Source organism: Acomys minous (assembly GCF_964271855.1).
Source record: "Acomys minous genome assembly, chromosome: 16".
Lineage (NCBI taxonomy): Eukaryota > Metazoa > Chordata > Mammalia > Rodentia > Muridae > Acomys > Acomys minous.
This window is the reverse complement of record NC_140498.1, coordinates 3378541-3664705: the sequence shown is the minus strand read 5'-3', so window position 1 is coordinate 3664705 and position 286165 is coordinate 3378541. Positions and strand designations below refer to the sequence as shown.

The 286165-nt window shown below is 48.3% G+C and overlaps 5 protein-coding genes and 1 pseudogene across 17 annotated transcripts; 4 read left to right on the top strand and 2 right to left on the bottom strand.

Moving 5' to 3' along the window:
* Positions 1–19972: 19972 nt before the first annotated feature.
* Positions 19973–20411, bottom strand: LOC311586707 (large ribosomal subunit protein P1-like; annotated as a pseudogene). Its single transcript has one exon. The product of its transcript is annotated as a large ribosomal subunit protein P1-like (transcript).
* Positions 20412–50287: 29876 nt separating this feature from the next.
* MYH10 (myosin heavy chain 10) lies at positions 50288–186234 on the top strand. Its single transcript, XM_084761535.1, is given in 43 exon segments — positions 50288–50308; positions 56513–56888; positions 78424–78580; positions 92466–92493; positions 107282–107384; positions 113388–113480; positions 125526–125589; positions 127782–127880; positions 129784–129927; positions 130115–130210; positions 131595–131713; positions 132390–132542; positions 133998–134171; positions 137766–137939; positions 138889–139003; positions 142281–142343; positions 149294–149487; positions 149581–149702; positions 151126–151195; positions 151385–151545; positions 151836–151944; positions 152045–152176; positions 153597–153803; positions 156642–156779; positions 157179–157302; positions 158223–158394; positions 159480–159692; positions 163236–163380; positions 164160–164366; positions 166745–166849; positions 167535–167687; positions 168081–168329; positions 168710–168808; positions 168810–168923; positions 170354–170566; positions 172841–173002; positions 177554–177682; positions 180934–181022; positions 181314–181437; positions 181511–181719; positions 182706–182814; positions 183781–183953; positions 184618–186234. Coding segments are annotated over 42 exon segments (5994 nt in total). The 5' UTR covers positions 50288–50308; positions 56513–56543; the 3' UTR covers positions 184763–186234.
* A 3058-nt stretch (positions 186235–189292) lies between these two features.
* Positions 189293–245191, bottom strand: NDEL1 (nudE neurodevelopment protein 1 like 1). 11 transcript variants are annotated; one of them, XM_084761547.1, is made up of 10 exons: positions 226259–226407; positions 218746–218843; positions 216553–216706; positions 213312–213460; positions 210336–210472; positions 207002–207175; positions 203973–204064; positions 198419–198570; positions 195137–195171; positions 191576–192797 (listed from the first exon to the last, which is right to left on the bottom strand). In XM_084761547.1, the coding sequence occupies exons 2-10, from the start codon at positions 218829–218831 to the stop codon at positions 192790–192792; spliced, it is 987 nt and encodes a 328-aa protein (XP_084617673.1). In that variant the 5' UTR covers positions 218832–218843; positions 226259–226407; the 3' UTR covers positions 191576–192789. The 11 variants fall into 11 exon arrangements, 8 of the variants coding, with proteins under 8 accessions (XP_084617674.1, XP_084617673.1, XP_084617677.1 ...); XM_084761551.1 differs by lacking the exons at positions 195137–195171; positions 226259–226407 and adding an exon at positions 245038–245191; XM_084761550.1 differs by lacking the exons at positions 195137–195171; positions 226259–226407 and adding an exon at positions 233426–233582.
* Positions 216885–218730, top strand: LOC311585878 (ubiquitin-like protein 5). Its single transcript, XM_084761564.1, has one exon. It carries the CDS (start codon positions 217677–217679, stop codon positions 217992–217994), a length of 318 nt encoding a protein of 105 aa, XP_084617690.1. The 5' UTR covers positions 216885–217676; the 3' UTR covers positions 217995–218730.
* Positions 245192–258225: 13034 nt separating the features above from the next.
* On the top strand, positions 258226–265175 carry RNF222 (ring finger protein 222). Of its 2 annotated transcripts, XM_084763333.1 has the most exons (4): positions 258226–258396; positions 259593–259662; positions 261959–262144; positions 262751–265175. In XM_084763333.1, exon 4 carries the CDS (start codon positions 262777–262779, stop codon positions 263410–263412), a length of 636 nt encoding a protein of 211 aa, XP_084619459.1. In that variant the 5' UTR covers positions 258226–258396; positions 259593–259662; positions 261959–262144; positions 262751–262776; the 3' UTR covers positions 263413–265175. The 2 variants fall into 2 exon arrangements, with proteins under 2 accessions (XP_084619459.1, XP_084619460.1); XM_084763334.1 differs by lacking the exon at positions 259593–259662.
* A 4760-nt stretch (positions 265176–269935) lies between these two features.
* RPL26 (ribosomal protein L26) lies at positions 269936–273605 on the top strand. The gene is made up of 4 exons (XM_084763263.1): positions 269936–270070; positions 270557–270729; positions 271877–272017; positions 273434–273605. Exons 2-4 carry the CDS (start codon positions 270562–270564, stop codon positions 273560–273562), a joined length of 438 nt encoding a protein of 145 aa, XP_084619389.1. The 5' UTR covers positions 269936–270070; positions 270557–270561; the 3' UTR covers positions 273563–273605.
* The last annotated feature ends 12560 nt before the right edge of the window (positions 273606–286165 follow it).

Here is a 286165-nt window from a genome sequence, read left to right as displayed (position 1 = left end):
GCCCTCTCCATCTTCTCTTCTTCACAGCCTTTCTTTCTGTCCTCAGCGCTCTCAGTCGTGACCTAGAATGGAAACACACACGCGACACTGGTGCCGGCGTTTGTTTGAAATTACCTGAGAGCGGTCAAAAAGCATCCAGAGCGGGGAGTGGTGGCCCACACCTTTAATGCCAGCACTCGGGAGGCAGAGGCAGGTGCATCTCTGTGAGTTTGAGGCCAGCCTGGTCTGCAAAGTGAGTTCAGGACAGCCAGGGCTACACAGAGAAACCCTGTCTCAAAAAAAAAAAAACAAGCAAACAAAAAAAGGAAGAAGCTAGAAAAGCAATCAGCTTTATACTTCCTTTCACGACTCCTGTCCTTTTGTCTGCTTTCTATCCTTTATAATCTCCCGTGTTACTTTCTTTGTCACTGCTCTAAATCTTGATTCTTTGCAGATTTCATAATCATGCACCCATATCTGCCCTTTGCCCTTGCAACTTTCCCCAAAAGAAAACAAAAAGTTAAACTCAATAAATAAATAAATAAATAACAACAACAACAGCAACCATCTTACCATGGAAGCTGCAGTGTGTCATGGTGTGTCACACAGTAGATTCTTTTGCCCAGACAGCTTTATTTGCAAATGTTCACTTAGTGAGTCGATACTGTAGTTCAAGAGGCCTCTGGCTTCTGCTACACTGTCAACACTGGATCCTCACTGGGACTTCTATGAGACATTCTGTGTTACTCTGTGTCATGGAGATCCTGTAGCTTTGGATCTGCGGGCCCAAGCCTCTTCATGCACTCCGGCAGTTCATAGATGAGGAAGATGTTGGGGTGTGCCGACTCAGAGCCCTGGATCTCGGCCTGGGTGGTAGCTGATTGGTCAGCCGGCCAGCTCTCCTGCACCCACACCACCAGGGCCAGCCCTTCCATGCTGCCCAGGCAGGGGGTAGAGCCAGCTCTCCTGCATTCAGACCCTTGGGTCAGGCTCTCCCATGTTGCCCAGGCGAGGAGTCGGGCCAGCTCTCCCTGGGGCCAGCTCACATGGCCCTCAGACGTCAACATGGCCCCAGGCGGCAGCTCAGTCCAGGGATGTCTGCATGGCCTTTGGTGGTAACACAGAGCACGGACAATGACACTTGGACGTGGACATTCGCAGCGGCTTGGGCTGGGACCCCCCATGGCCTTAGGTGACAGCCAAGGCTATTCACATGAAGCTGCTCCTCACTAGCCTGGAGTCGCCACCTCTGCCTCTCCTCATTGTGCCCACACTGCTCTGCTCCTCTTTCTCTCTCACTTTACCACTTACTTGCTCATCTTAGTGGCTCCAGGGCCTTTGGGTGTTCTTCATTCTTCACCCTGCCTGTGTGTGGTAACAGGCCTAAGTCTTGTACTAAATATACAGACTTATAGCTGATCAACTTGATGTTTTGTATCTGTATATACAGCCAAATGTTTGCCAAAATCATGCTAATCGACATAGCCTTGCCTCACACTGTTATCAGGGTTTTTTTTCCCAGGTGTGATAAGAACATTTAAGATCTCCTCTCTTGGGCTGGAGAATGACTCACTTCTCTTTCCTGGGAAGTCTGCCAACCTGAGTTTGATGCCCGGAGCTCACATAAAGGTGGAAAAAGAGAACCGGCCACATAAAGTCATCCTCTGACCTCCATGTGCGCTCCACGGCTCTGTGCCCCTGCCCCATGAACAATGTTAATAATAAAATTTAATTTAAGGAAAAAAACCTACCGGGCAGTCGTAGCACACGCCTTTAATCCCAGTAGTAGCTGGTGGATGTCTGTGGTCTCTGTGGTCTCTGTGGTGGTCTACAGAGTGAGGCCAGGACAACCAGGGCTACACAGAGAAACCCTGTCTTGAAAAACAAAGACAAAAGAAAAGAAAAAAGCCTAGCTAAAAGGAGGAACTTCAGGTTCAGGGAGTGACCCTTTCTTAAGGCAAGGAAGTGGGGAGTGGAAGAAGAAAACCCTTGGCCTTTGCATGCACATACATGGGTGAACATTGTGCACCCTCACATGCATGCACATACATGGGTGAGCATTGTGCACCCTCACATGTATGCATGCACACACATGGGTGAGCATTGTGCACCCTCACACACATGCATGCACATACATGGGTGAGCATTGTGCACCCTCATATGCATGCACCATACATGGGTGAACATTGTGCACCCTCACACACATGCATGCACATACATGGGTGAGCATTGTGCACCCTCACATGTATACATGCACATACATGGGTGAGCATTGTGCACCCTCACATGCATGCACATACATGGGTGAGCATTGTGCTCCACTTTTTCAAAATTTTATTTTTTACCTTAAATCAAGCTATAGTAATTACACTATTAATTATATTTCTGGGGCCCAGGGTGGTATATCAATACCTATGTGTAGTAATTGCACCAGAGCTTTGGTGCATCTAACACATTTCTTGGTGTGGTGTGAGCATCCGTAATCCTCTCTATAGGCTACTTTGAAATGCCGCATAAATTGTTGACAAGCATTGTTGTCTCACTGCAGCGCCATCCCTGGAGAACAGCATTTCACGCAATGGCCTTTCCCCTTTGTAGCCAGTGAATCTTTTTCAGGGAAACACATTGAGACTGCAAACATATGGCTCTTTATTTCCATTTTAATGTATTCGGTTTTAAATTTACAACCTTGGAATTTTCTGTTTTATTACCATGTAACTTCCTATACTTTAGAGGGGGGACTGTGTGAATGTGCTAAGTATTGAAACTGATTTTTTAAAAATTATATGTATGAGTGAGTGTATATGTATGTGTGTCTCTGTGTGTGTATTTATGTGTGTGTTTATGTATGTGTTTGTGTATGTATCTGTGTCTGTATGTCTGTGTGTCTATGTGTCTGTGTCTCTCTGTGTGTGTCTGTGTCTCTGTGTTTGTGTCTATGTGTGAGTCTGTGTCTTTATGAGTATGAGTGTGTGTGTGCGTGTATGTGTGTGTATGTGTGTATGTCTCAGCGTGCCTGTCTATGGGTGTGTCTGTGTCTCAGTGTGTGTGTGTGTGTTTCGGCATGCCTGTTTGTGTGTGTGTCTGTGTGTATGTCTGTCTCTCTGTGTGAGTGTGTGTGTGTGTGTGTGGATGTGTCTGTCTGTCTGTGTGTGGATGTATCTGTGTGTGTGTGTGTGTGTGTGTGTGTGTGTGTGTGTGTGTGTGTTTGGTGTTTGGCTGGACTGGCACTCACGCCATCACATGTGTGTGGAGCTGTGAAGACCACTGGAAGGAGTCCTTTGTTTACAGCCTATGGGTCCTGGCAATCAAATTCAGACTGGCAAGCTTGGAAGCAAACACCTTCACTCACTAAGCCATCTCACAGCCCTAAAATAAATTGTAGGGTAAGGGCAGGAAGTGTAAATCCTCCACCAGGCCCAGACCTTCAGCGAGCCCATCACAATTATCCTTTGATAAAGCTTAGGCACATACCACTGAGGTTCCTGGGGGGGGGGTGTCAAAGTGGGGCTGGAGGTGTGGGGGTGGAGTGTTATTGATCCCAGTGGGAGCAAGAGCGAGGGGGGGTATTTCCCCAAAAGGAAACCAGTGACAGGAATGGAAAGAGAAGATTTCCTAGGAAGAAATCTGAGAACAAAACACAGAAAGAGCATTCAGAGACTGGCGTTGGCATAGAAATAGGTCCCATCAAATAAAGTCACAAGCCCTCCAAGCCAACAGGCGATCAGCGGGCAGGGGGATCCCGCCTGCTTCCTGGGGTTGACACCCAGTAGAGATGGGCAAGTGTGGCCCCTGCTGAGGGGGCTATTAGGGGGCTCTAACGACTCCTCCCCCAAATAACTCGGGCAAGAGGCACTACAGAAAGAACAAGCTGTGAATTAGCTAGACGGTTATCCCAGGGGTAACCACCCACTTGTGTTAGGGTGCTACAAGTAATACCAGTGGGAAGGCATAGACGGCCACAGCTGAACCCTTTGAAGGCTCCATTTTTTATATTCAGGAAGTACCTGCCACATTACACAAATTATTCTTAATGCCCCTCCTTCTCTTTCACTCCCCCAGGCTCTCCACTTCTCAGCCACAAATCTACGGGGTCTGCTTATCATCCTTGTATGCAGAGGCTATTTTAGGAAACTGTTTGTGTGTTGGCAGCTGTCCCTGGCCTGACCAGAGCACACCTCCACAGACAGACACATTCTGCAGATTTCTAACAAAGCAAATATGTTGGTTTTGGCACAGATTTGCCCCAACATATCAGACTATATTGCTTGGTTGACTAGGAGAAAAATATCCAGGGAAAACACATTTTATGACTTTAATTGTTATTATAGGTGCTTTCAAAAAATAAATCTGTGACCCGTAATATATTTAAGTGAAAGAACTCGCATCTGGTTCCGATTAGCTCTGGAGTCTGTTGGCTGCCTTAGCTCGGGAGCCTTTTCTGGAAGTCAACTTCGTGTCTCGGGACTTTGCTTTCACCCTGAGAGGCACAGTGGAGACCTTGTTCCTTCACAAAGGCATGAACTGTTAGTGTGACCCCTCATGAGCATGGCAATGCTAACCAGACCCCTCAAGGCAGAGGCCTGTCTTGGAGGAGCGCACAGACAAGGCGAAGGCCAAGGCTGGGCCTTACAGTACTGGAGAGTTTCAGATACAATGTGATAAATGAGGCGCTGGGTGATGCAGAGTTTCAGATACAATGTGATAAATGAGGCGCTGGGTGGGGTCGTTTTAACCTCGGCCGCTCACAAGGAGGACCAACCCGAGCTTCGGTGTAGCCTGCATCTCTCATCTTTAGTCGGGGCGGGACCACAGAAGAAACGATGCACATGGTGGCACATCTCGCTTTCACCGTGGCAAGTTGGTGTCATTTCTAACGGACACGCTGGGATGCTGTTCGTTTCTTCTCATGAGGCAGGAGGAGCTATAATAAACATGGAGCCATTTCCCTTTCCTTATGGGAAAGATGGCGGGACTGATGACGGCAGTACTGTGTGCCTGTAGCCCCAGCTGCTGGGGAAGCTGAGGCAGAAGGATTACCTAAAGTAAGAGTTCGAGTGTAGCCTGGGCAATATAGTGAGACCTCATCTCGAAAATAAAACAACAACAACAACAACAAAACCCATCAGATTGGGTTAAAATGAAGCCAATAGCTACACTGGGGCCAAAGACCTGAGGATTCTAGAAAGAAGTGTCTAGAGCTTAAATCCTTGTGGCCACAGGCTGCCGGCCATAACAGTCTTGTCTACCAGGCCTGCCATACTTTTCTTTTTTCCTTTGTTTAAGACTCACTTTATTTCTAAGTGTATGGCTGTTTGCCTGCATGTATGTGTATGCCTGTACATCACATGCATGCCCGGTGTTCATGGAGTCCAGAAGAGGGTATCAAAGCCCTCAGAACTGGGTTTACAGATGATCACTAGCCATCCTGTGGGTGCCGGGAACCAAATCCAGAACCTCTGGAAAGGCCTACAGCACCCCTGAGCGCCTCCTCACCACGCCCTCCTGTCCGGCTCCCCGCCACCCCCGTCCTCACCACCCCCCACCCCACAACTCACATTTTCCCTGATGAGGACAGAGCATCAAGGCTTACTCACTCACCCCAGAGCCATGTGGGAAAGTGCCCTGCTCCTGAAGCAGGAGTGGGTGCACCCCTCGCCCCCCAAAAACAGCCTCCTCTACCATCTCCACTTGCATGCATCCATAGCTCATTTCAATTGCTAACTTGATAGGAATTCAGGGACACTTAGGGGATCACTGGGCACATCTTTGGTAGGGCAGCGAGGGCTTTTTCAGAGAGGAGTAAGTGAGGGGAGGAGGAGACACGGGAACACACTCTCAGAATGTGGGCAGCACCATTCCGTGCGCTGGGGTCCTAGGCTGAATACGGGAAAGGCAGAAAAACAGCTTGACTTCTTTTTTGTTGTTGGTGGTGGTGGTTGTTTTTTCAGGACAGGGTTTCTCTGTGTGTAGCCTTGGCTGTCTCGGACTCTCTTTGTAGACCAGGCTGGCCTCGAACTCACAGAGATCCGCCTGCCTCTGCCTCCCCAAGTACTGGGATTAAAAGAGTATGCTACCATAAGGCTTCTTGCTCTGATTTCTAACCTAAGCCATGTAAGCAAGTCCCCAGGTCCACGGTTGCAAACTCCTCCTGTCACCGTGCTTACCCACCATGACGGACTCTGCTCCCCAAAACCATAAAATAAGCCTTTCCTTTCTCAAGTAGCTTCTTGTCAGACATTTGTCTTTACAACAACAACAGTAGATAGTGCCTGTGGCCTGTACACACCTAATCAGTTTCTACACACCCCAAGAACTCCATGGTTCCTTAGGTTCGTATCAAAGGAGACAGACCAGTTCTCACCAGTTATATTACTGAACACAACCACAACCTTAAACCACTCTGACAAGGTTGGGGTGGGGGGAGAAACAGTCCTTTTCTCAGTTACATACAACTGTACATGAGGCAACAGTACAAAAGCCATTGATGAATTACATAAAGCTCCATGTATCACGTTATCACCTTAGGCTCAGGGACAAAAGAGATTTTTCTGGATAAGAGGAGTATATGAGTAATAGCTTTTAAAATATCCAACAATTACCGAGTTGTATATGAAAGGCATTGCTCTAAGCCTGTCACGACTATCAACTAATTTAATCCTCCCTACCACTCTCTACTGGCAGAAACATAAGATAAAACTTTTATAGATGAGCTGGGTGTGGTGGTGTGTGCCTTTAATCCCAGCACTCAGGAGACAGAGGCAGGCGGATCTCTGTGAGTTCAAGGCCAGCCTGGTCTACAGAGTGAGTTCCAGGACAGCCAGGGCTACACACAGAAAAGCCTTGTCTGGAAAAACAAACAAACAAAAAATCCAACCAAACAAGTATAGATGAGGATATGCAGAAGGCTGAGAACACAGTCAGTATATAAAACCCCTCTCTGAGCGCACCTGTTACCTGAATACAGTTCCAACCCCAACCTACAAAGTGATTTTAAAATGTGTGTGGAAATAGAGATAGAAAATGTCAAGGCTAGGTGGAGTCCGGGGAGGCAGCTCAGGTGGTAAAGTGCTCAAGGCCTGAGTTCAGCAGCCACATAAGAAAGCCAGACCTTTGGCTCACGTTGTCTGTAACCCCAGCGCTGGGCCGGGGAGCAGCAGGAAAAGGCAGAAGCAGGAGACACTCTGGAGCTAAGTGACCGGCCAGCCTCACCAAAGCCAGCTCTCGATTCAGGGAGAGACCTCTTCTCCAGCCCCAACAAAAACACGTTAAAGTATTTTATTAAAAAAAAAATAGGTACAAGTTGATTGAGGAAAACATCCAATGTCCGTATCTCATCTCCACACACCTGCACATACATAGGCACGCACACACACACACACACACACACACCTGTACATACATAGGCACGCACTCGCGCACACACCACACCACACCACACACATCTGCACATACATAGGCACGCACCACACACCACACCACACCCCACACACCGCACATACATAGGCACACACACACACACACCACACCACCCCACACACCGCACATACATAGGCACACACACACACATACACACACACACACACACACCCCACCCCACCCCACACACCGCACATACATAGGCACACACACACACATACACACACACACACACACACACACACCCCACCCCACCCCACACACCGCACATACATAGGCACACACACACACACATACACACACACACACACACACACACCCCACCCCACCCCACACACCGCACATACATAGGCACACACACACACACATACACACACCACCCCACACCACACCACACACCTGCACACACATATGGGGACACACACACAGGAATAATGCAAAAAGAAAAACATTGCTTCACTAGACTTTTAGACATATAAATGTCTAATATTTATAGTTGAAATCTGAGAGACAGATGAGCAGGTAGGACAGAAAGGCGTGGAAATGGGTCAGGCACACGGTCCCAGAGCTGTGAGTGTATATGTCTGCCCTCAAATCAGGACAGTATTGGAAGCACATGAACACTTTAGGAAATATGTTAGATTCCTTTTCTTTCTTTATTGTTCACAAAATAACCAGGTCAACAGGGTCTTGTGATGTGATGAAGGAAACTCCTTTATGGCTGCGCTGCGGGATATGGCTTGTGGCCTAACTGTAAGTAATCACAGGGCATTTTAAGTGGAGCTTGTGCACTGAGGCACCACATCTTCTCTCGGACTGAAACTTAAAATTAAACAGTTATTTGCGGTAAATGTGAACCACATGGAAGAATACGGCTGTGTACAAACTAATAGCACTGTTAGCAACATGGGAGCCGGAGAGATGGCTCAGGGGGTTAAGAGCACCAGCTCTCGCCAAGGACCCAGTTTGGTACCCAGCACCCACATGGTAACTCACAAGCATCTGTAACTCCAGGTTCAGGGGGATCTAAGCCCTGTGTGACTCTCTTAAGTATTAGGTGTGCTTGGACAAAAACATTCATGCACGTAAAATAAAATTTAAAAATTAATACAGGAAGAAAAAAAACTACCATACTGAGGCATGGTGCCACATACCTAAAATCCCAGCACTTGGGAGGCTAGGGCAGGCAGATGGGGAATTGGAGGCAGGTTTGGACCACCTGACCTCAAAAAAGGAGGGGGGCTACTAGGATAAAACATAAGCACATACTTACGTAATCTTGAGGCAAGGGTCATTTTGCTATAATATCAGAAACAGAAACCACAAAAGAAAAAGAGACACGTAAAACTTGAGACATGAAATTCAATATTTTAAAAGGTAGAGAAAAGTTACCTTATAATCAACCAGTAACGGATTGGTATTTTTTTATCTATAAAGATTACTAGGGCCGGGCGTGGTGGCGCACGCCTTTAATCCCAGCACTGGGGAGGCAGAGGCAGGCGGGTTGCTGTGAGTTCGAGGCCAGCCTGGTTTACAAAGTGAGTCCAGGACAGCCAAGGCTAACACAGAGAGACTCTGTCTCGAAAAAAAAAAAAAAAAAAAAAAGATTACTAATTAATATATTAATTGTGAATTAGTCAATAATATTTTTTTAAGTTTAGAAAAAACAAGCAAAAGGGATGAATATGCAAATCATAGAAGTGCGAATGCCAAAGCCAGAAATCTACATCAGCGGGTGATGGTGGCCATCAGGAAACGTGACAATCTGAGTTCAGTCCACAGGACCCACGTGGTAGAGGGAGAAAGCCAACTACAAGTTGTCCTCCGGCCTCACAGGTGGGCCATGGCATATGGGTACATATGTACATACATACATAATTTTTTTCTTTTTGGTTTTTCAAGACAGGGTCTCTCTGTGTAGCCTTGGCTGTCCTGGACTCAATTTGTAGACCAGGCTGGCCTCGAACTCACAGTGATCCACCTGCCTCTGCCTCCCGAGTGCTGGGACTAAAGGCGTGCGCCACCACGCCCGGCTTATACATAATTTTTAAAGATGCTGCTATGGGGCAGTAGTGAGTCAGCAGTGAGAGCTTACCTAGGATGCTTACCTAGGATGTATGTGGCCCAGGGTTATGGATGTAGGTGTTTTCCTACATCGGATGTGCAGTGTGAACTTTGTAACTTCAAGCAGCTTTCCTGGAGAGATAGATACTTAGCAATAAAGACCAAATTGTGCAATTTTAGGTCAAATTCCAGGTGTTCTTTTTATGTCCCATTTATTTTACATGAGTTAAGGTTCCCAGACTTTGCCTTCATCACGGCCGTAGTAAGTTTCCTCGCAGCACTAAGGAGCCGTGGAAAGCTGAGTTCTGAGAGCTGCCTACGCCTCTGCTCAGCCGTGTGTCAAGCACATCACACACAGCAGCAACACTTCATCCTCACAACAGCCTCCAGAAGCTGATACTGTTCTCATTGCTTGATGCAGAAACAAGCCCCCAACAGGCACCTGGAACTCCAAGGGGGTGAGACTCTAAAGGCCACAGATAGCACTGAGACCTCTGCAGGGTGCCTGCCTCCAGGAAGACACTTCCATGCCCAACCTTCCTGTTAGGAGCTACCACTTCCCAGGGAAACGGAAAGAACTCTCCACAATTTACCATGACCTATAGCTCTCTTAGATGTTTGCTGTCTCTCTTCCTGGGCCCCAGGGTTTCTCTGTGTAGCCCTGGCTGTCCTAGAACTTGCTCTGTAGACCAGGCTGGCCTCGAACTCAGAGCTTCACCCGCCTCTGAGTGCTGAGATTAGAGCCAGGAGCTACCACCGCCAAGCTCCGAGCTGGGTTTTAAGGAGTCTGAAAAGATTTACAAATTGAGGTGGGGGCAGAGACGGGGTAGAGCCTTCAGGAAAGGAATTTGAGGAATTGAGTGTCCTCAGACTTTTCCATCTGCTTCCCCCACAAAGACCTGCCAAGTGACGAGGAAATGCTGTGTGTGTGTCCGGCCCTGGCTCTGCTCAGCCATCTCACACGTGGAGCTGGGGCGCAGAGTCACCCTGAGGAAAGAGGAGCTCCCTGGGGAGGGAGATCTGGAGTCTGCCTAGCCTGAGACAGTAGCTGTGCTGAGGGAGGGAGTGGGGGGGGGTGGAGGTGGGGGGGATGGGGGGGTGGGGGGCAGGAGGGTGTGGGGGTGTGGGGGATGGGGGGGTGGGGGATGCTGAACACCATTTGGTCTCCATCAAGACTCAGAAAGCAACTTGGGGCAGCATTGAAGTGAGAGTTGGGCTCATAGCAAAGAAGCTGGACATTGTCCAGAGTGGCCGGACTTGCCTGATCACACAGGTCAACGGCTGAACCTGTGTCAGACTGATCTCCCCGGGTCTGGCCAAATGGATTGCAGCACCATTTGCTGGGATAGACAGAGAATGTGCAGAGATTGTTTGTTTGTTTGCTTGTTTGTTTGTTTTTAAAAAGAAAGAAAACCTACAGGAGTGTGTCTTTCTTCAACTAAATGTCTTTTGCTTTCGTTTCTGTGTTTTAAAGACATTTTGCAAAAGTAGTTGTGAAAACACAGCCACGTCTGCTCTGTGGAGCCTTAGTTGCAGACCCAGAGCAAGGCGCTAAGCCAGAAGGATTCTGTTAAGGTCAGGGGTACTCAATTTCCTCCTGGGATGTTTGTCTAAACCATTCCCAAGTTCCCCCCCCCAGCCCTGCTCACTCAGAATCTCCGGGAACAGGCCTGGAGACAAGTTCCGTATCTCACATAGAGCCATGTCTTATGGGAGACAACTTGGGTACTGCTGGTAGAGGTGGCAGGACACGCCTCCAATTCCCTGTCTCAGACAAAGGAAGAGACTGGAGAGGCTGAACCTGTGATGGTTGAACCTCTGTCCTCTCTGTGCCCCCCAGCATGCTGCTCAGCAGCCCCGGGGGCTTATGTGAACTCGTTCATAGTTCTGGGAGTACACAGCAGCTACAGAGAGGCAGCCACGGGCTGGGAGACTCACCCCAGAACAGGGCTTAGGAAAGAGGAGTCCACTCTAAGACAGAGGGACGTGGGAGTGCAGCTTTGGGAAGCCCTTGGACTAGGACTTGACTTTTCTGGGCCCCAGCTCTTCATCTGTAAAATGGAGATGATGAAGAAAGTCGTTGGCTGTCCAGTGAGTGTCCATACGGTCTCACTGGTAGATGTCTAGCAAGTACCCACTGAGGCAGCGTAGAAGAACTGTTATGAGCAGTGGGAAGCTCTTTGTCAGCACTTCCCAAGAATGCACCAGCCATGTGGTTAGCTGCTTCCCCAGGCAGCAGAGGAAACGCTTGCTTGATTAAACTGAATTAAGCAGTCTTTGGTATAGGGCCTCTCTGAGTCTTTTATTATGTGTGCTGGTTTCTTCAAGACTAATCCTAAGCAGTTTACTCTGCCTCCCGTAGCCTCCACAAGGTTCATCTGTCGATGGCAACTGTTGGACGTCATACCTCTCAGGCCGAACTCTCTCTGCGATGTACGGATTCCCCACGCTTTGCCAATGCATCCCTCCCCTTGATGGACATGTGGGCTGTTTCGGTCTTTGGGCTGTTGTGAGGTCGGCTGCCGTGAGCAGGGAGAGCTATACAAAAATCTGTCCATTCAGAAGTGACGTTGCAGCTCTTGGGCTAGAGTTCTGTGAAAACGCAGCCTTTTCCAGTTCTGAGGGGATGGCGCGACGTGAGAACATCCCTGAAGTTCCCAGGAATCTGCCGGCTCTGAATGATTCGGCATCACGGCATCACGGCATCACGGCGGCGGTTAGGTTCAGCGGGCTCGGGAGTCCACAGGGCTTCGTTTCCGCGGTGGTTAAGTAAGTGTGAGACATAGATGGGCTTTGAGAGCTGAGAGTCTTTGACCTAATGTGACCCCTTCTCACAACTGGGGGCGGTGAGTGAAGGGTGAGCGGGATGGGAGACAGGAGCGGGAGCAGGATATGAGCTTGTAACAAGAATCCTCATCTAAAGGCGGTGGTGGCGCACGCCTTTAATCCCAGCACTTGGGAGGCAGAAGCAGGTGGACCTCTGTGAGTTCAAGGCCAGCCTGGTCTACAAAGCGAGTCTAGGACAGCCAAGGCTACACAGAGAAGCCCTGTCTCAAAAAAAAAAATCTGCCTCAGCCTTCACATTTTAACTCCCCCTCCCCCCAGTGTTGCGGCTGGAACTCAGGGCCTGATATATGCTAGGCAATTCTCTGCTGCTGAGTGAATGGGGGGTGGGGGGAGAAATAAGAAGGGAAGGGTAGATATGACCGTGACCCCTGTGGTGGGTCGGGGAGTGGAAGGCCAGGTGCAGCAGCCGGGAGGCCAGAGGTACAAAAGGCCAGGTAACCAAAATGGCTGGATTATATAGGGGAGAGCCTCTGAGGGAAAGGCAGACCAGCCCCAGGACAGATGGCTGGGTAAGCCAGCCACACCCTGAAACAAGTAGGGACTGAGGGATGCTGGGAAAACCTGGAGTCCTGGTCCACTTTCGTTTGTTTGTTTGGTTTTCTGAGACAGGGTTTCTCTGTGTAGCCTTGGCTGTCCTGGACTCACTTTATAGACCAGGCTGACCTTGAACTCAGAGATCCGCCTGCCTCTGCCTCCCTGGGATCACAGGCGTGCGCCACCATGCCTGACTCTACTCTGTTTAACTTCCACATAATATTTACTCTGCTTTAACGCGTCTTCACTGTTAATAAAAGATGGGGGGGGGGCAGTGAGGGCTGAAGATAGACACCTTCTGTTCTTCAAAGAACTGCCAAACCATCTGGCTGGTAGCTTAAAGACAAAGGAGACAGAAAAACTAAACAACAACAACAAAAACAGGCACAGTTGCTGTAAGCAAGGGCTGACTCTTGTCAAATAAACTTCAGTTATCAGGGCTCATTTACATTTGAAGAGTTCACAGCTGGTGCAGCCTAGATACCAAACAAAAACAACCTATGAAGGTGTTCTAAGATTTCCAGTCGCTTGGAAAGTGGTGGCGCATTCTTCTCATCTCAGCAGCCGCAGGTGATCTCCAAGTTCAAGGCCAGCCTGCTCTACAGAGGGAGTGCCAACAACCAGAGCTACACAGAGAAACTCAGAGAAACAGAGAGAGAGAGAAAGAGAGAGAGAGAGAGAGAGAGAGAGAGAGAGAGAGAGAGTGATTTCCAGTTCGTTCGTGCTCTCACGGGGTGCAGAAGATTGGTCAGGTGAGTCTTGGCTAAGATGGAAGTGTTTATGGGAGTTAGATAGCTCTGTGTAGAAAGACTGATGCATTGGGGGAGGGGCTTGTTTTTGTTGTGGTGCGGGGGATCAAACCTAGAGCCTTGCAAATGCTAGGTACCTTTGCCTTGGAGGTGCCTCCCCCATCAAAGTGATACAGTAAATAAGAGGAGCCTTCCTGGCCAGGTGAAAATGAGAGCCAGCCTGCAGGCAGCTGGCAGCACTGATGTAGGGGGAAAGCTTGAATTGGCCTTTGGTTCTGTGGATGCAGATGTCCAGGTATGGGGTGGGCCTGCTCTGCGTGGCTCTGCGTGGCTCTGTGTGGCTCTGCGTGGCTCTGCAGTGATCACATAAGCACCTGTCTGCCCAGGGGGCACGGCAGTCCTGTCTCTGACAGTATTTCTTCTGGGGAAATGTGTAAATGTGTGATGAAGTCCTATCCAAGACTGAGAACAAAGATCTAGGGATGTCTGCTGGGGAAGCCGATTGAGGTTTCCCCAAAACAGCATGTCCCACAGGCAACCTGGACTCCCCTACTGTGTTCCCCCAGACCTGGTCATGCATATGGGGAAAAACAAGCCTTGCACGTGGCGTTCACGGGTCTGTAGTTACTACAGTCATCATGGAAACCGGGATGGAGCTTCCTCGAAAACTGAATTGTTTTCCGAAAGCGAAATTGTCGTATGTGGGGGTTTGAGTGAGACCAGCCTCCATAGGCCCATATATTTGAATGTTTGATTCCCAGTTAGTGGAACTGTTTGGGGAAGATTAGGAGGCGTGGCCTTGCTGATGGAGGTGTTGTCACTAGGGGTGGGCGGTCAGGTTTCAAAAGCCCATGCCAGGTTCCGCCCCCCCCACTCTGTGTCTGTCTGTCTGTCTGTCTCTCTCTCTCTCTCTCTTTATCTTTCTGTCTCTGTTTCTGTCTCTCTCTCTCTGTGTGTCTGTCTCTCTGTGTCTGTCTCTCTCCTCCTTTTCTCTCTCTCTCTCTCTCTCTCTCTCTCTCTCTCTCTCTCTCTCTCTCTCTCCCCCTCTCTCCCTCCAGCTTTCAGATCAGATGTGAGCCCTCAGCGACAGCTACAGCTCCATGCCTGCCTGCCACCATGTACCCTGACAAGTCAATCATGAGTCATCCCTTTGAAACCGTATACAAGCTCTCAATTAAATGCTTCCTTTCATAAGTTGCCTTGGTCGCGGTGTCTCCTCACGACAATAGAACAGTAGCTAAGACACCATGTGACACCCAGAAGTCCCACTTTTGGCTGCTTTTACCCAAAAGAGTTGCCACTGGGTTTTCCAGAGGATACCTGTCCATCAGCAGACGAATGGCTAAAGAAATTGTGACACAGACAAGGGAGGACTGGTCAGTTTCTAAAAGCAGGAATTCCCTGTCGTTTGTGACAATGTGAACGGAAGTGGACAGCATCATACTAAGTGAAATAAGACAGGCAGGGAAAGACGAACACCTCCTGTTCCCACTTATCCATGGAATCTAAAACATTCCAATTCACAGAAGGAGAGGATGATAAAACGAGGAGGGCTTGGGAGGCACAGAAGACGCAGCTTCTCCTAGTGAGCTCCAGCTGTCACCTTGACACAACCCAGAGTTATCCGGATGACTCTCAATTGGGGGGTTGCCTACGGCCACATCTGTGGGGCATCGTCTTGATTGGTTAATTGATGGAGGAGGGTCTGGCCAATTGTTGGTGGTGCTTTGCCTAGGCAGGTGGGCCTGAGCGGGGCTAAAGCGATGGCTCAGCGGTTAAGAGCATCTGTTGCTCTTACAGAAGACCCCAGTCAGCATCCACATGGCTGCTCACAACTGTCCATAACTGTCTGTAACGACAGTTCCAGGGATGTTTTTCCAAGACACCTCCCTTGGAAGCTGCTGAGCTGAATTATACAGGTATACCAATGGCCACAGAGAGACACACAGAAGGTACAGAGCTGCCAGGAAAAAAAAATATGCTTCCACTTAGATTTGAACTTCAAATAAACAACAAAAATCATTACAGCATAAGAATATCCCAAGTGCTTGTTGGTTCCAAACGCTGCACAGACCTGTTTGCACTAAGCATGTTTCTTAGCTCCATTCTGCTCATGAGGAGGAAGCTGGCACCCTTGCTTGGGTGAAACCATACAGAAAGACCTGCAATCCAGTCCCTAGATTTAGCAGGGGGCCTCCAAGAGATAAAGACCAGGCTGGGCAGTAGTGGTGGTGCACACCTTTAACCCCAGAATTGAGGAAGCAGAGGTGGGCAGCTCTCTGTGATTTTTCAGGTCAGCTTTGTCTGCATAATAAGTTCCAGGGACTTCCAGGGTTATGTAGAGAGATGCTGTCTCCCCCTCCCAATACCCGCTCAAAAAAACCAAGAAACAAACAAACAAAAGGAAAAGCAAAACAAAAAGCAAGTGACCCAGAATCGCAAGGCCAAATTAGTGGAAATGGATGGATCTGTAGCTCTTTGGAACATGTCTTTTCAAGTCCTACAAAATCTGTGGGAGGAAACCTGGTAAAGGCACAAACAAAGCCAAGGAGCCTGGACTCCGTGCTATTGTGATTTGTACATTAAATAACAGTGTGACTTCACAAGCTAGGGAAGTAGAGGACAGGGGTTACAAATGCAGCTTGAGGCAGTGCGATATTTCTAAGCAGGAGCTTGCTTGCTTTATTTATTTATTTATTTATTTATTTATTTATTTATTTATTTTTGGTTTTTCGAGACTGAGTTTCTTTGTGTATCCTTGGCTGTCCTGGATTCGCTTTGTAGACCAGGCTGGCCTCGAACTCACAGCGATCTGCCTGCCTCTGCCTCCCGAATGCACACGTAATGCGATGTCATTCATCCATGCACTCTGAAGGAAGGTTCCAGGTCATCTATGCAAGCCCACCGAAAAGGGAGCCAAGGATGTCATCACTGCAGGCGGTGCAGAGGAAGAGAGGATTTCACTCAGACCAGTAGGATGTGGAGTGAGGGGCAGGGAGCTGTGCCTTGCTTGTTCTTTAAAGCAAGTGAAAGACTTTCTACTGCTCAGACAATTTGCATGAACACCCCACATGGGAAAAACAAAGGTAAAGCCATTCAGGGCAGCTGCCTGGGGACAGGCTGCTCTTGCACTGTGACCAGTCACAGATGAGTGGACTTTCCCATGGGATCTGTGTACCTGTGGAATTTGCCCGTCTTAAGTCATCTTGGAAACGGATCCCATCATCAACTCAAAAAGAATTATGTTGTGTGAAACATGACATGCACACGCAAGACACACCTTATGTAGTCTATAAAGCCACGTATATAAATTAAACCAATTGACAGTACCAGGAAGAAAAAAAGAGGTCCTTGTCACTCAAAGCAGCCCATGGTACCCCACCCCCCACCCGCATGAGACACTGAAGCCAAGTAAGGCATCCCCTGCCCTTTGTTCCCTCAGCCCACCCCAATCTGGCTTCTGCAAGAGCTGGGGCAGTCAGGTGAGCTGAGGAGGCGTGGAAGATTACTGCAAAGAAACCAAGAGGAAGCCAGCCGTGACTCCCTTCCCTGCTGCAGACTTGCAGACCTGGGGCAGGGGAGCAGCGGCCTGGTGCCTCGGATTCGAGGGTTTCCATGTTAGATTTGATCTCAGTTCCTGATTCTCCAATGGTGACTTGCTCATTAATTCCTGCAAGACCCGCAGCGTGTAAAACAAAGCTGTTTCCTGCTTTGCATGCCAATGAGTCTGGCCTGCTTTTAATGCAGAGACTGCCTACCTGGTCAGCTGTGCCTGCTGAAGATCGGCAGAGCTCTGAGGTGTTCTTAACGACCTCAGCGGGAAATGAAGCTCACGTAAAGGGGCTGCCAGGATTTTGAGAGGAAATAATAGGTACAAGAAGCTAAAGTAGTTAAGAGCGTGGCCGGGATTCGAACCCTGGTTTGCTTGCTTGTTTGTTCTGGCTCCCATGCGCCCCGCCCCCACACTTCCTGCCTGTATGACCTCAGGCAAGTTGCGCAATCTCAGGGCGCCTTAATTCGCTTGTTTTCAAAAATGGGGGTGACACTGGGCAAGTTAAGCTAAGCTGGTCTACAGAAACACACCCCACTAACTCAGTGCCTCTTACAGCACCCCAAGACTCATCCACTTCCTGCTGACTTCACAGTGACCCAGCCACAGCCTTCACCGTTGGCCCTTCCTTCTGGGACTAAGGCGAAGGAGAAGCCCTTATCTGGAACATTCCTGATAGCAGGGCAGCAAGAAAAGAGTGGTTTGGTGGTGGCCCCCTGGAATGGCTCTTAAGGATTTTTCTCAAAAATAACATTGATTTCTTCTGTTTTGCATTTCCCTGGCCAAAGGAATTTACAAGGCTAAACTTGACATCAACACGGTGGAGTCTCCCACAGAGAGGGTGAGAGAACGTTTGGGGTGGTGATCTAGCTATGGCGGTACCTACAAATGGAAAATGCCTCAAACATCCCACCACGACAAGGCCCTGCAAATACTATATAAAAGGCTATTTTACTTAGACACCTTTTTTTTTCCTCCCCACTTGAATTTATTTGGCCAGCTTCTCTCAACCTCTGTTTTAAAACAGCCCCTACACCAGGAACTGTCTAATTTAGCAAGAACCACCAAAACGCCAGGGAGGGACGCTTGCGAACAGTTGAACTCTGGCCTCAAAGCCTGATTCAGGGTCTCATTGAAACATTCCAGAGAAAAGGAAAAAATAATGTGATTTTCTTGGCCCACTCGGCATGGCTCCCTGAAAGGCAGGCATCGAAGGAACAGGCCATCATGTCTCAGCTGTTTCAGGATGACTAGGCCTGTGGAGCACAGCCTCTGCAAAGTTATTCTTAACTCGAGTGTCTGGAGGCAGACAGTAATAGCTCCACTTCTGTCAAACGCTTAGACTATGGAGAGGGAGGCTGGGCTCAGAGCCAGCCGCTCTGTTTCCTCTTAGTGTTGGGAATAGTGTTATCTGGGTCCAGTGTGTAGCTGATAACTTTTCCATGGATGTCTGAGGATGTCTGTGATGGGGTGTAGCACAGTGCGCGCATGTGCGTACACGCATGTGTATGCTTGTGTGCGTAGATATGAGTGTTTTCAGCCCAGGATTTCATTAGCCTAGTGTTCCCCAAGTAGGCTAGGCTATCTGGCCAGGAGGCCTCTGAGATCTGTGTGCCGTGTCTCTGTCTCCCCAGAGCTGGGGGCTTAAGTATGAGTCACCATGCCTGACTTTTCTGGTGATTGAGGTCTGGTCCTCATACTTGCAAGATAAGTACTTTGCCGACTGAGCTTTCTCCTTAGCCATAAGCAAGGAGGGCTTCCCTGCTCCCCACCCCCAGCCCCCATGGTCCTTCAGCCTCAAGGCCAGAATGTTGGGATCTTGGCTCCTCAGATCATCCCAAAGCTCTGCCATTTAAAGGGCATAAGAAACTGAAGCTCTGACTATTGCAAGTAGGAAATCAAAGGGAATGAGTTGTTTTGAAGTTTTTATTGGGGTAGCTTTGCTTTTGTTATCTTTCTCTGAATGGCTTCCAGACCATTCTAGAATGTTCCCTACAGCTAATCTTTCACCTCATCTCTTTTATCCTTCTCAGTTTAATTCAAAGTTCCAGCATTTATAGTTTGTTTACTGATGAATGAGATAGATACTGACCAAGGTCTTTGGGCTCATTGAACAAGGATTGAAACTAGGTCTTGTCACTCACAAGCTCTTTTCTAGTCAGTTGACAAGTGCAGAACCATAGCACATTGCAGAGCCAAAAGTGATAACACTGCCCCGGAGCTAGGGAGTGCAATGTGTCTGTGATGTAAGTGATAGAGGCCTCTAAACGGGATGACATTTGGTCCTGTAGATGGAGTTATGTTCCCCCAACAAGATTTGCACACTTTCTAATATCTACTGTCTGTGAATGTGGTAATATTTGGAAATAGGATCCCTGCAGAAGAAATCAAGTTAAGACAGGGGTCATTTGGGGTTAGTGACTGGTACCCTGACTCAAAGAGAGAAGTTTGGACACAGACAGGGACATATGGTGAGTGCTGTGTGACAACAGAAAGAGTAGAGAGGTGTATCTCCAAGTCAGGGGTTGCCAGTCACAGCTGGCACACAGTGAGAGCTGGAGAAAGCAAGGAAGGTGTCTCTATAGAGCAGTGGCTCTCTCCTTTCCTAACACCATGACCCTTTGATACAGTTCCTCATGTTGTGGTGACCCCCCCTCCCCGACCATAAAATTATTTCATTGCTTCTTTATAACTGTAACTTTGCTACTGCTATTAATTGTAGTGCAAATATCTGATATGCGACACTAAAGGTTGAAAAACACTACTCTAGAGCCTCCAGAGAGAGCATGGCTTGCTACCACCTTCTTGAGACACGTGTTTTGGTGTTTTGTTTTGTTTTGTTTTGTTTTGTTTTGTTTTGTTGTTGTTTTAACAGGTTCAGCTTTTTATTGGCCATGTTAACAAGAGGTTTAGTCAAAAAAGACCAAAGCCCATGTCATCATCAGCCTCCTCAGATTCTTCCTTCTTTGGGTCCACTTTCTTCTCCTCAGCTAAGGAAGCAGTGGTGGCTGGGGCAGGACCTCCTGCGGGTGCAGCTCCGGCTGCTGGAGCTGGCCCACCAGCCCTACATTGCAGATGAGGCTCCCAGTGCTGACACTGGCCAAGGCCTTGGCAAACAAGATAGACAGGCCAGAAAGGTTCAGTGTTGACACCGGCTCCTTTAATGAGGGTGTTGATCTTATTCTCCATGACTGTCACCTCGTCATTGTCATCGTTGTCTGAAGAATGAGGGTGGAGTAGATGCAAGCAAGCTCAGAGACGGAGGCCATGTTGTAGACTGCCCGATGAAGTGAAGGCCTCACCCCAATGCGGCCTTAGCTTCCTCGGAAGGCAAGACAGGATTTCTGAGACATGTAGTTCATAATGCTTTGTTTTGCAGCCCTGGGAAACTAGTATTGATGCAGGATTTTGAGTTACTGGAAAATACTCTATTTGGATAGCCACGATAAATAAGTGAAATAACTTTTGAAAGTGTATGGAGTCTTTGGGGGGATAAATTAGTGATTTAACTTAACTATAGCAAAGGGAGGAGGTGGGAAAAGAAGAGCTGAGCAGAGTGGACCATGAGGATGGAGATGCAGACCTGCACCTTTGATGCCAGGCTTAGAAGTTAGAGCCTAGCCGGGCATGGTGATGCACACATTTAATCCCAGCACATGGGAAGCAGAGGCAGGCAGATCTCTGTGAGTTCGAGGCTAGCCTGGTCTACAAAGTGAGATCCAGGACAGCCAGGGCTACACAGAGAAAACCTGTCTGAAGCCGTAAGTGTGCTTAAGATAAGTACTTTCATGTTTCAGGTGTCACATTATTGCCACTCTGGTATGACTCTGGTTTTTTTTTTTTTTTTGTCCTTTTGCCTGCCTGGTTTTGTGGCCCAAGGATGGGTGGCTCAAAGGTAGAAGAAGCAATTTATCGTTGCGTCCTTAGCACAATCCACAGTGTAGGGAATTGTGTTATTCAAGACTCTAGCTGTGCGTAAGGGAATCATTTTGCTTGATCAACCAGAAATTCACAGGAGCACAAAATGAGAGGATGTGTGTGGTGCATTCCCTGGAGCCGCCGTAACAAGTGACCACAAACCTGTACACCTTCAAACAACAGAATTGCATTCCCTCACAGTTCTAGGGGTTAGAGGTAACCTTTTTTCCCCAACTTGATTACAGGGGCAGCGAATCCCAGGCAAAAAGAAAGTCATCTCCATAGGTATCAGGGTCTATAACTTCAACATATTTTTCTGGGAGAACCCCAAATAAAGGAATAGTTGGTTCCAACGACTCAAGCAGTACCACGCGGAGTTTCTCAGTGCTTAGATGGGCTTCCTGGCTGGTGGCACTAAAGACCCACAAATATAAATGCCTGGTAATAGCATTGTAGGAGGTGAGAAGGAGAGCAGCGCACAGTTTTTGTGTTTCATGCTGATGGAGGCTGAGGGGAATAGTGCCTTAGGGAGAGAAGAGCAAGGCATGGTTGTCAAGGGTAAAGGAATCTTAATCCAGCAACATGGCTGCTCTGGCGAGAGCTCACATCCAAAGACCTTCTAGGTCTATGTGAGCCAACCAGAATGCAGACACACTCTGGGTTACAGTCTGATCTGGCTGGAATACAGACACGCCTTTAGTACGCACCTTTAATCCCAAATAATGAAGGGAAGGTTAGTTAATAGAAGGAAGCAGCCATGTTTGAAAGTGACGTCTAATTGAGGGACAAAGTGACAAATCAGAGAAAGATTTGACAGAATGAGTCAGGGATAAGAGACACCCAACTCTCATGAGAATAGGACAGGATAGAGAGGCTACTTTACTTAAGAGCAGCTGTTACAGTATTTTGTATCCAGCCTACAAAGCAAATAACTGACACAGGGAGACTGAAACCTACTTTAAAGCTGCCAGCACTTTGCCGCGCAGAGTCTGAACTGATTCTAATCTACTTGTAAACTACAAAAAACTACTCTAAACCTTATAACACACATATATTCCAAGCACTTGCCACTATGATCCCTGGGCTGGTCTGCGTCAATTTCCCACTGTCCTCCTCCAACTGTCCAACTTTTCTCTTCCCCTCCAGGAAGTCCCGCCTTCCACTTCCTGTCCTTCTGCTCAGCTGATTGGCTAAACAGCACTTTATTGACGGTTGATACATTCACTTAGCATTCCTCCACAAGCAGAAAGGGAGAGAGAAGAGAGGTTTTTGCTTAAATAACTCTGTAAAAGTAACTTTTATTCTCCTGCTTTAATTGTCATCTTGGAGGCTTACTGCCTCTGTCTGCTAACCTAGGCCTAGTCCTGGAAACTTCTAGCCTCTGTACAATCTAGTTTAGGCCTAGGTTGTTTTCAGCCTCTGAGACTTATTGCTGAATGAGTTCACCCTTTCTTGTTCTTTCTGAACTCTTGCTGGCTGGCTCAACTCAGCTCTTCTGGCTCAAACTCTTCTCCCAGCTGACTGGTTCCATCTGGCTTCTCTCCGCCTCTGAATTGCTCTGCTTGGCGGTAAAACTAACTCCAGCCATCTGTCCTGATCTTCTGGCTCCTTCCCATTCTCTGGCTTATTCTGTCTTCACCTGTGTCTACTTTGTTCTCTCTTCAACTTCTCTCCGTAAAACTGCCTCCTCTCAAAGAGAGTTTGTTTGCTTGTTTGTTTTTAAACTGGGACAGTTTTATAGGGACAGGTTACAGAGAGGTCAAGCCAGACACAGGTGAAGTCAGAATGAGCCAGAAAATGAGTAGGAGCCAGAAGATTACAACATACTGGCAGAATTAGTTTGAGGCCACACAGAGCAATTCAGTCAGAAGCCAAGAGAAGCCAGTTGTAGTCAGTCAGCGTGGAAAGGAGTTTAGGCCAGAACAGCTGAGTTGAACCATCCGGTGAGAGTTCAGAAAGAGTTAGAAAGGCTTGTGAATGGCTCCCATCTCATCAGAGGAAATAAAAACAACATTTTACAGTCCAGTGCTACCATTTTGATGTTATTTATACCATCAGAGATTTATGTATTGGAAACTTGGGTCTTCAGTGTGGTGACATTGGGAGGCAGGTCCCATAGGAAGCCGAGATTAGTAGGTGATCCTTAGGTCAACTGGGGGTCTGTCTCAGGAGAGATTGTGGGACTCTACTCTCACCATGCTTCCTGCTTTAAAAATATGGTGCTATCTCTTACAACGTGTTCCTACCACTGCCTCTGGGGTCCTGGGCAGAGGCTGTGCCATGTCATTTGCGCTTTTCTACATTTTCTTCATAAAGTTAACCTGCCTCAGATGTTTTTATTAAGGTAACACAGATCGATGAAGAACAAATTAGTGATATTTGTGATGAAAGGTGGAGGCGGCACAGAGGCTGGTGCCAATGGAGTGGGGATGTTATTTGGCCTGGACACCTTGTCACCTGGTTGGGATAAGCCTCCCTAAAGAGTCAGGTGGAGAACACTTATCCAACATGAGGCTTGAGAAGAGCCCTTCAATGTAAAGTTTGATACTCTGCCAGGACTGGTGGTGTGGGATCTGTTTTTCCCATACCAAATTCTGTTTGCCGTTCCTTTTCTGACATAGGGGACAGTGTTATCCTTTTCCTTTAGGACAATTCTCATCACCACAGCTCCAGCTCCCGGAGTCTTAGGATACCTCAACATGAAGCAATCAGGAGAGCTCATCCCCTTGGCCGTTGCGTCAGGCTCAGGGAAAGGCCTCCTGTGTGTCTAGCGAGTCCTAATCCTGAGACTTTTTCTGGAACTATTGGGAAAGAGAAGCGTTCTTTCCCACTTGGGGGGAGGGGTGCTAAGCCTGTAGGATGTGTGAGACTGCCAGGGACCATCTGTGCTGCCTGTGAGGCAGCTTGCCTCAGAGGCAAGTAGAGATAGAAGAGAACAGAGTTTAGAGCGATCCTAGCCTGTGCAAGTACATCTGGCGCAGGCCTAAAAAGAGTGTCTTTCCAGGCACCCTTCAGAGGCTGTGGTGAACTCTAGCAGCCCCCAATGCGGTGGGCAGAAGGCTGTGGGATTCTGTTTCTCCTCCTGCCCTCAAGAATCATGTTAGAAGAAAACAGAGGCTAGATCTGTTGGGAGTCCCTTGATGTCCATATACCCAGAATCTCTTCCTGCTGTTGCGGTGGAGACCAGCCTAGACTGTTCTATGGACTTTGTAGCCTGCCCTGGCTAACTGAGTCATCAGTTACATTAGTCACCTTGGCTTTATTGGACCCCACGTAGGTTCATTGCCTTCAATTCTTCTTAGCTTTCACATCTCATTTGATGTTCAAAGCAACCACCAAAGAGAAGCAAGACTAAATGCTATAATTAGTGTTATTTCCACTAAAGTACAGATGAAGAAATTAACCCAGTGATCTGCAAGAAGACAAACCCAGAGTGTGCGCTGCTGTGCTAGTATCACAAAGAGAGGCTAGACCCAAGTCACCACTGATTGAGGATTTACAAAAGCCAGGGTCTTAGGGAGCGTTACAGACTTTATAGTAAGTAAGCAAGACCTGAGTCCAGACTTCAAATATTCTCTGGTCTATGAAGACTTGTAAAGATGTGTTTCCAATTACTCCCTTAGAAAGGCGGGAAAGAGAAAGGTTTGAGAGAAGCCTGGATAAGATGCTGTGGAGAATCAGGAAAGATTATTTTCATCGGGAAGATGGGCATTCGTGTCCATCCTTGGAAGGCAAGTAGGATGCAGGCGCTGGGTGGGAGGAAGAATGGCCCAGGAGCAGAAGGAGCCACATCAAACCCAAAAGCAGAGGAAGCCAAGGAGGTTATTCAAAAGACAAGAAAGCTTGGAAAGTTGGGGTCAGGAAAAGAATTTCGGAAGGCAGCTGGGCTCTAGTGAGGTGGAAACGGGCTCTGTTGAGAATGATAGACTTTCGTTTTATTGCTATCTTACATTAAGTGTGCACAGCTATGTGTGTGCTATGTGTGCATGTGGCAGTCAGAAGACAACTTGTGGAGTCTTTCCACCGCGTGAGTTCTAGAAATCAGAATTGTCAGGTGTGGTATCTTCACCCACTGAGCCATCTCGACGCCCCAATGGTACGGTTTTAAAGCTCCACGTGGTTTCTGTCATGAAAGCCAACCAGAGGGGGGTAAAGGGGGTAAAGAATGAGGGCTTGAGGGTTCAGGTTTTCCAAACAAGAAGTGATGAGGACAGCAGGGTGTGTGGCACACACCCTTACCCCAGCACTCAAGAGCAGAGGCAGATGGACTTCTGTCAGTTCACGAGCAACCGGAGCCACATAATAAGGCCTATAGAAGAAGGGATAGAAAGAGGAGGAAGGAGGAAGGAGGAGGAAGAGGAGGAGGAGGAGCAACACCAACAACAAGAACGACAAGTTGTGTAGCTGTAAGGTCCTGTGTAGGGTGACATCCCAGTTACTATGGTGCTGACAAATCACCTCACAACTTAACATCCCAGTTACTATGGTGCTGACAAATCACCTCACAACTTAACATCCCAGTTACTATGGTGCTGACAAATCACCTCACAACTTAATGGGCCGTTGCTCTCATCCTCTCCATTTTCCTGGAACTTCAGGAAGGACAAAGGTGCTTTCCTGGAAAGTTTTCAAAAATCCCAATTCTCTCTGGGGTTGCACACCTAATCCTCTGGCGTTCCCATCGGACGTCCCTCTGTTCCATGGCACGTCACTCCTTCCAGGGTCTCATTCTGCCTGGCTGCGCTGTTTCTTCTTTAACCTAGCGGGCTGATGAGCTTCTAGAAGGTGTGCTGACCACAGAGACTTCCACATGACGAGCCTCGAAACAGATTATTGTATTAACAACAACAAAAATAAACAGCCTTTATGTCTTAAAAATGACAGAAGCAGTTTTTTCCAAAGCTTGCGGTGTGTCTGCTGGAAACTTGGGGGAGGGCTCAGCGAGGTGACCTCTGTTCTGTAGGGTGTCACTAGAGTCACTCGGAGGTATTCAGCTGGGATGGCCTGAAGAATCCAAAGTGGCTTTTGTCACATAGTTGGCTTCTTGGAAGAACTATCCAGAGGGCTGAACTGAGCTGAACCCCTTTCCTCTCTACATAATTTGGGGCCCTATGTATTGATATATAAGACTCTTGGTTCTAAGAAACGGAAGTGGAGCCTTCTCGGTGCCTGGGCCCAGAGATCGCCAGCACCATGTCTACCACATTTAGTCATTGAAAAGGGGATAGACTCTACCCAGGTTCAAGGAATTGGATGTCTCATTACTTTTCACTTAGGGGCATTATAAAATAATTGGAATAGTCTTTGACTTACTCTGAGCAGTCTCAGTGGAAATGGACAGAAGGTGACAGATGGGATGTAAACTGTAGGGGGAGACGTCATAAGTCCTGTCAGCCATGTAGGGTCATTTATCTGTGGACTATTTGTTGAGTGTTTGCTCTGTCAGGTGGTGGTGTAAGCATTGGGGGCACGGTGGTAAATCCAGCGGACAAAAACTCTTCACCTCCAAGGAGCTCTGAGGTGAGCCAGTTGGAGAGTGAAAGAGACGCTGAGCTTCCTAGCTGTCCCCAGCAGCCCTGAGGTGCCATTATCAGGACAGGGTGTCTGGCAGGCCAATTTGAATGCAAGTGTGATAGCATAGGCAAGAAATTAAAGGCTCAGTCCTCCTGGCACTCGACTGAAATCATCACCACAGGACTGGCGCCCTCCAGCTTCAAGCTATTGAGGAAATCCAAGACTTTTACTGCAAACCACAGCAGGGCCTGTGAGGAGGGAAACACAAGAGACTCTACTAGCCTCAAAGATTCCCTGCCTTCCTTGACCAGCAAAGGTATGTGGAATCATGGGACTAGCATTCCAGTGACCGGGAGTGGGGCATCCAATGTTGGACTTCACCGTAGGCTTCACTCTGGCACCGTAGCCCGAGAGTCTCTCCCAAGATTGCTCATCTTCAAGAAACTGAAATTTATGACTTTAGAAAACTCTTTAGTGGCATTTTCAATCTCAGTTTTATTTCAAAGAAGATCCAAATAGCTACAGATAAATTACTGATCATAAATAAAAAGATTAAATTTAAGGGGCCAGAGAGGTGGCTCACCAGTTAAGAGCCCTGGCTGCTCTTCCAGAAGACCCGGGTTCAATTCCCAGCACTCACACGGCAGCTCACAACTGTCTGTAATTCCAGTTCCAGAGGATCCAACATCCTTACACAGGCATACATGTAGACAAAACACCAATGCAAAAAAAACACAATATATATATATATATATATATATATATATATATATATATATAAATTTAGAAAATTACTTATATCTATTACATTTTTGTGAAAAAACAATTCAGTGTATACAACTTGTATTTATATGTGACTACAAAAAGATGTGAGAGGAAACCATGGCAGCCAGGATAGTTAAGGGTAAGACTGAACCACTTCCAAATTGAGGATGGTATTTGTTTTAGAGTTTCTATTGCTGTGATAAAAAATACCATAACCAAAAGCAACTTGGAGAGGAAAGGGTTTGTCTCATATGTCCAGTTAGCAGTCCTTTGCTGAGAGAAATCACAGCAGAAACTCAAGCAGAGCAGGAGGGGTGGTGGTGAGAGGGGGTGGAGGGGAGGGGTGGGTGGGGACAGACTGAAGCTGAAGCCATGGAGGCGTGCTGCTGCTTTCTGACCTGCTCCTCGTGGCTTGGTCAGCCTGAGTTTTTTTTTAATTGTTTATTTATTGTATATGAGTGCTTTATCTGCAGAAGAGGGCATCAAATCATATTATAGATGGTTGTGAGCCACCATGTGGCCACTGGGAATTGAACTCAGGACCTCTGGAAGAGCAGGCAGTGCTCTTAACCACTGAACCATCTCTCCAGCCCCCTCAGCCTGATTTTTAATAGCACCCAGGACCCCCAGGCCAGTGGTGGTACCACCCACAGTGAGCTGGTCCTCCCACATCAATCATGAATCAAGAAACTGCACCACAGGCTTAACAATAGGGCAGTTTGGTGGGGACATTTTCTCAAGGGAGGCTCCCTCTTCCAACATGATTCTAGATTGTGTCAAGTTAACATAAAACTAGCCAGCACAATTGACCCCTTGTCAACTTGACAAGCAAATACATCACTATTCAACTAGATCCCTTTCTTTCATATTTGTCCCAAGGATGGCATGGTAGTATCACAATATAAAACATTCCAGATTTTAAGACGTCCCACAGCATTTACAAATTTGAATTCTTTTTAAAACATTGAAAAAAATTTTTTAAAAATCTAAATTCAATCCTCTCTAAAATATCCAAAGTCTCTCTAAAATTCCAAAGTCTGTTAATATGGGCTCCTGTAATATAATAATAATATTATTATTATTAATCATTATTATTTACATGTTTTACTAATCCAAGAAGAGAGAACCAGGAACACAGTTACAAGCAAATAAAAGCAAAACCAAAGATCAACAAAATAAAATGTTCAGTGCTTGACATTCCAGACTCACTCGACCTCTGGCCTCCCAAGGTCCCAGGCAGCCAGCTCCACTTCTCAGACCTGCCATTTACAACACACACAGCTTGTTTCCTCGGCTCAGGCTGGCTCTGCTCCAGAGCTGCTGCTCTTAGTGGTAACTGTCCCTTGGTTAATGGCATCTCCAAAATCCTGCTGTGGTCTTTGCAACTGGGTTGTCCCTTCATCAGTAGCTTCTCCTGGGCTCTCTTTAGGGACTCTGACCTTACCACATGGTGCCAAGCCTTAACTTATCTTCACGACCCCTTAAATCACGGGGCTTTGGCTGCAACTGAGGCTGAAACTTCACCAGTGGCCTCTCTCCCAGGCTCTCTTCAGAGACTCCAACCCTGTCACATGTCTCCCAGTCATCCATTCGTGCCTTCAAAGCCAACTGTGTGACTCTTGTACTACCGAGCTGGGCTGCCACCATGAGTTACAATCCCTTCTGGAACACGGCTTCTGTGTGCTGACCCTGAGAAAACCTTTCCCAGAAGGCTTTGCTTTAATGGTGCCGGTCTCTTCTTAATCACAGCTCGACAAACCAATAGCAGTTGTCCCAGCAAAACAAAGTTTGACTTTAGTAGTTCTTAATTAAAAATGCCACATGGACAGCCCACGGCCCAGATAGTCTTTGAGGAACTCTTAAACTCCCTTCTGAAACTTCAGAAGACAGGCCTCCATTGCCTGCATCTCTCTCAACATTCTTGTTTTCCAAGTACCAACAGAACAGCCCACTGAACTCTGGCCACTAAATGACTTTTCTAGCCCAAAGTTCAAATGCCACCTCAATCCTCCCAAAAACACATGGTGAGGTCTGTTGTAGAAACACCCCACTTCTGGAACCGATTTCTGTCTCAGTTAGGGATTCTATTGTTGTGATGAAACTGATAAAAAAAAATGCTCAAAAAACTTGGAGGGAAAGAGTTTATTCTAGTTTGTAACTTTTATATCACCATCATCCAAGGAAGTCAGGGCAGACACTGATGCAGGAGCCGCAAAGGGGTGCTACTGACTTGTTTTTCGTGGCTTGCTCAGCCTGCTTCCTTATAGCACCCAGGACCACCAGCCCAGGGGTGGCACTGCCCACAGTGAGCTGGACCCTCCCACACCAATCATCAGGCAGGCTTAACAACAGCTAACACAATCTACTGGGGGCGTTTTCTCAGTTTGAGATTTCCTCTTCCAAAATGACTCTAGTTCATATCAAATTGACATAAAAGTGCCCATCACAGTGACACACACCTGCAATCCCAACACTCAGGATGCTGAGGTCAAAGGATCAGAAGCTCCAGGCCAACTTGGGTCGCTTTGCAAATCACAGGTCAGCCTCGCTACATGTTGAGATGCTGTCTCAACAGACCAAGGGCTGGCCAGGTTCCTCAGCAGGTAAGGATGCATGTGTAGTAGCCTGAGTTAGACCCTCAGAATCTATATAAAGGCAGGAGGAGAGAACTGACTGCACAAAGTTGTCCTCTGACCTCCATGCATGTGAATGAAGCACCTACACACATGTGCACACACACAATAATAGTAATAAGTAAAGATTTCAAAACACAAATCAAATATTTGTGACTTTAAAACCTCAATGTATGTCAGAGGTGATGCATTATTTTAATCTCAGCACTCGGGAGGCAGAGGCAGGTGGATGTGGCCAGCCTGGTCTACAGAGCGAGTTCTAGACAGCCAGAGCGACACAGGGAAACCCTGACTCAAACAAACAAACAAACGCAATGTGTGGCACCTGAGAGATGACTAATAGGGCTTGTTGCACTTCCAGAAGCCCCAAGTTCAGCCCCGAGAGGCTCACAACCACCCCTTCTGGCTTCTGTGGGTACCACACACAGGATATAGACACATAAATAAAAATAAAACATAAATCTCTTTTTTTTTAAAGCCTCAGGCTGGATGTGGTGTACATTTCTTTAATCTCAGCAGTTGAGAGGCAGAGGCAAGTGGATCTATGCAAGTTTCAGGCCAGCCTCATCTGTATCGTGAGTTCCAAGGCAGCCAGGTCTACAGAGTGAGACTGTCTCAAAGGGCAAACAGGCAAACAAACAAAAAACTTCAGTGTATGCCACAGCAAAGGTTTTCTTTTCTATGCAGTGGGTCTATTATGGTATTGTGTATGCAGTGGTGTCCATCATGTGTTGTGTATGCAGTGGTGTCCATCATGTGTTGTGTATGCAGTGGTGTCTATCATGTGTTGTGTATGCAGTGGTGTCCATCATGTGTTGTATATACAGTGGTGTCCATCATGTGTTGTCTAGACTCTGTACTCTGCACGCTGGAATCCAACTTTTTGGAATGTTGCACGATAGAACAGAGAACAAAGCAAATAGAAACTTTGTCTTCAGCGTGACAGTGACTTCCAGAAATAACACAGGATGTCAAGGCTTGGGGTGCATCTCAATGCCTGGTACACATCAGATGCTGGCCTCCATCCCCAGTCCTGTGAGAAAAACATTTTTAACATTTACCACACTGGCCAGGCAGTGGTGGCGCATGCCTTTAATCCCAGCACTCGGGAGGCAGAGGCAGGTGGGTCTCTGTGAGTTCGAGGCCAGCCTGGACTACAAAGCAAGTGCAGGACAGCCAAGGATACACAGAGAAACCCTGCCTCGAAAAACCAAAATAAATAAATAAATTTGCTACACTGTAGACATCAGGTTATTGTGTTACTTAAGTGCTGATTTCTGTACCCCGCCCCCCAATATCTGGTTGCAATCCTTGTTCTAGGAATCTCTTGTCTTAACCTTGTGTAAGCACTGCTCCCCAGCTGTCACCACCGATAGGCTAAAAAAGCAGCTTACAGCAATTGCTGAGCAGGGGAGAGAATAGGGCTGGACTTCCTACCAGAGAGGAGGAGGAGTTGGAGGAGGGAGGAGGGAGGAAGAAGGAGGGAGGAGGAAGTTTGGCCATGGGAGAAATCAAAGTGAGATCAGGAGAAGAGCTGGAACAGAAAGCTACAAAGTGCAAGTGTCTCTGGGACGTACACTGGGAGGAAACCAGGTTAGCTTAGAGGGTTAGGAATAAACAACAGCTCAGTTTTTGTGCTATGAAGCTTGTTAAAACAATATAGAAGCTCAATTATTTGTGTGATAGTCAGGTTAAGAGAGAAACTGAGAAACAAACAGTTCTATAAAAATAACCTTAACACCTCTCTCTCTCTCTCTCTCTCTCTCTCTCTCTCTCTCTCTCTCTCTCTCTCGTATTGAATCATTTGTAGATCCAAATGTGGTGACACATGCCTATAATCCTAGTGCTGGGAAGACAGAGGATCTCTGTGTTCAGGGCCAGCCTGGTCTACAGAGTGAATTCTAGGCTAGCCAAAGCTACGTAGTGAAGCTCTGCCTAAAAAACATCTCCGCTATCTGTCAGGTGGGGGAGGGGCTTACAGAGATTTTTTTTTTCAATTTTTATGTGCATTGGTGTTTTGCCTGCATGTGTGTCTGTGTGAAGGTGTCAGATCTTGGAGTTACAGACAGTTGTGAGCTGCCATATGGGTGCTGGGAATTGACGAGCCATCTCTCCAGCCCCCTTACGGAGATTTTTTCAGCTTCCACTTTTTAAACATCTTGATAACTTGACTGTCCCCAGAAGAACAAGAAAGGGAAGTTTTAAATCTCACATACTTTTTAGTAATCCCTCTTTTGGGCTTAAACTTGCTATACCTGGTGCAATAACGTAATTAAAAAATATCATGTGTCTATGTGTGTGCACATGAGTGCAGGTGCCTGCAGAGGCCAGGCGTGTCAGATCCTCCTGGAGCTTGAGTTATAGGTGATTGTGACCTGCCCGGTATGGGTCTTAGGACTGAACTCAAGTCCTCAAGAGCAGTATGAGCTCTTGGAGATGGCCCAGGCATCTCTCTAGAACCCAATCAATGTAATGTTTAAAATGTAAAAAGTCCTTTGAAATAATTTTTTCAATACAAGTTAAGTTCTTTTTTTTTTTTTTTCATCTGATTTAGATTTTTAAGAATGACCTGCTTTTGCTTTCATGGTGCCAGAAGGTGCTATGTCGGCCTGCACTTATAGATACAAGTAATATCTTTGCAAAGAGCCCGCAGTTGCCTCAAGTCATCAGCAGTCAGCCTAACGTCGTTTCTGCTAACTAGCACTGTTCAGCCTGCAAGGCAAGACTTCCCATCTCTTGCTCTTAGGCCTGGAAACCGTGGAGACTGTCTATTGCCATGAATGTGTGCGGTTTGTGCTGCTGCCAAGCGTGGAGATGGGAACAGCTTCGGAGTTCAAGGAAGACGCGAGCAAGGAACATGTTCAAGGAAGAGCAGAGACAAGCAAACTACCGCCTCGTCAGATCCTTCTGCCTGACACGGATGCACACGGGTGAGGAGGCCAGATGTTAACCTTTCTGTTTTGCTATGTAGCCTTGGCTGTCCTAGGAACACGTAGACTAGGCTGGCCTCAAACACATAGAGACCCTGCCTCTGCCTCACAAACACTGGGATTAAAGGCGTTCGCAGGCACACACAGCCGAAGGTCAGCCTTGGGCGTCACTCCTCAGGAGCTGCCCGACTTGACTTTTGTTGTTGTTGTTCCTTTTTGTTTGTCTGTTTGGGTTTTTTAGGCAGGGTCTCTCATGGCCCCTGGGGCTCAGCCATTAGACTAGGGAGCTTGTCAGTCAGCCCCAAGAATCTACTTTTGGGGCTGGGATCCTTCAGAGCTGGGGTTACATGTATGGACATACAAGTGTGTGCCTCCACACGCAGCATTTTACATATGTGCTGGGGCTTGAACCCAGGTCCCCAGGTAAGCACTTTATCGAACGAATGGTGTCTCCAGCACTTACAGTAGATTCTTACAGAACAAAATGTGATTTCCTAAGTAAGGCACAGTGAGCTGCCAGGGACCAAACGGCCTGTGGCCGACCCCCACCCATTCAGCATTTGCAGCAAACATCCTGCTGGGCCACTCATTAGGCATGCAAGGCATCTGGCTTAGTCCTGAGAAGAGAGCGATCCGATCCTGAGATAACCACAGAGACATCCTGCTTTGTCTCACCTGGAAGACCCCTCCCCTTGCAAATGTTCCCGGGGCTCAACCCCAGAAGATTTTGTACTTTTCCATTTACTCTCCCCGCTTACCCCGCCCTCCCTAAAGCAGGTTTTAAAAAGCCTGCCCCCACTCTCAATAAACGGCTCTTGACAAGCAACTGTTCGCTTGAGCTCTGCGTCTCTCTCGCCCATATCTTTAACTACAGGTTGCGACCCCCCTCGGCCCCCCAATAACTGACCGGCTGGACTGGTTGGTGGACTAGTTACATGGACTAGTTATCCTAGTTACATGGACTAGTTATCTGGCGCCCAACGTGGGGCCCGAGCAGGGTGGGGAGAAGAGTAGTAAGCCAGGGGGAGGCAAGGTTAGGGTTAGGGAAAGTGAGCCTGTTTCCCTGCTGCCTGGCTAAAAGAATATGCTGCAGAACTTTTGGGTTTCGGCCCATCTGATAGGTTAGAGATAGTGTCTGTGTTTTTTCTTTTACTACTGTGATGATGAGAGAAACTGAGCATTTTGTGTGGGACTACAGCCCAGGGTCACCTGCCTAGGAAATGACACAGCCCACAAGGCTCCGGGACTTCCCTAATCAAACTGATCCTCACAGACATGTCTATGACTGATGAAGACAGTCACACAGCTGACACACTCTTGTAGGTCTAGGCTGTGTCCACTTGACAGTTAATGTGAGCGAGGACAGGGCTGAGGGAGGAGGAGAGAGACGTTACCGTAAATACAAAATAAGAGATCTGCATTTCCCCCACGCATCTCAGGTGTATCATGAACTAATTTTTTTTTCTTTTTCAAGACAGGGTTATTCTGTGTAGCCCTGGCCGTCCTGGAACTCTCTTTGTAAACCAGGCTGGCCTTCAACTCACAGAGATCTACCTGCCTCTGCCTCCCGAGTGCTGGGTTTGAAGGCTTGTGCCACCACGCCTGGCTCATGAACTAAAATTTTTGACTCTGCTGGGTGACGGTGTAGGTAAAAATCTGAATTCCTAAATGCTCCTAAATCTGAACTTTTGGGGAGCAACAACGTGGTGCCACAAGTGGAAAATTCCACACATGACCTGCGTATGTCATGAGGCACATGAAATAAAGGCACATGAAAAACATTGAATATAATTACCTTTGGGCTATATGAATAAGGTATGCACAAAACATAAATGAATTTCATGTGTACACTTGGATTTCATCATGTGCATGCAGATATTCTAAGATCAAAAAAGCTGAAACCCAAAACACTTCAGGTTGTAAGCATTTCTGATAAGGGATAGGCCAGCCTACACTTCGATGGTTAAAATGTGTCCCGTCACCCCAATTTACATACTGAAATCTTAACCCGATTTGATAATATTGGAGATAGGATAGTCAGGAGAGGATTGGATCACCAGAATGGAGCCTTCAGAAATGACATTATTGTTTTTTAAAGAATTATTTACTTTATGTATATGAGTGCTCTGTTTTCATGCGTACCAGAAGAGGGGATCAGATTCCAGCATAGATGTGTGTGAGCTGATATGTGGCCGCTGGGATTTGAACTCAGGACCTTTGGAAGAGCAACCTGTGCGCTTAACCACTGAGCCACCTCTCCAGCCCAGAAATGACCTTATTATAAAAATGACTCCAGAAATCTCTGTCTGTCTGTCTGTCTGTCTGTCATGGGAAAATAAAAGGAAAAGTTACCAGTCTAAAGAGGACCTTCATAGAAGCCAGGCAACCTCCCACCTTGATCTTCAGAACTGTGAGAAATGAAGCCACATAGTCCGTGTATTTGGCAAAATGAAGCCACACAGTCCATGTATTCTGCAGCCTGGGTAGAGACGGCTTACTTACCTTATAGGACTGTTGAAGGAGCTATTTGACATTTTATGATCAGAAAACAGTTGGTTGGGGGCAGGGAGGAGAAGAGAGGGTAGGGGGAGCAAGAGGGGAATGTAGCTCCGTTGCTACAGCACTAACTTAGCTAACATATAGAAAGCCCTGGGTTTGATTCTTCCTTAGCACTGCCTAACCTGGGAGTGCTGGCACATGTCTGTACTCCCAGCACTCAGGAGATGCGGGCAGGAAGATCAGGAATTCAAGGTCCTCCTTGGCTACATGGTAACTTCAAGACCATCCTGGGGTACCTGAAGCCCTGCCTCAGAAAGTAAAATAGTTGCTGAGCCGTAGAGATGGCCCAGTGGTTAAGAGTACTGGTGGTGCACGCCTTTAATCCCAGCACTCGGGAGGCAGAGGCAGGAGGATCGCTGTGAGTTCCAGGCCAGCCTGGTCTACAAAGTGAGTCCAAGACAACCAAGATAACACAGAGAAACCCTGTCTAGAATAGCTTTTAAAAAGGAGAGAGAGAGAGAGAGAGAGAGAGAGAGAGAGAGAGAGAGAGAGAGCACACTTGTTCTTTTAGAAGAGCTGGGTTCTCTTCCAACACCTACATGGCAGCTCAGAACCACTGCTAACTCCAATTTCAGGGGATCTGACACTCGCTCCTGGTCCCCACTGGCACCAAGCACATACATACATGCTATAAATACATATGTGGGGAAAACATTATACACAGAGTACAAAGAAATCTAAAAAGGTTATTTAAAAATATTTGTTGAGCTGGATTAAAAAACAAACAAACAAACAAACTAAACCAAAGGATGAATGACAGATGGACTGTGCACCCTGATAGAAGCCAGGAGCCTCTGACATCCACTGCCCCCAGACTTTCCAGAACTCAACTGTCCTCTCCCTGGCCCCACCCTCCCGAGCTGGTTAGCACTGCTCTGGCACATCAATTCCCTGACTGCTTCTCTGACAGTTTTAACTGAGGAATTCAGCTTTTTTGGGGGTAGGGGTGCGCACGGGGGGAGGGGGTGAGTCAAATCCCTGGAAGTCCAAGTTTGCATTTCAAATCGGGCAATGCAGCCACATTTTCCAATGAGTAACTCCCTCGCATATAACTCCTGGCAAACAACACACACACACACACACACACACACACACACACACACACACACACACACACGGGTAGCAGGGAGAAATGCACCATCACACGTGGTAGATAGTAAGCCCACTGCCTGGGGCTTGCCTCATCTGTCTGAGCTGGGGTATTTTGAAAGCTTGACCTCATTTGCAAACATGTGTCTGCACATACCTTTGGTCAGATGCAACTTTTCCGTTCCCAATTTAGCTCCTCGCTTTTTCCCCCCACTGAAATGAAAGATGTGCTTTGAAGAGAGAGACTTTTAATAGATGCTTATTCCAGGTATGTTCAGGGGGAGCTCCCCTGTCTCTAAGCTAACTTCCTGTTGACTCAGGATGAGCCAGGCTCGGGAGACAGAGCAGGAAAGTACCAGAATGATAAAGCCTGCCATCAGTGAGAGGTTACTTGTGTGTTAGACAGGGGACAGTGGCGATGTCTTCACGGTTTTTCACTGTGACCTGGACCCAGAGAGCTTAGGGACTTGCCTGGGGCCCGTGACCCATTACACAAATGTCGGCTGCCTCCTGGTAAATGCTTCTGTTTAACCCCTGTGCTGGACCTCACCCACTGTTTTTCCAGCATTAGCCAGGGGCTTTTCACTCCCTGGGTGGGACCTGGAAAAGGTTTCGCCGCTGCCGGCAGGCTCAGGGAGTGGGGGGGGGGGGGGGGGGCGGGGGGAGAGGAGTTTCTGTGATGTATAAATAGATGCTTTGGGAAAGCGTAGGCAGCCCTTTACGTAAACCTCCCGCAGACTCCCCGATCTGCCTCCCGTCATTGCTATACCCTGCGTCCACTCAGTCCGATTACAAGTAAGTTCTGTCCTGAGTTCTTTCCTATCAGACCTCGGCAGCCTGCAGCAACAAACACACAGTCGTTTTTCCGGCAACTTTCCTGAGCCGTGCTGTCTTATTTTTGTAATGTGTGGCTCGGTGTTCTATACATAGTGGATGTCCCATCAGACTGGTGCAGCTGATAATGATTGCGCACGGGGAACTGTTGGACGGACAGTGATCAGGAGACTTGGGGCTGAGTCCCAGCACTTCCCTGGGTCTTGCTGTGGTCGTGGGAAGTCCCCCATCTCCATATTTCTTTGTGAAATGATGACTAGGAAGTGTCTATGGCCTCATCTATGTGAAGAGGTCTGCGTTCCGTGAGGTCTACCTGTTTACCGGCAGGGCATCCTTGGGCTCCGGGGCCCCTTCCGGAAGTCTCTTTTTGGAGAGATCTTCTGTGTCTCCTGCCTGCCAGCCAACTTTCATGAACCGCGTATGGAGAGTGGTGTTAGTGGGCTCACAACCATTAATGCTTTCATCGAAGGAAGTTAGGAAATTTCCTTTTCCAAGCACATGTAAGGACAGACCACTGTTTCCTGGTGTGCGCGCAACCGCAGAGCCACGGAACTGTAGGGAGCAAGGGCTTTTATTTGCAGCGATACATCTCATGTTGTGTTTGTGATTTTTGACAAAATACTTCACAAAGGCAACTGAAGGAAGAGGAGACTGCCCATCATGCCAGGAAAGGCGTGGTGACAAGAACCTGAGGCAGCTTGCCACACTGCATCTGTAGTTAGAAAGGATGCTAGTGCCCAGCTTGCTTTTCCCTTTTCCCTCAGACCAGGACCCCAGGACCCCAGGACCAGGACCCTGAGTGGAACGGTGCTGTTCACACTCAGCGTATGCCTTCCCACCTCAGCTCACCATCTACAACCCCCTCACTGATACGCCCTGAAGCGTTTCTCCTAGGTGATCCTAGACCCCGTCGAGAAGACGATCAATATCAATCGTCATACAGACCTAAGAGTTCCGAAGAGGTGGGAAGCCGAGAAAAGTCTCTCAGACTTCTGAGCCCAGCTATTCTTGGGGTGGCTCCCTCATCTGCCTGTGAACTTCCAGGAAGAAAATGAACTAACTTAATGAGAATAGTCAGGCTTATATAAAAAAGGTGATACACAGACACCCAGCCTCTTACTCTCAGATGACTTGCACAATTTGATCGTCCTCCATCATTATAGCCTAAGCTAAAGATTCAGATGGCGGCAAGTTTGGGGCAGATGTGTGGATGCTGCTGTGGTAAGCTAGAAGGGAAGGGATTCCAGGCTGATGATGTCTAGCAGGATCCTCTGAGACCAGTGATGGAAGTGGCCACACGCTTTGCCAAGACCCTGCACCCACCCTCCTACAGACTTCTGTCATAAGAACCCAGCCATTAGGCTAGGTGTCGTGGCACACACAGTTAATCCTAGCATTCAGGTGGCAGGGGCAGTCCGATCTCTGAGAGTTCAAGGCCAACCTGATCTATGCTGAGAGAACTTGTCTCAAAAACAAAAACAAATAAAACCAAAACCCAAGCAAACAAACAAACAAACAACAACAACCCAGCCATTACTCCAGAGTGCCTACAATATTTGAGAGGGGATTGAGGGCTATTAGGGCTTAATCAAGCCTCAGACACCTCTGCCTCATGAATGACCTGAGATACTCAGCACCTATAAACACCTGAAATACTGCCTTCTGCTTCTGGTCCCACATAAGAAAGCAACAAAGAAACAAGTTAGAAAAGTAAATATTAGGGGGTGGGAGATGCGTCTCAGCAGTCAAGAACCCCTGTTGCTCTTGCAGCAAATTGGGATTGGATTCCCAGCATCCACACAGCGGCTCCCGCTCTTCCCGAGGACCTGGTGTCCTCTTCTGGCTTCCCTGAGCACCAGGCATGTTGGGGAACCCTGCTGCTAAGGTCGCAGTCCACCATTACCTGAAAGCTCTGGGCTCAGTGCAAAATGGAGGCCACCCTCTGTTGGCGAGGCTTCCTCTTCTCTGCCTAGGGAGCCTGAATCCCTACACCCTCTACCTGGGCAATGTCATGTGAACCTTAGGGAAATCACAGGTCCAAATCCCTTTCTCCGCATTAGAATCTGTTCAACGAGCACCTAGGATTCCTGGACCATCTCCCCTATGCAAATGAGACATCTCAGTACCTTAGCCCTTCACCCTAGGTACCCCAACACCTCCCCATAGTTCTATACAACCCTCCTTCACCCCAAGTAAAGTTGATCTGATTGCCCACAGCTGGTCCCCTGGAAGGTTATTTCCATCCATGCTCGTGGGAGCCCAGTAGGAGGACCCCAGGAACAAGGGAAGGTCAGTCAGGTACTCATGTGGTGCCCATACAAGCCACCAGCACCCAAAGGAACTTCTGTGAAGATAGGGAAAGCATTCTCCACCCTGTTCTGGACCCATTCTGAGGTTCTACTAGTTTGCTAGGAGCCTCTATTTTGTGTCACACAGAATGCCAGCGGGCATGGGCACTCTTACTATATTAAGCGGTATGGAAGCCTCCCTCGTCATCTTCTGGGCCCCACCTGGAGGCTGCAGCACCCACAGCACCCATTTTTCTTTTAAATCCGGTCTTCCAAGTAGAAGTGGTGGCAACAGGAGATTAATTCGCAATTTTAGGCTATAAGAAATTTCCAAGGTACGCAAAAATTAGAGAGATAGGTGTTCCCATCACCCGACCCCAACAGTTCATCAACAAACCCTTTGCTATACCGTCTCCCATGATACCCTGAGGCAAACCCCAGACACTATATTCCCAGAGCTTCTGGCATTGCCACACGTACGTCCTATCACTGGGATATACCCCTAGCCTAAACATTATAGCCTTTAATCTGCAAATATTTCTATGTACAGCACTAAGAGAAAAAAAATATTTTTTGTAGACTAAAAATGCCATCACTACATTTTTAAAAAACAAACACTGCATTCATCCAATAGGTAATCAGCATTTGGCTTTCTAATGATGACACTTACTATGCAAGTCTGGCATTGCCATCAGTTGCCCTTGAGCAAAGGCCCTCGATGCTAAGCTTTTCCAGGAACTTCTAGGACCGTCTTCTGCCTTCTTTACGTGCTATGTAGTCCACCCTTTAGCCCAGCTCTATGGTTTCCGTTTTCTGGTATCGCTTTTGTGCGTGCCTTGGTTCTGTGCAGCCTTAACTGTGGGCATCCTGCTCCCCTTTGAGGCCCAGATACAACGCCCCCTCCAGAGCTGAGAGAGACCTCGTTCTTCATCCACATTCCATCCATCTATCGGCTCCAGCGTCCATCCTTACTGCCTTTCTATCCAGCAAACCTTTATTAGTCATCTACCGTTTGTCAAGCTTTACGCTAGTTCCTAGTGGTAGACAGTGGCCTTGCCTGCCATGACCTAACAGTCCAGCCGTGTGCTGTCCTATCTGGTAAGCCACGGGTGGCTGTTTTAGCCCTTAAAATGTGGCCCGCCTCCATGTGCAATATACCTACCCTATATCCACTACAAACATTGGGTTTTGGACACTTAACATAGTAGGTGACACATTCTATTACTGTGAGTTTTTTTTTTAATCTCTTAAATTTGTTCATTTATTTCTTTGTGTACAGGTGTTTTGTCTGCATGCATGTCTATACCTGGTGTCCTTGGAGGCCAGAAAAGGACATCAGATCATCAGAGGCTGGAGTTGTAGATGTCTGCCACCATGTGGGTGTGCGGAATCAAACCTGGGTCTTCTGGAAGAGCAGCAAATGCTCCTAAACCACTGAGCCACCTCTCCAGCTCTCTATTAGTGGCCTTTTAAAATAAAGTTTATTACAAATAACTTGCAAATTAAATAACCTCACACAATAAGTAACCACACCCAATGTCTATACATTTCAACAGACACTTAAAAATATACACTTAAAATAGCCATTCTGAAGCTATGGATTCTCACTATTGAATATATTTTTATGTACTTATCCACCAGCAAAAGTAAAGATTTCATGACAACATTAGAATTGGAAAAATAATGAATGATTTTTAACTGGGTATACATTGAAATGTTATATTTTCAATGTATTTAGAGTTGATAACATGTTTAAAGTAAATATAAATGATGCAGCTTTTCTTTTTCTAAGACAGAGCTACTAAAACTTTTAATTAGCAATTTGGCTTGCACTGGTGACTCACCATCTATCTCTGCTACAGGGATGTACATGGATGGGGAAAAACAAGTTAACAGGACTCATCATAAATGTGTTTATAAAAGTGTAGGGCACATAGCCAGGCTCGGTGGCTCACACCTGTAATCCCAGCACTTGAGGAGGCAGAGGCGGGCGGATCTCTGTGAGTTCGAGGCCAGCCTGGTCTACAAAGCGAGTCCAGTATAGCCAAGGCTACACAGAGAAACCCTGTCTCGAAAAAGCAAACCAATCATCACCAACAACAAAATAGTGTAGGGTGCAGGGGAGGATTGTTTTTAGCTCATGAGGCCATGAGAAGGAGGGAGGGCATTAACCTGAAATGTGTCGTGCATTGTGCTGGGCACTATAAATACCCCCATGTGCAATGTAGGCATTTTAATATCTTCACACATTGGCCAGGCACTTTTAGTATCTCATGTCATCCTTCCAACAGCAATCTCCGCGATCTGACCTTGACTCTGCAGCCGGCTTGCTCCTCCCTCATCCAAATCCGTTGCCTCCTGGTGGCTGCTTGAACTGCTGCCCTGTTCAGAACTCGCCTGTCTTTGCTTCATCTTCTAACCTGTGGCCACATGATCCTGATGGAACGCAAACGCGATTGTGTTACGCCCTCGAATGAAAATTCTCTCAGGGTTCCCCCTTTGTCTTCTAGCATCTAAATTCCACTTTGCAGTACACAGATAAGATCTGACCCCAGCCTATTAATAAGGACTCCTGGGTTTTCCGTCTCCTATCTTTTCAGAAAGAATGCCTTCTTTCTTCATCTGGTTACCATTTTGTTCTTCAGGTTATATCTCCAACATTTCAACATTACTTCCTCTAGATCAATCTCTGGCGGGGTGGTGGTGGGAGGGGCTGTTTCTCTGCCCCTAGTGTAAAAGTGTGGACTTCCTATGCCTCTCCCTTGCTCTCAACACCTTTATATTTAGTAAAAGCATCAGGCATCGTAGCTGGGCAGATAGATGCGTTGCTATTCTAACCCGACACTTCCGGCCATGTGCCCCATCACCTGCCATCTCAGTCTCGCTCTGGCGCCTGCGTCTTCATCCTGTTCCGATGGCGACTCTCCTGTCTGTCTCTGTCTGTCTCCCTCCCTCCCTCCCTCCTTCCATCCCTTCCCCTCCCTCCCTCCCTCCCTCCTCTCTCTCTCCCTCTCTCTCCCTCCCTCCCTCTCTCCCTCCCCCCTCTTTCCCTAACCCCTTCTCCCCCCTCCCCTGGTTCTCTCCTCCTCCCTTCCCCTCCCTCCCTTCCCCTCCCTCCCTTCCCCTCCCTCCCCCTCCCCTCCCTCCCTCCCTCCCTTCCCCTCCCTCCTCCTCCCTCTTTCCCTCCCTCCCTTCCCCTCTCTCTCTCCCTCCCTCCCTCTCTCCTTCCCCCCTCTCTCCCTAACCCCCTCTCTCCCCCTCCCCTCCCCTCTACTCCCCTCCCCTCCCCCCACTCATCCCACCTGAGACCCTTCCCCTGGCCTCGGAAGTCATCCTCTCCTGCCCAGTTATTGGCTGTTCAGCTCTTTATTTAACCAATCAGAAGGTGATGACAATGTTTTCAGACTTCTGAGACAGGAGATGCTTAACAATAATGACAATGCCGAAGTCTGGTCTGTACATCGGATCTACACCCTGGCACAGAAACCAGAATTTGATAACACAAGGATAATCTTTACACCTTACACAGAAACCTCACCGCAACACCCTACTCTGGGTTCAGTGTCTCTATCCCTTGTCCTCGGAACCTGATGTGCTTCCGTGACGTTGTACTGTGATGGCTCATATTGTTCATCAACTCGGTAGGATCCAGATACCCAAATCAGTAAAATACACTTCTAGATGTGTCTGTGAGGTCACTTCCAGAGGAAACTGATGTGTGGGTAAACCTGAGGGGAAAATACCCACCTTGGGACGGGCGGCATAGTTCAACAGGCTAGTGGCCCAAGTGGACCAAAGGTGGAAGGAATGCGCTAGCCAGCACACACGCTCTCTACCTCCCTGATCAGGGTTATCACTCCTGCTGCCTTCCTCTGCGGACACCACACGAGGCTGGCGCCAGCATCTCCCCAGAGCCCTTTCAGGACTTCAGCCTCAGATGGGCAGAGCATCATGGTTCTTCTTGCTCCGAGGCCTCCGTTTGCTGAGTTGTCCAAGTCTCCAGGATGAAGATGGCTGCCATTGGCTTGCTCAGTCTTTAATGACATAAGCTAATCAAATACATTGCTCCCTTTATAATTGTGTCAGTTCTGTTCCTCTGGAGAGCCCCAAGTCATGAACATACTATACTGGACGCTTACAACCTTTTCAGATCAGAGGCCTTTATGGAAAACCTGCTATTAAAACCTATAGATCTCGAGCCCGGTACAGAGGCATGCCTGTAATCCCCACACACAGGGAGGCAAAGGCAGGCGGGTCTCTGTGAGTTCAAGGCCAGCCTGGTCTACAAAACCAGTTCAGGACAGCCAGGGCTACACAGAGAAACCCTGTCTTGAAAATCAAAATCAAAATCAAAACCCAAAACACTATAGATCTCTGAACACAATAAAATCATGTAGATTTCTCTGCAGGTATTCAAGCTTAAAAAAAAAAAAACCCAAGCCGGGTGTGGTGGCGCACGCCTTTAATCCCAGCACTCGGGAGGCAGAGGCAGGCGGATCCCTGTGAGTTCGAGGCCAGCCTGGTCTACAAATCGAGTCCAGGACAGCCAAGGCTACACAGAGAAACCTTGTCTCGAAAAAAAAAAAAAACCAACCCAAACTTATTTTCTATTACAATTGTTTGCTATTTTCCCCCCTGTATTTCCCACTGGATTACAATTTCCTTAAAGGCAGGGACCATGTCTGTGTAATTACTGTCATCTCTTCAGTGCTTGGCACAGGCCCTAGGCACAAAAGATAGTCACCAAGCATTTGTCATGGGTGTAGCTTGCTATATTAAGGTCAAGGATTATCAAATCTGCAGTTTTCTTTCTTACATATTTTTGAGTGCTGGGGCTTGACCCAGGGTTCCAGGCATTCTAAGCACACTCTGAGCTCCACCCCCAGCCCTGGGCTTTATAAATCAAGTACAGTATGACTTAGCCAGTTTCTACGTGATTGATGGGTAACGTTAAATAAGTAATTTTCAGGAATTTCTTCTTGTGGGTTTTCTCAGAACCCCAGAGCTTAAAGAACTTAAGAAAATTCTGGAAGTTTTTTTTCTTTCTTCACTTACTGGAGTTGGCTGTTTTGTCATTACTGTCTCTGTTTTAAAATTCTCTTTGAACTCTGACCCTTTTACCTTGGTCAAGCAGTATTGGCCTAGATAGACTGAGAGATGGATGTCACCGTAGTGTGTGCCTCAAGGGCCCCACCCCCACGCCCCATTTCCACAAATCATGCTTGTAGGATGGACTTGTCTGGACTTCCAGACTCCTTCCTACCCCGACACTTCCCACAGCTTCACTGCCCTCACAGAAACAACTCAGCTCAAAAATACCTTTCTCGTGTCTCTCAGGTGATTTGTCATGAGTCCGCTGCCCTTCCTCAGCCAGTAACCGAGGGCCTAAAGATTCAAAAATGTAAATTAATGAAGGCTGGGATGTAGCTCAGCGGCAGAGCGCTTACTTAACACACTCCAGGGTCCTCAGTTTGATCTCAACATTGAAAACAAAACAAAAACAAAAACAAAAACAAACAAACAAAAACAAAAAACAAACGGACAAGCTACAGTCACAGACAAATCCAATGAGTAAATCAGGTGAGGAGTAAGAGACGGCATGGAGGATGGGGACAAGGGCATCACAGGAATATGTGCTTTGTCTTAAAAAATGAGTAAACGCTATGACACAAACAAATGGTTTCTGGGTTTCCAGATCTTCCAGTTTTGAAAAGCTGGAAATCTAGGTTTTCGTGTGCTAGCTCCCCCGCCCCCATCTTTATTTTTTAAAATAACTTTATTGAGGTGTATTTACATACTTACATAATTCAGAGATTACAGCTTAATGGTTCGGGTTTTTGTTTTGTTTTCTTTGGTTTTAGTACATTTACCAAGTTGTGCAACGGGTATATTACCCCAATTAGATCTTTTACGTTCATTTATTGCTGTCCCTCCTCCCTGACCCCACATGTCACCCCAGGCAAGTAGCACATCACTTTCCCTCCTAGCCTTGCCTTTTATGGGCATTTCAGGCAGATGGGATGATCTGGTGTGGGCTCTTGCGTCTGGCCTTTTTCAAGTGAGCGTAAGGTTTTCAAGATCCGTCCATGTTGCTTGTATCCATTGTTTAGTGCTTTTTAACTGATTGCTCAATGATGTTCTGTTGTATGGATCCACCACTTTTGTGTAGCCGCTCATCAGATCATGCTCATTTAAGTTGCTTATATCTTCTGGCTATTATAAATGATACTGTGGGAACATTTCTATGTATTTTTTTTAATCCACATAGAATCTCCCCCAAACCCCCACTTAAAAAAAAAAAAGGATACCTAAGGGTAGAATTGTGAGATTGTATGGTAAGTTTATATTTAACTTCTTTCATCATTATTATTATTATTATTATGGACTAAAGCACACAACATGTTTAACTTTCAAAGAAAATGCATACTTTCCAAACTGGCTGCAGCCGTTTTACATTCCTGCTGGCAATGACTGCAAAGTTCCTATTTCTCCAGGTCCTCACCAGCCTTTGCTGCGGCCTTTCCTTTTTCATTACAGTCTACAATGGCGGATGCCATTTCCCTTACTTTTTCACTGTAGTCTTGTGGGTATTGAAGTGGGAATCTCATTGCACTTTCAATTCACAGTTCCGTAATGACTAACAGTGCTCGATAGCTCTTAATTTTCAGATATTGGAATTCATTCAAAAAAAAGAAAAAAAAAAGGCTGCCTATCAGTCTGTACACATGAAACAAAACGGAGCTCACAAGCTCAAATGCCCTGAGGGGATGAGTTTGGTTGGACTTCCGACCTAGTCTGGGTCAAACAGTGCTCTGTGAACTTTTGCTTTGGGGAGTAAAAGCAGCCTATGTCACCAGCTGAAATTACCACCGAGAAAGACAAGGGCTCTCTTCCTCTTTGCAATGAACTTGCACAATAGAAGAAGGCACTTTTCTGTCTATGAATCTGTGATTGTTGTTATTTAACTCAGTTATCCATCAGTTCAGCGTATGCGACAAACGAATCTTTTCGGCACATTTCTGTATCTTTCTTTTAGAGATGAGGCAATTTGTCGAAGGTTAATGTACAGTACAGAGATATGGTGGCATAGTTGCATTGAGACGCAGGTCTGGCTCGAAATCCTGTTTCCTTTGTTCTGTCAAGGGCTAGTGCTGAGCATCCTGTCTGGGATGGACAATGGAACCTGGGGGGCTTGGTGTGGAGATAAACGGAGAAGAAGGAAGCAAAGAGGCAGAGCACGGGAACGTGGGAAGAACGCTTGAGTGGTGGGTTGAAACTTGGAAGGGCAGAAAAGAGACCCAGTGCCTGTTGCTTTTGTCATACCCGTCCCAATCCCGGCAGAGATGTGGAGCAGAAGTGCATGAACATCTTACTCCAATCTTGCCAGATCTTATCTGATCCCAGAGGAAGAGTGCGGCCAAGCCTGATTCGCTCTTGGATAGGAGATATCTGGCAGATGAAAACATGGAAGAGACTCCAGAGCAAGAAATATACTCGGGGACAGTTTGTGACTGAGTTCTCATCAAGACAAATGTCACTGTGGGTTTTTAATTCTGGCGAACTTCTTGTTCTCTCCTTCTGATGGTCCACTGAGTTTGTTGTAAAATTATGAGGAAGTTTTGAAATGATAAGAAACCACAGGTCTGATGGCTTATTAGGGCTATTTGTTTGTTTGTTTGTTTGTTTGTTTGAGACAGGGTTTCTCTGTGTGGCCCTGTCCTGGACTCACTTTGTAGACCAGGCTGGCCTCAAACTCACAGCGATCCACCTGCCTCTGCCTCCTGAGTGCTGGGATTAAAGGCATGTGCCACCACCCCCAGCCTATTGGGGCTATTTGTGTGAGTGCTCTAAGCGTGGAATACTGCATTTAGAAATGCCTTCGGTGGGCAGTAAAGCTTAGACTCAGGCACTGGAGACGCTGGGTCCTTTCTAAATACAGACACATTTAGAAGAGGTCTCTTGCTGGCATGTTTTGTGTTGCTGACTTACACTTCCTCAGACTTCTGAAAAGTAAAACTCTTCAAGTGGTGCCAAGGTCACAAGACACCTGGGCAGGGGGCAGACACCCCAGAGGTCAGGTGAGGGTGAAGACAGATGACAAAGAATCCTGACTTCCCCCAGAAAGGCTCTGCATTCGGCTGCCTTGGCGCTTTCTCTGAATTCCACCAACTCTCTTATCACTTCCTGCCTTGTTTTCTATTTTTTTTTTTCAGTCAAAAAAAAAAAAAAATCAGCCTGGAAGTATCCTAGGCATTTACAAGGTATCTATCAAAACACACCACATATACCAACACAAAATACTAAAAATTTTGAGGCATTATTTTTTGAAAATATTTATCTTTTTATAAGAACAAATAACCCATTTTGGTGTTGTGATTTTTGACTTTATTATACACGTACAGTTAAAAGTTGACTAGATTCTGCAGATATCGCATTATGGTTTTTTGTTTGGTTGGTTGGTTTGGTTTTTCGAGACAGGGTTTCTCTGTGTAGCCCTGGCTGTCCTGGACTCGCTTTGTAGACCAGGCTGGTCTCGAACTCACAGCGATCCTCCTGCCTCTGCCTCCCGAGTGCTGGGATTAAAGGCGTGCGCCACCACGCTCGGCTGCATTACATTTTTTACTTCAATTTTCCAGTTTCCTTATTTTGGAACCCCATCCCCACCTGAAGCCCTAGGCATTTTCTAAGGCAACTGAATCACTAGAACTTTGGCTCCAGTGGGTATGACAACGCCACAAGAATCCTGCAAACCCAACCCAGTTAGTTCATCTTCCTTAGGGAACTGGACTGAATAAGTGACTGAACAAATGAAGTCGCTTTCTGCCAGGCTCGTTGGCTTTCTCATATTTTTGGAATCTCAGCCTTGCTTAAGAGGCTGAGCAAGCAGTTCTTATCCGCTTGCAAACATCCAGCCGTGGCGGACCACGAGAGAGGAAGGTGTCTGGCGGCGGGCGCCCAGAAAAAAAAAGCATCAGTAAGGGGGTACCCCAGTAGCCACAAGGTTCCAAGCTGACTCGCGCGCTGGCAGAGCGGCACCCCTCCCCCCGCCACTGCAGGTGAGCTAGCTGCACAGCAGAGGCTTCCACCCCACGAAGCTCCAGGGTGACGTCAGGCCTCTGGACCGCGCTCCGAGCCCGCCCCTGCAGGCAGCTCCTCCGTGAGAGCCGGTCCCGCTGCGGGACGCAGTGGCTGCGGCAAACCCACGGGCTGCAGGAGGCTCGAGTGGGTCGCGGCGGCGGCACAGAGACGTGACCAGTGGGAGCCGGGGGCCGCCGTCCCCCCCAGGCCAGACTAGCCCAGCGCGCACACCCCAGAAGGGTCGGCGTCCTCTGCCTCGCGGGATCGCCCGGCTCCCCAGTCGGTTTCAGCTGTCCATCTCCCCCGCGAGCCAGCCAATCGGCCGCCACTGCCCCGACCGCACCCCCCGGAGTCTGTGACAGGCGTGAGGGCCAGCCTATAAGATTGGGATCCTGTGGGCCTTGGTTGGGAGCGGGAGCCAATGAGCATCATTCCAGGTGGGTGGAGGGAGCAGGACTTGGGAAGGTAGCTTCGTTCGGGTTGCTAACGTCTTTCCTGGGAGATGGGCGCGCAAACGGACCAGTGGGTCTGGGGGCGGCGGTGATGGGCGTGGAGCTGGCCCAATGAGGGTGGGGGTGGGTGGGGCAGGCGCGAGCGGCAGTGCTAAAGGAGCCCGGCGGAGGCAGCGGCGGGTTCGGAACTGAGACTCTGGATCTGTGGTCGCCGCTGGGGACGTGCGCGGGCGCCACCATCTTCGGCTGAAGGTGAGAGAGGTGCGGTTGCCTGGGTCCGAGCGCGGCGTGCCCGGGAGCTGGGACTGGTAGGGCGACCAGGAGGGAAGGGACCCGGGCTGGGGCGGGGGGAGGGGGAGACAGACGGACACGACACTCTTGAGCACAGAGACGGATCCCGAGCGGGAGCTGGGAAAAGGCAGGGGCTGTGGGGCTGTGGAGCTTGTGGAGGGGACCGGACCCCAGTGTATGGAGATGGAGAAACGAACCCCCCGGGAGGGGTGGAGCATGGGGTCCTTGAGAGCAAGACCCCTGCCGCGATCAGAGCCAGGGTGTGCGCGAGGACGACCCTTGGAGAGGATGAGGATGGAGATCTGGGGGGTGGGGACGCGGGGACCAACTCCTGGTTGCATTGGATCCCTGGAAGCGTGGGTTTGGGAGACGAGTGCCCTAGCAGGAGGCCGGAGGCGCCTGGCGTGTCTCTGTCCTCTCCTTAGGAGAGGACTGAGACCTGGGTGTGATCTTGGTGCTGGGGGCGCGGGAAGGAAGGGCCCCTGGGTGGGTTGCACGGTGGGTTAGGCCAATTTAGACTTCCCCGGGCGCGGCTGAAGGGTTCCCCTAGGACTCAGAAGGCGGACCCTGGATCTGTGAGGTTTAGGGACCAGTAGGCTGAAGCTCTCTGCACGGTCCGGGGAGCGTGCGACGGGAAGGAGGGCTAGATCTAGAAGGCTTGCCACGCGCGCTGGGGACCTTGGGGGACCGGGAGGTAGACGCCGGGCGAGGCCTGGGCCGTTGAGGGGAACGAGGCGGGAAATGTGGCCCGGGCGCGTTGTAGCGGAGCGGCCCGGGGGGGAGGGTCAGCCCTCGCCGCTGGATCGCTTTATTGTGTAAGTGATCTGGTAATAGCTCGCCGCAGAATCTCTCCCCGGCTTTCTGCTGTTGGGGGTGGGTGTGTGTGTGTGGGGGTCACACCCTGATCCCATAAAATCGAAGTGGAATTGGGTCGGAGGGAAGTTGAAGCATTGGCGGGGCTTTGTGGGCCTTTGGTGGGCGGATGCGGCCCAGGGACCCGAGAGGCCCCCAGTCAGGCCTGCCTGGGGACTGGGGCCTTAGGGAGGAGGTGGCCGCTCGGCGGCGGGTCTGACCTGAGCTGGTGAGGTTTGGGGTAACCGAGTCTCTGCCTACGACCGTTATCTCTTGTTTCTTGGGGCCTCTGCAGCTCTCTTCAAGATCACTGCGGTGGATGGAAGGGGGTGGGGTAGGTTGGGGTGGGGTAGGGAAAAGCAGGCGGGGTAGATCCAGACTGCGGATGAAACAAAGACTGCTGGTTTTTGCTGAATAAAATAATACTAAATATAATACTTGGGCTATGCTGAGATTTTGTTTTTGTTTTTTGTTTTTTTTTAAACATTGAAACTAAGGTTGCTTCGGGTGAGGTCTAATTATTCCTGATCCTATCTGACTCTGGAAAACTTTATAATCTATTCATTGTTTCATCTCCTTTATCAATTGCCTCTTTTAAGAATTCCTTTAGCTCCGTGCATTGATGTTTTAAGTGTGCCCTGTCTGTCTCCGGTTCTGGAAAAGTGGCCATTTTATGTATCTCCTTACTTCTGCATCTTAAATTCCGCTCTTCCCATCCTTATCGGCAGAAAGCGTATGGTGCAATTGTGTGATATACCACAAGCTTCTGCGGCAAAAGGATGTGACCTGTGAGTGCTTGGCTATGTATTTGGGCTCCGCAGGGAAATCATTACAGTGAAGAGACTGAATAGAGAGCGAGATGGAGGAAGATTTGAAGGGCACGCTGTAGGGTGAGAGACTCTATGCCTCAGCGTTTGATGTACATTGTTATCACCTATGAGGACTTAAGATCCCTGGCTTGAGATGCAAGTTTTGGTAATATTTTATTAATTGGGAGGTAGTGCAGGGCTTCCTAGCAGTCTTAGCTTTTGCGTCTGTGATTGTTTGGTTAATTAGGATTTTGATAATTTAAGAGATCTTTGCAGTTCTGTAATACCAGTGCCCTCCGCGGTAGGCAGCACCACACAGGTTGGGGCAGTTCTCGCGTAGGCCGTCCGGTCCAGAAGCATCCTCTAGGGTGGATTAATAGCCATTATTTTGTTTGCTTTTCTGCATTCAGGTTGATCATAAAATTGAGTTGTTTTCCTCTCCCGACGCCTACCTTGGATGTTGGGAGGCAGCAGAGAATTTTTGCTAGGTGACATTTCATTAAGTTAAAAAAAAAAAAAAAGGACCTGGGTGTTGGTCTTAGGGTGGTGGTCTACAACCAATGCCAGGGGTGTGAACTTCGGCTCTAGGAGGCAAATTCATATATACACTGATAAATGATTTCATCCAGGTGACACCAGACGCAGACAAATTCTCTGCATGTCTGTCTACTACAGAGGTTTCTTTTTACACCCACCTCCCCCTTTCTTAAATGTAGACATTTTCCTTCAAAGTGTAAAGTCTTTGCCAGTTTGTACTAACGTGCTCATTGACTAAACCTATAATCTTTAGCCTGTTATTGGTAGACAGGCTTTTAAAATTTGGTAACAAGTAATACGTATGCTGCACGTCTCTCAAGTTTTCTTTCCTCTCCCTTCACTCTCATCACTGTAGCCTCATCTCTGGGCTCAAGCCTCCCTCTGCTGCTTGTGACCTCTGCTGTGTGACCTTGGGCCAGTGACTTGTCTATTCTCAGAATTCTTCAGATTCTTCATTTGTAAAATGGTGTTATTAATGGAAGCTATCCTGTACCCCTCTTGTGAGGAGTAAGGCTTTGATATGTGTAACTACTTAGAGTAGTGCCTGGATGTAATTAGGGAGGTATAACAGGATTATTTGTTTTAAAAATTGTGGTATTAGCCTTTCAGCAAGGCAAAATACTTGCAAGTGGTACATGTTTAAATACCATTTTTAAATCAGATCTAATACCAAATGTGCAGTGGAGTGAAAAAATACAATATACTTGGCAAGCAGGAGGGAAAAGCTAAACTCAGTAAAACATCTTTCCTGGCCTCAAGAACTATGAATTAAGTGGGCACAGGACCACCTCCTACCTGCTAAGTAAGCCCTGTGGTGCGCTGCTAGGTAGGTCGAGGAGACTGCCAGAAGGGCAGCAAGGAGGGTTAGGAGAAGGAAGGATTAAATTGCTAGACTGACCTGAAAAGAAAGTGTAAAAGGGTAGCATTTGGGTCAGGAGGGAAGGCTTTTGGCTGTGAGGAGTTGAAGTGAATTATAAAGATGGGGACCACTTATGTAAGAAAGATCTGGATTCTCTGTTATGTACCAGGGACCGGGTTAAATGGCCAACGCAGTATGGAACAGGTAACCATCCCACAGGGTTTAGTGCAGAGAATGTGGATGTGTTAAAAATAAAAATAGCTCATAAGCTACTGCCCAATTGAAGACCCAAAGAACTGGCTCCATTTAAAAAATAGATGAAGTTGGGCGTGGTGGCACACATCTGTAATCCTAGAATTTGGTAGGTGGAAGCAAAAACATTAGGAGTTCAAAACCAGCCTCACCTATTTACTGGCTTCTGAGGCCTGGGACTCAAAAAACCAAAAATGTGTGTGTATGTTATCTTTCTCTCACAAAACTAGGAGCTTGTGGTGATTACAACTTTGTAATTGGCTAGGTTTTTTTTTCCACATTAAATTAGCATTTTAGCGTCTTCAACATGTACCAACAAATTTGTTCCCCCATTTGATAAAATAACAACAACAACCAAAAATACACAACTTACTTTCCCTAAACTTGCTAAATTACTCTAGTTTATATCTGCCTTCCAAATTTAAGCGTGCTTCCACACCCAAGGAGAAGTGCTGTGTGCACACCTATGGACACAAGGATACTTTCCCAAATGCCATGTGTGCAAAGAGCAAGATAAACTCATCTTGATATAATTGAGGTTTTTTTCACACTTTTAATAGATTCTGTATTTCCAAAAGGTGGAGTGTATAACCTATTATTTTCCTCAAATTCATCTGAGATAATCCCCAAACTTCTTTTTACCACTGTGCAATTTAAATAGAAAGACTTGCTAATAACCCGCCAATATACTTTTGATTGTATGTGTGCCCACAAATGCTTTCTGTATTGCCCTCTCTCTCATATTTGCCTAGGAAGCAAATGTAGGTTTAAGATAAGTGATAGCATCTCTATTTGTAGATTTATTAATAACCTGAATCACTTTTCTTTTTAAAGAAGGGAGGTCATTTTCTTTCTTTTAAAATTCGAGTCTGTAGTCCTTAAAGCATCAGCACATTCTTTACACTGGCTGTGGATGAGTTTCGGACATTGGCTTTCACTGTTCTGTTCTCATATGCCTGCTAGGAATATTGGTAGCCGGAGAGAACTGTGGAATTGTGGTTGTCAAAAGTGGTCCAGGACCAATAGCGTTAGCACCAGGCGAGAATTTGACAGAAATACAATCTTGGGCTGGACTTCCAGAGATGGCTCAGCAGTTAAGTTAAGAAGACTTGTTCTTGCAAGAGACCTGGGTTCAGTTCCCAGCACCTGTACTGTGGCTCACAACCACAGCTCTGCTTCCCATGGCATCTGACATCCTCTTCTTCTGCCCTCCATGGCCACTAAGCTTGCATGTGGTTCACATACATCACATACATATGTGCAGGCAAAATCCTCACACGCATAAAATAAATTTCTCTTATTTCAAAAGGCGGAGGAGGAAATGCAGACTTTCGAGCCTCGCCCCAGACTTACTGAACAAGCAGTTCTGGGGATGTGGTCCAGCAGCTGCACATAGTGAGCCTTCCCGGGCCGCTAACCTGTGCTGCAGTTTGACGCCCGCCGCTCCGGAGTGTCGGGGTTTATGTGACAATCTCTGAAGGATCCCAGCTATTAGATTGAAATAAACCTTTATCAGAGCTTAAGGAGCCAGCTAGAGTCTCTGCCCACTGCCAGCAGTTGGTCCTTCAGGGTGTAGATAGTCCTTTGAGAATCTGAAGAAGGCTGTGGATCGGCCCTCAGAGTGACGCACAAGCCACTCACTAAGTGTACTTCATGGGTTACGCCACTTCGGGGGTGGGGTGGGCGTGGAGCTTGAGGTTTATTTATAGACCAAGGTTACTGACCTATTTACAACATGGGATAACTTTATGATTTTTTCCATGCAACATACGAAGGATGTCTTCTATTGACCCTTTCACCTACAGAGAGTCCCCAATATTTCTGGCAAGCTGGGGAAAGGGGAGAAGTTGACGGGATCTGAGAGAGTAAAAGTAGCTACTCGGTGTCTTGGGCTGTTTTGGATGAAGTCTTGGAAACTGTTCCTATGAAATTTGGAATAACTTGGACATTGGAGTGATAGCAAGAAGTGTTGATATGGTGTTCGATTCTAGAAAGATGCACAAGTCACATCTGAAAGGTGCATGGTGTCCTTTGATCCAAAAGGCTGATTGCTCAAGTGTGGGCGAGGTGCCGTCTCCGTGACAAGCATGGAGACTCCGCTTCTCTCCCTGCGTGCCAATAGTCAGTGAGCACCGAGTGGCTGTTGTAACAGTCACGGAACGGGCCTTTCCTCAGTATGGCGAATACTATATGTAATTCGCTCCTTCTCTAGCAGTTAGATCATTTCTGGAATATTAGGTTTGCTTTGGGGTCACACACTGTTAATGGAAGACACGTCTTGTGTTACAAAACTTTTCCTGGGGTGATGCAACACATCCATCCCTATTCACCCCAGACAGGGAGCTCAGGACAGACCAAAAAAACCAGATACCGCCGAAGTTTGTCTTGGTGAGCCAATGAGTTTTATTGGGGTTACTTACAGGAATCTGAGTCGTGGGGGGGGGGCAGGGGGGGGAGGTTATAGGAGCAGAAATGACTCACAGACAGCTGCATGACCAAGGCCCACCCCAGCATGGGTGACAGGTCACAAAGCTGGGAACCTGGAGCCCACTGCACACAGCTCAGCGGGTTGGAGAGGGTCCTTTCCAGGTGCCTCAGTTGATCCAGGCAGCTCGGCTGGTCTCTGCTTCTCCCGGGCAGCTCAGCTGGTCTCGAGACTCTTTGCTCCTCAGCTGTGTGAGGGTCTTCTGTACAGCTTGGCTGTGCTGAACCGGAGGGGAACACTCTCTCGGCTTCCATTGCTTACTCCGTTGCTTATTCCATTACTTACAAGGCAGGGAGAGGCCTCGTGAGCCTGCTTAGTTTCAGGGACTTCCTGAATCTGTTTTGAGTTGCTTATCTTCCTGCTTAAAGCGCTGTTTTAATAGACTGTTGTAGTCTGGAAACTATTACACACCATTTGGATACTCTGGTGAGGGTAGGGGTAGGTGGAGATGCAGGAGTTTAAGCAGTTGTGAAATACACAATGGATCCCTGAACAGACGTCACAACATACTTGAAAGGCTAAGTTGAAGCCGAGTTGCAATTGTCTTCTGTGGCCCCTGCGTAGCCGATTAAAGGGCCCTAGTGAAACGACAGGGGGATTGACTTGCGTCTTGTCTGAGGGTGAACTAGAAGGCGTAGTTCAGCCTAATCCATTCATTTAGTCTCACCATGCTTGTGTGTGTGTGTCCCTTCTCGACTTCTGTACTGAGCATGGAACCGAGGGCCTCCTGCATGCCAGGCAAATGCTCCGCCCAAGCGCCACACCCCAGACCTGGCCCCTTACTCTCGGACCGCCATCATGTGTTTTGTAGCCATGGCCTGTGGTCACACTATTGCCAGTATGACTCCATGGGCCTTTTGTTATGTATCTTTGTTTTGTTATTATTTTTTCTGTCACGTTTCTTTTCATAGCTCCTGGCGTAATTTGTGGCGAGGGTAGATAGAGCAGATAGAGAGGGAAAGGGCACCTGGAAACTTGGTTGCGTGCCCCTGCGTTTGGTATCTGAGGCCGACCTTGAACGGTCACCAGACAGCCAGAGGCATGATTGTGGTCACCCCTGAGTTTACCTTGGAAAAGGGGGTGGTGTGGCTGTGGGGAGGATTACTCGCTCGCTCTTTAGCTGTTTGTTTTATGTGTACCGAGGGTTTTATTTAGTTTCTTAGAAAGTCAGACTTGTAAATTATTTTACATTTCGTAAGCATCTAATTTTGCCCTTCTCTTGTAGCGGCGACTCCTTTCGGATCCCTCTGTTTACAATGGCCCAGAGGACTGGACTGGAGGATCCGGAGAGGTATCTCTTTGTGGACAGGGCTGTCATCTACAACCCTGCCACGCAAGCTGATTGGACAGCTAAGAAGCTGGTGTGGATTCCGTCAGAGCGCCATGGTTTTGAGGCAGCTAGCATCAAAGAAGAGCGGGGCGATGAAGTCACGGTGGAGCTGGCCGAGAACGGCAAGAAAGCAATGGTCAATAAAGACGACATCCAGAAGATGAACCCACCCAAGTTCTCCAAGGTGGAGGACATGGCGGAGCTGACGTGCCTCAACGAAGCCTCTGTGTTGCACAACCTGAAGGACCGCTACTATTCCGGACTTATCTATGTGAGTGTTTCCTCCCCGTAGCCGTGGGGTGGTGCCTGGGAAGTGGTACGATCTCCGTTATACATAGTGCTGTGACCACTTGAGAGCCGAGGTTCCCGACACCCTGTTGACACTGTTATTCTGTTAAAAACGGGACGATCTTTGCTTAGCTAGTTCCTGCTTTCTTTCACGTTTTAACAATGCAAAGTGTAAATGATTCTGTCTGTGGTCGGATAGGATGAGATGTCGGTTTGAAGACTTTTAAAGTGGTGCCCAGGGGTGGGGGTGGGGGGGGTAACATGGCAGGGAGCGAGCATGTGGCAAAAAAGCCAGGGAATTTAATGACAGCGGAGAGAGTTCCTTTACAGCCAATGCAGAGTAGAAAAGCAAGGGGCGCAGGGTCGGGGTTTCGGTGGAGAGCAACAGCAGCTTCCCTTGCACGAAGGGACGCGGAAGGAAGACTGTCCAGGCTTTTCAGAGGCAACAGTTGGAGATGAGGCCGAGGCTGTGGCCGTCCTGTGTCGACATCTATGCTGCAGTCGCTGACCATGTCTGTGTTCAGAAGCTACTGAAAACAGTTAAGGCAAGGCGGAGGAAGGATGCTAGACACTGCAGAGAATCTAGAATGGGCTGGAGGTCAGAGTTCATGCCTGGGATCCCAGCATCAGCAGAGGCACTGATGGTGGAGGCAGGAGGATTTCTGTGAGTGAGGAGCCAGCCTTGGCTAAAGAGTAAGACCCTGTTTCAGAAAGTACCAAGGGCTGGAGAGATGACGAAGGCTGAAGAGCACTGGCTGCTCTTCCAGAGGACGCATGTATGGTTCCCAGCACCCACATGATGGCTCACAACCATCTGTAACTCCAGTTCAGGGGATCTGATGTCCTCTTATGACTTCCTTGGGGATCAGATATACAAGTGGTGCACAGTCATACACACAGGCAAAACACCCATACACATAAAATAATAATAATAATAATAATAATAATAATAATAATAATAATAATAATAATAATAGCAACAACAGAACAAGTCTAGAAAGACAAAATAGGTTTGAGGAAATGACGGGCAGGGACCGAAGAAAGTGGAATGGATGAGACTAGGACAGATTTACAAGGAAGAGACATAGAAAAGTTGACAGTAGTGACACTGCAATTGGGAAAATGTGGTTGATTTTATGCAAAGAAGCTGCTACTGGAGGTTCACAAGTAATTCAAAACTCAGTCCGTCAGAACCAGCGAGTTTAATTTCACCAAGCACACACTGCCTGCCGTCCGGGCGCGTGCGACTCAGTGCCCTGTCTTTGTGAGGTGTCCTATAAGGAAAGGAAGCAAGCTCGTAAACCAGGCTGAGAGAGAGAGTGGCTGCCCCAGGGGGTCAGGGAAGGGCTCTTTGACAAGGTAGCAGTTGGCCTGGAGTCTGGCTGATAAGGGAACCAGCAGAGCAGAGGCTGAAAGACCAGCAGTTTCCGAGCCCCTTCCCCTCCCTTCCTTTCCCCCTGTGAGGAAAAATACAGAAAAAGGGAGGAAGAGGCAGCCTGCAGGGCTGGGAAAGCAGGTTAGGGGAGCAGTCCAGCCTGGAAAAGAGGAGGAGCCACGGAAAAGAGAAACAAAGGAGCAGTGTCCCTTTCCTGGCTGTGTGGCTTAGCTTTAGGACAGTGAGGACCAGGTAACCTGTGTCCGTATTACTAGCACAGTAGGCGTGCAGCTTGGTGGTCATCTTTAGAGTCAGGCTGAGGAGGAGCGAGGTCTAGGCAGGAAGGCTCTATGCGTGTCTCAGTTACTGTTCTGCTGCTGTGAGGACACACCGTAACCAAGGCACATCTTATAAGGGAAGCGGTTAGTTGGAGCCTCCTTGCAGTTTTAGAGGGTTAGTCCGTGACGGTGGCGGGAGGCAAGCAGGTGGGCGTGGTGCTGGAGCAGTAGCTGAGAGTTTTACATCCCATCTCACAGGCAGAAATCAGAGAGAGAGACACTGGGACTGGCATAGGCTTTCGAAACCTCTGACAAAGCCACGCCTCCCAATCCTTCCCACACTGTCCCACTCCTTGGTGACTGAGCATTCAAATATATGAACGGATGGGGCCGTTATCATCCAAACCGCAATGATCAAGGGCTGAGGTTTTAATACCACTGAAGGACAGAGTTCATGGGATTGTGGAGTCTTAGGATGTTGAGTCAGATGGAAATGTGGACTTTGGAGATTTGAGAGCACATCAGTTTTGGACGGAAGCGTGGTGCAGTGACTTATGCAGGACTGGAAGTGTGAAAACACAACCAAGAAGTACTGGAAGGTCTGAGAAGATAGCATCTCCCGTAGTGTACACACACTGCTCACGTGAGCCTGAGCACACAAGTCTGACGAAAGAGTCCATGGAGCAGTGTAGTCCCAGCACTTGGGAGGCACAGGCAAGAGGATCTCTGTGAGTTCAAGGCCAGCCTGGTTTACAAAGCATGTCCAGGACTGCCAAGGCTACACGCAGAAACCCTGTCTCAAACAAAACAAAACAAAACAAAAAACCCATGGAAAAGCTCAGGATAGTGGCACAAGCTCATAATCCCGGTGCTGGCAGGACAGAGCCGAGGATCACCAGGGCTTTCTCGACACCATCCAACTCTAGTTGGTGAGCTGTACGCCCCAGGGGGAGATCCTGTCTCAGAAAAAAAGTACTACTTGATGGGTTGTCTCCTCTGACGGAATAAGCCAGCCCAAGCAGATTAAAATTATAAAAAGGGCAGGTTTATTTGGGAACTGAGGCTCCTGCAGCCTCAGGGGAGGAGGCCAGAGGAAGTCACACTGGATTGTGTTAGGCTGGGGTGTTAAGGATTGCAGGTGAAGGAAGATGATGTGTCTGCCCCCTGCTGGACTTGGGGAGCTGGTGGCGCCAGGTGAGGGGGTCGGGCATCCTCAGGAATGCCAGGAATGTGGAGGCTTTCCTTGAGGGGGCAGGGATGGAGGGAGGAGTGGGGTATGCCATGCCATGTGGGGGAGGGAGGGCAACCGGAGATGCCAAGCAAACGCTGCTGCCCTGAGGGTGACCTAACACACACACACACACACACACACACACACACACACACACACCATAATAAAGGACATCAGTGTCGAGCCAGGCTGTTTCTGCTGAAGGCTTTACCTTAATTCCATCAGTGGACACCGTAGATAGCTTCAAGGAGGAGCCAGAAGAGCGATGGAAGGGGAGAGATATTGCCTTGGTACAAGGAAAAAAGAAAAGGAAAGGCGGCTGAGGATAAAGTACTTGATTGTCCTCAGCACTCACATAAAAAGCCGGTGTGATCATCCATGCCTGAAAGCTCAGCACTCCAAGGTAGAGCCAGGAGGAGGACATGGAGGTAGCTCACTGGGCTGCCAGTCTCGCCAATCAGCGAGAGACCCTGCCTCAAAAAAAATGAAATGGTGCATACATGCAGACAAAACATTCATATATAAATAAATCTAAATAAAATAAAATAAAATGATGGAGGGAGATACGCCATGTTAACCTCTGAGCTCTACACATGCACACAGGCGTCCACATGACAAAGATTTGTAAACATTCCTCATGATAATTAAAAGTTTATACAGCTGTTTTATGTATATATAGATTTTTCCCAACCTAACTCAGGGACCACCTAAGTGAAAATTTGAATTGCCTTTCAAAGCATGGTTCCTAGGTCTGTGCAGAAGGACAAACACAAATTTGAGTTTTCTCTCAAAGCATCGAGTTTGACAGCAGGAGTTAGGGAGGATGGTGAAAGGGTCCCGCCCGCTCCAGGTCTGGCGGGAGCTGCTGACACTGGGGCTGGGAGGTGCTGCCGCTACACTTGCTCTGCTTGTTTGGAGTTTCCTGGGTAGTTAAAACTGTCGGTTGAGGTGCAGTGATAGAGACAGATAGCCTGTGCTTTGGCCATAGTGTGTGGGTAAGATAAAGCAGCCTCCTCCAGGCAGCCTGGCTGCGGGTAGGTTTAGTGCGTTCTTCCCTTTGGACTTCTGAGATCACTAGTTTCATCTTCCCTCTACTTAAACCTGCAAGGACCTCTCCAACACTGCACCTGCAAGGACCTCTCCAACACTGCACCTGCAAGGACCTCTTCAACACTGCTCCAGCTCACCTCACAGATTTGACACATAGCGTTTGGTTATTCCATTTTAAGTACTTTCTAATTTCTCTGACTTCTTCAACCTTTGGGCCGTTAAAGGCGTGGTTTTAACATTTGCAGGGGTGTTGTTCTTTTCTTTTCTCCTTTGTTTTGTTTGCTTGCCTGTTTCTGGTAGTTTTCAGGCAAGGTCTTTGCTGGCCCAGAGCTTCTTCTATAGATCAGGCTAGTCTCAAACTTAGAGCAACTCTCCTGCCTCGCCTTCTGAGTGTTTACATTCCAGGCTGCGGTTTTGGTTGTTGTTGTTGTTGTTGTTTTGTTCTTCCTGTTATTATTTATGTGTGTGTGTTTTATATATGTAACTGTTTGTGTGTGTGCATGCATGTGTGTGTTATATATGTACATGTTCGTGTGCGTGAATGCATGTGTGTGAGTGCCTGTGAAAGCTGAAGGTCAGCTTCAGGTATCTTTCCCAGTTACTTTTTAAAAGAGTTATCTATTTTTCCTTTGTATGTATGAGAGTTTTGCTTGCATGTATGTATCCAGGAATATACTTGTCTGTGGAGGCCAGAGGACAGGTGAAGTTCAGGCAGCTGTTTGGGAGCTGGGAAATGAACCCCAGCTTTTAACCACAGAGCCAGCTTTCCAGCCCCATTTATCTAATTTTTAAAGACAGGGTCGCTCCCTGAACCTGGGGCGCATCAGTTTGGCAGGACTGGCTACTCAATGAACTGCAGGGATTGCCTGTTCTGGTGCTGGGATTGGCCGCGCGTCCTGCCTTGCTGTCTCTTTTATGAGTGCGTTAGGGGTCCAAACTCAGGCTTCTGTGGCAAGTGCTTTATCGACTGAGCTGTCCTCTCTGCCCTGCCTTTGGCTTTTGAAAGCAGGTGGTGGTGGTTGTTGCTGTTGTTGTTGCTGTTGTTGTTGACCAGGTTAGCCTCAACCTCATTGTGTAACAAAAGCTAGTCTTGACCTCCTGCTTGTCCCCCACCTCCCAAGTTCTGGGATTGCAGGGACAGGGACACGCCGCCATGCTCAATTTCAAATGTGGCTCTTAGTTACCTTTTTACTATTGATTTTTTTAAAAAAAAGTAATCACAAAACAAAGATAATGATCATATAGTAGCAGTCCTTGTTGGGTTTTGCTGTGTTTGTTTTTGAGGCAGGGTCTCATGTAGCGCTGGCTGTTCTGGAACTCTCTGTGTAGCCCAGGCTATCCTCCAACTTACAGAGATCTGCCTGCCTCTGCCTCCCGAGGGCTGCGGTGAAAGGCGTGCACTACTTTACTTTTATTGAAAATTCTTTTCTGTAAATATACTCTGTTCGGGGAGTGTTCTGTACTTTTGTGAAGATTGTATATTCAGTTACTGTTGGGCATACAGTCTATGCATGGCCACTAGATCCAGCATTTAACCCTACTGCTTCCTGTGCAGTCTGAAGCCGGGGAGACGGTTCAGTTAGGAAAGTGCTTGCTATGAGGACCCGAGGTCAGCCCCAGGAACCCACATAAAAAAGCCAGGCATGATGGCAAACACAGATCCCTGGGGCTTGCTGATCAGCCAGCCTAGCCTACCTTCTGGGCTCCAGGCCAGTGAGAGACCCAGTTTCAAAACCACCCCCATGTAGCTAGTGGCTGAGGAGCAAGGCTGGAGCTTGTCCTCTGACGCCATAGGTGTGCGCCTGCTCACACAAAACTTCACATGTCTCATATTTGTCTCCGTGTGTCAGTGACAAGAGAAATGTGTTGAGATCTCGCAGTGTGTTTTATGAACTTGCAGTGTGCACCTGCAAACCCGAGTTTAGTTTTGCCTGGTTTCGTGTCTTCATGTAAATGAGCCGCCTCGTGCAGTCTGTGGTTTTCCTCCTGCTTGGAATTACATTTCAAAGATGGAGCCACACTGTTCCGAGTTGATGTAGCTCAGTAGTTTTCATAGTGTGGTCAGTGAGGTTCCCTTAAGCCCTTTACAGGAGAACCGAGAGGTCAAAACTATTTTCACTGTCATTATGTCATTTGCCCTTTCACCGCTGACATTTGTACCGATGGTCCGAAGGCAGTGCTGACTAAGCTCATGACAGCTTCTCCCGGGTAGTGAGTGACTCAGGCTGTGTTCACAATGTCCCCCGCTCCCACTGAGCTTGTGGGTAGTTGAAAAAGTGAATCTAGCTTTACTTGAGAATGTCTTTGATAAAGCGGGAAAAGTCATTGATTTTATTAAGTCTCTACCCCCGAGCATACATCTTTTAAAAATCCTGTGTGAAGAAGCCCTTCTGCTGTGCAGGACATGTGAGGGCCGGCCTGCTGGGCAGCATGTGTGGGGGTCGGACTTAGAAGCCGAACCTGCTGCTTTTTTTATAGGTTGCATTTTTATATGGGAGAAAGACTGAGAGGTAAGTTCCGGTTGTGTATGTAGGGGTAGTTGGCAGGCATTTTGTTGAAAATAAAGTGAGGCTGTTACTTAAGAGGAAAAAAAAACTGATGGTATTTTGTTGTCAGTCGTGTAATTTGAGGGTTTTGTAACTGTTCTTGTTTTGTTGAGGCCGTTTCCTCTTTCCCAACCAAGTCTCTCTGAGTCTGAATTCCTTCACGTGCAGCATCGCGTAATCAATCACACTGGATTAGATACAGAAACTTGTCTGTGGCAGGACCCTCCTGCCTCTCCCTCCTTGGCACTGGGGTTCCAGGCATGTGCCCCCACATCTGGTGGTTAAACTTTGGATGTCTTTGTGATAATCAGCCCAGTGTGCCTGGATGAAAAGTGTGCACCACCACACCCAGCAGCCCTCAGTTTTGTTAGTAGCAGATTGTTTATAGATAGTAGGTCCTTCACATTTCAATATAATTTTAGTATCACCTTGTCACTTGTTACAAGCATACTGCATAAAACCCTATATCTTTGCTTTTTTCTTTCTTTTTTTCTTTTGGTTTTGAGACAGGGTTTCTCCGTGTAGCCTTGGCTGTCCTGAAACTCTCTCTGTAGACCAGGCTGGCCTCAAACTCACAGAGATCCGCCTGCCCCTGCCTCCCAAGTGCTGGGGTTAAAGGCATATGTCACCATGCCCAGCTATTTAGATTTTTTTTAATTGGAATTTTTTGGGGGGAAATTAGATATTTACAAAACTAACTTTAATTCCTGATAAACTCATATATTTAATTGTTTATTTTTCTATTTATAATTTTTTTTACAAAAGCTATATCCGTATTTTTAAAAAGCACCTTTTTCCCTGGCTTGTCCTGGACTAGCTTTGTAGACCAGGCTGGCCTCGCACTCACAGCAATCCTGCTTTGCCTCTGCCTCCAGAGTGCTGAGATTAAAGGCATGTGTCACCATGCCCGGCTAAAAAGCATCTTTTATTATTTTTTAATCTTATTTTATGTTTTATCTGGACACACCATGCTTGCCTGGTGCCCAGAGAGGCCAGAAGAGGGCATCAGATGGTTGTGAGCTGCCATGTGGTACTTGGGATTGGCTCCAGGTGTTTGGGGAAGCAGCCAGTGCTCTTAATATCTGAGCCATCTCTCCAGCCTCTGTGCCCATGTTTTGCTAAATTTATCTTTTGATTATTTGAATATTTTTCCTAGTTACTCTTTAGATAGTTTGGCTTTCTATTGTTGTGATTAAAACACCATGACCAAAGCACCTTGGGGAGAAAGAATTTATTTGGCTGATGGCGGCCCATTCTGAAGGGAAGCCAGGGCCGGAACACAGAGGCCATAAAAGAACACTGTGTACGGGCTTGCTCCTCAGACCTGCTCAGCCTACTTACTTTCTTTTTTCTTTTCTAAGATTTACTTATTATGTATACAACGCTCTGCCTGCATGTGCACCTGCAGGCCAGAAGAGGGCGCCAGATCACATTACAGATGGTTGTGAGCCACCATGTGGTTGCTGGGAACTGAACTCAGGGCCTCTGGAAGAGCAGACAGTGCTCTCAACCTCTGAGCCGTCTCCTCAGCCTGCTTTCTTATACAACCCAGGCCCTCTGCTGTGGGTGGCTGAGCTTTCCCATACTAATTATCCATCAAGAAAATGCCGTACAGACTCGCCCGAGGCGGCCTAACAGAGGGCCTTTCTCAGCTGAGACTCTTCTTCCCCATAACTCTAGCTTATGCCAAGTTGACAAAAACCCAACCGAGACAAGTAGTGTTTAAAATTTTACCATTTTGGTCCATATAGTGTGGACATATTATAATATGTGTGTAATTATTGCCGTGATGCAGGAACAGCCTGTTGTGTGACGAGTTGTTATGCACGGCCTTTGTACTCAGTGGCCTTGCTGAGCTTACTCACTGCTGATAATAGTTCCCCGAAGATTCATTATCTGCAAATGAAAGTTTTGCTTTCCTTCCCAATTCTTACACATTTCTGTCTGCTTTATTATACTACTATAACCCACCCCCTAGTGTGATATTTTTGAATAAAACTAATAGACAATTCTTGTATCATTTTGAATCTCAGGGGAAGTTTTCAGTATTTCAGAATTAAGAATGACATTTTCAGCTGGGCATGATGGGCACACCTTTATTCCCAGCACTGACTCAGAGGCAGACATGCTAGTTTTAGGTTAGACAGGTACACAGTGAGACCCTGTCTCAAAACAAAAATATTCTTTTAAGCTAGGCAGAGGTGACCTTTAATCCCAGCACTCAGGAGGCAGAGGCAGGCAGATCTCTAAGTTCGAGGCCAGCCTGGTCTACAAAGTGAGTCCAGGACAGCCAGGGCTACATAGCAAAACCCTGTCTAGAAAAACTAAAAACAAATAAAAAATAGCAAAACAAATACTCTTTTGTCAACTTAAGGGAACTTTCTTTCTATTCTTAGTTTCTATCCTGAATAATTTTTTAAAATCTTGATTGAGTTTTAACTTAGCAAGTATTTTTTATCATCAATGAGATAATAGTATAAACTTTTTTTTTTGCTATTTGTTGTGTATTTTGGAATATTAAATAACCTTACCAGGACCGAGGAGCCTATATCCTCCCTTGGCTTTTGCCCTCCCTTTCCTAGCTAATACTTAGGCTCTGAGCATATCTTTAAGAGTGGAAAGAGCTCACTCTTCTCTTCCGGAATAAATATTCTTGTCATATTTTGTGTTAAGATAGCTTTCTACCAGGAATGTGGCTCCGTGGGTGCTGGCGTAGCTCATGCTAGGAGGCTCGGGCCGTCCTCAGCACCACTCCAGAAACAATGTTGGTCTTATGAGAGGACCTGGGGCTGTTCTCCACAAGAGTCTGAATGGGACTCAGGCTCGGCTGAAAACGATGATGGAGCAGTGCTCCTTGGGAAGGTTTTTCTGTGATAGGTCTGGAGCTTTTCAGGCCTACTTTGTTTCCATTGATAATTATATTTCTCTAGAAGTCTGTCTAGCTCATGGACAATTCAAATTTATTGCTGTGGATGCTTGATAATGCTCTCTTGTAGAGTTTAATTTCCAGTGATTTCGCTTCTTCAACACGGGGACAGATGAGGGAGCGCAGGGGCCCCAGCTCACTGTGCAGGCGTGTTAAAGTTAGTTTTGTAGAATTGTGTTTGTTTCTTAGTTTCTCTCTTAACCCCGATATCACACAAATAATTGAGACTCAATTATATAAGAAGCTTCACAGCACGTTAGCTGAGCAGTTACTACTCTATTCTTAGCCCTCTGAGGTACTCTGCTTCCTCCAGAGTAAATCCCAGCTCCTCTCTGGTGTCTCGGAAGTCCAGCCCTGTTTTCTCCCCTGCTCAGCAAGTGGCTGTAAGCTGCTTTATTGGCCTATCAGGGAACATTGGGGGAGCAGTGCTTACACCTCACGAAAACAGGAGAGTCTCAGAGCCACAAGGACTGCACCCCGGTGTGGGGGAGGGACAGTTTGAATTACACAGTAGCCTTGTGCACACACAGGCATCTACCGCCGAGCTACTCCTGGCCCTTCATTCTTGGTATTAATAACTTTTTCCATTTTTTAAAATGATTCTCAACACACACACACAAAAGCTTGTGGAAGCCAGCAGAAGATGGAAGACACAGGTGCCCTTCTTGGTCACACAGGGTCTCTTACTGAGGCTGGAGCTAGGCTGACAGACAGCTAGCATGTGTGTGTGCATGCTTATGGAGGTGTCTCCGTCCGAGCAGTGCTGGGTTATGGTACAGCCATCACACACACACCTGTAAAAATCCGCTAGCTCAGAGGAATGTACATACACACTCACACACACAATAGAAAACAAGTTAAGGGCAGATGAAATCATGTTATTAGTCATTACAGTGCACGTATATAAACCACCTACTCATTTAGACTGTCCGGCTGTCTAATGCAGCCTGCCCAGATACCTGATTTCTCATTCTCCTTGTAAAAATCTGTTGATCAATTCCTACTTCATTACTGAGTAAATTATAAATTCCCACCCTAAAATAAATAAATGAGAGAGAGAAATAAAGGTGATCAGACTCAAAAACCTGCAAAAGCCTGGTATTGCAGCTGGCATCATTCTCTTGAGACACAGATGCAGGAGAAATTCAACACTGCCCTGGGCTACATAGTAAGACCCATTCCAAAAGAATAAGACAGACTATTGTTAGATTTGGGACAAAAATAACAACTACATAGGTGGGTGGTGATAGCGCATGCCTTTAGTCCCAGAACTCAGGAAGCAGAGGCAGGCAGATCTTTTGAGCTCTGGGCCAGCCTAGTCTACAAAGAAACTCTGCCTCAAAAGTAAAGGATAAAGAAAAAATACCTGCCCCAACTACAGCTAGTTAATAGGATGCATATCTCCCTGTTATCTAGTGTATGTGTGTACATTTGTGTACATGTGTGTCCCATTGCACATGTGGAAGTTTGAAGACAGGTTGGCAAGATTTGGTCTCCTCTCCCATATGGGATCTAGGGATCAAACCGCGCCTTCTTGGCAATCATCTTTACATGCAGAGCCATCTTGCCGGCCCTTCAGCTTCTTGCTAGAGACAGATTCTTGCCCTGGGAACTGGGACTCACTAATTAAGCTAGACTGCTTGGCCGGCAAGCTCCAGGGTTCTGTCTTTCACTTCTCCGGTGCTAGAATTACAAGCGTGCTTTTTGGCTTTTCCATGACTCTTGCTTTCATGGCAAACATTTTACCAACTGAGTTCTTTCTCCAACACCACCATTTTCTCTTCTCCCTTTCTTTTATATTCCCCTTTACCCTAACCCAAAGGACCCCCAGCTCCCACATCCCATGGAGTGGGGGGCGGGGCGGGACGGTGGGGCAGGGGCAGGGCAGCGGCGGGGGCGGGGCTCTTTTTATAAGTGTGTTTTGCCAGCGTGTGTGGATATGTACCCAGTGGAGCCTATTGAGGCCAGAAGAAGGCACTGGATGCCTGAAGTAGAGCTCCAGAGTCGCGAGCTGCCCTGTGGGTGTTGGGAACTGAACTCCAGTCCTTTGATGGAACCTTGAAGTGGTTTTGACCCATCTCCAGCCAGTTCTTACTATACATTTTTGCTTTTCACTTTAGCTTTCTTTTTAGTGGTTATATATTTCTATTTGTATTCTTGGCCTAGTAATGAATGACGTGACACATGCTCTTTGCCAAAAAGGGCTGAGAAATGATTCGTGCATGTGTGTTTAAAGATGGTTCAGCAGTTAGAGCGCTTGTCGCTCCTTGTGAGGGCTGGAGTTGGATCCCAGTTCGCAAATGCCGCCAATTCCAAGGGATCTGATGCCCTAGGCTGGCCTCTGTGGGCACCTGCAAACACCATGCACACACATCACAGAGATACACATGTGAAAATGAAGCAAGTCTTTTATTTAAAGAAGGAGAAAAGCAAAGCAAAGCTTAGTAGGTAAAGTGATTGTCCTGTAAGTACAAGGGCCTAAGTGTGGCTGCCCAGCACTTGTGCAGACATGTGATCGTAGCAGTGGGACCCAGCACTCGTGCACACATGTGATGGTAGCAGTGGGACCCAGCACTCGTGCACACATGTGATGGTAGCAGTGGGACCCAGCACTCGTGCACACATGTGATCGTAGCAGTGGGACCCAGCACTCGTGCACACATGTGATCGTAGCAGTGGGACCCAGCACTCGTGCACACATGTGATCATAGCAGTGGGAGGCCCCTGAGGGTTTTTGGGTAGCCAATCAAGCCAATCATGGGATCCACGTTCAGTGAGAGATCCTGTCTCAAAATACAAGGAGGAATGGCTGGAGCCATGGCTCAGCAGTTAAGAGCACTTACTACTCTTGCAGAGGACCCGAGTTCAGTTCTCAGCACCCACACTGGGCAGCTCACAACTGCCTATAATTCCAGCTCCAAGTAGATCTGACCCCATACCTCTGGCCTCAGAGGGCACCAACCCTGTCACACATATACACAAAATTTAAAAATTAAAAAAATAAACCCTCAAGCATCTCCATGATTATGAGGCTAGCTTGACCCACATAGCGAGTTCTAGGCTAGCCAAGGCTACCCAGTGAGGCTCTGTTTCAAGAAACAAACAAAAAGACTAAGAAAGACATCTGATGTCACCTCTAGCTTACACACACACACACACACACACACACACACACACACACACACACACACACGCTGCTGGAGGGAGGGTGGGAGGGAGAGAGAGAGAGAGAGAGAGAGAGAGAGAGAGAGAGAGAGAGAGAGAGAGAGAGTCTGTTTCCTGTTTGCTTGGGACAGGTTCTTGTCCTGTAGCCCAGGATGGACCCAACTTGCTGCAGTCTTCCTGCCCCAGCCTCTGGAGTGCTTGGATTTCACACCTGAGTCTGTTTTAGGTTTGCTCCAGCTAGAGCTGGAGTGTGGTGGTACACGCCTTTACTCTCAGGACTCCTGAGGCAGAAGCAGGCGTCACTCTCTCTGTGAATGTGAGGCCAGCCTGTTAGCTCTAGGACAGGCAACATACAGAGAAACTCAACAGAAGGTGCAGAGCTGGCCGGCAGCACAGACACAAGGCTGCCACGGTTCCTCTTCCATCTTTCTCAGAGTTTAGCCTCAGGTCTAGAGATGGTCCAGTGATGAAGAGCACTAGCTGCTCCTGCAGAGGACCCCGGTTCTGTTTGCCCACACCCGCATCACGTGACTCACAGCCCTGTGGAGCTTTCCAGAGGATCTGATACTCTCTTCTGGCCTCTGGGCACTCATATGCCTGTGGTGAACAGATAAGCAGGCGCATACACACCACACATACACACGCACTCCACACACACACAACACACACACACACACACACACACACACGCTGCTGGAGGGAGGGTGGGAGGGAGAGAGAGAGAGAGAGAGAGAGAGAGAGAGAGAGAGAGAGAGAGAGAGAGAGAGAGAGAGAGTCTGTTTCCTGTTTGCTTGGGACAGGTTCTTGTCCTGTAGCCCAGGATGGACCCAACTTGCTGCAGTCTTCCTGCCCCAGCCTCTGGAGTGCTTGGATTTCACACCTGAGTCTGTTTTAGGTTTGCTCCAGCTAGAGCTGGAGTGTGGTGGTACACGCCTTTACTCTCAGGACTCCTGAGGCAGAAGCAGGCGTCACTCTCTCTGTGAATGTGAGGCCAGCCTGTTAGCTCTAGGACAGGCAACATACAGAGAAACTCAACAGAAGGTGCAGAGCTGGCCGGCAGCACAGACACAAGGCTGCCACGGTTCCTCTTCCATCTTTCTCAGAGTTTAGCCTCAGGTCTAGAGATGGTCCAGTGATGAAGAGCACTAGCTGCTCCTGCAGAGGACCCCGGTTCTGTTTGCCCACACCCGCATCACGTGACTCACAGCCCTGTGGAGCTTTCCAGAGGATCTGATACTCTCTTCTGGCCTCTGGGCACTCATATGCCTGTGGTGAACAGATAAGCAGGCGCATACACACCACACATACACACGCACTCCACACACACACAACACACACACACACACACACACACACACACACACACACACACGTAATTAATTAAATAATTAAAATGTAGAGTTTCAGCTTATAGTTAAAATTTTTTGAATGTTTTACCTGTATGCATGTATGTACAATACGTGTGCCTGGTTCCCTAGATCAGAAGCGCATGTTTGGTCCCCTGGAACCAGAGTTAAGAGTGGCCGTGCCACCATATGGGTGACGGAAGCCAAACTCAGAGCCTCTGCAGGAGCAGCAAGCACTGTTGCTTGCTGCTGATCTATGCCCCCAGCTGTTGCTCCCCAAACCAGGGTCCCTCTAAGAGTCTCTTTCTCTTTGGACTTGAGCAGTTTGATTGTGCTTAGTAAATTCCGTTTAGCATTTGTGGTGCTTTTGGATTTGTGGCGTGATACCTTTTGTAGGTTTGGGGAAATTCTTGGCTGTTTATCTCTTGGGACTCTGGTTCTGCCCGCCCTGTCCTTCGTACCTCTGTGGCTCACCTCTCCACGTGCCAGTGGCTTTACCATCTCCCGTACCTAGCCTTGTTTATGAGCGCCTCGGCCTGGTGATTGCTGCTGATTTAATGTCAAGGATCTAATTCTCCAGTTGTGTCTGAGCGCCGCTAAACACGCCCATTGAGTTCTTTGTTTTTGTTAATATTTTATTCAGTTTTAGAATTTTCTTTTGGATTTTATTTGAATAATTTCCAGATCTCAACCAGAATTCTCTACTTTGTCTTTTAATTAATTGGACACTTTATCACTCAAGATAATAATACTAGTCAACAAAAATAGACTCTAAGGAGACAGCAAGATGGCTCGGCGGGCCGAGGTGCCTGCTACCGGTCCAGACATTATGAGTTTACTTCCTGGGACCCACACAGTAGAAGGAGAGAGTCACTTGAATGTTGTCCTCTGACTGCCACATGTGTGTGGTAGCACACCCTCCCTGCCCAATGTTTGTTTGTTTGTTTTTTTTTTTAACAAAAAACCCAAAAAATTTTAATGCCTGTGCTGGCTAGTTTTATGTCAACCGGACACAAGCTAGAGTTACCTAAAAGGCAGGAACCTCAATTGAGAAAAACGCCTCCCTAAAATCAGGCTGTAGGCAAGCCTGTAGAGCATTTTCTTAATTCGTGACTGATGGGTGAGGGTCCAGCCCATTGTGGGTGGTGCCAAGGCTGGGCCGGTGGTCCTGGATACTATAAGAAAGCAGACAGCAAGCCAGTAAGCAGCATCCTCCATGGCCTCTGCATCAGCTCCTGCCTCCAGGTTCCTGCGCTGTGTGAGTTCCTGTCCTGACTTCCTTCAGCCATGCACTATGATGTGGAAGTGTGAGCAGAGAAAACCTGCTCCTCCCCAACTTGCTTTTGATCATGCTGTTTTATCACAATAGTAACCGTAACTAGGACAATGGGGGTACCTGGGGAACTTTTCAGTTCTTTGGGGTCCCATTGCTTTGGATTGCCAGAGGGAAGGACTCAAGTGTGTCTCCAAGATATTTCCTTTCTTGCCATGGTGGTTCTGGGAACTCAGGCCTGTGTCCAGTGTGTGTGTGTGTGTGTGTGTGTGTGTGTGTGTGTGTGTGTGTATTTCACATGAAGAGCTATTCAAGCCATCTCAAGTCATTTTTTTTTCAAGTGTTTTTGGCTTTGTTTGTTTGTTTGCTTTGAGACAGCTCTCTCTGTGTAGCCCTAGCTGTCCCTGAACTTACTGTGTAGAACAAACTGACTTCCATCTCATAGAGAGCCACTGCCTCTTCCCCCTGAGTGCTGAGATCAAAGGTGTGTGCCCCCGTGACTGGCTCCAGTTTGGTTCTTGTTACTTTTTAAAAAAATTTTATCCTCCAAATGTATAATCAAACAAACAAACAAATAATAGACTGAGGAGAACCAGATGTGATCTCAGCCACACCTTGTTGTTTTGTATACCTTGGATATAATACCCCCCATGTGCGCGCGCACGCGCGCGCGCGCGCGCACACACACACACACACACACGCACACACACGCACAGCAATACTGGTTAATAACTTAGTTATCTTTGTCGTCCACATTCACTTGCCTTCTGGGTGTTGTTTTTATTAGTTTTATTTGTGTAATGTGCTTTTCATGTATTATTTTCCTTATGGTCTATTTTTCTATAGGAAGAATGCTTCAGCGTAAATGTGGCTTCTGATCGCCTGGTTTCCATTCTGCCTTTGGTTTTGAGACAGGGTAGACTAGTAACTACTTGTCACTGTGCCAAAGTACCTGACAGGAAGCGACTTTTAGGCGGAGAGACTTAGCTGGCTCATAGTTTGAAGGTGAGGTAAGGTGGCAGGCCCAGTGTGGCATTGTGTTTGCATTCAGGAAACAGATGAATGCTGGTCCTTAGCTCGAGACTCAGCTGGTGGGGTGCTGCTGCCCACATCCAGGATGGGCCTTCTCTCCCAATTGAATCTCTCAGAAAACACTGTCACAGATGTGCTCACAGGTGTGTCTCCCACAGGACCCAAATCCAGTCAAGTTGACAACTGAGATTAACATTGTGTACGGTCTCCCTGTGGAGCTCAGACTAGCCAAAAACTCACCTCATAGACTGGCCCCGAACTCCTGGCAGTCCTCCTGCTTCAGCCTCCTGAGTACTGGGCGGTGCCTCACCCACTCTGTGATTTAAGTTTTCAGTCTTTGGCCATTGGTTCTTTTCTTTTGTTTCTGCAGCAATGTGAAGACTGTGGCACCACATTCTGTTGTAGACGTAAGTCTAACGCTGAGGTTCGCTCGTGGCTTGTTTGTGGGCTTTCCACACATAACTTCTTCCTCCAAATCCTCTGACGGTCTTTTTCTCAGCATGTAGTATATTCTTGTTTGTGGGACAACTTTGTTTTCCGGTATACATGTGGCTGTCACCTAGGTACGGTGCTTGTAGATGGTATAGATGAGTTGCTTTCCAGTGTACATGTGGCTGTCGCTAGGTGCTTGTCGATGGCATAGGGCAGTTGTCCCCCTTCCCACATGCTCTCCCCACCCCGGGAACTTTGGTTTGGACTGATTTCCCCTGAGAGCTCCAGGAGGGATGGAGGTGATCTGCTGTTCCCGAGGGGAGCCTGCTGCATCTGCTTCCTGGCCGAGCGTCTGCACCTGCTTCCGCTTCCTAGCTCTCTAGTCCTTTGATCCCCTGAAACAATGTGTATACAAAGCCCGGCTTTCTTAAACACTGGCCGGACTCTTAGAAGATGACTGAGCAGCACTTCCGGCAGTGGAGTAGAGGAGAGGGTGGCGTTCCAGGCGGGGATCAGCCAAGACAGGAGCCTGGAAGGAAGCATAAAGCAATGTAATACAAACAAACCGACACAACTGTGGCACTTTGTGTGTGCAAATATTTTTGTATGTCTCTCTTAGGTAAGACGTGCAATCACGTTATTACACAGACTTTTCCCTCAGGCCCTCTCAGTTCTCCAGGATTTTCCTGCGGCTCTGGCAATTTAATCTGTCCAGCGGCTCCCAAGCAGCCTCTGGGCTCATCTGCTGTCCCGTGGTCTCAGAACATGAAAAGAGGAGTGCAGTCTTTTCCCCCACAAAGCACGTCATCTTTCCCTCGTCTCAATAACTGTTGCAGCCACTCGAGCTTAAAGACTGCGTCCCTCCCTGACTGGGGCCTTCGATGCTCCTGCCCTCTGGATTTCTCCGTTTCTCCGGGGACACCTGTGTCCAGCATCTCCATGGTTTGCCCCTCCTCTGTCCGCTGCTTTCCTCCTCCCTGCTATTCCAGATGGCTGCCAAACTGGTACCTAGTGTAAAGTGCTTCTTTCCTCAAGTCACTGTCACCTATCGAGGACAGCCTAGATTGTTCAGTGTGAGTATAGACTTTTCTCACATTCCATTGTCCAAACCGTTCTCAGCTGTGCCAGGCTTCTCCGTCTGTCCCTGTAAGAGTCTTAACCTTCCACTGTTTTATAGGAACTCTTCATCCCTCCTTTAGACCTAACAGCGTCCAGGCAGGAACAGCATCAAAGACCATCTGGGGCTGTTCCGTCAGTTCCGTGGCTCTGGGCAGGATGCCGTGGCACTTGGTGCCTGCTATCTGCTGGGTGTCTTGGCCACAGCTCTCCCTCCTCAGTACACCTGTTTACCTTCCTCTTCCCTGTTTGGCCGCCTCATGGTCTGACTGGTTTGTTTCGTGTGCTCTTGTTGTTTTACACCTAGAATGTGTGCTTCTTGAAGGTGTTGTATACACATCCAAATACTTAAAATAAATTTGAACTTGCAGGCCCATGGTCTGCCAGAGACAGAAGTGATACAATATTAACGATCAGTTTATGTAAGGAAAAAAAACCCCAATATTTGGGCTAATTTTTCAGGTACTCAGAAGTTAGTACTTTAAGAAGATTTCTGCTTAGCCATTTGTTACATTCGTCTCTGGCAAGCATGAAGTGCTAATGATTATTTAATGTTTTCTTTGTGATGACTTAATGCATATTTGTGAGGCTTACTCATCTTTGTAACCCTTGTCCTCAGAAAACTGCCTAAGACATGCTGGGCTTGGTTCTGATTAAATGTGTTCTTGTTACAATCTGTTCCTGTGCCCTCCGTACTACAGCACATCCATTTTAATTTGTAATACTTTGACTAAGACATTTTTGTTGTTGTTGTTTCCTATTCTATTAATTATTTTTCTCTTAAAAACATGAAGTGCAGATGCTGAAGTGTCTTGACAGCCTATGACCAAGCTTGAGTGAAAAAATAATATTTTATCTTTAAGGATTCGTTACTGTGTGGCTATAACTTATATTACTGTATAGCATAAACCCAGTAACAATTGAGATTGCCTTTCTTTGTTTCATCCTTAATAAAATACTTTAAAATTTAAGTCTATTTTGTAATGGACACATTGAAAACACAGTGGTGTTTCCATACATGTTCGCTTTGTGTGCTTAGATCAAATATATCTGTCTCAAACATTTGTCATACTCATAACTAATTTCTCCCAGCTTTTTGGAATACAAGGTTACAGTCGCTATAAAGCTACCCCATAGTGCAGTAGCTCTTCCATTGCTGTAAAGTGTGTTTTTATTGTCTTTTGTCATCTGAGACTGCATTAGTTAAATGAGGGACCTGCTTGGGAGGAGGTGGGAGGTGGCCTGGGAAGACGAGGAGCAAGCTAAGGTTGCCTGTGTCTATGCAGACGAGGCCAAGGGCCTGGGGTGGCGAGGGAGGCAACCCATGGGTGCAGCCAGCCCCAGGCAAACAGGGGCAGGCTCCCATCGCATCAAGTCAGATAGATGCCAAGAGGTCAAGGCCAGGCTCCAGGCAGGCCCCCTCTCCCTTGCATCCCACCTCGGAGCCTGCAGTAGTGCCTCAAGGAAAGCTCTAAAGAGCAGCGACGGAGATGGTCTGGTCACTTGAGTTGTTTTGGCAAGCTTTCTTCTTGTTTTAGCATTAGTAAGTGCAGCATTCAAACTAGAGCGGTCTCTAGAGGGCTTTCTGCAGCAAGTGCCAAGGTTTCAGCACTTATGAACACGGCTGTTCATTACAGCCCCCCTCAGCTGTCCCTGGGGAGCTGGCCACACAGCTCCAGCCAGCACGCCTCATCTTCCAGCCGCTCTCCCTCACCCCCCCCCCGTCCCCTATCTTCTTGAGAAGATTTATGTGTTTTTACTTATGTGTAAGAGTGTTGTGGCTGCACGTTGTATGCATGTGCACCACGCGCATGCCTGGTGCGGTGGAGGCCAGAGGGGGATGGGCTCCCCGACATCTCGAGTTACAACAGTAGTGAGCTGCTGTGTGGGTGCCCGGGACGGAAAGGGTCTCTCTCTCTGGCTCTTTGTAGCATCTTCTCACTGGTTATTTGGCCAAACACCAAGTAAAAGGTCTGCCTCATATGCAGCTGGAAAGGATGTCCTTTCCAAATGCCACAGTCCCCGAGGCCTGGCGCACCTGGCGCATCTGGCACACATCTGGAAGCAGGACTCCCTGACTTTTTCCAGTACTGAGTTCTACAGAGCAGTCTCAGAAGTCACCCTGAAAAGACTAAAATCTCAGTCTTAGGTGTCCAGCATGCCATTTATTTTTCTTTTCTGAAATGTGTGTTATTTTCCCAAATGTTTTATTATTTTATGTGTATGAGTATTCAGCCCTCTTGTATTTATGTACACTACATGTGTGTCTGGTGCCTGAGGAGGTCGGAGACGGCATCAGATCCTTCAAGACTAGAGTTACAGGTGGATGTGAGCCACGACGTGGGCACTGGAATTGAACCTGGGTTCTCTGCAAGAGCAGCCAGTGCTGTTAACCATTGCGCCTCCTGTCCCGCCCTAGCGCTGTTGAAAGATGACTACCATGTTGACCTGGAGCCTCCTAACCCAGTTGTTCATACGTTATCGAGGAGAATCTGGGTTACTGTGACAGTGTTTGCCATACTAGAAGTATAAAATCTAATGTTTATTATCTCATTTTAAAGTAATGAACCCATAGAAAGTTAAAGTTATTTTTACCAAAAAATATTTTTGAAAGCCAAAAGAGCTGCAGAGTAAAAACTTCTTCTTCTTCTTCTTCTTCTTCTTCTTCTTCTTCTTCTTCTTATTATTATTATTATTATTATTATTATTATTATTTTAAGTCTCCTTTCATATCCTAGCAAGAGTTGAGTTCTCACGTCTGCGTCTGTTCGGTTTGTTGTGACGTTACGTGAAGAAATCCTGCCATATGCAGATGTTTTAGAAAGAGGAGTTATTTGGGGGCTCAGTGGTTTTGAGCACTTGTTGCTCTTCCAGAGGACCTGGGTTCGATTCCCAGCACCCACCTGATGGCTCACAACTATCTCAACTCTAGTTCTAAGGGAACGGATGCCCTCCTGTGACCTCCATGGGCACCAGGCATAGCCATGATGTAGATGCAAATGTCCAAGCAAGACATTCATACACATAACATTAAGTAACTCTACAAATGATTTTTTAAGGAATATTTTAATCACTTTTCAGATAAATTGGGAATATTCTTCCTTGGCATTATATATACCCAAACTTAGCAAATGGCATTTTCTTAAAGATTAGCTGTAACATGGGGTCTAAACTACACTAACAAGCTTTCTTAAATTTGTGTATTCATGAGAGGGTAAATGTGAAAAGAAAGACCAATAATATGGTTTTTGAACTCTGTTGAAATCATGAACTGTGGCACGTGCATCTTACAGGTGAGGGTCATTTACAGAATTGACTCAAGAACAGTACCCTAAGAAAATGCTCTGCTAAAACTACTAGGAGTTTGTGGGAAAGTGTCCTGGTGAGATGACTTAATTTGGGAGATAGTTGTCTGAAGAATAAAGATCTCCTGTTTAAATGCCCATAGTGTTTTCTGCCTTATGGTTAGTCCTGAGTGATGAATACAGATTTTGTTTGTCTGGTTTTTTTTTTTTTTAAGATTTATTTATTATTTACACAGTATTCTGCCCACACGTGTGCCTGCCCACCACAAGAGGGCACCAGATCTCATTACAGATGGTTGTGAGCCACCATGTGGTTGCTGGGAATCGAACTCAGGACCTTCAGAAGAGCAGCTGGTGCTCTTAACCTCTGAGCCATCTCTCCAGCCCTGTTTGTCTGTTTTTCACTTTTCTGTTTCTTAACTTTGTATTTGTTTTTATTCTAGACTTACTCTGGACTCTTCTGTGTAGTGATAAATCCTTACAAGAACCTTCCGATTTACTCTGAGAATATCATTGAGATGTACAGAGGGAAAAAACGCCACGAGATGCCGCCACACATCTACGCCATATCAGAGTCCGCTTACAGATGCATGCTTCAAGGTAAGCGGAGACACGGGAGCAAGAAGCACGTGGACACTGTTAGATAAAGCTCTTTAATGTCTTGATCTGACCTACAAAAGGTTTTCATTTTACTTTTAAGAATTAAAAAGTAGGCCAGGCAAGGTGGTACTGAAGAGGCAGAGGCAGGTGCATCTCTGAGTGTGAGGGCAGCCTGGCCCACATAGCAAGTTCCAAGGCAGTTAGAGTTACACAGTGAAAGCTTGTCTCAATCAGACAATGATAAATAAAGTGTTTATTGTTGAAAAGTTAGTGACTTTTAAGATTCAAATAGATGATGAGGCTGTTTTCTACAGAGAGCTGAAATATGGTTGCTGCTTCGTAACAATTCTTCATGTACTTTTTTGTTTGTTTTGTTTTGTTTTTTGTTTTTTTGAGACAGGGTATCTCTGTATAGCCTTGGCTGTCCTGGACTCATTTTGTAGACCAGGCTGGCCTTGAACTCACAGCAATCCACCTGCCTCTGCCTCCTGAGTGCTGGGATTAAAGGCGTGCACCACCACGCCCAGCTCTTCATGTACTTTTTAATGCATGTTCCAACTCCACCACAAACTAGCACAAGTAACACCCCATTGTATCAGGCTTTACAGCTGGTAGGAAAGGGCTGGGGGGGGGGGCAGGGTCAGCAGTAGGGCATTTGCTTAGCATGTGTGACGCCCAGGGTTCAGTCCATCCGCAGCATTGCAAAGTAATATGAAATGAAAACAAGCTGCATAGGAAGAACACAAATCCAAGGCCTGCCTGGATTCAGGATGAGTTCAAGGCCACCCTGGGTGAATTACTGAGATATTGTTTCACAATAAAAATATGGTCTGGGGATACAGCTCCTTGGGTTCAGTCTGTGGTACTGCCAAATATAGATAGGTAGGTGAATGAATGAATGAATGAATTAGTTAATTAATTAATGACTTACCATAAGAGTAATAGGAAAGGTGGATACATCATTGAGTGAGGGAGAATTATAAAATCTTACTTGTAGTAAATGCATATAAAGAGATAACAAAAGTTTTGTTTTTTTAAAAAAAGTTATTATGTATGCAGTGCTCTGCCTGCACATACACCTGCAGGCCAGAAGAGGGCACCAGATCTCATTATAGATGGCTGTGAGCCACCATGTGGTTGCTGGGAATTGAACTCAGGACCTTGGGAAGAGCAGACGGTGCTCTTAACCTCTGAGCCATCTCTCCAGCCCAACAACAAAAGCTTTTAAATGTGTTGATTGATTGACATTAATTGCTTTTGGATTAGAATGAATTATAGACTTTTGAGTCCTTCATTTAAGCCCTGACTTTGAACAATGGTTTATGGAAGGATTTTTTTTTTAAAGTCTGACCATATAGTGCGCCTCGTGAGACAAGAGTGCGAAAGGCACCTACCCCCTTTGCCTGAGTCCGTGATCCTTGTTTCAGCTGAGCTTGTCTCTCCAATGCCTGGATTTCTATAGAAAAGAGAAGTTGCCAGAAGGCTAGGGTAGGCTCTCCTATACACGATTCTAATTTCTTTTAAAAGGAGAAAATATTGCAGCCTCCTGAGCATAATGTACAAGTCAGGAAGAATTTTAGAATCTGTTGTTAATATAGCAAGATCAGCTTAAAAACAATATGGCTATGTTTGCTATGTTAGTTTGGACTTCGTAGCCAAGAGAAACATGTGGAAAACGTTATCAGACAGCTGAGACTTACACCATCCCACAGTCCTCTGTGTGATCCTGGAGCTGCGACAAAAGTATGTCTTCTTCGGGTGTGCATCAGAGGGCTGTGTCCTTGTCAGCGCTGCTGTCGTATATGTGAGGTATATGGCGTGTGCTACACAGTTGCTGAGTGTCACGGGACTGGTACAGACAGTCGAGTACCCCCCAGGGATAGACAGACATTTTAAGTGTTTGGCTAGGTTGAGTGGAGAGCTGACTCTGCTGCAGTGGCTTCACGAGCAACCGTTAAGTCCTGTGACTGGTTCCCAAGTCAGCCTGGAAAAAAGAGGGGCGTATGATGTGAGGAAGGTGCGGTCTGCGAGCATGTGGCATCATCACCACTCATGTTAGAGTGGACAGCTCAATTATAATATTTACTGCATTTATCTCTTATACCACGGCACAAAGGAATTAAATAACGTGACCAAGAACATGTCGCGAGAACCTGACATATTTCTTGTTTTTTGGTTTTGAGATAGGGTCTCTGCAGCCCAGGCTGACCTCAGATTCACAGAAGTGACTTCCTGCTTCACCCTCGAGTGCCAGGCTCAGGAACTTGAGCTGCCACACATGGCTGCTGCTTGAAACATCCTTACGCACATTAAATGAAAATCAGCGATCATAAAAACAATTTAAAGTTTGATACAGAAGCCAGGAGAGGAGGCAGAGGCAGGCGGATCTCTGAGTTCAAGGCCAGCCTAGTCTACAAAGCAAGTTCCAGGACAGCCAGGGCTGTTACACAGAGAAACCCTGTCTTGAAAAAAAAAAAAAAAAAAAAGATACATAAAACTACCTCTGCATTCCATTTGGGGGTGGGGAACAGAGCTCCCACAGTATTCAGTTTAGGCCTTCAGTAACGTGTGGACAGCCAGCCTACAGCACAGTGAGAGAGGCGGACAGAGCTCACACAACGTATGCAGTTCAGGCCTTTGGTACCGCGTGGACAGCCAGCCTGCAGGGTTCCTCTCAACTTGATATTAGAGTCAATTCCCCATTAACCTGTCTGGATTTTTACAATTCTGCTTCTTTCATGAGTGGAGTATCATCTGAGTCCTATGCTATGCCATTACTTTGGCCACGCATTCTTCATCTTCAAATTTTCTGATAGAAATGTTGAAAGGTGTGTTTTTAAGAAATGTAAGGACCAGAAAGAAGGCTTAGTGGGTAAGAGTGGGTAAGACTGCTCTCCCAGAGGCCCAGGCTCAATTCCCAGCATCTATGTGGAGGCTTGCAACTGTCTGTGACTCCAATTCCCTGGGATATGGTGCCCTCTTTTGGCCTCCATGGGCACTACAAGCACATGGTACCCAACATACACACAGGCAAAACACTTAAGTATACACATAAGAGGCTGGAGAGATGGCTCAGCAGTTAAGAGCATTGGCTGCTCTTCCACAGGTCCTGAGTTCAATTCCCAGGAACCACATGGTGCCTCACAACCATCTATACTGGGATCTGATGCCCTCTTCTGGCCTGCAGGCATGCACACTGCATACAAAAATACATACATACATACATACATACATACATACTGTATATATATAATAAACAAACAAATGAACATATAAAACACAAAATAAAGATAAATAAATCTTTAAAAACCTTAATTTTTCTTAGGTGTGGAATCTAAGGGGTTGGTAAAATGCAGACTGCCTGGAACATACTGGGTGCTCAGTAAATATTTGTTGAATGAATGGGCAGAAGCAGAGCTCTTGGTTGTGAATTAGATTGCAAAAAAAGTCCCATGTTCAGCAGAAGTTTGGGACAGCAATATTGACAGAGCTAAAGCAGTCCGTCAGTCTGTCTGTTCGTCAGAAGGCAGATGCACATGAGAAGGACGCAGTGGAGCTTGGGAGCAAGGGAGAGGTGGGAACCTGGAGCCTTGTCTAGGTTCTGTGATTGAAACGGTAATTTGGAAAAACATACCTGAGCTAAAGAAAAGACGTAGACCTTCCAGGCAGACAGGCCACAGGGCAGAGGATCTTCATGGAGGGGTCTTCAGTGTCAGACCGCTCATTTGTAGTATTGACACCAAAGGCCCCCTCCACCCCAGCCAGCTTCCCTTCGGGAACAGCAGTCCTGCGACACAGCCTAGCTGCACGGACTGGACAGTGGCCTCAGAGGCTCCTTGGCATGTTGTAACTAACTGCTCACGCGTGTGGTGCTTTCTTGGAGTCTTAGGAGGAAGCGCAACACACCTTGCTCTGCTGTGTATCTTAGCTGTATCTGAACCTGTATCGACCCTCCCTCCTTCCTTCCCTCCCTCCTTCCCTCCCTCCCTCTCCCCTCCCTCCTTCCTTCCCTCCCCCTCCTTCCCTCCCTCCTTCCTTCCCTCCCCCTCCTTCCCTCTCCCCCTCCTTCCCTCCCTCCTTCCTTCCCTCCCCCTCCTTCCCTCTCCCCCTCCTTCCCTCTCTCCTTCCTTCCCTCCCTCCTTCCCTCCCTCCCCCTCCTTCCCTCCCTCCTTCCCTCCCTCCCTCTCCCTCCCTCCTTCCTTCCCTCCCCCTCCTTCCCTCCCTCTCCTTCCCTCCCCCTCCTTCCCTCCCCCTCCTTCCCTCCCTCCTTCCTTTCCTCCCCCTCCTTCCCTCCCTCCTTCCCTCCCTCCCCCTCCTTCCCTCCCTCCTTCCCTCCCTCCCTCTCCTTCCCTCCCTCCTTCCCTCCCTCCCTCTCCCTCCCTCCTTCCTTCCCTCCCCCTCCTTCCCTCCCTCCTTCCTTCCCTCCCCCTCCTTCCCTCTCCCCCTCCTTCCCTCTCTCCTTCCTTCCCTCCCTCCTTCCCTCCCTCCCCCTCCTTCCCTCCCTCCTTCCCTCCCTCCCTCTCCCTCCCTCCTTCCTTCCCTCCCCCTCCTTCCCTCCCTCTCCTTCCCTCCCCCTCCTTCCCTCCCCCTCCTTCCCTCCCTCCTTCCTTTCCTCCCCCTCCTTCCCTCCCTCCTTCCCTCCCTCCCCCTCCTTCCCTCCCTCCTTCCTTCCCTCCCCCTCCTTCCCTCCCTCCTTCCTTCCCTCCCCCTCCTTCCCTCCCTCCCCCTCCTTCCCTCCCTCCTTCCTTCCCTCCCTCTCCTTCCCTCCCTCTCCCTCCCTTCCCTCCCTCCCTCTCCTTCCTGCCCCCCTGCATCCATCCCTTCCCCTCCAAGCTCTCTGCTTGGTTCCCCCCATTCTTTGATGCTGCTGACCATCAAAGAGGCAGGGCTCTCTTTCCCTCAGGCTTTGCTGTGATCCTGTGTTGGGAGCTACATCGTTTTTCATGACAGCCCTCCCCACCCCCACCCCCACCCCCACCCCCACCCCCACCCCCACCCCCCACCCCCACCCCCACCCCCCACCCCCACCCCCACCCCCCACCCCCACGCAGGCTTCATCTCATTTGTGCTACCAATTTCTGTGGTGACATTGCAGACTTTTTCATCTGTTGAATCGCCTGGTTTTTCAATATTTCACAAATTCTATTGCAATGTCCTTCCAGATGGGTGGTCCATGCGGGAAATGTATATATATTCTTGCTTCCTGTGGACGCTGTTGTCCCTCGGCGAGCTCTCTCAATGCAGCACTCTCTCGAAGCCTAGCCCTCAGCCCTGTCATTCTTCATTATCCAGTTTGTCAGAGTTCTCAGGCCGGCGGAGCGAGGCTACGGTGCTTCTCGGCATCCTTCCTCGGGGTGCTGGTCCTCCTGGAGTATGCAAGTGGGCAGATTGGCCCTGCCATAAATCATGATGCAGCTTGCCGGCTCTATCTGCAGAGTGAGGTGACGGGCACGCCCTGTCCATGGCCCTGTGTGCTTCAGAGCTCTGCCTCCTTATGTGTTCCGCAACTTCCCATAGAGCAGCTTGTTCTTATTTCTGAGAAATTAGAAGTCACCAGAGAACTGTCCCAGATTCCCCAACCAGATTTATAAACCATCTACTGCCGTGTCTGCGGCTGTCCAAGGCAGCCCGCCGTCCCTTCGTCTCTCTCCAGGAATCTCACAGTGCGGCTTGCCTTGAGTCACCATCTGCTGCCTTGCTTTTGACGCCTTCCCAACAGCATTAACTGTGCTAATCATTTCCCTTGGCCTAAAAAATATGATTTACATATCACGTGTTCTCCTTGTCACTGTCAGTTTTGAAGCATTGTCCGTGGTTAGGCAGATGGGATGCCACGGTCCACGGCAGAAACTTGATGCTCTGTCTTCTCAAGGACCCTAAGACAGGCTTTGTTTGAGCGTGAGAAGGAAGGAGGGAAGAAGGCGTTAAGAAGTGGTGTCGCCGTGATCACCCGGAGGGACAGATGCCACTTCTGCTCCCCCCACTGTTGCTGCAGCAGATAATACAGCTGATGCCTTGGGGGAGTACAGGGAGAGTGGGGCCGTGAGGACAGAGGGAGATGCCAGATGCTCCTCGGGATTTAGTGTTAAGTAAGGTATAAAAGAATATGAGAGATGGGATTTAACAGTTTAGTAAGCGGGACTTGGAAAATAAATGTATAGGGCAGCTGCCCGTCAAGCAGGAGGGACATTTTCAAACTTGAAGCAAGTTCTGAAGAAGGCCACCAATAAAATCCTCAGTTCCTAAAAGAAGAAACAATGGGCCACAATCTCTGACCACAGTGAATAAGACAAAGTATTAATGCTAAGATTTCCCAGTGGGTTGGCTGCTGTGGGAGTGTGTATAATACGTTGTTATTTCACCGTTGATCATGTATCTGTGTGGGCTTTGGTGAGAGAAGACATCAGGAAGTATATTGTAGATTCTTGACCACAACAACATATATATGCAAAAATAAATCAAATGTTGAAAGGCTTGCTTTTAAGAAAGTAAGGTCCTAGATGCCTTAGTGGGTAAGACTGCTCTTCCAGGGGTGCAGGTTCAATTCCCAGCACCCACATGGCAGCTCACAACTGTCTGTAACTGTAAATCCAGTTCCAGGAAATCTGACACTTACACAGTCATACATACAGATAAAACACCAAGGCACATAAAAATAAAATAATTGGCCAGGTACAGTGGCACATGCCTGTAAACCCAGCACTTGGGAGGCAGAGGCAAGCAGATCTCTTGATTTTGAGGCCAGCCTGGTTTACAAAATAAGTCCAGGACAGCTAAGGTTATACAGAGAAACCCTGTGTGGAAAAACTGAGTGAATGAATGAAAATTGTTTTTAAATGGGAGAGTTGAGGCAAAAGTCACTTTAAGAAACACTTATAGGGCCAGGTGTGGTGGCGCACGCCTTTAATCCCAGCACTCGGGAGGCAGAGGCCGATGGATCACTGTGAGTTCGAGGCCAGCCTGGTCCACAAAGTGAGTCCAGGACAGCCAACGCTACACAGAGAAACCCTGTCTCAGAAACAAACAAACAAACAAACTTATAGATCTAATTTTATTAGCCAACAAAAATTTATAGCAGACTTAGGCAATTTACCTAGCAAGGAAGACAAAAGATTTTATGACCACTTGTGGCCTGTGCACTCTCAAGTGAGCTAGTCTGTGTTTTGTTCACAATTAAAAAAAAAAAAGCTTTCTTCAAAAGCATTAGCAGTAACGTGAACCTAAACCAAAGGGGGATGTATTAAAAGACTCCTGCGTTCTGTTGTTGACCTGGCAAGTAAAGCTAGGAGCCGACTACGAGTGCACTGTAAAATAGAGGTTTAGCGAGGGTGTCCGGGAGATCCTCAGGAATGATAAAGGCCGCGGCACTATTACAAAGATCCAGTTGACCCGTAGTAAGCCTGGACAGAGCAGTGCCCTTGCGGGTACTGAAGGGACTGGGGCTGACGCTCCGCCTTCGTGTCTACATCATAAGGCCTGAGCAGTTGTAGAGACAGCGTCTATTACATTTAAGGCCCAGCTGGTTCCTGTTCTGTGAGTGGATTTAGACCACCACTCGGTGCAGAGCAATCTCTGCTGTCTGGAGGACTTGGGTTTTAAGTGACAGACATCGCAGTTGCTTTGACTGGAGGATGGCCTCAGTGGCTTCCCGACAGTCCTGTCGGCCTGTCATGGTGCCTGGAGGCTGCTCTTGTAGCTCTTCTGTGGCAGATGTCATGCTGAAGAGTTCTGCAGAGCGCTCCCCAGCATGGCAGGCACCTGTACCCCTTCTCCTGCCGGAGGTGTGAGCACCCTAAGAAAAGACTGCTATCCTTCAGAAATGGCCCTTGAAACTTCTAAAATCAACCGAGAAACTGAGTCACGCTTTCTACATGGAGAGTTAAAGGCGAGATGTTTAGGAAGGCAGAAAACCTGTGACACCAAACACCTCGGCCCTAACAGTAATTGTACTTTTAACACCTTATCTATAGGTAAGAGGCAGCCTAACAACAAGTATATGTCACTTACAAGAAAGACGCCTCAAGATAGCCAGACAGTCAGCATTTGAGGATGAGCAGGTACCTTAACCTGCCCTCCCGCAGGCCCTGAGTTCAATTCCCAGCATCCACGTCGTGGCTCACAACCGTCTGTGATGGCTCTGAGGCCTCTTCTGGTGCTGGTGCGCAGGCACACATTCAGACAAAGCACTGGTAGCCACCATAAAACACATGAACAACAGATATGGGAAAGGGGGCATTTTGTGCTGGGAAAAGGAATCTTTCGTAAGTGGTATGGCTGTGTTTGGCCTCTGAGATGTGGAAGTGGACAGTGGGAAATATCCCCAGCTTACTAAGCAGGAGATGTAGGGGAACCATTCCAGTAACACTGTCGGGGACTTGATTTCACTGGGGAGGGAAATTGTGGTAAATATTACGGAGCAAGCTAAGAAGTGGGAGAGTGTGGAGAATGAAAGGGTTGGGGGGACTGAAGTTGACATCGCAGAAGAGAAACGTGAAAGGTACAAGCATTTGTGGCTTGCTTGCATATTTTCAGCAATCGCTCATTATAGCCAAAGACAAATCAGTGCTCCGGATACACACTGTCTTTTATAAAAGTCTAGGATATCACAGTCGTCTGCAGTTCGGCCTTTTGAGTGCCGCCTTCCTTTGCTGGTGCGCTGGCTGCGGTTGAGATGGTTCAGCAGTGCGTCTCTCCTCTGTAGCGCTGGCAAGTGTTCCGCTGTGAGCATGTCTCCTGCCTTATTCACGAACTGCACGTGTGTGGAGCCTCCATTTCACCTGGGTCAGTTCTTGAGTTTATAAGATGTTACCAAAACAGTCTGCATTCTTTTTAGCAGTAGGTGAGTTCCAATTTTTCCAAACCTTTGTCAGCTTTGGGTTTGCCAGTTAAGTTGTAGTCTCTCTGAGGTCGGCTGTAGTTTCTAATTGTGTTTGTGAGTGTCTCAAAGGTCCTGTACCCCAGCACATCTGCTGTAGTTTCTTGTGCTTCTATGTTGCTCCAGTGCATCTTTTATTTTATTTTATTTTATTTTATTTTATTTTATTTTATTTTCAGGAATTTTTTATATATTTATTTACTTTATGTATACAGTGCTCTACTTGCATGCACACCTCCAGGCCAGAAGAGGGCATCAGATCACACTATAGATGGTTGTGAGCCACCATGTGGTTGCTGGGAATTGAACTCAGGACATTTGGAGGAGCAGCCAGTGCTCTTAACCTCTGAGCCACCTCTCCAGACCCTCTAGTGCATCTTTTGGGGGAGGGCAGAGTTGGGGGGGGTGGAATCTCTGTTTCTCTGTGTAGCCCTTGCTGTCCTGAAACACTCTCTGTAGACCAGGCACCACCGCTGCCTTGTATTCCTTTTTGCTTTTCCATGTGCAGGTAATGAGAGTGGACACCTTGCCCTCTTCGCGGTCTCAGGTGTACGGCCTTCACAAAGATGGTGGCGCTGGCGTGGGTTAGGTAGATGCAGGCTAAGCAGTTCTCCCATACCTCTTTTTGGTTTTTTGAGACAGGGTCTCTCTGTCCTGGACTCGCTTTTTAGACCAGGCTGGTCTAGAACTCCCAGCAATCTGCCTGCCTCTGCCTCCTGAGTGCTGGAGTCAGGCGTGTGCCACCACACAGGGCTTTTTCCTCCTTTAAAATCATGAATGGATTGCCCCCACCCCAAATGCTTTTTCTCCATCTATTCAGTGATGAGGTAGTTTGTCTTAGACTCGTAGCCCAGTGAATTAATCTAAGGATAAGCAGCAGCACTTGCCCATTCTATGACTTGTTTTATATATTGCTGGATATTATTTGCTATCACTTTGTTAAGAACTTTTGTGTTTATTTGTGAGATAGATGCTTTCTGCTATATTTTTCTTTCAGGCTAAAGTAAGCCTTGCCTCTTAGAGTAGGCTGGGAACTGTTTCTCCCTCTTCCTGGAGACTGTAGAAAGTTAGAATTATGTCAACCTTAGGTATTCCTTCGATAAGCTTCACTTTTTCATAGGATGGATTTTAATTATGTAGTCAGTTTCTTTGATGCTTATAATAGGGCTTCGAGTTGTTGGTTTTTCGTTTTGTTGTAAGTAAGCCCCCTCCCCCAACCCTGTTTTCTACTATGTTACGTTCTGTTTTTTATTGCTTCCTCTCTTGGGGTTTCATTCGCTCTTTCCTAGGCTTTTATGGTGGGAGCTGAGATTGTTGATTTGAGCATTCCCACTGCTGAGTGTGTGGTTTATGTCAACGAAACTAAGTTCCTCCTCCTGTGGTTTTTGGAAGGGGCTTTGGAAACCACTGAGCTTGCTGTGCTAGCACACATGTAGTCTCTTTATAAGGCTAGTTGGATTTTTTTTTTTTGAGACAAGGTTTTTCTATGTAGCCTTGGCTGTCCTAGACTCACTTTGTACACCACACTGGCCTCAAACTCACAGCACTCCGCCTGCCTCTGCCTTCCTGAGTGCTGAGGCTAAAGGTGTGTGCCACCATACCCGGCGGCTAGTTGCATTTTTGAACTAGATTTCTTTTCACCAATAAATCTCACTATCTAGTTACATTAGTGGGTGTGCAGAGTTGGAGGTCACTGCGCTGTCGTAGCGCTGCTCGTGTGCTTCAGGAATGGAGGGGTCCGTGAAGCCACACAGATGAGGGGGCAGTGTCATTGAGTTGGAGGGATCCTGAAGGTTCTCAGGCCACTCCCCCTTCGTGCTAATGAGAAACTGGGGCTCAAAATCCACAGCGGTCAGAGAGACAGAGAATAGAAGAGTCTGGGTAGAGGAGGGTTGACTGTCACTGCTGCTGGAGGGTCAGTGCGCTCGAGGAGAAGGAAGGAGCCTGGAGATGCTCGGGGCGGAGGTCTTAGTTCCAGGCAATGGTCCAGACCCAGGGAGGGCTTTAATGATGCATTAGGAGGCTATTTAATTTGCCGTGTGTGTGTGTGTGTGTGTGTGTGTGTGTGTGTGTGTGGTGTTTTGGTTTTGGTTTCTTTTTTTTTTTTTTTTCCTTATACTTCTCTTTTTTTTTTCTTTTCTTTTTTATACTGGCTGGTGAATTTTGTTGTTGTTGTTGTTGTTTTGCCTTTGTTTTTTGTTTTTTGAGACAGGGTCTCTCTGTGTAGCCTTGCCCGTCCTGCACTCGCCTTGAACACCAGGCTGGCCTCAAACTCACAGCGATCCACCTGCCTCTGTTGAATTCTTGAGCTTAAGTCCCTCAAACACGCTAGGCAAACACAGATCCATCGAGCTACACCTTAGCCCAGTGTTTTAGTTTTTTTAATGTGGAAAAAAATACTCATTTTCAAGAAAAACTTTTCAATACTCGGTATCATGGTGTTGTATAGAAATCACTCGGGCCAGGAGAGTCCAGGGGCTCTGCGCCTGGCGTGTTGGCATACACCTTTAATCCCTGCGTGCAAGCAGAAGCAGGCTGCTTTCTGTGCATTTGAGGCTAACCTGGTCTTTATAGAGAGTTCCAGGACAGCCAGCGCCACATGGAGACCCTGTCTCAGAACAGTAGATGAAACTGGCTAAGCCGTGCCTCCCTTCTGTTTGTCGTACAGGTGGTTTTTAGTTCCTTTTTCATACATTTCCCCATTTTTCATACTTGTCCCGAGTACGGGAATGTAGGATGGGAGGAGTCATCTTTAAAGGTCTGTAGCACAGTAGGGCGACCATCGTTGACAGCTAATTGTAGATTACAGAATAGCTAATAGACAAGATTTTGAATGTTTTCAATATAGAGCATTAGCTGTCTGAGGTGGTGACTAGTAAAGTCACCCCATCATATCATGATATATGTGTTAAATACATACATTGAGATAATCACATTGTATCTCATATAGGAGAACAATTTGTAAGAATATTTTAAAATCTTATTTAAAAAATAGATTTGCAGTGGGTGTAGTAGCTCGCGCCTTTAATCCCAGCATTTGGGAGGTAGAGGCAGGTGGATCTCTGAGTTCGAGGCCAGCCTGGTCTATAGAGTAAGTCCAGGACAGCCAGGACTACACAGAGAAACCCTATCTCAGAAACAAACAGACAGACAAACAAAAACACTTGAGCCAAGTGGGCAACTGGCACACAGTTTTAATCCCAGAGCTCGGAGGCAGAGGCAGATGGATCTCTGTGCGTGGAAGGCCGTCCTAGTCTATGAACAGCGTTCCAGGAAGCCAGGGCTACATTGAGAGACTCTATCTTTAAAAAACAAAACCAAAAAACTAGAGTGCAGGAACAGGTTCTTTTGTAACTTAGTTTAAATATAGACTATATGAAAAGATTCATTTAGTCTCCTGGGTACCTGGTGGCATCTGCCAGAGGAGCAGAGAGCAGAGACAGGGGGCAATAAAATAGCTCCTGTCCCAGGACCCGTGCCCCGCACAGGGCCTCTAAGAGCAGCGGCAGCCTTGTTCAGTTCCCTTAACAACACAACAGCTGGGATGTAGTTCCATGGCTGAGTGCTTGTCTGACATACATGGAGCCCTGGGTTCAATCCCCAACACCACATGTGCACGTGCGTACACACACACACACACACACACACACACACACACACACACACACACGAGAACATGTGCTAGAAGCAGAGGGGACTTAGGTCCTTACCCTGATCTGCATGTCCCCTGCTCGCTGTGTGATTTAGGGAGATTACCCAAGCTCATCTGTGCAATAGGAATAACAGTGCTTGCAGGTAATTAGAAATTAGAAATCATACACTAATAATTTTGTAGATGTGGATTTACTGCCTTTTTTTTGTTTGAAAAGCCTGAATGCTTAATTCACTTTGAAATATTAAAAATTGAATAATCATAAAACCATACTAGAGTCTTATTGTGCATTCCTGTTTGGAATCTGTTAGTCAGCTTTTTGTCTCCATTACAAATACCCAAGAAAACGGACACCATGACACACGCTTGTGATCCCAGTACTCAGGAGGGCAGAGGCAGGTGGATCACTGTGAGTTCGAGGCCAGCCTGATCTACAAAGCGAGTCCAGGGACAGTCAGGGATACACAGAGAAACGCTGTCTCGGAAAAAACAAACAAACAAATAAATAAAACAAATACCCAAGAAAAATGGCTTAAAGGAGAAATTATTGATTTTAGCTCACATTTCGGTGCCTCTGCCTGTGGTTGGCTGGCTCTGCTGCTGAGGGCCCAGAGGTGAGGCCAACATCATGGCAGGGAGGGTGTAGAGCAAAGCAGCGCTGCAGAGGGGGCGCCAGGGGCCCGGTGCTGCTCTCCAGGGACCGGGTGCTGCTCTCCAGGGACCAGGGACTGCTTCAGTTACTCCACCTGGGTCTGGCTTCCTAGGAACACTGTCAGTTCTGAGTCTATAAAGGGCTTAATCCATTGACGAGGTTAGAACCCAGAGGATCCAGTCTCTTCCCCATCAGCTGGCAGCCGAATCCTGGTGCAGGAACTTTCCAGATTCAAGCCGTAGCAGGTACAGCTGGGTACGAGGGCACGTGCCTGTAATCCCGTCACCAAGAAGGTAGAGGCAGGAGGGTCAGAAATCTAAGGTCATCCCCGATCACATAGCAAGTTCAAGGCCAGCCAGGGCTACAGGAGACCATGTCTCAGAACATCAAAACCATGTGTAACTTGACTTGAGACCATGGTCAGGTCTCACATAGTGGCCTCGCTGGGTGTGGGTGTTCATGAGGTCATCTAGAAGGCAGTGTTTCCTGTCTGGGTCCTTGTTAACCCCCGAGAGTGAGATCCAGCAGCGGGAGCAGAGTTGACTTGCCTCAATTTAGGACTGTGATTGAGTTCCAGCAGATTCGACCTCCACTTGAGAGGAGAATTGCTACTATTCTATAATGTGTTGTTGCAATGCTATTATTATATAGAACATTAAATCAGGCAAACAGTCACTCTTTTGTTTGTTTTTATTCTGTTTTACAGATCGTGAGGACCAGTCAATTCTTTGCACGTAAGTAAATGTTAAATATTCAGATTTGTTTCTGATTCTTCTGGGAAGTAGAGAATTGCTTTTGTGTTTGCAGGGAGGGTGTTGAGCAAGGGTGTAGTTTAAGAATTGTGTTTACTTTATGGCTAAGAGTGTACAAGGTGCTCACACCTGATGTGAGTTACTGCTTGGCTCTCAGACAAGATGTCTCACATTGGTAAGTTGAATTTGTAAAACTGACCTCGTTAGTTTATATGTCTAAGTATAGGATGGCCGGAGAGTTCAGCAATATATTAGTTTTACTCAGTAAGTATTTATCATCTCACGTGCCTATGTACTGTGTGGCACTGGACAGAACAGTACCCAGGGCAGGACAGTGGAAAGACGGCTTTGCCTGCACGTGGGCCCCGGGCTGGAAGAGATGAGCTAAGAGACTGTGGTGGTGCAAGCCATGGTTGTGAACCTACAAAGAAGCAGTTGAGTTTAAGGCGTGTTCAGTTTAGAAACCAAGATTATTGGGAGCTGGTGGTTTATGTGCCCAAGAAAATATAAAATATTATGGGGTATTTTTTATGCCCAAGAAAATCTACCAATAGATTTATTGGTAGAATTAGCCTGTCTTCCTACATGGTGGGAAGGAAGCAGACTGCAGTGGCAGATACCAAGCTTGGTTTAGGCCACATGCCGGCCGGGCAGCTGTGCTCATCCATTAGCTTGTAGAAAGCCGTCAAGGCAGGCCTGTGCTGCAAGCAGAGAACCAAGAAATCGCAGCGTGGGTGCTGTGGAAGCCATGTGCTGTGTGTGGATGCCTCAGGGTGCTGTGGAGGCTGTGTGCTATGTGTGGATGCCTCAGGGTGCTGTGGAGGCTGTGTGCTGTGTGTGGATGCCTCAGGGTGCTGTGGAGGCCGTGTGCTGTGTGTGGATGCCTCAGGGTGCTGTGGAGGCTGTGTCCTGTGTGTGGATGCCTCAGGGTGCTGTGGAGGCTGTGTGCTGTGTGTGGATGCCTCAGGGTGCTGTGGAGGCTGTGTCCTGTGTGTGGATGCCTCAGGGTGCTGTGGAGGCCGTGTGCTGTGTGTGTGTATGTCTCAGGAGATAAACCAGAGGAAGAAGAGCAGCAAAGTCCAGAATGATCCACAGGATGGGGCCTTTCCAGAGACGGGGAATGTCCAGGATGTCTGCTGCACTCAGAGAGGCAGAGGCAGATGGAGCTCTGTGAGTTCGAGGCCAACCTAGTCTACAAAGTGAGTCCAGGACAGCCAGAGCTACACAGAGAGACCCTGTCTCAAAAAAACAAAGCAAAACAAAAGGAGGAGGAGGAGGATGTTAAAAGGACTTAAATAGTGGGGTGAAGACACTGGAGCAGAGAAATAATTAGAGAAAAGCAAACAAACAGAAAAACAAGACTTACTGTTTTTCAGGTCAAGATTGTGAGCAGAGCAATAGCTGACTTAGAGACCAGTAGAAGCTTTTTAAAGATGTATTTATTATATACATACACCCACACATATATGTATTATATACGTATATTATGTATACAATGCTCTGCCTGCATGTACACCTGCAGGCCAGAAGAGGGCACCAGATCTCATTATAGACAGTTGTGAGCCACCATGTGGTTGTTGGGAATTGAACTCAGGACCTCTGGAAGAGCAGTCAGTGCTCTTAACCTCTGAGCCATCTCTCCAGCAGAGGGATTTTTTTTTAAATCCCATTGGTGCTTTTAATGTGGCCAAGATAGGAAGTGAGGGAGAGTGGTTTTAAGAGTAGCGGGATGGAAGCAGGAGGAAGGAGAATTTGGTGGGCGTGGCAGGCACCACGACTCTCCTGTGGGGTTGTCCACAGGCTGGAGAGCTGGATCTGAGAACCCATCCTGGGCTGCCTTCTTTTTCTCTTGGAATAGAACGCTTGGTGTTGAGTATGTGGTGGGAAGAGAGAGATGTGAGAGAAGAAAAGAGAGTCTGCTTTGTCGAATGAATTTTCTTCTCATCAGTTAGCCTCACAGTGTTACATAAAGAGCTCCCCATGAAGCCTCGTGGCCTAACAGCACGGTCAGTCCTGTGAGGTGACACAGCGGTTGCTTGTCGCCTCATATTGTCAAACCTTAGTTCGATCCCTGGAACTCACATGAAGGTAGAAAGATGAAGAGAACCTACTACATAAACTGTCCTTGTCCCCCCAACATGCCCCATGGCACTCCCACTCACACACTTAACGTATACAAATAATAAGTAAAATAAAAGTAACAATTTAAAAAGCCCAGCATAGTTGCATGGTCCTGCAGACTTCCCAGCAACTGTGTTGGGCTCGCATGGTTGACTTAGTATATAGGCCAGGCTTGGCCATCTCGAGGGGTTACCCCGCCTCTGTAGCCAGCTGTGGGTGCTGGCCAACTGTTGAACAGGCCATGGCTTCTCTGAGTATGCTCGCATGCTGGCTTTTAAAGGGACAGCTGTATTCCCTTCCATGTCCCTCTCCCAAGCCCGACAACCATGGCTGAGTCCACCTGCCACCTGACAACCACTACAAAGTGAAAAATGAAACAGTGAGCCGTCGCTGTGGCCCACCACCCAAGTGCTGGCACAAGACCAAGTCCAGCCAACAGAAGGGACAAGCTCAGTTCTCTTGTTGTGTTGTTTGGGACTAGGGTGACTGCTTTCTTTGCTGTTCCCGAGAGCTGACCGAGGGCCTCGTGGTGATAGGCAAGCACTGTCCCTCTGAGACATACCCCAGCCCTCTTTTTATTTTGAGACAAGTTCTCAAGCTAGACTTAAACTTACTGTGTACAGTTGAGGCTGGCCTTGAACCTGCAGTCTTCCTGCCTCAGCCTCCCAAGTCTGTGCCACCAGGGCCAACTGGGTGACTTTAATGAAAACCTTTGAGGATATGCGAAAACAACAGACCCCTTAGGAGGGAATTGAGAGGTTTTGGGGAGGGGGGAGGGGTGGCAGGGAGGCTTGAAGTGACCAGATCAGACTGAGTTGTCTGCACACAAGCTCGGGTGTATTGGTGCAGCTCTCTGGTGAAGTGATTCAAGCCCTGGGCCAGGGGAATGGTGATGTGTCCGGCCAGAGCCGGCTTTTTTCCATATAAGGTACTGGTTTGGCTGCCTGGTGGTCGTTGGGGATGAGGGGCTGGCGCCATAGCGGTAAGGGCTTTCCGGTGCAGATGGGGCGATCGGCCAGCGCCTTGCTGGTCTTGTCCTGGTCACAGCCTAACAGGAATGCCTGCTGTCAGTGACAGGAATGCCTGCTGTCAGTGGAATGAAAAGCGCGTGACCTGGGTTCAGTTCCCAGCACCCACATGACAGCTGATTTGCAGTCCTCATGTGGATTCCTAGGGCACGCATGTGGTGCAGCGGCATATATAGATTTATAGAATAAAGAGTAGATTATTGAATCTACTAACCTCAAATAATTTATATTGGTATTCAAATATTTCATATTGGTATTGTAGATTGATGGAAATATAAGGTTTTTCCCCCTTTTTCAATTTTTGTTTTATGTATTGTATATGGTATGTTAATGGAAACTTAAATTGTATATTGTATGCTGGTAGAAACTTAAGATCATTTTGTTTGACATTTATTTAATGTATTATACATGTACAACTTATTTGAAAAGGTGGAAAAATAACTGTTATAATTTGTTCACGATGGTCAGAGATAGAAATTGGTAGTTGGTAACTTATAAATCTTACTGGATACTAAATTACTTAATTATAGAATAAGCTCTATTTAGTTTTTTTGTATGTTTTCAAAGGAATAGATAGATGATGGATAGAAGAGATAGATAGATGGTCTTCAAACACTTCAGAGATCCACAGAAAATGGCATTTAATAATAAAGGGCTTTTATGACAGAGACACATCCGTTCCTGGCAGCACCTCCAGTCTAATTATGTGGGCATCAAGAAACGATAGTGGCAGATAGCCACTGGTCTGAGGAACTTTGCTTATCTCTACTGCTGATGACAGAATGACCACACACTATGATCAAGCCTGATACTGAGAAATTGGCTGCCCAGCCTTGCAGAGATTAGGTGGGCCAGTCCTTCAGGATTCCTGCTTCAGAGCAGTCTGTGAGATGCTTTGGGCTGGCTGAAGGCAGGATTCACCTACCATGGAGAGAAACTTGTGACAGTGCAGAAGCAGCCTTGGGCCTGCTGGCTGAAGGCTGGATGCCCCGACGATGGAGAGGAACTTGTGACTGTCCAGACAGTCAGCTCTCTGTCCTGTCAATACTTTTGGAAATTGCTTGCCTGCATTTATTTCTTATTATATAGTTTTTCCTTCTGGGGTCTCTAGGGTTGAAGACTAGATAGCCACAGTATTAATATAATTTTAGTTTAAAAAAAAAGAAAAAAGAAAAAATTTTAGATATTAGATTAAGAATAAGTAGCATAGGATAGATAGTGGAATAATTTCTTAAAAATTGTTAACTGCAAATGGAGTGGCCCTTGTAAATGTGACTTAATAGATAATTCTTATTTTGTTGTATATGGCTTATTTAATAGACAGGGGGAGATGAAGGAGAGATAAACATGTTTTTTGTTTAGATCACAAGTGGGGGATGAGAAAAAGACCTGTGAGAGAGCAGGTGATGTTTATCCCCTTAGAAGTCGAACCACCGTGTCGGGGAGATTGGTTATTAACCAGCTGAAAAACATCCTTGAACAAATTCTGAGAGGAGGTATAAATGTGAGCCAAAACCAGGAGGTGGGGCCTTTGGAGACTTGGGATAGTTTTGGCTGTTCATCACTTAGAGATGCTCCTAGAGAGAACCGCTCAAGGGAAGGCTTCGGGCTCCCAGCTCCTACTGGGGTTCCGGGTTCTGGTTACTCCAGGTCCCAGCAGAAGAAATCCTGCTGATTACGCCAGGAGAATCATTCCTCGGAACTGATATCCTTATGGTTTTGTTACTGTATTCTTTAATCTTCTTTTCCTGTTATTTAGGCCAGTCGGGTTATAAGTACGGCACTCTCAGTTAATAAGTTCATTATAAAATATATTTGCCAAGAAAATTGAGCCTACAGGCATATGTGTAGGCAAAACACCCATACGTATAAAATGAAAACAAGCACATATAAAAATATGTATATAGTTTGATAGTTGTCTTTAAACCTTACTTTTGTAGTCCTTTTGTTTTCTAATTGGCACTTCCTATGAAGGCTGAACTTCCAACTTACACCCTGCACCGCTTCTGCCCCTGTTGCCACCGGATGAGCTCTGAGAGCTGACCCGGTCGCATGAGCCTGCAGCCCACGCTTGCAGTCCACTGCTAGCCGCTGTGAGGACGCACCAGGCATCTTTGAAGAGAGCCACGGCTGAGCTGAAAGGGAAAATGTACCCCTGCCTGACCCCCCATGGCCTTAGTGTGGAGGCTGACAGAGCAGCCATGCCTGAGCCATCTGTAGAGGGCACTGACTTCGTGACTCTGATTTGGACACACTGATAACCCCAAGTCTCTCTTTCCTTTTAAATATATTTTAGTATAATGTAATAGTTCTCTCCAGTCAAAACGTGACATTTATGGTTTGGTTTGGTTTTGTGTGTAGCAATTATCTACCATATACGATACCCGGAGTGAGTCCTGTGCTGAGGGAAGTTGATTATTGCTAAGAGTAGCGTAGCTGAAAGTTTCAGGGTAAGCAAATGGGTAGAACTGGTTGAATAGGAGTGGAGGGTGTGGCTCACTTGGCAGAGTACTCGCCCAGCACGCACAGTGCTGTGGGTTTAATACCAAGATTACATAAGCCAGCATGAGGCACACCTGTTGTAGTGCCAGGTAGAGGCAAGTTCACGGCCATCTCTGGCTATATAGTGAGTTTGAACATAGCCGAAGCCAACTAAAATGACGGTACAGTATAGTTGGAATGCCATTGTGTGGTCAGATGGGCAGAAGATCATCTTAAGTCTCGTCCGTGATGCCTGTCATAGCCGCTTCAGATCCCAATGTAGTGGACGTTTTGGTTTCTTTAAAACTCAGTTATAGCTGGGCGTGGTGGCGCACACCTTTAATCCCAGCACTCGGGAGGCAGAAGCAGGGCGATCCCTGTGAGTTCGAGGCCGGCCTGGTCTACAAAGTGAGTCCAGGACAGCCAAAGCTAACACAGAGAGACCTTGTCTCAAAAAAACAAAACAAAAAAACATAAAAACTCAGTTATGCAGAGGCAGGTGGATCTCTGTGAGTTCGAGGCCAGCCTGGCCTACAAAGTGAGCTCAGGACAGCCAATGCTACACAGAGAAACCCTGTCTCAAAAAAAAAACCCAAAAAGACAAAACAAACAAACAAATTCAGTTATGTTATGTAAACATGTTTTTGTTTTAATCCCAAGTGTGGGATATAGTCCTGCCTTAGTTTATCCATGGCTGTTAACTGTAGTTGCCTTGTGTGGGGCATGGTCTTGCCTGCTCATCGGAGAGGGGTGTGGTCCTTCCCAGCTGCAGATAGTTGACTCTGAGAGGATATAAATACTAAGCGTGTGTATGTCGGGAGCAAGGGGGGGGGGGAGCTGCTTCGAGGGATGCTCCAAGAAGGAAGTCAGCTGCTGCTGGCTTTGCTGTTTGCTGGTTTGCTAGTGATCTGGACTGCTGCACATCCTGACAAGGAGATTGGAATTGCCCTAGGAACTAAGGCTAAAGAGGTCTACGCCCCTGTCCCTTCTTACTTTCCTTCTCTCCTACCTAGTGTTGGGGGTTGGAAGGGAGGTAGAGATATAAGAAAACAAAATAAAATAGATGAAAAGTATGCCAGCATCCCAATTTGCTTTTCTGAAAACTCTATTTTAGATGTCTTCAAGCCATAAACATTTGGGAATTTTTGGATTCCTCTCTTTAAATTATAACTATGTTATAAGCAAAAAAAGGAGCCACATGAAGCCGCTGATAGACATTTAAGAAGCTCTGGGTAGAAATATGTGTTTATTAATTTTCTTCTGAGGTGTGTGTGTATGGGGGTGTGGAGAATAGTGGGATGTGGTGGCATACCCCTTTAATCCCAGCTCTCTAAGCAGAAGCTGGTGAGCTCAGAATTCAAGGACAACCTGGTCTACACAGCAAGTTCCAGGACAGCGAGGAGTGCATAGAGAAACCCTAACTCAAAGAAACAAAACAGAAAGAAAAAAAAATGAGAGGGGGGGATGTTCTAGGCAAGGGAAAGAAGCTAAGGTCTCTACCCATCCCCAGCACATGCTACTTTAAGACCCCATAAGGAGCCAGTGTGACTGCAGTGGGAGGGGGACTTGAACATAGCCAGCCTCGGTTATAAAGCCTCTGCTAGTAAGCTGCCTTCTGAAGACTAACTAGTGTCTGTGTCTTTGACAGTTTTTCATTGGTAACTATAATTTCTTAAAGATTTTACAAAATATAAATTGTTTCAATTAATAGTGGCTTAAGCTTTGGAGAAAAGGGAGAAATTTTTTTGTTTATAGAAATAGGAACTATAGCTCAAAAATAACTAGAAACGAGAAAACCATGGGCACCTGACTGACACAGGTTACTTCTAGACTATGAAGTTTAAAAGTGTCAAAAACTTGTTTGCCTATGTTATACCTGACATGTGTTGTGTGCTCAGTAAATGTTGCTTGAGTACATGAATAAAAAAATACAAAGCTAATTTAGAAATTATAGGAATCCACTTATTAATATTTATATATTATACACACATTTAATATAGAAAAGAGGGCCCTGTAGCCAGACTTTTTTTTTTTTTTTTTTTTTTTTTTGGTGGTTTTCCAAGACAGGGTTTCTCTGTGTAGCCTTGGCTGTCCTGAACTCACTTTGTAGACCAGGCTGGCCTGGAACTTACAGAAATCTGCCTGCCTCTGCCTCCTGAGTGCTGGGATTACAAGAGAGTGCCACTGTGCCCACCTTGTAGCCAGACTTTTAAAGCAAAAAGTCCTGACTCTCAGAATCCCAACTGATTGGCTTGCCTGCCCATCTCAGAGTGCCAGTCAAGGGGAAGAGTAATGGAGAAAAGCTGAGGAAGAGGTGCAGTCAGCGTGATTTAGGTTTAGAGGAAGTGCAGAGGCCTGCCGTGGAGCGGTGTGGTCAGTGTGGTCTGGTTGGTGGCAGCCGACTGAGCAAGGTGACAGAGATGCCTGGCTTCTGTCCTGCTTTAGTCACCTTGGAGCGGAGTGAGGACCTGTGCTCCTCAGAAAGAGCCAAGTCCAGCCGCTGGGCATTGTAGGAGGCAGGTGGCGATTTTCACGTTGAGGTTATTCAAAGCAAGGACTTCAGGCAGCACACATGCAGCGAAGACAGACAAGGAAAGGGTTTCTCGCTGGTGGAACCGGGCACCAGAGCGTTCAAGGAAGGATCCTGGCGCAGCCGTTGTGTTAGTGATCTGCTGTGCGGAATGTGCAAAGGCTAAAAACTCCTGATGGATACTGTCCAGTGCACTTCAGCAGCCTTCTTGTTTACAGCTTCAGATTAACTTGTGCTCCGACTCACACTGTCCGGAGGAGTGGGCTCGCAGAGCCAGTCACCCGCCCTTCCCTACCTGGGCTGCTGGGAACCAACAGTGACGGGTGACACCACTTCAAGGCTGAGGCTGCACGCACTGCACATCAGTTTCTTGGTAGAAATGAAAGCAGAGCCTCCTTGCTTCCTGCTTTGGTCTGTTGATTGTCCCCCCCCAGCCCCCCCATCTCTCCCCTGCTTCCCCCCCCAGCCCCCCATCTCTCCCCTGCACCCCCCCAGCCCCCCCATCTCTCCCCTGCTCCCCCCCAGCCCCCCATCTCTCCCCTGCATCCCCCCCAGCCCCCCCATCTCTCCCCTGCATCCCCCTCAGCCCCCCCATCTCTCCCCTGCATCCCCCCCAGCCCCCCCATCTCTCCCCTGCTCCCCCCCAGCCCCCCATCTCTCCCCTGCACCCCCCCAGCCCCCATCTCTCCCCTGCATCCCCCCCAGCCCCCCCATCTCTCCCCTGCATCCCCCCCAGCCCCCCCATCTCTCCCCTGCATCCCCCCCAGCCCCCCATCTCTCCCCTGCATCCCCCTCAGCCCCCCCATCTCTCCCCTGCATCCCCCCCAGCCCCCCCATCTCTCCCCTGCATCCCCCCCAGCCCCCCATCTCTCCCCTGCTCCCCCCCAGCCCCCCATCTCTCCCCTGCACCCCCCCAGCCCCCCATCTCTCCCCTGCATCCCCCCCAGCCCCCCCATCTCTCCCCTGCATCCCCCCCAGCCCCCCCATCTCTCCCCTGCATCCCCCCCAGCCCCCCATCTCTCCCCTGCATCCCCCTCAGCCCCCCCATCTCTCCCCTGCATCCCCCCCAGCCCCCCCATCTCTCCCCTGCATCCCCCCCAGCCCCCCATCTCTCCCCTGCATCCCCCTCAGCCCCCCCATCTCTCCCCTGCATCCCCCCCAGCCCCCCATCTCTCCCCTGCATCCCCCCCAGCCCCCCATCTCTCCCCTGCATCCCCCCCAGCCCCCCCATCTCTCCCCTGCATCCCCCTCAGCCCCCCCATCTCTCCCCTGCACCCCCCAGCCCCCCCATCTCTCCCCTGCATCCCCCCCCAGCCCCCCATCTCTCCCCTGCATCCCCCCCCAGCCCCCCCATTCTCCCCTGCTTCCCCCCCAGCCCCCCATCTCTCCCCTGCACCCCCCCAGCCCCCATCTCTCCCCTGCATCCCCCCCAGCCCCCCCATCTCTCCCCTGCTTCCCCCCCCAGCCCCCCATCTCTCCCCTGCACCCCCCCAGCCCCCCCATCTCTCCCCTGCATCCCCCCCAGCCCCCCATCTCTCCCCTGCATCCCCCTCAGCCCCCCCATCTCTCCCCTGCATCCCCCCCAGCCCCCCATCTCTCCCCTGCATCCCCCCCAGCCCCCCATCTCTCCCCTGCATCCCCCCCCAGCCCCCCCATCTCTCCCCTGCATCCCCCTCAGCCCCCCCATCTCTCCCCTGCACCCCCCAGCCCCCCCATCTCTCCCCTGCATCCCCCCCCAGCCCCCCATCTCTCCCCTGCATCCCCCCCCAGCCCCCCCATTCTCCCCTGCTTCCCCCCCAGCCCCCCATCTCTCCCCTGCACCCCCCCAGCCCCCATCTCTCCCCTGCATCCCCCCCAGCCCCCCCATCTCTCCCCTGCTTCCCCCCCCAGCCCCCCATCTCTCCCCTGCACCCCCCCAGCCCCCCCATCTCTCCCCTGCATCCCCCCCCCAGCCCCCCATCTCTCCCCTGCATCCCCCCCAGCCCCCCCATCTCTCCCCTGCTTCCCCCCCCAGCCCCCCATCTCTCCCCTGCACCCCCCCAGCCCCCCATCTCTCCCCTGCATCCCCCCCAGCCCCCCCATCTCTCCCCTGCTCCCCCCCAGCCCCCCATCTCTCCCCTGCACCCCCCCCAGCCCCCCCATCTCTCCCCTGCATCCCCCCCAGCCCCCCATCTCTCCCCTGCACAAGAAGCCTGATGGACTTTTTTTTTTGAATTAATTTATTTACTTTATTATTTATCTTATTTATTTATTTATTTTATGTATATGAGTGCTCTACCTGCATGTACACTTGATCACCAGAAGAGGGCATTAGAGGGTATAGATGCTTGTGAGACACCATGTGGTTCCTAGGAATTGAACTTGGGACCTTTGGAAGAGCAGACAGTGTTCTAACCGCTGAGCCATCTCTCCAGCCCTGATGGGCTTTTTGTTTGGTTCTCTTTCCCTCTACTTTCTCCCAGCAGTTTTTACATTTTAATTTCATATTTGATGTGTATGGTGAGCCTGGGCCTCCTGCATGCGTAGTGCCCATGGGTACCTGAAGGTGCCTCGGATCCCTGCAACTGGAGTTATAGACACTTGTGGGCCACCGTGTACATGCTGGGAATTGAACCCCTGTCCTCTCAAAGAGTAGCCAATGTCTTACCCATGAGCCACCTCTCCAGCTTTCCCACTACTGTCATTTAGGGTGTTTTTATTTTTCAGGTTCTGTCTGTTGAGATGTATCATTTCCCATTGTGTTTTGCTTTTCCATTTTCCAAAGAATTATATTCTAATTTCTCTCTAAAGCCTCATTAACATAAGAAATCCTTTTTGTTGTTTGTTACTTCCTGTTACTGGTTGTCATGATAATTATCAGCACTGTTCACACCGCTACCAGGCACAGTTCTAGATGCTTGCGTGTTGTTTCAGTTGTATGAAATAACTTTCTCTCTATATATACTAAGTCTCAGATGAGCAGGTACTTATCTAAAGCAATACAGGTGGATAATGTGTTCCTGGTCTTTATCTTAACAACAGAGATAAATTCATTCATAAAAAGGAAAGGCTTATTCAGGCTCATGGTTTCATCCCCTGCTTGGTTGGTTCCATTGTTTGGGGATCTAATGCACTGTAGAGCATTACGGTAGGGAGCGTGCCCTGTAGAGCTTTACGGTAGGGAGCGTGCCCCGTAGAGCATTACAGGAGGAAACATGCACTGCAGAGCACTAGGGTAAGAAGCACTCAGTATCTCATGGCAAAGGAAAGATTTAAGTCTAGGCAGGTCACATTTATTCTATAGTTCACAGCCTTAAGCACTGCATCAATATTAAAGATTGACCAAGCAAAAAAGTGAGAATCCAAGCTACCTCATTTTTGATCAGTCAGCGTCTGAGTGGACAGTATGAGTGATGTCACCCGTTATTAACCATGTGTTTTAGATACTGCTACTTTTCTTCAACAACTTTATGTGTAGGCGCTATTATTCCCATGTATGGCGAGAGTCATCGTCTCTGCTCTAGAAACTACGGGGAAGTCAGCAGTGCGGCTTTGGGATACCTATCTTTGAAGCGGTATTTTCTTTTTTGCTGGGCTCTGGAGGACAAATAAGTCTCCTCTGCTTATTTTGAATAAAAGAAGAATTATCTGAGAGATAAAAATCACCGTTTTCCTTAAAGGCCACGTCTTGTTGGTGCTTTGGGTGAGGTGGGCCACCGGATTGCAGGAAGCAGATGGAGAACAGTGGAACGAAATTTGAAGCTTATCTATGAAATGAACCCCGGAGAGTATTTTTCTTTTATCTTTTTATTTTCCAAAGAATGGGGCTAACTGCCCGTCACAGGCCCCAGCTGTGGTGCTGCCCTTGAATAGACAGTGTGTGTGAGAAAAGAGCAGGCAGGCTGAGGATGACGCCTCAGGTGCCTGGTGGGGTGAGCCACGTCATCTGGGAGGGGATTTCATTATCTCAGCTATAATTTTTTCAGGTGGACTAAAGATTCAGTTATAAAATCTGAGACTTATCAAGGTCTAGGAGAAAATACAGGTAGAGTTAATGAAATTACATAACCTGAGAATTTAGAAGGATGTAATAATCTTCAATGCAGGCTTTCAAAAGTGGGCAGAAACCTTATTAAAAAGCGTGGTAGGTTTGAGACCTAAGACTCAGAAACTCCTAGGAGGAAAAGTAGAGGGGGTTAGTGTTTTAGTCAGGGTTGTCTAGAGGAACAGAGCTTACTATGTGGGCGTGGGCATGCATGTGTGCATGCGTGTGTACGTGCGTGTGTGGAGATTTATCAGTGTGGTCTGGCTAGTACAACAATGGCTGTCCCCAGATGGAAAGGCCAAGAGCCTGGTAGCCGTCCACTCCTGTAGGCTGGATGTCTCATCTGGTTTTAGTATGTGTGTTTAGAAGAAGTAGGTTCTAATACCAACAAAGGAATGCCTCAGCAGCAGAATGGATGAACTTGCCAGCAAGAGTGAAAGCAAGCAGGCAAAAGACCAAAAGCTGCCTTCCGGGCCTTTATGTGGCTGCCGTGATGAGGTGTAGCCCAGATTTGGGTGTGTCTGCTGACTGCAAATGTCCAGATACAGGATGGGTCTCCTGCCTCAGATGATCCAGTCAAGAATGTACCCCACAAGTATGCTCAAGCTATTTGATTGTAATTGATTCCAGACGTATGTAGTCAAGGTGGTACCCAGGATTAGCGCTCACAGCCAGCAAGCTTGAAGTGTGACTGTGTGACTGTGTCCGTGGGTGGTCTGTGTCGAGCATCATCCGACATTGGAACTAGGCAGGGTCAGATCCACGGCCTGCGTTCTTCAGAGCTGGGAAACTGATGCTCCGAGGTCACTTCCTACTCCAGTTCCTACAGCTGCTCTGTAGGGTCCCCTTGCCCCAGCCCCCTGTGGTTGACGCTGTGGTTCACCAGCTGCCCAGAGCTGAGGAGACAATGTAACTGGTAAGCCTGCTGGAAACCTGAGGTGTGGGCAGTTCCAATAGCGCATTAGGTATAACTCCAAGGAGAGGAGTCAGGATTTAGAGCAGTGAGCTAAAACACTTAGAGACTGCGCCTGGGTGCGGGTGAACCGAGTCCCCAAGTTAAATTGGAGATTAAATGTCTTGTTAAGAGTTCAAATATATATTTATATGTAATCTTGTATATGTAATGTATAAAGGTATATCTTATATATAACAGTATTATATAATATGTGTGACTATTAAAAGAGTAAACCATTGCTCATTTTCTGGAGGCCTGAACTATCCTTGAGCAGAGAGGTGAGACGCTGGGGTCCCTCAGAGTGTACAGAGGCTCTCTGTAGTTCAAGCTCAGTCCAGAAATACAAAATATTTCTCATTCTCATATTGTGTGAGGCAATATGGGTTCAGACATGAACCAGCCCATGAGGCTATGAGATCAGGAGGCCTCCGTGTGTGAGGCCAGTACCAGTGGGAAGGCTTTTTCCAAGTGCAGCACCGGGACAGCCCTGTGGTTTGGAGATGAGCGCAGTGACAAGCAAGCATCCCCGCTGCCGCCTCCTTCAGACTGAAGTCTGCGGCGGAGTGCTGCTTTCTCTCTCAGTGCTGCTACAGCATGTTTTTAATGCAGGTGGGGGGGGGGGCGGTGTCAAGGGGTAGGGGTGGCAGGGAGTGTGTTTGTTTTTGTTTTCTTTTCTTTTCCATGACAATTCTAATAAGTTTCTCTTTGCTTGTGGAAGCTTTTACCCCAGGGAGCAGGAAAAATGTGTCTTGGATATTTTCCTGTGTTTTTTCACGAGTGCTACCAATGAATATTTATTTGGTTTAGTTTAATACCTTTTTCCCCCAAGTAGCCCTGGCTGTCTTGGACTTCACTTTGTAGGCCAGGTTGGCCTGCCTCTGCTTCCCAAATGCTGGGATTAAAGGCATGTGCCACCACACCCAGCAGCAGCATCAGCAGCAGCATCATAATATTTTCTTAGTCAGGAATGGTGGCTTAAACCTTTAGTCCTAACACTTGGAAGGCTGAGACAGGAGGATCACTGTGGTTTCAAAAGACTAGTCTACACTGTAGGTTGTAGACCAGCTACCCTAGGAGAGTCCGTTTCAAAAACCACAAAACCAAACACACACATGAGACCAGCACTTGTGTGTGCTCACTGACATGGTAGAAAAGATGAACAGCAGTTAGTTCTCTTTTGCAGCCCAGAACTCATTGTTTGGTGTACATTTTTGATACATATAAGAACAGAAGCAATTTCTAAGGTGGTTCAGTGGTGATAACAAGGTTGATTCTAAGAATGAAGAGTTGATACTTTAAGAACAGTAGTTCGGGCCAGGCGTGGTGGCGCATGCCTTTAATCCCAACACTCAGGAGGCAGAGGCAGGCAGATCGCTGTGAGTTCGAGGCCAGCCTGATCTACAAAGTGAGTCCAGGACAGCCAGGGCTACAGAGAGAAACCCTGCCTCGAAAAACCAAACAAACAAACAAAAAAAACAGTAATTTTTTTTGTCTATTATTGTTGTTGCCTATAAATTTTCTCTTGTTTTCTTTTCCCGACTTGTATTCTGCTCAGTGTCATTGTATCAGCTGTAACTCGGGAACAAGTGCTAAGCTCTTTTTAAAGTAGCTGCTGTTGATGTTTCTCACAGGGGTGAATCGGGTGCCGGGAAGACAGAAAATACCAAGAAAGTCATTCAGTACCTCGCGCATGTTGCCTCTTCACACAAAGGAAGAAAGGACCATAATATTCCTGTAAGTCATTGCTTTTGTCTGCATTTCATTCTTTCATACTATCAGACGCAAACCAGGAAAGCGCAGCTTGTTGGCCACACACCCCCAGCCCCACTCTCTCTCCGTTCAGGAGGAGCCAGGCACAGGACGGGGAAGTTACTAGACTTTCTCACAGGCAAATGGGAGTCACAGCTGCGGCTTGAAGCCCAATTTATAAATTAATGAGCAGTGCCTGTAAAGCTGTCTTAATTCCACTCAATGAGTGTCTGTAAATAATTGTAGTGGCTCTTTCCAGATTGCAGAATAGCCTGTGGCTGCTGCCTATAGCAGCTCTAGGGATTGGGGATCTGTGGGAAGAGTCAGTGGATGATAAGAAGGTAAAGACACAGGCTACAGGTGCCAGTGAGCCTCTCATTTTTTTGAGATGTTGTGGTAGTGTTGGTGAGCCTGCGTGTGCCAGCCGAACCTCCCGCTGCGCCCTGGCCTGGTGCTTTGTGCTGACGTCTGCTTATCCGTGTGATGAGCAGCAGGAACCGCCTCAGCCAGCGAAGCCCCGGGCAGGTGGTTTTCCTTCTGCTTCCCGTCCTGGGTGCCTGCCCTGGTTCTGAGCGCAATCTAGTCTACGTGAGGTCTAATGCTGAAAATGCTAGCGCACCTGTGCTTCCTGTTGTGTCCCATGAGTCTGAACATTTCCCTTTTATCATGACATTGAAATGCATGTCTACGAAGGCTTTAAACTTAAGATGAGTCCATCTGCCATCTTAGGTAGAATTGCCTTACCATTTAGCAAGCACATGCAAACTTTGTTGTGTGCTGTGCATTATGTTTTAAATTTGGGGAACAATCCTGAAAGCTGTACTGCATTTCTAAAGCAACTGCATTTCTAGTCTGTTAAGTTTTTATGGCATTATGTAATTTATGCCTGAGTGTGTTTTAGCCCAAAGGCTTGCCTTGTTGTATTTAATATCTTCAATATATCAGAATTTTTCTTTGTGCTGGGCAAGTACTGGAAGAGTTATCAGCTGCTTGCCGTTTAACTCCAGAATTCCCAACATTGAACAAGCCACACACAGGCCTGAACCCCGTTTCCTGCTTCCGGGGGTCCTTGAGGAGCAAGACGAGGCTTTGGGCCTGACCCTCACCTTGGCACGGTAGCCGTTTTGGTTTGTGTGTCTTCCGCAAGCACGGTGATGGTGTTAATTTAAAGCAAGAAACAGTGCTGTTGAGTCATAGTTGATCTATTAATACATAGAGAAAAGATGGTGCATACCTACCCACCCAGAGCTGCCGCAGATGCTGAGATGCTCAAGTGTCTTTCTTAACATTTAAGGAGTTGTCCGTCCCCGGCTCTGTTGACCCATGAAGGCCTGTGATGGTCCTCTGTGACTAACTGCAGTCCAGGCCAGCGCTACAGCTTGGAAGAGTTAAGGCGTGACTCGCCGTGCTGTGGCTTCTTCAGTGGTTGAGGGACAGCACAGACAAGGAACCAGCTTTTCTCTGTGCATCCGAGGCACATTCTCTATGACATTTTAATCTGCCCAGAGCCCTGAAATAACGTGAAATAAGCAATTTAACGATTTCGATTTTCCAGGTTCCCTGAAACACGGGAGCCGCTGTCACTTACATTGTGTTTCATGTCATCTCAAACCGCAGTACATCCGGCCGTGTGAGAGTGGCATGTCACACTTGGGTGTCTCGGTGTCTCGTGTTCCAGGCTATCCCTGGAAGCAAGTCCTCCCAAAGGAGAAAGCAGCTGCATTGGGCCGCGCTGTCTGTCCTGCTGAGTGGCAGGCCTCTGCGTGTGCCGGCTGTGCGCACAAGCCCCATGTCCATTGCTACCTTAGTCAATGGTGGTCGCTGTGTGATGCGTTTAAAAACGTGCAAGATTGGTTCTTAGTTGTGCTCCAACACCCTGAAGAATATGAGGCTAAAATTAATCCCTTGGTCCCTTGGCAAGGTTAACTCCATGCCCCTCTCCTTGTCCTCCTCAGATGCCAAGTTCCTCAGATGCTCAGGGGAGCCCGTGCAGTCCTCTGTGTAACTTAAATCACACTAGAGTGCATACAGTGCCTGATACAATATAGGTGCTGTGTACGTAGTTGTTGCGGTGATAAAGGAGAAACCTATGTGTCAGGGACAGGCGCTTCTCCTCCCCTGCAAAAAAATATTTTAATTGCGCTCTTGGTTGAGTTGTGGGTGCAGAGCCTGCGGAGGGCTGACCTTACAAAGTCACTGTTTGTTTCAGTTTCTTTTTTTCTTTCCACTCTCCTTTTTTTTTTCCTACTGGTTTCCGAATTTACATTGAACTTTGTTGGCCAAATATTGCAATGCAGTTCATATTATATATACATACATACAGTTTGACCGTTTACATGTACAGCCACACAGTTCAGCATCACCAGTGTGTCTGCCGGCGGTCACCTCCTGTTCCCTCCTGTGCTGGCAACCACTAGTGCGCTGGCCGTCTCCTGTGTAAGTGCATATTGTGCGCACTGTGTGTGAATGGGACTTGTTTTCTGGCTGTTGCTTCAATAAGCGTAATGTTTCCAAGGTCCAGCCCACATTATTAGAAGTACAGCTTTCTTTTTTATGACTTAATAACATTCTGTTGTGTTAAATTTGCCCCATTTCATTGTCCACTCAGCAGCGGCAGACGCTTGGGTTGCTCCAGTCTGGGCCATTTTAAACGTTTAGGTCCTTGTTTTTCAGGGACATTGTCTCATCGTCCTTGAGTTCATTGCTGGGTCAGGTAAAAACAGGAGAGCCATGTGAGTGTGTGTTTCTCTGTGTCCTCATGCACACTTGGCGATATCTACCCTTTAGTATAAGCCCCCAAGTGGTTCAGCAGGTCTTTGTTTTCCTTGAAAATATGAATAAATGAAGGAAACACTGGTCTTCAAAATTCAAGTTACAAAAGTAAACTTCAAGTGAAGATTTATCTGTGAAGTTTCAGATATGTTTTATAACATAATTGGAAGTTATATTGGGCTTTACGCCCTCGGTACCACCCACCAGGCAGCTGCAAACGCCTTTTTTTCCCCCCTGACAGGTTGTTTGGAGGCTCAGTGGTGTCCATTGCCCCTCCAAGCCTCAGTATGGAGCAATTCAGAGTAGATTTGGGAATGACTAAGTTTCAAAACTTTACTTGCACTAAGAGTGACGCCTTCGAGCTAATGTACTTGCTTCTCAGCATCTTCAGAGGCCCCAACTGCCTTGAACCAGGGCAAAAAAACAGGGAAACTAGAGCCTGCTATTTGAGATTGGAATCTGATTTTCCACCTGTGGTCGAGCCCACCTGCCCTCAACCTCTCTGGGTCTGAGGCTCTTGTGCTGGGCCCTGCAGCGTGCAGCAGACCCTTGTCCTCGTGGCATTTGCTCGTCTCCTACCAAGGGGCTGTTGTATACTGTAAAATAAAGATAGTTCTCACCGTGATTGTTGACCGTAAACAATACATAACTAAATACTTAACATTTTGTAGATAATATTTCCTCCCATGGCCATAGCGAACATTTGTTGTTGACACATAGAACAGAAGCAAAGGTGAGCTGTCTAGTTCTAGTAGGGATATAAATTGTCATTGTCCCCTGGTAGTTTTTAGAGATAGAAGTACCGTTTCCCTAATTAACTGTAAGACTGTGAAAGCAGTTTGAAGATAATCCGCTTTGTGTAAGGCCTTTGCTCGATCTCACTGATGTCTCAGATATGTTAGGAGAGAAACAATCCCATGATGCCTTAGTCAAGGCAGCAGCAGCAGCACCGTCTTCATGATGACTTTACCCCTCAGCCCGGATCTTAGGGCTGCCCTTGGCTCGCAGCCACACCCTTCCCAGGCACTCCTAGGGGTTTTAGGACATACTGTGCCTCTGCTCAAACATTTCCTGAGTCTTTTCGACCTGATATCAACCAAGATAAGGGGAAGGGATCAGTGAGATAAGTGTGACCCAGAGAGAGTCTCTGTTGCCATGTCTAAGGACATGAAACCAAAAGTGCTACACTTGTTTCACGTCCAAGTTAGGAAAGCACCTTAAGATAGATTATCAAAAAGCCAGGTGCAGTGGCACACACCTGTAATCCCAGCACTCGGGGAGGCAGAGGCAGGAGGATTGCAGGAGGATTGCTGTGAGTTCGAGGCCAGCCTGGTCTACAAAGAGAGTCCAGGACAGCCAAGGCTACACAGAGAGACCCTGTCTCAGAACACCACCACCGCTGCCCCCCCTCCCCCCACCCCCACACCCCCCCCAGGCAAAAAAACCAACCGAACAAAAAAAAGATTATCAATCTTTTAATCATGATTTGGCAGGATGATACATGATTTTAAGGAATCTGTATTACAGTAAGTGCCTCACTTACCAGAGCATCAGTTTTCCTGACAATTTCTGCATTCCTATCCCCTGTAGAAAGGGATTTTCTATAATTTGTGTTTTTCACCCATACCCTTGTTTCCAGAAATAATAACTCCAGGCTTACATATGTTTACGAAGGCACTATAGCTGAGCATGCTCCCTGACTTGCTCAGAACTAACATCCTGCATATGGCATTCTAAGATCTACCACATGGCTGGCCACCTCTGCTCAGGTTTCATGTGTTTGTCCGCCTCAGCGGCCCAGGCCCGTTCCCCACACGTTTCCCTGCATTCCAGCACTCACGCTCTCTACCTGACTCCTCCCTGCTGTGTTTTGCCTCAGCTATAGGTCAATTAGCGGCTTTTCACAGATGAAGCAGCATCCATACAGCACACAGAGGTCACTGAGGAGAAAAGGAGCCTTTGGAGGCTTAAACAGTTGGTACAAAATCAGTGCACTGCCGCATTGCAAGATCTCAGACACAGGCATGTTGGTGGAAGTGATGGCTCAGAGAACAGTAACTGACCCCCTCTCTGCCACCCCCACAGCCTGCAACACGCTCCCCTGAGCCTCATCCCCAGCCCACACCAGGCATTAGTAATAGTAGCTCTCAGTAATCAAACGGAGTTCAGGACTCCAGCCATCTTTTAAGGAAATTTAGTGGGTTTGGGCAGTCCCGGTAGACATCAGCTGCTCTGCTTACACTGCCCTGCCCTTCAAACTGCGTCACGTGACAGAGTCCCACCGAGGGGATGCTGAAACTGTGAGCTCTTCAGTTGGCTTTGTTGATGCCCCAGATCCGTGAGTGGTGAGGTAATGGCCCAGCATGCGTGTGTTCCTGTTCTGAGATTTGATAGTGACATGCATCATGCATCTTGATGACCACTAGTTTTAAAACAGTACATGAGGCTCTTTATGTTTCATTCTTTTTGCTTAGAGAATCACATTTGCTAGGGGTTTCTATTTATTTATTTTCTTTAGGTCTAGAATGTTGTGGGCAATTTAAAGTATAGGGATAAGATTTTGGGGGAAAACAGATTTATGTAGATCATAAAAGATAAGTCTGAAATTACATCCCCCAAACACAACATCACTTTGCAGTGTTCGTGGCCTGGCTCTCGCTCTCTCCCACAGCTTCTGGGGTGCTTCATGCACCTTCCACCTCTCTTTTGTGAAATTTACATATAAAGAGTGACTAGAACACGCCTTATGCCACGTGTTGTACGTGTAGTGACTTGAGTGCCTTGCCAGCTGTGCCAGGTCTCACGCGGGGCTGTCGTCCTGTCCACGCTGTGGTGATGCCGTGTGGAAGCACTAGGGACGATGGCAACTCACACCCCGCTGGTGGGGCTTGTCAGCCACCTCAGTTCCCCGCCCAAAGCAGGATGAAAGTTAACTGCAGAGTGTCACCCCAACGAGTGCCACCCCATTTCACGTCAGGAAAACTTATTGCTCTCTTTTATTTTCTGCCTGGTTTAAATTGTTATCTGCCCGTTCCTCCTTCTCTGGTCAGAGCTCATTACCGTAACCAGGGGTGAGGAGCCAGCAGAGGCCGCTGGGCCGCCGCAGGATGAGAGCGCGGGAAGAGGGGCGTTGTAGTCCTGTTTTCACCCCGAGGGCTGAAGCAAAGCCACGAGACTAACGTGTGTATTTGTCTGTGTGTGCGTGGTGTCTTTTAGGGGGAACTTGAACGGCAGCTCTTACAAGCGAATCCAATTCTGGAATCATTTGGAAATGCAAAGACTGTGAAAAATGACAATTCATCTCGCTTTGTAAGTAGAAAAGCCCAAACCCTGCACTTCCTCAGATGTCTCATGAAATGTCCACCATGACGTGAGCAAATGAATCGATTTTCTTTTTAGATGTTAAGAAAGGCTAGTTAATAGATGTAGTTTCTTCTGGTAACCACATATTAAATTACTGTAGTTGTATTTCATTTTATATGTTTTTACGTGGACATGTAATTGCATAAGAGCTCTGTATTCACTTCTTTACCATTGCCAGCCATGCTATTATGGGATTGCATAGATACTGGTGTGCTAGCTAGCTTTCTATCGACTTGATAAAAGCTATAGTCCTCTGAGAGGACAGAGCCTCAATTAAGAAAATGCCTTCATAAGATTGTGCTATGGGACAGCTTGTAGGACATTTTCTTAATTAGTGATTGAGGTGGGAGGGCCCAGCCCACTGTGAGTGGGGCCCCTCCTGCGCTGATGTCCCTGGGTTCTATAAGAAAGCAGGCTGAGCAAGCCAATAAGCAGCGCCCTCCATGGCCTCTGCATCAGCTCCTGCCTCCAGCTTCCTGCCCTGCGTGAGTTCCTGCCTTGGCTTCCCTCGATGAACTGTGACCTGGGATACATAAGCCAAACAAACCCCTTCCTCCCCAAATTGCTTTTGGTCCTGGGTTTCATCACAGCAATAGAGACCCTAAGATAAACGGTGTCTGTGTTGAGTACTTGGCACATCAGTGGGTGTAGGTTGGTTTTGGTGTAATGAGTTGTCCTTTTTATTTTATTTTTTATAAGGAAACATAGGTTTGGACAGCCATCCATGTTCTCTCTTTTAAGATTTATTTATATCTTATATGAAATCTGCCTGCATGTACACCTGCAGGCCAGAAGAGGGCACCAGATCACACTATAGATGGTTGTGAGCCACCATGTGGTTGCTGGGAATCGAACTCAGGACCTCTGGAAGAGTAGCCAGTGGTCTTAACCCCTGAGCCATCTCTCCAGCCCTGAGTTGTCCCTTTTATGACTAGCTATTCTGTGAGACGTGGACTGTATGCTTTTCACTAGTGTGACTTCTGTTTACAACTTCCTTTCTTTTGTTTTTTGAGACAGGGTCTCTCTTGTAGCCCTGGTTGTCCTGTGACTCGCACTGTAGACCAGGCTGGCTTTGAACTCACCTCTGCCTCCAGAGCATTGGGACTAACGGCGTGTGCCACCACACCTGGGTTACAGCTTGTTTTCCTAGCTGTTCAACTACACTAAGTCCTGAATAGCTTCTCTTTCCCCTCAGCTTGACTGGGGAGAGGGTTTTGTGGTGTTTTATTTTGTTTTGTTTTGTTGTTGTTGTTGTTGTTCTATTATCCAAGAAACTTTAACGTTCAGTTATTTGTACCTAAGTTATTCGAATTTGACTATTTTTTCCTTTTCTCTCCTAAGTATTGGTGAAAGTGAAGAACACCAGGACAAGAGGCATCTTATCTCTAACCATCCTTTTATGAACATTTTAGAAAGCATAATGCCATTGCTACATGCTTTTTAAGATTGAGTGTGGAGCACTGTGGAGTCCGTGTATATTGGTGGCGTGGGTTTCGTGACTAGTGGAAGGGACCAGGTTTAGTTGTTCAGAGGCCCAGTAAACAGCCTCCAGCTGTGTGTGTTAGGATGATAGAAATGCGCTTTTCCTTTTTGGGGAGAGGGGGCAGTTCAAGACAGGGTTTCTCTGTGTAGCCTTGGCTGTCCTGAACTCACTTTGTAGACCAGGCTGGCCTTGAACTCACAGCGATCCACCTGCCTCTGCCTCTCGAGTGCTGGGATTACAGGTGTGTACCACCATACACCAGAACTTTAACATAAAGTAGGGCACCACTGTTGATCTGTCTCAGCCTCAGACAGCTGTGTAGGAAATAGTGATGTTTGCTTGTTTTGTTTTGTTTTGTTTTGTTTGTTGTTTGAAGATTTGCTCAATTCAATGTTCATTTCCTGATTCCTTCAGCATTGTTTGTCCAGAGTGGGGTGGGATGCCTGTGTTCCTCAGACGCTTGTCTGCGCTGTGTCTGCGCTGCACTTAGAAGAGGTCTGGGGAGTCTTGAGCTAGAGCCCTGGCCTTCCCTGGACCGTCCACATTAAGTCTCTGCCATAGCTGAATCTTAAACTCTCCCTCCTGAAAAGCCCTGTGTTTAGTGGGACGGGAGCAACAGTTTTGGTGTGTGACTTTTTTTTTTTCCATGAAGATTTTCAAGTGCAGCTTCATGGAAAATTCTTTATTTTACCACATAAATCAAGCTACTCGTGGTATTTGAGACTCCCCCACCCCCTGCAACGCCTGCTCCCAACCACACTCCAAATCCAGGAGAAACTGTGTGATACACGGTAGTCCTGTTTTTGCCTAGAAAAGAGAAGTTGCTACTAAAACATGATTTATGTCTGTTGGTGGTAAATACCATAGTGATGCTGTCACCGCATGGTAAGAATTTACCCCTGCCAGGGCATCTTCCCACTCCCTTTGCGTTTGGTTGTTTATAGCAAATGACCCCAGAAGATACTGACATAAACATTATCTCACAAGCTCTGGGTGTTGGAAACTCGGTCATAGCTTAGCAGGGTGCTTCTGGCTCAGTGCCTCCATGAAGTTGTCATTATGACACTGTTGGTTAGCGCTGCCACGTGTGAAGGCCTGACAGGCTAGAGGCTGCTTCTCCAGGCTGGTGCAGGGAGCTTTTGACAGGAAGCGCCAGGCCCCAGCAGCTGTGGCAGAAGGCCTCAGGCCCCAGCCGCTGAGCCTCTTTGGAGCTGCCTAAGCATTCTCACTGCATGGTGGCCATTTCCCCTGAGAGGGAAGGCAGGGACTGCTCAGTGTCTTTTATCGTCCCGCCTTGGAAGGGACACTATGGGAGGGAACTGTGACCGGGTGTGACGCGTGTGACCCAGCCATCTTACAGTCTGGCTACCCCAAATCCTTAGAGGCCCTCCTTCCTTGTTGGCATATAGTGGGCTCTGACGCATAACTAACATTACCCTTTTTTACATTTTATTTTTATATTTTAATTTAGTTGTGGGTTTTTGTTTGGGGCTTTGTTTTGTTTTTTGTTTTCTCATGACACAGTTTCTCTGTGTAGCCCTGGCTGTTCTGAAACTTATTCTGTAGACCAAGCTGGCCTCAAATTCAGGATCTGCTGCCCACTGAGTGCTGGGATTAAAGGCGTGTGCTACCACTAGCTGGCAGTTGTAACAATTTTGGAATTTTGATTTCTTTAAAACACAAATATGCGGGCGGTGTGTGGTGACGCAGGCCTTTAATGCCAGCACTCAGGAGGCAGAGGCAGGCTGATTGCTGTGAGTTCAAGGCCAGCCTGGTCTACAAAGCAAGTGCAGGACAGCCAAGGCTAACACAGAGAAACCCTGTCTCAAAAAAAACAAAAAACAAACCACAGATAGGCTTTCCTTTTCATCCCAGGTGTGGGGCTATGGGTCAGCTTCACACTGTCCACAGGAGCTGACTCTGATTTGCCTCGTGCTCTGGCAGCTGTAGATAGTTTCTGTGACTGTGTGACGTTTGGAATTCTGGGACCTTTTCAGAGGGTATATAAATACTAGAGCACAGACAGCGGGGGTTGGTTGCAGTTTGTTACAAGAAGAAAGAAATTAGATTCAAGGAGCCCCCTCTCCCCCGCCCTCCTCCCCTTACCCCACCCCCTCCCCCCTTCTTTCTCCCCCGTCCCTTCTCTGTCCTCCTTTCTCTCAAATCTAATGATAGAGGATGAATCCGGGCGGTGGGGGGGGGGGGGTAAAGGGTAAGAAAAAGAAGAACCACAAAGTAGCAAGGACGAGCCACACGCAAAGAAAGAAACTAGATTCAACTCCCGCCCCACCCCCTCCCTCTGTCCTCTTTCTCCTCTCCAGTGATAGGGAGTGAAATGGGGGGGGGAGGTAAAGAAGACCCCACAAAGTAGTGAGGACCAGCGACACCTGGCTCCCCCCACCCCAATTTTGTAAGTATGTACCATGTGTCTGTAGCTGCTGCCTACGGAGGCCAGAGGTGCGGGGGTGGATTCCCGAGGACTGGAGTGAGTTACAGGCGTGAGCTGCCTGGTCGGTGCCAGGAATCAAACCTGGAAGAGCAGCCCCTGTGGAGCCCTCTGCAGCCTCAGCACTCCTCTCCCCAGGAGACATTCAGCCACTGGGACGGGTATTGGCATGGCTGTTGGTATCTGTTGGGTCGAGGTCAGAGATGCCAAGATGCAGTAATACCCAGGGCCATTCCCACAACAAAACTGCCTGGCCCCAAATGTCAGTTATGCTGAAGCTGCAAACTTCTGCTCTTGACTGTGCATTCAAATTATAGCTCTAAGTAAGCTTAACAGTTCTGCACTTTATTTGCAAAGTATATGAGCTCGAGTGCTGGTTGGTTTTTGTCAATTGGGGAGAGGCAAGAGGAACTGCCCCTTAGACTGGCCTGTGGGCGTGTCTGCAGGCATTTTCTTGATTCAGCTCGCTGAATGCCTTCCTCCCATGGAAGGTGGGCGTGGGCAAGCAGAAGAAAGTTGAGCTTTGCTCTGGCCTCTGCTCAGTGCCTGCCCGCCAGCTCCTGCCTCGGTGATTAAGGCTGTACCTTAGATCTGACTCTGTTTACCAAAAAGCAAAGACGTTTTTCCAGTTTCTCCCTTTCTGTACAGTGCTGGGGACTTTTCTTTGTTCATTTGCTTCTTAGAAATGGTTTTGCAGCTTTCTGCTAATATAAGGGTTAGCTACATGACACTAAAACAGGTGTCTGGTTTTAGTAGTTTTGTAAGAGATGATTTTGTAACTTCACGGAGTACTATGCAGTTAAGCTGTCCTTTCCAGATTCCTTTGTGCCTGCTGCCTTTGGTTCTCAGGGACCAGGGATGATTTTTAAATTAAATTTTAATTGTAAATTAATTTTAAATTAAATTTGGGTATTGGTTTATTGTGTGATTCAATTAATTATTAAACATCTCTTCTTTGCCAAGCAATTGTGCTGCTCAAGTGGTATCTGTGTCTTGTAGATCTCTATGGTTTAACATACTTTAAATGGAAAGTTTTCTTCTTTCAGGATTTGTTCCATTATGTCTTATATCAATAAATTGAATGGTATAAAAAAGCTACTTAAGCTCATTAAAGCGAAATAAAAACAACAAAAACCTGGGAAGTCAAAACAGCTGGGAATTGAGATCATTCATCCTGGCCTGTGTCCCAGGTGGCAGTGAAACCTCCTGACTGTTTTTGAGATAGGACCACATTTCTCCCTGCCCCCCACCTGCCTGACACCATCTGAGGACAGCTTATGGCAGTCAGTGCTTACGCCCAGTCTTCCCACAGCCAGTAGCCAATTACTTTGATTGCTGTCCCTCCCCTGAGAATGTGAGCGCTCAGCCAGGAGCAACCATGTCTGCCTTGTCCCCGCTGTGCACTTGGTTCCAGCGTCGCACCTCACGATGTAAGTAGACATGTTACAGGATGCAGTTCATCAAAATGCCCTACATGCCACTTACACTGTGAGACTGGGGAATGTCCCACTGGGCAAACTAGATCCTGCCCAGTCGGACTCCTTTATTTTGGCTTAAACATTAATATCCTCAGTGACATGTCGTACCATGTACAGTTGCTCACTGTGCCTTACGTGTGGGTTGGAGTTAGGTGGGAGGGAGGCACGTGGCTCCGTGGACGACAGACCTCGGGTTGGGGTGGGTGTCATCCTGAACCATGTGGTGCGATGCTGAGCGAGGAGGAGGAGTTCGTGCCATCCTTGTTTCAAGCCACGTGCTTGCAGGGAAGATGCTTGAAACCGTAGCCTCTGAGCTTTAGAAGCCATTTGGTTCCGTTTCTTTGATCTGATCTAGCCAGCTAATTTCCTGAAGATATCTTTTCTTCTGAAGATGCTGGCATGTGGTTCGTGTTAAGGGATTCTTCAGGAGAGCATTGCCGTCTGAAAATCATTATCGCAGTCCAGTTCTGTTTATGAGAAGCAGAATGCGTTCCAGATGGAGGCGGCTTATGGGCAGTGGCCGTCACAGCGAAACTAGCAACAGGACTTGAGCCATTTGTTTGAAGCTGCTCAGATTGCTCAGGAAGCTATTTGCATGCATGCTGTATTTCTTCATTAATTGTGTTCTGCTGTCAAACCAACCTGAGCCAGTTTAGCCATGTAGCTCTGCTGTGCCCCGAGGTAGATAATTAGCCTCCAGCACTTAGAGCCAGGTAAGGCGCCAGAGCCGCCTCGATCTGGTCCCTGATCGTCCTGACATCAAGTCACAGGTGTCACATATGTGCTACAACATTAAAGCCCCTAAGCCCTCTGACCAAAACCTGAAAGGTCAACCTGCTGTAGCTCAGGTGACAGAATTGGATGTGACAGTCTGTGCCATCAGCCAGCACCCCAGAGCAGCACTGCGTGCACATCCGCCCTTTGAGAGCCAGGCCCTCTGGAGTGCCCAGTGGCTGCTTCATGCCCAGGTGGAAAGAGTGTGTGTTGCTGGTCAGGGCATCCCGTATCCCGCACACTACTCACGTTGACCTTGTGATGTCTACCGTCCGTCCGTCCATCCATCCATCCATCCATCCATCCATCCATCCAGTCACAGGCCACTTACTTCACATGTAAACTCATTTTAGTAGCAGCAGAGCTTCTGGAGATTAGGGTAATTGGACCCTGAGGTGGCCACCTGGCCTCTGGATTAAAGGCCTCGACTCCTCCAACGGCCTCCTCAGCTAAGGAGAATGGCTGCCTCCAGGATGGAACTTAAAACGGAGTTCATACACATTAAGATTTTTGCTCAAGCCGGGCGTGGTGGCGCACGCCTTTAATCCCAGCACTCGGGAGGCAGAGGCGGGCGGATTGCTGTGAGTTCGAGGCCAGCCTGGTCTACAAAGTGAGTCCAGGACAGCCAAGGCTAACACAGAAAGACCCTGTCTCGAAAAACCAAAAAAAAAAAAAAAAAAAAAAAAAAAAGATTTTTGCTCAAGTGTTTAAAGTAAAGCATGGCTCATATTTAACAGTATTAGGTGCCAAGCTAGGAAGGGGAAATGCAGAGTATAAAATGAACCTGCCTTTACCCTATAGTAGCTGCTAACTAATAATTCATTACACCTAATTACTCCAGATGCTTTTAGCTACTCCAGAACTATTTTTTAATTCAGAACAAATATTAAATGATAATTAAATTTTCTTCAGGGAAGCAGAGACAGGTGGATCTCCGTGAGTTCGAGGCCAGCCTGGTATGCAGAATGAGTCCAAGACAGCCAGGGCTACACAGAAAAACTCTGTCTTGAAAAACAAAACGAAAAAACAATAATTTTTTTCATTATAAAATTAAAACAGGCAATATCCAGTTTGTCCTGTTAAAATGGAATTTCTAACCAGCTTGTATTTTAAGGCTGGGTGTAGTTCCGGCTTGCTGCACAGCATTCTAAAGCCTCTGTATAGGCCTTAAGCTGAGGGAAAGTGCTTCTCGCAGACCACCATGAACAGGCATTCCCAGCAGGCCATGTGCAGCCAAGCACAGCTGTGAGTGCTGTCCACCGCACAGTGTGGCTGTGACTACTATGCAGTGTGTGGTCATATTTGTGGCCTTTTTATTGGTGAGATCCTGCTTGAACATTCTGAGGACCATAACCTGAGATTTGTGACATCAGATATGGAGTTTGTTTAGCATGGATTTCTTCACATAATATTTAAGAGCTAGAGAACTCACTCTTGTTTCTCAGTTCAGTCTGGATTTGTGTTTCACTAGAGTGTGTGTGTGTGTGTGTGTGTGTAAGGCTTTTCTAACTTACAGATTCCGTCCCCTTTTTACCCCCAAAGGCAAATGTCATCACTCATGCACCTGTGTTCCTGGCCACCTCGCCTGGCATGACAGCACATCCTCTGCCTGCTTTTTTACTAATTTGCCAGGACATTCAGTGTTAAGGATTTAACACTGAAATTTAAGGTTTTGGGTTATTTGAAGATAATTCAGTAAAATGGTTTTCTTTTTTCTTTTCTTTCTTTCTTTTTGCTTTTGTTTTGGTTTTGGTTTTTCAAGACAGGGTTTCTCTGTGTAGCCTTAGCTGTCCTGGACTTGTTTTGTAGACCAGGCTCGCCTCGAACTCACAGATCCACCTGCCTCTGCCTCCCAAGTGCTGGGATTAAAGGCGTGCGCCACCACGCCCGGCAGTAAGATGTTTTTCAAGTGTTGAAATTTCACCTTATATTAGAATCTTTGTCTCCATCTTGTAAAATAATCTGCATGAATTCCATTTAAGAGTAGTAGTTTGTCAACCTTAAGAAATTGCTGTTTTATGTTTTGGGGAAGAAACTACTCTAGAACCTTGCATTTAGGAATGCTGGTTTCTCTTGAGGGTGGTGTAGAGACAGCAGGAGGAGGCGAGGCCGGCCGGGCCCTTTGCTTCCTTCAGGCCCTGGCCTCGCTGGAGCCCCTTTTCTGACTCTTTGGTTGGTTCTTTTTATTTGCTCCAAGGATCTTTCTCTGGTCCACACTGTAACACCTAGGGTTACTGTGGACCCAGGTAGGAAAGAAAACCGAGCTAGGGAGCTAATGAGGAGACGGGAGCGTTTATCCAAGCAGGGAGCCACATAGCTAAGTTATTTCAGAGCATTCACTTGTAGATTAACAACTATGAAAGCCAAACCTGAGTTTTCTTCCATTTCTCTTTGGACTCTGCCATCCTTTCCCCAGCCACCCATTTCTTCTTCCTAAAAATCTATCATCTTGGCCCGGAAGCCATGGCTCAGCAGTTAAGAGCAGTGTCTGCCCTTCCAGAGATCCTGAATTCGATTCCCAGCCACTGCATGGTGGCTCCCAACCATCTGTCCTTGGGATCTGATCTGCCTTCTGGCTTGCAGGTGTGCATGCTGATAGAGCACACATACACATAAAACAAAGAAATAAATCTTTCTTTTAATTTGTCTTTTTAAACTACTCATTTTTACCCTCCAGTGCTGTCCACCATTGTCCTGAAAATGTCATGATTTCATTCTTCTTTCTGCTTGAATAAACCCCTTTGTATGATTGATATACAGATTACATATATTCTGTACACGCATACAGTATGCAGGCCACCTGTTGACAGGCACCTAGGCTGGTGCCACATCTTGACCTTGTGAACACTGCTGTGACAGCCATGGGTACGAAGGTGTCCCCTGTACTCTTGAGTTCATTTCCTCTGCGTACACACCCAGGCCTGGTGTAGCTGAACCACGTGGCAGTTCAGTAAGGCAGTATACTGGGACACACTCAGTGAAGAAGTTGCACACGTTGGTGACCGCTGTGCTTAGGAATTGGGCGACACCGATGGTTTTAGGAGCCTTCCTGTGGCAGTGAGCCAGGGGGCTTGAGAGCTACGTGCTTCAGCTCTGGCAATGTGTGCTTTGTAGCCTTGGAATAAACTGTCTTTTGCTACTGTCTCTTAAAATAGCAGTTCTTAATTAACTCAGTGAGTATCGTATGGATGGAACAGCTGTTTAAAATTTATGGAGAATTTTAACCCACTTTTATAACATCAGGACCCAATTTTAGTTTGGGTTTTTTTTTTTTTTTTGAACAGTAACTATCCATATGGAATAATGGTTTAACTTTATTCTTTTTTTGGGGGGGTGTTGGGGTTCATCTCAGGAACAAAGACAAAATAAACTTATCTTTAAATGGAATAAGATGCACTGTCTTGTAATTACCATATGGATCCACTGCGCTGTTTTCTAAATCTTAGAAACAGATGGAGTATTCATGATATCTTCATTCCATGTTAAAACATTGTGCTGTTTCATCATCCAAAGAATCAGACTGTTGTTTTATAAGTATTAGCAGCTATACTACAAAGATGAAAATAACGGTTGGGGGTGCAGCCCAGGCGGTGACAACATGCTTGCCTAGCATGCTCAAGACCCCCACGTTCAAGGCAGCGTCCCGCCCCCGAAGCTTAAGATGATAAGGATATTGGGGCTGGAGGCTGGGAAGATAGTTCATGCTTAAGAGCACTTGCTATTTTTCCAAAGGAACTGAGTTGGGTTCCTAGCACCCACCTGGGGATCCGACAACTTCTCCTGGCCTCTCTGGACTCCTGCACACAGGTAGTAAACATAAACCCATGTAGACACATACATATACAAATAAATAAAATTTAAAAGATGGGATTGCCTGAGAGACTACTGTAGTGACTATTGCATCTTTTTTTTGTTTTGTTTTTTTGTTTTTCGAGACAGGGTCTCTCTGTGTAGCCTTGGCCGTCCTGGACTCACTTTGTAGACCAGGCTGGCCTCGAACTCACAGCGATCTGCCTACCTCTGCCTCCCGAGTGCTGGGATTAAAGGCGTGCGCCACCACGCCCAGCTGGACTATTGCATCTTTAAGTTGGCCTGTGTCTTAGTTATTTTTCCATTACTGTGAGGAAACACCATGACCAAGGCAGCTTATAGAAAATAGCATTTCCACGCGGATTCACAGTTTCAGAGGCTTAGTCCACACAACAGTTGTGTCGTGGAGGGGAGCGAGGCGGCAGGCAGGCAGGCACTAGAGCGGGAGCTTGGGAGTGCACATGTGACTGCCAGGTTGGAAGCAGAGAGCGCGACTAAGACTGGCCCTGGTGTGGGCATTTGAAACCGCAGAGCCCAGCCCCAGTGACGCCGCTCTTCCAACAAGGCCATACCTCCTAACTCTTTGAAACAGTCCTGCAGAGAGATGTATGCCTGTGGGGCCAGTCTCTCTCAAACCACCGCAGCCTGTTTCTCAGTATGTAAAAGGGTGTGACCGAAGGCTTAGATACCTTTTCTGTGGCCTACTTTAAACTTTCAAGGAACAAGTGGAAAAACGGGAAGTATCTTGTGTGTAAATGTATGTAATAAGGCTCACAGCGAACAGGTGGCAGCTAGTCCCAGGTCCCCCCCCCCCAACACCCACTCCCCACCCCCCGGCTCAGGAGCACAGCTCCCTTGGAGAGTGACTGCTGAGGCCTTATGACGAGTATTAGTTCCAGAATGAGACCTTCTCGGGCTCCGTGCATGGTCCTGTGTGTGAAGTGTTTGATTTGGCCTTTTATGTCTTATAGAGTAAGCGACAATCAGGTTTATCCTTGTCTCCCCTTTCTTGTTTTTCAGCTGTCTTGACCAGTTTGTAATAACTATCAAAGAATTATGGGACAGTTACTGATTTCTCTTTCTCCTTTGTCTGTGGCAGGAATGTTGGGGCTTGCTGCTCTGCCAGCACTGTGTCACTGAGCCGTCGCCCAGCCTTTTCTCTCCCAAGGGCATATAAGAGAGTCAAGGTGTTTAGCATTTATAAAACATTCAGCATTTTGGGCTGGAGAGATGGCTCAGTCGTTAAGAGCGCCGCCTGCTCTTCCAGAGGTCTCGAGTTCAATTCCCAGCAACCACATGGTGGCTCACAACCATCTATAATGAGATCTGGTGTCCTCTTCTGGCCTGCAGGTGTACATACATGCAGACAGAGCACTGTATACTTCATAAATAAATTTTTTAAAAGTTCAGCATTTTAGAAGGAATAACTCTGCTTTGCTACCTTTATGTGTCTCTTCATATTCCCTCACTCTCCACTTTTTAATGGATTTCTATTTTCCTACAAAATCTCTGCTATTTAAAATTTCAAAAAGCTAATGGTTGGAGTCCAGCTAGCTGTGGTGGGCCTCTGAGATGCCTCCTGCCTCACACACACTACTTAGAAAAGCCTTCAAGTTCTAAGTGGCTGGGGTTAATTCCTACGCACTCCCCACCCCACCCCCTTTTCTTTTAAGATTTTACTTTTTTTTATTTTTTCATTTATGTGTGTGCGTGTGCACATTTGCGAGTGTGTGCCGAATGCATGGCACCCGGGGAAGCTGGAGCAGGCTGCCAGGCCCCTGACATGGAGTTGTGCCAGGGACCAAGCTGCCCTCTGAGCAGTGGGCGCTTTATTGATCCGCCTGTCAGCGTCAGCTGCCAGCTTTGTTACGGTGCAGGCTAGGACAGTGGTCTCCCTTCTGCTAACCTTTGCTGCTGGTCAGGCTCTCTTTGGTATTCAAGGTAAGTGGATCTGCTCCTCTGTGTCCTTATTTATCTTCAGTTTTTCTCTTTATTTTCAGGGCAAGTTTATTCGGATCAACTTTGATGTAACTGGCTACATTGTTGGGGCCAACATTGAAACATGTATCCTTTTTCACAGTTGAGTCCAAAGTAACTGTAGATTTTCCTGCAGCCTTAAGGGTCACCCATGATACCATACCAGGTGGGAGAAGGTGAGGGAAGCTGGGACACATGCAGGTACTTTCAGTTACGGGTTCTCAGCTCCAAAATGGCACGGATATTTTTGTTGTTGTTTTCAAAAAAAGGGCCACAAAGGCTGGAAAGGCGGCTCAGCAGTTAACAGCTCACACCTGCTGCTCTTGCAGGGTCACTGGTTTGATGCCCAGCTAGAGAGCTCACTACTGCATGTCACCCCATTTCCAGGAGATCCATGCAGATTCCTGTCTTCCACGGGGCACCCGCATGCACGTGGTGCTCATAAACTCACTCAGGTCCCCGTGTGTTCATAAAACCAGCCACAGGGCTGTGGGCCTGAGTGTGGGGAGCCTCACACCCTGTGCTGTGAGCCTGGGCAGCTGGGCTGTTTGCTCACTGCTTACCGTATTCTTAGGGTGCTCCTAGGCTGTACCTCTGCTCATGAGGCAAACCTATGGAATTAAGGAGTTAATGAAATTTCAGTTTATGTTAATAAAGTGAGGACAAAAACAGCATGTCAGATACATAGAATATTCCTAAGAAATGTCATTGTATAGAGTAGCTGGAAAGAGTAATAGGAATATATGAAACAAATTTAGAGGGACTGGGAAGATAGCTCAAAGTATTTGCTTAGCCCTAGATTTGACCCTGACACACACACAGTTCCTGTTTGATTAGTGAGATAGTAAATAAATAATTGTGAGATCATAAATAAACTGCAGTGATAGAAATTCATTTGCTATAGATGAAGGCTAGGTGGAAATGTTCCTGTTAAGAGTAGAATTTTATACCTTCAAAGCCGGGCTGGGGTGATGGCGCAGTGAGTTTATCATTTCCCTCAGTTCATACTAGTCTGTTAATAACATCTTTCCTCAGACTCTTTTTTAACCAAATTGCTGAGAACTAAGGGCCAGTCTCACTTAGAATTTAGGCTATGTCACACATACAAAATTCATTGGTAGTCCCAGGAAGGGTGTACCCCCAGAAGAGACTATCAGTTTGCAAAGCAATAAAACAGTCCATGAGCATCCAATGTGCCTGGGGCCCCACAGACTACGGCAGCGCTGATACTGAGGAGGTCCCAGCGAGCCTCACCCTGAGCCCGAGGTCACAGGAGGGTGTGCTTTGTCTGAACTTCAGGTGCTGCTTCTGCGAAGTTTTGCCCCCCCGGAAGGTCAGGCCTGTGCATGGCTTCCTGCTTTCGGCTGTGCTCTCTCCCTCTTGGGTGCAGGGAACGGAAGGGCAGTGGTCAGTGTAGCAACGGTTGTCAAAGCACTCGGGAGAAGAACCCCAAGAGCAAAGTCTCCAGGGCAGGCACCCAGCTCATGCACAGGTTTTTGACCAGGGTGCTGTATCAGCAGCAGACCGGTCAGACACGCGTGGTTGGGGTCACGTGGTGATGGTCAGTCTTGACTGTCTGCTCAGTGGGACTTAGGATCCCCGTAGAAAGGACTGTGGGGTCTGTACTGTGTAGGGATTGTCTGTGCCGAGTGAAAGTGCACAGGCCATCCATGACCAGAGGTCCTGGAGCTAACAGGGGAAACCAAGCTGAGGACTAGCACTCATTTCTGTTTCCTGACTGGATGCCGTGTGACCACCTGCTTCATGCACCTGCCGCCATGTTGTCCCCACCACGATGGACTTAAACTGTGAGCCCAGACAGCTCTCCCGCCCTTGAGTGGCTTTTGTCCAGACTGTGCCACATGAGAAAAATAACACTGCCGAGTCTTTATCTTAGCTCCACCGTTTGTTAACTGTCCCCTCCGGCTCATTCTGCGTCTGTTCCTTATTTACAAACCTGTGATATTCTGGAGATCTGTAGCTCCTACCTTAGGCAACTGCACTTTCTTCACTTGTGTGTCGTTCTGTGTCCTTTTAACATGGTCCACAGTACTGTGTGGTGGGTGGGACAGCCACACCTGTGATGTGTTCAGTTCCCTCCCAGCCCAGTGAGTCTAGAAAATTAATAAGAGGCATAAGCTGGATTTTTTTTCTCATACAAAGCACAGTTGTTTAGAATGTTTCCCTATAACAAAGCTGACATATAGCCAAGAAAGGAAGTTGTGTGTGGACATTGCACAAGGACCTTTGTTATTATATCCTTGACCACCTCTGCTCAGACCTTCTGGAAAAGTCTCGTGCTGTTCGTCAAGCTAAAGATGAGCGTACATTTCATATCTTCTACCAGTTGCTGTCTGGAGCAGGGGAGCACCTGAAGTGTAAGTAGACGGCTTCTTCGCTCTTCTGCGTTCATCTTTTTGACATTTGAACTTAAGAGGCAGGCGTGTGAGTTTTGGTATATTAGATTTTGAGATTTTCTTTAAATAAAATTAGAGTCGGACATGGTGGCACATACCTTTAATTCTATCAGTTGGGAGGCAGAGGCCAGCAGATCTCTGCCTTCAAGACCAACCTGGTTTACATAGAGTTTAGGACAGCCAGGGATACATAAAGAGACCCTGTCTTAAGGTCTGTCTTTGTATGGTCCTGCCCTAACATTTATAATGGAAATGTAAAAAAAAATTAATTTACTTTATAAAGTGTAGAATAAAAGCCCTTATTCTCTGGTTTACAACTATTTGCACTAGTACTAGAATGAGTAAATGTGGATATTTGTTTATTGGTGTGAGTCACAAGGATGGAAACTTAAAGCCGGGCAAAGTAGAAAGTAAAAAATTTCAGAAAAATAAATTTAATTTGAAAAAGAACTTAAACCCAAGCATGGTCTCACCTCAGCACTCAGGAGGCAGAGGCACAAGCCAGTCTGGTTTATCTCAAGTCCCAGACCAGCCAGGGCTACACAGCAAGACCCTGGCTCCAGTCCCAGACCACCCAGGGCCACACAGTGAGACCCTGCCTCCAGTCCCAGACCACCCAGGGCCACACAGCGAGACCCTGGCTCCAGTCCCAGACCAGCCAGGGCTACACAGCGAGACCCTGGCTCTAGCTGAGCAAGATTTTGCTGACTCAGAAATATTGAGAGAAAGTATCATTAAGTCCTAAGTTCAGTGTTTCTGCAAAGTTAATATATATACTAGAAATTAAGAAACCTGCAAGGAGTAAAAACTCCACAACAAACAGAATTGTTTAAAAAAAAAAAAAGATCAACTACTCAAGATGAAACATTTGAGGAGAATAAGACTCTGAGGCTTTCATTTGAAGACTCTCTCATGGGAATTCATCAAAGGACTTTCAAAGTGATGAAAGAAGGTGTAGGGGAAGCAAACAGAAGTTCAAGGTGACGTAGTTAAGAATTGGGGAAAGGAGTGATCTGTGAAAACTCTCAGACTGCAAGAGAGCCAGCTCCGAGGACAGCAGGGGCGGGGCAGGGGCGGGGCGTTAGCAGCCCCGCCCTCTCATCTGCCGCCAGTGAGAAACCTCTTGTGCGCCATTGAGTTTATTGCACGGCGCTGTAGTCTGAGCAGCTTCTGGTGGTTTCCCTAAGCTCCGTCGTGATATGACCTGTTGCCTGTCTCTAATAGCAGACTGTCTTGGGGGGCTGGGCTGGCTCTGAGGTAGAGCGTGTGTGTCGCATGCACCAGGTGCTCTGCTCAAGCCCCAGCATCAGCGCTGGCCTGAGGCAGCACGTAGTTGAGGGCTGGACAGGCTCAGGTGTCCTGCCCACCTGCCGTCCAGATCTTATGTTCATGGAAGCGGTCTGTACTCCTCTGAAGCATTGCTGTAAGCTACCTGCTGAGGTAAAAATACAGAATAAGAGTTTCAAAGCTTTCATTCAAATGATGGTGAGATATTTAAATTTGGAGTTTTTACTTGTTTCTCACCCCATTTCAAATAAAAAAGTGTACAAATCACTAAGCAAAACAAATGAAACCCGTGGGGGTGTGTTAACACACTCACATCTTCTTTTCCTTCATTGAAACAAATACTGGGGATGGGATAACCATTGAGATGTAATATGAATAAATTAATAAAATATTTTTTTTTAAAAGAAAGAAACAAATACTGGGAAACTGTGTGCTTACGTGTTATATGAACTAACAAGGAGCCGTGTGCCACGTTGGCTTAGGTGGCACGCCTGCTCTGCATTCTTGGGCTCTATAGGCAGTCTTTCCATCTGTTGATGAGTATGAATTAAATTTACCCTGTTGTATTTCCTTTTAGCTGACTTACTCCTCGAAGGTTTTAATAACTACAGATTCCTCTCCAATGGCTACATTCCTATTCCCGGACAGCAAGACAAGGATAATTTTCAGGAGACCATGGAAGCGATGCACATAATGGGCTTCTCTCACGACGAGGTCCTCTGTACGTGGGCTCAGCACTGTTGGGGCTCGTGGGGACTGGGGAGCTGGGAAGCTAGTGAGAACTGCCTTTATAAAACTCTGAAGATTTACCTGAAAGTTACACGACGCCGGCTTTTAGCACCAGATAAGTTAGGATATGTCCCCACCTCGTTTTGATGAAATTTTCTTTTCTTTTTATCAATATAAAGCAATGCTTAAAGTCGTGTCTTCGGTGCTGCAGTTTGGAAACATCTCTTTCAAAAAGGAGAGAAACACTGATCAGGCTTCCATGCCTGAAAACACAGGTAACCTAGCGAGCTCTGCTTTTTCTTGTTTGGGGGGTGAGGGGTGGGGGAGACAGGGTCTCAGTCTGTGCTTCAGGCTGGCCATCTGAGGGCAGGGCTGCTGTGTGCCACACCCATTGGAAAGATAGACAGTTTTTTTTTTAAATATGAAAAATTTCTGTTACTAAATGTTAAATGGACTTAAATAAACACTGGTCATGGCCAGGTGGTGGGGCATACTTTTAATCCCAGCACTCAGGAGGCAGAGGCAGTCAGATCTTTGAGTTCAAGGCTAGCCTGGTCTATTGATCAAGCTCCAGAATAGCCAGAGCTACACAGAGAAACCCTGTCTCAAAAAACAAAATATAAAACAAAAATCACTGGTCAGGAATAAAAGTTGCCACCAAGAGGGGGGGTGTGGTTGCAGGTATTGGGGGCTGTCTGATTGTGTCTGAAGGGAAGTGAGGCACCTCTGTTGCCTAGGAGGTTTCACAGGTGTCCACAGTGCGCTATGGCCAATGAATGCTGACATAAAGTCAGGTGTGGGTCACATACTTGTAGCTAAGAGGATGGATGTGGGCAGGTCCCTGAGGCTCCTGTCCTGCCAGCCCCGCCTAGTCAGGAAATGCTGGGCCAGTGAGAGGTCCTGTCCCAAAAGTAAGGTGGGTGCCACCTGAGTAACACCACTCAAGGATGCCCTGTAGCTCCCATGTGCATGTGCACACATGTACACACATGAACACAGACCCAAAAAATAGCCCTTTTTTGGTAACCCATTTGAGGTTTCTTAAAGCTTATTTCTGTGCGACCCCTGAGGGAATGGCTCTCCTCCCGTATCATGGTCGCTGTTTTTTGTTTTATTTTTGAAGCAGGGTTTCTCTGTGTAGCCTTGGCTGTTCTAGAACTCACTATGTAGACCAGGCTGGCCTCGAACTCCTAGAGATCCATTTGCCTCTGCTTCTGAGTGCCGGGACTAAAGGCATGCCCCACCATAGCTGGATCGTGGTCACCATTTCTTGACCAGGCAATGGACCGTCTTCCTAGAGCTTTTGTGCACTAGGACCCTTTCACACACAACCCAATCACATAGTTTAGCAGAAGGGGTCCGTCCGCCGTGTGCCTCTCACCCGGTCACATCCATCCTAGTGGGGTGATGTAAGGTTTAAGGTACACATGTACAGTTTGGGTCTTGAAATAACCCAAGGGTGGACAAGGGTCACTCTTCTCAAAGGCCAGGAGGGCAGAGGCTTGCTGTTTCACTGGATGTATGTTGGCCCAGAATAGAAAGTATTTTCACCAGACTTTTAAAGTTTTGTCACACTTCAAGTCTGGAGTTTTCCATTGTTTAATGCCATGATTGGATCCCAAGTGGAAATAGAGCATTTAGGACACCTTTACATTTCAGTTGCACAGAAACTCTGCCACCTGCTTGGGATGAACGTGATGGAGTTCACGCGGGCTATCCTCACCCCCCGGATCAAGGTTGGCCGAGACTACGTACAGAAAGCCCAGACCAAAGAGCAGGTGAGTCCAGTGGTGGCAGTTGTTACAGATGTGTTGAAATGATAGGCTGTGGCTGTTTAACCTTCTGCTTGACACGTACTGAACTGAGTTAGTAAGAACATGCAGAATCATCTTGAAATAAGTGAATTTTGGCTTTCCAGTGGTGATTTACTTTTTCTCCCCCCCAAGGAATTTTAAGTTCATCTTTGTAAGTAAATCTGAAATGTCATCTCAGTTGTCTCCCTCCTAGCTAATAGATAATTTGACAGACAAATGTTGCATTTTGTAGCAGCCAAATAAAACAAAGGTCACCCTGAACTCTTTACTGGCTGGTATAGCAGCAAGAATAGAGGGGCGACACTTACTGTTCAGTTGTGATGGTTTTAAGGGCATTAATAGCTTTGATCAAGAAGGTTAGTAGGTGCAAACTTCCAAGAAACCAGGCTGATAAGACAAATGCAGCTGTCCCAGGCTCTGAGGCCTGGGAGGGCTTTGCGCAGCCCTGAAGTCACGGGCCACGGTTCTCATCAGGTGCACTATCGCCTCTGTGGGTATGTAACGTGCATTGAGATGTACTTGAGCAGTAAATGCCATTTCAAGTGTTTGAGTTCTGTGTAGCATTGAGTTCCATATTGCAACTACTAATGTTTTGTTGAGACTGCTTCCTGGATAAGAGGCTGATGGTCTCTAATTACAGGCAGATTTTGCGGTGGAAGCGTTGGCAAAGGCTACCTATGAGCGGTTGTTTCGCTGGCTCGTTCACCGCATCAATAAAGCGCTGGATAGGACCAAACGCCAGGGGGCGTCTTTCATTGGGATCCTGGATATTGCTGGGTTTGAAATCTTTGAGGTAATTCCTGACCTCCCTCCCTCCTGCTCCTTTTCCGTTTTGTCCGTTCTTTTAACAAATGTTGAGGTCCATTTAGTGTGCGCATCAGTGCCAGACGGTCAGAAGGGAGCAAGTGCACAGTCAGACAGCGGGCAACAAGTAACCGGTCGCTGCACAGATCTGTGCACAGCAGTGAAAAGAGAGCGGGGAGGCATCTGAGGCTGTGCTCAGGGGGAGTCCCTGCAGTGGTGACAGGGTGTCTGTGTGAGAGAGAGAGAGCGTGGGGGGGGGGGGGAGATGGGGTGTGAGTGCCGAGTTTCTGGGTAGAGAGTCCTGTGGTTCTGTAAGGAAGAGTGTTCATCAAAGGTTAAGTGGCTGGAAAGTCACTGTGTCTAGATGAGTTGACCAAAGGAAGAGGAGGACAGATGAAGAAGAAGTAGCGCCACACTGAGGAGGCCAGTGTAATGGACAAGAGTGAAGGTGCCTTCACCCAGTGGGTCCAGAGGAGCAATTTGAGATGGGGTATATGACAGGGTGCGCCTGCATCCTGTGGAGACACACCCAAAGAGCGTGAGGATGGGTTTTAATGCTTGGCATCCCACACATCTGGGAATTTTCAGAGAACTAGATAGTTTTCAATCTCCTTAAAACAGCAACAACAAAACTTATAAATGCAGGACAGTGGGAAATGGGCGGCATTCACAGAGAGACAGGGTGACGGCAGCAGTGAGAGAAGAGTGTCAGGGCAGCGTCACGCTTGATACTGACTAAGGTTAGACGGCTGGTACAAGGAGAAGCTTCACAGAAAAGCACGCAGGAGCCTCGCACCTGCTAGGAACACTACGCGTCAGGCTCAGGCTGTGCGTCCAGCAATAATTCACAAGCTGGTTCTCAGTTTGTGTTTTACATCACTGTGGACTCGGCTAACCCTGAAGAGGACAGTGAGACACAGCCAGGTGGAGCCTGTAGCTCCCTCCCAGCTCACCCAGGATGCCCTCCCTCTGCCTCTGCCTCTCAGGGTCCTATTGTCGGTCTTCTCCCTCGATTTCTATTTCCTTTTTTTATTTCTGTTAATCATTCACTAATAAGCACTGAGATGTTTGGTAATGTGGTGTGGCTATCTATTTTCACCTTTTTTTTGGTTTTCTTTGTGTGTGTGTGTGTGTATGTGTACATACATGTGTGTACATAGAAGTCAGTTCTCTTTCTACCACATGGTTCTAAGTGATTAAACTTGTCAGGCCTGGCTATAAGCACCTTTACTCACTGAGCAGTCTCATGAGCCATCTCTTGTCTTTTCACAATGTTGGGGGGCCGGGTGTAAGAGAGCGAGCCCTCCCTTAGTGTAGTCACCGCATTGAGCAGTCTCAGTAGTATTGCTGATGCCTAATGAATGGTTTTGAATAAGTGGGTAACTAGATGGCTGAGTGTCCCTGTCTTCTTTCCCCTGATTGGATGATGACTCAACACCCGCAGCTGAACTCCTTCGAGCAGCTGTGCATCAACTACACCAACGAGAAGCTGCAGCAGCTGTTCAACCACACCATGTTCATCCTGGAGCAGGAGGAGTACCAGCGCGAGGGCATCGAGTGGAACTTCATCGACTTCGGCCTGGACCTGCAGCCCTGCATCGACCTGATCGAGCGGCCGGTGAGTGCTCCCTCCCGGCCCTGTGCCTGCTGGGCGCGGCCCGGCCAGCACTTTTCTTCTTGGCATACTCTGAGAGGGACAGTTGAGGAAAATGCTGTTCTGGTAACACCGTCTGTCTTGTAGTCCCCGCCTTCACTGGGCTCCTTTCGTGCAGCTTTGACCACCTTGTCCTTGTGTTTTGCACATGTGGGATAACGTGGTCCTCAGGGTGGTGGGGCGCTGGTGTCCCCCTCCACATGCTGTCACAGGGCATGTGGAGCCCCACTGCCTTCCTGGGTAAGACAGGGAGCTTAGCTGGAAACAAGGCGTGTCACATTAGTGAGTTTTTAAATAATTGAATTCAAGCTCGCCCTTGTATTTTTTATTTTGACAGGTTTTATCTTATTTTGGAAGTATGTTAAAGGGGGGGCCATTCTTTTGGCAGATGTATATGTAAGGACAATCAGCATCAGAATTTATTTATTTACTTTGTTATTTTCTTGACTTGGGTCTCTGTTGCCTGGCTTTTGATCAACGAGGTATTAATGTCACTTATGTTGGTTTCTGTCCAGACATAGGAAAAGGTAAGTATGATTAAGCATTGGCATAACTTTGCGGTTTTGTGGGCTTAGGTCCAACCCACAGCCCGGTGCTGTGCTGTCCATCCTTTACAGGAGTCTGCCGCAGCAGCTCAGAGGCCTCTCCTGACCTCTTGCCTCACGGTGTCTGGTTACTGCCAGTGCCGGGGGTGTAAAGGCAGCAAGGGCCAAGCAGCTGTAGACTCGAGCAGTCCAGGAGTCGGGAGGAAGGTGGCAAGTGAAGAGGAGGAAGCCAGGAAGCAGTCACCTGACTAGTGGGGCGGTTCTACCTCACACATTAGACATTTGAGTTTAAGGATATGACAGAAAACTTTATTCAGCTTGTGCCAAAAAATAAAATAGTTTTACCTTCAAAGCACCACAGCTGTGTATTTAGAGCAGGAAGTGTCCAATGACGTTGGCTGTGAGGAGTGCTGCTTCCCAGGTGCCTCGCAGCACCAGTTAGAGGGAGCATTCCTCTCTGGAGACATTTCAGCCTGCTGATTAACTCACAACAAACAAGTGGCAGAATGGATTTGCTGTCTGTGCTCAGTTATTGTGTAAATACCTTCGTGTAACTACTGTTGGACTAGGCAGGACGATTTAAGGTCCTTGAGTATGCATGAGAAACGCAGTGCAGGGGCTAGGCGCTCACAGGAGAGCCTGCAGCATGGCACCTCGCCTCAGGGCCCCAGTCGTGAGGCCAGAGAACAGATCACGGTGGAGTTCACGGTTTGCGCAGCATGGGCCTCCATGATGCTCAGTGCATGAAGAAAGGTCAATGGCCATAACAGGCGACAGTGACACAGGCTCCGCAATGCTGTGGAGTGGGTGAGGGTGCTGTAGGTCAAGAGTTGTTGACGGGATTTAGTGAGTCAGCAATGCGTTGAAAGTGGCATTTTAGAAAAGTGCTGAGCAGGGTTGTGCAGTAGTCACAATAACTGGATATGCCAGACCTCCCAGGCAGGAAGAGAGGGTTTCCCTCCCACTTCTCCTTCCTCAGTGCTTCCTTCCTGCCCTCTTCTGGCCTCCATGGGCACCTGCACACATGTGCACAAACATAAAGATAATAAAATAGATCTAAAACAAAAAAAAGAATTTAGGGACGTTTTCATCCAAGGGGATTGGAAATTGAAGTTATAGTAAAAGATGAAATGTTTCTGTGACCAGAGCATCGGTGTAGTTCGTTTCTCAGAACCCTAACAGTAGCCATAGCTGCCTGCCCTGTGATCCTGGCTCAGTAGCCCCAGATGCCTGCCCTGTGATCCTGGCTCAGTAGCCCCAGATGCCTGCCCTGTGATCCTGGCTCAGTAGCCCCAGCTGCCTGCCCCTGTGATCCTGGCTCAGTAGCCCCAGCTGCCTGCCCTGTGATCCTGGCTCAGTAGCCCCAGCTGCCTGCCACTGTGATCCTGACTCAGTAGCCCCAGCTGCCTGCCCTGTGATCCTGGCTCAGTACCCCCAGCTGCCTGCCACTGTGACCATGGCTCCTCCAGAAGTAGCCAACCTTGGGTAATATAACCCTTCTTTAACTCATCTGAAACCCTGAGAGTTCTTTAAGAAGGAGCAAAGGCGGCAGGGTCTGATGTAGGATTCCTAGGTCCCAGCACCGTGTGTTCCAGTCAGCTCCTGCCTCTGTCTGCCGGCGTCATATGGCTTCCTTTATACTTCTATACCCTGTACTTGCCGCTCACATAGTATTTGTACACACAGCTAGCTCTTCGCCTAATAAATACTTGAAGAAAGTAGATTAAAGTTTTGTACGAAAAGAAAAGGCCAATTTTACAAGAACGATGCAGAATGTGAGTTGAGCTCTGTGTCGCCTGCTGGCTCTCCATCCCAGCACCCACTGCAGCGGTAAAGATGGCCCAGAAGTACTGCTGTGGGGCCCACTGTGTCACTTACATTGAAAAAGAGCCAGCACGCCTGTAATCCCAGCACTCAGGGAGGCAGTGAGTCCAGGACAGCCGAGGCTACACAGAGAAATCCTGTCTAGAAAAAAAAAAATCATCCAAAAGATCTCTTATTTTTAATTAAGACATAACTCAAACACATACATGTACCCGTTAAGGCTTGAATTTAGCAGTCTCGTACTATGTCATAACGTGTGGTCATCATCACTAATTCTCTGTTTTCATAACCTCACCCCACTAAGATCTTGACACACGTTAGCCCCGTACATTCCCAGCATGGGACCACTCACCGATTTGTTTTCTGTCTCTGGATTTGCCAAAACCTTTCAAAGCGACCAACAGTCGCGTCACTGCCTCTCGTAACTTATTAGTCACTTTTTCTTCTGTTGCTGAGATAGAGCAGGGCAGCTTACAGAGAGAAAGGTTCAGTTTAGGGTTAAGGTTCCAGAGCGCTAAGAGCCAGCCCACCATGGCAGGGAGGTGGGGCAGTGGGCAGCGGGTGGCAGTCCTAGTGGCAGGGACAGCTTGAGAGTGAACCAGGGATGGTGTGTGGCTTTGAAACCTCAAGTACTTCCTGCAACAAGGCCTTGCCTGCCCCAAACAGCACCACTAACTGGGGAGACGTTTTTATTCAAACAGCCACACCGTGCTATTACTTAGTAATTGCTTCAGCTGTTAAACCAGCAAGAAATGGTTCAGCCGATTTAATCACCACTCCAACAAAAACTACGTTGCTTAGCATGGAGAGTGAAGTAGCTGGTTAGCTGAGTTTTATAGTAAGTAAACCCAGGTGGCCACTGAACGTAAGATGCTCCCACCCCTGCCGCAGCTGCTCTGGCTTCTGTATTTGGTGCTTTTGTGGAGTGACTGCCTGCAGTTCCTTTACTGACCATGTACAGAGTTCAGCACTTACCCGAACAGTTACCCATTTCTCCTAGTACTTAGGAGTTTATGGTCTGTGTTTGAATTTTTAGTTTGTTCTGACTTGGACACACTTTTCATTCTAGAGATGAGATTGTTGTTGTTGTTGGTTTTTCATAGATCTTCATAAAGTTGATCATTTTAGAAGCTGCCACCCAGTGGTACCAGTGTCATCTTTGTCAGTGCTCCCTGCCTTTCCTTATCAGGCGAATCCCCCTGGTGTGCTGGCCCTCCTGGATGAAGAATGCTGGTTCCCCAAAGCCACAGATAAAACTTTTGTTGAAAAGCTGGTTCAGGAGCAAGGTTCCCACTCCAAGTTCCAGAAGCCACGGCAACTGAAAGACAAAGCTGACTTCTGCATCATCCACTATGCAGGGAAGGTGAGAGCCCTCAGGCTGAGTAACTCCATTAAATGCTGCTCGGTGGGGCTGGGATATGGCTCTCAGGTAAGCATTTGCTGCACAAGCATGGGGGGCCTGAGTTTGGATCCTCAGCACCCACATAAGTCAGGCATGGTGGAGAACACCTGGAACCCAATGCTAGGAGGCATGGCGGGGACAAATCAGCTCCCCAGGGTTCACTGCCCAGTCAGTGCTTCTAAAATGACAAGCTAATAGGACCGGTGAGAGACTGCTCAAAATATAGGGTAGAAAGTGATAAAGATACACAGAGTGTGCGCACGTGTGTACACCACAGAGAACAGACTTCTGCGCATGGTGAAGCACGCCTTTAATCTCAGCACTCAGGAGGCAGAGGCAGGCAGATCTCTGAGTTCAAAGCCAGCCAGGTCTACACAGTGAGTTCCAGACCTGCCAGGACCATGGTGAGACCTTGCCTCAAAGAGAAGAGGAAATAAATTTGGTTGGACGTGTGCTACATACTTGTGACCCTGGTCCTTGGAGTCAGGAATATAAGAAACTCAAGGCCAGCCCAGGTTACAAGAGACCCACCCTGTCTGTTTTGTTTGTTTTTCCCTGCACTCCCCGACCCTCAGACAGGGTTTCTCTGTGTAGCCCTCACTGTCCTGGACTCTCTTTGTAGACCTGGCTGGCCTCGAACTCACAGAGATCCGCCTGCCTCTGCCTCCCGAGTGCTGGGATTACAGGTGTGCGCCACTATGCCAGCAAGACTCTATCATTAGGAAGAAAGGAGGGGGAAAGAAACAGATCCACATTTCGTGGTGTATAAGGTTTAAGTACATTATTATAGATACCTGGCCACTGAGACAGTGCGGGGTGGGGATTGTTCAGTGAAAGTCTCTGGTAAAGACTGAGGAAGGTGATTGTCGTGTGTTGCTTGTGTCCTCCCGCTTGGCGTTGGTGTGTGCAGGTGGACTACAAGGCAGACGAGTGGCTGATGAAGAACATGGACCCTCTGAACGACAACGTGGCCACCCTCCTGCACCAGTCGTCAGACAGATTCGTGGCTGAGCTTTGGAAGGACGGTGAGATGAGCTTGTGCTTGTCTTTAAGCTTGGCTGACTCTCCTGTCGTTATGGTTTATTTACAGTTCTCTCACAAATGCTTGTGTTTGTATATATCCATATGGTTTTTATTATTTTACATCTTTCCCTAGAGCAGGGCTGCCATTGTGTCAGAAGCTACCCATTTTAGGAGTGCCTGGATTAGGAAAGAAATACAAGTCATTTGTCCCCTTAGTGAGACGCTGTGTGGACTATGGAAACAGACGGCATTCAGAGCCACAGAAAGCTACAGGGTCCCCCGGGCTCCCCAGGGACAGTTGAGGTTATGACATAAAGGCACAGGCACAGGCACAGACAGCCCTAGAAGAGGTGCACAGGTGTGTATAGTGCCTTTTCCTAGTGGGATACACAGGTCTAACAAGCTGCATCTTCCATCATGCACATGTGCGTGCACACAGTAACCAGGTGTAGACTCCTCAGTGCCTTACAGACAGACCGGTCGCCTCTGATTTTATCAATTCTTTGTAGTTCTTTTGTGTGTGTGACCCTCAAGTGATTTCTGATTTTGGGCGACATTTTCCACGGGCTAGGTTTTATGAGCATACAAAATGCTTGTCTGTCTTTATCCTTAGTGGGAGCACATCTCCTAGAGCTCCTAGCTCACTCTCTGCCGCCCTCGTCCCTGCTACGTCCCTCCTCTTTGCTGCGCCTTGGGCCACCACCACCCATGACAGTAGCCAGCTCACGTCTGCTCTCCTGTAACACCCCAGGGAGTTAGTCTAGCCATCTTCTCAGAGGTAGAGAGAAAGAAACGCGGTGGACAGAAACAGTTTGGGACAGTCAAGACAAAGGGGGCGGCAGGGTATGAGGGAGCATGTAGGGGTCGGGCACCACTCACGTGCACGCCTGTGTCCTGGGAAGACATGGGGTACAACTGTAGGAGTCAGGCCCACTGGACACCGTCCCTTACAGGGACCAGTCAGTCAAGGCGCTGTCTGAACACGCAGCAGCAAAGGCTCTGGGCCTCCCTTGTCCGCAGTTTCAGAGCGGGGCTGCTCTGCACTGTGATGTTAAGTCTTATGTCCATGGAATCTGAGAAACTAAACATGAAGTAAGAGAAAGGACTGGGCTCCGGTCATCCGAGGACCCTGCGGATAGAAAGGCCAGCACTGGAGAGGTGGCAGTGTGGAGGGATGTGGACCGTCCCAGAGGGGTGTGGCACCTGGTGCTGTCTGTCAGGAATCTGCCCATTCTGTCAAGATAATAGGGCTGCGGCAGAAAGGGTCAGGAAGCAGGAAATGAGGCTGGTGTGGGGCCAGGTTCAAGCCTAGTGGCCTGAGCCAGATGGAGGAGTATGCTTAGACAGGAGCTCCTCAGCAGGCTGTTCAGTCTAATGCAAATAAAGTGGCTTGTTTCCTGGGTAGACTGTGAAACCCCTGCAAGTGATGGAGGCAGGAGGCAGAAAGGAGTGCAGAGGGGAAAGAGCAGGGAAGCCTACAATGGCTCCAGAGCTAACAACTTAGTAAGAGAAGTTTAGCGTGCGGGGCTCACACACATCTGTAGCATGAACCAGGCCCTTTGATCGCCTTGTCTTTTCCTTGCCCAAATTGTCATGTGAGACCCTGGCTCAGTGCTTATCCTGTGTACACAGCCACGCTGGTGTTTCCACCTGACAGATGACCTGTAAGCGTGGAAGGCAGGCCCCTGCCCCTACCAAGCTTGTCGTGCGGGGAGGAGCCTGGGCAAACTGGAGCCGCCATCTTTTTTTCCAGCTCCCTGAGCTTCCTCCTCCCGTCCTCCCTTAGTCACAGATACTGGTAAGGGTCAGGTTTTAGAATCACAGATTGGGGAAGGTGGCGGGCGTGGTGCCTGCGAGGGGACCCAGACGGGGGTCTTATAGCTGGGACCACATGTGGAGAGTCTTTGCCTGCATCCTTGTGAGTGCCACTTAACCATTCTCCAAGCCTCAACACGTCCTTTCAACCTTGGCTGTCCGTATTTAGTCTCCTGCTCTGACCTTACAGGCTGCACTGTTTGCCCTGCTGCAGATCTGTGGCCTGGGTGCAGTGGCCACTCAGGTCAGAGTGGAATGAGAAGTCTTATCTTCCCCACGTTTGGTTTCACTCTGTTAGTGTCTGCTCTCTTGACAGTGTCACTGCTAGTAGGAAGTCCTGTTTGCCGCCAGTGTGGGTGGACATCTGGCCAAATCTGAGTGGCAGGAGATCTCAGGGGCCATGTACCACTGTAGAGCAGCGTGCAGGTGGAGGGGCAGTGCCAGGCCTGAGGACGGTGGGTCTCACACAGGCAGTGACAGGAAGTTAGGTAACAGAGCCAGAGTGGAGACGCATCGCTGTCTCTCAAGATGTAGAAATCTCAAGATGGGCTAAGAGGAACTTTTCCTTGGGGGAAAAAATGGCCCTGGTGAAACATAGGTATTTCCTTTTTGTGCCACTGAAATGCGAGAGCAGAAACAGCTGAGCTGACCATAGGTGGAGAATGTACAGTGCTTGCTGCCACCTCGCCTAAGAAGGTGGGCGGAGTCTTCCTTGAACTGAAGTCACTTTGTACTGAAATCCAGTTTGTGAGTTTCACACAGTTTCTCAAGGCCAAACCAAAAGCAGCAGAGGTCTTGACGGCAGCCCTGCCCTAGAGATTCATAGCGCCCTGTGCCCTGCTCTTACCCAAAGCTGTTGTGGGGATCTTTCAGCTGGCTGCATTGGAATCCATGCCCTCCCCCAATGCCCTGTATGCATATGAGCAGTAACAATTAAGATTGCATTGTTGTGTACATGTGCCCCCTGGTAATGGCATGATCAGAGCTTTAAAATTACTTTAATATTTGCTACAGCCGAACTGGAGTAGTTAACCAACCTTTTAGAAATTTGTACTTGAAATAAATTATGTTTCCAAAATCTGTACTGGAAATTTTGACAGTAACAGCCACTGAGTTTGCATTTATCTCAGCACTCTAATGCAACCGCAGTCTTGCCCTGATTTGCTAACTGCAAGACAGATTAATTAGTAAGTACCTCGTTACTCTTAAATACCACAAGTACGGCATGATGCTCACACCTGGTGCTGGGAAGTTTGCTCTTTTGAGTCAGCTTAAATTTATTATATAAAGAACTTTATCCAAATGCACAGATTCTTGAAACAGTAATTTTTGCATAGGCTCCGCCCGGGAGCAGCTACTTGGGTAGCCATTTCAGAGTTTACTTGTGATGTCAAATGTCTTCACACTAACGAAGTGTCTGTGTATCTGCTCTTCTGTCCTGTTCTCACTGTCTCTCTGCTTTAGAGATTCAGAATATTCAGAGAGCTTCTTTCTATGACAGTGTATCTGGTCTTCATGAGCCGCCAGGTGAATGTATACAGCCTGCAGGGCCTCCACACACAAGGGTCTTAAGGCCACAGGAGCAGGCGGTGGGGTGGGGGTGGCAGGGCGGCCTGGGAGGCGGGCTGGCCTGGGGGTTTGTGTGTGTTTTGCTCACAGGCCTGCATGAACGTCCCATTTCATGCTCCGTTTTATTATACTTCAAGGCAACCGTTTGAGTGCGTAAACAATTGAGTCGCTGCTGCCTACACATTGCTTCTTATTTTACGCATAGCACTTACAGCATTGCATATTAAAAGGCGTGCCACGGCCTTTTCCAGTTGTGCCATTGATACACACTCCTCCGAGAGAGCTGTTAGGAACTGCTCTGCTAAAGGAAGTCTCTTCTATCCCCAAACCGCTCCTAAGGAATTCTAAGAAGGACGTTTCTCTCTTTAAAACTACTACATCTTGTGAACAAATATTTGTGTTTACCCCAGGATTATTGTCACCGTTGCACCTTGGACTTGGTGTTATCTGGCTGTTGGCCTTTTCCTTTGAACTAGAGGCACAATGTAATGAATGGCCTTAGAATTTATACTTTGCTCTTGAAACTGACCTCTAAATGTTTAGATCTGTACTCTGTGTCCTTAGCCTTATTTTCAGATATATCCTAGCCATGACTGGAGGGTTCCCCAAAGCCCAGTATAATATGAAACTCACCTAGCCTTCCAATTGTTGTTTTTGTTTTGGATGAAATTGTCAAGTAGCAATATTTGAAGGTAAAGTCAGTTTCATCTCTTTAAAATGTGAGAATGCTGAAATCTGAACCCATCTCAGAAGTTACCTCTGAGAATGTTGCAGGGCTGTGTGTGCTGCTTTCCCCCATCGGGGTTGCCGCCCTCGGGCCTAGCTGACGCACAGTGAGAAAGCCAGCTGTGCAAGGTGCAGCAGCAGGGACGACCAGACTGTGTCAGACACAACTCAGCCCACAGAGAGAACACCTCAGAACTCGGAAAGAGGAAACCTATAGCTCCGTTCTCTTTGCTTTGGGGAGCAGTGAGGATGCCAAGAGAGGCGAGCTAAAGCAGTTTTTTGGATGCGTATGGTCTTAGGCTTGTGCTCTGTCAAAGGCTGGCATTTTGGGGAAAAGGCTAAGGCAGAAAGATCTCAAATTTGAGGTCAACATGGGCTGTACAGTGAGACCTGGTCTCAAAACAACGGAAAAATCAGCAATTAGTGTTTAGGACAGCCCCCAAGCAAAGTGCCCTCTCTGGAGGTCTCTGAAGGAAGAGTTGGGGCCTCTACTGATCATCTCCCCAGCACCTGGCAAGGGGAGGAGGACGTTGCTGGAGTGAGTCCCAATCCTAGACACCAGTGTCCACACGTGGCCGCTGCACTCCTGTGTGCCCTCACCAGGCATTTGTTTGTACTGGCAGAATCCAGCACAGAGACCCTCTCCGCTGACTTCATCTCAGCCATAGCATTAACCCTGTCCCTGCCTCGTGTCCTTCCTGTGCTGTGAAGTGGCTTCTGGTTGAGTTCCTTAACTGAAGTGGCAAAGGCATCAAACTCTGTTCTCTCAGAACCCACCCAGAACCCACCATGGGTATATATAGTCTTTGAATTTGTAAATATTCTACAGCAAGGTCTTTCCTCAAAGCCTGCTTATGGGTCTTAGAGACCCAGGATGAGAGGTTTGGAGGTGAAATGTGAGTGGCTGTATTTCCAGTGCTCTCTGTAGAGACAGCAACACTGTGTCTAGGCGGCAGAGCGTGGGTACCCGTAAGGGAGTCCTGCCAGTGCGGAGCTTCCAAGTGTGTTTGTGGCCAGGGCTACATAGACCCTGCCTCAAAAGCAAAACAAAACGCAAATGTAGTCAAAGTATTGGGGAAATAAGTTTTCAAGCTTTGAGGATAAAAAATGAAACTAGGGCAGAGAGGTAACAAAAATCACCATAGAGCTCATGGGAAGGAAGGAAGGACTGGGCGTGCCGACAGCGAGCGTGGAGGCCCTGCGGCTGCAGCCCCCACTGTGGCCCCGAGAGAGCATGGAGGCCCTGCAGCCGCAGCCTCCACTGTGGCCTGCACGTATTGTGGAAGTCCAGATTTCTGAAGGCACATTGAGTGAGCAAAGAGTTCTCAGAGTTGGATTCTAATCTGCTTTGGCACTGATTGATCCAGACGTGACCTCCACATACAGTACCATTTAGCTTTTGAGCCACACGTGTGTTAGATTGCAACTATCAGATCTAAAAAGGTACCAGGAGAGGAAAAAAAATAACAGAAAATGTGGGAAGTGCGGTGCAAGGATTTCCCCACCACTTTCGGTCCTGCAGAGAAAGTCTTGAGATACGGTAGCAGCTATTAACTCAACTGAGAGTCAGACATGCGTTAATTTAGGGGGAAAGCTTTAGCCACGCTTAAAACATGACAGTGAGGATTTTCTGACTGCAGAAGCGATCTCTTTCCTGTTCTTTTTCAGTAAGGCATCAGAAGAGCTCTAGTGGGGCTGCTGTGACCCCAGCAGGCAGGCTGTGGCAGCAGGCTCGCAGGGCCAGCCTGTGCGGCACAGTGAGCGGAAGCCCGCTTAGCAAGCAGAGGAATGACGCGCAGTGCGCATCTATCCAGCGCCTGCAGGGCTGGTCTAAGTGCCATCTTGGGGTTTGGGTTTGGGTCTGTCCCACATCTGTGTACTTAGTTAAATCTCATTATTTTCAGGGAATGGGCACTGTTGCTGCTGTTGCTTAATACGCTTAGCTTGGGTTCTCTCACCAGTTGACGGCTCATGAAGGAATATCAGTCAGGTACTTGATCTGGCCTGACTGACGCTTAACAAGGACACTTGGCTGTCAGGGTCAGTGGGAGCGTGGGACACACCCAAGTGGTTTTTGTTGGTTGGGGTTTTGCGGGGGTTGGTTTTGGTTTGGGGTTTTTGTTTTATGTATGTTTGTGACAGTCTCTACATAGCCCTGGCTATCTCAGATTCACTGTGTAGACCGGGTTGGCCTTGAACTCAGAATTCTGCCTCCCGAATTCTGGGACTAAAGGTGTGTGCCGCCACCACACCCATCACACCCTAGATCTTGATGCTCAGGCGTGTGCAGTTGCTGTGGCTGTAGCTGCAGCTGCTTTAATTATGAACTGTCTATTTTCTTGGCCTTTTTTGCTTTTGTTTTTGGGTTTTTTTTTTAAGATCAAGCCCACATTAATTCATACTGTCCCCAGGGTCAGCTGATAGGCAAGTCAGCACCGGTGTCAGCATGAATCCTGGCCCCTCCCTGACAGGAAGAGGCCTGTGAAGGTAGCCAAAGTGAGAAGAGAGGCTTCCACAGCTGCTGAGGAGGCAGGGAGAGGCATTTCCCATCGGTTCTGTCACTTAGTGCTGGGGGTGAGAAAGATTGCTGTCTCCTTACGTCACCTGATCTTTTCAATATCTTTCCTTCCTGAAATTTTCCCAAAAAGTTTCTAGCTCTGCTAAAATGATTGTAACAGATTGGCTCTAACCACCAATCGGACACTGGCTGTAAATCTGTAATTGCTGTGGAGATGCCCTGAAGATGTGGTGTTTGATGTTGTTCCTGGGATCTCACAGCAGTTAAGTCTTCTGTTGCTGAAGGGTCTGCAGGGCCCCTGAGGCTTGCCTGCCTCCTGGAGGCCCGTGCCAGGAGAGGGTAGTGTCCTTAGCCACCCTTGCCCGGCTCTTACAATGGGCAGTGAACAGATTTCCTCCTTTGTCATTTATGAGCTACAGTGAATCTCAAATACTTCACAAAGTGTAGGAAGCACTAATATTTTTGCCATATTGGAACAACTTTGAAAACATGTTGTTCCTCCTTGCCCCTTAGGTTGCCTCCACAGGAAGACCCAGTTAAGAACCCTGGCTCTAGACCACATCACCTTTTATAAAAAAACTGGTGATAGCGGTTCTAGGGTGCGATAGAGATTTTTTTTTGTAATTATGAATATAAAACCCCTCTAATTTCTGGCTGTTCAAGTCTTATAGGGCAGTAAGTTGTAGTGCAAAACCCTAGAACTGTTTGTAACGTTCTAGGGAGCGACACCCTGGACCCAGGTGCCCACCTCCAGCCCTGGCGAGGCCTGGCAAAGGGCTGGCGCCGCTTGCAGCAGCTTGTGTGGCTCTTGTGTCTGAATTTTCTGCCTTTCTCTGTTTCTGTTCTCATCATTCCCATAAGAAAGGACCCTTCTAAGATAGACATTTATCTGAGTCGTGTTTTTGAAATGAAATCATACATTTAGTGGTGTGCTCCGGCCCTCTAAATGGATTTCCTGGGGTGTTTCTCTGTTGCGCATAAGACAATAGAGAACTCAGTGGTGGGACCCAACCCTGAGTTGGTAAAAAAAAAAAAAATAGCCCGAAAGTCTCGAGCATCAAGTTTTGGTAAACCTGAGTAATTTTAAAGAGTAATCAGAACTATTGAGTTTGAAAGGAGGCTGATGGCGGTAGAGCTTTTGATTATTGGCCCTGCCCTGGACCCCCGCAGCATGCAGAGTTAAAGAAGCTCCCCACCACTAGCCCACCGCAAAGCTAACGGGATCAGATCCCTGGAAAGTACCCGTGGCACCATCTCTTTTGTGGTTAGTGATAATTTGTTCTTTGGGCAAACTGTGTTCCACCAGTAGCTGTTTATTAAATAGCTACTAGGTACCCAGCACATGCTCTGGCCTGCACTGGAGTGAGCAGTGCTCTCCTTGGGACAGATGGGGGTAAGGAGTGGACCAGTGTTGTCCCTGTCTGTCCCCGGCCTCCTGGCCATGTCCTCTTTCTCCTTTTCCACCTGGAGAGTGGTCCTGGGTGCTCATCTGTTTCCCCGGCCAGCTTACCAATCCCGTTACTTGAATACCTTGCTGACAGTTGTTTACCTTTGTTCCAACTTCCCTCTCACAGCAGCAAGCCGCAGCACTCAGCCTGCCCTTGGTGTCCTGTCTCCACTTCAGAGGCTCACAGGCGTCTCACGTACAGAACTGAGGCCCTTTCTACCCCGCCACAAGCCCACTTCCCTCCCACCTTGCCATGATCTCAGCCCACAGCCGCTCGCCTGGGAGCTGTCCTTGGCGCATCTCCTTTTCATATTGAGTTGGTGATGCAGGCACAGCAGATCCCGCCATGAGACTATGACTCCTCTTAGCTGTCTGCTCTGGATACGGCTCAGGAATTCCGACCTCTCTGCCTTTGTGGTGTCTGCGCACGGTGCCTCCTCGGCATTCCCTGCCTTTGTCTCCCTATTGTCTCATCCTTAGTCTTAACATATTAAACAGCAATGACCAGAGAAGGAGATCTCTTAACTGCATCTATCTCTCAGCATCGTGCAGTTTTCTCTCACTGAATTTCCCACTTTGATTTAAATATATTTAAAAATGTACTTTGTTCTTTAATTAATGCATGCATTAAGAATGTTACTAGCAGGTGTTACAAGTCTGCATGGGAGCAGATGCAATATTATACAAACAGACATGACAGGCACTTCATAGGAGCTTGTAGAGGACAGAGGTACCCTGACATCCGGATGGGGAGAATTGCATGGACCTGGTGACTGAGTGCTCGGTAGCCAGGCGTATGTAGTTTAAGCTCATAGATGACGTCACTTGGCTGAGAGATGGCTGGAGAAAAGAGGACTGCCATCTGTGCGCACGCCTGGCCACACGCTAGAAGGATTCTCACATGAGTTTAGGTCCCTAGAGAGCACATGATAGACAGGATGGGCGGTGGGAGGGGAAGAAGGGTGCGCTGGAGGAGCTCGGGGCAGCATCCATTGCCGTGCAGGGGGCGGGGTGGGGTTTAACCTGGGCAGTACTGGCTGGGACAGGCAGAAGTGGGCTGGAAGCCACTGGCCGAGCACTGGGAGGATAGTAGATGGAGGTGACAAGTGGCAAACGTGAACTCTAGAGAGAAGCAGGGCTCTGGTGATGCAGAAGTGGAGTGACAGGAAGTTGAGGGAGGCTCCTCATGCGCAGGATGGGAAGGGGGGCGGTGGCTGCAAGTGACCATGACACCAGAGCACAAGCACAGGGAGTTGGTGGCTTCCGGGGAGCCACTTACGTGCGTGGGTGTGGGAGCCACACAGCTCCTCCTCATGCCACACCCGCCTCGAGGGCACTTTTTTTTTTACCCCTGGACCAGGAGCTCCTCTTCTTAGAAAGCTCCCTGGGAGTCGGGAGTCGGCTGTGATCTTGCACACTGAGCCCCACCTGGGGTCAGACCCCCACAGAGAAATAGAGTATCAATGACGACGGCTCGGTTCATGCTCTGATTTCTTTTCCAGTGTTTCAGGAAAGCACATGGCATCTTATGCAGCAGACATGCTAGTGGCCGGTGCGCTTTTCCAGTCTCCTCATTAGGGTCTGTTGTATAAACACCATCTGCTCTCTGGTTTGGGGTGTCGGAGGAGGAGGTTCACTCAGTGGCTTGCAGGCGTCTCTGTCCCATTTTGTGCTTTTGCGTTACTTGCACTTTGAGGAGACGGCTGACACTCACATTGCTCAAAATTGAGGTGATGTCATACTTGTGCGTTGCTCCTCAGGCTCAGATAGATGGCTTTCTTATGAGTGTGCTGACTCAGCATAGCTCCGGTCCCCCTGCCCTGAGTGGAGCTGTCCACACACTTGCCTCCTGGAAGACTCCACCCCCCCCCCCCCCCCGCATCAGTTTGTATCAATAATGCCAGCCAGAGATCCTTCCATTTATTTGCCCAGTAATGGCGGATCTCACAGGCACACTTAGCAGACAGTAGGTCCCCTGGGCAGGGCAAGGCACCCGCCCCAGTGTGGCAAGCGGGACTTGTGTGGGGCACTGCAAAATCCTGCCGTATCCGTGTGTGGCTGTTAGCGCCTCAGCTTGTGCACTGTCGGAATGTGCTGACTGCCTTTCCTAGACGGCACCTCTCACCATCCGTTCACAAGCTTGCGCTGCTGGATTGTCACTGTCTCTCGCGCCCCCTCAGCCGCGAGGGTCACAGCCGTCTCCTCTCCTCTCCCCAGTGGACCGCATTGTAGGTCTGGATCAGGTCACTGGGATGACTGAGACAGCTTTCGGCTCTGCGTACAAAACCAAGAAGGGCATGTTCCGGACCGTGGGGCAGCTCTACAAAGAGTCCCTCACCAAGCTGATGGCAACCCTCCGAAACACCAACCCCAACTTCGTTCGCTGCATCATTCCAAATCACGAGAAGCGGGTGGGTATGTGCGAGGCAGAGCGCATGCGTGTGCTCAGTTGCCGGGGCCAGGCTACCGTGGTTAAACTAGAAAACTGTTGTTTGCTCGACCAGGCCGGAAAACTGGACCCACACCTGGTGCTGGACCAGCTCCGCTGCAATGGTGTCCTGGAAGGGATCAGGATCTGTCGCCAGGGCTTCCCCAACCGCATCGTCTTCCAGGAGTTCAGGCAGAGGTATGGCTGACTCGCCTGCTGTCTGTGCGTCCAGGCTTACCTTGGCGCAAATGAAAATGCTGGTATGAGGAAGCTTTTCCTTTGCTCCCTGCCGAGGGAGATGCTGATTCTCCTGCTGTACAAAAAAGCATCTTCTTCCAAGGGCTGAAGGGCAGAAGTTAGCCATGCAGTGAGCCATGCAGCAGCAAACCTAAGTCTCTTGATATATATATATATATGTATGTATATTGGTTTTTTTGAGACAGGCTTTCACTGCGTAGTCCTGACTGTCCTGGACTCACTTTGTAGACCAGGCTGGCCTCAAACTCACAGAGATCTGCCTGCCTCTGCCTCCTGAGTGCTGGGATTAAAGGCGTGCATCCCTACCACCAGGCTTAATATATTTTTTTAAACATGTATTTTAATAATAGATGAGTAGTATATGTTAAAATACAAATTTAAAAATTTAATCCTCCAGTAAGGATTCCTGAAAATATTTTAGGATGTTTCCATCTGTTTTTTAGTAAATGAATCCATGTGAGTATAAATTTTCTGTGTGGGTCTGGGTCTGGGTCTGGGTCTATGTGTACAATGGCAGATCTTTAACAAGAATAGATAAAGTAATAGATTAGAAAACAATTAAAATAAAAGCAAAGGAGCTGAGCTTGGTGGGCACACAGTAGAGACTGCTGGGGCACACTGTGAAAAGCTTTATTGAGTGTTTCTCTCTAAAGCTGCTAACTCAGTTGCTTTTCTCCCTTTTTCTTCTGGGAAGCAGATTTCAAAATAGTTCCACTGTTGATCCATAAAATAATTAGGGGCTTCCAGGTCAAAAAAGGGTCCCTCACGGCTTTAACTATTCCTCACCCTCCGTGTCTCAGAAGAGTCAACTCAAGAAGCTGTTGAGTCCTGGGTGTCGTCAGGAAAGCCACTGTTAGGAGCCCACTGCCTAGTGGCGAGTCACTTTCTACTGCTGGAAAAAGGCTGCGTAATGGCACCTGGGATACCGGGTTACAATGGCCGCTTTTCTGCTGCAGGATCTTCTAACTGACAGCTCAGTAGCATAGACACACCCAGACGGCGCCTGCTGAAGGCCACCCTGTTAACCTCTGGAGTTCTAAATAGAAGCTTATGGACGTTGCTCTTATAGTCTTTTCTAGTGTCTGATAAATGCTTACAAGCTGAATAGTTGAAAAGTACAAAGTGCCAAATCCTCTTATCTTAAAGATGTGGACATTTGTGGGAAATGAACGAAAATGAAGGTTTTCAATATTTGATTCTTCTCTGCCGGACACCTAAGCCTATGCTTTCATCTGAGAGAATTCACCTCGTTTTCCTTCCACTTCTAAGTAGGAACTGGGCCTGCAAAAAGCCCGGGATATCACCTGCTCTGCTCTCAATGTGTGTACTGCCAATCAGTATTTCTACCTTTTTCTTTCTCCAGATATGAGATCCTAACTCCCAATGCTATTCCTAAGGGCTTCATGGATGGCAAACAGGCCTGCGAGCGAATGGTAAGATTTCTTTTTTTGTTTTGGTTTTTTATGATAGGGTCTCTATTGTGTGTCCCAGAGATCGGCCTGCCTCTGCCTCCCAAGTGCTGGGATTAAAGACGTGCACCACCACATCTACATGATGACGATGATGACAATGATGACAACCACTTTCCTATAGCAAAAGTAAACAGTCTCCTCCTCTCTCAGATCCGGGCTTTAGAACTGGACCCAAACCTGTACAGAATTGGACAGAGCAAGATATTTTTTCGAGCTGGAGTTTTGGCACACTTAGAAGAAGAAAGAGATTTAAAAATCACAGATATCATCATCTTTTTCCAAGCTGTATGCAGAGGCTACCTAGCCAGGAAGTAAGTGGCTATGTGAACCCAGCATCTCTGATGCATAGTCTTGGGCTGGGCATTGTGTTTGTATCCATGATGCAAGTGGGCTCGAGACGGGCAGGCTCTGTCCTTGTGGGCCGTGCATTCCCATGGGAGCGGCATGTGGAGGAGCCAGATGCACATCCCAAAAGGAAACCACAGGGTTGGAGCTCTGCTTCTCCAAGGCCCTGGGGGAGCCGTCCCTGAGGGACGTTTGCCTTGAGGCCGGCTTCCCTTGAGCAGCTATGAGCAGCACTCTCCTTACTATTGTCCTGCAGGGCCTTTGCCAAGAAGCAGCAGCAGCTGAGTGCCTTGAGGGTCTTGCAGCGGAACTGCGCGGCGTACCTGAAGCTGCGGCACTGGCAGTGGTGGCGTGTCTTCACGAAGGTGGGCTGGTCCAGGTGGTCCTAACGCCTCTCTGTGTGGAGGCCTCGGAGCAGCAGGGGTGGGGCTGAGCTGTCCTGACGACCTGTTTCCCTGGTCCCAGGTGAAGCCTCTCCTCCAAGTGACCCGCCAGGAGGAAGAGCTCCAGGCAAAAGATGAGGAGCTGCTGAAAGTGAAGGAGAAGCAGACGAAAGTGGAAGGGGAGCTTGAGGAGATGGAGAGGAAGCACCAGCAGGTGTGTGCGCCCACTCCGCACCCCACAGCGCCCTGACTTCGTGTCCGGCCGTGCCCACCGCATCAGCCTGTTAGGGCAGGTTTTCCCTCACTTTCTAAAGTTACAGCAACACTGGGCCTTATGGCTTAGATTGATGTAAGTTCAAATCAGCCTCAACTCCCGCACATCCTTGGTCTCACGCTCTGGGCACTAAGCAGGTCATGGTGCTGTGACACTTGTGTTGGGCCCTCTGTAGGATGGGACTCCCAGAGCTGCGTGCTCATGTCTGCTTGTGAGGAAAGAGGAAAGTAAAGGCAGTGTGGCTGAGCGGGGCCCCTCTGCGGGAACTTGGAAAAGCTCTGACAGGAACAGCATCAGTGTTGAAGGCCAAGAATGTCACCTGATATGTAACAGGCATTAGAAGTTCCCAAGAACTTTGTTGGAGCTTTTTGTTTGCTTGTTTTAGTGTTTTGATTTGATTTGGGCTTTTGTTTGTTTGGTTTTTGGTTTTTTGTTTTGGTAGAGTCCCACTTTGTAGCCCAGGCTAGCCTCAAACTCATGGCAATCCTCCTGCTTCCGCCTCCCAAGTGCTGGGATTATAGGCTCATGCCACTGCCCCTGGAACCTTCTAACACTTTAATGTTCCTATCTATCAGTCCTTCCTAACTTCATGGACAAACTAATTATTCAAGGGGTGAGACCTTTGTATTTATTGTTCAAGATAAATTAGGACAATAGAAAATAAAAATATTTTCATATAGTTTATGCATATGCACATACATACGAAGCATACTTGATATTTTTGCCAGACAGGCTGTTTGTTTTGAGGCAGGGTCTGTCTATGTACCCTTGGCTATCCTGAACACAGAGCTCCTGCCTGTGTGTTTGGTGTCCTTAGCCTGCTATGGCTGAGGCAGCAGGCACTGACTGCTGAACCTGTTCAGTCTCTCTGGTGCCTGCACTCTGGGAGTCACAGCGGCCCTGGGCCCTGTGGTGTGGAACAGGACAGTCTGGGGTGCACGCAGGAGTCAGGCCCTGGGCCCTGTGGTGTGGAACAGGACGATCTGGGGTGCACGCGGGAGTCAGGCCCTGGGCCCTGTGGTGTGGAACAGAACGATCTGGGGTGCACGCGGGAGTCACACCCTGGGCCCTGTGGTGTGGAACAGGACAGTCTGGGGTGCACGCGGGAGTCACACCCTGGGCCCTGTGGTGTGGAACAGGACAGTCTGGGGTGCACGCGGGAGTCACGGCCCTGGGCCCTGTGGTGTGGAACAGGACAGTCTGGGGTGCACGCGGGAGTCACGGTGGCCCTGGGCCCTGTGGTGTGGAACAGGACGATCTGGGGTGCACGCGGGAGTCACACCCTGGGCCCTGTGGTGTGGAACAGGACAGTCTGGGGTGCACGCGGGAGTCACGCCCAGGGCCCTGTGCTTGCTTTCAGCTGCTGGAGGAGAAGAACATCCTTGCAGAGCAACTACAAGCCGAGACCGAGCTCTTCGCCGAGGCGGAGGAGATGAGGGCGCGACTCGCCGCCAAGAAGCAGGAGCTGGAGGAGATCCTCCACGACCTGGAGTCCAGGGTGGAGGAGGAGGAGGAGAGGAACCAGCTCCTCCAGAGCGAGAAGAAGAAAATGCAAGCCCACATCCAGGTGCCTGGCGCGGCTCTTATGCTCGGGTCTGTTAAGCATGCGGAATGCCATGTCTCCTGAGAATGGGTCATGTGTACCAATCGATCGTTCATTTGAACCACAGATTGAACAAGTTTTCTGCAAACATAGGTTTATTATTTTAAGTAGGAATCCTTTGTGTCCCAGTGATAGCGTCTTACAATGTGGAGAGACAGTCAGAAGCCGCCCAGGCTCTGGAGCGCTCCATGGAGCTTAGGTGGTTCTTTATGTCGTCACAGTGATGTCATGGGTATCTCCTGACTGGCTTATGAACAGTGTGCAGCGCTGGGGGAGAGCATCAGCCCGTCCCTGGTACCTTAAAGTATAAGCTCTAGTCACAGAGCACTCTGTACCTGGTGAATGCCGAGACCCTCGCACACGGACATCCCCCTTCTCCTGGCTGCACCACTGCAGCTTCCTGGGCCGGCACCAAACCTTCCTGTGGGAACGTTTCTCCCTTAACATTCCTACCACACAGCTCGTCTTGGCAAAGCACAACCAGATGTTTGTCAAAGCAACCACTGGCACCATATTGTTTCCTCAGCACTCCTATACAAAGTCAGCCAGACACTCCATTCTTCAGACAGTTTCAGGTATTCTGTGAGTTAGAGCATCCCAAAAGCTGTACAGAGATTGGCTCCGTAGCAATCCTAAGCTGAGGTTTAATGTGAAAGATAAATCAGTATTCACAAATAGGGTATTGTCAGGCCTTAGCAGTTCTGTTCAGATGTGAGTTAAAATGTGCTTATTTCAATAAATAGTGTATCCAATCAGAACTACATATACCTAAGCATTTTTTATATATGAATTAGTGCGTCTTCCTGTGGAGCTATCTCACCAGCCTTGTGGCATATATATATGCACACACATATATATATCATGCGTGTGTGTGCGTGTGCATGTGTGTGCACGCTCACACTCGTGCTTCTGTGGTTAGAGCACAGTTTGCAGGAGCCGAGTCTCCCTCCGCGGCTGTGTGGTCCAGGGCTAACCAGGCCTGGGCACCGGCACCTTCGCCCACACGGCCTTCTCCCTATATTTTTATACTAGATTTTAACCACTTCATATGAAATGCTTGCATTTCTTTAAACATTCATGTTTCTTTATTTAAAACACAAATATGTCCCTGTGCCAGCAGTTAGCTTCCTGCTGTTTTTTTCATGATGTGAGGTCCATATTCTCCTAAATAAACATAAACTTAAAGGTTTGTTTGTTTACTATGTACACAGTGCTCTGCCTGCATGTACACCTGCATGCCAGAAGGAGGGCACCAGATCACAGTATAGATAGTTGTGAGCCACACTGTGGCTGCTGAGAATGGAACTAGGGTCCTCTGGAAGAGCGGCCAGTGCTCTTAACCTGAGCTATAAACGTGAGCTTTAATTTACTATCTTGTGACCTGAATTCATTCATGTACAATCTAAAATTACTTATGGCACTATGATATTACTAGGTGGTGTGCTTTCTTTTCTCTTGTGGGATGTCAGAGATTCCAAATTGACTACATGGCCGGGGAGCCCCATTTGGACCCCTTGCATCGTCTGGCTTTGCTCTAGCTAGCGCTGCCTTTACATGCGATTTTGAAGATGAGTTTCTTGGTGTTAGCATCAATATGACTGATAGAAAGTGTAGGGCACTTAGGTCCTCTGCCCCGCCCCTTCCTACGCCCATTGTTTTCCATGACTTGTTTGAAACTGCACACAGACTCACTTATTCACTGAAATCACACTGAGCATATTGCTGTGTTTTGCCACCTTATGAATGAGCAGTGCACAAATGTAGTTAGCAAAAGCGAGGCAGTGGGAAGACGGCCGGGATGCAGGGAGAAGTCAGCAATCCAGAGATCCAAGGAGACCTAAGGGGCCGCCAGTCATAGCCCACGAGGTTCATGGACTCAGACTCAAGCAAACAAATTTGTTAAAGGGCCTTTTTTTTTTTTTAAGAGATGTAGCCTGAAGGGTTTTCAGATGAAATAGCATGCTTGGGATTTGCTTTCGGATAAGCCAAAGAAAAAGGAAGAAGGTGGAAGTCCCAATGCAGGAGGCAGGCCATGAGGTGATTCCTGTTATGCACGCACTTCAGGGTGCGCGGATGTTCACTGTGCCCTTGAAGAGATGCTTGGAGCTTTTGGAATAGAGGTCACCTTTACACCTCACAAGATTCATGCAGAAATTCACCATAAGTAGAACCTTTAAGCACAGTTACTCTTGGGTTAATGTGTGCAACCACACCCACTGTTAACACGTTAATTATCATATCTGATAATATAGACTCTGAATAGATAAGCAGGTTACAGTGAGAACATGGACGCACTCAGCTCCACTCGGGTTTGTGACACGCTTGAGGCTGCAGGTGCACCTGAGTGTTTGGTGCAGGGCCGCCGTCACTTTCCTGTTTCCTCTGTTGCTCATCGTTGCTGTACGGCATGAATTTCAGTTGCTCCATGTTGTACCTCTTCGCAAATGGACCACAGCTTGATTGCCAAAGCCTTTCTGCAGCATGCTCATAGTTTCCTGGTGGTAACACATCCCAGGCTGGCCTGCAACTCAGCCGCCTCAGTGCTGGAATTACAGCCATTGCCGCTGCCCCAGCTCATTGGTTTTGAGGTTTTGGGGCGGGGGTTTGTCCAAATCACCCCCATGGTTTCCCACGGTTGTGTTTGCAGAGCTTGCCATGTTGGGTTGACCCAGTTTATACCTTAACATGTGGAGGCGCCTATGTCTGCCTCCTGCTTGCAAACGCAGCGCAGGCGTGTCGTTTTTCCTGTGTGCCTGTGTGGCGGAGCAGCTGGGAGGGCTGACGGGAGCTTTGCCTCGCCAGGACCTGGAGGAGCAGCTGGATGAGGAGGAGGGGGCCCGGCAGAAGCTGCAGCTGGAGAAGGTGACGGCAGAGGCTAAAATGAAGAAGATGGAGGAGGAGGTGCTGCTTCTGGAAGACCAGAATTCCAAGTTCATCAAAGTAAGGCCACTTCCGTCGGCGCGGCTGCCGGGCGCACCCTGAGCGCGGCACCGGAGAGGGCCAGGGATTGCTGGAGACAGTTCGACTTGCACTTGCTTCCTGTGTAAACCTTCCTGTCTAGAGTTCTGAAGACAGATACCATTCAGCCAAATGTCCTTAACAACCTTTTCCACCCTGTCCCCTCTGTGCCACTGGTAGCGTATCTGGGCTCTGAGCACCAGGCAGCACCAGGCAGCCACAGGAGAGTGCCTAGCTACCCTGGGAAGAGACAGCCCACCGCAGCAGTGGGGCCCCAGTTACCCACTTTTTCTCGCCTCAGAAAAGATGTTCAGAGTAATCCCAAACCCAGGCTGTAATTTCTTGTATCTTTTCTAAAGTAGATTTTTTTTTTCTACTTAGGAAAAGAAGCTGATGGAAGAGCGCATCGCTGAGTGCTCCTCTCAGCTGGCTGAGGAGGAGGAAAAGGCGAAGAACTTGGCCAAAATCAGGAACAAGCAAGAAGTGATGATCTCGGATTTAGAAGGTCAGTGTCAGCTCAGAGGTGCTCAGGACAATAGTGGGGCGCAGGCATGGTGACTGCTTACAATGAGGGGTCACTGTTCACACAGACCCTCACAGTCACATCACTTAGTGCTCGGAGGAATGGATAGGATGGTTTTCTTTTGGGGTGGTTTTTTTTAACTTGCCTTTGATGGACATTCTGGGCATTTGATCTAAACACTGCACGAATGTGCCCAGGGGACACCTCACAAAGGCAGTGGCCAATGGCCGAGCCTCGCGGGACAGAGCTGAAACCGGAGAGCAGCAGTGTCAGCAACTCTGGCAAAAGTGATGTCAGCATTGAGATGGCTGCAAAAGAAAAGCCAGACGCTGTGAAGGGCAGGTAGACCTGTCCTTGGTCAAGCAGCTACTGAGTGCCATCTGCCCAGGCCCTCCCTGCAGGGTGTACCCACTAGCTTTCTCTAATGCTTAATTTTACAACGGGGGAAAATGCACTTGTGTGTTGTGTTTCCGATGATATAGATCAAAGATGGAATGTCGGTGTAAACTGATTTTCCTACATTACTCTGCCCATGACTACGGCCTTATAGCAGAGAGACTGGGAAAACAGATGTGAGGCCTCCTGGTCTGCTCTCACCTGTACTTCTTGGGGTTAGGGTTAGAGTCGGGCAGTGGCCGGGTAGCCCACCCCTGTTAGCTCCCTCCTAGTTGTGGGTACCGTGATGGTGTGAGGCACACCCAAACATCTTGGCTCTTAACAGCGTGGACTCACTTTTTAAAAAGGGGGACATCTTTGGACAATACCCAATCTCTCTTTCCACCCACTCATCCACCGCCCCCCACTTATCCTGGTAGACCTTAGGTGACCAAGCTCTTGCCTCGGTCATCAAGGCAATGACCACATCCATCCACTGTGTGCTCTGCTTCTGTCTTGCCTTACAGAGCGCTTGAAGAAGGAGGAGAAAACTCGACAAGAACTGGAAAAGGCCAAACGGAAACTGGACGGGGAAACCACTGACCTGCAGGACCAGATCGCCGAGCTCCAGGCGCAGGTCGATGAGCTCAAACTCCAACTGGCCAAGAAGGACGAGGAGCTTCAGGGGGCGCTGGCCAGGTGTGGGCCAGCACACCCGGGGAGCCAGCGGGGCGGGCAGGCCTGGTTCCTGCGGCGTGGCCCATGTTGAGCATAGGAGAGCCCCAGGGAACGAGACGTGCTTATGACAAGCTCATGGGAGCCCCACTGTTATATTGTCAGAGCACCAAGGCTTCATAACCCATTGCCAATGTTTAGACTGACAAATGATTGTCACATCTCAATCCTGGGAGAGTCACACCAAAGAGCAAGGTCCTTTACCCCACTAAATGCCTTCTGTATGTTACATATTAGTTTCCATGTGTTTTGTAACTTTGGAGGAGGAAAGAACATTGTGGAACTATTTCCTCTTTTACCCCATGATCTGGTGTCCAAGCCATTTGCAATATTGAAGCCATTCGAGCACTTACTTCTCTCTAGTTTGTCATTTTAGCTACCTGGCTGCATGGTCTTGGAGTTTAATTTATAACATATTTTAATTAAAAACAACTTGTGCGGGGACTGGAGAGGTGACACCGCTGGCAGGGAGTACATGCCTACCATGCACAAAGACTCAGGTCTGAGTGTATAATCCTGTACAACCCCAGCAGGTAGAGGCGGGGCAGGGGAGGGGAGGAGTCCATCGTCATCCCCATCTCCGTAAGACACCCATGGCTCACATTTGAAAAAAAAAGAAAAAGGTCTTACAACACATTTTCCTGGCCCGTGTCACTGAGTCTGTCCAGCTGGAAACAGCTTCTTGCTGGAGACACCACAGTTAAGCACTGGTCCCCATCAGGAAGCTCTGCCACATGTGGCCTCAGTGGTGTGCCGAAGAAAGGGGGACACTATAATGGTGTGAGGGTTGCAGGCCTTGGGCTCCCCCGGGCTTGTTCCGGCTGGAACCCTCCCCCGCCACCCCCACCCCTCCCCACCAGCACTGTTCTGACTGTCACATCTCACCGACAGGACATTTTAAAGTAGAGAAACGCGGATCTCACGTTGACCTCCAGTGCTAGTTTGGGGCCTCTGTAGGCAGCAGGCCGCAGGAAAGGGGTGATTGCGGGGAGGAGACGCGGCCCCTCACAAGCCATCCTGAGCGCCTTTGTGCCTGCGTCTTTTGACAGAGGAGATGATGAGACGCTGCATAAGAATAATGCGCTGAAGGTTGCGCGGGAGCTGCAGGCCCAAATCGCTGAGCTCCAGGAAGACTTTGAGTCTGAAAAGGCTTCACGGAACAAGGCTGAGAAGCAGAAACGGGACTTGAGCGAGGAGCTGGAAGCTCTGAAGACAGAGCTGGAGGACACTCTGGACACCACCGCAGCGCAGCAGGAACTTCGGTGAGTGATGGGGCTCTGCAGTGCGGGGTTTGCCAGTCCATTCCACATCTGCCTCCTCACACAAGGATGACAGGGAAATGGGTGGTGAGGTAGCTGTGCTTAGTGACTACCCACACCACAGAGGGAGGTGGGGGGCGGGGCCGCAGAATGAGGTGGGAGATGTGGGCGTGGCCACAGACAGGTGTGGTGGTGTGGGTGTGGCCGCAGACTGAGGTGTGGGGGTGTGGGCGGGGCTGCAGAGTGAAGTGGGAGATGTGGGCGGGACCACAGACTGAGGTGTGGGATGTGGGAGGGCAGCCATGCTCAGGTTGCAGAGAAATTTATAGAGGCCAAGAGACTGGACCAAAGGGAGGGGCAGGATGAACACAGAAGTGATGGAGTAGTCAGCACCTGCAGGCAGATTGGGGGGGAGGGGCTACAAACAGATGGAGCAGCGACTCTGAGGCAGTGTTTGCTGAGCATGAAAAGGCCACAGGTTCCATTCCCAACACTGTAAAAAGAAAACCAAGCGAGCACAGGCCTCAGGTCACTGTATTCACTACAGTGTCTCCCCCGCCAGGCAGGGGCTCCACGCATAGGCATAGTAGACACAGCCTGGGAAGGTTCGTAGGCAGGAACCTATAGCTATCAGCCCATAGAATGTCACAACGCAAAGACTGGGCAGGGCCACTAGTAACATAGATGTCGTCTGTGAAGCCACTGGGGTGTGTTGCACCCCGCTGTCCTGCCTCCCGCTCACTGCTCGCTCCTGTACAGTCAGCCAGGCGGGAGCCCGCTTTCCCAGCTAGTGATTGAGCTGCTTGTGCAAGACTGTGTGTGCACCTGTCAGCAGCTCGGGTGTGTTAGCAATGGCAGAGTCACCATTGCCCCAGTGGGAGGCTGCAATGTCAGGTAAAGACAGACAACAGAGGAACCAGGAGAGGTGGGCATGGCTACAAGCAGGCCCAGGAGGGAGGATTAGTGTGTGAACGCCAATGTCAGTCAGGATGTGCCATCTGGATCTGCTCATGAGCCAGGAAGCAGGCCCCGGGGAGAATAACTGTGTCTAGGTAGCAGGTGGTGAGGTCAGACCAGGGTTTCCGAAGTACTCACAAGGCTCAGCGGCCAGCACAGCACAGCACAGCACAGCACAGCACAGCACAGCACAGCACAGCACACTGCCAAGATTTGCTCCAGGAATGTGCATTAGCATTTTAAGTTCTAGCCTGCTTCTCAAAGGTTCTGCTTTATAAAAATCCAAATTTTCTGAAGTCTCTGCTCAAGGCCTTTTTAAATGGGGGGTAAGGTGTGTGCCTGTGTATGCAGGTACCTAAAGAACTAAACACTGAGATCCCTGAAGCTGAAGTTTCCAGAACCAGAAGGTTCTCCCTGGATCTGGGCTTACAGGCAGCTGTGAGCACCTGGTGGCGGTGCTGGGAACCCTGCAAAAGCAGAAACCACACTTAACCACCAAGGCAGATTTCTAGCCCTCAGCTGAGCTTTTGACCATAACAACTCTGATCATTTCTGCCATTCACCTCTTGCGCATGGTGGCTCACACCTGTAGTCCCACGCACCTGCATGACTGAGGCAGGAGGGTTGCCTCAAGTTTGGAGCCTGGGCTAGGGATGAGGCATGGCTTCGGCGCTCCTGAAACCTTCCAAGGCCTGTTGGAGAGCTCGCCTACCCCTCCCTCATCACTGGTTTTCCCTTGATGGGGAACTGTGGGCATGGGCTCTCTTCTGGGCTGAGGACTGCTGAAAGTCTGCAGGGAAAGAGGTTGCCGAGTCTGGGGAGAGCTGAGAGCTGAAGGGTTGTGTGACTTTGGGATTCAGGTAGAGACCAGGCACAAACTGAGAAGGTGAGGAGCTGGCAGCAGGGCCTTCACTGGGCATGTACAACCCAGAGCCTGACCACGCCTATGTCGAAGTCATCTTGACGAGTGCTGGCCGAGGACAGGCCAGAGCAGGTGTCTGAGCCAGCAGGACCCGGTGACTGAACTGGGCTTCCATGACTCTTCTGTCTAGACTATAGCTAACCACAGAGCTGGCAGCAGCAGCCCTTTCTTGGCAGTGACCTCTGCCCTCTGTGTTAGCTGTTCCACCACAGGGAGGAAAGCATGTCGTTGGCATAGGTTATGCATCTGTGTTGGGAACAAACAGGAAACTTGTCTTAAGTGCTGCCATTTTGTTTTCAGACTCTATTTTGATCATAGAGTGAAACTAAGGTCTGGTTCCCAGGCCTTAGGGGAGCTGGTGACTGCCCAAAAGCTGAGCAGCTTCTGTTATTCTGTTCCAGAACATCCTTTGTTCCCCCAAAATATGCGGTTGATTGTAAAAACCTCCATTCTGTATCAGTGGCATAGACAGGAAACCTGATCGCTAAATCCTGAGGTGGGAAATGTAACAGTAACTTGGCGCACATATCTCTGGTTTGCAGGCTTAAATACTCTGTGACATTCTGGCTCAGGGTCAGTTCAATTGAGTCTGTTCTGCGACCCTGTTCGATCAGTAGTTATTGCATTGACCTGGGGTTTGAGTTGTGTTGGACCTAAGAGGACATCCTAACATCTGAGGCAAACAGCAAGTCTTCCAGAGATACCTTTCAGGGGGACTGTCGGGCTTGTGACAATCCAGCCCCGCTACTGTAGCTCTTAGCAGGAGTGAGTTCACCTTACTGGTTTCAGTGGGCAGGGAGGTGGGTAGTCAGAGGGCCTCCCACAGGCAAGAGCTCTACCCTGGAGCTGTATTGCAAGCCCTGGTTTCAGTCTCTGTCAGGCTGTCCTCTTGAACATGACACTGCGGTTGACAGATTTATCGTGTGTGGGAGCTGAGCTCATCTCTGGTTAGTGAAATAGCTGGGTCATTCATGTTGCCGTCATACGTCATAGGCAGTTAGAAACTACTAGAAAGCCACACAGGGATGTTTGATACTAGTGAGGTCCTTGCCTTCAGTGCAGCCGGGCAGGCCCTCTACTTCACTCCGAGCACTCGATCCATGGTCTTTTATCCGCTGTGCCCGTGTACCAGACACAGACACTGAGACCTTTTCTGGAGAGATGCCACCCTTCAGCCTGCCTTACCTTCTGTCTCCCAAGCTGCCTCCGGAAGGGGCTGAGGGACACATTCGCTCCCTGTAGCTGCTTCACGAGGATGACGGGAAGGCTTGCTTACGGTGAGGTACAGGGCCCACTGCACCTTCGTAACTAGGCTGTTACAAGCCTCCTGGGATTTGTGTCAGGAAGGGGGCTGGACTTTAGGCAGTGTGGCAGCACGTGTCAAGCAGTTCCTGACCTGTAAGTGGGCCAGCCTGCACAAAAGGATGTGACCTTTATGGATATCACAGTGACTCTTGTTTCAAGTCAGTGTGGAGGGCTCGTTGCACCGTTTCTAGAAGGATTTCTGATGTCACAGTAATGAGTACGCCTGCATACTGGAAAGAGCATGTCTGGCGTTTGTCAAGGACTCGCCGTGAGGTTTACACTAAGCACACAGTCCGTAAAACGTGTTTCAGTTTAATCGCTCAGCCAACTCTGATCTTCAGACTTTAAAAATGTGTCTCCAGCACAAAACGTGAGCAGGAAGTGGCCGAGCTGAAGAAGGCTCTTGAGGACGAGACTAAGAGCCACGAAGCTCAGGTCCAGGACATGAGGCAGAGGCACGCCACGGCACTGGAGGAGCTGTCGGAGCAGCTGGAACAGGCTAAACGGGTGAGGACCCCGCCCCACGGGTGAGGACCCCGCCCCAGGCTTACTCGCCGGGTCCCTGTAGGCGTACTGGCTAGCACCCAGCCTTTGTAGAGTACGGCTGGGCCTCTCCAGCTAAGGCCAGTGGCCGCAGTGTTGGCCCCTGCCCTCCCACACTGGCACTGTTTCCATTCCTTACGGTGCACCCTCCCCAGTGTCCCACCGGCCTCCTAGAGAGGCCGCCTTCCTGTCACCTGCCTCTGTCCCTCCTTTCTCTCTACTTAGCTGCAGGCCACCCTTCACTGCACAGGGTGATGGCGTTAGTGTGAGTGAGGGGCAGTCTCGGCTCCAGGACAGTAGGTAACCTATCATTGTCACCCAGCTAGTCAGTGGATAGCCAGGTTCTGTGGCCACAGAGCCCCAGGTAGCCTTGTCTCCAACCTCAGCCAGTGGCTCAGAGAGACCCAGCCCTGCTCCAAACTCAGGTTAGTAAGTTTGGAAAAAATGTTCTTAACAACTTGGCTACTGAATGCACATAGTTTATTCTCTCTGCCCTATATGGACAACAAGAGCTGCAAAGTAGGAAGAGCTCCCCACAGCCCATGGCTGGTACTCCAACAGCGCACGAGGTGTTCCCACCCAGAACCCCGGCACACTCAGGACAGCGGGTGCTTCGTGCATTCCTCCAGCACATGGTGCTTGTAGGCCCATTATGTGCCCCCAGAATTCTGCAGACAAAAGCGGCGCTTTTATGGCGTGTTGTAAGGCAACCGCTGAAGAATTCCTCCTCCTCCCTCTCCTAGTTCAAAGCCAATCTGGAAAAGAACAAGCAAGGCCTGGAGACGGACAACAGGGAGCTGGCATGTGAGGTGAAGGCGCTGCAGCAGGTCAAGGCTGAGTCTGAGCACAAGCGGAAGAAGCTGGACGCGCAGGTCCAGGAGCTCCACGCCAAGGTGTCAGAGGGTGACAGGCTCAGGGTAGAGCTGGCTGAGAAAGCAAACAAGCTGCAGGTAAGCTGGGCCCTGGCAGGTGTCACCACAGTCAAAGGCGGCAACTCTGGAGCGTCTTTGATGAAGATAGATGATCCTTTAAAGAGTAAGGTGTGCAAGTATAGACCTGGCCAGTTAAATGATCCTTACTTTAAAGAGTAAGGTGTGTAAGTGTAGACCTGGCCAGTTAAATGATCCTTACTTTAAAGAGTAAGGTGTGTAAGTGTAGACCTGGCCAGTTACATGATCCTTACTTTAAAGAGTAAGGTGTGCAAGTGTAGACCTGGCCAGTTACATGATCCTTACTTTAAAGAGTAAGGTGTGCAAGCATAGACCTGGCCGAGCTGCTGTAAACCGTGGCTGGAGTTGAGTGCTTTCAAGCACAACTGCACCTTCTCCACAATTCCAGTAAACAAGAGAGGCTGGCTGTACACACAAGTGTTTAAAGTATAAGTTGGTATAGGTTTTTTCCTAGTTTGGTTATCATATATTGTAAACCATAAAACTGAATACCCCTGGGACCCCCAAAACCAGTGTCTTTTCTCATTTATCCTAGAGAAATAAAGCTACACACAGGCTCAGGTTTACAGCTGCTGTCTGTAGAAATGTGTGCAAAGCACCAGATCAGAGACACCTAGGGCATCTAATAATGGACTGTAGTGCAGCCAGTAAAGTGACTTATCAGAGGGGCGTCAGTTTGGGGAAAGGCGTTTGTGCTGCTGCCCCGTTGAACAAAGCATGGAATCTGGTTGTTGCCTAGGACAGCAGATGGTCCAGGCACAGCATACCGTGCTTACCTTTTATGGAATTGTAGGGCCCCACCTGAAGTCCAGCTCTCCTCATCTTAGCCAGGGCTGTCAGAAGCAGGCCTTTTAAGGAGAATGGCCCTGCTGTGTGCTGAATCCTCGCCTGTGCCTCACGGTATCATGAGCGCTGTGCTTGGCTCGGAGGGCAAGGTGACATCAGTGGCTCCCTGGGAAACAGACTCCTGTGGCCGTCACACCCAGCTCCGTGTGCTAGGCAAGGAAGCTGCAGGTCACAGAAGCGAGCTGAGGGCCTGCTCACTGGCCCCTCTCAGAGCTCAGAAGGCAGGTGGTCCCCCTTGACACCAGAGACCTTGTACCCCAAGAGCACGGCAAGGCAAGTCCTCTGATGGATGTTGCCAGGAGAGTGGAACAGAAGCGTGGTCGTCCTGTTAGGTAATAAATGTGTCTCCCACAGAAGACACAGGGACCCAGGGACACAGGCACCTGCTGTCTCTTCCGAGTCCCTCTCCTGTCTGTCTTTGGCTACAACACCCAAAAATAAATAAATAAAAAGGTATTTTAGGCTTCTCTCTCTCTCTCTCTCTCTCTCTCTCTCTCTCTCTCTCTCTCTTTCTCTCTCTCTCTCCCTCTCTCTCTCCCTCTCTCTCTGACTTTTTCTTTCTTAAAAAAAATTTCCTGTTTTGTTTGAGTGAGTAGTGAGTAGGGCAGGGTTAAAACAGGGTTTCTCTGTGTAGCCTTGGCTGTCCTGGAACTTGCTCTGTAGACCAGGCTGGCTTCAAACTCAGAGATCCTCCTGCCTCTGCCTCCCAAGTGCTGGGATTAAAGGCATGTGCCACCACACCTGACCTAAAAGATTAGATATAGATATAAATTTTATGAGTTTTTGTCCGCTTGTCTGTCTGTGCACCCCTTGTGTGCCTGATGCCCACCAGGACCGGAAGAGGACAGCAGATCCTCTAAGACCTTTGTGAGCCACCGTGTGGTGCTGGGAACTACACCCAGATCTTCCAGAAGTGCAGCCAGCTCTCTTACCCTCTGAGCCATCTCTCTACCCCTTTTGGAAACATCTTTCATTGTGAAGGAAAAGGGTGGAAATATCACCTTATCCCTAAAATCTGACCATCAGCAACTTTATGCACATACAGAGTATGTACCTGTTTTTACAGCTGGAAGATATTCTGGCTGATGACCAGTCTGCACGTTTCCTTCCAAGTTCTTTAATGAAATATCAGGTTCTGTAAGGAGATAAATTCTAGGTGTCCCCACCATGCGCGCTTAATGTAGAGTAACATGAAAGAGAACACCTCCGGCCCAGCCTGGCCCTTCACATCTTCCAACAGATGTGGCTTCATTTTGTCTGTCTGTGGTAAAAGTAAAACACAGATAGGGTCATAGCATCCAAGCACCGTCTGCCCTTTCAGCTGGAGACCCTAGTGAGGTGGCCATGGAGCAGGTTTTAACATTACTATAAGTGGTAAGCATCTGTTGAAGCTGCTAGGTAAAATTTGCACGCACGCGCACACACACATGCGCAAGCACACAGAAGCACCACACGTGCACACTGCTCTGTGTTGAGCTGTGGTGTTAGCTTTTTCTCACGTGGCGCTGAGTCTCATCCTCACCTTTTTGCAGAACGAGCTGGATAATGTCTCAACCCTCCTGGAGGAAGCTGAGAAGAAAGGTATCAAGTTTGCTAAGGATGCGGCTGGTCTCGAGTCTCAACTACAGGACACACAGGTACAGCGGGGGGGGGGGGGGGGGGGGGGGGCGAGATAGGGGTATGTACCAGATGTTTTGAAGTTGTGTCTGAGTGTTACATATGTGACCAGAGCTTTGCTAAATGCATTTCTGTGATGGAACAGCCAATGAGACAAACGCTGTTTCTGCACGTGAGGTGAGGGGCTCTAAATATGGGGGCAAAAGTCCCAGATTGACAGCGGAGTCATTCAGCCACTGGGCGCAAGTTGCGCATCCAGCAGCGCAGACACTGATGAGGGCACAGCTGGCCAGTGAGAGTAAAGGAGGAAGACACCCTGGAACACCTTGAAAGCCACTCCCGTCTAAAAGCAACAAAGAGATTTGTGGTTACATTTTGGGGGAAGTAAATTAAGCTAAAAATAGAAAAGAAAAATTATCAAAGGGGTGGCTGAGATTGATCCTAAAGAGAAATGCCTGCCCAGGGCTGGGCCTGACACAGAGGAGGGGACCACAGCAGGGACGGCAGCACGGGGCCTGAGGGAGACTGAGTGGTTATAAGACAATCCTGTGTGTTTATTATATCTGTCGCGAGGTGTTCCTTGTCCATCAGGGTGCTTTCTCTTTTTGGCGTAATTGTCAAGAGATTTATTTTAGTTTGGGCCTTTTGTTTTTCTGGTGGGGACGGAGCTGTAGCTAACGCAGACACTCGCTCTTACACACACAGGAGCTCCTGCAGGAGGAGACGCGGCAGAAGCTGAACCTGAGCAGTCGGGTGCGGCAGCTGGAGGAGGAGAAGAGCAGCCTGCAGGAGCAGCAGGAGGAGGAGGAGGCGGCCAGGAGGAACCTGGAAAAGCAGCTGCTGGCCCTGCAGGCCCAGGTGCGTGTCCTCTTCGGGAGCAGCGCTGCCCTAGATGTGTGCAGCAACAGCAGCTGGCCGCGTGCGGCTGTCTCACTGCATTTGGGGCAGTTAATTAGGTTGCACTAAATTAAGTTCGTTATATGATTTTTGTTTTGGGGGGTGGGGTTGGTCCTTGACCTAGCAGAACACTGGTGTCCTCTCCATAACATCACGACCTTGAGAGACAGAACTGTGGCTTCTGTGGGGCTCAGTTCACTGCATCTTAGAGCAAAGCTGAGGGTCCCGCTCCAGGACTATTTGTCTTAAAAGTCATACTGTGCTAGTTTATAGTATTGAAAACAAGGTTTTATTCTTGAAATGCAAAGCTCAGGTGAGCTCTCACGGCCTTCCCTTCCCTTACCCAAAACCTAGTTGGCCGACACCAAGAAGAAAGTCGACGATGACCTGGGGACAATTGAGGGTTTGGAGGAAGCCAAGAAGAAACTGCTTAAGGAGGTGGAGGCGCTGAGTCAGCGGCTGGAGGAGAAGGCCCTGGCGTCTGACAAGCTAGAGAAGACCAAGAACCGGCTGCAGCAGGAACTTGACGACCTGACGGTGGACCTGGACCACCAGCGCCAGATCGTCTCCAGCCTGGAGAAGAAACAGAAGAAGTTTGACCAGGTGCGGGGTGCGCCCACATCCCAGGCCCTGAGCCCACATCCTGATGAAGAAAAGAGACACACATTTGTACAGTGCTCAGAAAGCACAGGAAGGGCATGTGGGAGTACATGGGTCCTGCGCAGGTGAACACCTGCCGTGTACCTAGGGCTTGGCAGTGTCTCATCTGGGGACATGTGCTCCTATGTGATGCTGTGGACAGGCCCTGGTGTCAACCTGAAATTCATTCATGGCTCATAACCTGTCCTCACAGCCTGTGCGTGACCATGACCATGAGGGCAGCTGTGGCACTGTTGGCACTCAGCGCTTTGAGTGTGTGGGGTGGTCAGCCTGCGGCGGTCTCAGGTGGGTTGGCGTGTTCACTGTGCTCTGCTCCCACACAGCTGTTGGCAGAAGAGAAGAACATCTCAGCTCGCTATGCTGAAGAGCGGGACCGAGCCGAAGCCGAGGCCAGAGAGAAAGAAACCAAAGCGCTGTCCCTGGGCGCGGGCCCTTGAGGAAGCCTTGGAGGCCAAGGAGGAATTCGAGAGACAGAACAAACAGCTCCGAGCCGACATGGAGGACCTGATGAGCTCTAAAGACGACGTGGGGAAGAATGTGAGTCGCCTGCGGGTGCGAGGGACACAAAGGGTCTGGGACACAGGCCTGTGGCGAAGGCGACTACAGCCTGGTCCTGCAGGCAGATAGGAGGAGCCAGTCATCTGGGCACACGTGTGGAATTGTGCGTGTGTGTCTGTGCTATGTGCATGTCTGGCGCGCTTGAGGGCGGGACAGGGCCCCGGATCCCTTGGAGCTAGAAGGGCAGGTGTTGTGAACGGCCGGTTGAACCCAGTCCATCCGCTCAGCCCCCAGATGTGGGATTCCTACAGCGACTGTAGCAGGTGGCCGTATGGTCCTCCTGCCCTGGCCCTCCTACCCGGTTCACCCTGGCAGAGGCGCCTCTCAACAGAGGGATTTCACATCTGCGTTGCCAATGGTTTCAAACCCAAATATTCCTGCGTCCCCGGGAGATGGAGGTTCGTGGGAGCTGAAGCGCCTTCCCCGTGAGGCCTGAGTGCTGGCCCTCAGGGTGCCTGTGGCTGTCAGGACTTACAGTTTAGACATTTCTGTGTGCTCTCAAGTGTGTGCCTTCCCTCGGTGTCTGACTAACAATCACAGAGTGCAGTCACAGGTGCAGTTCTAGCCTGGCTCTTTTCCCAATTTCCATTCGTTTTGTTTTAGAGCCTTTTGTTTTTTGTTTTGTTTTGTTGTTTTTGTTTTTGAGACAGGGTTTCTCTATGTAGCCCAGGCTGGCCTCGAACTCGCAGAGAACCGCCTGCCTCTGTGCCATCGTGTCTGCTTCTCCTTTCATCACGTAAACTGTGTAGCCTTGCACTGTTTTGTTGGCTTTGCAAAGTGTGGAGTCTACCATGAAGGACAGGTGACATCTGCACGGGGTGGGGGGTCCTCTGACGACAGCATAGGTGACAGAAGACAGCCCTTATCCTACTGCGCCTCTGCCGACCAAGTCCATGCCAAGTGGCGGCTAGCCTGGGTAGATAGAGTCGTGTAAAGGTGAAAACTCTACAGTGGTTCTACAGTGACCAACACTCACATTCATGTGGCCTTTTTGACTACTGAGTTACCAGACACTACTAAGGAAGGGGACCTTCCTAAGCCCTCCGCTCACCCCTGCAAACACTAACATGATCATGAACCCCAAAGGGAAGGTGACAGTGCACGGGTCTGCTACGAGATCACAGGTCACCTGGAAGGAAGTAGGGGTGCTCAGGACAGTCCCGGGCTCAGAAGGCTCATGTCTGTGGAGGACACTGCTCCTCCATCACAAGTCTGCTCAGAGCCTTCCCAGTGCGAGTGATCTCTTGTGAGGCAGTCCCGGCACACGGGGATCTGACCCGTGCTTAGCTTCAGAGCTCTGTGACTCACGAGGGGCGGTTAAAACAAGTGTGAACACGGGAGTCAGAACTCGGTTTTAAATTGCGTCTCTGAGCCTCTGCTCACCAGGTCTGATGCATCCTGCGCCGTAGGTCCACGAGCTCGAGAAATCCAAGCGGGCCTTGGAGCAGCAGGCAGAGGAAATGAGGACGCAGCTGGAGGAGCTGGAGGACGAGCTGCAGGCCACGGAGGACGCCAAGCTCCGCCTGGAGGTCAACATGCAGGCCATGAAGGCCCAGTTTGAGAGGGACCTGCAGACCAGGGACGAGCAGAACGAGGAAAAGAAGCGGCTGCTGCTTAAACAGGTGGGCTGAGGGAAGCCGGGCCCTCAGGGCTGAGGGAGGCCGGGCCTTCAGAGCCGGCCTGGCAGTTAGCTCTGCAGCTCACCCTAGGAAGCATTAGCTGGAGAAAGCGTTGACTATCTGAGGCAAGGCTGTCTGTCAAAGGGAAGCCAGCAGAGTACTCAGGGTGTGGGAATAGGGAAGAAACTGCCCAGCAGATAGGACAACACTGCAGACTCCCACAATTCAGGTACACATGCGCACACACACACCACACACACGTACACACACCACATACACATATGTGCACACACACATGCACGCACACACGCACACACACCACATACACACCCCTGTGGAAGGCTGGGATCAAACCCAGGACTCTGCACATACTGGGTAAGCACTCTACCACTGAGCTACATCCCAACCCTTAAAGGGGTCTTCTTTACAAGGGAAAGAACAAGGCTGACATTGTTCATTTTGGGGGGAGGGGTTGGTTTTTGGTTTTTGGAGACGGTTTCTCTGTGTCCTCAAACTCTTGACGGTTTAATCCAGAGGGCGGGGCTGGGATTAAAGGTATGTACCACTCATGCCTGGCTGATATTTAATTTTTTCTAATAAGATTTGTGATCGGGCTAGAGATGTGGCTCAGTGGTTCAGAGCATTGGCTGCTCTTCCAAAGGTCCTGAGTTCAGTTCCTAGCACCCACATGATGGCTCACAACCATCTCTGACAGGATTTGATGATGCCTCTTCTGGCGGGCAGGTGTGCATCCAGATAGAGCACTCACAAATACATAATAAATAAATCTTAGACTCTTAGGATTTATATATATTTGAACAGTCTGCCCTGAAGATTAAGTTTAGCAAGTTTGAGTGTCCATGGGAGCTCACTGGAGCAAGCCCTGACTTACATGGTTTTTTACTATTGTTATTTCATTAACATTAGCTTGATTCATTCTTCATTGCTAAGTAAGTTACACCGAACTCGGTGAGTTAGAGCCACATCTTGGGTGTCCCTGTTTCTGTGGGTGGCATGGCCTGCGCTGGAGGAACTAAGCCCATGTGTTTACCCTGAGGAGCCTCAGCACTCACTAGCAGCCCGGCTGAAGGCTGCTTGCATGTCCTGTGGAGGCTCCCGCCCAAGGTGAGAGGCCCAGGAAAGCCAGCAAGAGCTGTGCCTTCACAGCTCACCCCTTCATCCTGCTCTCTGGAAGTGAGTCCCCACGTCCAGCCAACACACAGGACTTCTGGCGGACATATCTAAAACCACATCCGAGGCATCTCCTTACCCCGGGCGCACAGACCCAGATCTGCAGCATGCAGTCACGGTGGTGAGACCCTCTCACCTGTGGAAGCAGCTGTCCCGCCCCTCCCCCACCTGGTCTTCTGCAGGAGCAGCTGCAAGAGAAGCCTTGGACTCCTCTGGGAGGAGACCCTGTTCCTTCACCCCGTGTTCCTTAGTGTCACACAGAAAGCACCTCCCTTCCCACCACAGTGCTGCTTCTGTTGCAGCTCTGTCAGAGCCCCCACTGCCAGGCCACCTAGGACACTGGCCCCCGCAGACTTCCTGGGTGAATGGGGAAGCCGGGCAGACCAGGAAGCTCACAGCACAGCTCCAGGGCCTCATGAGCCGACCCCGCTGTGTGATGTACGCACTAGGACTGGATTGAAATGATAAAGCACCGTTTTCTTTCTCTGCCTCACACACAAGTACAAGGAACTAGTACTGTCCCGTTCCTGTGGTACAGTTGAAGTTTCAAGAGAGCCCAGACTGGGGACGTGTGTGGCTCTACCCTCCTCCGCCGTGTCCTCTAACGCGGCTCACTTGGCCCTCTTAGCTGCAAGCTTCCCTTGTTGCTGGTGTATCAAAGGGCTCTCTGCCTGGGTCCAGAGCCCAGAACCTGAGCGAGCCCACCTCTGGAGCCTGAATGCCAGGTCTGCCAAGCGCATGAGTCAGGCCTGGCTCCCCCCAGCTCCTGGACACGGTCTGTGGCCTGTTACTCTGGCCCACTGCCCTGCCGTACCTCTGTGCATCTATCCTATTTTTTAAATCATTATCTTGTGCCTCTCATCTTTCTGACCTTGGGTCCCCTAAACTAAGCCTAAGGCCTTCCATCGTGGGTTCCCCAGAGCCACCAGAAGCCATGGCCTCTACCGTGTGGTAGTTTCCAAGACCTGAACTAAACTCGGCCCGTGATTTTTTTTCTGTAACACATACGGACCTCTGCAAAGTGACAAGTTCCCCTAGCCAAAGTAACTAGCGCCCAGTATAACGTAACCCAGCGCTGTCCTTCAGGTCCGGGAGCTCGAGGCAGAGCTGGAAGATGAGCGCAAACAGCGGGCGCTTGCTGTGGCGTCAAAGAAGAAGATGGACATCGACCTGAAGGACCTGGAGGCGCAGATGGAGGCTGCAAACAAAGCTCGGGATGAAGTGGTCAAGCAGCTTCGCAAACTGCAGGTAGGCGGGGGCGGGGTTGTCACGTGGGGTGGGGTCACGTGGGCCGGGGTCGTCACGTGGAGCAGGCTTGGTGGGGCGGGGTCACGTGGCCTTAATGGACCCCGATGAACCTGAAGCTCAGAGGACAGTGCAGTAGCCAACTGCCACCTTGTCACTGGGCTGCCGTCATGCTGAGGCCCAGAGCAGCTGTCCCCCTGGTGGTTGGATTTGCTTTTGAGCCAGAACTAGGGGCAGTAGCCAAGAGGGGCATCCTTACTGGAGTTTGGTCCTGTGTGCCTAAGTACCCTCAAGTAATACTTACCCACCCAGCCATGTCCCCAAAAGGAAGTGATGACTTTGCTCCTCCACTGCTGGTGATGTCATCCTCAGACAGCACCAGGCATCACTGTTGCTACCCAGATAATACACAGCTTTATGGCCATGATGAGGAAAGGAGATTTATTCGGGACACAAGCCAGTGTGCGGTGGCCCCTCTCTTATAGCTGGGTATAGGCACTGCTAGAAAGGGGTGTGAACAGTGACCAGAACTTCGTTCTTTTAACTTTGTAATTCCACATCTTGAACATCCATTCAACAACTATCTTTGGACAAAGCCTTTATACATATGAATGACTCAGTAGCCACTGACTGACAGAGCTGTGTGACCCGCTAGCCACTGACTGACAGCCATGTGTATGGAATGTCATCAGGATGAACCACCTGACAAAGGAGAGGCAGGGCGGACTGCTGCTTACCACTACACATGTGCAGACAGACCACAGACAAAGCCTTGTGGAAAATTATCTGTGGCCAACAGGTTTATGTCGGATTAAAGTTGGGAGATGAGTGGCATGCCAGGAGCGTTCATACACTTAAAATTTAAAGATGAATACAAATGCTTTTATTTTGACTTATTATAAATATACTGTTCATTACAAAAAATGAAATACTGAATTTGGTTTTTTGTAAAGATTTATTTATTTATGTATATAAGCACTCTATTGCATGCCTGCCTGCATGACAGAAGAGATCATCAGACAGAAGAGAGCATCAGATTCCGTCAGTGGCTGTGAGCCACCATGTGGGTGCTGGGAATTGAACTCAGGGCCTTTGGATGAGCAGCCAATGAGTGCTCTTAACCTCTGGGCCATCTCTCCAGCCCCCTGAACTTATTTGTTAACAGCTGTTTTTCGAGATACATTTATTCACATACCACAGAATGCCCATTTGTCCCGTTTCCTTTGGTTTGAGATGCTCCTTTCTCTCGAGTTGTGGAACCCCAGCTCTAACTACACTCCGCCCTGGAGGAAGCCACCTGTCTGCTGTCACGCCCCGTCTCTGGCACATCTAGTGCAAACTGCTCCCCTGACCTTGTGTCTCTGGATGTGCCTTGGTCAGCCATTTCAGAGAAACTAAATCCTATCCTGCATGGCCTTTGGTGGCTGCTTTCACGCAATGCATCTCAGGGCTTATCCGTGTTGTGGTGTAAGTGAGCACTCTGCCTTCACACTGAGTAACTCCCCTGTAGAGGTGCACAGACAATACAGACACACAGCACACTGTCAGTTAAAGCTAGTACGCAGCGGGCAGCTTTGGCTACCATGAGTTTAACTAATATGAACAGTTTTAGCACAATAGAAAAGACACCATGATCAAGACAGTTTATAAAGCAATGCATTCAATGCCAGGCTCACAGGTCCAGAGGCTAGAGTCCGTGCGGAGCATGGCGCAGAAGGCAGGCATGGCACTGCGGCAGCCCTGAGAGCTCCCGTCTTTGAGCCACACCAGAGGCAGAGCGCAGGCTAGCTGGGGATGGCATGCGCATGGGCTTCTGAAAGGCCTCAAAGGACAAACCTCGTAGCCCATGCCAAACCGTTCCCCAGCTAGGGACTAAGTGCTTACAACACAGGCGCCTGTGGGGTCGCTCCCATTCAGACTACCAGCCGTGCTCGCACATTTGGCTGGCTGGTTTCTCAACTTTTTTTTTTTCCTCCACCTGAGTGCCAGACAACACAGTATCTATATTTAACTTTTATTTTAGAGTCTGGGTCTCACTGTGCAGTCCTGTCTAGCCTTTAACTCAGATCCAGCGGCCTGTCTCCTGACTGCTGGGACTGAGGTGTGGGCCCTCTCTCCTTTCCAAACATTGCTGATCTCCGTTATTTGTTAGTTATTTCAGTGGGTGTGAGCTGGTGCTTACTTGTGGGTCTGTGTGGTTCAGGTGTGTGCACTTGCTCCTGGGTACAGAGCTTTTGCAGCTGCTGGGACCTAAACTTGAATCTGAATGTTTGTGTGGCAGCCACTTTAACAACAGTTGGCTTTTGGTTTGATTGATTAGCTTTTTTTTTTTTTTTTTTTTTTTTTACTAATTATCTTAGGATTTCTGTTGCTTCAAAGAAACACCATGACCAAAAAGCAAGCTGAGGAGGAAAAGGGTTTTTACTTAGCCTCCACTTCATATCATTGAAGGAAGTCAGGGCAGGAACCTGGAGGCAGGAGCTGATGCAGAGGCCACAGAATAGAGATGCTTACTGCCTTGTTCAGCCTGCTGTGCCTCCTTATAGAGCCCAGGGCCACCAGCCCTGGGATGGCACCACCCACAGAGGGCTGGGCCCGACCCCCTTGACCACTGAGAAAACGCCCTACAGCTGGGTCTCAGGGAGGCATTTCCTGAACTGAGGCTCCTCTCTATGACTGCAGCTTGTGTCAGGTTGGCAGCCAGCTGGTAAACGAACGCACTGAACATCCTATGTCCGTACTGCACATTATCTTTTATAGAAAAAGTGTCACCTGACCCTGCCCGTGAATCTCCTCAGTTGCACTGTCCTTAGTGACACTGAAGTTTTGTGTATCCTCTGGCTGTAATTTTTGAAGGATTTATGCTGTGGGGTGGTGGTGGTGGTGGTTCTTATGTGAGCCTAAGGGGGAGGAGGCACTACCAGGGCACACTGAGTCAGAGGAAGGTGGCCTCAGTTCTGCTTGCCAGCGGTACACGGACTGTGGGCCTGGTTGACTGGAGACTTGTTTCCAGCTGATCTGAAGGTGAAGGCTTATCCTAGGTGGCTAAGAATCTCACGCTTCCAACTCAGCAGCTTTTGACCCATTTTGGGTTTTTGGTTTTTTTTGTTTTTGTTTTTAGAGACAGGGTTTCTCTGTGTAACAGCCCTGACTGTCCTGGGCTCGCTTTTTAGAGCAGGCTGGCCTCGAACTCACAGAGATCCGTCTGCCTCTGCTTCCTGTGCTGGGGTTGCAGGCCCATTTTGAATTTTTGTTGCGTGGCTTTAGGTGCAGAAACAGCTCCATCCTGCCCCTGTGTGCTGAGTGCTGTCCCCCAGACAAACAGACCCAACCATCCTGACCCCATGTGCTGAGTGCTGTCCCCCAGACAGACAGACCCAACCATCCTGACCCCGTGTGCTGAGTGCTGTCCCCCAGACAGACAGACCCAACCATCCTGACCCCGTGTGCTGAGTGCTGTCCCCTAGACAGACAGACCCAACCATCCTGACCCCGTGTGCACTGAGTGCTGTCCCCCAGACAAACAGACCCAACCATCCTGACCCCGTGTGCACTGAGTGCTGTCCCCCAGACAGACAGACCCAACCATCCTGACCCCGTGTGCACTGAGTGCTGTCCCCCAGACAGACAGACCCAACCATCCTGACTCCGTGTGCACTGAGTGCTGTCCCCCACTGGACCGTCTTGGCAAACTCTGTTTCTGGGCTTTCAACCCTATCTATCTCCACCCTGCCCTCCATACCACCCTCACAGCCTTGGTTCCTGTAGCTGTACCACGTTGTGGAATTGGGAAGTACAGTTGGCCAAGGTTCATCCTTCTTTAACACTGGTTCAGCTGTTCTAGCTGGATTCCTTGCAATACTGCATGGATTTTTGGCATTAGCGTATACACCTCTAAGCAAAAAAGGCAATCTTGGACTTTTAATTATTGACTATAGCTCAATTTGCCACATTAATATAATTCCTTTGATCATAAATTTCTTGCTATGTATATATGTCTTTAATTTCTGACATTTTTTGGTCTTCAGTGTATGTGTTCTTTGCATCTTTTCAGTTGTGCCTATCTATAGTTAACTTTCTGCTTAGTTTTGAATGCAGCTTCTGTATATCCACTCACCTTTCAACATCAGTCTGGCTACGCCATTTACTAGCTCTGATGACTTTTTTAGTAGATCTTTAAGATGTCCTAAGTGAAGATCACGCCATAAACCCGCTAGTTTACTCCTTCCTTCTCGACTGACGTCTTTCTTGTCTTGCCGAGTGGCCTGGCCTGGACTGGACTCCCCACTTTCAAGACTGGACATCCATCCCGGCTTGATGACCTTTCAGGGTGGAACGCGCAGATTAAAGCTTCATTCTTTTCATAGCTCATTGATTATTTTATAATGAAAAGGTGATTATATCAAATACCACTTGTGCACACACTTGGTCGTGGTAGAGGTTCCCTGTCTGCGTGTTACCAGCATTACCTGCTCCTGCTGAGGGATTTACAAGGCTTTGGTCCTGTTTACAATGAAAACTGCTCCCTAAAAGCACTGTGCTCTCTGGCCGCAGGCACAGATGAAGGATTACCAGCGTGAACTAGAAGAAGCCCGAGCGTCTAGAGATGAGATTTTTGCTCAGTCCAAAGAGAGTGAAAAGAAACTGAAGAGTCTAGAAGCAGAAATCCTTCAGCTGCAGGAGGTAGGTCTGCACGGCCGCCCGGCCGCCTGCATGTTCAGCAAATGCTGGTCCTTAGTCATCTGAGACTAGATTAAGTATATTTTGTCATCTACACAGTGTGATTTCAGTTCAGCACAAATGCTCAGTCACTTGTTCCTCTACCTGGCTAAAGGCAGGGCAGCTGGTTAGTAACTTGTCCACAGCCTTCTGGAGTTTGCTCCCCTGAGAGAAAGGAGAGCTCCCTAAGCTGTGAGACAGTGAGCCCTGCCCAGCTAGGGTTGCTGCCTCACACAGAGTACCGTTTTCACCAGAAGAGACTTGTGTTTTACTGAATTCCTCAGTGGAACATCTTAAAACAAGTAATTTTCATTCTTCCTCTACTAAGGTCTCCATCCCCAGTAGCAAGTAGTATAGAATTGTACCCATGTAATAAAGCCCTTGAGTGTATTCATCTGTGTATTAATTTTCAAAATCTTCTCAAAAGATAATGACCCGAAATGCTGGCATGAAACCGGTGGCCCAGGCTCCAGCAGCTGCTGAGACCCCGCCAGTCAGGGAGGGCTGAGAAGGGAGCATTACTTTAGTCCTTTTAGGTTTACTACTTTATATATTTTATTAGTGGTTATTTCCTTGGTTATTTTTCTTTCTGTGAGGTGTTAAACATGTGCAACAGGGAATGAAACCTCCCCTGAGCATGCTAAGAACACACACACACTGTACAGTACCACTGAGCACGCTGAGAACACACACACACACACTGTACAGTACCACTGAGCACACTAAGCACACACACACTGTACAGTACCACTGAGCACGCTGAGCACACACACTGTACAGTACCACTGAGCACGCTGAGCACACTGTACAGTACCACTGAGCACGCTGAGAACACACACACACACTGTACAGTACCACTGAGCACACTAAGCACACACACACTGTACAGTACCACTGAGCACGCTGAGAGCACACACACACTGTACAGTACCACTGAGCACGCTGAGCACACACACACACTGTACAGTACCACTGAGCACGCTGAGAACACACACACACTGTACAGTACCACTGAGCACGCTGAGAACACACACACACTGTACAGTACCACTGAGCACGCTGAGAACACACACACACTGTACAGTACCACTGAGCACGCTGAGAACACACACACACTGTACAGTACCACTGAGCACGCTGAGCACACACACACACTGTACAGTACCACTGAGCACGCTGAGAACACACACACACTGTACAGTACCACTGAGCACGCTGAGAACACACACACACTGTACAGTACCACTGAGCACGCTGAGCACACACACACACTGTACAGTACCACTGAGCACGCTGAGAACACACACACACTGTACAGTACCACTGAGCACGCTGAGAACACACACACACTGTACAGTACCACTGAGCACGCTGAGCACACACACACACTGTACAGTACCACTGAGCACGCTGAGAACACACACACACTGTACAGTACCACTGAGCACGCTGAGCACACACACACACTGTACAGTACCACTGAGCACGCTGAGCACACACACACTGTACAGTACCACTGAGCACGCTGAGCACACACACTGTACAGTACCACTGAGCACGCTGAGCACACACACACTGTACAGTACCACTGAGCACGCTGAGCACACACACACTGTACAGTACCACTGAGCACGCTGAGAACACACACACTGTACAGTACCACTGAGCACGCTGAGAACACACACACTGTACAGTACCACTGAGCACGCTGAGCACACACACACTGTACAGTACCACTGAGCACGCTGAGAACACACACACTGTACAGTACCACTGAGCACGCTGAGAACACACACACTGTACAGTACCACTGAGCACGCTGAGCACACACACACTGTACAGTACCACTGAGCACGCTGAGCACACACACACACTGTACAGTACCACTGAGCACGCTGAGAACACACACACACTGTACAGTACCACTGAGCACGCTGAGCACACACACACTGTACAGTACCACTGAGCACGCTGAGCACACACACACTGTACAGTACCACTGAGCACGCTGAGAACACACACACTGTACAGTACCACTGAGCACGCTGAGCACACACACACTGTACAGTACCACTGAGCACGCTGAGCACACACACACTGTACAGTACCACTGAGCACGCTGAGCACACACACACACTGTACAGTACCACTGAGCACGCTGAGCACACACACACACACACACTGTACAGTACCACTGAGCACGCTGAGCACACACACACACTGTACAGTACCACTGAGCACGCTGAGCACACACACACTGTACAGTACCACTGAGCACGCTGAGAACACACACACTGTACAGTACCACTGAGCACGCTGAGCACACACACACTGTACAGTACCACTGAGCACGCTGAGCACACACACACACTGTACAGTACCACTGAGCACGCTGAGCACACACACACACTGTACAGTACCACTGAGCACGCTGAGCACACACACACACACACACTGTACAGTACCACTGAGCACGCTAAGAACACACACACTGTACAGTACCACTGAGCACGCTGAGCACACACACACACTGTACAGTACCACTGAGCACGCTGAGCACACACACACACTGTACAGTACCACTGAGCACGCTGAGCACACACACACACACACACTGTACAGTACCACTGAGCACGCTGAGCACACACACACACTGTACAGTACCACTGAGCACGCTGAGCACACACACACACTGTACAGTGCCACCGACTGACTCCCTAAGCTCTGAGACTCTTGTCAAACAATCACAGAAGAAAGACCTCCCTCTGACATCCTACTTCATCCCACAAATTTTGATACAGGGTGATTTCTCTGTCACTTAATTCTATATTTTTCTAATTTCTATTAATGGCTTCTTTAACCCATAACTAACTTTAAAGTGTGTCTTAAATTTCCAAATGTATGGCACTTATTTTTTTAGTTGCTTACTACTTCAGCTTACCTTGGTCGATAGCTCCAAGGCCAAGAACAGGCTGCACTGGGTGTGGCCAGGTTCCAGTGGGATTGGAGTTTAAGCTTGTGCTGCATGGTTAAGGAACATGCAAGGATGGTGGGATATGACGGCGCCGCACTTCTGGTGGCCTTCTGTTAAAGGGCCTGGTAGCATAGCTCACGTCAACACTAAGGCAGCCTCCTTTGTCGTCACGTGGTAAACATGACTGGAGCGTAAGTGAAGATGGCAGTGGCCGGAGTCTAACTCAGTTTAAACCATTCAGGAGCTGGCCTCATCTGAGCGAGCCCGCAGACACGCAGAGCAGGAGCGAGACGAGCTGGCTGACGAGATCGCCAACAGCGCCTCTGGCAAGTGAGTCTCTGGGCAGCAGGTGGAAGGATGTGGGTGTAGGAAGAGGTGGCTCTCGGCCTCTGGGACATCATGAGAGTTTATGCCAGGGAATTACAGGGTCTCATCTAAGATCCTGGCCTCAGAGTTAGCAGCAGGAAGGTCACTGGGAAGTCACAGTGGTTCAGAGAAGACAGATGTGGGCAGGGAAGAGAACTGTTCTAAGGGCAGAGCTTATCCACAGATCAGGAGTAGATGTGCGCGCGCACAGTCCTCACGCTGTGCTGCTGACGCGCATGCGTCCCTTGTGCCCAGGTCTGCCCTGCTGGATGAGAAGCGGCGTCTGGAGGCTCGGATCGCACAGCTGGAGGAGGAGCTGGAGGAGGAGCAGAGCAACACGGAGCTGCTCAACGACCGCTTCCGCAAGACCACTCTCCAGGTGCCGAGCGGCCTGGCCCTGGGAGCAGCTGTGTCCCCCTGCACAGGCTGGCTGAACACCTCTCCTCTTCCAGGTGGACACACTCAACACGGAGTTGGCAGCAGAGCGCAGTGCTGCCCAGAAAAGTGACAACGCACGTCAGCAGCTGGAGCGACAAAACAAGGAGCTGAAGGCCAAGCTGCAGGAGCTGGAAGGGGCTGTCAAGTCCAAGTTCAAGGCCACCATCTCAGCCCTGGAAGCCAAGATTGGGCAGCTGGAGGAGCAGCTTGAGCAGGAAGCCAAGTAAGACGATGCTGCAGGTCCAGACTGCCTGCACGTGTACTCTAGACTGACCAGGCTCCAGGCCACAGCCCAAGTGCCCATAGCTGTAGGAGCGCAGGGCAGGGGATGTGATGACCTGGGTAGAAGTGCTCAGAGGCTGGGGTTCTTCCTGGCCCTGTTAGAAGCCATCATATTGCCCCATGACGCCTAACACCACCATCTTTACATGCTCACAGTGGGGCACTTCCCATTGGCAGCACCCTGTAAGGTGTGCTGGTTTTCTAGCGACATAGAACGTGAGGTAGCAGTTTCCATCCCTGACTGTTCCCACCTCACCAAAATGTTGTATCCGGCAGCTACACTTCTGCCCCGCAGAACCTCTGCCGCCCACACACACACCTTGTGGGGCGCCCGGGATCCTCCCAACTGTGCAAGGCCAGGACTGCGTCCCACCTCCTCGCACGCTGCGGGGTAGGGGTGTTTGCAAGTGTCATCATCAAGGCAAAGACAGTTATGGCGTTCATTAACACGTTTTAGCTTGCCCTCTGCCCTGACGCCCGCAGACCCAGGCAGGAAGGAACTTTTTCTGTCAGCAGGGATCTTCCATGTTAGTCTCCCTGGGAACAGTGTGGTAATTTAGTTCACATCTGCCTGGTTTTGTGGGGTTTGGTGTTTTCCTTAGCTGTAACAGCTCCCAGCATTGCAGTCAGTTGTGAGTAAAGTCTGAGATAATCACTTGATAAATTGGGTGTTTCTGTCTGGTTTGGTATGCTGGACAGGTGTACGTGACATGCGCTAGTCAGGCCACTCAGTCCCTGTGTGCATAGGGACAATGCTGTGTTGCCACAGAGGGACACACTGAAAGGCAGTCCTGCTTTAGGCTTCTGGAAGGCCTAAAAAGGCATTCCAATATGCTTCGTTTTCCAAGCAAAAAGAACTTCAAAAATATTTCCCCATTTAAATATAATTATTTTCAAGACTTGAAACCACTGTGGTCATTTTGACAGGGAACGAGCAGCTGCCAACAAACTCGTCCGTCGCACAGAGAAGAAGCTGAAAGAAATCTTCATGCAGGTGGAAGATGAGCGACGGCATGCTGACCAGTATAAAGAGCAGGTAGGAGAAAACCAGGTGGAGGGAGGGCGCCACCTGGAGATGTTTCAGCAAACAAAACACTCGGAAACTCTCGATTATGGTGTTCTGACTGACATGCTGCCTCCCATGTTCCCGCCAGTCACAATGAGGGAAGGGAGGCTTTGAGGTGTGGGCCTGGACTAAATTGTAAAGTTTCGTTCAGCTTCCTCCACTAAATGGCTTTACGGGCAAACAAGGTTCTCCCCGTTTCCCTTCTGTGCCTAGAATAGCTCTTAGAGTCCACATTGGGAAACTGGGTGGAGGAAGATGTATGTGAAGGGCACACGTGTGAAGGGCATATGCCCACGTGCACAGAATCCTAATACCAGACACAGTACTGTCATACAGTGACACATGCCTGTGATCCCAGTAGAAGAGATCAGGGGATCAAGACCAGCCTGGGCTATCGCTGACTCGGTCTCAAGACAACAGACAGTAAGGGTGTGGCTGTGGGAACAGAGCGTCCCTCCTGCTGTTCTCTGTGCACACTAGGTTAAGGCAGCACACAAATGTCCATTGCCTCTGGCCCGGTCAGTCCCTCGGGAACAGCAAGCAGCAGCCACCATGGGCACTAGGCAGTCCCTGGAAGTTTTGCAGCAAGGGAACCACAGACAGGTTTCTAAGAAGCGAGTGAGTACTGTACCCTCCCAGGGTGACTGTGTGGAACAGCCATGTGTCAGAGGTATGAGAACATCTGGACACAGCCCCATCAGTCACATGGAGATGGAAAACTAGGTCTTTTTTTTTTTCAACAGAAACGCATGGGTAAGGCAGTTTTAAGTTCCTGGTTATGTAGCCTGCTCTGTAAATACTGGTTTTGCTAAGTGAGGTGAGGAAATGCCTCAAGCAGCCGGACACCGTGTCCATGTGTGCTCACATGCTGTCGCGCAGAGCCGTGCTGACCAACTCTGAAGTCACTGTTTGTCTTTGTCCCTGTAACTCCCCAAGATGGAGAAGGCCAATGCCAGGATGAAGCAGCTTAAACGCCAGTTAGAAGAGGCTGAAGAGGAGGCTACACGTGCCAATGCGTCTAGGCGGAAACTCCAAAGGGAACTGGATGATGCTACCGAGGCCAATGAAGGCCTGAGCCGCGAGGTCAGCACTCTCAAGAACCGGCTCAGGTAGGTGCTCAGTGAGGACTCGGAAGGTCAGCCGGCTTCCTCTGTGGAAGCGTGTTGACTCCTCTGCAGTCCCCACAAGCAACATGTATGACATATGTAGTAGACTGGGAAAAAGCAGGAAGGGCAGGCCCATCACTGTGGACCAGGCCAGAGGAACATGAATCTGCAGTCTGGCCAGGTGTGGCTCCACAGCCAGACAAGCAGCCTCCAGTCAAGCAGGGCCAGAGCTCCCGACAGTGAGACCTGATAAACCAGCTCCTGCGGGCCAGGGAGGAGCAAAGCATGGCAGAGTGAAAGGTATGCACACACTGGCCAGAAAAACCAGTGAGCAAGCATAGGCCTCTGTCCAGCGGGCAAAGGCTGCCAGTGTCCTCCTTGTGTAGCCTGGACACTGAGACGTTTTTAAAGGTTTGAACAATACCAAAGCAGAGCCCAAAATCGGCAGTCAGTAAAACAGCCTGAGCCCTGCTGTCCCCTCTCAGGGAAGGCTGTTTGGGAGCTGGGGCTTCACCGTCACTCCCACCATGTCTACTGTGCTCAGGGGCACTGTGGTGGGGACATGATGGGGTAGAAAAGCCACCACCAAGGCAGCGATGCCCCGGGCTGGGCGGGCAGTGGAGAGCGCACACCGTTTGCCTCAAGGTCTTGTGTGGTTCTCTCTCAGGCGGGGCGGCCCAATCAGCTTCTCTTCAAGCCGATCTGGCCGGCGCCAGCTACACATTGAGGGGGCATCCCTGGAGCTATCGGATGACGACACAGAAAGTAAGACCAGTGACATCAATGAGACACAGCCACCCCAATCAGAGTAGACACAGGAGGTCAGAGGTGATACAGATGACCAGCCGGAACTCAGCCCAGTACTAGTCTGCCTGAGCCCTGCACTTGGGAATGGCAAGCTCCAGGATTCCTTACAGGAAGATCAACTGTGTCTCAAGGCTTTGCGGCCTGCGCAGACTGTATCCTGCTTCAGACTAGGTACCATTGCCCCTTTCTATCTCCACCGCCACAGACATGCGTATGAAACAGATTGTCTCATCGTTGCATCTACTTTCCATATATTCATCAAGAGACCGTTTTATGACACATAAAGAGGAAAGAACCCTTTTGAATCTGACTCCAGGCCCTGGGCTGCCCCCGGGTCGTTGCTCAGTTCTCTGCATGCAGTCGTGCTGACAGGGACCTTAGTTCTGTGTTCATGTGGCCCTGACCCTTCAACCACACCCAGTCTTCCTAGAGCATTGTGAGCCTGACCTGTGCTTGTGTCTCTCATTTCCTTTGAATAGTGAGCAAACTGTGAGGGGGGCTTTGGCGGCTTAGGAGGGGGTGGGTTTGGATTGGGGAAGCAGCTTCCATTTGGAGTTATCCTGCCCATCTCCTAAGGGGTGACCCTGCCCCTCAAATTCATGGTATTCCCACCGTCTCATGTGAATAGTCCCAGAGCTGTCTGTGCACAAAGACGACAGTGGCCACAGCCCATACATACGGTGCCCCAGGTGACAGCATCAGAGACTTCCAGGTGGTTTCCTGATAGTGGCCACAGCATCAGTGATATCCAGGGGGTCTCGAAGTGTCTGGCTTGCTGGTGCCCTCCACTCAGGAGTGAGCCACGGTGACCTTTGGAGCTCTCACAGAGGCCTCTCCAACCAGCCAGACCCTCCTGCTGACCTTGCAAATTCAGCCACTGCTTTGAGCCCAAAATGGGAATGAATATTAGTTTTATGTCAGAAGTGTGTTCCAAGTTTGTCAATGAGGCTACAGGACCTCGAGAGCAGATGCCTGAATGTTGACTTATGCCAGTGGGTGTGTGGTCCTTACTTTTTCCTTTCCCTTCCTCTGACAGTGTTACAATGAACACTTAGCATTGTGTTTTTGGTTGATAGTTGAGCAAACTGACATTACAGGAAGTGCCTTAGACACTACAGTACTAAGACAATGTCAAATGTATTATCTGCCTCTATAACAACTTAACATGTTAGGTTTGAGCTTCATATCATGTACTCCCTAGAGAAGTAGTGTAAACCAACACTCAGTGACAGCAAATCAGTGTTAATGACAAGCCCCGACCCTTGGCAAAGTGCTTGAAAACACGGACCTTTTGGGTTAAAAGCTTTACCACCTGTTAGGAAGAACTGGTCACATGGGTTTGGAATCTTTAATTTCCCATGTTATGAATTGTACTGGCTGTTGACCACCAGACACCTGACTGCAAATATCTTTTCTTGTACTCCCATATTTCTAGACAATGATTTTTGTAAGACAATAAATTTATTCATTATAGATATTTGGGCCTGCTCTGTTTACTTGGAGGAAAAAAGCACCCGTTGGGAACAAACAGACCTCAATAAACGATAACGATCATGTGAACACAGACTGTTTCCTCACCTTCTGTTCTTGGTTTCCCATCTCTGAACTGATTTAGGGGGGGGGGGGGAAATGGCCAACCACTTCCAGTGTTTGGATGCCTGAAGGCAGGGAACAACAGGTAGGCGTGTTTGGCCCAGTCAGTGAAGTCGAGGCTAGTACACTTTTAAGGGTTTGAGACTGCATGTTTGGATGGGATGCATGCAGCAAACATTGGGGAGGGGCCACTGGCTCCCACAGACAGCCTTTCTAGTGTGCATCATCTGGGATTGCAAAGAAACCCAGGGAAGCGTGAGGTGAATGCACCAACGCCTTGCTCTACAGTGTCAGGTGGTCTTCTGTGTAAGCCCAGGCACGCGCCCAGTAAGGTACGATTAGGCCTCTAGCCACACAAGGGCACAGGCAGCTGTCCCCACCATGGGGGAGGAAGGCGGTTAGCGGCACAGCAGCCCGCGCACACCTCACCTTTGCACTGTGTCTCGGCCCTCGCGTTCATGGATACAGAAGCCTGTTTGCCTCAGGAATCGTTCCTGCCTCCTGTCTGGCCTGTCAGCATCTCAACCCAGCCTGCAGGAGAAACAGGCTCCATGGACGCAGTCCACTTACTCCACAAAAAAACGCCAAGTAGAGCAGCCACTGGTCAGTAGGCAATTCCTCACCTTGCAGTCAAATGACACAAGCATGGTTATGCACACTGTCATCGCAGCACTGCTTCCTGCCTGCTGGCTTGATGGGTCACTTCCAGTGTCCTGGCACCAGAAGACTCCAGGGGCCTCTGCTTCTCAGCAGTTCCCTCCATGGCTACAACCTCAACTAAGACGTCCTCCTAGTCAACAGCCGCCCTACTGCTCTGCTTTGAGTGACCCACAGCCTGTTACCCGGAAGCCAGTGCTACTGAGGAAGAGCACTAGAAAGCAAGCCTTCCTGCCCCAGGCTTGCCCTCACCTCCCACACAAAAACAAATCAGCATGGCTGTATATTAATTAGACTCTGGAAGGGAGACCTGATGGCCTGCGACCGCTGTGAGGAGCTGCTCCTCTGCTTCCCCACCTTCCTGAGACACTGAGGACAGTCTCCACCCGAAGGCTGTGCTGCATCAGCTCAGGACCAGACCCTGTAGTCACTACTGCTGAGACTGCTGACTGTCAGGACTGTGACATGAAGGCTCTGTCCACCTCACAGTGCTGCTCTCCACACCTGTGACCCTGACATTACACTGCCTATGTGCTACACCAAGAGCTGAGCCCAGATCCTCCAACCCTGTGCAGCTGGAAATTAAGTCTGACTCTTACAGCAGTGTGGTCTTCATTTGTTCTCAAAGCAGGCCAATCAGTGGGCTCCATTCCAACGGAATGACATGACATAACTGGTGTAGATCTAAAATGTCCAGAACCTCAGGCATCACAGTCACTGTCAACAGGTTGCACTTGGGATATTGGCTGTCACTTCCTGGCTCATTGCAGGATGGCTGTCAGCCAATTAGAAAATTTTGGAAGTGACTGTGGATTGCACCTTTCAGGAATGCGACATCACCAACACCACAGAGCAGAGAATGGAAAACACTGACAAGGACAGTGCTGGGTCAAACGAAAAACTCACAATGCAGGCTTGGTCAAGTTTAGAAATCTCTCCTCCTCCTCATGTATATGAACTGTGACAGATGAGAGCTGTGCAGTGCCAGAGTGATGGGCCACGCCTTTTAACTCTAGCACTAGGAAAGCCAGGGCTGTGTACCTGTGGAGAACCTGTCTCAAAAACAAATCTGTCTGAAGACATTCAAAGCTTTCAGTAGTATTAAGTCTGAGCTGGGGCTGGAGAAGACAGTTCCGTGGGTGAGAGCACTGCTGCTCTTCCAGAAGCCCCAAGCTCAACTCCCAGCACTCATGCTGGGTCACAGCCATCGACCTCCAGATCCAAGGGCCGGAAGGGCACCAGGCATGGACATGGTGCGCATACACACATGCAGGCAACACGCCCACACATGGTGCGCATACACACATGGAGGCAACACGCCCACACATGGTGCACATACACACATGGAGGCAACACACCCACACATGGTGCGCATACACACATGCAGGCAACACACCCACACATGGTGCACATACACACATGGAGGCAACACACCCACACATGGTGCACATACACACATGGAGGCAACACACCCACACATGTGCGCATACACACATGCAGGCAACACACCCATACATGGTGCACATATACACATGCAGGCAACACGCCCACACATGGTGCGTATACACACATGCAGGCAACACACCCATACATGGTGCGTATACACACATGCAGGCAACACACCCACACATGATGCGCATACACACATGCAGGCAACACGCCCACACACAGAAAGTAACAGACTTCATGAAGGTCTACGTGACATGCATTTTCCATAGTTCTGTCCCGCTGTTTTCAGTGGTTCAGAAAACAAAGGAACATCTTCTAACTACTGGTGTCTGGGATTCTGAGAAATACACGGCCTCCTCATGAGTCCAGGGCCAGGGGACACCTGGGAAGCTATTTAATACTCCCCGGGGTGGCCATTTGGGCAGGGCAGAGCAGCTACGTTGGCTACTTCAAAGCATGGGTCTCAGTAAAAAGAAAACTGGTGTTGCCAGGCTCAATGGCGCATACCTGTAATCCCAGCACCAGGGGAGACAGGCAGCTCTGTGAGTTCAAGGCCAGCCAGGTCTACAAAGCGAGTCCAGGACAGCTAAGGCTACACAGAGAAACCCTGTCTCAAAAAAACAAAACTGGTGTTATTACTTTGGCTGATTTTTCTTGGGCAAGTTTGGAGGCCATTCTAAAATCTGGAGAGAGAGCCCCCAGCATCCTTTCCATCACTCGATTCTTTTTAACTGAAGTTGTACTCAGTGTTGCTGCTGTGTGCTTTCTTCCCACTGACTGCTGTGGCACTGAGAAGCCATCCTGGCCATCCCCTGCCGCCAGACACTGGACACTGAAATGTTCTTTACTTTATTGAAGTGTATCATATTCTGGAAATCATGAGGCATTACCCTAAAAATAAGCTATCACACTACTAGGCAGATTAAGACATGGAAAATAACATAATAAAATCAGCGATTTATAAGTACATCTCTCCCCTACACAGTGGGGTCAATATTCTGACTTTTTCCCCTAGCTAAAACTTAGGACAGTAAATGTTTCCCACGCCCATCCTTCAGTGCAGCAGGCAGCAGGGCTCGGCCACCGAGCCTCTCTCAGGTGTATCACGCACAGGTAGTCTTTCCTCAAGCCCACACTGGCAGCCCCGCCCCCTGGCAGGCATCCACTCATGACCACAGTCCCCGCAGGATCTACATACTGCAGGTTAGCAGAGATGGCAGTCAAGCATGACACGACACACCTGCTCACCAACGCCCGGTCAGTGAAAAGTTTAAACTTCTCTCCGTCAGGTCACATCTGCCTCAGGGAAGGCTTCCTAAAGAGCTGACAGGAAACGCTAGCAGAATTCCTGTGGGTGCAGATGGACAGCAGGACAGAGAATCACATAACAGCACAAACCCATCTGGTCCCCAACATAGGTTGTAACTGATTTGCTCTGGTTTTACATTTGCTTCTTTAAGCCAGGCTTGGTGAGTCACATCTCTATTTCTCAGAGCAGGCCTCCAGTTTGGGAAGAGAACACAGTAGAAAAAGATAGCGGCTCCATTTCCAAACCTGGCCTTGCTCTGAGCTGTCCTTTCTGAAAACTGGGGGGAAGTGGGTGCCCTGCGCTCTTCTGTGCAGCCCCCCACGCCCACCTCACATTAAGTTTCAGGCTCTCAGGTGACTTAGTTAATTCTGAGCCAAGAAGTGGGACCCTGTCTTCTACTCGCTGAAGAAGAACAGCAGGGTGGAGAATCAGTGCTCCCAAGAGGGAAGGAAGGCTGCCACAGGCCCAGACTCCTGAGGATTCAACAACATGTGGGCCACAGGCACCCTCCAGAAGAGCAGGCACTCAGGCAACTTTCACGTCAAGACTTAGGCCAGCAAGTACAAAGTATCCTGAGCCGTCCATCTCACAGGGTGCTGAAGACGAGGCCTCACGATCAACCAGTGTGCACGTGGGAGAGGGCTGCTGCGATCGTGTTTTAAAAGCAAACAGGACGGATAATGCACAGTACTGCCCGGGTGGGCCTGGGCCCAACGCAGCTGCAGCGTCCTTCCTACCTGATCAGCCCAAGAGAGCAGCAACTGACACAGAGCCTCAGAAACCCTGAACGCCCCTGGGAGCCAGAGCCTCAGCCCTGCTTGCCCAGGGGTCTCTGCTCATCTTAGGGCTCCCACACAAACAAAGGTCTGCTAACCCCTGACCTAATACACCCTTCCAAAGGCAAGATGCCATCATCCACCAGTCAGGCGGCTGCAATGCCTCTTGGTGAGTCAGCTGAGGGCAAAATTCCAAGAACAAACAAACAGAAAAGCTTGTCATCTGTAAACAGAAAGCTCGACAATTACCTTACTTAATGCTTCCTAATCACTTAGGAATCTGACTCACTTAACTTCCACTCACTTGGTGGTGGTGTTTTACAGTTTGGTGAGGAGGAGGAGCCGAGGTCTCTCAGGTAGTTCTGGCTGTCCTGGAGCTCGCTATGTAGAGCAGGCTAGCCTCGAACCTGGAACTCAGAAATCCACTGACCTCTGCCACCACACTCAGCACTTGTAGCTTTAAGCTATAAAGTGGGCTGTTGTGTTTGTGCTGCTGAAGCAGGCAGGCTCAGCACACATCACGCTCTTCACACCCCATGTTAGTCTCCTCAGCACAGCACCTGGGACTTACCTTACTTGCTAACATCGACCCAAAGAAGCAAAGGAAGAAAAGCCCATGTCCATGTAATTCCTCACACTTTTGGCACACAGTGCTGTTTGCAGTACAGCTAGGAGACCACTCCCTGGGCCCACACAGGCAGGCGCTTCACACCCTGGCAGGCTCCAGGCCCTGGGCCCACACAGGCAGGCGCTCCAGGCCCTGGGCCCACACAGGCAGGCGCTCCAGGCCCTGGCAGGCTCACCAGTGCTGCTCCTTTCCTCTGTCCTGTGGGGTCTGGATCATTCTCAGGCTGCCCCCTGGAAATGGTGCAAATCTAAAAACGTGCATGAATAGGTGCCTCTCCTGAGGCCTCAATCTCTTCTCTCTCATTTCACACCTCTTCTCCATCACATCCATGTGGGAGAAGAGACACTGAACAGCCTGTGTATGGTCTCTCATGGGATGGCAGGGGCCAAATAAAATGATCTCAACCTTTTTTTTTTTCTGTGAAATTTATTGTTTCCACATTAAAAGATTTTTTTGGAGGGAAGTATCTTCTTTAAACCACATGATGATCCTATACAGCTGCCCAGAGTAGGACACCATCATAAGTCATTAACATGCCATATGAGTCTGAATAAATAAAAGCTACAAAGCCCAAGTTATATACAAATATCTCAGGCAATAATGTTTACAAACCTATGTACAATAAAACAAATGTAAACAGTAAGTGCAGCGTGAGAATGATCAAAGGGTGCAAGGGGCAAACCCCTCCGGCCAGCCTGCCCCACGAGCTGGCCCCAGCCAGCCCCACAATCAGGCCCCTCGACCCTTCCCAATGCAACTGGACGGACCTTCAGAGGAGAAAACAAAAATGCTCTGAGATGTTCGGTGGCTGAGCTGGCGAGGACGTTGCCACCTGCCTCCTCTGAGTCTGAGGCAGAGGAGACAGGGACTTGACAGAGGCTCAGCCCTGGAGTGCCCAGGGGCCCGCTGCCCCTGCCTCCTGTAGCTCAGACACGCATCTCGCTGCTTTGAGAAGCAAGCAATGGAATGGACTGCTTACATAAAGTCAGAAGGTACAGACGATGTTCCCTAATTCAGAGACGTTCTCGACTCTGCCAGAAACAGGCCTGAACTGCAGGAGTGAGGTGGGGGCGGGGGAGACACACATGATCGTGAGCACTGAAGATGCTTGGCAGGAGCTTAGAAGGGTCTTGTCAACCTGATTGAAGGGGAACTTCTAGAAGATCTGCAATGTCCTAAACACAACTAAATCCTATCAGCACAGCAAAATGGGGGCTATGAGGCAGATGTGATGAATGGGTACTTCCACATCAGTGATCGAGTAATACACGTATGTATCACTTGGGACCCACAAAAGTGCAATCATGTGAAACCAACGGCACTACGGCGAGAAGAGAAAATAGCCAGTATTGATATCGCGCAGAGTCCTAGAGCTGGGCAGGGCCCAGCAGCCACCACGGCATGCGGCCTGCCCTCTGCCAACGGTGGAGAGGCAGACAGAGGGGCACAGGGCTGGACCCAGGCACCAAGGGACGAGGCATAGGTGTCCTGGGCTGCTGGAAGAGGGCAGGGGCCCCACCTGGAGGCCGGGCACTCACACACTGAGAGGCAGCATACCCGGTGCTGACGATGGGCGCGAGGAGCCCAGCCCAGGCGGAGGAGGAGCCGGATCAAAGCCGTTTACTGCCCTGTGGGGTGACCAGAACAGCAAGGGAAGAAGAGAAGAAAAAGGCTCATTTAAAATCACTTTACACATAGGAAGCTTTCTATAACTAGTCTTCCTAGCCCACAGTAGGATCCCACCACTCAAAGCACTGCCGCCTGGCTGCCCAGAAGGCACTGGGAAGAAGAGAACAGGTAGCTCACAGTCCTGGGGCACTGAGACCGTGGACCCCTTTCTAGGCAACTATGTCATATGGACCACTGTAAGCACAGTTCTGATTTAAAAAAACAAACAGTAAGAGGGCTCAATGTCTGGCAATAGAGAGCTCATTAAATAATTATACAACAAAACAATGAAATATAAATACAACAATTAAGAATGGATTCCAGAGCTGGTCGTGGTGACGCAGCCTTTAATCCCAGAACTTGGGAGGCAGAGGCAGGCAAATCACTGTGAGTTCGAAGCCAACCTGGTCTACAAAGCGAATTCAGGACAGCCAGGGCAACACAGAGACCCTGTTTAAAAAACAAAAACAAAAACAAAAAAATTTTTAAAGAATGTATTCCACAGCTGGGCACAACAGCGCACGCCTTTAATCCCAGCACTGGAGGAGGCAGAGACAGGCAAATGAATCTCTGTCCTGGTCTACAAAGTGAGTCCAGGACAGCCAAAGCTACACAGAGAAACCCTGTCTCAAAAAAACCAAAAACATTTTTTAAAAAATGTATTCTACAGTATTTTAACAGCAGAGAAAAATATTCAGAATGTATTTAATAATATAAGGAAAATGGAGCAGGCTACCTAAAAAAAAGAAAATGCAAGCAGTGTACAGCCTACATTCTATTCTCTCCCAGCCGTTTATACAGACACTATAATACAGTTAAGTCTAGAATGAATATAGCCACATATACATGTAAATATATAACGTATGGATTATATACATATTATATATACACACATATAATGACATCATCTGTAGCATGGAAGAAAGTTTTAACAAAATGTATTCTCTGGGTTGTAGATAAATTTTACTAGTTTATACTTTGTTTTATAAATCTATTGCAATACCAGTATCTCAAGGAAAAAATAAATAAATGAATGAATGAATGAATAAAATAAATGAATGTTTAGCAAGCAAAGCCAGATGGGAAAACTTGTTTTTTCTGTAGTTATACACAGGAACCCAGCCCCACACAGCGCCAACATCCAGGCACACCCAGCAAAGTGACAGGCACCCCCAAATCCACCCACCGGCATGCAGCCACAGGAAGCAAGGAGAAGGAGAAAGGAGAGAGGCACAAGAGCTCTCTCAGGAGGCTGCTCAGCCTTTCTATTCTAAGAGGTGGTTAGTTAAAACCAGAAGAAAAGAAAGATGACCTCTAGAAGTGTCCGTCTGGAGAGGCCCTTCCAGGAAACTAATTGTATTGAATGAGGAAGGTTTCCGACAGAAGGAAAGGGGCAGGGATAAAGAAATAACTGCCTAGTGGGCCACACAGAATTAAATACAGGGCCCAGGCAGGGTGGAGACAGCCCTGGGAATCAAGTATGCAGATAAAGGCTCCAGACACACAATTCCTGAATTTACACCCAAGTCTAGCTAAAGTAAAACAAGTCAACTCCAGAAAGGTGCTTTAGCAACACAAACTGTGCCTTTGAGGCCAGTCAGGAGAGCAGCTATCACCTGACAATACAAAAGAGCCATGAGGGCAGCGAGGAGAAGACGGCAGCCAGAGCCCGCTGCTCTCCCTGTGTGTAAACAGAAGCATGACCAGTTCCAGGTAGCTCTGGTCCTCTACCAGGCTATGCCAAGAGTGCAGAAAGAGAAGGCAGAGTCTACACACACCCCACTTACCAGCCCAGGTTACTGTGGAAACACAGAGCAAGGGGGTTCATTCTTGTCAGCTTCTGATGCGAGAGAACAGAAGCAATCGCGGGCAAAAGGAACCCATCCCCATCAAGACAGTGAGGAGTGACCCTGGAGCCTAGCATCCCCTCCACACATCACCCTGCCCTGGAACGGGGAGTGCCACCCAGGACCACTGCACTGAGGTGTTATTTTATTTTGTTCAAATGGTGTCTTTCTCTATTGCCAAGCTGGCCTCAAGTCCTGAACTACCTCAGCCCCCCACTAGCTGAGAACACAGGCACTCCCTCCTGACGGGCTGTTTTCCTGCATACTAACTAATGACAGCAATGGTGTAATCAAGTCAAACCCGATCAGGAAAGCTCACACTCACAGGCTAAAAGCTGGTTAAAGCTGAGTCAGCCCCATGCGGTTAGTAAGACCAGTTTGTTAATGTGTCTCCCACCACACAGCATGAGTAAGACAGAGAAGAAGAAAGCACAGCAAACAAATTGAGTTACCCATGAACAACGTGGGAAATATGACTTTTTCTTGCCTAATGAAAAAAGGAAAATTCATTAAACAGCACATCCTATTTTCACATCATGCCCTGAAATAAATCCACACCTACCTACACACACCCAGAAAAATGTGACTGCTTTGCCCACATCTGCACCATGTGCAAGCAAGACAAATAAAACCAGATTAAACTTACGAAAGAAAAAAATGTTTTAGAGCAAATTCAAGTCACACATAAACTGCATTATCCTCAAGACTGAAATATAAAGAGTATCTAGTGGGAAAAAAACTAGGGCAGCCAGGCCCAGCATGAGGGACTGGCAGAAACCCCAGAGGACAAACTCCTGGTTCTAAGACAACCTTAGATAATCAGAATCCACAAAACTATTTGTGACTCGCACACATAAGGCCATGGACCCAGCCTGGGTGTGCAGTTTCATGTGGCAAAGCTACACAGCCTCTGAAAGCTGCAAGCAAAACGAAGGAAAAACACTCACAACCTCCCAAGAAAACCTACTTGTCAGTCTCCAGTCACACTAGCAAACTAGTGATAGAGCTACAGACACTCCTCAGGGGCAAAGGGCAAGCAAGGCCAGCACCACAGCCACAGTGGGGCTTCTTCTCCCACGCAGAAGTCCCGAGCACACTTCCCCATTTCTACAAAGTCTGGCTTTTCTTTACCTTGACAGAGTTAATAATGCATCTGGGGACCACACTGTCTGCCCTTTCCTCTTACAGCTGGCACATGCCACCTTGGTTTTTATCTAGTCAAGAGGTGAAAAGATGCCAGAGGTAAAAGCCAGGCCAACCACCAGAAAGGCAGAATGAAAGCAAAGCGGCCAGGAAGCGCGGACACAGCAAAGCCATGGAGGCCCCAGCAAGTTAACACTGCAGTGTCCAGCCACAATCCACATGTCAAATAAAGAAACACTGTATCAAGAGCCAACCCATAAAAGTATGTTTCACTGATGGTAGAAACAATACAGCGTGAAATTTTTCATAATTTAAGGCAAAACACAAATAGCAACTGTAAGTGGTCTGTGAGGAAGGAACCTGCTCCGCACTTTCTCCACTACTCAGCTCAGGGCATGGGACACACTGTCCAGCCGCTCCTGGGCAGCCTCATCCAAGGGCAGCTTCATCGCCTCTGAGCAATGGGTGCCCTGGTCGCTGTGAGTTTGAGGCCAGCCTGATCTATACAGGGAGTCCAAGACAACCAAGGCTTCACAGAGAAACCCTGTCTCAAAAAAGAAAAGAGAGACAGAGAGAGAGAGAGAGAGACAGAGAGAGAGAGAGAGAGAGAGAGAGAGAGAGAGAGAGAGAGAGAGAGAAAGCGTGTATCCCTCTCCCACTATGGCCACCTGCAAGCACGTTCCACACAAAGGCCCTGCCTAACCACGCCATCTCCGGTTCATGTCTCTTCGCACACTGTAAGATGCCGCTGGAGGCCCACCAAGTCTCCACACTCTTGAAGATGCCCTCTAAGTTCTCTGTGTCACTCGGGGTGGCTGGTCTACTATGGAGGTACCTGTCCAGGTTGTGTTCTAAACACCTCAACACGGGCTCCTAAGCCTGGTGAGTTAATTCTGAATTTATCCCACCTGAGGAGCCCTAAGAGTTAAAACAGAGTTCTAACTTACGTATTATTTTAAAATGTGCTTTTAGTAGGAGGTCCTCCTATCCTTTCAAGACAGAAGTGTCATAAGAAACAGCAATAGGCCAGAATACTCCACTACAGGGTGGACAATAAAACCCTTTTCCAAGAGTAGAGTGTAGCCTGGCGTAGTGCACATATCTTAACCCAAGCACTCAAAGGCAGAGACGGGCAGGTCTCTGTGACTTTGAGGCCAGCCTGGTCTACACATGAGTTCCAGGGCAGCCAGGGCTACATAATGAGACCCTGTCTCAAAACAACAGAGTAGGTTGTCTGTAACAATCAGGTCTTTGATAAAGCTGTAGCTATTGGGGGCATCAGAAACACAAGCACCTTTAAAACATGCTGTGAAACTTTACAGAGCCGTCCCTCCATCGTTTGGTGGCCTATCCCACTCATGAGAGACAAGGGCAAACGATCATGAGCACGTCAGCTGCTGCTCCAGGACAGCAGACAGAGCACAGGCCCTAACCAGCTCCCTATGTAAGTCATGTCTACGCCAAGAAGACTCGTGTGTATTAGTGAGAAAACAAAACAAGGCAGACTGAAATGCACTGACAAAGACGACACTAGCAATGTGAACCAACACAGGCAAGCTGCTGAGCAATATTTAACCTGTACTCACGTGGATGTGTCACAACAAGTTTACAGCAGATGCATAAAATTCTAAGTTTACATGCCTGAAAATTAACTCTAAAAGTTACCAAAACAAGCCGGGCGTGGTGGCGCACGCCTGTAATCCCAGCACTCGGGAGGCAGAGGCAGGCGGATCGCTGTGAGTGCAAGGACAGCCTGGTCTACAAAGTGAACCCAGGACAGCCAAGGCCACACAGAGAAACCCTGTCTCTGAAGAAAGAGAGAAAGAAAGAAATGACCAAAACAGTGTGAAAGTAGAAAGCTTCCTTCTTACTTCACATACTTCTATGCCAATTGAGGTTTTTTCACTAACAATATTCCACTGCTCTAAGCTCAAAACCTTTTTTAAAAATTTGAATACACACACAAAAAAAGTAAATACACACACACACACACACACACACACACACACACACACACCTTTTCTTTTTTTGAAAGTCTCACTATGTAGCTCTAGCTCACTAAAAACTCACTATGTATACCAGTCTGGACTTAAACTCTCACTTGTATTTGACCCAGTGACTAAGCACTTTAGAGTTTATTTTTCTAAAATCTTTAAGTAAAAGGCTTACCATACAGTCTACATACAAACAACTGCAGTGTTCACCACTTCCCTTAAAGGAGACCTGGACAGCAGGCCCACAGGGGCCCTGAAGAGTCTCCTGAGCCAGCACAGCTGCCTTTAAGAGTCTACCCCAGAACAGACACTGTAGGTTCCAGGGCCAGCAAACTCTTTGGGAATCAGAAGACAATAACAGATCTCTGTCCTCTGGGACGTGAATAAGAAGAGCTGGGAAATCTCACCAGTGTATGTGACTTTCAAGACTTTGGTAACCTCACTTAAGACTTGCAAACTTACACTGATCAGTGAGTCCAAGGATTTGGGGCTGTAGCTCAGGGGTAGAATAACTGTCTGGCACACGTGAAGGCTTAGGTTTTATCTCTAGAACTGCTCCCCCCACCCAAGCCCCCACAAAAATAGTCAAAGACTTACCCTTTATGGAAGAAAGTCCCACGCCCTGACCTCGGGCACTCTGGGCCATTGCTGTTCATTACTCCACAGTTAACGCTCCCTGGAACATAGGATTTGCGGGATGCTTGGTCTTTTGCAAAGTTCCTGCAAGCTGCTAACTTGGATTCTAAAGCCTACAAAGAAAGAAGGAATGGACAGCTGTCAAAACAGTGGTTAAATAAAAGACATCTGCATCTCAAACCATTTCTATTTTAGGCTTCAACCCTTACCCTCCAGGATAATTAATGGCCATTAGTTAAGCCATAACCAACTGTCTTTCTGGTAGAAAAGGAACATTTACACAGACTCCCACCCCCCACACCTTCTAATGAGCTCAGAAATTTTAACTTTTTCCTCTCGGTATCACTGAGGGACACAAAAATCCACAGCTTACAAGTTAAAAAACTATGGTTCCAGCAGGCAGATAAAGATTCCAGACACTTCAACCCCACTCATTACTTGCCAAGTTCTACAACACTGGTTTAGACTGGGATTTTGTGTGTTTGTGTAGCAAGCATCACAAAGAACCATCACTTGAGAATGTTTTTAATGCAGTTCACTCTTTGTATAGGTTCTTCAGTCTGTTTTTTCCACTGCATCGGAACAGATCCATTTCCAATCTCCAATGTGACAGCATACTATAAACTCTAAACCTGACACCTTTTATCTACAATCAACTGACCTGCAAACGATACTGGCCCTTCAGATGCCTCTAAACCTAGTGTCTTCCCATTGCACCTGTCACAAACACGCTCTACCAGCCAACAGATGATGTGGAGAGAACGTCTCATCTCTCCACACCTGAATATCATAAAAATCTCTCTTTCCCAAACCAACTATTTTCCACTAGCCACCCTACCACCCCCCAAAAAGGAAAAAGATACACTGTGGTAATATGTATATATATTACATTCCAATTCACAAGACTAAAGGATTAGAAAGCCACAGAAAATACATACTTTCAGAATCCCATCATTTCAACAAAAACATATGAAACAGTACCAAAAACAAACTGAAACTTCTTTTTCTTCTGGCCCCCCATTTTTTGGGGGATGGTGGTTTTTGGGGTTTTATTGTTTTGTTTTCTCTGTGTAGCCTTGGCTGTCGTGGAGTCACTTTCTAGACCAGGCTGGCCTCGAACTAACAGTGATCCGCCTGCCCCTGCCTCCCGGGTGCTAGGATTAAAGGCGTGCACCACCATGCCCAGCTTTCTGCCCCCTTCTTATGGGGAAAGTACAATGAGCTAGTTAAATACTGACAGACATAACGACCTTCTAGGCTGCTCTGAGGACCATCCATCGGCAACTTGTAAATAAATATATCCACACTGAAACATTTGGTTTCCTATATGCAATGAAGGGACTTGTCCATCCACATAAATATCTGCTAAGCATATGACACATGACAGGCAAAAATTATGTTCCAAGCATCAGTGGTACCACAGGTGGAACAAGCACTGGGTCTTTTCAAAGAAAAGGATGGTCAAGAGATTACTGAAAAAGTAGACAAATAAAGACCCAACAAGATGTCAAAGAGAAATGGGCAGATGGGTGGGAACAGCCGAGAAACAGCTTCAGGGATGCCAAAAACAGAGAACATTTCGAGGATGTGGTAAGCACATTGGTGTTGAATGCTTCAAATAAAAATTCAGAACAGCACACATATTGGATTTGACTACACTGACATCACCAAGCAGTTGTAGGGGCTTAATCAGGGAACAGAGACCAGACCAGAGTACATATGCAGTCAAAATGGCAACAAGAGGGATGATAAAGGGAGACAGAATATAAAGAACGGCCTTTATTTTTGCTCTGTAAAATTTAAAAAGCCGGGCACAGTGGGGCACACTATTAATTCTAGAACTTTGGCTGCAAAAGCAGTCAGATTTCTCTGAGTTGGAAGCTAGCCTGGTTTACCTAGCAATACCATGCCTACTACGACCCTGTCTTTTAAAAAAAAAAAGCTAGGCATACTAAGAAATCCCAAGTGGCAGGTAGACACAGAAACAGCATGAGTTGGGAGTTCTAGGCCAGTGTAAACTATGTACACAGTGAACAGTGTCTCAAAAAAAAAAGGGGGGGGGTGTAGATGAAGGGAGAGAGGGAAAGGCTTGAGATGGTGCAGCTCAGTGGCTTAAATGTCAAGACATTTCAGGGACCCGACAAGACAGTGCAGTATAAAAGCATTTCCCTCAGCAGGTACAAATGCTTGCCGTGCAAGCCTGATAACCTCAGCTTGGTCCCTAGAACTCATGTTTTTAAAAAAAACAAACAAAAGACAGACCTGGAGCTAGAGAAATGATAGTCGGTAGTTAAGAGGGCCTGAGCTCAGGTCCCAGAACCCACACCAGACGGCTCACGACAACCTGTAAATCCAGCTCCAGGGGATTTAACCCCTCTGGCCTCACAGGGCACCTGCATTCGCACGCACACACCCACACTGAGACATATGTGCATAACTAAATAATAGTAAAAGTAAATTCTAAAGACAAAAAGCCAATTGTGCTATACAGTAGCACTAGTGGGCATGCATGTACACATACACACACACACACACAACAGAAATTAATAAATATTGTTTTCAGATCTGTGCACTTTTTTATGCATGCATATGCACGTCTGTGTAAGTGTGCTGCACCCTGTGCATGGAGGTGGCTGAAGAGGACAGGAGTCAGATCCTGGAGCTAGAGTTACAGGCAGTTATGAGAAACGTGATCCAAACCTAGGCGTTCTCAAAGAGCAGCAATGCTCTTAACCACTAAACCAGTCCTCTAAATTTTTTTAAAAGAGGCTCTGATTTAATTCCCAGTAGGTACGGATATGTATGCACACAGAAACATTATATATAAAACGCACAGCATGGCTGGGCACAGCGGTACATGATCTCCAGAGGTGGAGGAGGGAAGCAAGAGGATGCCTACTTAAGGCTAGCCTGGGCTTCAAGGTGAGACAGAACATTTTAAAATATTGTCCTCCTTTATGATTATACAAGAAATGGCATATCATAAAAGCTACTGACTCATTTTCAATTTACAAATTACAATAGAGAGTTCAAGAAGAAAGGAGGAGGAGAAGAGTGAACTGAGAACTCAGAAAAAGATTTCACAAAGTTACCTGGGGCTGGAAATAAAGCTCAGGGGTGGAATGTGTGCTCACTATGTGTGATGCCCTGGGTTCCATCTGTGACACCATAGATAAATTGATTTACTTCAGTTGGATTGAGAGGAGACAGGTTAAGTTCCTTTGTTTTTCTTTTCTTTTCTTTTTTTAATTTATTTATTATTTATACAGTATTTGGCCTGCATGTGAGCCAGCAGGCCAGAAGAGGGCACCAGGTTTCACAGATGGCTGTGAGCCACCATGTGGTTGCTGGGAATTGAACTCAGGACCTTTGAAAGAACAGCCAGAGCTCTTAACCTCTGAGCATCTCTCCAGCCCCCATCCTATATCCCCCACCTCCCTGCTGTTTGTTTTTCTTAAAGCCAAACAAACACATCATTTTAAATTAGGGGAACAGACACTACAACTCTTACAACAGCACTAAAAACTGCCAGGCAGTTTAATCCCAGCACCTGGGAGGCAGAGACAGGCACATCTCCGTGAGTTTGAAGCCAGCCTGGACTACATAAGTGAGTCCAGGACAGCCAGGGCTACACAGAGAAACTGTGTCTCGAAAAGAAAAAAAAAGGGGGGGGGGCGGTGACAGAAGACTGCTATACGTGCTGCATGAATAATTCAAGCCAATTAATTTTTATAGGTTGAAGTGAGGTTGGGAGCTAACGTGCTGGCCACACCATGTCCACTGTAGGAGCAGCGGTCAGAGCAGCAGGCGCAGCACCTGTATCTCAGGCTCACCCTCCCCCCACCTTCATCTCTGAGTCATAGTCTTAACTATGTAGAGCAAGCTTGACTCAACCTCACAATCCTCCTGCCTCAGCCTCCTGAGGTGTTATGATTACAGATACACAACATCACACCCAGCCCATTTCTTCTTTAGATAGTATAGTTGAATTTCTGTTCTTTCAAAACAAATCTAAGTGAAAGGGGCTGGGGAGATGAAGAGATGGCACAGTGAGTTAAGCACTCGCCACACATAGCTGATGACCTCAGTTCAAATCCCAGAAACCCACATCCAAATCCCACAGCACAGTCTACATACAACCCCAGCAGATGCCTTCCGGGAAATGGGAGGAACAGACTGTGTGCTCATGGGTCAGCTAGCCTGACACACAGAACACTGAGCTATAAGGGGCCCTGTCCCAATTAGTGCAAGGCAAAGATGAACACGGGCCATCCTCTGACCTCCACATGTATGCTTTCATTCACACACATGAGCGTGTACACAGGAAATGAGGGTAAGAACTCGTAAGGGTTGATTATTGAAAAGAAGTCACTGGTAGAAATGTGTGACTAATGCCAGACATGCCAACTCTACGGCAGTAGAATACAATCACAAGGTCCCATACTGTTTCTAGTAATCTCCTTGTTTGGCTATTCCATACGACTGGTCTCCTTATGAGCAAGACAATGACTGTGACAATAATAATATTAAGAGTCCTGGCCAGGCGTGGTAGCACACACCTTTAATCCCTGCGCTTGGGAGGCAGAGGCAGGCTGACTGCTGTGAGTTCAAGGCCAGCCTGGTCTACAAAGCGAGTCCAGGGCAGCCAAGGCTACACAGAGAAACCCTGTCTCAAAAACAAACAAACAGAGTCCTAAAGAAGTAAGCAAAAGACATCTGATAAAGGCCAACAAGCAGCATTACTCTGGGAGTTGGACACAAGTGAAAAACTGAGTAGGAAGGTGCATCCTGCAGCTGCAACTACCTAGGAGGCTGAGAAAAAAGATAACCTGAGCTCGTGAATTTTAGACTAAGAAGGTGCTATATCAAAAAACAAAAAGCCATCAGCAAAAACATCAGCCTCAGGCTGCTGAGCTGGCTCAGTGGGTTTTATCCTGTCTGCAGAGCATGACAACCTGGATTGATCCCTGGAACCCAAGTGGTGTGAGTGGGAACTAGCCTGAAAGCTGTTCTGCCCTCCACACACACCAGAGCACCACCCCCACATGCTTACACATGGGTGCGCATGCTCTCAGGTGCAGACGCACACTTTTTTTTTTAAGTAAAAAAACAAAACTAGAGAGTTAGCTCAGAAGTTGTTGCTCTTGCACAGGACCAAAGTTGATCCCAGAAGCCACACAGGCGCCCACAGCATCTGCTGACTCCAGCCCTGGGGTCCACCACCCTCTCTGACCTCAGCAGCACCAGGCACACACATGGGACATACATTCATCCAACTCATACATGTAAAATAATAAAATAAATAAATCTTTAAAAATTAATAAAGAAAAAGGTTTTATATTTCTTTTTTGGGGGGAAGGGAAGGGGTTGAGACAGGGTTTCTCTCATGTCTCAAGCCTCATGTCTGCGCGTCAGGGATGGGTGCTCCTCAGCGTCACTGTGGTTCTCAGCACAGGACAGGGAAAGGTCTATAGCGCTCCAGCAGGGGAAACAGTCATCAGAACGCAATGCTTACCCCTACTTTCCGCAAGAGATCCCCCACGATGTTTAGTGCTGATATCCTAGCAGAAGGTGTTAGTGGACTGGTTCCAAAACCATTTGGTACAGCTACAGACAAAGAAAAGCAGAGTGATGACATCAGCAGCTCCCTTATATTTGGGTTGTATTGATGACGTTACAATGCAAAATACATGTGAAACAAAATCATACTGTTCCAAAGTACAAATAAAGTATAAAGAAGCTTAATCATTAAACTACAGTGTGTCACTACTCCAAACTGCTGCAAGGACAAAAATCCTTAACCATCTCAACAGCTGCTTCTGAAAATCCTAAAATTAGAACTGTGAGGGCAAAGGGCTGCCCATTTTGTCACCTTAAGAGATATCCTGAATTCAATTCCCAGCAACCACACAGTGGCTCACAGCCATCTATAATGTGACCTAATGTCCTCTTCTGACATGTAGGTGTGCATGCAGATAGAGCACCCATACATAGCAATAAATAAGTCTTTTAAAAAAGAGAGAGAGAGAGAGGACCATGGAGGAACTCAGGAGACTGCGGCAGCACGCACAGTGCTTGCCAAACAGACCCCAGTGCAGGGCCAGGAAAGTAGACATGGGCGCCTACTCCTAACAAAGAAGCTATCTCCAAATGACAACCGTCCACAAGGAAAAATTAATTTCTTCAAGTGCTTCTCACAGAGTAGACAAACCACGTTAGAGGGCCGGCCCCATGCTCAGCAGCAGTAAATGACCAACACAGAACAAACTCAAAGATATTTTTAGAGATTTTCTTTTATCTCATATTGCTTTTTTTTTTACCGTATCAGTCTTCTGTTTGTACATTTTCTTTTGCTTGTACATTACCATTTCCACATTTTTAAAGATGTATTTATTTATTTACATATATAAGTGCCCTATCCACATGTACACCTGCATGCCAGAAGAGGGCATCAGATCACGTGATGCTTGTGAGCCACCATGTGGTTGCTGAGAATGGAACTCGGGACCTCTACAAGGAAGAGCAGACAGTGCTCTTAACTACTGAGCCATCTCTCCAGCCTCTAACATTTCCAATTTTGTTGGGGAGGGGGGTTGGTTTGTTTGTTTGTTTCTGAGACAGAGTTTCTCTGTATAACCCTGGCTGTCCTGGACTTACTACTATGTAGACCAGGCTAGCCTCAAACTCAGAGCGATCAGGCTGCCTCTGCCTCCCAGAGTACTAGGATTACAGGAGTACACCACGGTGCCTGGCCAATTTTGTGTTTTATGGTGTGTGTGTGTGTGTGTGTGTGTGTGTGTGTGTGTGTGTGTGTGTATACGTGTGTGTTATTTCTTTTTCTTGTTAATTTTGTTTTATTCTTGTTTGTGGTTTTTTCTTTTTGTTTTTGTTTTTAACCTGTTTGTATTCATAACAGAGAGAAAAAAAAGAAGGTATAGAGCTGGAAGGTGGGGAGGTGGAGCTGTCCGGTCTGGACCTGCGCAGGCACTGTCATGCTGCCACAGCCTCCTGAGTTCACTGCGGAACACCATGGTCATATCTATTAAGGTGACAAATGGGCAGCACTCTACCCATTTCTAGGAGGAAATGTATAAGGGAAAAACATTATCATAATATATTATATAAAAAAATTCTTACAATTAAAAATAAAAGGAATACTATGCAAACTGGATACAGTAGAGGCAGGTGGATCTCTGTGAGGCCAGCCTGGTCTATATATAAATGCCAAGTACCAGGGCAGGTAGGGCTACAGAGTGAAACCATGTCTCAAAAAGGAAGGGAGGGAGGGAGAGAGAAAGAGACAGAGGGGAGGGAGAAAGGGACAGAGGGAGGGAACGGAGGGAGACTGCAAAAGCAGTAATAATGAAATATGACTGACATAAGAAAATAAATTTCACCATTCTAGCTAGTTGAGTAGGCACAGATACAGAAAATACTGTCCTAATTGGCCAGAGCACCTGTAATCCCAGCACTCAGGAGGCAGAATCAGGTGGATCGCTGTGAGTTCGAGGCCAGCCTGGTCTACAAAGTGAGTCCAGGACAGCCAAGGCTGCACAGAGAAACCCTGTTTAAAAAAAAAAAAAAATTTTAAAAAGAAAGAAAAAATAAGACCTTTTACAATCTAACTTTTTATCTTTTCTGTGCTTTCAAATTCCACATGGAACTGAGGCCAGAGATGGGTCTCAGCTCTCTGCAAAGCACACAGAATTCCAGAGGGTTCAGTCCCCAAGCCCCACACCAAAACAAATAAATGAATGAATGCATCTGTGTGCACAGATATTTCTACAATAACCAAAATTGAAATTTTAAACTTAAAGCCTTTTTAACTTGCTGGCCATGGTAGCACACACCTTTAATACTAGTACTTGGGAGGCAGGAGGATCTCTGAGTTGGAGACTACAGAGTGAGTTCTAGGACAGCCAGGGCTACACAGAGTAATCCTGTCTCAGAAAAATATATAAATAAATAAAAGTTAACTTTTAAAAACTTTGACTTAAGCTGCTCTTTAGCGTAGGCATCATCCCACCCATCCTATAGCAACAACCTGGGGTAACAGCCTGTCCTTTGCTTCATGAGTGCTACAGTAACTTGTAACTGCAATTCATGCTTAGGCCATAGCAGGAAATGCATTAAAATGATCATCTAACATAGCCTTAAAATAAAATAAAAAACCAGGGCTGGAGAGATGGCTCAGAAGCTAAGGGTACTAGCTGCTCTTCCAAAGGTCCTGAGTTCAATTCCCAGAACCCACATGGCAGCTCACAACCATCCATAATGAGATCTAGGTGCCCTCTTCTGGCCTGCAGGCACATAGTCAAGCAGAATACTGTATAATAAATAAGTAAATATTAGGGGTAAAGAAATACAAACCTTGGGCTATAGAAATGGCTCAGTGGTTCGTCTGCTCTTTCAAAGGACCCTGGTTCAATTCCCAGCACCCACATGGCAGCTCCCAACTGTCTGTAACTTCAAGATCTGACACACCCTCTACACCAATGCGCATAAACTAAAATTAAATTTAAAAAAAAAATTTTAAATACAAACCTTTTGGTGAAGGAAAACTATTTTCTGTTCCTTTCCCAACAGGCGTTGCAGGCAAAGAGAGTGACGCCTGGACAGCAGAGTCCATCTTCTCACAGTCCAGCGTCGGCGAGCTGGGAGCGGACTTTCGGGTCACTTCCTGTTGTCGTTCCCGAACTGCTAACTCCTGCCTTAAATCTGCCAACAAAAGCAGGAATCCTCACTTGAGGGAACAAATATATCATGCAAAATCCCAACCAAATCTTTATAAAGACATTTATTCCTAAGTTACTATTTCTCAAAACAAACTTCCTATGTAAAAGCCTTCATCTCCACAACAAAAATGTAACTGTTCCATTTAAATAATCCCTCAGAAATTAAAACACAGGCAGTGAGATGGGGCAGTGAGATGCCTCAGCAGGTTAAGGCACTCGTTACTAAGCTGGCAGCCGGACTCCATCCGAGAGAACCAACTCCTACAAGGCGCCCTCTGACTTCCACACCCATGCCGTGGCGCGCACATATACACGAAGTAAGTAACCATAATTTTTTAAAAGAAGTTTAAAATGCTATAACCTCAAAGAAGAGTATTATAGCCAAAAGCAAAGAGAAACTGAGCTGTGAGGGCTGAAGAGATGGCTTTTCCATAGGACAAGTTCAATTCCCGATCCATGTCAGACAGCTCACGGCTGCTGTAATACTAGCTCCGGGGCACCTGACACCTCTTCTGGCCTCTGCAGGCACCTGCACACAAGTGGCCTACACACACACACACACACATAAATAAAAGAGCAGGACACAAAATAGAAATCATAGTGAAACAAAATAACACAAGATATTTCTAACCAACTCATTTGCATGTGTCACATTTTGAAATGGTAGTGTCAAGATTACTACAAAAAAAAATCAATGAAGTAAAAAGTTTTGTAATTTTTTTTTATTACTTTTTAAGACAAGGTCTCACTATGCAATTCTGGTAGGCCTAGAACTCTCTATGTAAATGACGCTACCCTCAAACTTATAAGATCCAATTGTCTTTGTTTCTCAAGTACAGGATTAAAGGCATGTATACCTCAGTTTTTTTTTTTAAACCACCACTATGAAATCTTTTTTCAATACTGAATTTTTAATGTTTCCAGTTACACAACTAGTCTAATATATATCTATGTTTAAAAAAAAAAAAAAAAGAAAAGGATACAAAGAGGCAGATCTCTGAAAGCTCAAGGCCAGCCTGGTCTACATACTGAGTTCCAGGACAGCCAGAGCTATGCAGAGAGACCCTATCTCAAAAGAAGAAAAACAAGTCAGGCAGTGGTGGCACACACCTTTAAGCCCAGCACTTGGGAGGCAGAAGCAAGCCTGGGCTTCAGAAAAAGTTCCAAGACAGCTTAGATTACAAAGAGAAACCATGTCTCGAAAAACCAAAAAAAGAAAAACAAAAACAAAACAAATGATACTAAGTTATTCCACTTTTACAATCAATAAAGGTCAAAACAGGATTACAAACTGATAGATGCAAACTATATCCACAGCAGCTACAAACAAACCCACAGTCCATCCACAGAGGTAAAGAAAACCATGTACAATGGAATTTTTAATCCATTTACTGTAAGAAAGAGGAATGGACAAACTCCCGTAAGTTGTCCTTTGAACTCCACACCCATGCTTTTGCTCACGCATGTGCACTCGTGCACGCACGCACACGCACACACAAATGTAATGGTTTTTTTAATTTAATAAAGAAATCCTGTCACTACAACATAAACAAACCTTGAGGACACTACAGAAAGTGAAATCAGCCAGTAACATATATAATAATAAAAATAAAAATTCTGCTAGGTATGATGGCACACAATTTAATTTTTAATTCTAGCACTAGGGAAGGGAGAGGAGGGCAGATCTCTGACTTGGAGGCCAATATGGTCTACATAATGAGATCCAGGCCAGCCAGGGCTACATAGTGAGGCCCTGTCTCAAAAAACAAAATAGACAAGATGATAAATTAATGTTCTGTGCTTTTTGTTGTTGTTGTCTTACCGCATTTAAAAATAAGCAAGGGGCTGGGACTCCAGCTCAGGGATAGAGTACCTGCCTCGCAGGCATCAAGCCCCACCATTACAAAACAACCACGATCAAGGCTGGGGGTGCACCACAGCGGAACACTGCTTGCCTATCACGCACAGGCCCTGTGTTCATTTCTAGCACTGCAAAACAAATACCAAGTTCATACTTTATATATTACATAAACTAAAATAGTTCTTTGGGGGCTTAGCGAGGTGGCTCAGCACACTCTCACTCTTCCAAAGGACTGGGGTTTGATTCCCAGCACCCACACAGTGGTTCCCAGCCATCTGGAATCCAGTTCCAGGGATCTGATGCCCTCCTCTAGCTCCCCAGGGCACCAAGCACGCAGGTAATAGACATTTATGAAGCCAACACGCTCTTACACATAAATCTTTCTAAAGCTCTTTAAAAAAAACAAAAACTTCAGATGAATATATCACCCTCAGGAAACAAATAAAAAGGCACTGAAAATCTATACAAGGAGATGACATATAGTTAAAACACGCTTTCTTTAGAAGAACTTCCCTCCCTCCTCCTCAGCACAGTAGACTCAGAATATTATAAAGGAAACAAGAGCAAGAGCAGCAGTCAGTGCTCCTAACTGCTGAGCCATCTCGCTTAAAGTTTTGTGGTGCCATGTATATTCCCTACACAGAAGAGACTATTCCCTACAGAGCAGAGAAAGGGAAATATGTGTGTGGCCATTCATCTGCTCCGAGGAAAAAAACCAGGAATTATGTAATGGAAAATACACAGGCATATGTATGTACAAGCATAAAAAAAAAAATTTGTGTCACTGTTAGTGGGTTTTTTCTTCTTTATAATATTCTGAACTTTGTAGTTTCTGAAGACAGAGGAAGTGTTAAAGTGTATACTAGCTACATATACAATACACAGCCAGCAACATGCACACATACAGAGTTCTATGCAGATAACAAAGTTACTTAAATAAAATCAATGCAGAAAAACTGAAAAGCAATGCTACGCTGAAAAAACCTGTCTCATTTTTCTCATCTATAATATGGAGGCATACCTACTTCTTAGCGTTGATATGGGTGTGAAATAAATTACCAGGTGAAAAGCACTTGGAGCAGTGATTAAAAGGCGTGTAAAAGCATGTAAAACTAGACTTTCAGACAAACTGAGGGCTGGAAACATAGCTCAGACCCAGAATGCTTACCCAGCATGCTCAAGGCCTTGGGTGTGACCCCAGAACACCAAAAGGGCTGGCCCATGGGCACACTGGGCTCAGGACAAGGCGACAGACAAGTGCTTGCTCAGTTAGAGAGCTTACCTCTTGCTTCATCCTTTAACCTCTGCACTGAAACCAACAAAGACTCCTTCTCATCAAGTTCACTTTCTAAAAATGCATTTCGTTCAATGGCCTGATTTAGCCTTTGTTCGAAATCTTCCAATGAAACGATTGTTGCCCTTTAAAAAAACAAAAAAAAGTTAAAAGCCCATGAATTAAATAACATGTGCAAACAGCTAGCACAAAAGACAGCAGTCAGTTTATCTCCTGCTATTCCTGATCCAGTCAGCCTGACCCGATTTGGAGAATGATCTCACTCCATTCAGCAAAAATTAGCATGCAGCTACTCTGTGGCCTCCATTCCCTGCTGTCTGCTACAGAAATAAAACCCCCAATTCCAGGCTTATCGGTTACAATCAGCTGCCAAAATGTCTCTCCAAAGCGTCTCTTCTTTAATCTTTGGCCCCCAACCCTCTCCCCTCTCCTGCCTTAATTCTTTCTCATCTGGATTACTGCTTCATGGTTTTATTCTCCTCCTTACTTAAATCAAGATCTGATTGTACCCCTTTGTTTTAAAAAAATAAAAATAAAAAGTAAGAAGACTCAAATATAGCACACAGGTGTATTCACAGCCTGGCCCAACTGGTCCCTCAGCTGTAAATAGACCTGCCAATTACACTCCCTTGATCCCCGCCCTGCCCCTGCCCCGCCCCCCACCCTGAGACAGGGTCTCTCTGTGTAGCCTTGGCCTTCCTGGACTTACTTTGTAGACCAGGCTGGACTCGAACACACAGAGACCTGCCTGCCTCTGCCTCCCGCAGAGTGCCAGGACTAAAGGCGTGCGCCACCACACCCAGATTAAAGTAACCTTTTTTTTATTTTTTTTAAGATTTATTATTTATACAGTATTCTGCCTGTATGTGTGCCTGCCAAAGAGGGCACCAGATCTCATTACAGATGGCTGTTAAAGTAACCTCTTAGTATAATACTTCAAACACCTTCCTGCCTCTCAGCTTCTTCACTGGCTCTCTGCCTAGCTAATCTCTTTGCAGACAGCCCCAATTTGTAAAAAGGCTCCCCAGTTCCCACAGGCTATGCTACAGCTGCCCTGAAGCCGCCTGCATATTTTTTTTCTGCATATTCTTCTTACCAGAGCATTTACAATAGACCAGCTATAAGGACAGTGACTAGCACCATGTCAATCAAGAGTCAACTGATAAGCACTAAAGAAAAAGTACTAGGCAATGGTTACTCAGAAGTAGAAGCTGGGCTTAGAATGTTTAAGAAACAACTAATATCAGACATGGCAAACATGGTTGCGCACGCCTATAATCCCAGCAGTCTGAGAGGCAGAGGCTGGCAGATCTCTGAGTTCGAGGCCAGCCTGGTCCACAGAGTGAGTCCAGGACAGCCAGGGCTACACAGAGAGACTCTGTCTTGAAAAACAAAACAACAAAATCAGGGACATGGAAAACTGACAACAGTAACAGCAGGCTGCTGAAGGATGAAAGCTGTAATTAGAGAACCCATTGGTTAATATTAAAAGTAAAGAGGCTAGTGGTGGCACAGCCTTTAATCCCCGCACTTGGGAGGCAGAGGCAGACGGATCACTGTGAGTTCGAGGCCAGCCTGGTCTACAGAGAGTCCAGGACAGCCAGGGAAACCCTGACTCAAAAACTCAAAAAGAAAAAAAAAAAAGAAAACAGGAGAAAGGTACTGATGGTCTGAGTCAGGGTTTTACTCTGTAGCATGCCAGGACTGGAACTCAATACAAAGCCCAGGCTAACCTCAAACTCATAGAGACCCTGCTGCCTCAGACTCCAAGTACAGGGATTACAGGCATAAACCATACCATATTCAGCTATGAGAACGTGTTAGACTAAAAAAAAAAAAAAAAGACTTCAAAAACAATGGTGTATGTACAGGATAAAGAGGAAATTCAAAGAAAAGTCAAGGCTGAACGTATGGCTCAGTTAAAGATGCTTGATGCAGCTGGGTGGGGTGTCACAAACATTTGATCCCAGCACCAAAATAAATAAGCACTACCTGTTGCACAGCATAAGGGCCTGCATTGCACTGCAGCACAGCACCCATGCATGCACCACACTCAGTGTGAGTTTGTGTGTGCCTCTAAATCCAGCCTACCACGAGCAGGGACAAGAGGACTTATTTAGGAAGACAAGGGCTTTAGGGAGATTGTTTTTGAGAGGATCTGGATTTTGAAACCAGGCTGGCTTCAAACTCAGAGATCCACCTGCCTCAGTCTCCTGTGTACTGGGATTACAGATGTGTACCAAAAGCTTGGTCCGTTGTTTTGTTTCACTCCTTTTCAACCCAATGAGTCACATAGGACGTAAGATACCAAAAGAGAACTGGGTTACTAAGAATTATGTGAAAGCTGGAGCTGACAACTGGCTATGCTCCTAAGTGCACAGCATCCTTTAGCACACAGCACCCTTTAGTGCACGGCATCCCTTAGTGCACAGCATCCTTTAATGCACAGCACCTTTAGCACACAGCATCCTTCAGCACACAGCATCCTTTAGCACACAGCATCCCTTAGCGCACAGCAGCCCTTAGTGCACAGCATCCTTTAATGCACAGCAGCCCTTAGCGCACAGCATCCCTTAGCACACAGCAGCCCTTAGCGCACAGCAGCCCTTAGCGCACAGCATCCCTTAGCGCACAGCACCCTTAGCGCACAGCAGCCCTTAGCGCACAGCAGCCCTTAGCGCACAGCAGCCCTTAGCGCACAGCAGCCCTTAGCGCACAGCACCCTTAGCGCACAGCAGCCCTTAGCGCACAGCAGCCCTTAGCGCACAGCAGCCCTTAGCGCACAGCAGCCCTTAGCGCACAGCACCCTTAGCGCACAGCATCCCTTAGCGCACAGCACCCTTAGTGCACAGCAGCCCTTAGCACACAGCAGCCCTTAGCACACAGCAGCCCTTAGCGCACAGCAGCCCTTAGCGCACAGCATCCCTTAGTGCACAGCAGCCCTTAGTGCACAGCAGCCCTTACCTCTTTGCTCGCTCCAGGTCGTCATTGGCCTGCTCCAGCTCTCTCACATACTTATGCAGTTGCTCCTTAATGGCCCGGGTCTGACTTAAGTCGTCTTCTAACACTGAGACCTGCTTGTAGCTCTGTGCATACTGATGCTCTAGCTTCTCCTGGAAGAAGATGTGCAGAGAAGGGCGTGTGGTTAGTATATAATCATCTAATAAAAGAACTTCCCAAATTAAGGGAGAAAAAAAATGGTCAAAGGAATTCACGACAATCTGAGTTGATGACACCCCCTCTCTTTTTGCAATATTTTTTCAACTGCATGGACAGAACCATTCTAAATGCCTTAATTCATATAAAACATGTATTATACAGTAACCATTCTTTCTCAGAGAAAAAAGTCTTCCTGAAAAGTAAGATAATAGAATCCTTTCCTCAAAATCTAAATCTGGGGGCTGGAGAGAAGACTCTGCAGGTGAGAGGAAGTGATGCTCTCACAAAGAACCAGCATCTGATTCCCAGTAGTCACGTCAAGTGGCCCACAACCACCTTTAACTCCAGAAACCCAATCCTCTTTTCTGGCTTCCATGGGTACTATACTAACATGGCATAGGCACACAGACACATAATTTTAAAATTAAATCCTTAAAAACAACACCTAAACCTGATGGGGTAACCTCTAGGTTTGCAGGTGAGTGCAACCCAAGGTAAAGCACAAAACCAGTCAGAGTTCAAAACCCCTACTCTGTCCCTGCCCTCCTCCCAGCTTGTAACACATACTCACTCCCAACAGAAATATTCTCAAAGGCCCCAAACCACAAAGCCATTTATATGACTCTTGTTTGCCCACCAGAACTGGACACTAAAACCCTATACTAAAGACACAGCACACACTGGCTAAACACAATCGAGAAGTCAACCCAGAACTGAGGTGGAAACTTCCTCCCTGCTGACTAGCTTTCACAGTGCCAGAGGTGCCAAACAGACTGCTGGTGTTACTGCAGAGCACCCTACACGCAACAGTACTGATCTGCCCGGCCAGATGTGCCCATTGAGGCAGTAACAACATGAAGGTTATAGGTAACCAACCACTTTTGGATTGGATTTGAGGCCTGCCTCCTGAGAGGAAACTCATGCCTGGAACTGTAAACCTGGTCAAAAGGTACAGGCCCTAGTGAGGAACCTACTTCGTTTTTTCGCTAAACAATATGCCTATCTGCCTAAATATGTGTTACCCATAGGTTAGTACCGCCTTCAACACTGGCCAGAGAACAGACTTCTGACTGCTCAGTCCCAAATGGGACATCTCTAACAACACCACCGCTAAGGCTTAGGGAACACCACCGCTAAGGCTTAGGGAGCACCACCGCTAAGGCTTAGGGAGCACCACCACTAAGGCTTAGGGAGCACCACCACTAAGGCTTAGGGAGCACCACCACTAAGGCTTAGGGAGCACCACCACTAAGGCTTAGGGAGCACCACCACTAAGGCTTAGGGAGCACCACCACTAAGGCTTAGGGAGCACCACCGCGAAGGCTTAGGGAGAACCACCACTAAGGCTTAGGGAGAACCACGGAAGAGAGGGCACAAAGACTGAGAGCTGAAGGATGAGAAAGAGTTCTGTAAAATGTTGGAAATGTTGTCTTGATATACAACGCAGCCTTTGCAATCACCTCTGCTCTAGTTACCTACACAAGACATATATAAGAATAAGCTAACAAGATCAGTTAACCTTACAACAGGCAAAATTGTACTCAGTGGGTTATGGGAGAGAAAAACGACAAGAAAGAGGTGGGGGGCATACGAGGAGTAGCTGAGGAGTAGCTGAGAGGAGTAGGAGAGGGAAAGTGGACGCAATCATAATACATTGTTTATGTGAAGTGGTCATCAAAGAGTATAAAGATACTCTTTTATCTTTAAAATATATTCTCTTTTTTTGTTTTGTTTGTTTTGTTTTGTTTTGTTTCCAGACAGGGTTTCTCTTTCAATATATTCTGCTTCTAAAAAAAAAGAAATATTCTTAAGCCTCCAAGGCAGCTCATGTGGAGCCCTGAGCCAGGGCCATGCAGATGCTGGGCATGCACTCCACTAACCCTGAACTCCATCCTCAGGGCCTGAAAACTCCTTTTGAAGGAAGATTTCTAACCCAAATTAAATCCCAAAACTCAAGAGTTATGAGCAATACCAAAAGAAAAAAAAAAAATTCACGTGTCATAAAATTATAGGGCATACACGATAAGGCAGGCAAATTTGTCTAAACAAATAATCAGGAAGGTTTAGAAAATATAGGAACTGGGCTGGAGAGATGGCTCAGCTGCTAAGAGCACTGGCTGCTCTTCCAGGGGTCCTGAGTTCAGTTCCCAGCAACCACGTGGTAGCTCACAGCCATCTGGTGCCCTCTTGTGGTGTACATGCAGGCAGAATACTGTATACATAATAAATAAATAAATCTTTATTTTAAAAAATAAGTGAAAGAAAGAAAATATAGGAACTAAATATAGTGAAGACCATGACAGGCAGAAAACTGACATCCATAAATTTCCTATAAGAATTCCTAAACTCTGAACCACCTCTTGGTTCTATTAAAAGAAATTTTTTTCAAAATCTTTAAACTTTAAAAAAAAAATTTTTTTTGAGCCCAGTGTAGTGGCACACACATTTAATCCCAGCACTTGGGAGGCAGAGGCAGGTAGATCACTGTGAGTTCAAGGCCAGCCTGGTCTACAAAGAGAGTTCAAGACAGCCAAGATAACACAAAGAAACCCTGCCTCAAAAAACAAAAACAATTTTTTTTGGCCGGGGTGGTGGCGCACACCTTTAATCCCAGCACTCAAGAGGCAGAGGCAGGCAGATCTCTGTGAGTTTGAGGCCAGCCTAGCCTACAAAATGAGTCCAAGACAGCCAAGGCTACTCAGAGAAACCCTGTCTCAAAAAATAAAAAATAAAAAAATATTTTTGGTTGCTTGATTCTCCTAAGCACTTCTTGATTACTGCATTTCTCATTTTTTAAATGTTACTATATTTCATGTAGTGTTATGTATACATTTATGCTACAGCACATGTGTGGAGGTCAGAAAACAACTTAAGGAAAAAGGTTTCCTTCTTCTACCATGTGGGGCCCAAAAGCCAAACTCCAGTTGTCAGGCTTAGTGGCAAGTGCCTCTTCCCCAAAGCCATCTCACTGGCCCTACTTTTCTCTGTAATAAAGGCCAGGACACTAGAGGGCACAGCACCCAGGGAAGGAGCCTCTGACCGTTACCTTTAACGCCTCCACTTCGTACTTGAGTCTTTGGTTGTCAGCTTGCAGGTCTCTATTTCTCTGCTCAGCCTGCACTAGCTGGGCCTCCAGCTCTGCTTCCAGCTCTCTGCTTCCTTCCTGGAATTCAACTAGCTCATCCCGAGCTTCCTGGAAGCTAAGCAAAAGCAAAGTGGGAAAGACGAGTTAGTAGTTGAGTCCTCTCACGTAATTACATAACAACAGTAATTTTTTAATGAAAATTAATATCCTCATAAAATGTTTAAAAGGCCGGGCGTGGTGGCGCACACCTGTAATCCCAGCACTCTGCAGGGCAGAAGCAGATGGATCTCTGTGAGTTCGAGTCCAGCCTGGTCTACAAAGCAAGTCCAGAACAGCCAAGGCTACACAGAGAAACCCTGTCTCAAAAAAACAAAAAAAAAAAATTTTTTTAAACAATAAATAAATAAATAAAATGTTAAACAGTAAAGGAATGTCTTGTATTTCTTGCTTTACATATATTCAGGACTCAATGAAAATCAGATAAGGGCCCCCAATAAAAAACCCACACAAATCAGTAATTACAAATAATTAATTAATATTATTTACTATTAAATATTAAAATAGTTCTATATAGCTCATAACCTTAGCTTCTTTCTCCATAAAACTGAAAGAGGAGAAGTGTGTATCTGCACTGAAGTAACTTCAAGTGAGCATTATTTTCAATTCTAATCAATAGAAATCAATAGCTGGTACAGATCTAAGCATCACTCACTCTTATCACTGATACAGAATCAGGTAGTTACTATGTTTTTCCACCTTTTTTACTTAATGCACTAATACATTATAATATCACAAGCTAGCTTAATATTTAGAAAACTTTTGAACTAACTGGTTTCCTCTGTAATTCCATTACTTAGTTTTCAGCATTTAAAAGTACTCTGAGAAGTAGTTTGCAGGCCCCCGGCCTCTGGAGGGATCTACAGTGTTAGAGCAAATGCCGAACCTCAGCTGGACGCCTAGCGTCGTCACCCCGGGCTTGATACAACCACAAGGAAAGAACAACAGGATTTTATAAGGCTTAGTTAACCCTGTCAACCAAAGGAGGAAAGTGTGTAAGTATCTGAGTAAGATTTCAAGGCGGAGAGATGGCTCAGTGGTTAAGGGCATTTGCTGCGGCACCAGGGTTCAGCGTTCGTGCTACAAGTTGTGCCGTTGGTAGGTTCGTGGAGATTAGAGCCACAATGATTGAGGTGGTTTGCAAAGACCGTCTAGGAAAGAAAGTTCACGTTACATGCAACACCGATGACACCATCGGGGACTTGAAGAAACTGATAGCAGCCCAAACCAGCACCCGTTGGAATAAGATCGTTCTTAAAAAGTGGTACACAATTTTTAAGGACCACGTGTCTCTGGGAGATTATGAAATCCACAATGGGATGAACCTGGAGCTTTATTACCAGTAGAGGGAAGTCCTCCACCTGGCCCGCCCTGCCTTGCTCTCCCACCCTCATTTACACTGGTGTAGATGTTCATTTTTAACAATTCACATGAATAAAAACTTTGATGCTGCTCTTCCAGAGGACCCAGGTTCAATTCTCAGAATCTATATGGCAGCTTACAACCAACAGACTCAGGGGACCTAACGCCCTCTTCTGGTCTGTCATCAGGCATGCACATCATGCAGACATACATATAGGCAAAACAGCCACGCACATAAAATAAAAACAAATAAATTTCAAAAAAAAGTATAAGAAGAGTCATTAAATAACAGGAATTTAAGATAAGTTTTGAGGCCAAAGAGCTATTTTCTTCCCACCTACATAAAATAATAAATTCCACAGCTTGGAAGCTCAGCAGCCTCCCAACACTATAATGCACACTTGAAAAGACTAAAGTCTGATTTAAGCATCTCAAATGAGCAGATGATGAGGGAGCACCAGTGACACACAGCAGGCCCAGGACAGCCTGACCAGTGACAAGCTGCTGGAGGCAAGCACTCAGAGCTCACAGGTGGCACTAAAGCCGCTGCTATCTCAACAATGTGAGACTAGTGATAGCTTCACACCATGTTAAATACAGACATTGTTATTACTATGGGATCACAACCCTAAATCTGAAACTCTACATTTAGCCTTATGCTCCAAAGAAAACATATGTGCAAGCTACATGGTATATTCCAAATCCCACCCCTATTTTAATGTTTTCAAACACTACCTTTGCTTATACTTCAAGGAAAGTTCCTTCCAATAAGCAGTTTCTTCCTTTAAACTTGAAAAATCTGGTATGTCTTCACCATCCATGATCAAGACAGCCTGTGATATCAAAGACAAAGAAGCCAGGATGAGAATGAAAACATGGCACGGCATGCAGTAGTTTCAAAGGGTTTAAAAGTGGCTGCCACTTTCCTAGAACCTAGGCACAAATCCTACCTCACTTGAGGACAACCCACAGTGGATGAGGTCATGACAGGAGATGGCAGCAACAGGCTCCTTGACACAAAGGCAATGAGGCATTTTCAGCTAAAGCACTAGATCATTTCAGCTAAAGCAGCACTGCATGCTGGATCATCTGACCACAGAATCAGCCTACACACAGCTGCAGCAGTCAGTGTTGGGCCAAGTGGTCTTCGGAGAATCCAGTGACAGAAACAAACATCAGAGACTTTGCCATTCCACAGGCTTCCCTGTTGTACAGCTGCTTTAGAACACCTGAAGGGGCTGAGGATGCAGCTTGGCTGCTACCGTGCTAGCCTAGGGTTTGCTCTCTGGCACTCCCTGCCATCTTAGCACTGAGAATTGAAGACAAGGCCATCTTCAGCTACACAGAATGTTCAAGGCCAGCCTGGGTTCCATGAGGTCCTGACTCAAAAGAAAGTGGGGAGGAAGAGGCTGAGGGAAGGAGGGGGAGGGAGGGAGGGAGGAAGCAAGCAGGCAAGCTGCTTAGAACCCTCGTGTCAAGTGAGACCGCTGCATTGGGCAAGACCCACATTCTCAGCTCACACTTCTGAAAACGCCCTCAGTCACCCTGCAGTGCAAGCTTATCCCAAAGGTCCACTCACCCCCACTGCAAACGGTCAGTTCTTCCCAAAGCATTTACAGAGGGAGGGATCTAGTTAGCTGCTCTAAGCTGCTCTGTCCATTTCAAATGGCTCAAACTCCCAAAGGACCACAGGGCAGGTAAGACACCAAGATGACTGGCCCACTCCAGATTCCTGCCACATCTTTTTGACAGTCCCCTCTCTATCTCCATACCAGCTCCACATCCACACAACAGGAAATACACGGTCATGTTTACTGACTTAAACCACAATGCATGCTGGCCGGTAAGGAATGAAGAACAGTCTTAAAACATATAGCCCTGGAAACGGAGAGAACTCAGCTGTTTAGCAAGAACTATGTCACATACAATAGCACATACAGAACTCCAGGTTCAGGTGTGTGTGTCAGAGAGGCACGAGAGTATGTTTAGTGGGGATGAAACTAAAAATCCGATATGCTGAGCTTAATTCTTCTGAGGCACAGTGCCAACTTTCCTTTAACCCAATCTTTACTGCTCATATCATTTATTACTACCTTGATATCTAACTAGTGAATCTTCCAGTTATCTTGAACTGCCAATCACCCTGAAAGACTCTTGACACAGCTTGCATTCCTTCATGGCGCTGAGTACAACAGACTGACCAGACAGAGGAGGATCTAATGCTGCAGCCACTTACGGAATGCTAGTAAGATATTAAGCACTAGGCGTGCACACTATCCTCTAATCTGATTACACCCACAGTAGCACAGATCTATCACTTTATTCTTGGAGATGTCTTTATAGCATGAGAGTACTTTAACGTGCTGACCACACAGGGCTCGGAGTCCTGCTGAGCCTGAGTTCTAGGGTTCCGACTCTGCCGATAAGTTACTGCTAACGCTCTTAGGGCGTCAGCTGCTCCTTTGTCTCCTCTAACGATGGTGTGGACTACACTGGGAGGCTAAATGACCCCTGGAACTGAAGTTGCAGATGGTTGAGAGATGCCACGTGGGGGCAGGGAGCTGGACTCAGGTCTTCTGGAAGAGTGATCAAATGCTCTTAAACCACTGAGCCATCATTCCAGCCCCCGATCTAAACTTCTTAACTCAATAGCTTATATATTATTTTAAACAACTGGGATAGATCTGTTAACTACAGCCATCAATGAACTTTCTAATTTCACTCTTTAATGTGTCTCTAAGTTTTGTACGTTGCTCTGCTGCAAGCTTCCAAGATTTGGAAGATTTTTACACCTGTCTGATCTTGGTAGACACCGATGATAACATCTTAGCCTTGTTCTTCCCCAAGGGAATAATTTACCCTATTCAGCAGCCATTTCAGGCCCCTAAACGTTTTTTTGGTTTGGTTTGGTTTGGTTTTTCGAGACAGGGTTTCTCTGTGTAGCCTTGGCTGTCCTGGACTCACTTTGTAGACCAGGCTGACCTCGAACTCACAGCGATCCGCCTGCCTCTGCCTCCTGAGTGCTGGGATTAAAGGCGTGCGCCACCACACCTGGCTCCCTAAACGTTTCTTATGCCAAGCTTTGGACCACTCTTGGATTACATGTCTCTGAACCAGTGCTGCACTTGCGTACTGACATTTTACTCAGCAGCAGGGACTTTATCACTTGAGTTTTATACACGTTTGTTACTATGCAACATTTGCTATTATTGTTGACTATATATGCCATAGACCAATGTTCTTATGGGAGAGCCTAGTGCCCCCTAGACTTCTAATAGTTATTTTAAGGTATGGTGTTTGAATGTGGAATCAATCCTTCTACAAATAAGGTTAGAATCTGTTTCATCTGTAACTTTTACTCACTCGCCCATTCACTTTTCTGTGTGGAGGTGGTTCTGTTGCTTGGGCTCTGGCACACCCTATAAAGGGACCTAGTGGTAGCTACTGCTTTGAAGAGCACTTGGCTCAGCAGCGGTCCCTGGGGAGCAGCACTGTTTGTACTTCTGTGTACGCTGCACACCGCGCATTTGCCTCCAGTTTTGGGTTCTCAAGTATGGACTTTCTTCATGTCTTTAGGTTACACAAAAAACATAAAAGTTGTGCATATTGGGCCGGACGTGGTGGTGCACACCTTTAATCCCAGCACTCGGGAGGCAGAGGCAGGCGGATCTCTGTGCGTTCAAGGCCAGCCTGGTCTACAAATCGAGTCCAGGACAGCCAAGGCTACACAGAGAGACCCAGTCTCAAAAAAACAAAAACACAAAAACAAAAACAAAAAAAATAAAAGTTGCACATATTAACAAAGCACCATGTAATGTGTGATGTATGAACATACAACATGCTACTTAAATAAGGCTGAACATACATACCTCCTCAATCAATTATCAAGTCTCTCTGGTGAAAGTTTTCAAAATCCTTCTAGCTCTTTAAAATGTACAATCCAGAATGATTACCTAAAGCTGTATATTCTTTTATATTATTTTGCGTGCTTCTGTGTATGTGTTGGGGGGGGGCAGGTGGAGGAGGGAGTGCTTGTGTACAGATTTGCGTGCAATGTGTGTGCGTGTGTGTGGAGGCCAGAAGACAAGCCCGTGTGCTCCCAGCCCTGGAGACAGGTGAGAGGACCCAGGGAAGCAGCAGGACCGACACAACCCCAGGCCGGCTTCATTCACACAGCAGCTCGACGGCAGTCGGAAGCTACAGAGCAAGACCCTGCTTCAAAAAAAAAAAAAAAAGTATATATATACACACACATACACATACAAAACAAACCAAATTGACAACATTTAATCAATAAGTCAGAGGAGGCTAAGGATGCTGTTCCTCGGGTAAAGCACCTGTCCGGCATAGCAAAGCAGTGTGGGGCAGCACACTGTACTCCCAGCCTCCAGCAGGTGAAGCAAACAGCAACAGAAGTTCAAGGCTGGCCTTGGCTACATGGCAGGTAGGAAGCCCAGCCTAGGCTACACCAGATTTTTTTTCAAAAAAGAAAAAAAACAACAAAAGTTTAAATATATATACGGGAACAGAGATGGCTCTGCAGTTAAAAGCATTTGCTGTTCCTCCAAAGGGCCCAAGTTCAGTTCCCAGCACCCACATCAGGTGGCTCACAGTTGTTTACAGCTCCGGCTCCAGGAGTCAGACGCCTCCTGCCTCTGTGGGCCCTGCATTCACATGAACACACCCTCACGCAGACACACGATTAAACAACAAAAATAAATCTATCTATCTTTAAAAAGAGCGAGTCGGGGCTGAGGAGAGGATCCGCTGGTTGAGAGCACTGACCGCTCTTGCACACGACTAGAATTTGGTCCCAGAAACCACACAGGACAACTTAAAACTCACTATACCTCTAGCTCTTCTTTAGCCTCTGCAGCCACCAACACACACACACACACACACACACACACACACACACACACACACACACACGTTTTAAAAAGAAAATGAATAAGCCAGAAAATCAATATCAATATACAAAGTACTTAAAAGCCCAGACTCTAGAGTCACACTATGCCTCGCTGGGTGACCTTGGACAAGCTACTCAACAACTCAGTGACTCATTTTCTCACCTACAGAAGAGGAAATTAAGCTGTGGGGGAGGGGTTTACTGTTGTTTTGGGTTTTGGTTTGGTTTGGTTTGGTTTTTCAAGACAGGGTTTCTCTTTATAGCCTTGGCTGTCCTGGACTCACTTTGTACACCAGGCTGGCCTCGAACTCACAGCGATCCGCCTGCCTCTGCCTCCCGAGTGCTGGGATTAAAGGCGTGCACCACCACGGCCTGCTGCTGTGTTTTGAAAATGAAGTGAGGAATTATTGTACAGCACTTGGAACAGAGCCTGATACATAGAGAACACAACATAAATGTTAATTCAACTGTTAGAAACTAGCAGGCCAGCCGTGGACCTTTAAAGTTCAACCACAAGAAGAAAAAAGTTAAACCACAGAGCAAACAGACCACCAAATTTAAAAACACATGATTCCTCAAAAGCATTTCACTACAAAAGGATCTGTAAATCTTCTCTCCTGGAGCCGGGCGTGGTGGCGCACACCTTTAATCCCAGCACTCAGGAGGCAGAGGCAGAGGCAGGCGGATCGCTGCGAGTTCGAGGCCAGCCTGGTCTACAGAGAGAAACCCTGTCTCAAAAAAACAAAACAAAACAAAACAAAACAAAAAGAAAAATCTTCTCTCCTGGAATAAACCTTATGAGCTAGATTTAAAAACAAGCAGGAAGCCTGGGCAGTGGTGGCGCATGCCTTTAATCCCAGCACTCAGGAGGCAGAGGCAGGTGGATCTCTATGAGTTCGAGGCCAGCCTGGTCTACAAAGGGAGCTCCAGGACACCCAAGGCTACACACAGAGAAACCCTGTCTCGCAAAACCAAAATTTTAAGAAAAGAAGCAGGAGTTCTAACCCTTCAGTCACAGTCACCGCTTTGTCTCTGTTGCTTCCTGCCTGGCAGACGCAGCTTTATCCCACTAAACCTATTCCTCCACTTTATCCTTCTGAAAATCAGGTTGTTCATAAATAAGGAAATGTGCTACCACTGCAGATGACCCCAACCTGCTTCAGAGACTGCACAGACTGTGTGCATGCATGCGTGCCGTGTGCCTGCGTGTGTATGCGTGTCTGCGTGCGTGTCTGTGTGCCTACGTGTGCATGCGTACGTAGAGTTTGCCTTGGATTACACTGGAGTGTGTGTTCACTGTCATTTAGATTATGTAAGTGGAGAAAGTTAAAGCTACAGAAAGTTAGCCAATGTTAAATTTTTCACTGCTTTAAAAAAGTGCTCAAATGGCACATCCACATCTTGTAAAGCTGCAGTGTAGGCAGACAAGCCCTCTCCGCTCCTCTCAACATTCCCTAATACTACGTCTCATTCCGAGTGTGAGTCTCAAAATTACAGCTTTTGCATCAGACATGATCACACTCTATATGATCTTCAGATGCGGCACAACAAACAACTCCCTCCACTGGATTTTAACCAGCCTATCCAGCACACCTTAGAGGCAAAGATACTCTGTGCAGTATTAAGAAAATTAATTTTACATAAAAGATATTAAACATATATGCAGAGTGAAGTAGGCCCTATCAAATCTTTTCTCCTTATGAAGTGTCTAGAAACTTGAACCTGAAGTAGTTTTTTGTTTGGTTGGTTGGTTTTGGTTTTTCAAGGCAGGGTTTCTCTGTGTAGCCTTGGCTGTCCTGGACTCTGTAGACCAGGCTGGCCTTGAACTCACAGCGATCCGCCTGCCTCTGCCTCCCGAGTGCTGGGATTAAAGGCGTGTGCCACCACGCCCGGCAGTAATTTTAACTTTAGTCTTCAGTCCTCAAGTTTATTTTATCATGGTCTAAAATACAAACGAAAGTAAGTTTTGTTGGTTTCACGAAAACATATCCAGGTCTATTTTGGTTTCAAATGCTCTGCACCCATCTCCAATTTATCTAAATCAAAACAAAGCCACTGCAGATTTAGCAACTTCTGAGATTAGGTCCATATCTCACGGGAACTAAAGGTTTTCTTTGTTCTTTATGCGTTCCCGGTTTACATAAAGAGTTCAGCAACATTACAGAACAGATACCCCCAGCTGGGTGTACTCTGGCTTCTCCTGACTCATGGGCTTAGTGCTGAGTCTGCCCTATCAACTTTCTGATTTGGCAGACACTGCCCTATCTCTTAAGTCCAGTGAAAGCAACATAATTTTCAGACTAATGTCCAGCCACTCACGAGCAAGCTTCAGGGTTACATTTTTTTTCCTAATAACTGAATGGTTTTCTGGACAATTCACTCAAAAATAAGTCATCTACTAACTTCTGGTATTACCTTTGACGTATCCAATGTTCGGCCCTTTTTCTGGCTCAAAAAGGTATAAAAATCTCATGAAAACAGAAACCAGGTCCCTGGGGCTAGAAAGGCAAATTCTGATCCAAGCTAAGCTTCTCACGCAGTCGGTGGAACTCAAATAAAAATCATTTAATTGCCCCTCTGCACCTGGGCTCAATTTCCCCTATCCAGCAAAAAGTGGCTTACAGAATCCGTCCCAAGTGCAAACCACAAATGCTCTGAAATGTTTGCAAACGCTACAGGAGTGGGCTGTGATAATGAACAGAAGAACCCTCGCTCGCCTTAAACTTCAGGAAATTAGTCACTTCATCGTTTCCCAGAGGAAAAAGTAAGAAGCGAGCCCAAGCAACCGGAGCCGGTGGGTGAGACTTTCCCCAAAGTCCAAAGCGGGTGATTAGCAGCAGTTCGGGGCAGGCAAGTCACGAGACTGCCGGTCGCTGCCAGCGAGGGCTGCTCCCGCTCTCGCCTCCGACCTAAGGGGCGCTGGGAAACCAAAACCCTGCCTTGCTCCCAAGCATCCTGGCAGCAAGAGGGAAGCCAGGGTGGGTGGAGCGAGAAGCTGGGCGCGCCACTGCCACCCCAACCGAGCCGTCAGCGCCTCGGTCCCCTGTGCCACGTCCCGGCCTCCGTCCCTCCCCTGGAAGCCCGGGACTCGCTCCCTTGCAGGTGCCCCGGGCGGGCCACACCTCCGACTGTGAGGAGGGGACAGTTAGAGCGGTTGGAACACTTGTCCCCGTACGGGCCAACCACCCCCGCCCCGAACCCCCGAACCCCCGAACCCAAGCCCGGCCTGGCCCGGCGGGGCCTGAGACCCAGCCCGGCGGTCAGGCGGGCTCCCCAGGGGCAGGCCTCGGCGCCGCCCGCCCGGCTCGACCCCCGGGGCTGCCTGGCGCAGGAGCTCACCGCCAATGTGTCAAAAGCGCATGTTCGCCGCCGCTCGGCCGACGTCTCCGCTCCGCTGGCCTGGCCAGGCCCGCCCAGCCGCTCAGCTCTGCTCCCTTCCGCAGCCCTGAGCTCCACTCCGCGTACCCCAGCGCCGGGCTCCTCCCCGACACGTCAGGGGCTCCCTGGGAGTCGGAGGCCATTCTGTGACGCACAGGGGCGGAGTCCGGAGCATGCGCAGAAGCAGGCGAGGCGGGGGTGGGGGGGAGGCAAGAGTCCCACGGAGCCAACCCAGGCCCTACGTGCTGACGTCAGGCCGGCGCCTCCGTCCTGTGCAGGCGCCCCCCGCGTTTGTTCCCCCCCCACACACGCGCGCATCGGGTGAGTTTTGGCCCGCTGCGGTGTCCACAAGCTGTGCTGTTGGCGAGAGTAGTTCCCCCGGAGAAGAAGGGAAGCTACAGTAAAGGAGGACTAGCTCAAAAAGGAGACAGGAAAAATGCGCAACTGTCCTGGGAGTAGAAACTTAAACGGAAAAAGGCATTTGGGGAACAATTTTAGGAACTTTCGCTGTCTCATGCTCAGTGTTATTCTAAGCTCGGGGCTCTTGGGATTGGTTTTAAGGTTTGGAGACAAGAAGCCACTTATGCTTTTGAGAGAGGTGACTATAAATACAACAAAAACGGTGCGTGATGGATCTCTAAGGAGAACCCAAATCGATGACGAGCAGAAGATTTAACAGGGTCTAAAGGTGCCTTGAACTACATTGTGAAAGATAGAGCGTTTTGTTGTTTTGTTTTGTTTTTAAGAGTATTAATTCACTGTGTGGATTGTTACACTGAAAGGTGTTGCATTGTCACAGTAACTCCGTGTCCTTCGCATTGTACAAGTAAGAAACAGCAAAATGAAGTTGCCCAAGGTGACTGGACTACAGCAAGAATTCCAGCTATACACTATCACCCACTGCCTCGGTGACAAGAAGGAAACATGACACCATTTCCTGGGCGATGCTAAGTGCGGTCCATACACTACCCTTTAACCCTCAGCAGTCCATGAGGTTGGAATCATCACCTCCGTTTTGTTTTGCTTTGGGTTTGGTTTTGTGATTGTTTGGTTGATTTTTTGTTTGTTTTTGGTTTGGTTTGGTTTGGTTTGAGACAGACTTTCTCTGTGTAACCCTGGCTGTCCTGGACTCGCTTTGTAGACGAGGCTGGCCTCAAACTCACTGAGAGCCACCTGCCTCTGTCATTAGCTCTGTTTTCAGTGTTGTAACCTAAAACTCAAACAGGTTTGCTCCCACAGCTTTGAAACTCAGACTGGAGCTCTGCTTCCCTCCCTGGAGCTGCGGTGCTCCATCTAATCAGATCTCAGACAAGGAAATGATTAATGAAGTCTTTCCTATAGACCGGTGCCAACACAGGAACAGACCCACCCGAAGAGGAAAAAATAAAAAATAAAAGGCTGCAGCTTCTGTCCTGCCTCCTGGCTGAGGTGCTAAGAAACACACTGAGTCACCTAATGGCAGACCAGGCCCTTAGGAAAACATTGACATCATCTCTCAGGCGTCTGGCCCTCCCATTTGCTCTGGCCCTAAGACTGGTGTTTGTCAATATTAGCTCGTCATCCCGGTCCCCATCTTGATGAATGGGCTTAGCTTGGCAGAGCCCTCAGAAGCCAAAAGCCAGACTCTGATCCTCCTCGTTAGCCCAGGGCCTCCAACAAGATAAGAGTCAGCAGAGCGCCCCACCTCCTTCCCTCGTGCCAAATCCATGGGAAATAAAGTGACAAGACGACAGTCTCCAAAGGAAGCACAAGTCATAAAACCAGCTTTGTAAGGGAAGCAAAGGTGAGGACTCTTTGCCCTGACAAAGCGTCCCAGCGCAGTTTGCATAGGTTCCCGTACAAGCTCCTTCTGGCGCTGAACCAGAAGCTGAACGTCACAGTCTCTGAGAAAATACAACGCCCCCGCCCCCACCCGGCCAACATCCTCCCTGCTGCAAAACCCAAAATGCAAGAAACAGATCAAGATCAGCCCGCCAAATGGGCAGAGGGTGTTCAGCTACCGGAGGAGAGATCCGGTCCAAACTCCAGCTTAAATGCCAGACTTTAGCAAATCACACACTCAAAGGCCGTGGGAGGGCGCTGCTCACTGGCTGGCTTCCCATGGTTTGCTCAGCCTGCTTTCTTATAGAACCCAGGACCACCAGCCCAGGGATGGCACCACCCATAATGGACTGGGCCCTCCTTCCCCCACCCCCACCCCCCATCAGTCACTAATTAAGAAAATTCCTTACAGCTGGATCTCATGGAAGCCTTTTACTCAATTGAGGCTCCGTTCTTTCGATAACTCTAGTGTGTGTATCAAATTGACTTAAGATTAGCCAGCACAGTAATACGGTGCATAGAAACGTGCTACAGAAAATCTGAGGAGAAGGAACATATTTAACTAATGAATTGGAGGGAAAATAAGACACCTCAGAATCAAAGGCTCACTGGGTATGCTGGCGCACGCCTGTGATCCTGGGAAAGTCCAGGCCAGCCTAAACCACTACATAAGAACACCCTGACTTAAAAAACAAAGCACACACACACACACACACAATACTTCATTCAGTCTAATTGTTATTCTCCTTTAGTCGGTGTGTTTTTTGCTAATCCTTAAGGGTAGAGATGAGGCTGACTGAGGAATACTCACCGCGGGCTGGTTGTTAATGATCTGCCTCAGGTCCACCTCATGTCTCACATGCCTAAACCCCCAAAGATCCTCCTTTGGCTTCAACGGAAATGTCTAGAATGATTTACCTTTATCAGCTGTGCTGTGTTCCTACAGTCACTGAAGCTCAAAGCCTTCACATCTCCCTTAATGACCCTCTCACCCCCCCACCCCACCCCACCCCACCCCGCACTGGCTTACAATTCACCCATTTGATCACCACCCTCCAGCAACTTTCCGAAGCTCCCTAGTCACCTGCGCCTCCCCTCACACTTTCCTCCCCTTGAATGCCTCTTGCTCCACCCTCGCAGTCTCCACATAGCTATCAGAATAACCTCACTAAAACCCACTGTAGACAGCGCATTCCTACTTCAAAACTTGATTCGTCTCCTTGCTGCTTTCACCATGAAGGGATAAACTGTAGTCTGGTGATGAGAGCCCAGGGAGCAGCTCCAGCCCTCCCTGGCAGCCTGCATGCTGCAGCTCACCTGCGTGCAGCTAACCAGTCGGTCCACTGTGTCCCCCGCCTCACACGTTTAGTGGTTGCTCCCCAGTTGGTGGACTGTCTAGGAAGGATTAGGAGGTGTGTCACCATGGGTAGGCCTCGAGGTTTCAAAAGCCCTCGCCAGACTCAACCTTCTTCTTTCTCTCTGTCCATGCCTGTGGACCGGGATGTAAGCACTCAGCTGCCGCTCCGGAGCCATGGCTGACTGAGTCATGCTTCCCCCCATGATAATCAGAGACTAACCCTCTGAAAGCATAAGCAAGCCCCCTTCTATAAATTGCCTTGGTAGCCGGGCGTGGTGGCGCATGCCTTTAATCCCAGCACTCGGGAGGCAGAAGCAGGCAGACCACTATGAGTTCGAGGCCAGCCTGGTCTACAAAGTGAGTCCAGGATGGCCAAGGCTACACAGAGAAACTCTGTCTCGAAAAAATAAAAAAATAAATAAATAATAAATTGCCTTGGTTATGGTGTCTCTTCACAGCAGTAGAACAGAATCTCTCTCTCTCACACACACACACACACACACACACACACACACACACACACGGACAGGTCCCTTCCTCTCAAAGACCACCCATATCCACTCTCGGCCTTGTGTCCTGTGACTGCTTCTGAGGCTGCGTCTACCACCTTTCTCTCTCCCAGCTTTAGTCTCATTCACAAGCTGCTTCCTCCAGGAAGCCTTCCCTGATACTCAAAGCACACAGAGACGGGCACGTAGTTACGAGAAAACTTACAGGCACTGCCTTTGGGAGCCAACAAGATAACTGAGCCAGTAAAGTTGCTAGCCTACGGAGTATGACCACCTGACTTCGCCCCATGGGTTCCACGTGCTAGAAGGAAAAAGCTAACTTCTCCAGTTGTCCTCTGGCCCCAACATATGTGCCATGACAACGTTACACTAAACAAACAAACAAACAAACAAACAATAAATGTGGGCTTGAGGGCTGGCTCACCAGTGAAGCGCACACTTGCTGCCCTTCCAGAGTACCCGAGTTCTGTTCTCAGCATCCACATCAGGTGTCTCACAACTGCCTTTAACTCCAGTTCTATGGGATCCAGCACCCTCTTCTGACCTCCTCAAGCACACACACACACACACACACACACACACACACACGGTATGCACATGCACACACATATAAAAATTATTTTAAATAAATATTGCCAGGCATGGTGGGACATGCCTTCAATCCCATCACCCAGGAGGCATAAGCCAGCCTGGGCTTCCAGGCCAGTCAAGACTACACAGGGAGACCCTGACTCAAAAAATAAATTAAAAATAACAATAATAAATACTAAAAATAAAAGTTTAAAACATGGCCTTTCAGCCATGAAGGCATCCAACCCTTCCCCAAAAGCCTACCTTGACAAGGGCATGCTCGTTGTAACACCCCCACAGCACCAGGCACTTAGCAAACACTCAGCTAATATGCCTTAGTGAAAAATAAAAGCTGGGTGGGGTGGCGCATGCCTTTAATCCCAGCACTCGGGAGGCAGAAGTAGGTTTATCTCTGTGAGTTCGAGGCCAGCCTAGTCTACAACGTCCAGGACAGCCAAGGCTACATAGAGAAACTCTGTCTCGAAAAGAAAAGAAAAGAATGACTTGGTGATTAGGTAGTTATAGTTCTAAGGGCTAGCAGAACCTTCTGGGAAATGTTCCAAATGCTGAAAACTAACACAAATCGAGATTTTCAGTGGACTGATGCCAGGTTACAGAGGAACTGGGGTTCAGGTCATAAATTAGGCCTTCTCTTTCATTCTAATTTTAAACCTAATACTTAGCACCAATTCTGGTGTCATTTAAGACCACAATAATATAGACCTGGAATAGCTGATGCCTTTAATCCCAGTACTCAGGAAACAGAGGCAGGCAGATCTCTGTGAGTTGGAAGCCAGCCTGGTCTACACAGTGAGTTCCAGGATAGCCAGGACTATGTAAAGACCGTGTCTCAAAAACAGAAGAAAAAAAAAAGACAATATTAATATTATTTGGAGGAGATGGATTTGCCAGGGAATGGAGTGCAGGTGTTTGCATTGGTTTTTTGTTTTTGTTTTTGTTTTGGGTGGGGGGTTCAAGATAGGGTCTCTATGTTATCTTGGAGGTCCTGGACGTGCTTTGTAGACCAGGCTGGCCTTGAACTCACAGCGATCCGCCTGCCTCTGCCTCCCAAATGCTGTTTGTTGTTGTTGTTGCTGTTGTTGTTGTTGTTGTTGTTTCAAGACAGGCTTTCTCTGTATAGCCCTGGCTGTCCTGGACTCACTTTGTAGACCAGGCTGGCCTCGAACTCACAGGGATCTGCCTGCCTCTGCCTCCCAAGTGCTGGGATTACAGGCATGCGCCACCACCACCACCCAGCTGTAATATTAGTTTTCTGCTGTTAAAAGCTAGAACGCTGGAGCTGCGGGTGTATCTCTATTAGCAAGCAGGGTGACACCTAGCAGGAAGGATGCCTGTGCTACATCACCAGCACCGTATAACCAGGCTATGGTGATGCGTGCGGAAGATCAGAAATGTGAGGTCATCTTCGGCTGTAAGGATACCTCGGGAGTTCAAAAACAGCCTAGAAGCCGGGCATGGTGGCGCACGCCTTTAATCCCAGCACTCGGGAGGCAGAGGCAGGCAGATCGCTGTGAGTTCGAGGCCAGCCTGGTCTACAAAGTGAGTCCAGGACAGCCAAGGCTACACAGAGAAACCCTGTCTCAAAAACCAAAAAAAAAAAAAAGAAGAAAGAAATGGTTTTATACAGAGAAGAAACGCCTGCCAATCATATCCTATGAGTTTGGTGTTTGCTGTGTCCGAGGCACTCTTTGGAGGTCCTATCATAATTTTAAAGCACACCTAACCCGACCCCACCCATGGAGTTTAGATTGGAATGGAGAAGACAGCTAATAAGCCACAGAGAGAGGACAATGGACAAAGAGAGACAGAGAGTGCTGCCAGCCAGGCATGGCGATTTTGCCTGTAGGCTTGAGAGGCTAAGACAAAAAGATTGCTGTGAGTTCAAGGCCATAAGAATAAAACTCTACCTCAAAAAGCCTGCTTTCTGAGCAAAAACAGGACAGGGTGTCCATGGGATTTTTTTTCCTTCTTTCATTAAGTTGTTAAGATCAGTGACACTGTATCTATCCCTTAAGCAAAAAGATACCAAAGGTATGTAAAATTAATCAAAAATATATGCACATGTCTTAGATAAAATATCATACTTTTTCATCATAGTTCCTGGCATGCAATGGTCACCTAGGCAACATGGCTGGACGGGTGATGACCTACAGAATGCCAGAGCCTTTGACCAGACAATGTATTTCCTCTTGCAGGATTATGAATGACAGTTAAGTCAAATGCCCACTTCTAAGCCTGATATGGTAGTGCAGCCTGCCTGGTCCCAGCTACTCAGGAAGCCAAGAAGCAGTATTGTTGGCCAACATAGTGAGGTCTCTGCCCCACCTCCTTACTTCCAAGGGCATGCAGGCAAAACACCCATGTACATAAAATAAAATCAATAAATCTAAAAAGAAAACAATGTTTAGGAAACCCGAGCTTCCCGAGTGGCTGTGGCTACCGTCACATGTCACTGGACTCCGAATTCACTGTTTTAGGCTCCAAACCACCTTCCCGTTTTCCCTTCCCTCTGTTCCTGATGGAGAACAGCATGTGCTTCTGGCCCTTGGACCTTTTGTCAAGAGGGTCCACCCCTTGCAAGTCTGCCAGTGTCACTTGCTAAATGGTGGCTCTTGGAGGTAAGAAAAAGGGAGAGCATTAGGTCGGGAGTGCAGTAGACCTTTCTGGACAGCCTGCCCTGACGGCCAGTCCCCGGAAGGGAAGAGCCTTCTTCCTTATCCCTGAGCAGAAACTAAGGTCTCAGGAGAATTCCTTCTCCTGGCAGAACCCGATGGACTACCTAGCTCTCGCCCCCTCTCGTCCATCAGCTGCTGGATGGAGTCTGTCCCGACTTCTTCCCCAGCGACCTACCTGGCTTTGGACTTCTTCCCAGCGTGGAACTGTGTGGTCTTCCTGGCTGCGGAGCCTGCAGTCTCCCAAACTTCAGTCTTCAAGCTTAGCCCTGCTCCCAACCATGGTCTAAACCTGAGAGTGGCAGCTGCCCAAGAAAGAGTCGCCAACACTGTTCGTCGCTAATTTGGTTAACACCTGGCAACGCCAAGAGCTGTTGACATCGCACTTACATAAACACCGTGACTGTCCCAGGAGGGCGAAACGATACCTGTTCACATACCTTACACAGACAGGGCGGGCACCTGCCTCCTGCCCGCTCTCAACCAAGACTGCCATGACAGGGCTGAGAAGAAATGGAATGCATCTGACCAGCCTGAGCTGATCCTATCACAGCCTCAGCCTGATTCCCACTACTGCAAAGCCACTGGGTCAGTTACCGGCACCCAAAGATTATGTCTTCAGCCATTTAACAAATACTTATCGGGTGCCTAGCACTCTTTTTAGCCCCAGGAAAAAGCAACTAACAAAAGAAGTGAAGAAACCCTTCCTGGAAGTTTTCTGTTTTTATTTTGGGATTGTAAGCATGCCCAGCTCCCTGCAGGCTTGCTTTCTTTCTTCATTCTTTTCTCCCTTTCTTTCTATGCATTGATATTTTGCCGACATGTACGTCTGTGTGAGGGTGTTGGATCCCATGGAACTGGAGTTACAGAGAGTTGTGAGCTGCCATGTAAGTGCTGGGGATTGAACTCAGGACCTCTGGAAGAGCAGCCAGTGCTCTTAACCTCTAAGCCATCTCTCCAGCCCTCCCCCCAATCCAAGGTTTTCTAACAATGAAAAGAAAGAAGGGGAACAGAAAGTGCCAGAGTCCTATTAGTATGTCAGGCAGTGATATTTATTGATGAGAATAATCAGGTTTTTTTTTCACTGTTTTGCATTTAATAAAGACAACATTGGGGCCACAGCCTCGATTTTCACCTCTAGTCCCAGTGTCTGGTTTCAGCACTCAGTGTTTGTGGAGTGAACACAAAGCCTTCGGGGATATTTTCAAAACCCACCCCATCCCTGCAGCTCTCGTCTGCTACTCTACCTTTTTTCTTTCTTTTGCTAAACTATTTTCATAATTTAGAGTTCTGATAAAAAACAACAGAAAGTGAGCAACAGGGCCAGGTGTGGTGGCGCACGCCTTTAATCCCAGCACTTGGGAGGCAGAGGCAGGCGGATCGCTGTGAATTCGAGGCCAGCCTGGTCTACAGAGTGAGTTCAGGACAGCCAGGGCTACACAGAGAAACCCTGTCTCAAAAGACCAAAAAAAAAAAAAAAAAAAGTGAGCAACAACAGTTGGCAAGGGTTGAAGAAATGACTCAGCACTCAAGAGCCCTAGCTGCTCTGGTAAGAGGCCCGGGTTCAGTTCCCTAACACCCACATGCTGGCTCACAACCACCCGGACGTAACTCCAGTTCCAGGGAACCCAGTGGGCCCTTCTGACCTCCCCGAGCTTCACAGACATACATACATGTAGGCGAAACATTCATACACATAAAAATGTTTAGTGAAAGCCAGGCACACTCCTTTAATCCCTGCACCCGGGAGGCAGAGGCAGGCGGATCTCTGTGACTTTGAGGCCAGCCTGGTCTACAAAGCGAGTCTAGGACAGCCAGGACTATACAGAGAAACCTTGCCTCAAAAAAAAAAGTGTTTAGTGAAAGGAGAGAACGTAGACTCAACACTGGTGAAGTGGAATCATGTGATCGCCATGCTGAATAATATGTTAATAACAACGATGTCACAGGAGACTATTAATAGTGAAAATCTCTCCAGTGTGACCAGGAGCACAGCCCCCTCCTCCTTCCTTTCTTTCTGCATTTTGACCAAACATGTATTAAGTGTGTAACTTTCTCATTCTTGTTCAGCACTGCTGCATCTAAACTTAAAGTATACCCATTTCCTCCACATTCTTCCCAGGTTTTTTAAAAATTTATTTATTACATTTTGCCTGCATGTACACCAGGAGAAGGCACCAGATCTCATTATAGATGGTGGTGAGCCACCATGTGGTTGCTGGGAATTGAACTCAGGACGTCTAGAAGGACAAGCAGTGCTCTTAACCTCTGCGCCATCTCTAAACTAAGGTATTTAGGGCTGCTTTCTAACGCAGCCTTTGAGCCAGGCGCTGCTGGCTCACTCTTGTAATCGCTGCAGTCAGCGGGCTGAGGCATAAAGACTGGACAGGCAGCCAAGTCCCTGTCTCACCAACAAAGCAAAACAAACAAGCCGACCTGCAGCCTTTGAGGCGGTGACTGCAGCAGGTACAAGAGTGGCCGGGCCTTTCATGTGCCGAAGATTCACTGGGAAGATTCCCAGCTCTGCTGCTTAGTTCATAAGGATTCACTGTCTTCTGCCTCGGCTCCCAACCTGGTGTGTGTGTGTGTGTGTGTGTGTGTGTGTGTGTGTGTGTGTGTAGCTTATCACCTCATATGTATGTAATTACATATGCTCAGTCTAAAGATGTATCTTTTCTACCCCACAATCTCAGGGGTTTTTTGTTTTGTTTTATTTTTGAGATAGGGTCTCAGCTATGTAGACCAAGCTATGCTGAAACTCAAAGAGATCTGCCTGCCTCTACCTCCCCAGTTCTGGGATTAAAGCATTATATGTACACCGTTCTCTGCTCAGAGCTAGGAATCTGGCTTTATTCAGGAGTGTTCACACCGCAGCAACCAACTTCGACTCCTTCTGGGGAGCTACAGAAATGAAACGTGCCAGGTTTCCTGCTCGCTGCATAAGCAGGTCCATCCATAAAATGAAACTACGTGTCTCTGCAGAGGGCAACAGGCCAAGAGCGGAAAGCCATACCGCACCTCAGACTCGGGTGGAATTGAGGAGGAGCGCACAGAGGAACCCTGCCCTCCCCTTCGCCCCCGCATGTCACTGCTTCAACTATTTTCTAAAGATCGTGTGTTAACAGAACGGCTAGTAAAACCCTGATTAAAAGATAGCAGAGGGAGTGGCGTGAGAACCAGCGGCCCATACTCCCAGAGGTGACCAAAGATCCACCCACAGCCAGAGGTGTAAGTCCCACCCCTAACCAGGGCTCCGCCCCCAGCCAGAGTTGTAGGCCCCACCCCTTACCAGGGCTCCGCCCCCTCCTGTGGGAACCCAGGCGTGTCTCTGCAGGGTTAGCTCCTTACCCCTGCCTGAGGAGTGGAGCCTTTTTTTCATTCTGGCCTAACCAGCTCTATTGCTAGTGACTTTGCTCAGGTCACTTCCCATTTCTGGGCCTCAGTGTCTCTGTCTATGGATTGGACGGTGTCCGTGAGTCAGGGCCCATTATGTCACTTATCCAAGCGTTCTCCTTGCAGGAATAAGGGCCCGCCCTACTTTTGACCAGACTGCCAGGCATGACTGGGCCAGCCTCCTCCTAGCCCCGTAGCCTAGGTGGCTAATGCCCATTCCTCTGCCCTAGGGAAATGCTGGGCTTGCGAATGTATCACTTTTAAGGCCCTCTAACACCCAGTGTATTCATTTCCTGTGGCTATGGTAACAGATGACCTCAATCTGAGTGGCTTCAACCCACGCACATTTATTCTCCTACACTTCTAGAAGTCCAAGACTCTAACTGAGGCTCACAGAGCTATGAAATCAAGGTATTGGCTCTTTCTGAAGCTCCAGCGGGAGAATCAGATCCGTGGCGCTCCCTTCCCCCCCCCCCTCTCTCTCTCCCTCTCTCTCTCTCTTGAATCAGGGTCTCTCTGTGTAGCCTTGGCTATCCTAGACTCACTTTGTAGACCAGGCTGGCCTCCAACTCAAGGCCATCCACCTGCCTCTGCCTCCCGAGTGCTGGGATTAAAGGTGTGCACCACCACGCCCAGTGCTCTCCTGGTTTCTAGAAGCCCCTGGATAGGCTCGGGGTACTTCCATCATTGCCGATATGGATCCCCAACAGCCTTCCTCTAAGGATCTTTGGACTATTCCGGTTCTGTATATCCAATTAGTATAACCAAGTCCCCTTTGATGTACACAACAGCATACAAGCCTGAGACCTGGGGCGTCGACATCTTCGAGGAGTTATTATTCTACCTCCCATCGTCTGACATCCCCATCCGATCACCTGTAGGATCTTTGCCATTTCTGCCTGTCATCTCTAAATTAACTCGCCTGTCTAAAAGCGAACTTGAATCCCACCTTTGCCTCGCCCCAGGCTGCGGCATCAGTGAAGCGAAACTGACAACAATCATATCCCCCTGGCCTGAGGAAAGAAAAACTATCAAGATTTCAAAGGCTCATCTCCCTGGCATCTAAAGCACCTCACATGCCACCAGGAGGACCGAGAGCATCCTCCAGGGACTATGGATAGAACCCAACTTCCTGGTTTTACAGAAAATAAAAATTAGTACGTCCGAGAATGCACACCAGCGAAACCTCAGCCACCCCCTCCCGTGCCGGTAGTTATTAGTCACAACTTGAAAGCACATCGGCTTCTCTGATGAGCAGCCCAGGCATCTCGATTCAGATACGCCCTGGCTCACTTCCCTGTTGTTGCTCTCACGGGTACCCAGAGCTTTGTCTTCTATTCCAGGAGTGGGGTTTCCTATTGTTTCCCCTGCCGACCTATATCTGAGCATCTGACTTATCTGTGTTCGACAGTAGCCTGTTTGCTTGACCCACATCTGGACAGCAGCCAGATCCTAGGGCAGACTAAGCCAGCGAGGGAGGTCAGTGGCCAGCGGTGACTTTGTTCTCTGCCCCTTGGCGTCTCTCCCAGCTGCAGCTTGAACTTTGAAACCACTTTTGAGGAGACAGAGTTCTTTCTATAAACAGTATGGGATGACATCATTAGCCTTGCCTTACATAACACTCAGCGTGTGATAAAAATAACTTTCATGTACTGGGTCCTTGCTATGGATCAGACCCTGTGAGAGGTGCATTAGACGTGAGCACACACCAAGCCGGTGAAGTACCGAGCAACAGCCCCACTTTACAGATGAAGAGACCTGGTGTCAGAAGAGGGTACTATCACAAGGTTGATTTTCAGAGAACTTGAGAAATACAAGGGGACGTGGGAATCATCAGACCAATAGCAACACTGAGGCTCCGAGCAACCTGCCCAAGGATTCAAACAGTCAACCACAGACCGGTCCCTTTCCTCAGATTCCTCTGTTTGGAGCTATGACTTCTTTTTTTTGGGGGGGGGTTAGTTTTGGTTTTTTGATTCTTTGGTTGGTTTGGTTTGGTTTGGATGTTTGAGGGTATAGATAGCCTCATTATTTAGACCAGGCTGGCCTCGAACTCACAGAGATCCTCCTACTTCTACCTCCCAAGTGCTGGGATTAAAAGCACTCACCATGCTGGGGCAGTGGTGGCGCACGCCTGTAATCCCAGCACTTGGAAGGCAGAGGCAGGTGGATCTCTGTGAATTCCAGGCCAGCTTGGTCTACAGAGTGAGTCCAGGACAGCCAGGGCTACACAGAGGAACCCTGTCTCAAAAAACCAAAAATGAAAAATAAAAAAGTAAAATCTCTTTAAAAAGAGAGTAAGTGCCCATCAATATGGAATCAGCTAGACTAAGGGTCACAGTGGTACAAATAGGATGTGTATGGATGGTTTTGCTTGTCAACTTGCCACGAGGTAGAGTCATCAGAGAGGGAGGGGACGCAGCTGAGGAAATGCCTCCATATGACCCAGCTCTGAGGCATCTTCTCTATTAGTGAGCAATGGGGGAGGGCCCAGCTCATGATAGGTGGTGCCATCCCTGGGCTGGTGGTCCTGGGTCCTATAAAAAAAAAAGCAGGCTGAAGGCAGAGTTCGAGGACAGCCAGGGCTCTTGCTACACAGAGAAAAGCTGCCTTAAAAAAAAAAAACCCAAAAACAAAAAAGAAGAAAAGAGAGAAGGCAGGCCGAGCAATGAGAAGCTTGCCAGGAAGCAGCCCCCCTCCATGGCCTCTGCATCAGCCCCCCTCCATGGCCTCTGCATTAGCTCCCCTCCATGGCCTCTGCATTAGCTCCCGCCTCCAGGTTCCAGCCTCGCTTGGGTTCTTGTCTGGACTTCCTCCAACGATCAACAACAATATGGAAGCCTAAACCCAGTAAATCCTTTCCTCCCCCACCTGCTTTTTGGTCATGTCGTGTCACCACAGCAATAGAAGCCCTAACTGAGAGAGATGCTGTACAGTCCCTGGAGATGACGCCCCAGACGGGCGTTGATGCTATGATTTAGCAAGTGAACGGCTCCACTTCTGTTCTCATTAATACAGAGCGAGAGGGAGGAAAGCCTGCAGGGGGTGTACGTGCTGAGAAGTGCTGGGAAAGCGATACTGTCTCTGTGTTTATATTCTCTGTTTTCTGCAATGAACCCATATTATTTTCATAATCTGAGGAATGAAAAATAAACAAACAACTCTAGATGTGTTACTAGGAGTTGCTATTTTCTTTCTTTCCTTTTATTTTTGGTTTTTGGTTTTGTTTTTTTTTTTTCAAGACAGGGTTTCTCTGTGTAGCCTTGACTGTCCTGGCCTCACTTTTGTAGATCGGCCTGGCCTCAAAATCACAGCGATCTGCCCGCCTCTGCCTCTCCAGAGCTGGGATTGAAGGCGTGTGCCACCACGCCCGGTTTGGTGCTGCTGTTCTCTAAAGCCTGGTCCCAGAGTCTGTACATACAAGAAAAGGCTGGGAATGTAGCTCAGCGCGGAAGCCCTTGCCTGGCATTTAGGAGATACTGGATGCAAGCACAAGGAAGAAGAAAGAATTAAAGAGATGGGGTGGGTAGTGGCAGAGCGCACCTGCAACCCCAGCACTCGGACGCCAGGCAGACAGACAGATCTCTGAACTCAAGGCCAGCGTGGTCTACAGAGTGAGTAGGCTACACAGAGAAACCCTGTCTACACCCCTTCCTGCTCCTCCCAAAAAAGAAAAAGAAAGAAAGAAGGAAGGAAGCCAGCCATGTGGCCCACTCAGGAGGCAGAGGAAAACGAATTCTCTCTGAGTTTGAACCTGGTCTGCATAGCTAATTTCAGGCCACCTGGGGCTTCATAGTGAGACCCAGGGAGGGGGGAGGGGAGTGTGGATGAAAGGAGGGGAAAGGGAAGGAAGAGAAAAGAAAGAAAGAAAGTAGATCAACCACAGGCATTTTACAGAGCTGGCTATGCAATTTAGTAACTAACCAAACCTAGTGACTATAAATAAATAGGTGATTATAAGGAAACATAAGTGGTCAATGAACACATAACAAGGTCCTCCATTATGTCATTAATAACTTTTTTAGTGTAGTAACAAGTATAATTACTATTTGTTAAGTCATTATTTTTACAGTTCAAACTACAAGAAGTGAATAAATAGAAGCCAGGACCGCAGCTCAGCGGTAGAACGCACGCTTCCGCGACGTCCTGGGTTCAGCCCTCAGCGTCAAAATAAATACTGCCTGGCTGGTGACGCGGGTCTGTAACCCCAGCTCGCAGCAGGCTGAGGCAAGAGGGGTGCTGTACGCTCAGGGCCGGCCTGTACACAGAGCGTGTTCCAACCAAGTGCCGAGATCAACAGACACCCTGTCTCATAAACAGGTGAGTAAATAAGGCTGGGGCTCAGGCGTCTTGATACACTAGCTGCAGACCGGTTTTGCTGGATCAGGCAGTGAACACCTTTAATCCCAGCACTCAAGAGACCAAAGCAAAAGAAACCTCTATGAGTTCATGGCCAGCCTGGTCTACATAACAAATTCCAAGACACCCAGGGCTTTACAGTGAGATCCTGTCTCAAAAAAAAAAGGGGGGCTGGAGAAATGGCTCAGTGGTTAAGAGCACTGTCTGCTCTTCCAGAGGTCCTGAGTTCAATTCCCAGCAACCACATGGTGGCTCACAACCATCTATAATGTGATCTGATGCCCACTTCTGGCCTGCAGGGGTACAAGCAGGCAGAGCACTGTATACATAATAAATAAATAAATCTTTAAAAAATAAAAAATAAAATAAAATAAAAAATAAAAATATAAATTAATAAAAAAATAAAAAAATAATAATTTTAAAAAAGACAAAATAATAATAATAATAATAATAAAATAAAAAATAAAAATAAAAAAAGGCTCTGATTCCTTCTCTAGCACAAAATCAATCAATTTTTTAATTAAAATAAGGATTATGTTTCACGTTTTATTAGACTTCCAAATTCTAAAACAAATAGTGACACCAATTGCTGGTAAAATTGTGAGAAGACTGTCCCTCCCAGCATGCACTCCGGCTACCATGACAGAATGGGTGCACACACCAACACACCATCACTTCCAACACACCATCACTTCCAACACACCATCACTTCCACTACACATAACACCACACACACCAGAGAAGTCCACGAATAGGCTTGCAAGCCTAAAACCATGTGAAAGAAGTGGCAGCCGTGCGGCGCTCAGAGGAGGCCCGAAGCTTGACGCCCAGCACCGAGAGCGGTGCTCTGTGCGTCTGAACTCCAGAAAGGCTCGAACAATAGAGGTCCTAGCTGCTCCGGACAGCATGCAGAATGGGCTACAAACAGGAAGATGTACTCAGGGGAGTGTGTTTCCAGAGCATTTAGACGCAGACTTCACAGTCCAGGGAGGCAAACCAAAGCATTGCCTCACTCCTGCCCCAACAGGAGAAACAGGAGGAACCGGAAGGAGCAGCTAAGTCACTCCACTGTAAAGAGAAAGGGGGTGCGTGGGGAGAAAGAACTCCTCCCAGTCCTCCCTGCCTCGGCCCCTGCCCTAAGCAGCCTCCCAGAATGCTGACAGCTGACAGCGTCTCATACCCTCCAGGCAGGCGGCCGGAGAATTCTTCAATGGGTCTTCTGACCACACACATAAATCAATCAATCAATCAATCAATCAAAACAAAACAAAAAATCTGAGGCAACTATCAAGTCCAGGAGCAAAAAATAAATAAATAAAACAAGGAAAGGAACATTATCACCTTCATTACCCTTAGCACTGTCTGCATAGCTCAGAGAAGAGCAGCCGACCGTCATAGAATGATGCACACGGCAGAATGATGCACACGGCAGCTGGGCATGGTGGCGCACGCCTTTAATCCCAGCACTCAGGAGGCAGAGGCAGGAGGATCTCTGCGAGTTCGAGGCCAGCCTGGTCTACAAAGCAAGTCCAGGACAGCCAAGGCTACACAGAGAAACCCTGTCTTGAAAAAACAAAACAAAGAATGATGCACACAGCATCAACGTAAACATCAAATCATCCTGTCGGGAGGGTGGGACCAACAACATGGCAGCTGATAGACGAGTGCTGTGTCTTTGCCTTTTGTTGATGGGAATATGAAAAACAGCCACATAGGCCAAGCACGGTGGCCCACGCCTTTAGTTCCAGCACAGAGACAGGGATCTCCGTGAATTTGAGGCCAGCCTGGTCTACATAGCACGTTCCACACCAGCCAGGACTACACAGTGAAGCTGCGTCTAAGAAAGACAGGAAGGAAGGAAGGGGGGGAGGGAAGGGAGGAAGGACCGAAAGAGCAATCTAACCATACGGGTCACATAGGTACTTTATTTGGAAATACAAAGAAAATAATTCCAACTCTTTGTCTCTAGTAAAGGAAAGGTAGGAACGGAAGGAGAGAAGAGAGGGGCACTGTCTTTCATTGTGAGCTTTGCGCTGCTTGTAATAAAAGCGGGGGTTAAATTGAAGTACTATGACTTTTAATGTTTTAAGTTTTAATTTTTTTTTCTTTTTCTTTTTTTTTAGGTTTTTTGAGACAGGGTTTCTCTGTGTAACAGTCCTGGCCGTCCTGGACACGCTTTTGTAGACCAGGCTGGCCTCGAACGCACAGCGATCCGCCTGCCTCTGCCTCCCAAGTGCTGGGATAAGTTTTAATTTTTTAAGTGTATGGATGTATGTCTGCGTGCCGCCAGTGCATCTGGTGCCCACAGAAGGCAGAAGAGGATGTCGTATTCTTTAGAAATGGAGCTGTAGGTATACAGCTGTGAAGCCTCCATGTAAGTGCTGGGAACTAAATCTACTCCTCTGCAGAAGCGGCAAGTTCTCTTAACCACCGGGCCATCTCTCCAGCCCCAATATGACCTTTCTTAATGAAATGTGAACAAATCAATAAGACTGAGTATGTATATTTATATAAGATTATATAATATATAAGGTTTTTTTTCTCACCCAACACTCTGTCTCCTAAGGATTCATTGTATGGAAATGCCGGAACCGGTATGAGAAAATTGCATGTTTCATTGTGTTTTCTGTAGTATGGTTCACCATTATAGCCCCAAACTGAGAGCCTATTACTACCCACGTGGGAGTCTACCTTAAGAAAGCACGGTACATCTACATCTGCGATGCTACACAGCAGTTCAGAAGGACAGGTAGGTATTTGTGAATCAGCATAAGATGACTCAGAAGACATTAAATGCAAAGAAGTTACAGGACACTAAATAAAATTTAACATTAAAAGCGTCATTAAAAGTCTGTATGTCAGCTGGGTGTGATGGCTCATGCCTGTAATCCCCTCACTGAGTGGGTGTAGACAGGAAGAGAAAGAGTTCAAGGTCAACATAGTACCTTGTCTCACAAAAAAAAAGAAAAGTATATTTTGAAGGCAGGTGAGGTTGCTGGGAATGGGTGAGGTGGTGCACAGCGGTGACTCTAGCACCCGAAGGCAGAGCAGGAAAACCAAGACAGATTCAAGGCCAACCTAGTCTGCATCGCAAAGTCAAGACCACTCAAGATTCTATAGATTTAAGACCCTGTCAGCTCAGTGGTTAAAAGGACTCGCTGCTCTTGCGGAGGACTGACTGGGTCTTGCTCCCAGCACCCACGTGGTGGCACACAACCATCTGTTAACTCCAGTTCCTGGGGATCTGAGTGTCTGGTCTCTAAGGGCACGCACGGTTGTGTGCACTTACAGACCCACAGACATACACACATATACATTTAAAAAAATAGATAAAATGTGAAGTTTATATGTCAACGCGTTCATATTTAGGGATTTATATGTATACAAAGATTTTCGGTGTCTCTGTACTGTGGAGTTTGTATTTTATCAAATAAGATATTATTGCGAAAAAGCATGTCTTGCTCCACTTAGAAAATGAAATAAAGATAGCCCCAAGCCTTGAGAAATACAACGATACAGTCTAGGAAACCCTTTCACAACAGTTGTCCTACATGCTCTACACAAATTCAAATAAAAGAAAAATACTTTGTCATCTGTGGAAAGAAAACAGAGCGCAGGAAGTAGCTGGCCCATATGCAGTTAAGCGATTTAGAAGCAGGCGAGGTTTCAACACATGCCCGCTACTTGTTCAGTGCAGTATGACACCGTTGCCTCACCCTCACTGTCTTCATCAGCCCCACCCACATGAACCCAAAGAACTGGCCCCCTCAAAGAAACATTAGCAGGCAGTCCAGGAAATAGAAGCCAAGTCAAGGTGATCAGAATCCAGATGAAGGAAGATACAGTGGTTCCAGAAAAAGCCACCACAGCAAACTCCTAGTGTCACCTACCACAGGGACATAATGACCCTCACCAACTGACTTCAGCCTTTGAACATCACATGGGCAGAAAGGGTCCTCAGGCACCAGAGGCCTCCACTCTGGTGTCTCTCAGGCCAAGCCCAGACCTCCCACACACACACCCATCTCTTCTCCTCACCCCAACTCCCCAAAGTCACAAGGCACTCGGTCCTGGGTCCTCAGCTGATCTGGCTCCCAGCAGCACCTGGGGGATCACCTTGGGCCAGCTGGAACATAGCAGGTGAACAGGAAGACGGAGAACCGGTCATGTCTGACAGAAGACTCAGGGACAGGAAGTGGGTTTGAGCCAGGGAGGCGGGTGTGGGGAGGGCCTGCTGTCAAGAAGTGAGGCAACCCTGCCAGCCTTGTTACTCAGCTGGAATTGAGCAAGACCTGGGAGCTGGGAAAGGGAGGGAGAAACGCCAGCCGCAGCTCCTCAGCCCGAGCTCCAAGGCTCCCCACCTCTCCTGCAGGCATTGCCGACGGCTGGCTGCCCTCTCACCCACTTCCTTGCCTCTGCCCCTGAGTTTGGGGAGGGTAGAGTCAAGTGACAGAGCTGTCTAACTTCGTTTGTGGGGAACATGAACAGGTGCTGACAGCCTTCATGTCTGCGCCAGTGCGATGTTGAACCCGGCACAGCACGTAACACAGCGCGTGAGAGCTCATATTTAGGCCTGGGTGTGGCTCGGTGGTAGACCACTTGCCTAGCCTGTGTAAGGCCCTGGGGTCTGTGCCCAGTACTGAAAATCAATGCAAACCACAGAGAGAGGAGGGGGGAAGGAGGGAGGGAGAGAGAGAGGGATGGATGGAGGGAGGGAGGGAGAGAGGGATGGAGGGAGGGAGGGAGAGAGGGAGAGAGGGAGGGAGGGAGGGAAAGAGAGAAGAAAACAATCTTAAAGTCATCTATCTTAGACGCGGCGTCATTGACTCATTTTTCCACCTGTGAATTGGAGATAACGCCAGCACTGACTCCTGGCATTGTTTGTGGCTTAGGTGGGATCATGTCTCTCTCCATGTAAGTCCTGAGATCCAGTGAGGCCCTTGAGCTGTCAGTATTGTCTCCTTCCTGCCTTTCGAAGGCTGGTCCATTCTGTAAGTTTTTATCAGATTGAGTGAGCCATCCACACCTCTTGCCCCCACGGTGACCGTGGTCCTCTTGCCCCCACGGTGACCGCGGTGCCCATCAGTCTTGCCAAACAGAGCAGGAACCATTGGTAAGAAGGAGCACAGATAGCATGTTGGAGTTACTGGCTGGTCATGTTGGGTCCACAGATGTCCATCTGACGGAAGACAGGCAACAATGCCCTCTCTGCGGTTAACAACACGAAACAGGGCGCTTCACTGAGAAGTCCTTTCCCATGGGGTGTCTTCCTTCCCTAGGTCACGAAGAGAAAGCAGACGCTGTGCGTATTTGTCTCTTTGTGCCTAGGAGGAGCCGGCAAGCACCAAAAGCTAGGCTATAAATATCTGTGGATCTTGGCAATCCAATGGAAACATGACCCCTATTTAAAGGTGTTCTTGGTCAACCCAGTCCTAGCCTATGAGAACTCGCCTCAAGGTGACATGAATACCACAGACATCTAGGATTACAGAGAAAGGAATTTACTGTAGGGCTTACTAAGGACATATGGGCTTGAGTGACAATAAAGCAAACTATAGCCAGCAATCTGGGTCAGAAGGAGGACCGTACTTAGGGGCTGAGACAAAAGTGACTTCATCCTGGCTGGAATGCACCTGGTTTATCTTAGCATCATATCAAAAAGCTGGGTGCATTCCTGGGGCCTGGGTCTGGTTGTATGAAGCCCCATACTTGACTCTGTTGGTTTTATCTATTTGTGGTTTTACTGGGAGACCATACGGGAAAAACCAGCCTGGGTTACTCAGGGACAGTCATTGGGCTATGACTCAAGATGGCCACAGTCACGTCAAACAGAATCCATACAAAAGTACACAGACAACCATAGGCACCCGAGCTGAGGGATCCATAGGCGCAGGGCTAGGGTTCTGTAGGTTGGGGCAAAGCTTTGCATTAAGGCGGAGCACTGCCACCCTAGCATGCTTTAAAAGCGATTCTCACAATCCCCCAAAGCTCTGAAAGATGAAAAAAAGGGTGTGTGTCTGGCCGGATGGTGGGTGGTGCAGGCCTTTAATCTCAGCACTCAGAAGGCAGAGGCAGTCAGATCTGAGTTTGAGGCTAGCCTGGTCTACAGTTCCAGGACAGTCAGGACTATGCAGAGAAACCCTGTCTCAAAAAGCCAAAAGAAAGGAGAGAGTGAGGGAGTGCCAAAAGTTGCCAAGCTATCTGAAGGCCTCCGCCGTCATATCCACCTCCGGATGAAACCAGCTTAGCCTGCTAAGCCCAACAAACACCTCCTCAAATTGTGTTTATCACCTGCTGACCAAGCGACCTGGCCCCTGGCTCTCTCTGCCCTCATCTCCCTCTTCTTCCCAGATGCTGGCTGTCCTGAGCTGAGATGGGCTGTACTTGATGCTGGCCCACCCCTTGCTTTGAGCGAGCGATGTGCCTCTCAATCAGAACTGCTCATCTGGCTCCCTTCTCCAAGCCTTGTTGAGCTTTACTTATGTGCTAAGGGTTTTACCCAGTCCAATCAACTCTGTGATGCAGTGGGTGTTCCCATTTACAGACCTGCAAACTGAAACCCAACATGTTCATAAATGTTGCCCAAGGTCACACAGTTGGTGGGTTCAAAGCAACCCTTCGCATGCACGTGTGAACTTGTGTTAGGGCTGGAGAGCTGAGGATGGCTCAGCAATCAGGAGCATTTGCTGTTCTTACAGAGGACCGAGGCTCAGGTTCCAGCACCCACAATGGGCAGCTCACAGCCCCCTGTATCATCAGCTCAGCCCTTGGTGGCCTCTGAAGGCGAGAGCAACATGCAAGCAAGTAAAAATAGCAATAATAACAATAAAAGGAAGCCGGGCGGTGGTGGCGCACACCTTTAGTCCCAGCACTCGGGAGGCAGAGGTGGGAGGACCTCTGTGAGTTCGAGGCCAGACTAGTCTACAGAGGGAGTTCCAGGACAGGCAGGGCTACACAAAGAGACACTGTCTCCAAACAAAGGAACAAACAGGGAAGAGCCTGGGTGTGGCAGGACTTCTGAGCATGAGTCATCACCAAAAAGGGAATTTGTTAGAAAAGTAGACTCCAGCCCCACCAAACAGCTACAGAATCAGAATTTACATTTTCACAGGAAAACCAGGCAACGGGGTATGCTCTATATAGTGAGAGGCCACAGGTACACACTGAGATACTCAGGTACTCCAGAGAAGACTAGGGAAACAAAACCTCAAACATCACAGGCTCTTGATTTTGAGAATTTCACCTCTGGATGAGGCAGAGTCAAAAGCTACAACTAGGGAGCTCTCCACACCCGGTTCAATTTCAACACCCTTGGAGTAGGGTGGGAATCCTCCGGAGAGCAAGGAGATGTCGTTACTACCTTAACTACAGCGCCACCTGCTGGTTCTAGTTAAGAAGTTCGGCCCCTCCCAGCAGCTCGGCCTCTAAGCCGTGTGTGTGTGTGTGTGTGTGTGTGTGTGTGTGTGTGTGTGTGTGTGTGTGTGTGTGTGTGTGTGTGTGTGTGTGTGTGTGTGTGTGTGTGTGTGTGTGTGTGTGTGTGTGTGTGTGTGTGTGTGTGTGTGTGTGTGTGTGTGTGTGTGTGTGTGTGTGTGTGTGTGTGTGTGTGTGTGTGTGTGTGTAGAAAGAATCCTTAGGCTCTTCCTAGCTAGATTTATTTATGCTGCTGCAACCATTCCCCTCTACCCAGCAGTTGGTTCAGATAATTCCTTCCTCTCTAAATAGCAACAGCGGACCACTCCACACTTGCTCCGCCCCTCGTGCTCCTCAGTTCGGTCCTGCACATCAGGCCTTTCTTTGTACTAGCATGAAAAGCCTTAGCTAACGCATCTTTCCGGCTAGTCAAAGTAGTAAACACACCTCACCCTCGGTGTTCTGACTAAGAATAAAGGCATAAAGATGTCAAATTGGCCCTGGCAACCAAACGTGTTTAGCATTCGCATGGGCACGTCCCTAGTTACCTGTGTTCCTAGCCATCTAAGTCAGGAAGAGCCTGGCAAGGCGGCACTTGGGAGGCAGAGACAGGAGGATCTCTATGAGTTCCAGGCCAGCCTAGTCTACAGAGAGAGTTTCAGGCCAGCCAGGGTTACACAGTGAGATCCCGTCTCAAAAAGAAAAAGTAAAATCAGTAAGAAAAGCATCCAAAAAGAAAACTGGATGTAAGACACAAACTCATAGAAGGAAAAAAAAATGCAAATAGGAACAGACATTTACACATTTTTGGTTTTTTGTTTGTTTTGCTTTGTTTTTCTTTTTTTTTTTAGGTTTATTTATTCATTATTACGTATACAGTGCTCTCCTTGCATGTACACCTGCAGGCAGGCCAGAAGAGGGCATCAGATCACATTACAGATGGTTGTGAGCCACCATGTGGTTGCTGGGAATTGAACTCAGGACCTCTGGAAGAGCAGCCATCTCTGAGCCATCTCTCCAGCCCTTTGTTTTGTTTTTCCAGACAGAGTTTCTCTGTGTAGCCTTGGCTGTCCTGGACTCACTTGTAGACCAGGCTGGCCTCGAACTCACAGAAATCCGCCTGCCTCTGCCTCCCGAGTGCTGGGATTAAAGGCGTGCCCCGCCACGCCCGGCTCATTTAAATATATTTTAAAGTATTTATTTTTGGTTTTTCCAGAGAGGGTCTCTTTATATTGTCCTGGCTGTGCTGGAACTTGCTCGGTAGACCAGGCTGGCCTTGAACTCAGAGATCCACCTCGTCTGCCTCTGAGTGCTGGTATTAAAGGCATGTGCCACCACTGCCCAACTGACATTTAATTTTTTTATTTAGTTTTGGGTCTGGAGAGATGACTCAGTGGTTTTAGAGTACTTGTTGCTCTCTCAGCACCTGTCACGTGGCTCCCAGCCACTGGAACTCTTGTCCTAGCAGAGCCAATGCTGTCTTCTGCCCTCCCAGGGCACCAGGCACATGGGTGGTGCACACGTACACATGCAGGCAGAGCATTCATACACTCAATGTGAATAAACCTTCCTTAAAAAATGTTAAGTGGGAGCCAGGCGTGGTGGCGCACGCCTTTAATCCCAGCACTCGGGAGGCAGAGGCAGGCAGATCGCTGTGAGTTCGAGGCCAGCCTGGTCTACAAAGTGAGTCCAGGACAGCCAAGGCTACACCGAGAAATCCTGGTAGTGGGGTAGATCAGTCTGGCCTTGAATTCACAGAGATCCCCCTGCCTCTGCCTCCAGAGAGTGCTTGGGATTAAGGCATGCTCTGCCTACCACAAAACATTTTAAATAAACCAAGAGAAGGGCCAGGAAGAGGGTTAAGCGAGCGAAGGCACTTGCTGACAAGCCTGAGCGCCTGAGTGTGATCCCCAGGCCCCACATGATAGCAGAAAGCCAACTTCAAGTTCCTCACTTGTACACTGTGGTGTGTGCATGTCCACACACGCATTTGCTGCTCTTCCACAGAACCCAGGTTAAGTCCCCAGCAGCCACACAGGAGCTCACAACCATCTGGAACTCCGGTCCCAGGGATCTGATGCCTCCTTCTGGCCTCCAACGGCACTAGGCACACGCATGTGCACAGACATACATACATACAGGCAAAACACCCAGACACAAAATCTCTATTTTTTAATTTGGAAAAAGGACTTGGCTAGCACAATGGTGGAACTCTTGCCAAGCACCCAGAAGGCTCTTGGCTCCCCTGTTCCACAAAAATAAACAAACAATAAAACCTGAAATGCAGCTACAAAGGAATGTTTATTGGGATCACCTGACAATCATTGGAAAAAATTAGGTCTTAAAAGGATTTATACAATCTGATCCCACTTATCTTAGAAATAATTATATATTATCTGCGTGTGTGTAATACATGGCTATTTTAGCATAACAATATGTTGTGTGTGGTTGTATTTTATCTTGGAGGAATAAACAACAAAATAGTAAGACTAGTTACTGTAGAAGTGGCGCACACCCTGCATTTTTATGAATTTCCCACATTTATTTTCAGTGCTGTACTATTTTTATATTATTATTATTATTATTATTATTATTATTATTATTATTATTATATTTTTTGTTTTTGTTTTTTCGAGACAGGGTTTCTCTGTGTAGCCTTGGCTGTCCTGGACTCGCTTTGTAGACCAAGCTGGCCTCAAACTCACAGCGATCCTCCTGCCTCTGCCTCCCGAGTGCTGGGATTATGCTGGGATTAAAGGTGTGCGCCACCACGCCCAGCCCTTATTAATTTTTTTAAACGTTGTTTCTTTAAACTGTTAACACTGTCCTTGACTCGCCCTCTCGGCTGTCAGAGACCGTTCACGTTCTAAATCCTGCCTCAAAGATGACCTACCTCCAGCCCAGTTCCCCACTGCCACCCCACAGTTCCTGAGAACAAACCTCCGTGCACCTACCCCAGCACCTGTCACTCACCTGTCCCTGCATCTACCTGCGCCTGCAGAGAGAATCCGAGGGCAGGGAGCACAGGCAGCCCACCTGTGAGGGGGTGAGGGACGGCCCAGGCCATTACCCTGCTGCACTGTGCCCACAGGGACACAGGCCTTCCTTGTTAGTTTCTACTGGCATCCAAGCTGGGTTTTTGTCCTCTAAGGCCTCTCAGGTCAAGTATGTAAACCTGACCTTGGGCTCAGCCTTAAAAAGTCCAGCAGTCACAGCTGGGTGTGGTGGCGCCCGCCTTTAATCCCAGCACTCGGGAGGCAGAGGCAGGCGGATCACTGTGAGTTTGAGGCCAGCCTGGTCTACCAAGTGAGTCTAGGACAGCCAAGGCTACACAGAGAAACCCTCTCTCAAAAAAAAAAAAAATCCAGCAGCAGTCAAGTCTTCCTTTTTTGTTTGTTTGTTTGTTTCTGGTTGTTCAAGACTCTAGGTCCTTCCTGTCTCTGACTACCAGATGCTGGGATTACAAATGTGAGCCACCAAGCCCCTGCCAAATTTGGTTGTAATCTCAGGGGTGTCAAGCAGTCAGAATTCAGTCACATGTCCAAAACAGGGGCATGCCTCGGTCCGTAGGCACAGTGACTTTAAGTGGTAGCCACATGAATTTGTTTTTAATCTAAAAGTATGTGTTAATTTCACCATTTATTGAGAACATAATTAGAATTGCAAACCTGACCTCACAGGCTTGGATTGTAATGGCACCCATAAAGTCTGACTCCTCCAACAGGAGGCTTTCCTGAGGCGTGGATGCGTGCATTTGCGGCTATTTGGAAAATACGTATATTCTTAAGGTATGGGTGCTAAAAATGAGACCACACTAGGTATTTAAGTATAAAATGTGATCGGTTTTCTGTTTGTTTGTTTGTTTGTTTGAGACAGAGTTTCCCTGTGTAGCCCTGGCTGTCCTGGAACTCGCTCTATAGCCCAGGCTGGCTGTGAACTCACACAGATCAAGGCTTGTGCCACCCCACCTGGCCTGGGCTCAATTTTTTAAAAACTCAACAACTGTGAAACTTCAGACAGAATGCCTGACAGAAGGTGCTTTGAAGAGAACAGAGTTGTTTTACTTACTGCGAGGGTGGGTGAGGTAGGCCGGGACGCAGGAGAGGTGACCTGGGGTTGGAAACCACCCTTTGTTCTGCCAACAGTGCCATTGTGCTGAGAGGAGCTCAGGTTGACCTTGAGCCTTCTGCTCCTGCCCCAGAGTGCTGGGGTCACAGGTGTGTGCCCACGTACCCGGTCACAGGTGTGTGCCCACGTGCCCGGTCACAGGTGTGTGCCCACGTGCCCGGTCACAGGTGTGTGCCCACGTGCCCGGTCACAGGTGTGTGCCCACGTGCCCGGTCACAGGTGTGTGCCCACGTGCCCGGTCACAGGTGTGTGCCCACGTGCCCGGTCACAGGTGTGTGCCCACGTGCCCGGTTTCGTTCACTGGTGACTGAGGCTAGGGCCTCTTGCACGTTATGCAAGCAGCCCTAACCAACTAAGCTGCATACATCTCCAGCACCATAAACCTTCGTGTCCCCAGGAGTGGAACTGCTAGATCATATAGTAGTTCTTTTTTTTTTTTTCCTTTTTAAGATTTATTATGAATACAGTATTTTAAAGATTTATTACATACACAGCATTCCACCCACATGTACCCCTGCAGGCCAGAAGAGGGCACCAGATCTCATTATAGATGGTTGTGAGCCACCAGGTGGTTGCTGGAATTGAACTCAGGACCCCTGGAAGAGGAGCCAGTGCTCATAACTGCTGAGCCGTCTCTCCAGCCCTTCATGTGGTAATTCTATGTTTATGTTTTTGAGGAATCGCCATATTGCTTTCCACAGACACTGCATCATTTTACGTTGCCTCCAGGAGCACACAAGGGCTCCAATTTCCCCACAACTCACTGGCACTGTTATTTTCTGATGTTTATATGCGAACCTGTGAGTGTGTGTGGAGGATGCCGAGGCACTAGCCCCGTGGGGTAGTGGGAGGGGACCTTAGCTGCAGCTCTAATGTTTCCTCACTTTGAATCCTCTGAGTGTGTTCTTTTGCTAATATTCACTTTGGAAAACTTGGTGCAGCAAAGCTGAAAGGCTCGGACACCAACTCAGGCCTGGACTCAGCCACCAGTACACACTATTTTGCATTATCACAAATCTGTCCAGCAGTCCTTCAAATATTTAAAAATAAATACAGAGCACAGCTTCCTGAACCTCTCCCAACACCCGCTAAGTCGTTCGCTGGAGCCCGAAGCTTTGGTTGGTTGGTTCGTTGGTTTTTCTGGGTTTTGATTTTTTTGTTTGTTTGTTCATTTGTTTACTTTTTCAAGATTGGGTGTCTCTCTTTAGCCTTGGCTGTCCTGGACTCACTTTGTAGACCAGGCTGGCCTCAAACTCACAGTGATCCACCTGCCTCTGCCTCCCAAGTGCTGGGATTAAAGGCCTGCACCACCACCACCCAGCCAAAAACTGTTTTATTAATCAGTTTTCCAGGCAATTCTGGCATCTGGGAACTTCTGTCCGTTATCCGGATGTCTGTCCCGTGGAGATGTTGTGCCTGTAGCTAGCCAGTGGCCAGCCAGCTTGCCTGGGACTCTCCCTCAGCCCGGAAGCCCTCTACCTACACAAAAATGTCTCTCAAAGAAAGGTGTTTGTTGTTTGCTTGTATCAGGGTCTCATGTGGCCCAGGCTGGCCCCCAACTTTCTATCCTCCTGCAGCCGACTGAGTATTAGGACGGCAGGCACCTCCACGCCCTGCTTCTCTGGAAGGTCTTATCTCAAAAGAGCCGCCAGAGGCTGCAGACCCACCCACCGCTGGCCTACCTCTTCTCCAGAAACCCTGGACCAGCACACCCAGTCTGGCTCCAGAAAGGACTACCACTCTCTGGCACGGCTGTCAGAGAAGAGACTGCCTGTCCCACCCTCCGGAGCTGGAAATGCTCCTTCCCCATCCAGGCAGCTGAGGAGATCAAAAACAAAACAAAACAAAACAAAAAATAGCCAAGCAGTGGTGGCACACGCCTTTAATCCCAGCACTTGGGAGGCAGAGGCAGGTGGATCTTTCTGAGTTCGAGGCCAGCCTGGTCTACAGAGCAAGTTCCAGGACAGCCAGAGCTGTTACACAGAGAAACTCTGTCTCCAAAAACAAAACAAACAAACAAATAAAAAAGGCCAGAACAGAGCCAAGGCCAGATCACCCAGCCGGTTAACTGGGAGGAATTGTCCTCCTTGCTTCCCTTTTACCATGTTACGCTGATGATGAAGACGGACGAGGACAGATGACAACCCTGCCGGGACCCCTACGACAAACCAGTGTTGTTTCAGACACATTATGTGCATCATTCATTTTATTGCCACAACCCTGTAGAGTAGGTGCCATTATCCCCGTTTTTTATGAGTGAAGCCACCAAGGCACAGACAGATTACATAAGGGAAACAGCATCTTCCCTTTAGTCACTGCTAGGTATGTCCATGTGTAGTGACCCTGACAGAGTGTGGTGATGACTAGTTCCCTATCAAGGTCTCTATCAAGGTCATCTCCAGCAGGCCAGGTGGGAAGCTACAAAAGAAACTTAGGAACTTGCAATCATTCTGAAAATCATATGTGTCCAAGGAGCGCCTGGTTGACTCAGGCGTCGCCCTGGGAGACACGGTGGCCTCCGGCACTGCTCAGGAACCCCCAGAAGCCCCCAGAGTTAAAAGTCACGCTGCTGAAGGAGCTGAGAAGTTTGCAGTTTTATCTTTTTAAAGATTTATTATTTATTTATCATCATGCACAGTGCTCTGCCTGCATGTACACCTGCAGGCCAGAAGAGGGCACCAGATCACATTATAGATGGTTGTGAGCCACCATGTGGTTGCTGGGAATTGAACTCAGGACCTCTGGAGGAGCAGTCAGTGCCCTTAACCTCTGAGCCATCTCTCCAGCCCTGCAATTTTATCTTATTCGTATGTTTTGGTGGTGGCACCAGGCTTTGAACCAAGGACCTCACACATGCTAAGTAAACCCTGTACCCCGGAACTCTGTGCCTCTCACTAAATGCCTCAGGGTGGCCTGGAATTTAGAATCAGCCTGCTTTGACTTCTCAAGTAGGCACCAACAGGCCCAGGCAAATGTTGGTTTCAGAGGTTTGTCTGTCTGTCTGTCTGTCTGTCTGTCTATCTGTCTGTCTGTCTGTTATTATTTTCTAACATAGGTGTGTCCCAGGCAGCCTGATTATGACAAAAAGCATTTGGGGTCTGGCTAAAAGTCAGATTTATCTAGGCATATTGTGATTTTTATTTACTAAGTCTGGGGCTATCTGGAACTCCCAGGAAAAAAAACAAACAAACAGACAGACAAACAAACAAACACCATGAGAGACTGCCATGGTAGCTTACCTGCTGAGTCATGTGGCCCTGGCTGAAGTGGCTGGACGCCCTGGAACGACCTCCTCTGAGAGCAAGATGCCCTGGAGACAGGACTGGGGTTGAAGGGGGAAGATTGGTCAAACCATGGGCCACACACATTAGCTGTGCTTTGCGTCTAGTAACCTTTTGTCTTGTTTTGGTTTTGTTTTTTATTTTTTGTAGACAGGGTCTCTCTATGTAGCCCTGACTGTCCTGGAGTCGCTTTGTAGACCAGGCTGGCCTCGAACTCCCAGAGATCTACCTGCCTCTACCTCCCAAGTGCTGGGATTAAATGCATGCGCCACCACGCCAGGTACCTAGTAACCTTTTTTTTTTCCTTCCAGCAAAAAATAAGTGGCTTTGGGGGACCTCCTGAGAGAACTGAGAGGAAATGCTCCCCAAAATAGTTTCCAGTTTCCTCACCATTGATTCTCCCTTATTCTTGATTGATTTTGATCACAAAAGAAGCACACATTCACACGCAGGCAGGATGGGTTGCTGAGGAAAGATGTTTGCCACACAAGTCCACACTTGCATCCTATCCCCACGCCCAGGAGAAAATGGACAGCAAGCAGGAACTCCATAAAGTTCTCCTCTGACCACCACAGGTAAGCCACGACACATGCGCCCCCACTACCTCCCAAACCACAACTCACACACATACAAAATAATCATAATAATTCTAAAAAGAGAGAACCAGTGAGATGGCTCAGCAGACAGAATCACCTGCCACCCACCAAGCCTGATGACCTCAGTGTGTCCTCTGGTCCCACCTGCTGCAAGGGGAGAACCCACAAGTTGCCCTGCCCTCTGACCTCCTGCCCTCTGACCCCACCAGTTAGAGCACACAGGCGTGCTCTGTGGCACTTGCTCTGCCCCCTCCAAAGTTAAAGAAACAAAGACATTTTCAGGGTTCCTCTGAAAGATAACTCCCGATTGTGGTTTGATATGTCTCCTCAAGTTTCTCCTTGTAAACCTCGTCACATATTAACATCGTTGCTACAGACAGCTCTGACCCTTGGATCTTTGTCCCACAGTCATGACCTCTGTGTATGTGCATGTTGCTGGGTTGCTTTTCTCTCTCTCTCTCTCTCTCTCTCTCTCTCTCTCTCTCTCCTTTGAAAAATTTTTTTAGATTTACTCATTTTATTTTACATATGTGTGTTTGGCCTATATGTACATATGTGTACCACGTGTGTCCTACGTGTCAACCAAGGGCAGAAGAGGGCACTAAGTCTCTTAAAACTGGAGTTATCAATGGTTGTGAGCCACCATGTGGGTGCTGAGAGTCAAGGCCAGGCCTCCGCAGGAGCAGCAGACACTCCTAACGACGAGACAGTGTCTTCTACCCAGGCTGGCCTCACATTCAGTAGCAGCTGAGGATGATTTTGAACTTCTTTCTTTTTTCACATTCAGACAGGCTTTACTTTGTGTTGCCCTGGCTGGCCTGGAACTCACAGAGATCCGCTTGCCTCCCTCCCTAGTGCTGATCCTGAGCTTTCAATCCTTCTGTCTCCACTTTCTGAGTGCGGGGATTACAGCAGGTGCTACCATAGCACTGGGACAAACTCGGGGCTTTATGCATGCTGAGCAAGCACTTTACCTACTGATTTATTGATGTCTCTGGGCCCCTCAATAATATTTTAGTAATTTAAAATTTTTCAGTTGGTACAGTGTGAAGCATGGCATCTCGACACATGTATAGCATATTTCTTTTTTTTTCCCCCCCCAAAACAAGGTTTCTCTGTGTAGCCTTGGCTGTCCTGGGCTCGCTCTGTAGACCAGGCTGGCCTCAAACTCACAGAGATCCACCTGCCTCTCTGCCTCCCAGGTGCTGGGATTAAAGGCGAGTGCCACCACACCCTGCTCACGTATACCATCTTTAATGATCAGATTAGGATGACTGACATATCCGTAAACTCAGATACTAATGATAAGCCATTTCTTCGTTGAGAACATTCAAAATCCTGTACTACCTATTTGGAAATACATAATTAATGCTGTTGATCATAGCTGTCCAAATGTGCTTTAGAACATTCAGAGTCATTCCCCCAAACCAACTTCTGCCTGTTTATATCGATACTGGCTGGTCTAGTGGCCCGCTAAGCCCCTCTGTTTAATGAATAACAGTTGTACATGGGCACATCGCACCAAACAGTGCAGGACGTTGAGTGTCATAGCCAACTTAGGCTCTGACCTATTGGCCCCTTTACTCTGCTGTGTGGGGGTCAGAGATGGGGATCCCTATGTATAATTTCCCACAGGGGGATGGGGAAACCCATGGCCAGGGAAGCCCCAGCCAGAGGGCCCCCGGGTTAAACGTTTATAGTGGGACCCTCTGACTCAGGCCAGGACTCCTCAGCTAGCATCCTCACTGGGATCACCTGACACCAGCAGCTGCCCAACCCCTGGGCAGCTCCGAGAGAGCCTGCTGGCCTCAAACGGGTTGGGCAGCATTCACTTCCCTGCGCTGTCCTCCCAACCTGCTCAGTCATTAGTAAGTGCCTCCACAGCTGGGACAGTGACAGCAGCTGTCAGCTCCAGCGCCTCTGGGTGGCTCCCATCGGCTCTGTGGAGGCTTGAACAGAAAAGACCGACACTGCTCTCTCAGGTACACAGGCAAAGTTGGTCGGGGTGGGGAGGGTGGGTGGGTGGGGTGGGAGAGATGGGAGGGAAGGGGTGGGAGTGATGACTGGGGTGGGGTAAGGATTGTGGCAATGCTGTGATCTGAGGCAAGAATGGTGTGTGTGTGTGTGTGTGTGTGTGTGTGTGTGTGTGAGAGAGAGAGAGAGAGAGAGAGAGAGAGAGAGAGAGAGAGAGAGAGGAGAAAGAGGGCAAATGTGTGTGTTGCTCGTGGGGAAGCAGTTGGAGCAGAAAGTGCTCAGCTTGCACTAGGGCTCCGGGAGGGAACCCCAGGTGTCTAGAAGTAGCGCTCTGTCTTGGGGGGCTGAGCTCCCCATCTCTATGCTGGAGATGTGATGGTCCTGTAAAGAATCATGGGTCAGGAGCTTCGGGAGCTTGGCTCCATTCGACCCGCCTTCTCACTTCACAAACGCCAGAGGGACAGCCCTGTTCAGGGACACTTGATAAACTGGTGCAGTCTCCTTTCTGCTGGGGCTGTATCATTTACTCCTTTTACTAAAGGCTGAAAGGTCCTCCATGGAGGCCCACCTGAACCCCAGTAGAGACGGCAATGCGTCATGTGGTCTGTCCGGCGAGGCTGTCCTGGGTTCGAGTCCTAGGTCTTCCCTATACTAGCATTACGACTTTGACAAAGCTGCTTCACTTAAGCCCTAACCCTCGGGCCCTGTCTGTAAAATGGAGATAATACCTACCTCCCTAACTTGTCAGGGTTTGGTGAGGAAGACATTTGAAATGCCAAACACGTAATTAGTGTTCAATAAATGGCCGCTGCTGTAATTATTTATTATTAGCTCAACACTGGTCTCACTTTAGCCAGGAAGACTTCCCAGTCCTCTTCCCGCAGTTTCCTAAAGGCACCGAGGATGTCTTTGATATAAAAATCTTTACAGGGTTCCTTACGCAGACTGTTCCCCGAATGCAGCACGCTCTCACACCCCAGCTCCCAAGACAGAGTCAGGCCCCCTTAGAGGCATGAAGAGGATGGGACAGAACGGAGAGAAAGGGGGGGTCAGGGAAACTTGCTGAGTGAGGCTGAGAAGGTGGGGGACCCGCACTTCCCAGGCATGAATGGTGAGGCGCTCCTGAGGTTCATGAAACGGAGAGGTTCTGGTGAGTAACCCGGATGTCTTGGGCACTCCCTGACTGCCTTTTGACTTTTCCTAGATCTCAGAGGAGACGAAACACTCCTCCTCCCCAGCTCAGCCCTAGCATGACTGCCTGACGTGGCTAACAGGTACTCACCCAGTCCATCAACAGGGCCTAATAATGTTCTCTGCATCACACATGGAATCTTTCTTCTCTTCTCTCTTTCCATCACTGCCAGGTGACCTTGAGTCACATACACACACACACACACACACACACACACACACACTCTTTAAAGCTGAATATACTCATTTATAAAGCAAGAAGTTTTGACTGAAGAATACTGAAACCCTGTCTTTCTCTTCATCTTTGTGTTCTTTTATTTTCATTTGTCCTCTCTCCTGTCTCGAGCCTCGTTTCTCAGTTAATCCAAACAGCCTACAGTACGGATCATCAATCCTCCTTTAAAATAAATGTTTTTGTTTTGTTTTGAAGAGAGGGTTTCTCTGTAGCCTTGGCTGTCCTGGACCCACTTTGTAGGCCAGGCTGGCCTTGAATTCACGTCTATCCATCTGCCTCCCTGAGTGCTGGGACTAAAGGTGTGTGCCATCACACCTGGCTTAAAATAAATCTATTAAAAAACAAAACAAAAGTTCTAGCTAAGCATGGTGGTCCATGCCTGCGATCACAGCATGTGGTGAGCAGAGGGAGAACGAGTAAGTGTTCAAGTCAGTCCTAGCTAGACAGCCCAGTTCCAGGCCAACCTGGCCTACATGAGACCCTGTCTCCAAGAAATAGGAAAAAAGAAAAAGAAAACTCATAAATGTCCATCAGGTTTCACAAAGGATTCCATGACTACTTTTGTCCCTCTCAGTATTTGGCAAATAGCAGGAACATGGCAAATGGCTGTTGACATCTGATGGGTGGACAGATGGACGAATGGATGGACGGAAGGAACTGCCACTGTATCTCTTGGGGAATTACCCAGTGCAGAGGCACAGCTTGGCTGTTGGTTGCCACCCTGATAGCAGGCCATTACGTTAAGGTTTTGCCTGTGTATGAGGAAATCAGGACCGTGGAAGCTGCCCTAACTCACCAGCTGCCCATCATTTACCTAATCTGTGGCCATCCTGCCTCATTATTCTAATTTGAGAAGAGCCGCCCTTTGTCAAGGGGTGTGCCTCGGTAGGCAAGATGCCTCACAGGGATCTCCAAGACCCCTCCAGGAGAAAAGAAAGGATTTATCCCGTCTTAGCAATGATGTTCCCCCCTTGTCGCTGACCGCTTGCTGGGTGCCACACTCTTCTCTCACCAACTCCACCAGCAGTTCCCAGAGAAGGCAGTACAGCTGTCAGCCTCATCTTTCCTGTTTGCTTTGTTTTATTGAGGCAGGGTCTCACTGTGTAGCCCCAGCTGTCCTGAAACTCACTATGGAAAAGGCGTGGCCCACTGTGCCCAGTTCTGTCTCCATCTACAGAGAAACTAGGGCTTAGAGAGCTAACAAGCAGCAATGGCTGTAATAGATAATAATACATAGAGAAGGTATCTAACTAAGTTCTGCTATCCGAGTGCTCGGCCCTCATCGCCCAGCCTGAGGCCACATTAGCACCTCAGAGACCAAGGAAACCTCCCCAGAGATTTTGGGCTGCTTCCAAGGTCAGCTATCCCATCATCACCTTTTAATTGTTTCTTTCCTTTCTTTCTTTCTTTTTTTTTTTTTTTTTTTTTTTTTTTTTGGTTTTTCGAGACAGGGTTTCTCTGTGTAGCTTTGGCTGTCCTGGACTCCCTTTGTAGACCATGCTGGCCTCAAACTTACAGCAATCCACCTGCCTCTGCCTCCCGCTGAGTGCTGCTGGGAATAAAGGCGTGGGCCACCACCGCCTGGCCTTTTTTTTTTTTTTTTTTTTTTTTTTTGGTTTTTCAAGACAGGGTTTAAAAAAATTTTTTTTTCAATGTTAGGACATTTTCAACTCAACAAAGGAGATTTTTGACTAAACAGAGAGAGGGGAGTGGGAGAGGTTCCAGAGATTTGTGGTCTTTATAGAGTCTCTTCCTCCTGGTAGCTAATCCTCTACCTACTGTGTCACCTGTCAGCACTCCGGGCAGCCACACAGTCCTCAGTGGATCTAGTGGTCACTGGTCTCTGTCACTGATGGTGTTATATGTTAATTATAGGGATTTTTTTTCCCCAAAATGCTATTCTGGATACGTTTAGGCTACACAGTTGTGCCTCTGGAGGGGCCCGTGTACACGCAAAGACTTGGAGTCGCCACACAGCCAAGCAAGTGCTCCCTTCAAAGCCATCCACAATCCTGCCGAGAGGACTGCCTGGTCCCCCGTGGCCTCTCAAGTCGGTTTGAAACCCACTGTGCACTTCACGCCCCTCTTCGGCTTTGATTTCAAACAATATTACGACTCTGACCACTCACTTATTTTCTCACCAGACTCGGACCTCAGTGCCTTCGCCCATTTCCAAAATACCAGACACATCCTCCGAGAATGAAATTCTACTTTTACTGAGGTTAACCAGAACCTTCTGACAGCCTGGGGCCACCGCATAAGGGGACTCTGAAGAATGACCGAACAAGGCTGGCGTGTGACTGCTCAGCGCCCGGCAGGCATTTGCACGTGTAAGTTCCAAGCTTTGTTTGTTTATTTTATTTATTTATTTATTTATTTATTTATTTTGATGCCCTATAGTTAGAGTCCTGGCAGTGGTGACATGAGACGTGGGATCCTAGCTTGGCCACAAAGCAGCCAAGCCCTGCTGAGGGAAAGTTTAAAGAATAGTACATGTAGTGTGTACAGTATAGACCCAAACTAACACTGCCTGGGGCTGCCTATGCTTCTGGCCAGCTAACTCGTTAGCTCCTGTTTACCCCGAGAGCCAGGTCCAGCACTGAAACAGGAAGGGGTGAGGTGGTGACATCAACAGTGCTTGTCATAGCTGTGGTGAGGCCTCAGGTACCTCAAGTACTCATCCCCTTCACAGACTTCCTACCCAAGCCTGGCACGGTTGGGATCTCCTTCCTGTTTGCTGACGCTGGCCCCAGGAGAGCCTGTACAACTCCTCTATGGATGCCGGGCTCTACGCCTTAGTTTGATCCAGATAGGCCTCTGAGGAGAACCAGAAAGAGGGAGGGCAGGAGGGAGGAACGTGAGTGGGAGTCAGGAAAGGAGAGAGAAAGAAGGAAAAAACTCCCACGTGTTCACAGCCCTTCCCTCTCCATCCCCAGCTAAGGCCTGCTGTCTCTGAGGGGCCATGTCCGAAGGGGAAAGCAAGGACAGCTCGGGCAGCGAGTGCCCCGTGTGCTACGAGAAGTTCCGGGATCTGGAGGGCGCCAGCCGGACCCTGAGCTGCGGCCACGCATTCTGCCATGATTGCCTGGTCAAGTATCTGCTCTCTACCCGGGTGGATGGACAGGTGCAGAGGACTATCGTCTGCCCCATCTGCCGCTACGTCACCTTCCTCAGCAAGAAGAGCTCCCGCTGGCCCTCCATGCTGGACAAGAGCTCCCAGACCCTGGCTGTGCCCGTGGGCCTGCCGGCCATGCCCTCACCAGACCGCGGGGGTCACACAAACCCCCTGGCTGTCTCCCAGCAGGTCTGGAGACAATCACCAAGTCAGGGGCCTCAGCTCCCCTTGGACCTGCTGCCCACCCTGCCCCGAGAGTCACAGATCTTCATCATCAGTCGCCATGGGATGCCACTGGGGGACCAGGACAGTGTGCTGCCCCGACGCAGCCTAGCGGAGATATCGGAGGCGTCCCCCGCTCCCAGCGCCACCCGCTCCTTCTGCTGTCGCTCCCGGGCCCTCCTACTCATCACCCTCATTGCTGTAGTGGCTGTGGTCACTGCCATCCTGCCCTGGGTGCTGCTGGTGAGGAAGCAGGCATGAGAAGCAGTATACAGGACACGGGGGAGTGAGGCTCAGCATTTAAACTGGGCTCCATCCTCCACCGGTCATGGCTTGGGAGAGGGCAGAGGGTCCCGGCACAGACCCGGTACGGTCAAGCTCCAGGGAGGTAGGTCCTAGGCCTAGAGAGGACGTGGGTGAGGCTAGATTGAAATATCAAGGCTTTGTCTCCGTCCCTTAGCACGAGGAGAGGTTGGGGCCGAAGATGCTCTGAGCAGCTGACTCCGGATGAGTACACCCAACAAACACCCCTTCTCTAGGCTGGGAACTGAGCAAGCTAGGTGGGTGGCCGTTGCCTTCCTATAGGGTCACAGACCTTACCTGCTCGACACCAACCTGTAGCCAGGAAGCCATCCTAGGCTCGAGGGAGCTCTGCTGGCCGGTGTCCTGCCAGGTGGGAGCCCAAAGGAAGGCAGAGAAGTCTCTCCGGTGCCTTCAGAAGAAACAGAGGTTGATACGGGGTCCCAGCTCCAGCTTCCTAGCATCTTGACCCCAATATAATACGCAGTCCACTGCTAAGTGGTCCCTGTCTCCAACCCACCATCTTGAAAGAAGATGATCTCAGAGGCTGTGGCCCAGGATGGGGTGCACGGGGGGGGGGGGGGGGGGCGGGGACAACGAAAAAGGTTTTTCTGGATAATCAAGATCAAACAGGAGACACTGTTGTGAAAGAGGCCGCGGCTGACAGAACGGCCACAGGATGAGAGGGCTCTGCAAACCTCCAGGCCCAAGCAGCAGACCGGAATTTGAGTCTTGGGGTTCTCAAGGGTGAAATAGAAGAGGTGGGGGGGGGGGACGCCCTACAAGTGAGACCAGTCAGCAGAGAGCTATGTGAGTAACTTAACCCCGGGGGTGGGGGGGGTGGGGGGGGGGCTCCTGCCTCGCTCCCTGCCAAGGCCACCTCCTCAAGATCCAACCACTCATTAGAGGCCACACCCGCTGGGCCAGTTCCCCAGGTGGATTCTCTCGGGCTGAGCTGGGTGAGCAAGGGTGGGGAGGAAAACAGCTGTGCTTGTCAGTGACACTGCTGTCTCAACAAATGCCGAGGGCCAGGCGCTGTGCGCTGGAGTGCTTGGGTACCTCACTGATGAAGCCTATCAGGAAAGCCTCAGAGTGGATCTCTCTTGAGGAAGTCTTCAGGGAAGCTAGTCCCTAATGACTGTGAACAACAGGGACTTCTGGCTACTGTCACAGATAGGCGGGGTGTGCCAGGAGCTGAGCCCACCCCCAACTTATATACCATTCTCCACAAATGTCCACCTTCTGTGTGGAAGGAAAAGAACTCTGGAGCTCTCAGCTACTTCACAGCTGTCTGCAGTGGTTGACATCTTGGGACCATCAGGGAAGAGCCTCACCCCACAGGGGATGCTTTGGACAAAGTGGGGTTGCTTTAAAGTACCAGCTCCTTTATGCTCCTTTTAAGAGTAGAGAACACAGGTGCGTGTATGGAGGGAGCAGGTAGGTTGTGGGGGATGGGTGATATTTATTACAGAAACAAAAGTTAGCATTCACTTGGCAGACTCGTGAGTCTGTGTCCACCTAGGCCAGGCTGCGTTCATCGGTGCCTGAGGTTCTAGGGAGCTGATTCAGATCCTGTTGTGTTTGCTGAGGTGAGGCCTCCGAAACACCTGTGATGTTTTCATATTGTTCAGCTGCAACTTGTAGAAGCTACTTCTTTCATTAAAAACGGGGAAAAAAAAAAGGTCGAAAGCCATTTTTAAAATAAAAGTATATATTTTCTCAGAGCCCAGAGACCTTGCAATGCATGTAGACATTTAACGTGATTCTTTAGATTGAATATACAGAGCCCAAAACCCCAGGGACTCATTTGTAGAAAGAAACCAAGGCAAAACTGCTGGCATTGGGCGTGGTGACACATGTCTTTACTCCCAGCACTCGGGAGGCAGAGGCAGGCGGATCACTGTGAGTTCGAGGCCAGCCTGGTCTACAAAGTGAATCTAGGACAGCCAAGGCTACACAGAGAAACCCTGTCTTAAAAAAACAAAATGAAACAAAACAACACAACAACAACAAAACCCTGCTGGCATCATTTGCCACTTGGCTTCCTAAATCCTGCTGTCGGCCACTGGTGCTGGGGTGGCCAGTGAACTGTTGCAGGGATTGCTTTTGGGGGTTGTTTGTCTTGTTTGAGGTTTTGGCTTTGTTTTCTTTTCCCAAGAGAGGGTCTTTCTGTGTAACCCTGGCTGTCTTGGAACTTACACTGTAGACCAGGCTGGCCTCGAACTCACAGCAATCCACCTGCCTCTGCCTCCAGAGTGCTGGGACTAAATGCCCGACTAGAAATGCATATTTGTATTTGTATTGTTTTGTTTTCAAGGCAGAGTTTCTCTGTGTAGCCTTGGTTGTCCTGGACTCGCTTTGTAGACCAGGCTAGCCTCAAACTCACCGAGGTCCACCTGCCTCTGCCTCCCCAGTGCTGGGATTAAAGGCATGCACCACCACACCCGGCTTGAAATGCATATTTGTAAAAGCCTTCAAATTAAATTGGACACATATCTCTGGAAGTTTCCACTCTGGCCCAGAAACTTGTGTTCTAGAAATGTGTCTTCTGGGTACAGCTGTCTGGATGGGTGGGGACAGACACACAGTATTATATCACCGCGGTTGTATTTGTAATAACAAAGGATCAGAAAACCCTCAAATGATAATCAACAGACAACTAATTACTAACCTTGAGGTCCAGGGCCCGAGGTCCCAAAAAGAACTAAATATTCAGTGCCTGATGGGAAAAGCCAGGCACAGAGCGTGGGACGCTGAGCCCGGTGGTCTGTGTGGAAAGGGGAACAAACAAATACATTCCTGTTTGTTTATGTGTGCATTACCTGGGGAGAGTAGACAAAAACTAATAACCGTGATTAACTGTGGAAAGGAAGGAAAAATTGATGGAAGACTTCACTTTGCCTTTTATGGGTTTAGTTTTTTGTTTTTTTTTTCCTGACACAGGGTTTCTCTGTGTAGCCTTGGCTGTCCTGGACTCACTTTGTAGACCAGGCTGGCCTCGAACTCACAGGGATCCACCTGCCTCTGCCTCCCGAGTCCTGGGATTAAAGGCGTGCGCCACCACACCCAGCAGTTTTGGGCGTTTAAGTCAAGCAAATGCTTATTCCCAAATGAAACAGAGGGCTGGGAGAAAGTGCTTAGCAGGAGGCAGTCAATTTCCAGCACCAAAAGGAAAGAAAAACTAAACACAATGAAATTGAAAAGTAGTCAACACTGAAGATGATTTTAGTGTGTACTCCTCTTGCCCAGACGGGAAGCCACCCCAAGAATTCTTGAGCCTGGAGAGGTGTCTCTTACTATTCCTCATAGTTGGGGCTCCCAGTGCTGTGACCAAACACCATGACCAAAAAGCAATGTGGAGAAAAGCGCGTATTCAAGCTTACACTTTGTTGTTCATCACCAAAGCAAGTCAGGAGAGAACTCAAGCAGGGCAGGAACCCGGAGGCAGGAGCCGGTGCAGAGGCATGGAGAGCGCTGCTTTTACTGGCTTGCTCCCCATGGCTTGCTCAGCCTGCTTTCTTATAGAGCCCAGGACCACCAGCTCAGGGATGGCACCACCCACAATGGACTGGGCCCTTCCCCATTGTCACTAATTAAGAAAATGCCTTATGCCAGGCGTGGTGGCGCACACCTTTAATCCCAGCACTTGGGAGGCAGAGGCAGGCGGATCACTGTGAGTTCGAGGCCAGCCTGGTCTACAAAATGAGTCCAGGACAGCCGAGGCTACACAGAGAAATCCTGTCTCAAAAACCAAAACCAAACAACAACAAAAGGCGCTGTGGCTAAGAGCACTGGCCCCTCTTCTAGAAGACCCAGACTCAACTCCCAGCACCACAGGGCAACTCACAAGCAGCTGGGAACTCCAGCCCCAGTGCATCTGACACCCTCTTCTGGTCTCCACGGGCACCAGGCATGCATATATTACATAGACATATATGTGTACAGGCAAAACACTTATCCACTTAAATAAATAATTTTTTAAACTACAAATAAAAATGTAAAAAGTATTTGAGAACTGCCAAAGCACTGGTTCTGTGCTTCAAGCTGATCTCTTCAGCTTTACAAAGTCCCGTTTCAAAATGATCCTAGAAAGTAAAATTAAAAGATCTTTTTCTGTCAGGTGGTGGAGGCGCACGCCTTTCATCCCAGCGCTGGGGAGGCAGAGGCAGGTGATCCCTGTGAGTGTGAGGCCAGCCTGGTCTGTAGAGCGAGACCCAAGACAGGCAGGGCTACACAGAGAGATCCTGCCCTGCATATAAAGGGTCTTTTTCAGTCAGGCAAGAAGACAGAGGAAGAGGAGGAGGAGGAGGAGCCAGACACATAACCAGACTCCTGGCAGTTTGTACAAGAATCCTCCTGCTGTATAAAGGGGCCGTGCGGCCCAAATCCTGAGCTTAGGGCTTCATTTTGATGATGCAGAAGCCGCTGGCTGAGGGAAGCAAGGAGGCCCCAGAGGAGGAGGGTGCCGCAGAGAGTGATGGGAAGAGGAGTGGGAAGAGAGAAAGGTGATAAGGGAGTTTCTGGGAGGAGGGATTGTTGAGAAAACTGAAAAAGCTCTTCCTGAAAGCCAGCTAGTGAGGAGGAAGGAGGAAGGAAAGCGAGGAAGGCGGGAGCTGCGGGCAGCTCGCCACGGCCCCGCGACCCCACGGCCCCGCGACCCCACGGCCCCTGCCTTCCCTTGAAGGTCTCATTCTTCAGCCATAGAACCCAGTTCCCGGGAAACGTCCTCTGCTTTTCACCTCCACCCTTCCCCTCAAGCTATCCCGCTGCCTCGTGGAGCTCATTTTAACATTCTTCAAAACCCAGTCAAAGCCAGGCGCAGTGGCACACGCCTGTGATCCCAGTCCCAGGGGAGGTAGAGTTCATGGCCAGCCTGGCCTGCCAAGTGAGGCCAAGACAGCCAAGGCTACACAGAAAAACCCTGTCTCAAAACAAACAAACAAACAAACAAACCAAAACCCAGTCAAGGGTGACCTCACTGAAATCTCCCTGGCCCCAAAACTGAAGGCAGCTGGCTCAAGTTTCCTGTGATCCTGAGCTGGCAGCCTCCCATGTCTGTCTCCCCTCTTGGACTATGACTTCCACAAGAATGTGCGTGGAATTATTTTGTCACTCTGGTGTCCCAGGCTGGCCCATAAAGGATGCTCCATTTTGTCACTCCAGTGTTCCAGGCTGGCCCATAAAGGGTGCCCCATAAGCACTTGCTGAAAAGTACTGCTTTAGGTTTGTTCAATTTTTCCTTTCTTTCTTCTTTTTTCTTTCTTTTTTTTTAATTTTTATTTTTTTATTTTGTTCTTTTGAAGATAGGGTTTCTCTGTGTAGCTCTGACTGTTCTGGAACTCTCACTGTAGTCCAGGCTGGCCTCAAGCTCAGAGATTCACTTTCTTCTGCCTCCCAAGTGCTGGGTTTAAAGGTGTGCACCAAGCACCCCCAGCTTTTAATTTTTTAGTTACATTAACATCGGGGCTCTTTCTTTGACAGAATAGTTGATAGCACAACTATTTTTTTTTACAACTATTTTTAAAATCATGAAAACACACGACTCTATTTGAACCCTCAAAAGGTTGGTTTCTCCCTCTTTAACTTAACAGTAAGTTACTACAAACCGGGCCACGGAGCTCCCAGCGGAGTCTGAAGAGCCAGCCTCGTGGGTTCCACTGTAAGTCGTGGGTCCTGTGCTTGCTTGCCCCTTCCTCTCACTGCTCTGTGGCTCGGTTACCCAACCTGTACACTGAGGACAATACATCCACATCAGCACAAAGACGTTAGTAATATAAAGGGCGTAGAAGTGTGTGTGTCTCCCGTCACTATGACACCTGTACTTGTCATTCAGCAGAAACCGATGCCTCAGAACTCATCTGCAGGGAAGCCGACCCGCTTGCCCTGCCTCCATCAGATCGGGAACTGAGAACAGGCGCGAGTGTGTTGTAGCTGTGGCTTTCAAGGGTATACTAGTCTGCACTGAGAGTCCTCCCCTGCACTGAGAGTCTGTTTCTTTAAGTATGATCTTTAAGGAATTATCGGGGAGCCAAGATCTATTTCCGCCGTCCAGGTGGCGGACGATCTCAATCTCAGAGAAGGACCCAGAGCCGTCAGAACCTACCCAGATGTGGAGGCGGACGGCTGGGGCTAATTATAAGGACTAACTCCTTTGCCGAGGCCACGCCTTTGGGGAGCTGAGTGCCCAGTAACCGAGGTAACCATCTAGCCAAAGTCCCGGAGCCACTTGGCGGCTAAAAGTAGGACTAGGGGGACGCCCGACGCCCAGGAGTGGAAAGGTGGGGGTCCCCCCGGGTCCTCTCACTCCTCCAGTTTCCCGGGATACCGTCCCTGAACAGGCCTCTTCATCCCCCGGGCTCTGCCTCCCCCGGAGGATTCCACCTTAGCGTCTTCACCACCCACGGACGACAGCCAGCACCTCCCGCAGTTCCCCCTCCACGCCGCTAGACGGCGCTGGCCTCCCCGTGCCTAGTTTCTTCTCGCGCTAAGCACCTCCGCGCCCTCCCCTCCCGCCACCGCGCCTCGCTCCGAGACTCTCGCGAGACCTCTCGTCAACTTACAGAACCGGAAGTCGCGCGTAGACCTCTTTCCTCTTGCGGCCATCGCTGGATCGCAGCCGGTGAGTGTCCCGCGGGTGGTAGCCAGTCATCCGCGGCCATCCGTGCCTCGGCTGGGCGATGAGGCTCGGCGTCCCGGGGCCGCGGGGCCGCCTTGTTGGCCCGACGTCAGCCGGGGAGCCATGCTGGGCTCGACCTGTGTGGCCCGCTGGCCCGGGCCCGCGGGCATGGAGGGGGGGCTGGGGTGCAGATCCGCGGGCTCGGAGGCCGGCGGGGCCCGGGGGGTGTGCGTGGTTGGTAGCCGCGTCATCGCTCCCGCCTGCTGGGGGTGTGTGGAGGTCGCCCCGAGAGGTCCCAGGCTCGAGCCCCCGGGCTCCCCCGAACACGTAAGCCTGTATTTGGGGAGAGCCGAGTTGCCTGCTCGCTTTGTCCCGGTGAGGGGGTTTTTAAGATCCGACCCCCGCGGCAGCCGCTGCTGTTGGGGAGACTGACTGAGACCTGAAGCCATCGAGGGGTCCTGAGGGCTGCTTGGTTGCTTGTTCCCACAGCCAAAATGAAGTTCAACCCCTTCGTGACTTCTGACCGGAGCAAGAACCGCAAACGCCATTTCAATGCCCCCTCTCACATTCGGAGGAAGATCATGTCCTCCCCGCTTTCCAAGGAGCTGAGGCAGAAGTACAACGTCCGGTCCATGCCCATCCGGAAGGACGACGAGGTGCAGGTGTGTGTCCTCGCCTGAACAGAGCATCCCAGTGGTCGGAGGAGAGAGAACTCAGCCATTCTTCTTCTTCTTTTTCAAGATGTATTTATTGCATAGGAGTGCTTTATCGGCAGAAGAGGGCACCAGATCTCATTATAGATGGTTGTGAGCCACCATGGGGTTGCTGGGAATTGAACTCAGGACCTCTGGAAGAGCAGGCGGTGCCCTTAACCACTGAGCCATCTCTCCAGCCCCCAGCAATTATTTACAAGGACGCAAGAGTCATTCTGAACTACTAGCCCTGTCTTCGATTTAATCGTGCCTGCGCCTGCCGTTTGAAAGGGTTGCTTTCCCTTCCGCACCTCAGCTCTTACTGCCTTAATCTATGTGTGGGGCTTCTGTTCTCTGATAAGTTGGGAAGGTTCTTTTGGGATGAAAGTTTCTGTAGGTGTCATTTGCAATTGGCGATTGGTAAATTCTGGCAGTCCCTATAAAAGCTTACACTTTTCTTCGTGAGATGACATTTGTGTGGCCCAGGCTGGCCTCAAACTCCCCAAAGATCCGCCTGTCTCTGCCTCCCTGAGTGCTGGGATTAAAGGCGTGCGCCACTGCTGCCTGGCTGCAACTTAGAATTTTTTGGAAATGTTTTATATGTTTAATGCCCGTTCAAAATAAAGTGGACCTGATTCCCAGGATCGGGATGGGAACAGTGTTTTTTTGAGTCAGGGTGTCTCTGTGTGCCTCTGGCTGGGAACAGTCTTGGTGGTCTCTTACCTTTTGTTTTTTGTTTTTCCGAGACAGGGTTTCTCTGTGTAGTCTTGGCTTGTAGACCAAGCTGGCCTCGAACTGAGAGTCCCCCGGCCTCTGCTTCCCTGGTGCTGGGATTACAGGCGTGTACCATCACGCCCTGCTCCTCTTGCCTTTTAACAAGCCCGCCTTTGCTGTAGCCAGATGGCATGGTTTGTTAACGGTCTTTCAAGACTAAAAGTATTAGTTAGAGTTGGAATCTTAGCCCTGTGTTCATGGGGTTTACCTTGTCCAAGTCCTACTTCCCCCTACCCGAAAAGGAGCACGGATGGATCGGTTAAGAGTAAGGGGTGTGCATGGTTCAGATGTTCTGGTTAGTGTTAAGCCTTGCCCTTGATGGCATTTTGTTTATTGCATTCAGGTTGTCCGAGGACACTACAAAGGCCAGCAGATTGGAAAAGTGGTCCAGGTATACAGGAAAAAATACGTCATCTACATTGAACGAGTGCAGCGAGAAAAGGCTAACGGCACAACTGTCCATGTGGGCATCCACCCCAGCAAGGTGAGTATTGAGAGAAGCAACCACAGCACCTGTTTGACAGTGTGGTACCTATCTGCAGGACACCCTGGAAGTGGCCCCATGCCAGAAATGTGTCCTAAGGATGCTGTGGGTTTGTTTGTTTTAAAGATTTATATATTATTACAGATACAGTGCTCTGCCTACATGTACGCCTGCAGGCCAGAAGAGGGCATCAGATCACATAGATGGTTGTGAGCCACCATGTGGTTGCTGGGAGTTGAACTCAGGACCTCTGGAAGAGCAGACAGTGCTCTTTATCTCTGAGCCGTCTCTCCAGCCCGAATGCTGTAGTTTTTAACCTGGGGGGGGGTCACTGAGACCAGCTGAAATCTGTATTCTTAGTCACTGCTTTTTTTCACAGCTTGTGTGATTAGCATTTTTTTTACATCTCAGAAACCCAGGTGGTCATGAGATGGTAGAGCTTCGATCCTGTTGAGTATAATTGAGCAGCTGGCCTGTTTATGACACCCTAATGAAGTGGGTTTAAGGCAAAGCTGGGGTTGTAAGCCAGAACAGAGCACCCCAACCTATCCTGGACACTCAACATCAATTTCCCAAATTTGTGAATGGATTGTTTAATGTACACAGTGACTGCTTAAGGGTTTTAGGTCAGATGTTAGTGCTAAAAATGTACATTTCAAGCTGTAGAAGGCCAGGAGGCAGGCAGGTTTCTGAATTCAAGGCCAGCCTGGTGTACAGAGTTCCAGGACAGCCAAGGCCAGAAGACCTACATGCTAAAATTGTGCCGTGATTTCTTTTCCCTCCTCTACCACATAGTTGTAGAGTCATGGTACATCACCTCTCTCGTTTTTTATGTGTGTTAGTGATTTGTCCTGTGTACTTGGAGGTCAAAGACATGTAGGTCTGTGAGCCCTCTCCAGCCCAACAGGACCACATTAGTTCTGTAACATGCTTCAAAGGTGGTTTTTTGCCTCCCACCATTAGCTGGGTTTTCACTGTTACAAATACAGTGACCTGGTCTTTCTGTCCTTAGTGCAGCCTTGGTCAGATTGGCCTTTGGGTGGCTTCTCTCGCGCCAGTCTTAGGTTATATAATCTCTCGGCCTCTGCTCCAAAATACAGCATCATTTGTCAGCTTTTAGAAAGTAACGATTAAGGGGCTGGAGAGATGGCTCAGAGGTTAAGCGCACTGTCTGGTCTTCCAGAGGTCCTGAGTTCAATTCCCAGCAACCACATGGTGGCTCACAACCATCTGTAATGAGATCGGGTGCCCTCTTCTGGTGTGCTGTTGTATATGCAGGCAGAATACTACATAAATATTTTTTTTTAAAGAAAGGAACGGTTAGGCATCCACAGCCCTGTGCTCAGGAAATGGCAAGTGGGGGCTTGAGTTAGGCCTGGTGGCTGCTACAGCGTGGGGCTGTTTCTTTTTTGGCAGGTGGTCATCACCAGGCTAAAGCTGGACAAAGACCGGAAGAAGATCCTGGAAAGGAAAGCCAAGTCCCGCCAAGTAGGAAAGGAGAAGGGCAAATACAAGGAGGAGACGATCGAGAAGATGCAGGAGTAGAGGCCTCTCACGCACAGCTCTCAGTAAAGACTGTTTAAGTAGTGCTCTGTCTCGCGTGGTGTTTTCAGAACGCTCGTGTCCGTGGCTTACTGTGCTTTGTCAGTCTGGAAAGGATAGCCACATGCAGGGCCTGACTGAGAACTAGAGCTGCTCGTTTATGTTTCAGGAACTAAGTTTTTGGGTTGGGTGTGGTGGTGCACACCCTTAATCTCCACACTCAGGAGGCAGAGGCAGGCAGATCTCTGAGTTTGAAGCAAGCCCAGGATAGTCAAAGCTACACAGAGAAGCCCTGCCTCAAAAAACCATTAAAAAACGTTTTGAGTGTTTTGTTTTTTTGTTCCTAATGATTTCCTGGAATCAGGACCAACAGTGAATTTTGTATTTAATAGTTGACTTCAGCATCTTGGGGTCAACTATTAAATACAACAGAGGAGGAGCCTGACTGAGCAGGTTTACAGGAGTGAATGACCAGTTGCTCATACTACATGGGCCGACGCCTGGACTCAGCCCTCATCTTACTTGGCTTGGAGGCGGTGCCATCTCACAGGTCCTAAGTGTGTGTGTGCGCGCGCGCGTGCGCGCCCCCACATGCCTACAGAGGCCAGAAGAGGGCATCAGATTCCCTGGAGCCAGTTGTGGGTGCAGAACTGAGTACAGTTTCTGTGAGAACCACTGGCTCTCTAGCCCTGGGAAAATGCTGGGGTTTTGTTTTTGTTTTTGTTTTTTTTTTGTTTTTAAGATTTTGAGGCTCTCCTTGGTCATATTAGCGAGATTAATTTCCTTTAAAAAAAAAAAAAGGCCATGGGTTCTTGGAGAAGTCTGGTGTGCCCTGCAGCTGTGTCAGTATTGCAGGAGGGTTAGTGTCAGGTGTCAGCCTAGGGTGTCTTGACCAAGAGTGGTTGGGACAGCACACTCCAGGACTTTTGCTGATACAGTCCAGCTTATGGTAGGGTTCAGAAATCAGATGGTTCTCAGATTTGCAGACCCAGCCTCACCTGCATTTTAAAGCTAGCAGCCTGTTGCCCTGGGACAGATAAATAAGGAGGGACTCTGGTCCCGTCCTAGAGTAAGTGGGCTCCAGAAAGGAGGCCACACCTAGGAATAAGCATGGTTTTGCTTAATGCGTTACCAAAAAAAACCCAAAAACCCGCTTGTAACAAATGCTATCGGCTGCCTCCAGTTTTTCTTTTTTTTGCTTGTTTGAGACAGTGTCTCACTATGTAGACCAGGTTGGCCTCAAACTCAAGAGATCCACCATCCCTGGCTGCATGTCCCCGTTTTTATAAGAAAACCTGCTCTGATCACTTTGTCTTAGTCATGTGAGCAGGAAATGGCAGCCAGGAAGGGGATTCTCAGGTATGGATATGGGGTACACTGTTAAGGCTGTGTGTTCCTGTAGGCTGTGCCTTCACCTTGGTCACCTGCTCTGCTCAGCCCCTGGGTCACAAGGAGGGGTACAGGTGGGGAGAAGCCACGCCCTCGGCTGTGGGCGGTTAACATCTCAGCCGGCTCAGCCTCAGTGAGGGACGCGGGTTTGGTGGGTTGCTTAGCACACGGGGGTGGGGTGCTGATGTGAAAGCTGTGGAATGACACTACAGGTCAGAAAAAGCCAAAGCCAAGAATGGTGAGTGAATATGCCTGGAGAAGCAGTTCTCTGCCCAGGCTGGGGGGCCTGTGATGGGAGAGAAGACTCAGCACTTACACATTTGTCACAAGAAATAATAAAAGGGCCTGAGGACTCAAGTTCAGTTTTCAGCACTACGTGAAAACTCACACTGTCTGCACTCCAATTTCTAGGGATCCTAAAGCCATTTCCTGGACTCTGGACATGCATGCGCAATACTCGTGTATAAAAATAATTACAAACTTTAAAAAAAAAAACCACACTGTGGTGCGGGCTGAAGAGACTGCTCAGGTTGAAAGCACTGACTTCCTCTTCCAGAGGTCCCGAGTTCAATTTCCAGCAACACAGCCATCTGTAAGGTGATCTGGTTCCCTCTTGTGGCCTGCAGGTGTACTTGCAGGCAGAGCACTGTATATAAATAATTTTTTTTTTTTTAATTCCCAGTGAAAGCCGGGCCTGGTGGCACACGCCTTTAACCAGGAGGCAGAGGCGGGCGGATCACTGTGAGTTCGAGGCCAGCCTGGTCTATAAAGTGAGGCCAGGACAGCCAGGGCTACAGAGAGACCCTGTCTCGAAAAACCAAAAAAAATAAATCCCAGTTAAACATTCAGGAGGTAGAGGCAGGCAGATCACTGGGTTCAAGGCCAGCCAAGATAACATAGAGAAACCCTGTCTCGAAGCACCAAAAAAAAAAAAAAAAAAAAAAAATCCCACTTACCTATTAAAAAAAAGGCACACTGCAGGCTGGAGAGTTGACTCATACTGCTCCTGCAGAGGACCAGAGGTGAGTTCCCAAACACATTAACTCAAGAGGAACTATGCGTGTTTTTCATGGCGACGTGCAGGAAGAATAGTGTGGTCTTCCTGAAGTATTTTACATGTAGGTCAGAATTGGCTGGGTCTGCCACTCCTGCACACCTCAAGAATATAAAGCCATGTTGTATTCTTGGCACAGGTCAGTGCATTCCAGGAAGTGACTGATGTCATGGGAACAACAGGTCTCTGGAGCAAAACATAGAAGTTGGCTTGAAGTGACCGCTCTAGTAAGAGAGGAAAGGGGCAAACACAGTGTGAGTCATATTCCGAGCCATGATGACTGATCCAGGCAGAGGATTTGTGTACTGCTATGGTCTCAAGGCTAGAAGAAAGTTGCTCTGGAAGGTGTTCTGTGAGCTGAGTTAAACTATTCTGCAAGCCAGGCGTGGTGGCGCACGCCTTTACTCCCAGCATTTGGGAGGCAGTGGCAGGCAGATCTCTTGAGTTCCAGGCCAGTGGGCAGAGTGAGTTCCAGTACATACAGGGCTACACAGAGAAACCTGTGTTTAAAAAAGGAGGAAAAAAAATCAATAAAATGGTTCTGCAGAGATGTGCACAGGGGAGAAGGGAGGGTGGGTTTACAGCCTTTTATTCTCTGTATCTGTCTTCTGGCATGTGGCAGAGCTAGCTAAAAGCTATGCTGGTCATGCTTCATGCTGGGCCGCTCGACTTTGGGGGACAATAGCAGCCCTGATGTTGTATATGTCAGAGATGTCAGGAGAAACAAGTTCACACTTATGAGGGGACTTTATCCAACAGTGGGGTCTCATGATCAGCCGGCTGCCAGCAGATCTCACCTTCAACAAAGTTGGAGACTGTGGACTTCAGTTGTTTTTGTTTGTTTGGTTGGTTGGTTTTGGTTTTCTGAGACAGGGTCTCTCTGTGTAACCTTGGCTGTCCTAGACTCACTTTGTAGACCAGGCTGGCCTCACCGAGATCCGCCTGCCTCTGCCTCCCGAGTGCTGGGATTACAGGAGTGCGCCACCACGCCCAGCAGCTAGAATTAAAGTATAAGGGCAGGTTTATTGGAAGCAGGTTTATTGGAAGCAGCTTTCCAGCAAGTTCATCAACCTCACAGGAGGGGTCAGTGAAGTCGCCATGCAGACAGGGCGAGAGAGAGAGACACACACCACTAGCGGAGGGGAAGCCCAGCCCCTGGTCTGCAAAGTTCAGAGTAGAAGTTGTGATATGCCATACCCTGTAACAGGAAGGGACCGAGGGATTCTGGGAGAACCTTGAGGCCAGATCCACTTTTGCTTGTAGCAACAACTTTTTGTTGTTGTTTTTTTTTTTTGAAACAGGGTTTCCCTGTGTAGCCTTGGATACCCTGGACTTGCTGTGTAGACCAGGCTGGCCTCGAACTCACAGAGATCCGCCTGCCTCTGTCTCCCAAGTGCTGGGATTAAAGTCCCAAGCCACCGCACCTGGCTTGTTTGCTACTTTTTAAAATATGTTATGTATAGAGATGTTTTATCTATATGTGTGTATGTGTACCATACATGTCTGGTGGCCGTGGAGGCCAAAAGAGGTTAGCAGGTGCTCTGGAACCGGAGGCACAGATGGCTGTGAGGCCCCGTGTGCTCTTGGCTGCCGAGCACTCTCTCCTGCCCTGGCCATTGCTTTATTTTGATGAGCCAATGTTACTGTGTGTCAAGGGATGCTGCTTTATTTTTAGATAGGAAAGGACATCACTTCCCAGCTTGGTTTTGGGTCCAGCGTCTTGTTCTGTCCTGGCCGGCAGCTCACATTCCATTCTCCTTCCAAGAAGTTGTCCTTTGTAACAGTCTGGCAGGGTGTAGGAGGCACAGCTTACAACTGTTAGGTCTCCTCCCGAGGGCTGGCCTTCCACCGCCTGGTTGCTTCGCAGCCCTGCAGACACGGCCACTGTCCGCACTGGTGAGTGAGGGCTGTGGTGAGTCACGGCACTACTTTCTTCACACACAGCTTTTTTTTTTTTTTAAATACTTTAAGATTTATTATATGGTGCTGGAGGGATGGCTCAGAGGTTAAGAGCACTGGCTGCTCTTCCAAAGGTCCTGAGTTCAATTCCCAGCAACCACATGGTGGCTCACAACCACCTATAATGAGATCTGGTGCCCTCTTCTGACCTATAGGCACACATGCGGGCAGAATACTATATATAAGTAATAAATTAAGGGAAAAAAACCTTATTTTATGAAAGCTGGTCAGGATGCACGCACCTGAGCCAAGCGTGGTGGCACATGCCTTTAACCCCAGCATGGAGCACGGCAGCATGCAGGCATGGCGCTGCAGCAGTAGCTGAGGGCTTACATCTGATGCACAGGCACAAGGCAGAGAGAAAGCTAACTGGAGTGCTGTGGGCTTTTGAAACTTCAAACGGTTGGATTCATGGGTACTAAAAGGTCAGGACTTCAACATTTTTTGGAGGAAAAGTTCATCACTGAGAATTCCAGGAGTTGGGGGTTGAGAGCGATTAGAAGGCAACAGTTATTTCAAAGCGATGGGAGACACGGAACAACCCCTCGGCCCAAATAATACTTAAAAAGGCAACTTTGCAGGGGGCAGTGGCAGACGCCTATAAACCCAGCACTCAGGGAGCGAGTCCGAAGCCAGCCTGGTCTACAAAGTGAGCCCAGGACAGCCAGGGCTACACAGAGAAACCTTGTCTTGGGGGTGTGGGCGGGGAGGAAAGTGGATTAAAGATTTTTGGGTTTTAATGGTGGAGTAAGGAGCCTGGGGGCTGGAGAGATGCCTCAAAAGTCTCAAGTTCAATTCCCAGCAACCACATGGTAGCTCATAATCACCTGTAATGAGATCTCTGCCTTCTTGTGTTGGGCACGCAGACATGTGGGCAGAATACTATATAAATTAAAAAAAAAAAAAAAAACTTAAAAAAAGAAAAAGGAGCCTGTGACATATTGTCACATAGGCCTTAAGCTCTGGCTCAAAGTAGGTTAGTAACCTTGAGCAAGTCCTGTCTCTTCTGTAAAAGACATTACTCCAAGTCTCAGGGCTGTGAGGGGGCTTTTGAGAGGGTAATAAGTTTGGAAAGGCGAGGTGGGAGATATCACTTCTTCGTGATCATCAGAGCCATGGTAAATTCTTATATCTCAGTGGGAAAGCAAGCAATGGATCCAGGACAGCAGGAGCTGGCCTGGCCAGTCCCATCTGGGCCTACGCCACTGGAGTGTCACTCAGTGCCCTTGTGCCACGGTCCTGCCTGCTCATCTGCACAGCCACTTGCCAGGTCATAGGTTCGCCCTTCAAGGTTGAGTGCCTTCTAGCTCCTAGGAGAACTGCACAGGACCTCCTGTCCCTGGAGTTAAGGAATGTTGTGGAAAGAACTAGGCTTCCCTTTCAGGGGACGGCTGCCGTGTGCAGGGCCAGGAATGTGTGTTAATATCTAGCACAGCATTCTGGCCCGTGTGTGAAAATGCTTTAAAGAGGGCAGGCAAGATGGCTCATCAGGTAGAGGTGAATGCTGCTAATCTAATAATCTGAGCTCAATGCCAAGGACCCACTTAAAAGTGGAAGGAGAGCCGGCCGTGGTGGCCACGCCTTTAATCCCAGCACTCAGGAGGCAGAGGCCGGCAGATCGCTGTGAGTTCAGGGCCAGCCTGGACTACAAAGTGAGTCCAGGACAGTCAAGGCTACACAGAGAAACCCTGTCTCGAAAAACCAAAAAAAAAAAAAAAAAAAGAAAGAAAGAAAAGAAAAGTGGAAGGAGAGACCAGGCAGTGGTAGTGCACGCCATTAATCCCAGCACTCGGTTGACAGAGGCAGGCAGATTGCTGTGAGTTCGAGGCTAGCCTGGTCTACAAAGCGAGTCCAAGACAGCCAGGGCTACAGAGAAACCTTATCTGGGAAAAAAAAAAAAACTGGAAGGAGGAAACAGTTTACACAAAAGTGTCCTCTGACATCCACACATATGCTGTGCTGCGCCTGCCCCACAATAATAACAATTTTTATTGATTTTTTTTAAAGGTTCTGTAAAGAGCCATACTAATGTTGGGTGGTATGTTGTATTTACTGTTCTCAAAGATTAGAAGTCCATTCCCAACTGTAAATGCAAAGATCCTGTCTCATTCTTTATATTTTGGCTTTTCGAGACAGGGTTTCTCTATGTAGCCTTGGTTGTCCTGGACTCACTTTGTAGACCAGGTTGGCCTCGAACTCACAGAGATCCGCCTCCCGAGTGCTGGGGTTACAGGTGTGCCCCACCCCATGCCCGGCTTGCCCACTGAGCCGCCTCTCCAGCCCTGCCTTGTCTTTCCAATCCTTCTGTGAGCATCAGCGCCCACTCCAGGCTTCTTTTGCCAACTGTGGTTTTGTGCTAGCCACCTGATGAATCTTCTGGAACTGAACCTCTCTCTGATTCGAATAATAATTAACGTCACTGACAACACCATGATTCATCTAAAATACCGAGCACGTCAAACTAATATTTAAAATTAAATCTTCAAAACCCTATGAAGTGTGATTAATCTGTAGAAATGAAAGTAGATAGGTGAGGTAGCTTGAGAATTTAATTTCCTGGCTGGGCAGTGGTGGTGCACTTTGTGGATCAGGCTGGCCTCGAACTCAGACACCCACCTGCCTCTGCCTCCTAAGTGCTAGGATTAAAAGACATGTGTCACCACTACTCAGTCAAATCATTGTTTTTTGGTTTTTTTTAACCATTTTCCTTTAAAATTGTCGTTTTTATTATTATTATTGTGGGGTTTGTTCATTTATGTGTTTGTTTGTTTTAGGCAGTTTTTGCCCGTGTAGCTTTGGCATGTAATGCCCAAAATTAACCTGTAAGCCCCACCCATCCAGGGACCAGGTAACCTCCTGGAATGCTGGGAGTTGTAGTTGTTAGAAAATAAAGCCTCGTGGGAAATACAGTGGCCTATAGGTTTGTCCTTAGAAGCCCCTGCATTCTCAGCTGGGAAATTCCAGGGAGTGGTCTTGACCAAAGTCTATCTCTTGGTCAGAATTTGATAAAGCTTGCTTTAAATTTGACCCAAAATGGACAGGAGTGGTGGCACACACCTTTAATGCCAACACTGGGGAAGCAGAGGCAGGCGGATCTCTGTGAGTTCAAGGCCAGCCTGGTCCACAAAACATGTTTCAGGACAGCCAGAGCTACACAGAGAAACCCTGTCTTAAAGCTGTGGGAAGGGGCACAAGAGACCCAAAATGGTGGAATTGGCTTTTCTCTGGCCAATCTCAGATTAGAAAAATTAACAGCCTGTCTTTGCCTCCAGAGTGCTGGGATTAAAGGCCTGCCCCACCACTGCCCCACTGCCCAGCTTTTTTTATTTATTATTATTATTATTATTATTATTATTATTATTATTATTATTATTATTATTATTTTATCATCATTATCATCATCACTATTAATGTATGGTGTACAGGTCTTTCCTATTTTTTCACATGTACATTTATATTATTACACATATATACCTATGGGTCTTTCCAATTTTTAAAAGATTTATTTATCTTATGTATGAGTGTTCTATCTGCAGGCCAGAAGATGGCATCAGATCACATTAGAGATGGTCGTGAGCCACCATATGGTTGTTGGGAATTGAACTCAGGACCTCTGGAAGAGCAGTCAGTGCCTTTAACCACTGAGCCATCTCTCCAGCCCTTTCCAATGATTTTGTAAATTTTTGTAAAAATTGATTTGATACCTGAGATACTTTTAAACACAAGAGCAGGCTGGAGCTCAGCGCTAGATCACCTGCCTCGAGTTCCAGAGGCCCTGACTCCCTATGAGCACCACAAAAGAAAAAGCAAATACAGGCCTGAGGGCTTGCTCAGTGGTTAAGCACACTGCTGCTCTTCGAGACAGAGGACTTGGGTTCAGTTCTCAGCACCTTGTGGTGGCTTACAGTAGGACGACTCCAGTCTTGGGGACTCTGACAATGTCTTCTGGTCTCTGAAGGCACCAGACACATATATGGTGCCTATGCACACACACAGGCAGAACATCTGGGCACAGAAAATAAAAATAAGGATTAAAAAAAAAAAGCTGACTTTTTTGGGACTCTAACACAAAAAGCTAAAGAACAATAGAACGTGTATTGCCTGAGATCTTCGATTTTTTGTTCCAAACTTCATTTATTTTTCTTTGCTTTCTATCTTTTTTTTTTTTTTTGGTTCCTTTTTATTTTTGTTATCTTGGTGCTAATCTTTGTTTACCCAGGTTCTGATGGACTTTTTCCCCCCTACAATTAATTACTCCAGATGGCTGACTCCTTGGAGTTTTCCAAGCAAACAAAGCAGGCAGGAAATAGAGGCTTCCTGAGAAAAGCGCTTTCCGTCCCGTCCGTCCCACGCGCCCCGCCCGCCCCTCAGAGAGGGACTTTGCCTCCCAGCTTGTTTGTGGGCGGCTGCAGCGGCTTTCCCTCTTCACAGTGAGTCCAGGGAAGAGTCGGGCACAGTTTAACCTTTCCTTTTAAAACTGATATTTTGCTTTATGGAGTCTCCTTCACAAATTCTTACAGCAGTTTGATTAGAATGCCTGCTTTCCTCCCAAAGGGGCCCTCAGAACTACTACTCCGCACCAGAACCTGTAGCCTAGGATTGCTTTCTCAGTGTCAGGTGCGTCCTGCTCTGTTGCAGGGTGTGTGCAGCCGTTCCTCTAGGCTTGCACAAATGGCCTCCTTGTGACTTTGGTTCATCGCTCCTGACTGAGTCACCTAGTGGCTCCTGTTCCACCTCAGCACTCTTTCTCCTGAGAAATGGCTACCTTAAGTACAGGAGCCATCTTGGGCAGCACAAAACCCACATCACCTGAAATGACCCAACCAGCCTTTAGTCCCAACGCAGGTCTCTGCTTCAGATGGGGTGAGGGGACCGACTGGATGGCGAGAGGTCATGACCTCTCTTTCTCTCCATGTGCACAAGAGTTGTCCATCCTCAAAGGAGATGGGGCTCGCTTGGCAGAGTGCTTGCCTAGCAGACACAGCGGCCGAACCTCAACCCCTAACAATGCATAAAGCTATAATCTAACACTCAGGAGGTTGAGGCACAAGTGTTAGAAGTTCAAGGTCAGCCGGGCGTGGTGGCGCACGCCTTTAATCCCAGCACTCGGGAGGCAGAGGCAGGCGGATCGCTGTGAGTTCAAGGCCAGCCTGGTGTACAGAGTGAGTCTAGGACAGCCAAGGCTACACAGAGAAACCCTGTCTCCAAAAACAAAAAAAAAAAAGAAGAAAGGTCAGCTAACGGACTTTTCTTCTGCTCAGTCTCCTTGTACCCAGTCCTCTCTAGCATGTCAGTTTCATTAATTCAACATTGATAAACACCAACTATTCGCCATGTAACAAACAAAAAGAAGAAACAGGCACAAAGCAGAGACCCCTGTCTGTAAAGAAATGCTTAGGGAGGCGCCCACAAAGGCCACTTAGGCTGAGCTGTTCCGAACCTTCTCCATTCAGCCTACTTTGGTTTTTGTTTTTGTTTTTTGTTTTGTTTTGTTTTGTTTTGTTTTTTGAGACAGGGTTTCTCATGTAGCCCTGGCTGTCCTGGATTCAAGACCAGGCTGGCCTCAAACTCACAGCAATTCGCCTGCCTCTGCCACTCCAACTGCTGGGATTTTAAGCGTGTGCTACCATGCCGGGCCTGCCTGCTTTGTAATAGAAAAAAATAGACTTGACAAGATCTTCATTGGGGAAACTTGACAGACATCATTCAGGAATCAAACATTAACATGCCGCATTTAGGAAGATCACCTCTACGTTCGGTTAGAGGCACTGGGAAGGATACAGCAGCATTCCTGTGATATTTCTACGCGAAATGCATGGTTTGAGTTTAATTATAAAGAAACAAGAGATAAACTCAGCAATCCTACAGAATACCTTGTCTGTATTCTTTATAAAACAATAACGCATCAATATCCTGAAAGACAGAGACTAAAGAGCTAGTCTAAGGAAACGAGGATGAAGAGACGTGGCAGGCAGTGCAGAGTCCGCTGCACGATCTGTTGTCACACCCAGCACGACAAGACCGCAGGGGAACCCTCAGCACTGGCTGAAAATCATGCAATATTGCATCAGTGTTAATGTCCTGACCCCTAGAGAACACGCAGTGTGGCTACTTGGGACAGTGGCCGCCTTTTTAGACACAACATGCTGAAATGCTGGGGCAGGGGCAATGGGCGACAGGCAACTTACTCTCAGATGGTTCCGGAGAGAAAGAAAGTGTGTGTGGCCAGGAAGCAGATAAGGTAAAGCTAAGCATCCAATGTGAGTATTTAGAGGTTGTACAGAGGAAATAGACAAGAATTATTTGTGCTATTCTTACCACACTTATCTGGATCTGGAGTTATATTTAAAAATAAAAGAAAATGCAGGGTATGGTGGCGCACACTTTTAATCCCAGCACTCGGGAGGCAGGGGTTCGAGGCCAGCCTGGTCTACAGAGTGATTCCAGGACAGGCAGGGCTACACACAGAGAAACCCTGTCTTGAAGGGGAAAAAGGTTTCAGTCATTTGAATTACACACTTGGGAGCAAGGCCAGTTGGATCACAGAGTTTGCACTCTGTTGAAGAAATTGTCACGCTGGTTTTCCATTTGTTACACTTGTTTACATTCTCCCTGCAGTGACTGGGAACCCCTGTCGCTGTCTCCCTGCGGTGACTGGGAACCCCTGTTACATTCTTGTCAGCATTTGGTGGTGTCAGCATTTTTTAGATTTTCACTATTCTGAATACTAATATTCATTGTTGTGGCTTTTAAGTTTTATTTAGACAGTGGTGGCGCAGGCCTTTAATCCCAGCTCTTGGGAGGCAGAGGCAGGCAGATCTCTGAGTTTGAGGCCAGCCTGGTCTACAAAGCAAGCCCAGGACAACCAAGGCTACACAGAGAACCCTGTCTCGAAAAACCAAACAAACAAATAAAATAAAATTAAGAAAACATAGTCCCAGAAAACAGAAGGTGGGAAAGCTGTGATGAACAATATTTACCTTCACGGAAGGAGAGGGGGCACCCGCTGACTGGGGGGGGGGGGCAGAAGCAGGGACACTTTACTAACAAAGAGCAAACGCTGGTTGTGGTAGCAGGTGCCTTTGATCCCAGCACCCCACACACAGAGGTAAGAGGAGCTCTGTGAGTTTAAGGCCAGCCCAGTCTACATAGGGAGTTCCAGGTCAGCTGCCTCAGAAAAACAAAGAGAGAAAGAAAAGAAGGAAGGAAGGAAGGAAAGAAGGAAGGAAAGACACGTCCAAGGAAGAAAGTGGGTCAGAGCACAGAGAAAAGTCAGGAGTTCAAGGACTACAGCCTCAATGTACATCTGTCATATTATGAATACATGTATGAATATGTACTTATATATGAAACACACACAAATGTCCAGTTTTTTGGGGGGGTTGGTTTTGGTTTTTTTGTTTGTTTGTTTTGGTTTTTCAAGACAGGGTCTCTCTGTGTAGCCTCGGCTGTCCTGGACTCACTTTGTAGACCAGGCTGGCCTCGAACTCACAGCGATCCACCTGCCTCTACCTCCTGAGTGCTGGGATTAAAGGCATGCACCACAACTGCCTGGCATCATCACCAATTTTAAACAAATTGTCTTTTTTTTTCCCCCTCGTTTTTCGAGACAGAGTTTCTCATGGTGTATCTCTGGCTATCCTGGTACTTGATCTGTAGACCAGGATGGCCTCAAACTCAGAGATCTGCCTGCCTCTGTCTCCCAAGTACTGGGATTAAAAGTGAGCATTCACCACCGCCTGGCTATTTAAAAAAATTCTGAAGTGTAGATTTTAGGTGCTTTTTCTGCATATGTTAAGTATTTGAGGTAACATGCTGAAGAGCTCGCTGAGCCATTCCACACTATATATGTCCTTCAAAATATCATGATATATGATCCATAAATACATAAGTCTGATTTGTTAAAAAAAAAAAAAACATCAAAAAAATTTTTCCCAAGACAGGGTTTCTCTGTGCAGCCTTGGCTGTCTTAGACTCGCTTTTGTAGGCCAGGCTGGCCTCAAACTCACAGCAATCCGCCTGCCTCTGTCTTCCAAGTGCTGGGATATGCCACCATACCTATAACATCCAATTTTTAAAAAAGAACTATCTAATTAAAGTGCTTCCAGATTTTTGTCTCTCAGACTCTATGTAAAATAATGTTTACTACTTCAAGGCAGCAAGCTGGGGGTAAACTTTTATCGAGCAATAAACAGCTTATAAAC

Excerpts from the sequence above, each read along its gene's own strand:
- LOC311585878 (XM_084761564.1), top strand. The coding sequence starts at position 217,677 with ATGGCTCAGTGGTTAAGGGCATTTGCTGCGGCACCAGGGTTCAGCGTT.
- NDEL1 (XM_084761545.1), bottom strand. The coding sequence starts at position 226,440 with ATGGCCTCCGACTCCCAGGGAGCCCCTGACGTGTCGGGGAGGAGCCCG. Across the intron at positions 216,707-226,258 it reads GCGCTTTTGACACATTGGCG|CTTCCAGGAAGCTCGGGATG; the intron begins GTGAGCTCCTGC and ends GCTTTTGCTTAG. Across the intron at positions 204,065-207,001 it reads TAGTTTTCCTTCACCAAAAG|CTGTACCAAATGGTTTTGGA; the intron begins GTTTGTATTTAA and ends CTTTGTCTGTAG.
- RNF222 (XM_084763334.1), top strand. The coding sequence starts at position 262,777 with ATGTCCGAAGGGGAAAGCAAGGACAGCTCGGGCAGCGAGTGCCCCGTG.
- RPL26 (XM_084763263.1), top strand. The coding sequence starts at position 270,562 with ATGAAGTTCAACCCCTTCGTGACTTCTGACCGGAGCAAGAACCGCAAA. Across the intron at positions 270,730-271,876 it reads GGAAGGACGACGAGGTGCAG|GTTGTCCGAGGACACTACAA; the intron begins GTGTGTGTCCTC and ends TATTGCATTCAG. Across the intron at positions 272,018-273,433 it reads TGGGCATCCACCCCAGCAAG|GTGGTCATCACCAGGCTAAA; the intron begins GTGAGTATTGAG and ends CTTTTTTGGCAG.